We start from the raw sequence: 259980 nt of genomic DNA, 5'->3' as shown, positions 1-259980 counted from the left end.
TCAAGTTACCCATACATCAGGAATTTGCAATATCTCTGGCTACATGTGTGAAAACATTCAATGAAGACGTTGTAAATGTGCGTTTCTTCTAAAGGCTACATTTTAAGTTTCATTTTCAAAAAAATCCACAGTAGTTTCCAAGCAGTTTGAAGATGTGTCCCAGTTCAGGGGCACAAAATGTCTGAGCCTGCTCTCTGCCCTCTAAATGAGACGACAGCCTGGACTCACTCACAGAAAAACTAATGGTGTGTTGTGGTGCTCCTTGTCATCTCATGAAGTTGAAAAAGTCCACGTTTATTATAGGATGTTACCACCAGAGAGCCAAAGTTTGCAGTGCAGGCTGTGATGTTTAACAGAAGGAACACTGGGCAAATAGTGGACCAGGTTAATGGTAAATCCATCCACATTGCTTCCATTTATTTGTGATGCCCTGTAATTAACATGTCCATGCTGCAAATAGTGGAGTTCATTCCTGGCTTCCATTATTTCCGACTTGTCTGGCGAAGTCCGTGCGATATGATTACCAGTGATGGTTCACCTTAACACGACATGATCACGTGAATTTATGAGCTGACAAAGATTGCCTGAATGCTCCATTGAACAGTCGATCAGCACGTAATGGATTGTGGGCCTGATGTGTCTGACAGCGACTCCTGGCCTTTTGTGCCGAGGCCTTTGAAATGGGACCTTGTAGGTTTAGTTAGATGAAATGCAAACTGTGGAGGGTCCATTACACAAATGCTGCATTCACGTCATAGAGGACTGATGGTGGAGATGGGGAAGATTCCCATGTGCAGGACGTGTGTAAGACGGTTGGTCTTCTGGGTGCCATAAATATGACAACATAATTAAATATCCATTACATTTGAGTTTACTTACCTTGCAGTCCATGGAAGGCATCCATGTTTGCTTGGTTTTAAGGCACTTCTGTATTAGTTACCGTCAAATGGAACTGATCACTTGGATGTTACAAGTAGGAACCTGATAATTATGACATCTCCGATATGACATGAATGCATCTTAACTACAGCGAAGCACATCACAGCTTAACTTGGTTCAGATTGGTTCCCTTAATAGAATCTGTCCAATCAGGCCAGTTTACAGTATTTGAACTGGTTAACCTCCACCAGAAGCACCAATAGCTGATTCACGGTTTGTCATGTTGAGGATTTTCATTCAATCAAGCAAATTTAACTATGAAACTATTGATCACAATGAAAATATCATAATCCAGAAACTTAGTGTATTTGAATGGGAAGATTAACTCATGTTTAAAATTCTGATTTCAAGCAAACATCTCTTAAGTTTTTTTTCCTGATGGTGCAGTAGTTATTGAACTGACTCTAAATGCCAGCGATATTCCTCTGTTTTTGAGAAGAAAACAAATCGTTAATGGCCTCAGTGCCTCCTTGTTTGACTGTGTGGTTCCCTGAGGCTACTCTAAGGTTCTGACAAAAAAAAAAACCAAAATAACAAGTCGCCGAACCAGGTCCTGTTTAAACAAATGTGCTCGCTTCCCTTCACACAAATGAAAACACCAGCTTACTGCTCTGCAGCGCTCATTTAAAAAAGTACAAGGCTACAGTGTGGGCTACATCCTGTCAAAGAGCTATTGTGTTTTTCACAGTCCAGCTGCTACAGTAGATATATTAAAACCCGAGAGGGAGGGAGGGAGAACGTCACCCACTGTCTTTCCTATGTGAGCACAAGGTTTTCCAAAGACGCGGTGAGGAGGAGTGTGAGGGTCCGTCTTGGTGTTCTCGTTGTGTCAGCGTGCAGAAGAGGGCTGCTAAATTATCAATGATGCTCCTGAAGCGGCCTACACAGACAGGACAACACAGTGAACTCTCTGAACTTGAATTGCAAATATAGATAAAGAGCAAAAACAGCTCAAGTAACTGTCTGTGATATTGTCTGTATGTGATTTACTCGTATATGATCATTTAAAAGCGTTGTCCCCACTGGACATTGACCAGTGGAGCTGTATGTAGACCGACAATGCTCTAATAGCCATTCTTCTGTCTGACCTGGGATTACATTTATATTAAATGTTTGGGTCCCAAGTCCTGCAAATCCTAAATGTGTATATGTATAGGAAGAGCGATAATATAAAGATGTAGAAAAAGGGGTGACCAGATAAACTGAGTCCTTACTCTGGTACTAGTCCAGTCCAGAGAAAACATTTATCCGACCGTTCACCTTCATTGCACATGCCCCTGGACCCTTTCCTCTTCAGGTGTGAGCGCGTCCCTGCGGGCTGCAAATAGAGGCTGTTCCCACCTCCGATCCAGTGTAAACATTCAGTCCATCTGGGCCCCTGAGGATTTATGAAATGTGCAAAATGATTTATTTTTATCATAATTTTGTTGTTGTTGAGATACACATCTTATTGCTTTTGCCGTGCCTAAGAAGAAAATCTCCCTCATATATGTGTAACTGTGAATTTTTCATGTAGAAACGAGCTTGTAGAAACTGTGATTACCGTCTTGTCCTGTGTATTGCTGTAAGTTTTTTCTCTTTGGAGTGACAGGAGTGGAGGTGAGGAGTGTGTGTGTGCGTGTGTGTATGTGTGTGTGTGTGTGTGTGTGTGTGTGTGTCTAGATAAGGGAGTTCATCTCCATGTTTTTTGTCAATGGTTGTGACATTCCAGCAGCAGCCACCACCTTTTCTATTATCCAAAGCCTCTCAATAAACATATCATTGTGCCACTCTTGTCTCCGTCCTTTACTCCGTGTGCGAGTGAGAAACTGTCAGACCGATGACACGCAGCGTGAGACGTCGAGCCTCGAGCACCGTCTGAACTTTTGAGATATTCCCAAGATCCATCAGTGAGACTCACACACACACATACATACAAAGCCCCCCATAGCTGTTGCACAAGAGCGCAGCCCTCCTCTGAAGATGGGATGTTTCCTGTCATTTAGGTTGATACAGTCACCGCTCTCTGCCGAGACATTCGTCCCTGAATGTACTGGTGAATTCAGCATCCAGCTCTCCTCAGCAGCCAGTGGCTGATTTTCTATTCATGATCGTGAGCAGTGCTGCGCTGCTACAGGTGTTTCTCTTGAGAATGAGAGGTTTTCCTTCGAATGGCAACAAAACAGATTTAACATAGATAAGAAATTAGCTTAGATCATATGTGATCGATAATCTTATTACTGTTTCATGTGATTTTGTTGGCTTTCCTGTCCATTCATGTAACAAGATAGTTTTCAAATGAAGCTTAGTGGAATATAAATATAGAAAGAAAAATAGTAAATCTCATGTCTTAACCATGAATGTGAATGTAAGAAAAACTATACTTTTCAACTGTGAGAAAAAAGAGACCAAAGCTTTAACTGGGGATCATATTTCAGAGGGGAAAACACAAATATAATATAAGAAGCAGAACAAATAGTCCCTCTCCTATGCTCCCCTCTAAATATATCCATAAACCTTGCAACAAAAATGAATCAGACATCTCCAGTTTTCTGAATATGTGCCAACTGAGGTTCTGTTAGAGGAGGCAGAGAAGAGCTACTGTCATCTTTTCTTAAATACAAGTGCTATTGAGACACTTGATTAGGCAGCTGAAGCAACATGACTGAGCTGTGCTGCAAAGCAGAAAATCAAAACGCTGGGAAAATGTGCGAAAACTCATCAAGGTGCATTTGAAAGGCAGGCGAGCAGAGTTACATCATGTATATGCCGGCTTGTTGGAATATCTGACACAAAGAGGAGAATGAGGCGCTTCTTAGCAGCTCTGTGTGACATGAGGACACATACAATACTGAGTGTCTGCACTTCATCAACTGTTGTCTGAGCAGAAAACCAAGAGAGAGAAAGAGAGGGAGCAACCTGAAATGACCAAGTGAACATCCCTCATTTATGTCTTGGCAATCGATGCTCGTATACTTGGGAGAGATTATGGCTCATAACAATGAGTATAATCCACAAAACATTAAAAACACACTTAATAGGTCCTCATTCAACCATTAAGTGGCAGCTCTCCTTCCACAAATTCCTCATGGGAGATTTAATGAACTCCTTCCATGCATACTCATGAACCAGGAAGCGTCTAATAAGCACTCATTTATGTAATTACTGCCAAATGACTGAGGCCACATTATTATTCATAGCAATATTCAAGAGGGACCTGGCTGTACACAGGCACTCACCTGTTTTACCTGCGCTAACATAGTAGATAGACCTCCACAGCCGGTTGCTCCTTATCTCAACAATAATATTGCTAAGGGAAGAACTGTATCGCACCAAAGGTGATTCATCACATTGCTTTTCTGTTAACACCGCTACAATTGGTATGCGCCTCATTGAATGATCAGAGAAACAAACAGCATGTTCTTGCTGTTTTATAGAAGAAAATCAAAATAGCTCACCCAAAAAACAGGAGTTTTTGTGGGTATACTACTATAAAAGCAAAAAAATGAAGGATAAAGGTGGTGTCACCCAACAACAGTGTGTAACTGAGAAAGTGTGTATCCAACTAAGAGCTGATAACAAGAGCAAAGGCTTTTAGTTTGTTACTGAAAGGTACAGTAACGTTATCTTTATGTTACTGAGTTACTTACTGAGTCAGGAAAGGATAAATGTAATTTCAACTTATTTCAAGGATTCAAATCAGTGACCCTCTAATCACAAGCCCACCTCCAACCTGCCCACTAGTTTAATTTGAGAGGTCAGTGTGCTAAACAGATGTGTCCAACAGATGTCTAAATGATGCACTGAGTAGTTCTCCCAGTGACTGGAGGGAAAGACAGAAGGACTTTTTCTATGACCTTCTTACAACAGGAAACTTAGAGGAACTGGACTAAAAACGTTGCAATCTTGGAGAGTCTGAGAGACAACCCACACGCTCTGAAAGTTTAATTTTTTTTTCAGCCGACGAATAAACAGACTAAACCTGCTGTGATGGCGACGCTTTATTCCTCAAAGGTATCCGTGAACAAATGTCTGTGCATACTAAACAAACGAGGATGTCTTCTCCCGCACAGTGCGAGAAAGGTCCGTCTGCCTGCAGGTCCACCTATTAGCAGTCTCTAAGTGTGAGATTAAGACGGCCATTAATCTTCCAGGCAGCAGTGGCTCATGGGAAAGGCCTGACAGCCCAGGGCTAAGTGATACATGGAACTTGTCAAGACTCCTGATGGAGGGATAGATTGGTGGACAAAAGGACACACACACACACACACACAGACACACACGCCCACCTCACCTGGCCAGTGAGGTGTGAGAGGTGGAAGATGGTCGATGTCAGGAGAGGTGGTACAAAACACATGGAGACATGTGTGGATCCCAGAAATAATTAATAAATTTATCTTATATAGCACCTTTTTAAGAGCAGGTGCCACAAAGTCCTTCAGAATAAAAAGATAAAGCAACAAATATTAGAGGACAGCGAGGCTTTCCTCTAACAACCTGCTATCCTGAGCAGCAACACCAATAATAAACAACTTCAGTCACCCGCTGCTTGTTACAGACGCAGAGGTCAAACTCAGCCTCAGAATCTGGAACAGAGTGTCTGTACCGCATCCTGTTCCAGTAAAAACTGCACGTCTCACCTCGCAGGACAAATGGCTCACATTGCACGCAGTTTTTCAGTCCTACTTTGTTTGCTATCTCAGTTAATCTATTTCTAATTATGGACCATTCTGTGCTCTCTAATTATGTGGCCAGATTGATTTGGTTTGGACTTATGGACGGGAAGCAGTTGGAGTGGGGCCAGTGGAAATACAGATGGAGATCTTTCTTCTGTTTTTCACATAAAATACTACATCAGTGTTTGCATCACTGGTATTGTTGAGGTATTATATATAGTTTTGTTACACATTATAGATGCATGTTTGATTCTCGGATTTATTGTTGGCTTGAGGGAACCATATTTCTCTTTGATGAATGTGAACATACCATGCCATGTGAAATACATATCTTTACAAATCTATAAACTTACATCAACATGTTACCTTTTACACTAAACACTCCAAGTCTTGTTTCAGATAATGCTAATGCTAATCATACATCAGTTGGGTCCTGCTAGTATTTGGGCAGAAATCCAAAATCAGTAATAAAATATGTTTAATGTCATTATGTTGTGCCATTTTTTTGGTTAATTCAGCACCTTGGACAGAGAGCTCCAGGCATCTGTTTTTCTGGTGATGAAAGTAAAACTGGCTGGAAAAATACTACAGTTTCAGTGCATCACTGCTTTATCAAACTATAGTTTTCCTTGTTGTAATCTAGACTCTAATTGGGTCGTTACAGACTAAATTTTTGGCTAAATTTTCTACTTCAGAATTCATTCATATGTTGGTTTGCAATAATTTATTCAGATTTGTTTGACATTATTGGCTCAGATCAGATAACAAATCAATCAGCGTGGTTAAATGTAAAAACACATCACTTGGTCAGTCTGAAAATTTGGATTGGACTGGGTTGATTGCTAAACTTTAATTATCTGATTGATATTAGCTTGTCATGTTGTTTAGTTGACGTTCACATAGAAATACCACATGTAGTCATGTATTTAATTTCCTAGATTTCACCCTTTAGCGACCCATTCAGATCCACTGTTTAAGAAAGCAGGTAAAAAAGACTTTAACTAATTTTGGGCATGATTCTTCTTTTTTAAAGTCACTGAATACAGACAAAAGAAAATCAAATCTTTTCAGCTTCAGCAGGACAAACACTGGTTTTGGCCTGCAGTACCCCTCAGCTGTTCAACTCAAACACACATTTCAAAGGGTGGAAGAAAGAACAGACAAAAAACACATCCAGTGTCTGTCTCAGCCACAGTAAACAAAAAACAAAACAATGGCCTGAATACGGTACAGTGAATGTGATCCTTTGGGGGCTGGAGCCAATCCCAGCTGACTTTGGTCCACCAGTCAATCACAGGGCCGACACATAGAGACAGACAACCTCTCATACTCACACTCACACCTTTATAGATAGCGAATTAGAGTCACCAGTTAATCTAACCTGCATGTCTTTGGACTGTGGGAGGGAGGCCGGAGAAAACCCACTCAAGCATGGGTGGGGGGGGGGCGTTTTTAAGTTTTGAAGACATTTTGATGGTGGCTAAATGCAGCTACCTTGTGGACAAATATCTGATGACAAAGAAAGCAAAGTGAACAATGAGATCTGAGGCTTCACTGTACAGATAAATATGGGATCATTATTTATTTTCAACTTGATAATAAGTGTCTTGTGCTACAGAGACACCTGAAGCACTGGATCAGAGAGGCTAAGGAGGAATATAGGAAGAAGTTGGAGCGGAAACTCCAGCAAAATAACAACAGAGAGGTCTGGAGAGGGATGAGAACAATCACTGGTTTTAAGTCAGCTGGCAACAGTGGAGTTAAAGGCAGTGTGGAATGGGCCAATGAACTTAATCTGTTCTTCAACAGATTTGATGCCCAGGCCCCTGCACTCCCTACAGACACTACCATCAACACCTCGATTGTTCTGCCCCCAACAACACCTACTCCACTCTCTCCCCCTCACCCTCCTTGCAGCCTCTCATCTTCAAGGGAAGGCCACTCTCTCACCTCTATCCCCACCCCCTCACCCCCATCTTCAGTAACTATCACAGCTGAAGATGTTAGAAGACAGCTGGGGAAACTTCACTCTGGCAAGGCTGCAGGCCCTGATGGTGTCAGCCCCAGGGTGCTCAAAACCTTTGCCATCCAGCTCTGTGGAGTTCTTCAGCATGTCTTCAACATGAGCTTGAGTCTGCGGAGGGTCCCGGTGATGTGGAAGACGTCCTGCCTAGTTCCTGTGTCGAAGAAGCCGCACCCTGGTGACTCTAAGGACTACAGACCTGTGGCGCTGACCTCCCACATCATGAAGACCCTGGAGAGACTCATCTTGGAGCAGCTCCGACCCGTGGTCAAATCGTTTTTGGACCCCCTACAGTTCGCTTACCAGCCCCAACTTGGAGTGGAGGATGCCATCATCTACCTGCTTGACCGCATCTACACTCACCTGGACAAGACGGCGAGCACTGTGAGAGTCATGTTTTTTGACTTCTCCAGTGCTTTCAACACCATCAGCCCAGGTCTACTGGGTGAGAAGATGTCAGCGATGCAGGTGGACCCCGCCATTGTGTCCTGGGTTGTGGACTATCTGACTGGCAGACCACAGTATTTGTGCCTGAAACACTGTGTATCAGACAGAGTGGTCAGCAACGCCGGGGCCCCACAGGGGACTGTCCTCTCTCCTTTCCTCTTCACCCTCTACACCACGGACTTCAATTACTGCACGGAGTCCTGTCATCTCCAGAAGTTTTCTGATGACTATGTATCAGCAAGGGTGATGAGGTTGAGTACAGAGCTGTTGTGGACAACTTTGTCACATGGTGTGAGCAGAACCATCTACAGCTCAATGTGACAAAGACAAAGGAACTGGTGGTGGATCTGAGGAGGACCAAGGTGCCGGTGTCCCCTGTTTTCATTCAGGGGGTCAGTATGGACATTGTTGAGGATTATCAGTACTTGGGGGTACACATTGATAACAAACTGGACTAGGGAAGGAACACTGATGCCCTTTATAGGAAGGGCGGTTTTCTGAGGCGGTTGAGGTCCTTCAACATCTGCAGGACTATGCTCAGGATGTTCTATGAGTCTGTGGTAGCCAGTGCTATCTTCTATGCTGTGGTATGCTGGGGCAGTAGGCTGAGGGTAGAGGATGTCAATAGACTGAACAGACTGATCCGCAGGGCCAGTGACGTTGTAGGAGTGAAGCTCGACTCTCTGACGGTGGTGTCAGAGAGGAGAATGCTTCACAAAGTGGGAGCTATTTTGGACAATGTGTCCAACCCACTCCATGAAGTGCTGGTTAGATACAGGATCTATCTTTCAGTGCCAGACTAATTGTACCACGATGCACTACAGAGCGCCACAGGAAATCATTCCTGCCTGTGGCCATTAATCTATACAACTCCTCACTCTGAGTGTGATGTTGTTGTATATATTATATTATTATTATCATCGTTATTATTATTATTATCATTATTATTATTATCATTATCATTATATAATACATCTCCTCATGTGTACATGTTGTTATACATTATTGTTGGTAGTAGTAGTAGTGGTAGTAGTATTATTGGTATTATATAGTACAGCGCCTTACTATGATTGTGCATGTTGTTATATATTTTTATTAGTAGTATTATTATTAGTATTATTAGTAGTGGTATTATTGTTATTATTGTTATTATTATTATTATTATTATAAGACTCTGGACTCACCTGGTGCAGTAATTTACCTCTGTGTAATAATTTGTAATAATAATTTTTAATACATATTTTTTATTCATACTTTTATATATTTATATTTCACTTTGTGTTTGAAGTTTATTCTTATTCTTATTCTTTTGGACCTGTGTGTAACAAAAAGCAATTTCCCCCTGGGGATTATTAAAGTAATTCTGATTCTGATTCTGAATACACTAATTATAAACCATTTATAAACTGTTAATGTGGTAGTCTTATTGTAAAATGGTACCCCCTTGATTTGTCCAACGATGCACCGTTATTTGTTTGTCATTCTAGCAACGAGCCAAGTGCTGCGTAAAAGCAATTATACTGGCAGAGAATTGGTAAGCCTGCCTTCCTTCTCCCATTAAAGGAAATGCAGATGGGATTATATATTGCAAAAAAATCATAAGGTGGTTTACAGTTGGTGAAAAGTATCACACCCGGTCACAGTCAGCGTGTTTAAGAATTTACAGCATGAGGGCTGAGAAGGTGAATGGTGGCATATTGCTCAGCTTTTGTGTTTCTGTGCGTATGTGTGTCCCTTACTATCTCTTAAAAACACACACACACACACACACACACACACACACACACTTAGATACAGACTCAGACACTCACAGAGACGTACTCTAGGAGAGGATGGGATTTACTGTCTAAAAATGGCCAAAGAGGAGGAGGAGGGGAGGAGACGAAGGCAGGGTAAGTGAGAAGATATGTGGAAATGTAGCGAGAGATGGGGGGTGGGGGGTGTATTTCTCTGTGAGCTGACATGGAAAGGAATAAGAGGAGAGGAGGACAAGTCAAGTGGGAGCAAGAAATGAGGAAGGAAAAAGAAAGAAAATCAGAGAGCAGAATGAAAAAATAAGAAAAATGGCTAAACACAAAACCAAGAAATGCAGGGAACGCTGCAGACACAGAAAATTAGATGTCATTTTCTAAGTAAGATTTATATATTTGTAGGACAAACAACGATGAACCAATAACTCAGGTCATTTATTTAAGCCTGAGTAAAAGGGAGCGTCCAATTCTTGTTGTGTTAGGGAGTCTGCGAGTGCACACACACACACATACACATACACACACACACACACACATACACAAATGCAGCACGCACACAGGGTCTGGCCCATCTGAAAAGCGGATGGCACAACAATCTCCAGGGCACAATGCTTCTCTCCACCCACTCATCTCCGCTGAGAGGATTGAGAGAAGAAGAAAGAAGGGGAAAAATAGAGAGGTGGGAGGGCAGGAAAAGAAAAAGCAGGAAAGAGAGGGAGAAAGTGGAGGAAGCGACAGAAAAATGCCCACAGAAAGAGCAGAGACATGCAGGGAGAGAAAGCAGCAGGCAAGACAAGAAGGGGAAAGGAAATAAGAAGATGAAGGAAAGTGGAGAGGGGAGGAAGGAGGGGAGGAGGATGACACAGCGGAGAGGAGAGAAAGAGGAGTGTATGTTTGCGTCACATCTGCAGTGGAGGAGAACTGCCTGACAGCCATCAGACGCCCGCTGAATGACAATCTCCTCTCTTCTCTCAGGTGGCTGGCTTATCCTTCCTTCCTTTTCTTTCTTTTCTGGGAAGAAAACACTTTGCCTTCCTCGTCCTACAATGTCCTTGAAACGGAGCTTACTCTGCCAGGGTGATTTCACACCTGGCAATCCATTTATTTATTTTTCCTAAGACAACATGAGCTCCTGTAGGTTCTGTGCCAAGCCAATACCACGTCATCGCGGTCGATAAACTATTACAGTCGAATCAATGCTCAGTGTGAAACATGAATGAAATACAGTCAAGGTCTGCCTGCTCTAACTTACAGTCATCAGCTGCCAGAGTGATGAAGCAAAAAGGTAGCATGGGTAACAGGTTGTGGCCTTTGTGACATCTCTGTGGCTACATTTGTAAAGTTTCCTAACAGCTTCTAAGTGGGTTAATGGGCATTATCATTGTGTAAAAGTTAAACGTGACAGGTGTCGTTAAAGCAACAGAGTGACGTCAATTCCACCGTCTGAAGAGAGGATCAATGTCAAAATATCAATTAAACCTGCTGAGTCCGGGATGTGTTTAACTTAGCTTAGCACTGAGCTGCAAAGGGAGGGAGGGGGTCCCGACCATGATTTAGCCGCTGGGGGCAAGTAGCCAGCAGATATCCAGATAACAGATATCCAGTCCAACAGTTCCTCTTTCCCCTCTTCGAAATTTTGGCTAACCTCTAGAAACAGATATTTGTTTAAATTTAATTTAACCTTTATTTAACTAGGTAGGTCAATTGAGAACCGAAGAATCCCAAGCGAGAGTAACAAATTCAGTATTTACAGCAACATATACAGTGGGGCAAAAAAGTATTTAGTCAGCCATCAATTGTGCAAGTTCTCCCACTTAAAAAGATGAGAGAGGCCTGTAATTTTCATCATAGGTACACTTCAACTATGAGAGACAAAATGGGGGGAAAGAATCCAGGAAATCACATTGTAGGATTTTTAATGAGTTAATTGGTAAATTCCTCGGTAAAATAAGTATTTGGTCACCTACAAACAAGCAAGATTTCTGGCTCTCACAGACCTGTAACTTCTTCTTTAAGAGGCTCCTCTGTCCTCCACTCGTTACCTGTATTAATGGCACTTGTTTGAACTGGTTATCAGTATAAAAGACACCTGTCCACAACCTCAAACAGTCACACTCCAAACTGCACTATGGCCAAGACCAAAGAGCTGTCAAAGGACACCAGAAACAAAATTGTAGACCTCCACCAGGCTGGGAAGACTGAATCTGCAATAGGTAAGCAGCTTGGTGTGAAGAAATCAACTGTGGGAGCAATTATTAGAAAATGGAAGACATACAAGACCACTAATAATCTCCCTCGATCTGGGGCTCCACACAAGATCTCACCCCGTGGGGTCAAAATGATCACAAGAACGGTGAGCAAAAATCCCAGAACCACACGGGGGGACCTAGTGAGTGACCTGCTGAGAGCTGGGACCAAAGTAACAAAGGCTACCATCAGTAACACACTACGCCACCAGGGACTCAAATCCTGCAGTGCCAGATGTGTCCCCCTGCTTAAGCCAGTACATGTCCAGGCCCGTCTGAAGTTTGCTAGAGAGCATTTGGATGATCCAGAAGAGATCCAGGAGAATATCATATGGTCAGATGAAACCAAAATAGAACTTTTTGGTAAAAACTCAACTTGTCATGTTTGGAGGAGAAAGAATGCTGAGTTGCATCCAAAGAACACCATACCTACTGTGAAGCATGGGGGTGGAAACATCATGCTTTGGGGCTGTTTTTCTGCAAAGGGACCAGGACGACTGATTCGTGTAAAGGAAAGAATGAATGGGGTCATGTATCGTGAGATTTTGAGTGAAAACCTCCTTCCATCAACAAGGGCATTGAAGATGAAACATGGCTGGGTCTTTCAGCATGACAATGATCCCAAACACACCGCCCGGGCAATGAAGGAGTGGCTTCGTAAGAAGCATTTCAAGGTCCTGGAGTGGCCTAGCCAGTCTCCAGATCTCAAACCCATAGAAAATCTGGAGGGAGTTGAAAGTCCGTGTTGCCCAGCGACAGCCCCAAAACATCACTGCTCTAGAGGAGATCTGCATGGAGGAATGGGCCAAAATACCAGGAACAGTGTGTGAAAAGACTTACAGAAAACGTTTGACCTCTGTCATTGCCAACAAAGGGTATAGAACAAAGTATTGAGATGAACTTTTGTTATTGACCAAATACTTATTTTCCACCATAATTTGCAAATAAATTCTTTAAAAATCAGACAATGTGATTTTTTGGATTTTTTTTCTCATTTTGTCTCATAGTTGAAGTGTACCTATGATGAAAATTACAGGCCTCTCTCATCTTTTTAAGTGGGAGAACTTGCACAATTGATGGCTGACTAAATACTTTTTTGCCCCACTGTATTAAGAAGCAAATGGCTAAAAGCAGGTGCAGTGATCATGTACTATTGATTGTATAGAGTTTTTAAAAGAGGAGAGTGGAATGAACAAGCTAAGCTTCAAGGTCTGCTGCAGAAGATTCCAGTCATCTGCAGCACAGATACACTTCAAAAGCTAAATCGTCATAATCGACAATAACTGATGGGTTCCAGGATCGTGTTCTGCCTCTTTTACTGTCCACGCAGGCTGCAAACGGAAACAAGAAAGCTCCTGATACCAAAGTCTTGTCCCTCGCCGACAAAGTTTGTATTCATATGCAGATCTCTGTTTATAGAGGTTATATCAACAGTAAGACAAAAACTGGTCCACATCTGTATTATTGTTTGCATCAGATCATCAGATGTCCCATTTGAAGACGTGCCCTAAAGAGCTTAAGAATGCTGACAAATGTGAATACTGTTTGCACCTGAGACAGTTCTGGTAGGTCTGGTATGGACACCTGGAGGCTTAGTTTGTCTTTGTTTACAAAGACAAAAATGAATTAATAAATGAATGAAACAGACAGAGATCATGAACTAGTATGCTGACAGAACAAAGGTTTGAACAGCGTGGTTTTGTTGCTCAACCGAGGATCTCAAACAAACGAAACGCTATGTCTCCATCCACGTGTCTCTCCTACCCTGATTAAATCCAATGTAACTTAAAACACTTTTATTTACATGTAGCCAGAAACCATAAATGTGATTGCACTGCATCCTTTCCAGGGCTCCATTTCAATTTCTTACCTTACAGAGGTAGGTGGTGATGCATCTGATGCTGTTTGGTAAATGTTATTATAAAAACTGCCAAAATAAGAATAACTCCAGCAATTTAGCAGCTTAGTTACGTTCAACAGTTCCCAATAAGGCAAGTTCACGACAAAGCGTAAACTAACTTATCGATACACTGAAACGCGCTGATGAATTGTATTTGTATTGTATTGTATTGTATTCAAAAAGCACAAGCGTGACAAAAGTTTATCACACTCACCCACCTGTACAGATCAATGCTCTCTCACCCACACAGGTCATTCAGTGGTTGAACTGGGGATCAGATGGAGGCTCCGACAGTCCAGTGAGCCTGATCTTGTTGCCTAGATGACACAGAGAGATTACATTTTTTCTTTCTTTCTTTTTTTTTTTAGATTAGACAGATATTCAATCCAACCAAGATGCATAAAAGTGTAAATGGGATCTACATAATTTGGCAAAAAGCAGAATAAAAATTATAAAACTTAGAACTATAATTCACACTGTTACAGGCTATTTTGCAGCAATCAACTTAAACTTGGTCTGTGATGTATTTCCCCCACCATCTCCAACAACATACTGATTTTTTATTAAAGTAGGCCATCGCTGTGTGAGGTAACCAGTCCATCATAACCATCTTTCAGCATTCACTGATGAACTATCTGTGAGGACACTGCTGAAATCTTCCTAAGAGGTCTATTAGCATTTCTACAAATACAGAACAAATTAAGAAAATGTTCTATTTAATTCTAGCTTGTCCATATGATTATCATTTTCCATCTCAATGTTTTAAAAAACAACTGTTTGCAGTTGCAAAAAGGGGGAACGAAGCCCTGTGATTTTCCCACAGAGGACATTTTGACACAGTAAGAAAAGTCATTGACGTCAATAATGGCTGAGTTCCATTTAGCTGCCTCAGTTTCAGGGTCCTGGTATTGGTGCTGGCTCACTGTCACACCGTCATGGCATGGTGGGACACTTGAATAGAACCAAGCCAACATTAATGTTAATAACACCTGTGCATTTGCTGCTATAAAAAAGCTTATTGATGATGATGTGGAGTGAAGGTAGTGGGCAGGTATATGTAATGAGAGACTTATTGGGGCAAAGAGGGACAGATGTGAAGCCAGCTGATGATCAACAGGAGGAGCCGAGGAAAACTGCTGGGTGGGGAAGGAAGAGGAGGACATTTTAGAAGTGACACGTGTGACTAATGGGCAGAAGAAACCAGCAAAAAAGACTCAGATGGAGCTTTGCCTGTAGATCCAGGTTGAATCTGAGCAATTGACGCAACAGGCACAAAAAGGTGACTGCATGTAAAAGTAAAACTCTGCAAATTGTGATGAGATTGTGGCTGCATGCACTTTACAAGCAAATGGTCGGCCAAGTCCTAGCTACTGGTTATCCAGGATGAATATACTCTGTAGCAAAGAGGTTATCTTTCTGGACGCCCTGCACCCTCTACACAATGAGTTCAATTTACTTCCATTAGGATGGATGTTCTACCTCCACAAAGGTGGCACTAATAGCTATATGAAGTATTTTATTTCATCATCTAGTAGCGTTTTAAACAGAATGTAATCTGGCCTGTTACCAGCTGTGGACGTGCAATGTGGTTGCCTTATTTGTTGATTCTTATTGAATTCTGTTTGCAGTTTATATCACAGTAATACAGCAAGCCTCTGACTGCAGCTGAAGAAGAGCTGCAGATAAACAGATTCAAGAGAAAACTGGCTTAAACAAAGATGAGCCAAACCTTAGCTGACTGTCAAACAGTAGCTAAGTATAGCTCACTGATTTTAACAGAGTTTTTCCTTTTGAGGAGCTCAAGTTTAATGCCAACAGCCTTTGCCTGTTGACAACACGGCTCCATAACTGTCAGTTTATTAGTGTTTATTTAAGTCTCATCATCGTTAATTAACAAGAGCAGATGATGACATGCTGCTCTGTGGTGGCTTTGTCGATTGTTAGCAAGCTGGTGGAATCAGTGTTTAAGGACCTCCATTCAAATTGCTTTTGCTCGATTTAAAGTCAGCTCATGGAGGAGGCTGCTAAATGAAGTCTGCTAAATCAATTCTGCTCCCGCTTGTCTGTGATGAATTTCTGACTGAACATTTTTGTAAGTTTCTTGTTAAGTTATTTTCTAAAAGTTATGAGACCGAAAAACAATTCTTTCTCCACAATTGCTGGTTTTGTCTGTTGTCTTGTAAATCAGTATTAAGTCCAGGTTTCAACATGGCACAAAAGACATGATTAAAATGTCTGTTTCACTTTCATTGATCTGCGTGCCCTGGTGCTTATTGAGAAGGTACAGTGAATGTAGCAGAGAAAATAAACTGTTGTCATCTTTAAAAACTCAAGCTGCAGACATGTCACACCTCCAGAGAAACAACTCAGTTTGTCACACCCACAGGGTGTCACTTTTTAAAGTTGTTATTGTGTGACTGTAATTGCAAAAGAGTAAAGAACTTACACAGGAGACTTAAATTATTAGACCCCATCCGGAAATTAATTAACAACCTGTGAAGACAGCAGATGACCATTTTATCCCTGGTGGTTCAGTGTCTAGATGCTGATGGCGATGAGATTTCCTGTAAGTGGCCTGTAAGTGAGATCTCATTAGTTCACCCAGTCTCACAGTTGCAACTACTTGTATAAGCACATACACTATATTGCCAAAAGTATTGGCTCACCTGCCTTGACTCGCATATGAACTTAAGTGACATTCCATTCTTAATCCATAGGGTTTAATATGACGTCGGTCCACCCTTTGCAGCTATAACAGCTTCAACTCTTCTGGTAAGGCTTTCCACAAGGTTTAGGAGTTTAGGTGTTTATGGGAATTTTTGAACATTCCTCCAGAAGCACATTTGTGAGGTCACACAATGATGCTGGACGAGAAGGCCTGGCTCTCAGTCTCCGCTCTAATTCATCCCAAAGGTATCGGGTTGAGGTCAGGACTCTGTGCAGGCCAGTCAAGTTCATCTACACCAAACTCTCTCATCCATGTCTTTATGGACCTTGCTTTGTGCACTGGTGCACAGTCATGTTGGAACAGGAAGGGGTCATCCCCAAACTGTTCCCACAAAGTTGGAAGCATGGAATTGTCCAAAATCTCTTGCTATGCTGAAGCATTCAGAGTTCCTTTCACTGGAACTAAGGGGCCATGCCCAGCTCCTGAAAAACAACCTCACACCATAATCCCCCCTCCACCAAACTTTACACATGGCACAATGCAATCAGACAAGTACCGTTCTCCTGGCAACGCGTCTCCACTGCTCTAGAGTCTAGTGGCGGCGGCTTTACACCACTGCATCTGGCGCTTTGCATTGCACTTGGTGATGTGAGGCTTGGATGCAGCTGCTCGGCCATGGAAACCCATTCCATGAAGCTCTCTACGCACTGTTCTTGAGCTAATCTGAAGGCCACATGAAGTTTGGAGGTCTGTAGCGATTGACTCTGCAGACAGTTGGCGACCTCTGCGCACTATGCGCCTCAGCATCCGCTGACCCCGCTCCGTCATTTTACGTGGCCTACCACTTCGTGGCTGAGTTATTGGCTGGAATATTTAGGAGCGAGGAAATTTCACGACTGGGCTTTCACAAATGTTTGTAGAAACAGTCTGCATGCCTTGGTGCTTGATTTTATACACCTGTGGCCATGGAAGTGACTGGAACACCTGATTTCTATTATTTGGATGGGTGAGTGAATACTTTTGGCAATATAGTGTACATGTAGCCTCACATGTACATAAATATCAGTTTATTTTTCGTTCTTCACAATCTTTTTAAAGCTGTGATAATCTCTAGTCTTTGCTTTCGGTCAGTCTACCATTGAAATATCCATTATTAGATCGCCATGAAATTTGGCGCAGACATTCATGAATTGCTAACAATTGACGATCCACTGATTTTTCATCCATATGCCATAAACATATCACTTTTAATAATACTTTTTTTAATGGCTGAATACCTGCATAACTAATGACACTCCCATCAGCCTCTGCTTTACTTTGCCTTTAGTGCAAATTCCCATATATTATGCTAACTAAGATGGGGAACATGGTAAACATTATACCTGATAAACATTAGCATGTTAGCATTGCCACTGAGAGCATGCTGACATTTGCATTCAGCTTAAAACACTGCCATGACTAAGTATAAGCCTCACAGAGCCACCAGCATGGCTGTTGACTCTTAAGAGGCCAAATACTCCACCGGAACTGGTGGCCTTTTGGACCTATTAGGGTTTTCCATAGAAGTGGGCCACGTTTGAAGCCTCGGGTTTAGTTTTACTTTGCATGCAAATTACATTAATAATACTATTATACTATACTATGAATGAAAATCCATAATTTCAACAAAATGCCAAACTGACTCCAGGTCATTCAACACGTACACACACATGGAGATGGGACATGCCACACGATAAGTGGGCAAAATACGGGAGGAAATATACAATAGAGTTGGAAAGTGAAAATAGAAGCTGTGACACTGTTAGATATGTATTTACTATAAGTGTATGACTAAAATACAGTGAAGCAGCATGATGAGGTGTTTTAGTTGAAATAAGGTATTGCATTAACAACACATATGAATGACAAACAGTACATTCATGTTGTCAGCCAGGGAGAAAGAGGGAAAAGGAAAGCAAAAAGACAAAGAAACAGCTTAGTTTTTACGTCATTGAATTGGTCTACACATTCACAGGGTTGTATTCATGGTAATATACTGTTAATAATTAAATGAGGCCCTTTTCGGATCTTGGTGAAAGAACTGTTCAGGGAAAATTGCTTTTATTGCTGGCACACTAAACATTTATGATGTTACTATCTATCTATCTATCTATCTATCTATCTATGGTTTGGCAGAGGCATATTTTGAGTTCTGTTGTTGGGCTGGTTTTGACACAAACTCCTTGCAACCCTAACACCTATGAACACTTTTGATTTCCAGTGTGGTTGGACTGCATGCCTTACAAACTACTTCATGTCAAGCATAATCAGAACTTTGAGGTGTCAGTATACTATTGAATTGGAAGCAGAAGGGGCAAAAAGAAATTATCATAGGAATGAGAATAATGGCACAAGCTTTTGGACAGCATCTCATAAAAAGGCATTTATTTTGTCGGACCGAGAGAGAAGTTTGAATCCTTAATACTGTACGTCGGTCAGTTGTGTTGTCAGGAAGGGGTAATGGTTGGAAAGGTGCTCACCAAGATCAATTAAAAAACACACTCCTTTGCCAGAATTTCAAAATTTCTGGGCAGGAAAGCAATGGTGACCCTGACAGGTGCTCTTTTCCAGCCTTATTTTTTTTTATGCTTGCTGTTCATGGAACAATAGCATAACTTCATACATTACAAATAGACTGCTGACTTCTCAAATCAAGGTAGGTAGGCAGGTAGTTCTGAAATTCCCCATTGGAGCTAACCTTGATCATTCTTAGTTTGAGAGCCGTGGGCAGTTGAATGTACAGAAAAGAGTCTCTCACAAAGAGCTGTTCATGACTTGTAAGATGCATGGTGCTCTCACAAAATACCTAAAAAAAAGATTTTATCCAGGTGAGGGATATTCACAGCTATTCCACTAGGGGCAGTTCCACTGACTTTGTGTCTCTAAGGTTTAAGACTGACCTGGGGAAGGAAACAGTAAATCCGTGGAATAGTTTGACAGGAAATCTTAAAATCATAAGCTGGGCCTCAAGAACTGGTTCAGGGGTTTTGTATACTAGGTTAATATTTCTGAAAATAGGGTGTCCCCCCTTATTTTTTTTTCATTGTTTAGATGTGTGTTATGTATTTTAATTAGTATGGATAGACCCACACTAATCGGCTGAGGTGAAGCTATACTGAAGTTTTCAACATATCTCTCTCTGCGTTTTCTCTGAATTTTTAATAATCCAAAGAAGCGTTTGTTTTTATTGACGTTGTTAGTACTGTGAACAATGTTAGATCTGCCAACTTGACCCCTCCTCTGCACACCCCCATCCCCCAAAACACCACAATGGGAATAAGCCTCTCCACTTTATTGTGTTATCCTGACTTTTTCTTCTTTGTAAACACTCATACTGATGCCTTTATTCGTGTTTGACTAGACAGCGATCCTTGTGTTAATTTTGAACATTCCTTTGATATTTCTATATCCATGGATGAAGTACCAGATGGAAACAGCCAGGGCTCAGAGAAAGCTGAGCTGCTACATGATACTGGGGAGCCTTTTATATGCATCTGTGCCCGTGTCCATGGCTGCATATTACAGAGCCAGATTGAGTATTTGGGAATATTCCTCTTCAGTGGCAAGCCTGTCATAAAATATAAAACAAACCGCATTTGGGTTTCTTTAAAAAGAAGAACAAACATGAACACATGCAGAAATATGTGTTCATGCGTTTGCACGTAGCCCTACTTATACATAACATAGTTCTCATAGTGTATAGGGTTCATACACGGACACACATGTATCCAAGCTTCCCCTTATTTTATCTGACAGATAAATGAAGGGCGACTTTCACCAGACACTCGTTTTCACTTTAAATGGAGTGTATGAAATATGTGAGGGTAAGTGTTGGAGTGTGTGCTTTGGGGAATCAAAAGTCCTTACAGCTCTTGGACTTTTAGTCCTCTTCCCTGTTCACTTATGTCGGACTGAGAGAAGAGCAGGAGAGATGGAGAGAATGGGGAGATTAAGAAAAGAAGGGTGGATCAGGAGGAGGAGAAGGAGTCTATGAGATCATGGGAGGAGATCATGGGTTGGATGAGTAGACGAGAGAGGGGAAAACTGTGGATAAAATGAGGAGGACGGCCGTCCATTAAGTGACCATTTGGTTTAGGTGGAGAGTGCTGTGTTGTCCTTGGGCCTCAGGTCAATAAAGCCATTACGTTATAGTGACACACACACACACACACACACAGACAGACAGACACATGCTGTCAAGGTTGTCCAGAGACCTAGCAGTGTGTGTGTGTGTGTGTGAGCAGTGCATGGGTGACAAATGAGTGACACTGCATGAACACGCAGGCTGCTAGAGAGACAATTTGTTACCATGTGAACACCAGCTCTACCTCTGACAGGTACACACACACACACACACACACACACACACACACACACACACACACAAGGCTTCAGTTCCCAATATGTTCACATCAAAGCTTATATGCCTTAAAGAAATGTTTGGCCATTTTTCATCTTCAACTCTGTATGTCTTTGATAAGGATAACATTCGATTAGCCGTCTCTGAGCTTTAGTATCTTCCCAGTGTCGACAACATGTACCCGAGCTGTATCTCCAACAGTGTCTGGACTATGACATGAGTTTAAAGATGAGCTACAGCCTTCTTATGTTTGAGGGGAATTTGGATTAGACTGGAGGATATTTTATTGCATTTTGGGTACATTTCCATTTCTCCCATGCAATTTTCAAGACTAATAAAAGCTAAAAAAAGCATCGAAAAAGGCCCTTACCTAGTTGTGCAGATCAGTTCTGGTTATATTTGTTGCACTTTTTATGGCAATTACATCACTGAGCTCAGTGACAACTCTATCATATTTACATATTCTCTGATAAATTCTTTATTGCAACAAATAAGTGAGGGATGGAAGTTCATGGCTTCATAGAAAAAGAGGGAAAGAAAGGACCGATATTGCACCCCTCAGCATCCACTGTAAGAAGTGTTTTCTCAGTTACGGCTGCAGCCATCAGAGGACAGATTCACCTTCCACCGTCAGTCAGTAGGTTGAGGCGTAGATGAGGTCTTTATTAGGATGGAAAACTTTGCTCCTGGGTCTGGTCATTGTTGTATGACATGGGTGTTTAAAAAGGGGTGTGCTCTATGGAAAGTGGTGGTGAGTGTGTATTTGAAGATTTTAAGGGGGAAAAAAAAGGGTGCCATGCAAATTAAAATGTTTCTGGTTGTTTGTTGAGTGAGGGGAGGCCTTCGAGTCCACAAATATTAGAGTGCGTGTGCTCTGTTATTATCTCATGTAGGGAATAAAAATCTGTCGTCCCACCAATTGGAGGTTGTTGTTGCGAAAAATGTTGTGAAAAGATGTTTGTATCGTCTTCCTGCAAATAAAAGCATCTCCTGCAATTGCATTACATTCAAAACTATTTTTAATGTTGTTATTATCAAAATTACGTTTTGGTGGGAAAAATGCAACCTGAGTACGAGTGCTTCTCTCTATGTCTTTCAATTGGTCATTTCTGTAATGGAAACAAAAATATTGTGGTTTAAGCAGCAAAAGTTGCCAGATGTAAATACACAGAAATTTGACTGCTTTTCATTTAATTAAATAAAATAGCTTTTTAATTGTTTTTGAGACCATGCTCATCTCTGCACCTGTGATCCTCAGCTGAAAAAGAGCCTCAGGAGAAGTGTCATCTTGTGATCGCTGCAAAAACGGAGACATGCTATTTATGGCCACACACACTTTCTCTCTCAAATAATTCAGATTATGTTCTGTTTACTTTTGTTTTGCAGTGGGTTCCCTGTCCTGTGTGTGTGAATATTTGTGTGTCTGTGTTTGTGCATAAATCTGTCAAGTCTTGCAGCCTCACTTCTAAGACCTATTTCTTTCTCTCTCCAGAGTTTTTCTGTCACTCACTGATCCTCTGAAGTGTGTGTGTTTATGAGAAAGTGGCAGAGCTATGTTTGTTATGTATCATGCATTTGATTGGCTTGTGTGTGCCTGTCAGTGTTCTTGTGCTTTCTTTAATTATCTGTGATCTGTGTAAGGTGTATTTCATTGTGCGTGCGTGCGTGCGTGGGCATGTCCCCCCTCCACCCCCCCACCCACCCCCCCGTGGCGCAGTAATGAGACATATTGACTAGACAGAGCTTTGGGAAGGTCACGCTAAATTGAGGCATTGAGGAAGAAGGGGAGGTGTGGCTCGTGCAACTGTGAGCCTCTAATGACGAATCAGAATAAAACCTGCGCTAAATTAGCAGACAAATATCGTCCTCTGATGACCCGAGGAGGAGAAAGGAGACGCAGATGGAGAGAGCGTAGAAGGAGATTTGACAAAGCGAATCACCATTAGAAGAAACAGCAAAAGATAACACAATTCGATCCATCATCTCTCAGTCTTAAATGTCTCTAGGATCTGTTTCAGACTGGGACGTAAAGATATCAGAAATATTCTTAAGTCATTATCACGTAACGGCAACCTGATGACACAAAAGATGATGCAGCTGTCTGATACATTTGAATGAGTAAATCAAAGGTGCACTGGCAGTTTTCCAGCTCCTGGAGATCAGCCCTTCTGGCCAGCATCCTTCACTGACTGGACCGACGGCCTCCAGCCAGTCGCATTTCTTCTCCTGTCAACACTGTCTCCTGAAAATCATGCACAAATGCAAATAATTTGTATTAGCAATGATGTTTTGTGGGGAATATGGGGCCACCCAGATTATATTTGTAAGGGGAGTTTATGGTTTAATTGTGATTTTAAAGGATATATTGACATTTTCAATATTGAACCAAATCCACAGTCTTTATGTTTACCTCTATTTAATCTATTTATCCACTTGCTTTTGTTTTTTATTGTCTTTTAAATGCATTTTCTTTTAAACTCTAACTATTTATGTTTTCAACTTGTGTTTTTATTATCTTTTACATGCATTTCCTTTCTTATTTTCAATGTCAATGTCAAATAAATTTGCCTTGCCTTGCCTTACTTACATTTATTAACTCTGGATAACCTCCTTCCCCATTTCCATCAACTGACTGAGGTGTCTGTGAGCCAATCATCTTGCTGTCAAATCCTTGCAGTTGTCCGAAGGATCTTTCCAGTGGGATCATCAGCCAGGTTTGCTCATCACTCTTCACCACAAACACTCAATCTACAGTACAGTACAGTTGGCATGCAACCCCCTTACCTAGAATTTACACTTTTGCCAAGTCACAAGATGTTGATATGTTCAGTATTAACAAACCATTCATTGCAAAACACACACGCATGCACGCACGTACGCACACACACACACACACACACACGCCTGCTTCCAAGAATTGGATTTTTATCTTGTCACCCATTGAATGATTTATGGACTAATTCTATGAGTCATACACCACCACATCCGTGACCTTGGAGTAAACTGGCCAGTGCAAACGAAGCCGGCTGACAGCTTTTTTGTCTTTCTCCTCTTTAATTTCTCATCAGGGGGGTAGCAGTAGCAGCCGGGAGCTTTAAAGCACTATGGTGTTGCACCTCCAGCTGCTCCACTGTAGCTGCTGCCCGCTGACCAGAACTAAAATATCACTTGAAACAGTATGGATCAGGGAGGGGATGTAGCTTAGAGTGCAGTTGACCTTCCCTGTGGTTTAATTATCATTGCCAAAAGTTTAATCATTTTAAGTTACATTAAAAAAAAGTCTTCTCACTCTCTCTGTTCAACACGATTCACCCTCAAAGTTTCCTTGCTGTACAAGTGGAATTTCATCGGGGGATTTTCTCAAACATGATGAAATTGTTTGCAACTCATTCTGCGCGGCAGTCTCCTTACAGCTGCTGGATCAACGGTAGATTCTACAGCTGTCATTCAGATGCCTGGTGTTTAACCTTTACAATTTTTGTGGTCAATTATTGCGAATCATAAAGAGATGGTTGTGGTTAAATCTGAAACTTGCATGAAAACAATATTACAGCAGGATGGATAGATAGTTTGATCCATATGATAGTGTAGAAGTCCATCCTGCTGTCCAGAGAATCTGAACCAATGTTTTTTCATGTCCTTACATTCACATGTCAATAGTAGGTTAGTTGCTGTTCTGTGTGCAAAAGACAACAATGAGATTTAACCTCCACAAAATAAGAAAACGCTGGATTTACAGGAGAAAAGTCACCAGGTAGCATGAAAACCATTGTCAGTTCAATTAATCTCTCTCTAACGCTAGCCAAGTAGGTGTTCTTTTAGCGATGACCGCAATCACTTTTGAACCTTAACCAAGTAGTTTTGGTGCGCCAACCAACCACACCCGAACAGAATAGTTTGGGATTTTGGGAAATGTGCTCATTTTTTTTCTTGCTGAGAGTGGGATGCAAATCGATGCCACTCTCATCTCTGTGCATTACCCAGGGAGATAGAGCCGGACGTTGATAAGCTTAGCTCAGCAAGGAAACAGCTAACTTGGTTCTGTCCCAAGTGTTGGAATTTGTGCATTTCTGAAAGTTTGGAAAGAGACAGGGTAGCTGTTCCCCACTGTTTTCAGTCTTTATGCTAAGCTAGGCTAATTAACTCTCATAATTACTTGCATACTTCCACAGAGATGACAGTGATCTTGATCTTCTCATCAACTCCAGCACGAGAGCAATTAGCATTTTTTACAAAACTATTCCTTTAACCATAGTGGTGGCACATCAGAAAACAGTCCCAAGAATTATTTTTGTAACAGTCATTTACATTTTTGGAAGGCACAAATTTATTTTGTGCCTGCTGATAGTTAAGTTTTGTTGGGAACCTCAGCCTTCAACGCATTGACCTGTGGGTTTGTACAACAGTAGAAGTCCCAAATACAGCATTCATCTTTATTGTCTTCGAAGCTTAAGCTGTTAAATCTCTGGGAAACTGAAGTTCATATGGCTGTCAGCCAGGAAAGCAGAAGGACATGCAGCGTGGAACTGAGCATCAACATCAACATCAACAGATGCTTGATTGGCATTACCTGCTCATCTCTCTGTCACACTGCAAAAAATGTAAAGACCTCAACAAACCACCACTGTGCTGTTAATGCTTATTTATGTTTGAATTTGAAAAAGAGCTCCTCTGAAGGTAGGATCATTACTTTGTTCCAGGAATTATCTTTGGCCATTTCAGAACTAATCTTTCTTTATTATGACACATTATAATATAATGACGGCTTTTTCTTGACAAATCCTGAGATGACTGTATTTAAATGAACTACCGCAGCCCACTGGGCAAACATTCTCTCTAGTTTTAGGGGGAAATAAGACAGTCAGGCAGAATATGACACTTGTTTTGATTGATATTTTTTGCAGTGTGCCCCCTCCTTTCTCTTCTCTAGTTATTATTCTATCCCAGTCCGCCAGGCTCTTACTCTGAGCAGTGGAGTGCCAATTATTATGGTAATGACTGAAACAGATATCAGATGGGTTTCCCTGAAATAAGCTATTCATATTTCACACACATCACTCTGTGTGTGTGTGTGTGTGTGTGAGTCCATGTCCACATGTGTGTGTTTGTGGGAAAAAAGAGAGAGACGACAACAGAGAGCAGCAGGGAGAGTTTTTCCGTGTGCAGAATTGAGTTTTCTCACCTTCGCCGGCTGAATTAAACCTTTATGGGGGGAGATTTGGAGCAAACAGCTCGGCTCTGCTCATCGAAAACACATTCCTCTGAACACGGTGGACATAAATTTGGGATTATAAAAGGAGCCGGTGTCAGTGCCAGTGCCAGAAATTAGACACAAGAGAGAGATGTGATGACAGTCCTGTTTCCAAGGTCATTTCTCTGTCTGCCTCGTGTTTCATACCTGGCTCACTGTGATCCTCATGGCATCATATAATGTGTTTCATCAAATGTGTTGGAAATGGGATGACAGTCGAGTCCAGGTCGATTTTGGAGCTGGCAGACTGTAGCGTGCACAGCCTGTCCTATATTTAGTTAAGATGTACAGGATGACAGATTCAATAAAAGAAGCATGGAGAGTATCACTCTGGGTTAAATCTTACAAAACTTGACTGGACTTCATCAGGTAGATGGCCAACCTAAAAGAAAGAAAGGTATAGTGTATACAAGTACACAACATTTGTGCTTTGTAGTGTTAATTCAGGAGTAAAAAGCAAAAGTGTTTTTTTTATTTCTGATGACTTCTTATTGTGAAACTAAAGCTACAGTTCCCATGGTTGCAGGTGTCATTTTATCTGTTGGGAAGTGAGTTAGTGGAAAAGGTACCATTAACCGTGTCCATGTCACTCTGTTCTGCAGTAATAAGACAGACTGACTCCGCAGTAAATCCAGTTATAAAATCCCTGGTTGTCTGAACAGAACCATTGTCTCTGCAGGCGCAACAGCCCCGAAGGTATTAAAATATTGCAGTATTGCAGTTGGCTATCAGGAGGAATCAATATTTATATTGAATAACAGAATTTAACTGAACTAGCTGATTAATTAATTTAGTGTCATTAAATATACTAAACTATCAATTTGAAACTCTAATTAATACAAATAATAACTGCAACCAAAATATCACATTAAACCATATCAAAAACTAGTAAAGGTTGAACGATTGAATAGTAGAGGTTGGCAGCGTTCACTCCCAAAGAACAGCACGTATATACAAAAGCATTTATTTAAGGGTTCACTGAGTGGAATTACCAAGAATGCTTTAGCAGACGTGGATTATGGTATGCATAATTATGTTTTCAATGGAATGCCCTTGAGCCCTTTATATTTACTCATGGGTCCTCCTCCACAGTCATGGTATACCAGCATGTTTCCACAGTACCCCAGAATGAACAAACAGGGTGTTTTACGTTTTTATGTCTAAGTGGCACCTTGTATTTGGTGGTGCAAATACACAGAAGAAGAAAGAGGAGAATTACTAAAATAACTATAATTTTGTATTGTGACAAATGGAGGATTATATTTATTATTTAGCATGACAAAAAGCAAGTGAGCCTGAATTCTAATTGGTCACTATAGCGTGTGAGTGCGTGCGTTTCTCCCCCATTCATACACATCAGTATATAAGATGGTATCAAATCTGAAATTGGTCTGTGGACTGTTGAAATGCATTTGTGGACCACATGACATGCATTTATTCAGTACTTTTGAAACAATCTCCTTTTCTCTCTTGACTTTTGAGACAAACTCAACGGTGTTTCAGATGTATGATTCACATATATATAAGTATGTCTGCTTGCTCGAGGTTGTAGCTGCAGAAGCTTGTACAGGCACACTGATCTCATGTTGCTGGACATTCAGTGGGATTGTGCAGGAAAGATTGTGCGTACATGTTCATAAGATGTCTTATAAACCGTTTCCTGAGAATATGTTGTACGATGAACGAGTTCATCTGTAAAGTTCTACGCACACATTCTCTCTCTCGCTGTTGTTTCTGCTCACCTTTCATTGATGCAGCTACCTGTGCTCTCCACTGCAGAGCAGCAAATCGATCAGAATCTACTACTGTTTACCATCTAGTTGACCACTGACAGTAATTTAATTTTCTACTGACAGCCATATGATAGATAGCTGACTTAACTGAACTGAGATTTATGGTACCTCCACATCTACATCCCTTGATAATGTTACTTTGCTTTCCTTCCCATATTTTGTCACAGCTTCTTTTTGCTTCTTGTCTAATTTCTAGTGGGATTTAAATCTGCTACATTTTTCCATCCTGTTTTAACATTAAGCGGAAAATCCACTCCTATCTAATACAGTGCAAAAAACGACCAAGGCATTGTTCCAGTCTCATGCTTTTGTTTTTACGTAAAAACCTCCTTAAAGTGGGTTTAACGTAAAACCAAAAGCTTCAGACTGGGACAGTCCCTCAGCCCTTTATTGGAGTATGGTTACTCTTTGATAACAGTATACTAACATAATGTTATTGAACACAAGATGCTTCTTAACATACTGTTTTAGTAAATAGGAGCTGCATGGTGTTCCACAGATACATGCGTCATTAACTGAGGCTATATCAAAACAGTACTCAGTTCATTTTACAGAATCTTTCATATTTTGTAGTGGAAAAAGTTGTCAACAAATATCCTTAATTAACCTTTGTTAATTGACCTTTTGCTCGATGAAAATGGTCAAAACATTGCTTTCACTCATTCAATAAAGTTTTAGAAGCTTCAGTCTACACATACTGTTAACCTGTTTCCTTCTGGTTGATTGATTTTCATGTGATAGAAGACGGCAGTAAACACAAGAACTAGAAGAAGAATATTTCCAAGACAAATGGATGTGATTGCTTTTTCTGACAGTGACAGACGCGTTGTAGTTATTAAAAGATGTAGTCACTCAGAAGTTAATGCTGACAGGTAAACACTGTATCAGTTTCCGCACTGACGCAGCCAAGGATGTTTTGTTTACTCAATTCTGTCTTCTTAAAAAAACCAAAAAGCTGATGTTCTTTCTATTCTATCATTTTTACACATCATCATGTCAACCTGAGAATCTGAGAGAAATCGTTTAAAAACTGCTGCTGTATCAAAACTAATGTGCAGTTCAGGTTTTTCTTCTCAGGTTGTGATGTTTTCTCAGGTTTTTACACTTTCAAGGTCCTGCGTTCATTTTCAAATATTCTCAAGGCTTTACCTTTGTTTACCCACAATCCACAAACTCACTGCTCCTCGTGACCCAAGGGAACCCTGGAGGAAGAATACTGTGTGACGACCAAATGATATTTCTTTTTAGCAGAAAAAGTAGCCTGAGTGATGTTATCCAATAATATTCCACTAAGTGAATTCACTAATCTAAGAACAATACAATATAAGGGTTGATATCTGCTGCCACTGCTGCACCAAAGGCAAAAATGATGTAGTATTTTCATTATGAGTTCATTAAGATTCTCTAATGGGCCACTTTCCAATCATAACTCATGTCTGATTGTCAGTTTTAATAAGCCAAAGCTTTTGTTTTCTTTCTATTCATATCCAACACACTTTCAGATATACTTGAAAAAAGGAGCGTGACGTTCAAAGCATTCCTTTTGTTTTGTGCTTTACCCCAACATGCCTCACTGGCCTCTATGTGTATGTTTGTTTATTTACATATGAGAAGATACATTTCATTACTATAGGATAGGGAACATGAAAGACAAAAGAACCCTCTATTGGCCCAATTCTCCAGAGCAAACATATAACAGAGATAGAAAAAAAGAAAATTCTAGGAAATATGTTTTATGATCAGTATTTACAACAGCCTGGGGGACATGCAGTATATTAGAGATTAGAGATTTTTTTCTAAACAATATAAAACATATATGAAAAGGAGATATAATATATATATATATAATAATAATAATACAATCATATTTGAGCATTTCATAGTTTGCTATGGGTTTTACTTATAAGTGTAAATAATTATTATGAAAGCAAGAATAAAAAGGGAAAATTTGAAAAAAGTGACAGACTAATCCTTTACCTAACAGAGCTAGAACTTACCAGCAGGGTTTGCGTAAGCATACAGACTGATATATATAATAATAATCAACTGTTTTCCTGTTCATAAACTGTTTTTTTTTTTTTTACATTACTTCTTTATTTGATCATAAGCATTATATATGAGTTATTTATAAAAGGACAAAGTCAAGTCCTGTCTCTGAAGAGAAAGAAAAACACGGTTTTACCTCTTCCACCCTGCTGGCCCCTCTCATAACACCATCATTACACAACATCTTGCATGGAAGCCTTGTCCTTGAATCGAGAAAATGTATTTTTAATTCAATTCAGTATCATGCATGTCACAGTAAATTACAAAGAAACATCTTTAAAGGGACATTATCTCTGGAAATATTTGAAAGTCAATTTGGTGTATGCAGTTTGCGTTTTTCATGTTAGGCTCTGCAGGTTTAAAATGTAAGTTCAAAGGCTTCATTTGCGAAGAAAGCCTCTAGGCAAGCGGAGTGAATGTAGCTATAAGTGCACATGAGGAGGAGGGTGATTGCTGCTCCATTACATTACCTTGTAATTTTGTACCAAGGAAAAATCATTGAGGTGTTGTGGAGGAGGACATAACCAGACCGTTTGAATGTGGAGACACTCGTTTCTGCCAAGAACTTGAGGATTAGCTGCAGCATTATTAACCCAACATACACACACCATTTTTATTATGAAGAATGTGTCATATTGAAAATGGCAAGTGCGGTACGTCTTTATGCAACCCACTCATCCCAGCTTTATGCAGGTCAGAGTCCAGGGCTGAGCCGCCGTCCTCTCTGTGCGGATACGGAGAGTTCTTGTTGAAATCTGTAATTTACTGCTGCCATATCATAGCAAGAATATTTGCACATTTTATATAATCTGAAGGATGAAACACTTGCTAGATAACCTGTATGACTATAATGATACAGGTTGTAAACCTGCATTGACAGCAACACAACACTGACATTCACACATCAAGTAGGCACACAGAGTCTGTCTGATGAATCTAAGTCTGATATTCACTCTTCTTTTAGGGAAAGGGAAGCTGATGAGAGTGGTGAGAGTGAACTGAAACAGTAAGCTGTGGGCCTGAAACCCAAAACAACGAGCTTAAAGGCGCTGAAATGCTCCATAGAGCTGAGGAGGATTGAAGAGTTGGGTGATAATTTTTTGTGGGTCGGTCACTATGAGTGACTCATTTTACATTGCACACAGTCGTATGATCCATTGTTAATATAGAAATATCAATCAGCACTGATCTAAGTGTCTTTATTTATGTGTTTATGCATCACGAGCTACTACAGATCATATCAGGCCTGGAAAATATGTCTGAGATCATTAATGAGGCATGTCTGCGTATCTTAGATTTTCATTTTCACCTGTTTGGTTTGCACTCAGTTAATTTGATTAAACGTCACATTTGTCATGTTTTATGTGGCCTCTATTGATGTCGTGTATCAGCTGAAGAAAACAGGAACAAAGAGTTGGACTGGAGCTCTGATATCCTGGGACATCCTGTGCACACGAGGGAAAAGGATGTGTTGTTGGTTGAATTAAATCTTCTGTCCTACATTCTGCACTAAACTAAACTAAACTTTTTAGTTGAACACAGAACCTTCTCCACAGTATTTTGGAATATTATTTTCTGAAACTACAAAGTTTTGCCAAAAAACTTTGCTTCTTTGCTTTTCTGATATTTTAGTGTCCTCGTCTTGCAACAAGCCTGGTATTAATGCAGGTGGTAATTATCAGACACTTAATCAACATCATGATTTTCATTGGCAGACACCTGCACTCAGAATGGTACAGCAGTAATGTGGCTTCACAGAGGTAATCACTGCAACATTGAAAGAAACCTCTGCACAACACAATGCAAAACCGGCACATTTTAATGTCGACAGTACAGTGTTCTGCAATCAATAACACATACATTGCACTGGAAATGCACCAATCTCACACATCCTGCAACTGTGATTGATTAAACAACAACAAAAAAAAAACACCCAGAAATGCAAAGAAGCAGCACACAAAGATTGTGTCACAATGTGTGTCACGTCACTCTGACCTAATTTATCATCACTCTCAAGTCTTGACAACATCAAATCACGTTTAACAACTCGAAGTCCTTCTCACAAAGACCACTTGTGACAAGAAAAGCCTGTTGCATATCTCTGTGCTGATGAAGTCTGCTATCTGTCCGACTGTTTTCTTTGTGCCTCTCATGGTCAACAGCAATGACACGTCCCTTCTCTGCTTTCAATCAATCAATCAATCTTTATTTATGCAGCGCCAATTCACAACAGCGTTATCTCAAGACGCTTTACATAAAGAGCAGGTCTAGACCAAACTCTTTACTTAGAGAGAGACCCAATGATTCAGGAATTCAAAATTAAGGATTCAAGAATTCCCACATGAGCAAGCATCAGATGTTATATTGAGCAACAGTGGCAGGAAAAACTCCCCTGTAACGGGAAGAAACCTCGAACAGACCCAGGCTCAATGTGGGCGGCTTCTGTAGGGGTCCGCGTTGGTTGGAGGTTGGACAGAGAGAGAGACAGAGAGAGAGGGAGAGAGAGAGAGAACACAAACAGAAACCAACGTACTAGCAGTGACTATAGCACTAACAATAGGAGTGTGACTAAAAGATTAGCAGTATGATATTATCGAAAAACATGACGAGTGGCCGACGATCCGCAGCAGTGATTCATGATGCTTTGTGTGAAGCTGCAGCGATGATGGGCCGCACTGCCTCTTCTTTTGTGCATTTATATGCAGCGTGGAGTGCACTCATTGTGTGAATGGATGTATCTAAAATGTTGGCAAATTGTGCGCTAGTGTTGAACTGTTGGTGTGTGTTTTTGTGCGACTACATACTCCACTGGGATTTAATCTCTTAAATGTTGGCAGTTAATCACATCCATAAATCCACATGAAGGCGGGTGCAGAACAGTTTAACCCTCATTGGTTGCTGTTGTGTGTGTGTGTGTGTGTGTGTGTGTATGTGTGAGGGTGTTTAATATCAAATGCAATCAGGATGTAAATCTGTATGTTTAGTATAATTTTTAGGGGAAAGGTTAACCAAAACCTTACCGTTTGTCTGCTATCTTTCTACAAGCAAGAACATTAGCACACATTAACATAATAATAAAAATAATATATATCTATTTCTAGGCCTAATGGGTAGCCAAAACATGGACCGTAATCAACTAACTTTGTGTAGGGTTAGAATTTTTTTAATTTACAGTTAGAATTATCAATTTAAAAGCATATTATTAAAAAAAATCCCATCGTAAAGAAATCAGAAGCCATTTTCAGATATTTTCCTCATTATCTTAAAATATCGAGTCAGTTATCTGCTGAAAATAAAAGGTGTAATTTTCTTTTTTTTCTTCTTTTAGATAACAAGACAGTATCTCCTTATTCTAAAAAAACAGAAAAATAGATAAGAAGTCAGCATGCACCGATCCGTGGTTCTGGCTAATGTAGCATCTGAGCTCAGGTGATAACATCAGAGCCAAAAGATCCCATTATTCATCAGTGCATCACAGTATGAGCAGACATTACACTGTTTCTGTTAGAGATAGCGTAAATTAGTTTCGGTCTCAGCTGAGTCACTATATGAATGTGTTTCAGAGATGCTGCTGATCATTGACCTTATTGGTACCCATTAAGAGGTATTGATCAGTTAGAGGAGGACCGTCAGAGAATCTCATATTTATGGATATATCACACTACACAACGATCCAAGGGGAAGGTCGGGGGCTGGATAATCCTGTTTCATCAGTTGTCTTTAACAAAGTTTAAGTTAAACATTTAACATTTACATTAGCTGAAACTATAATGCTGAAGACAACAGACACAGAAAAGATCTGGGGAATGATGCTAGTAATTGTCTATGAAGTAGGACATGAAGGAGGATTCATCATCATCACCAGACCAGAATTTACAATGGATTTAAAAAGCTCAAATAAAGTTTGCATGTATAAATGTATTTACCCGTTGGTTCTTGGGGCTCCACAGGGGAGCGCAATCTCTCTCCAGTTCTATTTACTCTCTACAAATGAATCTCTGTGTAACTCGTCTGATGTTTACAAAGTTACATTTGCTGATGACACTGAGTGTTGATCACAGAAAATGAACCAAAGTATCGAGGGTGTGTGGACGAGTTTGTTGACTGGAAGCACACTAGTTTTCTTCAGCTAAAAACTGAGAAAGGTAGTTTTGATTTCAGAGTGAGCAGAAGGCAAACCAACAAGTACCCATCAATGGTCACTGTACTGAAGTTGTAAATTAATATAAATACAGAATGTCTATTTGCACACGGGTGAGAACACCAAGATGGCTGCCATTCGACTATTTACACCCGTCCTGGTGACGTAATATACATTTTTTTATTATTTAGGTTTAGGTGCCAAAACTGTTCTTTAACTGTTTGGGGTAAAGTAATAAGTCAACACTGACTTTTGGTTTCAAATGGGACTCGCATGGTGGCTTTCAGACAGAAAACCTTGAGAGCAAACTTATCTCTGATGCTAGCTACGTGCCCCCACAGCTGAAGGCTGTATATAAAAGGTAGGGTACATTAAACACAAAATATACTGTCTCCATATACACCTGGGTGCAAATACATCCACATTGGCTGTGGACAGATATACACCGGTTTTCAATCATTTGTGAAGAGTATTTAACTTTCTGTTTTAGTGCCTAGTGTTTTTTAATGCCTGCGCTGTAGTTAACAAGAACAAATTTAATGGCATTATTAATATGTCTTGTAAGCTTGTGGGTCAGCAGCTACACAGCATGACACTGCTGAGCCCTGAGTGGTGAGTAAAGAGAGGGAAATCCTCAGTGATGTATCACACCCTCTCTATGGTGAGTTATTACCATCAGGACGGAGGTCCAGGGCGCTGCCTTTGTGGACCACCCCTGCCCAGAGTTCCTTCATACCTTCCAGTATAGCTTCGCTAAACAAATCCTGGTGATATGAGGTGTGTGTCATTTGCATTTTGTTACACTTAATTCTTGATGGCTGGTGATACCATTGTGGAGTGTTTTGTTGTTAAATGTCTGTCTTTTCTTATAATGCCTTTCTGTTGCGGTTGTTTTTGTCTGACACATAAAGAGAATTCCTGAAAGGATAATGAACAAAACTAACTAACCTGACATGTTGTCACTTTGAACATCTCATCTGTTCTTATTAATTTCTTTATTTTGTGCTGAATCGTGCTAGCAACTCCTGCTGCAATGACCTAATTACTCCAGTTTTCATCAAATCTTTGATGTCCTTTGCGTACAGTACATCCTGCTATATGCATTCCTTTGCAGAGTGCTGTGACAGACTCTGTTTTGTGAATTTGTGGGATGTGAAATGTCTTCCGACAACCCTGAACTAAGTCTTGCATGGGGAGGCTGAGTTGCCCCGGTTTCATAACCAAGTAATGACAAACTCACCAGAGCGCCTGCAACGCATGACTCATAAAGATATGATTTTTGAAATGCTAATGAGGTGAAGATTATACAGAGTGGAAGAGCAAGATAGAGTGCGAAGGAGTGAGATAGAGACACTAAGACAGAGGGAGATACTCGCTGTATCTTGCAGGGTCTTTTACTGGAGCTGACATTCAGCTTTTCTACCAAATGTATAAAATATTTCTTTAAATAATCTTCATATACCAGCTTTAGTATTTCATGACTTGGTGATGAGTCACAGATGGAAAGAGAGAGTCAGAGTTAAGGCGCTAAAGCCTGCAGCACAGTAAGAATGCTCTTCTTACTTTTTTCTCCATCTCTCTCGCTCTCTTCATCATGTGTGCGTTCATCTCCAGTGCAGTGAAATAGGGCTAAACAAGGTTAAAGAGAAGGTCAAACACGCATGGACACAGTTAATCTTCCTCCTGTCATTGCAGCCACATGAGACAGTGCTCCTCCAGGAGAAACTCAGCTTTGTTTGTAGAGTATACAGTGCCTTCTGCATCACTGGTTAATAACCACTGGCACGCGGACAGAGGAGGTTTTTACCTTAAAATGCACTTTGGCGGCAAAATTGGGATGATGCTTCCTGATTGAAGCCAGATCAACAGGGCTGTCGAGCCCCTCGGTACATGTGCAGAATGAGGATTTATTTTAATAAGCTAAGTGTGCTATCATTCCACGTGCTATCTCACTCATCTTTTTTCCATTCTTCATTTCGCTGTGCCTCAGTTTCTCCCCAATCTTACATCTCCTGTTTTTGTGTTTCCTGCCCTCACTCTGGCTCTCACATAATAATTCTCCTGATTCTCTCCCATTAATATCCTGCCATTTATCCTCCATCTCCTCCTTCTCAACACACTTTCATCTAATTTCCCTTCCTTACCTCTGTTTGTTCATTAACTACATCTTTACCCTCCCTTCCTTTTTCTCTCCATACCACTCTGCTTCTGTCTTTCCCATCTTCCGGCATGTTGAGCTGGTGAAGGTCATTTTAGTGTTAGAGACGGGGGAGGGGAGGGGATGATGTGGCTATACGCAGCTCTGGGTAACTGCAGGAAGAAGGATGGACGGACGATAAGAGCGGGAATGTGAAAGAAGAGAAACAGAAAAGACAGAGGGTGGGTGGGGGGGGGCAGAATTTCCTGCGACCTCTGTCTCCATCCTGCTGAGGACACGCTGTGCTAGCATGCACGCTTGCTGCTTTTATGTGTGCACCAATGCGTGCTGCTGCCATTTGTTTTCATTAGTGGTTCACCGTAGTGATGGTCACTCCTTCAAATAACCTTAATGTCAGCATCATTATTTGCATTTTGTAGTAAGCGTGACAACTTGTTCCCCAATAATCCCAAAGTGACCATTTGATATGCATACGGAGCTAGGGCGAACCCCAATACACTCTGGGGGATGCTAATACCCCCCAATAAACTGTCCCCTCAGCAGCACCGTTGAAACTCAATGGCATTTAAGAAGAATACACTGGTTACTAGTTTTATCTAGACTGCAAGGCATAAGTTAAGTAATATGTGACCTTATTGTAATATGGAAAAAAGCAAGTACATTGCAAATCTACATGGTACAGAGAGTTTTTATTTCTTTGGTTCCTCTTAAGCAAACAGCCAAACATAAATGAACCACGAAAGTGACATTTTTACTTCAGATATTTGTTTTAGAACACAAATCGGTAACGTGACCAAATCACCTAATTTAAGAGATTTATTTGTGTACATTAAAACCTATTTTTAATAATTGAGACCTTAAGCTAAGATATGGATTTTCTAACCCAATAGCAGAGAGTGAAAAGTGTCACAAGCTTTATGCTCAACATGGCAGTGAAAATAACAGAAAAGGGATTTGTTCATGTCGTAACTTGCATTCAAACTTCCATGGATGTCAGTTTTTTTAGCTGCAGATGGACAGAAAGATACAGGTATGCACACACACACACACACACACACACACACACACACACACACACACACAACTGACCAAACACATGCTGCCCTCCAGGCTAAAGTCTGATAGAGATAATAAATTAGATTTTACTGATGCAAAGATGTTAGAAATGATGCTTTATGAGTTAATCCCAAATTGTACGTCCATACTTTCTTAAAATTCAACCAATAGCTGCAACCACATTGATAAACAGACACATATTTTCAGAACTACCTTCCTTAGTCAATTTCCTTGCTAACTTTTCTCCAACCCCTTTCCTTATGTCTGGTCTCTGTATTCATGTAGTATCATAAAGCTCTGGGATCCCACAGAAGCCGGCGACAGAAGGTGTATCCTTTGTTCTCTGATTCAGTGTCACAACCTCAGGACAGGCTCTGGGTGCCATGAAGCTCCATGTCATGCTAAATGAATCAAAAATCTTAACTCAACTCAAATTCAATTCACCCCCAGCAAGAATTTGTGTCCGTTTGTGTATTTGCATTGTATATCATTGTGCTATGCAAAAGAAAAATATATATATAATCATCATATGTCATTGGCTAACTGTAATATTACAGGTACATCCTCTGTGTATCTTATGCACAGTATTGTATTGTCATGGATCTTGCTTCAAAAAGTCACACACCCTCTTTCCCTGAGGTGCTGATGTCTTCCAAAATAAGCCAACAGGTGCACACCACAAGCACAGTAATGTGTTGCGCATCAGAGATGCAGGCAACAGCTCAGCTGTGTGCTGCTGCAGCGGTTAGTGCAGCAACAGTCCCTTTTCCATACGCGAGAAATGAATTGTGATTCACACTTAATTGCATTTGAGAAATATAGACAAAGTGTGCTTTACACGATAGTTGGCTAGTACCACCTAAAGTCAGCAGCCATCCTTCAATCCGGTTGTTAAGCCGTCTGCCTTGCTAACTAGTAGTGACTTGTGATTGCACAGCGTCCTATTTAATATTGATGAAGAAGAGTTGTGTGAATCATTTAGCAGCCACTATCACCGGTTAGAGTTGCCAAAACACTGAATTCCATCTAATATCTCCAGGAAAAGGAAAATCTGACAGAAAGCCCCAACCCTGTCCTCAGTCCGGGGGTCGATAGTGCAAGGGGTAGGTTATCTTAGATGAGATTTTTAGTGACAGGCTATTTTTCATCATGGAAACATGTGTAGATTTAATTGAAAGATCAGTTCCCTCTTTCATACGACCATTTCAGAACAATCAAGGGATGATGATGATGATCAAGCAATTAAAGTTGCTGATCTGTGTGAAGCAGGTGAAGACAAGTGAAAATAATAATCATCATAATCACAGTCATAATCATATCAATAATCTAAGCATGAAAATCCTACACTTGGCTATTATTGGATATTTCAAAGAGGCTGAGCAGCTTCGACAATGGGTTACTACTGCTCAGCCTGAGCTTTCATTGGCGATGTGTGATGGCAGCACAGTCTCATTTGGACTCGTGCCTTTCCTATGCAGTGGGTTTGAAAATGCAGCTTTTGCTATGTTGGCAGGTTCCTTTCATCTTTGTTCTCTCAATTTATTTACATTGTGGATCCAGTCTTTTTATGTGAATTTATGCCTCTTAAAATCTTTGGGTGAAGCAGACAAGATTTCGCTCATTTTCAAGAAAAGTGTAGAAACTAGTGTAGAAGTGAATGTCATTTTCAGTAACCATGGCAGCACAAATAATTGACATGAAGATCTCTAAATGAATATACAGTGTTTACCCTAATATAAAGCTGCAGATTAATCAGCTACAAAAATTTAATGCGTCAAATTGCAGAAAATTGTGTTTTTGTGTTTTATTTTTTCTTCTTGGGAAAGACCCCCAATGCCTACTACTCTAATTGCTCCCCCCTTCATGGCTTGCATCACATCCCTGCAGCTCCTTCATGGACCATCAGCTGGTGAGGATACTAGCATGTTCCCTGGTATTTCAGCCTTTTAGCAGAATATGATCATGTATAATTCATGTAACTAAGAAATTACATCTAGAAGAGCCTTTTTACAGAGTTCCCTTAAGATAGTAGAAATAGCGTCTTCAGTGTTATCTCTGCTAGTTTTCATTTCAGTCTGTCCAATCAATGGCCTCAGGCTCGTTATGAGATACACACCTTTTGTCTACCTCTGTGTGAAATCCACTGTATGAAATACTAAAGTGCATTTATGGCAATTCCACCTGAGTTCTTTCTGTGAACTGCATATGTGCAATGTAAGATTGGAAAGCCTTCTATTTTCCTGAACCTCAATAACAGGCAAGGACGGTGACTATAACACACTTATAGCTTTGTCTTTTGCCCAGTCTCAGGCATACTACAAAAAGTGTCATCTATGCACCCTACATTTCCTTATTTCTGATTGACTGTAGCAGGTAAATATGTGGAATTGCAACTCACATCCAAATGAAACGTTAAATACAGCAATTATGTCGAGGAACAACAACAGCTGCAATGAGAAGTCAAAGTCACTTTGGCCTGCATTAGAGTGAGGTCTGTTAATACTTTTTCAGTATCATAGCATGCTGACAGGCACGTGTAGAACTGGATGCTAGAAAGGTTTTTCCCCTGTCAGAGCAGTTGGAAAAAGCCCTCATTGTTGTTTAGGATTTTGCAAAAAATGTCAGTCCCCCTGCTGTGTCATTGTCATAGAGCCTGCTGCTGACACTCCCTTTGCCCACAGCTGGCAAAAGTTCAACTGTTACTGAGTTTGTACTGACTGAGTATTTTGCAAAAACTTGAACCATTCCTTGCCTCTGCTGTAAGTGTATGAAAAGAGATGGAGTTGAAAGAGTGCTGCAACAGAGCTGAGACTAACCTCAATCCCAGCTGCTCAAACTGATGCACTGAATCAACAGTGGAGGCAGCTAATAATCCATGGAATTGAATGAATAACAGCCATTTCCCCTTGTGGATGCTCTAAATTGTGCAGAGCAGATTAGTGGCGCTCTGTTGCGAGATAACATGGAGAAGAGTAGTTGTTGTTTCTGCATTCGGGTTTAGGCATACAGATATACCAACCACCCCCCACCATCCTGCACGTCAAACAGGCAGTGTGCTTTACCTGTTATGATTCCCTCAGGGACGGGGGCAGGGGCGACCCTGGCATTTACACACTAATGAAAACAATCATGGGAAATATGTTAATGTGCCCGGCTGTGGTTGGCTGAGACAAACTGTGCTCTTTCAAAAAGGCCAGATGCTCCTGTGAGTAATCACCTATGGCAACTGAATCCATTTAACCATAACCATTATGGCTCAGTATTTGACCCATGCATGTGACATACTTTAAACACTGTGCAACATTACAAAGACCAATATCTGTTTGTTTTTTTTGCCATTGGGTCCCAGAGCTGAGATTATCCATTAGTGTGTCCAAAACAGCGTTTTTAATCATGTGCTGGGTAACATTTACAGGTAACTGGGCTAGATGGTGATGGGATAGGTCAGAAAGCTTGAGAGGACATCATTTTAAAGTGGGAATGACTCCGTTCAACAGTGCTAAATGCTTAAAATGATCAGTGTTACATGGTGGTCTAATCCTGGTAAACCAGACTGAATTATGAAATGAGCTGAACTCTTCCACAGAGCAGCGTGTCCAGTACAGCTGCTGGAAGTGGGCTTATAAAGGCTGTGATGACAGGAATTATTCAGACTGGCGCAGCCCTAATATGACTACTCACAGGAGAAGACATAGCCAAAGTCTGAGGCAGATGCTCATTCTATAAAGTGGCCTGGAGAAGCAGTAGACGTGTTGAAATGTTTAAGAGCACTGTATGTTTAGGTGGGTTTGTTATGAAAAACATGTTAATGTTAGTGAATGAGCTTCAGGGGTGCTGGTAGGTGGATTGTTTGTACAGAGCTATTTACACCAACACTGATACTCATCTCCAAATCTACATTTCCCAAAATGTCGGGCTATATTATGTGAGAGATTGGCTTTGGTGAGAGACACATAATCCTCTGAGGTTAAACAGGTCTTTGTCATGAAAAGTAATATTATGGTCGATAGATAAAAAGACAAATACTCGTGACACAGAACAGAACAGAACTTATTACTGATAAGCAGAGATATAATAGTTAATTAGCCGTTCATTTATTGGGGAATTGTTTGAATTGTCTGTTCTTAGTGTGGAAAGATAATAATGGTGGAAATGAGACTCATGATGAACTCTTACTGTTTGTAATTGTTTCTCATTGTTTCACTCATTTTGATGAAAATCACCTGGATCCACTTTAAAGAGTTCCTGGAGGCTTTTTTGGCAACCACATACTGCACAGATGACATTTACACCTACTACAGCTAATTAACAGTCAGTTTAAAAATAAGCATGTAAATTACGCCAACTGTCACCATGTATGAGGAGGTCCTCAAGTTATAACAACAAAATATCAACCTTTTTACATGTTAATTTATGTGATGCGATGGCAGTATAACATTTTGTTGTCCTGTTCCTGCTTCATAAGTCATTTCAGAGCTCTTAGAGAACAAATTTAGATGCCACCTTCAGTGTCACTGGTACGAATGCGGCAATGACACGTGTCAAGCCTTCGCCTCTTCCTCTTGACTCCGGCAAGATAGGTGTCAATGCTGTGAAAAATCACTTCAATAAAAAGAAACAGTCGGCTGTGTGTGTGTGTGTGTGCGTGTGTGTTAAGAGGACCAAATGACGTCAAAACCCAACCAGGACGTAGATGTATTTCTGTCCTGGTCCTTTTTTCTGGGGAGGGGGCATGTGGGTGGGTGACATGTTGCTAGGAGCAGAAGTGACAACCTTGTGGCTGAAATATGTCTGCCAGTGTGTGCGTGCGTGTGTGTGTGCGTGTGAGTGTGCGTATGTGTGAGACGGACTGTATTTAGTCATGCTAAGGGGCAGGACAAGGATACAAAAAACAGAAGCAACAGTAAGTGACAGAGAGGAGGACGGGCAAAAATGGAGGGATTAGTCATTATCGAGTGGAGAAGTGTAACACACACACACACACACACACACACACACACCCAGCAGAGCTTCATCACCTCTCCAAAGGTCTCCACTAACATACATTCTCTGTTTCTCTGTATTTGTAGCTCATGAAAATCTACGACCACCTCTGTGTGTGTGTGTGCGTGTGTGTGTGTGTGTGTGTGTGTGTGTAGCCTACAGGGCAGACATCTTTGTCCTCAATTCAATACTGCTGTCACTGGCACATGAATTATGGAAGTGTTTGGAAGTGACAAAGCACGGCTTACAGCCACAAGACACTTTTATTGAGTTGTGAGATGTGATGGCTGTGTGCATGCGCGTGTGCGTGTGAGTGCGTGCACATGCATGTGTACATGTGTGTATGTATTTTTCTTGGTGTTTTGATTAACCTATAACCATTGTTCGGATGACAAGACAGATCACCCCTCTCGCTACTAATCCACTTTTTCTCCTTGTCTCTGTGCTTGTTCAAAAAAATTACAGTATTGAACAACAGTATTAAACTGAAAAATCTTCATGTGTTCATCATATGAAAAGGTTTATGTAGTTAGCCAATGGTTTGTAAAACACAACATACTGTTTTTTTTTTTTTTAAATGAAGAGACATTTGCAGATTATAGTAAATTTTTAAAGCAAAAGGTTCAAGAGCTATTTTACACATTAAAAAAGAACATGGTAAGTTGGGCTTAGATAATCACTGCAAAGGAAAATAATCAGAATGTACATTTAAAAAGCACATAAATAAAATCCCAAAATGGAAGATAGCTTTTCCCAGCTCTGTATTTCAGCTACTCTTCTGATCATATTGAGAATTTCCAGGAGGATCCTGTTTGAAAACGCCGAGATGTGAAGCTCCACTCCGGCTGCTGTTCCAAAAAAGGAAAACAGGTCTTAACTTTCAGTTTCCTGTGAAAACTTTGGAATGAAAACATAACTACAACAGATAAAGAGCCGAGAGCCCTAATAAGCACCACACACACACGCAGTCTCTGGGCATAAACTGAGTGTGTTCCCTGAAATACCCTGAAGTTGTTATCTTAAAGTGGCATCCTGGAGCTTGCGGGGGAAGGGTGCGTGACTTATGGAGCAGATTTAGAGTGTCCCCAAAGAGTGTACTACACAGTACACACACACACACACACATAGACACATATTCAGGTGAACACACAACTCCCCATATGCGCATTTCATAGATACGGTGGCACAGACATGTGCATTAACACGCACACAACATGCACATGGCCGTAAGTCATTATTTTAACTTACTGTGCCATAATTAAGAGATACACAGGAGAGTTCTTGTTTTTATCCTAACTTTTCATCTATTTCCTGGAGGGGAATGTGCCTCCACATATGATAATACATGTATAAGAATCAAATCACAAACACACACACATAATCCCTGTATGATGTTTTTTTTTCCTTTACTATGGTTATTTATTTTGCATGTTTGCCTTTATTCAATCATTTACAGCAGCCCTAGTTGCTGGCTGGAGTAAGCCAGTCGGTAACGAAGACTTCCCCCGTCTTTGCGTTATTTTTGGATTCTGTTTTTCTCTGGTCAGACTTGAGTCACATGTCCAGCGCAGGGAGAGCGTCCTCAGCTCACCTATCTATCCTCTTCTCCATCGTCGCTCCCTATTTTTATTGCTCTAACTTTCTAGAGTCCATCCATAAAACCCACTCAGGTTGAACCTGAGGCTGGCACAATAATAGCCTCATGAGATGGAGCAGTAAATGGAACTGAAAAGTAGAGAAGAGGAATGTATGCACCTTTCTCTACTGAAGTGGAAAACATTGACCTGAGTCTAAATCATTGACGAAAAGCGAGGGAAACTTACTTGAAGAAAACGCTCGCAGAATTACAGCAGATTTTCTGCAGAAGGGGAAAATAAATCAGTAAAGTTTGTCTGATGCAGACTGCAACCAAACTGTCGTTTCGCATACTGATTGAGAAGAAGCTCCCCTCACTGAAAAGTTTGTACTGACACTCCTTGCTCCAATTCTTCACGCAGTTTCTTATATTTTTCTTCTACTTTGAAGTCCTGAGCTGCTTTTCTTTTATCAATCAAGAAAGATTTAAAAAAATCAAACAACACTGATTTCCAATGGTTCCTTTAACAGATACAAATATAAAGCAGCGTGGGATACTTTCATCCAGAGAAAGTTACCTTTTTCATCAAAGACTTAAAAACCTCATTCTTATCTAATCTGGTTTTAGTGTGGGGAGGGATTAGTAATTAGAGGAAAGTTAAATCAGGTTATAGGGATGATTGCAGACTTGGATTAATTCGAGTTCACCCTCATGTTTTAAGGGAATGCTGGGAGAATTAATAACTTTCTTGTATGTATGCTCTTTTGAGCTGAAATTGCATTTCATCCCCAAGAAAAGATATAGAGTATTTCTGGAAAGCATCACCAGCCAGCACCAAGTGGCACACAGCACTGGTTAAACACCATGACATTGGTAATACTGCGCCGCGTCACTGGCTACTATCACTGCCTCTGCACAGGTCAAGCTGTCTTCAGCCTCGGCACTTCATTTCCTTTGATTAGGCAGACTCTCTGTAAAGCCGTCCACAAGGATTTGACATCAATTCTAATTTGTTGCACTTTGAAGTCTGATTAATTCACAATTACTGCGAAAAAAAGAAAGAGAGACGACAACGGAGAGGGCAGTGAGAATGAGTGGGCGTACAGACAGGAGACGGAGAAGTGAACAGCAATGGCACAGTCCTCTGAATGCAGAGCAGGGTTCAGACGACATTGGTGTCTGATGGCTGATTATGATCTGCTAAAGAGGCAGCCAACTGCTATTTGGCGCAATTGCCTTTCAGAAGGCTCATTTTTGTGCTTGAATAATTGTCAGAAGTAATGTAACTTAATATAGATCTGATTGTGTGGAATCCAACTATATGTATGTGACAGCGGTGTTGATGACTTCATAGTTTCAAGCAAACTGCGTCACATCAGAGGTGGAGCATAATGACAGGCAGAGTTCTAATAAAAGGCTGACATCTGCATTTTGAAAACATCCCGTGCACGGAGAGGGGATAGAGCTGAAATGAAAGATGGGCCGGGACATTGTGAAGAAGATTTATTGAGACACGTCCGTCATTAAAAAGAACTCGGCACAAAGACAGCTTTACTAGGCAGTTAAGAACAGTAAGAGGCGAGGGCCTCAGACACAGGGCTTAGCGCTGAGTGATGAGAACAGATATGTAAGGAAGTTCATCTTCTTAGCAATGAGACTTAGGAGCTCACACGACACACCATCTCACAGAGATTGACCTTTGCCGTGCACGGCGAATCATTTACATCAGAATCAGACTGGACTGGCCTCTTAAGTGATTCTCTCGATTTGGAGCAGGCTTGGCTGCAAAATGATGTCTGAAATGTACGTTTTGGTGATTAACTATTAGCAACATTTTAGTATGATCAACAGGGTGTTCATTTACAGAGCAATTTAACACCCCTTGTTAGCACTCGTTAGCACAAGTGCTTCTAACGCTACTGTTACTACTGTAGTATTTCTACTACTGCTCTCTGAATGCTTTCACACTTCACACTGTCCACACCGCTGATGGTTGTGTGCTGCATTTATATGTCCGGATTGTGGTGATCGTGATGTCCCCCATTAGTTTGTGGGCAGAGTGTGTCAGGGTACATCATGCACTTTTTTTGGAGGGGTCTAGTTGGGGTCTAATTACTGGATTTTCTTCAGAAAAAGGAAAATAACTTCTGTCCACCATAAAATGCACCCAAGATCAACAGATGGTGTAATAAAGTGACTGCACATGTAATTTACTAACTCAAAAATGTGGATTCAGTTACTCTTTACAATTGTTTTTATTTGAGGACTTCACACAGTCTAAGAGAAAACAATCCTTACAAGCACATTAACCAGGGGATGAAAGCACGTTTGCTCTGTTTGGCTTTGGATGGACGTTTATGTATTTAACAGCTGATTAGATTTTACCAAAATATATGTTTTAACTTTGTACATGTACTCAAAGAAAGCAGCATGTAAGTGTCCAAATAATTTCAGTTATTAAAGATGCCTTAAGCAACATTTTTTAGATTAACGTAATGAAATCACTCCTGGTTAGGTGATGGAGTTGCTCATGCTAATGATAAATTTTAGTCTTTTCTCACAATCTAATTATGTTCACCAAGCTTTGTAGCACCTAGAGGGTGATCCAAGGAGATTGCAAAACATTTTTACAAGCTAATTAAATATAATTTGTTGATGTTACAGGTTCCCTCTTCAGTCTATTCAGTCAGTCATTATCTGTCTTTACCACTTCTGACCATCAAACTAACAGGCAGGTCATAGAAATGTCCACATCCACTCAAGACACATCATTACAAAGTGTGTTTTATTATGTTTTCAAACCAAGAGTATTGTTTTCTCTGTAAATTAAACACTAATAGATTTGTTTGATTGTTGGGTTTGTGTGAACAGTGTGAATGACCAGAGGAAGCATACAGACTTGAACATTTCTACATGAATTAATTAAATGATTTTTGATGGCCGCCAGTGGGAAGATGATTTGAAACAGAAGTTGTCCTTGATTCTGGCACCTAATGACTAGAGTACTAGAGTCTGACTCCACAAGATTAGGCTTGAAATGTTGTTTTGAGGGGTTTTGTTTGGCACTTTTTCCCATTTCTGTTATGCTGCAATGGCTAGCGCCATGCTAACTGAGCAGATTTTCTAATAACCTTAGGGGTCCATCACAAACTGGCTAAGCACTGTTCATACTAAGCATACAAAGCAACATTTTCCAAACATACTAAATATGCTCATTTACAATGCAGAATAAACAATATCCAGAGTTGAGCAGCCATAAAAAATAAGCCTTGGCTTCAATATTCTATAGATCATACAGATTTAATGAAAAAATTGTGAGAAATTTCTTTTTTATTCAAAGTAACTTTGAAAAAAAATTCAAAATGCAATCCAAAAATAGTAGAGTAGTAATAGAAAACCTCTTTCCAGTTGGTAGGAGTTGTCACTCCTGGTACTCGAGTACCCTCATCAGTGGGTCTCATGTCTCTTTGTGTCCCAACACGGCATCGTAGATCTTCCCAGTGAGGCGGTGCTGGTTGTTGGTGAAGCCAGCAGCTGCCAGCAGGGCAGCGTACTGAGCAGCTGTCCTCTCTCTGCCCTCCGTCTGTACCAGCATGTTCAGGGAGTAGAGCTGCACGGTCAGGGGCCCAGAGCCGTCCTCATGGAGCAATGCCTCCACCAGCAACACAGCACCTCCTGCAGGAGGGGACGGACCCAGGTCAGCTCAGGTTGTTTGTTTGTTCCTTCATGTTTTTAGTTTCTTTCTCTCCTTGTCTGACTGATTCAACAAGTGTCCAGGTAAAACTTATTTAACTAGTGATAGTTTTGCTAACGTAACTGCGAGAAGTTTGTTAAGCGTATCACAATCAACATATTAAGTAACTGCAATTTACTTTGCTCAAACAGTTAACAGGACAAACAGCCAATGATTTATCATTCATTAGGATATTGTGAATTGATGAAACATGTTATAGACCTTTTTTCATAGCAGACATCTTGACTTGTCAAACAGAGTTGTGACTGCTACCAGTTTTAATGTTATTAGCATAGATTATCGAAGAAGTGGACGTAGCCACTGTGAGGTCGCCCATAGGTTTGCGGCGTGCCATTTTGAAGCCTCAAATTTAGCATCTCCATCTTGATTTTGGAGCCAGAAGTGATGTTGATTCCAGAAAGTCCTCACCTCTGGTTGGTTAGGTTTAGGTACTAGCTGCTACTGATGGGTTAGATACAAGGTAGTCTCACCTTTAGCATGTCCTGCTTTATGGTCCATTTTAAACAGGGCTAAAACTAGTATCTAAGACCATATTCTCATTAGGAAAATGTTTACTGAGGCTAATAAATTGGATGAGAGGTAGGGCCATTTTCTCATAGACTTTCATACAATCTGACTTCTTTTTGGAGCCAGTGCATCCGCTCCTTTTTATATACTCAGTGTTTATTAATAAAACCTGTGCTGTTGAAACTACTTCATACAACGACTGGTTGTATTTGCTGTCCAGTAAATTCAGGCTTCTCTACTTACTTGATTCCTTTGCTTTTCTTACTTCCTCTTATGCACACACACACACACACACATCACACATCACACATCACACACATCACACACATCACACACACACACACATACAAAAACACATGAGAGGGTTTTCTGCCTCCTGATAGCTTCTGCTGCTTTTGTGTGTGTGCGTTTGTCTTTGATCTAAGTCAGAAGGACAGATTTTTCTGGGATCAGCTGCATTGTGGGATACAATCTGCCATCTAATTTCAAGCAGGGGAAAAAAAAGTACTCATCTCTTTCACACTCAAAGACACACACACACACACAAACACACAGACCTGGTTTACAGGCTTTGTAGACTCTACTGAGTAGCTCTACGCAGTGTTCGTCAGTCCAGTCGTGGAGAATTCTGGCGAGGACGTAGAGGTCAGCCTCTGGCAGGAGGTCTTTGAAGAAGTCCCCTAAATACACACACACACACACACACACACACACACTCTCACACAATATTACACAAATACTATGACACACATATCCATATGCATAAACCACATGCACTGGAAACCTGAGCCACTGCTATATTTGATTTAACTGTTTCACATAATTATTATTCCTGTTGAAAGCCTTCCACTAATAAGACAATGGTTCTGCTGGTGGTTTACATACTCAAACATAATTAATTCAAGGGGGGGATGTCTGTTGTAATCAAATTATGTCAGAGGCACATGACCTCACATCATATTTCCAGCTGCTGTCTAACATTAACCCTGTATGGACACTAATAAGATGAGTGGACGCGTGCTTGTCCTCCACTCAGTTCCATGTCTTTGCTCTCCACTATGGAATAAAGCACACGGACGTCTGCGCTCATAAGAAAAAAAGAGACAAAAAAAATCAGTGCATTTCTTTTTTCCTGTTTTCCATGTAACAGCTCCCGTTGAGTTCAACACCATCATGGCCATGAGAACAGCGGGAGAGGCAGGAATTGATTTTGGCTCTGGGTTTTCAAAATCACAGGCCGCTGTGAACTTTTTCTCCACATAAGCTTCAGCGCTGGAGAGCGGACACAACAAAACACGAGGTGTAAATTGATAGTTTTGTACACAAGATTTGTACAGTCCAACAGCAGCAGTGATGTGGGAGCGTGGAGACACACAGCTGACACCATACACCGTGCCTCATTTTGCTTATATTTTCATATCAGTGTTGTGTTTGATGATTGACTGAATACATTATGAGAGACAATATCTTCAAAAGATGTTTTCTGTTATTTCTTTATGCTTGTTAGCAGACTGTAACCATGCTAGCAGTAAGCCACATTTAATTGGGATTTGAATGTCACAGGTTCTGAGATCTGCATTTATTCTTCTTAAAGCAAACATACACAGTCCTTTTTATCATGGTGTGGCAAATAATCCTAAAATATAAAAGCAAGAGGTCCTTTACCTGTCACTGAACTTTTGCTATTGTCTTGGAAATATTGTGTCATGCATTACCACTGTGCTTATGTTCATTCAGCATGATTAACACCATGTATGAGCATGCAATATGAGACTGGACATCTTATCTGGATATGAAAAAAAAAAAAAAACAGATGTAAATGCACATAGGATGCATTACTGCATTTGGAGACTCGCACTGTGATCAGATCTTTACAGCCTTATCGTTTAAAAATATTCTATATTTCTTCTATTGTTAACAAATCTAAATCTAATTTGTACGTTTCTTGATACTTAATCTTATCTGCTCTGTCTGAGGCGCACAGCATTAAGCCCATTGTTCCTATTGAAGACATGAAACCTTGAAAACAGGTCACTAATATATAGCTTCAGTGTTTAAAAAGCATGTCAAACAGAAGTAAACAGTGCACTTGGTAGGAAATATTATCAGCTGCAGATGTGGTACGCTAGTGAGTATTTACGACACTGGGAGTTTCTGGAATTTAATCAAAATAAACTACATAGCCCATATTCATGGTAGTGAAGGAGCATCTGTGGTTTTAATAGGTTTTGGACGACACTGCAGGTCTATGGCACAGAGCAATAAGTTATATTCAGCTTGGGCTACGCAGTCAAAACTTGTTATTAGAATTAATTTATTATTGGTTTTGGTCTTTTCAGTGGATTTGTCTACAATTAGAATAATGTAACCATCAGCCTCACAGTGGAGACACACAGGAAGTGACCATTGCCTCCACCACTTCACACTCATTGCTGTGGGTGCGTCAGTGCTTGCAAGCTTTACAGGAACTCGCTGACAAACCCACAAGCTCCAACCAGCAGAATTCAGGTCAAAAGAATAACGATTAATGCCAGGTGTAAATGCAAAGCTTCTGATAACGGATCCAGATAGAGATTGCATGTTAACACCGGTGCGTGTGTGCGTGTGTGAAGCACTGCTTAGATTGACTGTATATGATCATGAATGTCAAGTGATTTCACCCAGTTGTGATGGCGTTACCTTCGTGGAAGCTTATCCTCTGGTCAGCATCGGTGACAAAGTGTTCCCTCGACGTACGCACCACCTTAGGGAGGTCAAAGATCGTAACAGTGCATTCTGGGTAGGCTGACGTGCACTGCTTGGCTAATGCTCCACTGCAGCCTGGAGAGAGAGAATCACATTTAGTTACAGCTGAATGAATACACACAACCTTCAATAACAAGGTAGTGCATCACACACACACACACACACACACACAACAGAGTCACATGAGTGGAAAAGATGCTTTCAGGTATATACCCATTATTTATTTGCATGATTTGTATTCAGTTGTATGTGGCGGCTTTGGGAATATGGTTCATCTAACATTCATGCCAATAAAGCAGACTGAGTGTAGAGTAACTGAGAGATGGGCAGAGCTTGTTGTCCTACTATGGAATATAATCTAAAAAAACAAACACAAGCACACACACACACACACACACAATTTGATCTGATTTCATGTGCATTTGTACATAAACCTTGTTTAGACTCCAGGGGTGGCAACGTTGGTCTGTCGATTGGTTTTTGACTCCACTATGTTGGTCCAGACTAAAATATCTCTTGGGGGTTGCCATGCAATTTTGTATCTTGGTCCCCAGGGAATGAAACCTTAAACTGATCCCTAGACACCACCATGAGGTTGACATTTTAGTCTTTTATTGAAATGTCTCAACAAATGTAGGTTTGATTGCAGCAAAATTTGGTACATTGTCTCCAGAAGATGAATTCTAATTGCTGGCATTATCTGAGTGCACATGTTAGCATGCTGACATTAGCATTTAGTTCAGCCTCACAGATCTGATGCCACAGCCGTAGACTCTTATTGTTGTTCTGCTTACTGTCGAGAGAACCGTATCTGGTTGTAGGGCAGAGGTCAGACCTGATGATTTGAGTGGGAAATGAGGAAATTAAATGAGCACACACACACACACACACACACACACACAGGCGGAAACAGGGATTTAATGTGAAAATATGAATATTTCAACTTGATGCTTTGGCAGCATTATTATCAGCGTTCATGCTTCATAAAACAAACTGAATTTAAAACAGAGAGAGCGACAGAGAAAGTGTATGAGAGAGAAAGAGATAGATGAAGAATGAATAGAGTGATGGAAAGGCAGTGAGGTGGAACACAGGATCAAAGGATCTCACTTTGACAAACCTACAACGCCAACCAGACCGAGGGGTGTGTCTGTGTGTGTGTGTGTGTGTGTGTGTGTGTTTGTGTGTACAGTACAGGGCAGACTGTCAAGCCCTGTAGTGCCTTCCTCCTAACATGACCTGCTGCTACTGTATCAGCCTGTATTCTTACAAGGCTTTCTATTTTACACACACAAACACACACATAGATGCTCTTTGGCTCTCACATCAAACAGGGGTCAGCAGAGGAGAAAAATCAAAGAGCAGCAAGGAGCAGCAAAACCAAACACAACACGCTGTACAAGACCCCAAGCTAACCTGGCTGCCTCAGTTTGTTAATAAAATCCTTTGATGGGCATTTGTGATTTTTATAGTGTGTTTGTTGTTTGTTGTCTTTTTTCTTTATGTGGATTGTGTCTGATAGCCTTTTATTTGTGCATATGTGTGATCAGGTAATTAAAAATGAAAAAAATCTAATATATCATAAATCTTCACCATCACTAGGATAAAAGCCAGTAGTAGTAGTAGTATGTTCTGGCTTGGGTACTGGTGGTGTATGCTCTGCATCTGTAATGAGTCACCAACTGGATACTGGTGACTACAAATGCATCCAACTTACTCAACTGTGTGGAGGAACCACTGAAGGGGAACTACACCGATTTTACGCATAAAGATCAGTTTACTTACAGTGAGGAGCGTTTCCTCAGCCTGTGAAAACAGTTGTGTGATGCACTTCTGTGGCTCTGGAGGAGCTTTGAGTTAAACTGGGGTAATGGAGTTTTAAAGGGTGCCTCTAATGCAAGATGCTATTAACTTACATTTTTGGAGCTTGATCCGTACAAGAGACAGAAAGTCAGGATATCTCAGCTTCATGCTGCATATTATTATATCATATCTATATTTTGATCATTCTTTTTTTTCTCTGTCTCACACATCTCCAAACTTTATGCAAGTAAAATACAAAATTATGGAAGTGCCCCTTTACTGCCACAATCACTGGTTAAAATGAATTAATTCTGATGCTTTTAAAAATGTGTTTAATTTCAGTTATGATCACTTGATAAACTGGATGGATGGACGGACGGACGGACGGACGGACGGACAGATAGATAGATAGATAGATAGATAGATAGATAGATAGATAGATAGATAGATAGATAGATAGATAGATAGATAGATAGATAGATAGATAGATAGATAGGTAGATAGATACAGTATGCTTCAGAACCATGAATATAATTTCCTGAGTTGCAGTAACATTTAAGTAGATGCTTATTTTGTAAAGAAAACGCAAGACAGGTAGGGTGGACGGACAGATGGACGGACGGACAAACAGACAGACAGAGCACCTGAGCAGCAGGTGTGTGCAGACAGCAGATGCAGTGTGAGAGACAAAGTCTTAATGGGACACTGCCTTCACACTCCTGCTGTCCTTATATCTTCCTGTTGATGCAACTTAATGCATAAACATGAACACACAAGCTCACGCTGAGGAGAAAGTCACAGAGGAGAGGACAGAAAAGACAGGAAGACTGTCCTAAATGTGTGTCTGTGTCCATAGGTGCGCACGTGTGTGTGTGTGTGTGTGTGTAAGAGCACATGCTTTAAGTAGCTTCACAGCTCCCCTGTGTGGTCAGCCGAGGTGTCACACCCAGGAGCAGGTGCCAGTTAGTGTTGGTGGAGTTAAACTAGAAGGCATTCGCTCTGAGTTTGAGTGTCTGTTCAGCGCCACTATCTCAGCCTCTAACCTGGTTTAACTGGAACACTTAATACTGTGTTTGTTTGGATAGTGCCCTGAGTCATTTTGGATCATTTTTTAGCCATAAACTAAACATTTCTTTTTAGAAACACAATTATCATTAAAATTTCCATCACTGCTACATAATTATCCATCATCTACTATTTGCGAGTGACTGAAGAGTTCATGGGAGGGGACAACGTTGAGCTCTCAGTTCAGTCAAGAATACAGCATGAGACAAAATAAAAAAGAACAGGCAACATCTCCCAGACAAAAGCTTTTTTTCTCTCCCTTTATTCTTCATATCGTGATGAGATGAAAATGCTTGTGACAACTGATGATTCACTTTTACTTTTTCATTTTTCTCTCCATGCTGTCTTCTTGATCCTGCTCTGGTTCTGTCTCATTTCTCTGCATGTCTTTGGATGCCCTGACCTCACACTGTGGAGTTCACGTTGTGTTTGTTAAGTATTTTTTCCCTCTCACTGTGTTTTTTTATCCCTGTGCCCTTTGCTCTTTGAGTAAAACAATTTTGTAAGAAACCTGATGTTCAAAAACAATATATAAATAAATCAGATTCAACAAAGAACAGCTTCCTTTTTACCTCAAAAGACGACTGACTAGACTGCAACGTCTTGCTTCACATTCATACATTTTACATTCACATTCAGTTGTTATTCTTCTGCTTAACTGTGAACTTAAACTACATTAGTCTGCAGCAAATTGGAGTTACACGTTTCCCCCTCTTATTTCCTGTCATATGCATATTTCTTGTATGTTTAGGAAACGTCTGGTGATATTATTAGGGCAACGATCTCCGCATTAATGTAGACAAAATGCTGTTTTTCAGACTGTTAAGTTCACCATCCATTCGGAAATTCCACAACAAGAAAACCATTGAGTTTCCTCGCTCTCTTGGTTGTCAAACTACAAAATCATGTATTACAGCCAGAATCTGGAGTGGAATAGGCAGACTGTTGTGACAGACATGGCTGGATACTTCACTTGGTCTCAGCAGGCTAAACCCTCTGTCCTGTTGTCTCCAACGCTCCGTGAACACTTATCTTGTTTTCAGTGTAGACCAGCATGCGGCTCAAGTGTTTCTGTAGACAACTTTCTGTTTTAGCTTTCAAGCAAAATGCCCGAGTATAAAATATTAACAAATAGGCATACATGTTACATGTTAACTGTGGTTAACAGTAATTTCTGGATTGCTACGAGCAAACAAGTAAAAAACTAAACTAAACAAAAAACACCCAGAAAAATGTTAAGTTGATCTGCATTGGTGGGGAAACTGGTGAACCCTGGGACTGTGGCACACATCAGCAGGTAATGAGACTGATTGACTGAAGTTTAATATTCATTCAGAAAACAGTCCCATGCGTTTGTTGAATTTGTTGAGCTCTGAAGGAAAAACATGATTTTAACATCATTAATGATATTTCTGATACGCTATGCAGATACCCAGTGTTAGTACTTGGCAGTAGTGAAGAGACACTGCAGGTGGAGGTGACTTTGAATTGCTGACTGATTTACGAAGAGTCATTAACTCAGAGAGGCAGGGGGGGTAATAAAGGTCACAGTTGACTGCATGTGTTGTGCATTTTTGAGCACACGTACTGTACAAATGTGTGTGTGTGTGTGTGGCTGAGCCAGCTGTCTTAGCTAACACATGACACCAAGTATTTTAAATGTTAATGACTTTGAACCCACAACTTTATGGAAATTAGACATGATGACATAATGAGCACACACACACACACACACACACACACAGAGACACAGAGACACAGAAACTTACCTCCAAGGTCGCAGATGACCTTGAAAGGCGAGAGGTCGAAGGCCGTGACCACGTCTTTACCACAGATGTTCCAAATGGAGTTCATTAACTGCATAAACTTCACCATCTCCTCATCAGACCTACACACACACACACACACACACACACACACACACACACACACACACACACACACACAGACAAAGCAGTCAGTCATCTCAGCACTGCCTCTCTTTCATTTATGTCTCTCTGTATTGAGATGAAACTTTCTTTATCATTATCTGTAAGCTGTCACCTAAGGGGCCTCTTGCTTTATGTCCGCACTAATGGACAAACACACACACACACGCGCACACGCACACAGTGCCTCTTCTCATCTACAAAGTTACTCCCCGTGGCGACACAGTGTGTGTCTGAGTGAGACAGGGTGCAGCAGAATAGAAGAGCCTGTGGTGACTGCTGCTGCTCTGAGGAATCTCCACCTCATCACCCAGCACTCTGCCCTGCCATGGGGCTATACACACACATGCACACACACTCACACACACGCACGCACGCACGCACACACACACACACACACACACACACACACACACACACACACACACACACACACACACACACACACACACACACACTTCTGAGTACCCTCTGTTCTGTAACACTAGAATTTTACTCATCCAAACTTCACTGCAGCGAAGTGATCAGCCATCTGATACATGAACCAGCTACAGATGACACGGTGACCTCCAGAGGAACTTTAAAAGTGAGTCATTGTTGCGGCCTCAGACTCTGATTACATTGGATGTGAAAAGACGAAATGACTGTGAGGCCAAACAGCAGACTGTCAGCTTTAATTTGCGAACATTTTGGATGTACGTTATTGAATGCCCCCTAACGATAACATCTGCAGCCCTTTTTGTCCCTGATTGACTACATTTACATGCAAACTATCTCATCTTGTCACCAATTGAGGAAAAAGATGCTTAGCCCGGTTATCTCTGTCCTTGTGTGTACATCATTATAGCATCATCATGGTTTGTGATCTCTCTGCACTGACATGTCTTGTACTCCTCAGCATCCCTGCAGGTCTCTGTCGCATCTGTACCTACTGTCAGAGTTATGGTTCATGGCTGCCTGATCACTGCTGTGTGTTTTATCGCTGTCCTGTTGCTTTAGCCTCTCCATCGTATCAGCAGCAACAGAAGAAAACAGTGACAAAGTATGGTCCACTTTGACCAGTGATTTTATGCTTTCACCTCCACCAAGACTGAGCACATTACATAAATTTTCAGTGTAATGTGTGTGTCTGTATGTTTGTGACCGCTGTGAATTCTGTCCTAATTCCACACTACACTAATTCCCTCTTGATTTTTGACTGTAGGCTTGCAAAAGTGATAAAAGTATTCATAGTACACTTGCTGTGCTATTGATGGATGCTTTTGTCCCACCGGTCAACGGAGACGCTATTCACGGCTGCTGAGCCACTTCTACATCCTGGAGGACAAAAAATAATCTATTACAAAATACAAATACATACTTTAGGATAAGAAATCTGTGTCTGCTACATGCGTGTGCCCGTCTCTTTCAAACGTGCCTCTACCCCTCAAGATAGCACGTGATACTTTAAATTAGGACCCATGGCAAACATGAATTCAATAAAAAGTTCCACCTATTAAAACTGCATTGGCAGAATTGGGTGGTTTTGACTGGGGACCTCCAGGACCTCAATACATTGGTATTTTTGAAGAACTCTAATTAAAAAGAAAACCATGTCATAAAGTCATTAGGGAAAAAATCAGCTCATTAAGTCAAGAAAAATTGGGATGATAGAATAAAACAAGACAAAAAATCTACCTCTGGGGTCTGCGGGTGCCCCACTCGGTGGGATGAAGGGTAACTATGCTTCATTTACCAGTAAATGTGCTACATTTTTCACGTTTGCTTCTGTATTTCAAGCTCTTGTCTTAATTATTTAGACTAAAAGAATGTATATGATGATCACATCAAGTATTACAGTATCAAACCCCTAAATATGTTTGACCCATCAGACACATATACCTGATTTGTACAAAATAATAAGAACTCATCTGTAGGGTTAAAACTTCTAACTGTGCAATGTCTTGTATATTTTTTGAATATCTCTCTAAATCCATGCTTTTCTCCCAAAATCTTTTCTGCTTCCCCAAGAAAGATAATTCGAGCTGTAAATTATTCAGGTGCAGTACACGTGGCTGGTTAAATGGTGATGAGTAAACAGGAGTCTGAGTCATCCAGCCGGCTTTGAAGCATCCTGCTCCTACCACAAGAATGCAGTGAATGACTTCGGAGGTTGTTTCCCCTCGCTAATTCACAGTATTCGCGGGGGAAATCAGTGGGGAAAAACAACTGCTACTCCACATTAAATCAATTGTGTGCAGGTGCAGATTTTTTTTTTCTTGTCAGGTATTTTCATTTTAAAACAATTAAGGCTGAATTGCAAATTCATCTGCACAAGTGTGTATTAGGTTATGTGTGCATGCTTCAAATTTTGAATATTCTGATTATGCATGCATCTTTTTCCAATGAGGCCGTTTCTGTGAGATCATCGGCTCCTTTTCAAAAGGATGTGAAAACAAAAAAGGCAAATACAGAAAACTTGTGCAGATGATAACAAAATTCATTGTGGTATACATCCAAAGAAATATTTCAAATTTCAGTTTCCTCTGCTTCAGTGCTTCAAGAAAAATAGCTAATTCGTACATCTGCACATTAGTATTGGTACATTTAATTCTATAGTTAAATAATGATAATGGAAATGTGCCTTTTAACATCCTCTATTGATGCACCCACCAAAGTCCAGTGGTTTTACAAACCATGCCAAGTTATTCCACTGTGTTTCAGTGTTTGATGGTCTCTGTCCCTCTGGGTCTGGCAGCGTTCTACAATACAGAGCCTCAGGCAGGTCGATCAAAATCTATTAGCGAACAAAGTGTGAAACTTTTAGCGTGTGACCCCTGAAAACTGCTGACCAGCGGATCAGTGAAGCATTAAAACTGTGGGGACTAGATACTATAAACACACAAGACCTGAAGGACAGTGGCAGATATATGCAATCTTTCTCTTTCTCTGTTCCAAGCATCCTCACATCGCTGCCCACAGTCTCTCTCTCTCTCTCTCCCCCCTCCCTCTCCCTCTCTCTCTCTTCCTCACACATCCTCTGCCTCCTAATAAATCCCACAAGTCCATTCTCTTAGAGGGGAGAAAGAGGAGTGACAGACAGGCTTAAGATGGAGAGACAGGGATGGAATGTAAATGAGCAAGAGTCTCTGATCTGTTTGACAGTGAGTGTGCGTGTGTGTGCGTGTGTGTGTGCGTGCGTGTGCGTGTGTGTGCGTGTCTGTGTGCGTGTGTGTGTGCGTCTGTGTGTCTGTGTGACAAAGACAGCTTCTAACCTGTAGAGAGCTTGAAACAGGTCTTTCGAGCTGACTCCAAAAGCCTTTTCATACTGGTTTCTTCCCTCTCTAGAAGAAGGCAAAGACAGAAATACTCATACATGATGACCACATTATACAATTATATTATAATCATAATTGCTATGTGAGTGTAAACGTGGGATCGGGGTCTAGATCTGTTTCTGTTGTATCACCTCATCATCAAAGAAGAAGCAGATAAAACCAATAAGATCAGGTGTGTTAGTGAGTGTGATATTCTATCTATTTTAGGTAAATTCACATGTTTCGACAGCACACTGCCACCCTGAAGAATTAGTCATTTAGTTCAAGATACCCTTATCCTCTGGGTATCGTCTCTACATGTGTCTAGATGTGTTGTCAGCGCTCACAGATGGACTTCACTTGTCAGCCAAATTGAAGTCATGCTGTCTGGGAACTGCTGGCGGTCCTGCCTCAGACATAACAATGAGACTAAAATCCATCTTGAGACACTGTTCAAACAGAGCAGGAGGACCAACATCTACATCCTCAGGCCGCAAATTAAACCTGTAGTTCTCAGCGGCCCTCACTGCCTCACAACTGAAGATTTTACTTTTCTTGGTTTGCTCATTTAATTGATTAAATCCTACTTGTGCATTATTTATTATAGCATACTACTGCAAATCAGCCACACATTTATTTCTGTTGCTTTCTTCATTTCTCGTGGCTTCGTTTTGCCTCCCCCTACAGCATTTTGTGTCCCCAACTTACATCTTTAGCCATATTTTTTGTTATTCATAGTTTATATTGTTTATTGTTTTGTTATTATTGTTTAAAAGATTATATTGTTCTCATACAAAATGATCCCAGATTCAGGTCTAGTATAGGTATAGTACCTGGATATCACTACACAAAGTGTATGGCCCTGCACCCCAACGAGACAGTTTACGAGATCGCATCACTGTAGTCAGGTTTACAAAATTTAGTATGAAAGTAGAGAATTTGAAGCAAAAAACCTTCCTTTTCAATTTCAATTATCGATGAATTGTTTTAGGAAATAATCATATAATGCTGTTTTTCAGTGCTTCACAATTTGATTCTTATTGAACATCACTATTTCCTAACATTTTATAGCCTCTAGGACAAAACTTTTAATTTAAAAAAATCCATTTGCTCCAGTGCTAAGCTGCCATCACCTACAAAGATGCTGGGAAAACACAGTGGTGATGGCATCAAACACACTGAACATGGAAAAAAAAAGTCATTCGTTACAGGCTCACCGTGGACGATGAGTCTCGACAGGAATGTGGCACAAACTCTCTCTGTTGTGAAATTGTGTGCAAAGCAGCAGGCAAGGAAGTGGCCACGCTCAGTGTACTGACCTGACAGCGTCGGTCAGGTAGTGCCAGCAGAGGTAGATGGTCCTGGAGCTGTACTGGATGGACTGGTACAGGGATAGAGGACTGGAGCGGGTCAGGTAGACACTGGCCTGTTCTGTGTTACTGTAAAGCACTGAAAAAACGGTGGTGGGAGAGGTGGAGGATGAGAGACAGAGGAGGAGATGACTGAGAATGAATCACTGCAGGTGTTAAGACGAAGGGTGACCTTTTATGCCTGCGTGGGGGACAGAGACAGACAGACGGGACACGGGGAAGTGTACATGCCGGTGGTGCAGCGACGGACAGTGTAATCAATGAAGAATATGACAAATGGGCAAAAAAGAAATAAAAACATTGCAGTAAATCATGATAACATAAGCAGTGTTCAATTATTGTAATCAATAAAGACAACTCTAGAAAGTGTTTGATTTCTCCAACATGTCACACGCTTTTCTTAAAATAAATCACGTAACACTGTTTTAAATGAACGAGAAGCATCATTACTGCTATTAGCTGTGCATCTCTGGCTACTTCAATGTGTGTGTGCGCTGACCTTGTCCATCGTCCTGGTGTGTGTTGAGGAGCTGCATGCCACTACAGGCAGCCAGCAGCCTCTTTGTGCCATCCAGACTGGCTCCAACCGCCTGACTGATCTCCTCTGCTGACAGGGGGCGCTCTGCACCCAGCAACGCATCAAACACACCCAGCTCACAGGAGGTGAAAAGAGTCTGGGTCCGAGGGAAACGGTGAACAGCAAGATATAGCAGAATGGAAAAGAATAGAGCTCAGACTAAAAAGGACTTGTTTTAACAGATGAATTATAAAGAGACATTCAAACTGTCACATTAGCATTTTCATTAATACCGTACTGTTCTGCACACCCTGCATATCTTGAGATCATTCTTTTCATTTCCCCTTCACACCTTCTGACATCTTAATTCACTAGCCTTTTTTTGCCTGTCTCCATTTTCAATTTGCTCCTGGGACGATTTGTTTACTGGGATCATTTCATTTAAGCTTCATCATCCCGTTACAGTGAAGAAGGTGGTGGCCTAGTAAATAGAAGGCGCATTAAATTGACAGGCCACAAAAATCTAATTAGTGCTGTATTTTTATTTTTTTGCAGTTAATTAGTATTTTCATTTTTGATTATTAAACAATAATTTTCTGGAATAGTCCTTTGATCTATAACATATCTATCTAACTAACGTGGCACCTTCAAAATGCACAAGCAACAGTTAAACTGAAAAACAGAAACTTGTCAATTTTGCTTGAAAAATCAAAAAGTTGGCAATTTTCTGTTGATTGAGTGATTAATTAATTGACTAATCATTTTAACTCTCAACAAACTACATCCATGCGGCTTTATTATGTTTGATGCTATTACAGAATCATCTATCAAGAATGCCATTAACTCAGTTAACCTTTGAGCTGACGACGGGAAACTATCGTTTCAGTAACTTAAACTGAGTAAAGGTGACCCACAAAGGTCTATGTTACCTTGGAGATGAGGAATCCTTCCATATACTCCAGTATCTTTCTGGGGTATGTGTCTGCAGCAGGTATCCCCTCAGATGAACCCCCGTCTCGTTGTTCAGCCATGGCCACAGCTTGGACAGGTCTCCTCCAAAGCCTTCTGGGTGTTGTGCTCCTCCAGGCTCTTCTACATGCAAAGTGAGCCTCCCTGCTAGTTTGTTCTGCTCCCTAGACGCCTCAACAGGTATACGTATGAGCAGCAGTGAGGACAGAACCAGACAAAAGCTACAGAAAGTGCCCACCGAGCAGCAGTGAGAGTGGCAGTGGGCTAAGCTGATTACAGCCAGATAACCCAGATTAGAGCAGCGGCTCAGTCTGCAATGGACAAAGAAACAACTCTGTGGCAATACACTGCTGCCTTGTTCATTATCACTCACACTCAAACGCACTCGGATGGAGACGGTCAATCATGCATTCTCATACCAGACCTGTTTTCCACAGTTTTCATGACCTCAAAATGTGATCAACATGTCTGGAATACCAAACCTTTGAGACCAACTGTTACATGAAAAACATCTCCATACGACCTGAATGCACCTACGCTGGGAGACTAACATGAGAGTTAAAGCAAGAAAAGATTTGTGAGCCTGAAAAGTTTCCCAGAAGCAAATGTGAACACTGTATTCAATCAAGTATTATGAGACTTTAAAGCTGCTCTGTGCTCTGGTGCCAGAGAACTGTAAGCCTGCTAATGGTAGCATCAGACCAAATGACACACACTGTCATGTCACATGTCTTTAATGAGATTATACAGACACTAATCAGTTTGACTATTAATTATTCATCCACACAGTTCATTAAAGCAGCACTGTACGGACAGGGTGCCGACACGACAGCTGGAGTTGGGTAAGCGGTCACCTTGAGCCTTCACGCGAGGTTTTGAGCAGGTAAATTTATACTGAGATAAAAATGGACATCAGTTACTTAGTGGCAAACACTTCTGAAGCTGCTGATCACACTGGAGTAAAAAAACAGTGTTAGTAGAAAACAAGCTTCTTTGTTGTTGTGACAAGATTGCATGCTACATTTTCAATGAAAATAATTCTTTCAAAATGTTTCCAGCTTGGATTTTAACCATTTTTTTATTTAACCATGTGTATGCAAGACATGTGTATGCTCGAACAGATCATGAGCATCCAGTACACAGTACAAATGGGCTTTGACAGGTGACAAGCAACGATGTTGGCGTAGCAGCGTCGGCAAAATTATTTGACTGAACTGACTCCCCCAAAGCTGAAATACAGCTAAAATAGTATGTACAGTCACTGGTGGGGTTAAAAAATGTGAACATAAAAGTGTGAGTTAACATTCTAACGTTTTTACTTGGTACTGAGCTGGTCTGAGTTGAATCCTGGAAAAAAGAAATGCTTAAAAAGACTCACATAGGACCCGGGGAGGAGGAGAGCACCGCTAGCCGCGTCACGTCCAAAATGTCACTATGCTACCATGTACGTCTTCACACAACTCACTCACATGACAAATCACTTCTTTTCAAACTAAATTCTTCCAACCATTAAGATATCAGTCAGTGAAACTGCGTGCGGATCAAAAATGGTTCCTTACTCGGTTGATCTGAATAAGTTGTAGATCTCGGTTGTGCGTTTATCTGAGCTGCTTCCAAACACAGACAATACTGAAGCAGTATCCCAAGAAATATTTGAGGCCATCTGCGGGTCAGCCTGAACGCAGGAGGTATGTCTTACAGTCCGTGGAAATGCCACATTTGTAACAGAACAGCAGCCATTCATTTTCGTCCAGTCGTCCACTTAAAAGTCCTCAACAACTACAGCAGCCATGAGGTCCGGCACTTCGTGCCGATTACATGTCAGTACAGTCATGCTACGTGTGTGGATGAAAACGCTGGTGCCACGTCAAAATAACAAACACTTGTTGTCTGTACTTGCCTTTTCTACACTTCACTGGTATTCATGCACATAAACAACAAAAAATGAAAGTCATCCACAGGCTTCTGGGTTCACTGCACATTTACACTGGTGTGTCGATCTACAAATAAAGTGGGCCTATGATACTAACCTTTACAAATTCACCATCCAGTCAATGTTCACAACTTCTAATACCATGAATTTCAATGATTGTACAATGGATCACTAATTTTGTATCAAATTTTAAGATGCCCTATAATGTTTACTCCTGTTATTCTAATTTTCAGAGAGGTTTTAGAGTAGTTCAGTCCGAGCGTTGATCTGTCTTTCACACAGAAGAAGAATATTCTAGAAACCAAATAAATGCAGCACTTCTGCCATGAATTTGTGAATTGCAAACACATTGTGAATATTTCAACAAATTATCGGCTGTCAGTCCAACAACATGAAATGTAAAAGGAGAAAGTAACTGCCTAGAATCAACTACAACAACTTACATGCCTCAAACATAGAGTTGCATATGTTGTTTCAGATGATTCTGTGGAGGTGATTTTACTTATATATGGCATTTTTCAAATCTAAAATTCTTCTTTTTTTGCCAAGCAGTCCTATTCAGGTAAAAAGCCATTTGGTGCACGGTCACACTACTTAATTAAGGGACACAACTCAATTTCTGTTCCTCTTCTTAGACTCAATAAACACAAGGTGTAAGCCCAGAATTAGGGAACATATCAATAAACTGATCGTATTGATGAGATTAGCGTCGTCTGGAGTGGCTCCTGTCTCTACTGTTGCTGTGCCTCCTGTATCTTCGACTGTAATGGCTGTGACTCCTCCTGTCTCTGCTTTTATTGCTGCTCCTAGAGCTGCCTCTGCTGTATCTACGGTGACTGCGCCTCCTCCCCCTGCTGTGACTCCTCCCGCCGCCGCCGCCACTGTTGCTGCTGCTGCTCCGGCTCCTGTCCCGGCTGGAGCCTGTGCTCCTGCTGCAATGGCTGTGGCTGCGCCTTCTGCTGCCGTGGTGACTGGAGCTCCTCCTGCGGCGGCTGGAGCTCCTTCTCCTCCTGCTGTAGCTGTGGGAGCGCCTCCTCCTCCCCCGGCTGTAGGGGCTCCTCTCTCTGTGGTAGCGGTCCTGGTCCCTCGCTTGCTCCCTAGCGTGCCTGCTCCTCACCACCTCCTCCCTCCTTCCCTCCCGGTCTTTCTTTCTGTCTTCCGCTCTCCTCCTCTCCTCCGCTGCTCTGTTTTTCCCCAAACCTTGGGAATGGGCACCAGATTTGGACACTTGCTTCTCTTTGCTCTCAGCTGCTTTCACTCCGTTCACACGGCCTTCGACCCCCAACATCTCATCATTGACACAAGGATCAGGGGCCTCCTCGCTCGTCTCAGGGCCGGCCTGGTCCTGTATGCCTGGAGGTCTTGTGGTTTTACTGCTGCCCTTTTTCAAAAGGTTGCAAAGCAGTTTCTCCCTTAGCTCCTTCTCTCGGCGCTGGAGCTCCAGTGCACGCTCCTTCTCCACCTCCACCCTCCGGAGCTCCTCCTCCTGCTTGCGTCGGCAGGCCTCCAGCTGCTGAAGACGAGCTAGTTCCTCCTTCTGTCGAGCCTGCTCCTGCCTTTTCCTTTCCTCCTGTTCGGCCCTCTCTTTCTCTTCCTGCTGCTGCTTTGAGGCCTGGAGAGGAGGAGAAAACAAACCATGTAAGATGAGAGAAATTATAAAACTGGAGAAAAAAAAAAAAAACTCACCGTCGCCTGCAAAATCCATATTCAGGTTAGACAGCCAGAAGACACACTGATCTAACGTACTCTAGGCCAATATGAAAAAACATTACGGAGTCATCACACAAGCTCTTCATTGAGCTTCTCATCTAAATCTTGGGAAGGAAAACGAACAAGATTTGTAAAATGCCAAACTTCTACTTTAAAGATTACACCCGAACATCAGTAGCCCTTTTCTAATGACAGACACACTACATGAGTTACACTTACTGTATTCTCCGGTGTTGATTATTTACGAAGAGTGTGTAGCTTGTGTGCTGTGTTTGACAAGGTATTACAGTGTCAAAGTTACAGATATTAACCTCACTATTCAGGTTTCATCAAAAGTGTATTACTGGTGTATCCATTGAGAGGAGTACTTGCTGTAATTGTCGTACCTTGGCCCTGGCCAGCAGCTCAGCAATGAGCCGTATTGATTCGAGGTTGCGCTGAGCCAGCAGCAGCCTCCTCTCCTCCATGGCGATCTTCATCTGCAGCTTCTTTTGCTCCTCTTCCTGCTGGCGCCTCACCCGCTTCAGGTTCTTCCGCTCCTCTCTCTCCCGCAGTTTCTGCTCCCGCTTTCGCAACCTCTCTTCCTTCTTCCTCTCTTTCTCCTCCTCCTCCTGCTCCTTCTGTTTCCTGAACGGAAGGTAAATTGTCCGTTTAAAACTAAGAAAGGCAAAAGGTAATTGTCTGTTCTTGCTGCTAAGTTTTTACTACTAATTCCTGTCAAACAGTGCTGTGTAGAAATACACTAACTTTTCTTAGTCCAGTGCAAAATTGGATTACACAAACTATTCATTGTAACCGACTCAATATTATACTGACAATACTAATACTAAGCTGTTTAGATCAGAAGTGACTATTCTCTGATTTTCTCTTCCCCTTAAATCCTTAATTTTGACTTCTTGAATCGTTTCGTTTCTCTGAATCAGTTTGGTCTTCACCTGCTTTATGTGTTTGTTGTGAATCAGTGGTATATAACTAAAACTTGCCAATGCAAACATTTATAAATAAGTTTATTAATAAGTTTACTAAAATTGATGAGTTTGGGGTGGAGATAAAAATTAAGAACTGTATTAACGGTATTTTAAATTACTTCCAGCCTGAAAGCAAATGTGAAAGGTACTTTATTTTTACATTTTTGCCTTCTATGCAGCAGTATTTCCACCTCCCCTTTCCCAGAAAATATGAACGTACTAATGCACTGGGGCTCACTGCCCTGATTCACAGGGTTACATGAATCCGAGTCCTGCTTCATTATTAGCTGGCTTTCCATTTCCATTTTGTAATCCATCATACCTCTCCTCCTCCTTACGCCTCTCCTCCTCTTCCTTCTCCCGTCGTTTCTGCTCCTCCCTCTGCTTCTCCAGCTCCTGTAGCTTCATCCGCTCCAGGTTCCTCCTCTTCAGGGCCAACTCACTCAGGTGCTTGCTGGTGTCAAAGGTCACCTGAGGAAAACACATGTGTGCAGATACAGTAAAAAGGCTAAAAAAGAGGGCTTTCATTGTACCCAGAGTACTAAGTGCAACAACATTTACATTTTTTCGTAAGGATCTCTTTTTCGTTTGAGCGACTATGATGTTTTGATGCAGTTTTTAATGAATTTGTTGTAAGTTTCTGTATTATGTTGTAGTATGGTTGTTTCAGCATGTCCAGTAAGTGGAAAGTAAAATAATTCAAGTCAGTCTGATCCAGCTGTTTGATGTTTCTAATAAACGAGTGCTTAAGGCTGTTAAGGCTCTTCTTCTTTTAGCATTCGTTACAGTGAAGAACAGATGGTGGTAAATAACAATTACAACAGGTTGATATTGATGTAGCTCACAGTATATAGTTTGATAATGTAATGGATAATTTGTGTGTTGATTACAACAGTGATTCAGTTAAAAATGACTGAACTGATTTTCAGGCTTGTTCATCACTTTCAAAATACTTCTTGTCACATGCAAGCAAAATGAACAACAGAACCAATGTGGTGAAAAAAAAGTATGGATATAAAAGGTATGTATATGTAAATGTGTGATTTGTGCATTGTCATGGTTAACTGATCCTGGCCTTTTACCTCCTGTCAGGCTTGTGAGATTGGGTCTGCATTGGGTCTGATTTCAAATATTGTGAGACTTTGTTGTCATTCCTTGTTGTGCAGGAAAGAGACTGGATTCTGTGGTTTAGGATAGATAGCTCAGGAGAGCCAGAGTGCCTCTATTTGTGACCTTGTTTTCTTGGGTATCTAGATTGTTGGAATGATTATTTGTCAGCACAGTTGTGTGGAGTATTCCTTCAGGACAACAGAGAATAATGAGAGTTTGTTTATTCATCTAAGTGAACCTTGACCAGACATAGAGGGTTTTTCCCATCAACGAACTTACAATATCTTCTTTTATTCTTCATTTCTTTTATACTGATCCTCCTTAGCTTCTTCTACGCCAATTTCGGCTTTACTGTGTGGATCGAGAGACCTACCTCAATCCCTACCCTCATTACCTTGAAAATAATAAGCTTTAATTCTCATTCCACTAAAAGCTCTTAAAGCTGCTATGTGACTCTAGACAACACAATCGAATTGCAAAAATCTGCCTTATTGCAACACCATCCCATCAGTTGCAATTCACTGGCGGCCCCGCGCATAAAACAGAGGCATGCAGGTCTCTGATAGTGAGGATGTGTGGCTGCAGGTGTAGGATATATTCCAGGAAGGCCAGTTTGAGAAATAAATTCATGAGTTTGCGGACTTAACGAATTCAAATACTGCATAGTGGTTTGTAAGCCATGACGAAGGATCTGTGGAAAGTCAGCGACAATTATTTCAACTCTGTCTTCCCAAAACTAGAAATACATAGTTCATGTTAGAAATTAATCTCCTGGGTATATATGTCTGCAGGTGTTGACCAAGGCACTACCTTGCAATTACTGTACTGGCTACCCACTGTGTCAACACGGGACAAAATTAATGAAGACCAGTAACATAGCTACAAATATGGCTCCACTCTGTTCTTCTGTACTCTACTGGCTCTATGCTACGTCCATTGTTTAGGCCTACCAGGCGAGCACAGTGAACGCACAGTGAAGAAGAAAGAAGTCTCTATATACACCTCTATCATGAGTTTAAGTCCAGTTTTCCCAAAGTTTGTACTGATTAGTTTCTCAGTTTAGGACTGAAAACATTTAGGAACTTAAACCACTTATTCAAGCTTATTTACGCACACAAAGTTATTAAACTCAGAAATAGGAAGCTTTTAAGAAATTAGATATCAACTCCTTATTTCAGGGAGGAAATATTTCAAAACGTTAAGTTGAATCACTGGGAAAAGAAATAACCATCCCGTACTATGTTCTTGCCATAACCATTAAACATGAATAGTGCTTTACAACCATGATGATCTGCAGTACCTTGATGTTGCAGGCCACTGCCTTCCCATCATCTCCTTTCAGCATCAGCTTCATGCTTCGCAGAGTGTCCATTGCCTTGGTGAAGCCGCAGTACTCCTGGTACTGGACGTACGCCTCAAAGTTCAGATGACCCCCGAAACTGAATGTGCTGAAGTTTTTGTCCAGCATCTCCTCCCTATATGGGTCCAGCATGGGGATGTCAACATTTCGTACCTACAATCAAAAAGATGGCGTATTGACAAAATCAAACCCTCGGTCAATTTCGCTAGATGCCATTAATCAGTGCACGCTGGTCCTATAAGTGCTTTCAGTCAAAGATTTAATTAAATGTAATATATACAATGACAACTATCTCTTTGGATTACACTGTTTGAGTTCAAGTTTATCAACTTCCGCTTATTGTAAAAGTTAACAATGCAAAATTGAGCAGTTTGCACAACTCTACACCACGCCCACCTCCCTCATTGTATCACTAACAGTAAAGATCAGTGCTGTGTTGTGCCTTACAGCCTAGTGGGACCGTGTTTCAAAGTAACATGTGAATTATTTGCGCAGAGACAGAAACATGTACCACCTTGCCAAATGTCTGGAAGACAGTCTTGAGAACCTCTTCAGAGGGCCGGTCTGGGAACGGGCTGTCCTTTTGGCTGAACCAGCGGCAAGGAAGTCCCTCCAGGTGGATGGTATCAGGCCTCTCTCCTGGCAGAGTTTCATTCATGTCCTTGGCATCACGGAAGAAGGAGTCCCAGTCGTGACGTGTAGGGAAATCCACCTTATTCTCTACCGCACGGACCTGAGGACAGAGAGGGAGAAGAAGGTTGATATGAACTCAGCTGCTAGTTTATTAGGTACGACTAGAGTGCATCACAAACTGCAGCCTCCACAATAACTAAGGAACAAATGCAGATGCAATGAGCAACGTAACAAAGTTCCACCATGGGATGTGTGGCCTGATACAGTGTCAGCCTTACCTTCAGTACGTCAGTGAATCCACTAAGTTTGATGGTCTTCCCGTCCAGACGGCCCAGCAGGGTCTTGACCACTGTCTTGTTTTCCACCTCGCCCTCAAAGCGGATAAAGTCCATGGTACTCTTGGAGATTCGCAGGGCTGAAAACTGCTCTGGAGCTACCATGGCCTTCACTCTCTCCATGACCTCCCAGTTGGAGATGCTCTTGCCTGGCAGCTTGAGCTGGGGCAAAGCCACACTGATAGTCATTTTGGCAATGGGCTTGAGGTACACGTTGTACTCAGAGGAGAGGCACACTGCCTCAGTGGTGTCATGGACAATGGTCGTCATTGTTGAAGACGGGTGGAGAAGCTGCAGGGAGGTTTGACACACAGTTAGGACTATTAACACATGTAAGCTGTTAAAATAAATAATTAGTAGAATAGTTGCACTACACTATATAATGAAAACAACCGAAACAGTGGTTTACAAATTCAAATTGCTGCGCTGTCACATGTAGACATCTCGATGCCAAACTCCATTCAGAAATCTGACAATTTAATGTTGCACTGTTGATCGGCAAACTCACAGGCCACAAACCCATCACGATGCCCTTTTATATTTCTAATTTTAAGTGTATGGTTCGCCTTGTATTTTTATATATACAAACGGTAACAACAGACAAATACCGCCAGACTTGTGTTTGGCACTTATTTTTAAAGCTTTGTCTCATCAAACCTTCAGGCTTCACACATCTGGTTGACTTTAGCTTAACACAACAGGCGCTGATGTTACTAGCAAGCTTTAGGTTATATCAGCGTATCGTTAAGTAACAACGTTATCTAGGATTGTCGGCTCTATTATCTTACGATTAATTTAAAACTAAGCTTTTACTGGTTAGTTAATGGAAACCCATCCAAGCTTAGGTTGAATGCTAATATTTAAAAGCCGTTAATACAACTGTAACGCTCCAGGGTAGCATAACAATAACTAAACTTTAGCTAGCATTAGCTTGGGTCCTGAAAGGGCACAAACACGAGGGCTACAACATGAAAAATAACTAGTACTGACAATTAAAACACCATGTTAGACAAAATGCTGGGTGTGTTAATGCGTGCAAACTGTGGTGGTAATAACAACAGCTAACGTTATTGTTATTTCTAGTTAGTTGCAGGCTAATTAGCTTGAAGTGCTCTGTGACTTTATCGCTCTAACTGGCCTTTAAACAACATCCGAGGGCTTTTACATTACGCCACGTTGGTGAAAGTCATTTCAGTAGATTAAATCAGTCACCTACCTAACATCAGTTAGCCTCCCGGAAGAAAATCATCAAAGTTATAGTGTTGGTTTGTGGGGAGCTAAACACTGCAGGGAGAAATGACCACAGAAAAAAATGTAACTACATAACACTTCCGCATGGAGTCAACTTTGACCTTAAGAAGAAACAAAGTGCAGCAGCACCGCTGTTATTTCAGAACAGCGACACCATGTGGGACACATGTATAGAAAAAATCAGACACAGACTATGGAAAAAAATAGGAAAAGAAGCAGATGGTACAAAGTCGCTTGTCATTGATAGTATTGTTAGTGTCTGGTGCATCCAATTGTTTTTACATCACCTGTGTGTAGTCAAAGGGTAACAGCTGATTGTTCAGTTTGAATACACCTTTTCCTGCAAACTGCAAAATATTTTGTGCTTTTTATTCATAATTTCTTTTCACATTGATATTACATGGTCTTTTGTGTCGCTTATCTTCAGAAAAGTCACAATACATCTGCTTTTAGTGTTTTAGTGTTGGGGGCTCTATGTCACGAGAAAAGACGACATCCGGCTGACCGTGCACATTTGTCACGAGCTTGATGGTCTATTTGGCACTGTTGGTCACAAGTTGGGCTTCGTATGAATGTCATCATCGCTGTGGTGACTGTTTGGGGACAGAGACAGTGAGTAGATGGGGATAGATTGGACATGGATTAGTCCAGCAGCAGAGGCCCCCGGCAAAAAAGTTGGCACAGTTTCCCTGAAAAGATGGCAGAGGAATTTACATAATAGGCATTACTCCCTTCACTTTGTATGTAGGTCAGTAGCTGCAGTCAGACGGCCTCTCTACTCTGCAGTCATCTAACAGATAGACTGCCTTAGGCAACTAGAATCTGGGATCTACTGGCCCAGGAAAGAGCTCATCCCTTCGGTGACCTCGATAAATCGTGTCTGACCACTAGATGAGAGAACTAACAGAGATCAGGGAAACATCAAAAGAGGAGACTCGTATTCAAGAGCATTTCCATTTACACAAGCAACACATTTGAGCCTGTAATCACCATATACATGTAATCCTGCCTTTATGTTGTTGATTTGTTCTGGTTAACATGAGGTGGAGCAATGGAAAGCATCAGTGCTACAAGACGACTGACAGAGCTGTGGTTATCTGTCCAGTCCCAGGCGCTGAGCACATTTACTGGAAATACACCATACCCCTCTCACACATATGATGGTTTATGAACAGAATTTAAAGTACTCAGCTCTACATTTTTTTTTTGCCTCTTATCCTCAGAGACATGCTGGGGATAACAGGCTCAACTTCATGTCTAACAGAAAAAAATAAAAACTGCTCATCCTCTGTCACTTCCTATGTGTAGTATACTGATGGAACTTAGAAAAATCTACAAGTGGTAGTGAATTTGCATTACATTTTATGTTACACATCATGACACAATCAAAACTAGACCAGAGTGAACTAAAGGGCCAGTACAGATCATTCAGAATTTCAGTGATCTTGTCAGGACGTTTAGTCTTTGTGACAGTAGAAGTACACACACACACACACACACACAAAATACACACGTAACAGGTGCAGAATGAGGACCGGCTGTGAATGTATTGGGTGCAGTGTTACACGGGCAGCCTGTGGACAGGAAGCTGTGGATATACTGTAAATGCTGGACCAAAGCTGGCACAGGGGGTCCTCAGACCATCAATTATTCAGCACCACCAGACAAGGACAATCACTTGGTGTCAGCATGGACTGGCAAACAAAAAAACCCTGCTTCATTTGGAGCTTTGGTCCATTCTGGTTGAATCTGACTCTAGTATTCATGACTGTATAGATTATGACCATCATGTGTGTAATCCTCGCCGCCAATCCTACGTATTCTGTATGTCTATATGCTTGGATGGTTGTAAAAACACAGTTAGTAGCACAATGCTAACTGAGCACTGACTTCAGTTTTATGCAAACCATTATTGCTTTATTTCATATTCAAAGATGAGACGTGGCGAGAAAGACGACTGTGGCTCAGAAACAGTGTATTCACCACATAATAACTTCACAGTAATTCACAAGGAAGACGGAAACAAGGACTCACGGACACAATTAACAGTGCACAGCGTTTACATTTCCTCTATTCATGCATCTGAAAAAAGTGATTTCAAAAGGAGGCTTGTACAATACATGTCTACCTCAAAAGACCACACAATTACATGAAGCCCTATGGATTGAGTACAAATGCTACAAAATACTGAGGGAACATTCATGAAATCTAGGGTGTCTCACTGACTCAGTAAACAGATTTAAGTAAGGTTCACATATTTGGGAAAACAGTCAAAAAGTCAGCTCAGCTCAACATACAGCATGTTCTGGCCTAGACTCGTTACTATCCACGGATGATGACAATTAACGAGCAAACGATTGTGTATATGCAAAATCAGAGTGATGAGGCAAAATGAATCTGTTTAATTACAACTAATCAGGGCCACGTCATTGGTCTATGTGAAGAACTTAACCTGAATAGCTTAAACTTTTCACTAGATTAAATGTTGAGCCAGTTCTGCATGAAATTGTTAATCTGTGTCATTCCTTAGAATTGTTCTCTCAGACAAAAGATGCCATTTGAAGCCGCTTAAAATCCCCCACAAAGACGCAGTGTAACAATGAGTGAAGCAGTGAAACAGATTTGAGGTACATTATTGTGCTGCACCCTGTGAAACAGTCCTACTGTGTAACTGATCAGTGTCTTTACAAAGGAACTTGGATCAGACTAAAGCCACGGCAGCCTGGAAATATCCTTCCGTCTGTGTAATTTTGAAAAACACTTAACTGTCTTTTCAACTCTTGATCAACAGAAGTGAAAGGTATAGGAAAAAAATATATAGTCTCATTTGTACTTCTATATACATAGAGTGCTTTATACATCTAAAGGTGTAACAGTTTGATCACCTTCTTATAGTGTGTTTACATTATCAACTCGGGACCAATAACAGCTTGCATGGTTTTAGTTTGAGCGGTTTCCTCCCATATTCACTAACTATCTTCAAAGTGACAAGTGCAAACGTGACGGCTGTACATGGTTGTTATGTGGCTACAACAGTTTCAACACTGAAATCTGTCCCTTCAAAGTAAAAAGATTCATTCACATTACAGAAATGTACCAAAACAATCAGCACCATCCAATCAAAGGAGGTCGAAATATAGAAAATTAGTTCTATGAATATATTATTTTACTCTGCAAACAAAACAAAAAACAAGCTTCTAGATAACTTTGTGGGATCAAACCTAAGTGTTGTGTTCAAATCCCTCACCGCTGTGAGCCAAAACTAAAGTGAAAGCCTGATCCAGTCCTGCCTGCTGCTTTTGCATGTACGTATTAAACTAAAAGCTACCTGCTCTAAAACAGAGCCTAAAAACATTATAGAAAACCCACCAATGCAAAAAAACTGTTTTAAGTAACTCACGGCGCATTCGCTCACTTTAAACCCAATGAACTGTTGTGGCAAATAAAATGCTACATGAACTGTGTCCTGCCCTCAGGGATCAACATAAGCCTAACAACTGCAATAGGAACAAAAAAAGTTATATTCTTAGACAAACATACATTTGTGATTTATTCATTTAAAATCCTGTAATAATAAAACTTTAAAAACAAACCAGCTTGACACTGTATATATTAGGATGTGTACTATTAATTTTGGTCATAAAAACGTCTGACCTGTCAGCTTATAAAGGTGAGTAAACTGTGTTTTGTCACTCTAAACATGTGAAACTGGTTTATATCTCTATATTGCTGGTTCAGAGTTGTGTTACTTCATCCGAACAGGTTGGACAGAGGTCGGGCTCGGAGGGGACTGCTGGGGAGCTCCTCTCCTCTTCCCACCTCCCCAGTGTCCCTGAAGGAGGCGCTGTGGATGATCTGCGCCCGGTGGCGCCCTCGATGCAGCCGGGCGTTCAGACGGCTCAGAGACGACTTCCTCTGCATCCCCCCCTTGGTCCTCCCAGTCACGACCCCCTCCTCTGCTGACTCGGCGGGTGGGTTCAGGAGCCGCAGCGGGTTCAGGTTGCCCTGGAGGACTCTGGGAAACCGCCAGCCTCGCCCTCCGCCACTGCTGCTGTTAGCGTTTTCGTGGTCTGACTCAGCTCCCGGTGAGGTGACTACTCCCTCCTCCTGCAGGTTAGCGGCCAGCGGTGGGGGCAGGTACTGGATGGCTCGTCTCCCACTATAGTCTCGAGCCTCGGGGTCGGCCTCCCAGTCTGACAGCAACACGCGAACCACCTGTCAGCACGTGAGATACAGCTTAGGGAAAACTCAGACACTGAAATCTTGATACACTATATCATATGAAACTCATCAATAATCAAGCATTAGGATATTAAGTCGTCTTCTCTGCTGCCAGTGTGTTGTCTTGCTTTTAAAGTGAATGTCAGGAAAAAGTTTTCTCTTTAGCCATATTTTCCTATGACCACAGTACAGCCTGCACATTTTCCCGTTGAATCCACACCTAGGCATGATATTTAAGTTTCTCTATAGATGTAGTCATTCCTTTTTGGAGCCCGAAGCACACAGCAGACACAACATGCACCCCAAAACATCCCATTTAAGGAGCCACTGCATTGAAGTTAGTGAAGGTTGTTGGAGTGTCCTTTTTAGAAAACATACATTCAATGGAAGAAAAGCTATTATACTCATTCTTGTTCCAGATAATTCTGTTTTGAAGAGGGATTTTGATGATTCTAGATGGAGCAGACAGAGCGTACACACTAATTCGCTGCTTCACTGAGCCAGCGTAACACAAGACACCCCGATAACCACCACCGTCTACGCAACCCACCTGTGAGTGTCCATGCATGGCTGCCAGGTGGAGCGGTGTGTATCCAGCACTTGATCTCACGTTTACATTCACGGGTGTAGCGTTCTCCTTGGCGAAGGCCAGCAGCTGGGAGAGCAGCTCAGCTTTGCCCTGCTTGGCCGCCCAGTGGAGGCAGGTAAAGCCGGTCACAAAGTCTCTCTTGGCCACCAGGCTGGGCTCCACAGTCAGCAGGGGCTGCAGGCTTTCCCACAGGCCGTCTGAGGCGCACAGCATCCACTCATGTTCCAGCGGGTCCAGCGTCACTGAGGCACAATCCTCATCAGTGGCTGAGGACAGGAGCGATGCCGAGTCTCCGTCGCTCCTCACTGAGTCCCGGAGGCGTGAGCCACGGTTGATCAGGGACCTCCGAACCTGCAAAAGGGAAGAATGAAAGATACATTATTTAACACAGTAGTTATTTAACTCTGTGTTGCTGCAGAATGCTTTATGGCAATATAAAGAAATGTTTTTTTTGTTGCTAACCTGACAAAGAGTTAAGGCAAGATAGATGACATCACTGTTGCCGTGGAGTCACACATCATGAATATTGCATCTGTAGTCACACCCCAAATGTTTTTTTCCCAGCAGCTTAACAAAGGCTGTGCTCTCGGCCACGCTGCCAGTTACACTGCCTAATTTCTTATAAACAGCTGTGTGCCTTACAGGCTTTGGAGCACACCCAAAGGTGAAACGTCTCCACTTTAAGTGTGAACGATATAAACATGATGATATAACATGATTCAAAACATCTGAAACCTAAGAAAATCTAAGTTAAATGGGATTTTTAATGTAAAAATCAACTGAAAAACCCATTTAACTTACACTGTTACTCCTTTGTTTCAACTGCTATATCCTGCAGAGAGCTTTGTGAAGCACAAATTAAGATTCTGACATGATAATTATCTACTTTACCTCTTATTATTTTTTTCCCAGCCAGAGTAACTAAAGTCACCTACCTGAGGAGAACTACTCATCATCAGCTCTATGAAGTTCCTGCGACTTCCCTTGGGTGTGTTGATATCTCCAACAGGGTCCAGCCCCTCCAAGGCACTGTCTTCAGATAGGCAGCTGATCAGCATGGCCCGCTGGGACCCTTTGGACACCCTGCGTGCCCCTCTCACCTGGTGGTTATGGGACCCTGCAGGCGGAGCCTGCTCCAGATCTGGCACCCCAATGACTGGGGCTGACTCCCGCCTCCTCCTCTCCCTCAGCTTCACCTCCCCTCCAGAGGTAGGAGTCGATGTGTTGGTCTTATTATTCTGGGAGGAGGCTGCGGCTTGCTCGTTGTCATTTGACTGTTTTCCATTGTCCAGGCTGGATGCTCCTGTGGACATTGGACAGGTTTGTTTGTCACTGTCATCCAGCTCTGACACTGTGTGATGTTTCTAATCCAAAACAACATTTTCACTGTAATCCCCACAGGTGTGAACAAGGTTAGTCTTGTTATCCTCTCTTTTGTTATCATCCTGAATTATTGTGGACTTTTGGTGATTTTTTTTGAGCAACACAAAGGTGAAAATAAGGTGCTGCTCATTGGACAATTTCAGTCTTATGCAGGAAGGTGTTGGCCTTCAAAAACAATGATATTGTTTATGTTGTGGCTGTTCAAAGAGCCAATGCGAGACATTGCAGTTTAAGAGGAAATAAATTAATAAGTAGACACAACGTTACTGATGAAAAGAATATGCACACATGATAGATAACGAAATATGTGTCAAATATTTAAATAAGCAACTGATGGATTAAGAAATCAGATGGGATGAAACCAGCAAAGATCCCTCACCTGTTTGTTCTCCGTTTTCAGGGTTGCCATTGACACAGTTGTTGTCCACTGTCTCCTGGATATTACCATTGCACTCCGCGTGATCGTGGCCGTCTGTGTCCGTACGCATCATCGACTCCGCGCTGCCTTCACTATTTAAACACACAAATTTCACGCCGTTTTCCACCTTCACGAAACCCACGCTGTCCACGACGCGTTTCAGCACCTCGCGGTCCGCTGCCTCCTTCGACTGGTCATTCTTCTCCCAAATTGATAGGAAATGATCGATCAGCTCCATCTGTTGGACCCTCCCTCCTCTCTCCATCAGGAACTCCTGCACGGCTTGCTCCGTGCACTGGGACGCCATCATCATCCCGAACGGCCCAAACAGAGCGCACAGATGGCGAAATAAGTTACACGGGAACGCTTTAAAATGACTCCATGTTTACGCTACTGTCACTCACGGAGCTCTTTGACAGCGGATGACAGCATCTTCTGCACCAGCCTCCTCCTCTCCTCCATTGGGAGTGCCGAGCTCCGGCAGATAGGGGTCGCAAGTGGCTGAAGCAGCAGCGCAAAAGGCCCAGCGCTGCACAGAGCATGCTGCGTTCTAGTGCTCCTCGTAAAGTCGGCCTCCAATAACTAGTAAACATCGATCACGTTGTAAAAACTCTGATTTGAGAATGGAGTTTCATTTTAAGTGTCTACTGAGCCGTAATGTACTGGATGGCTAAATGATTCAGATATGAAATAGTTGACTAAAATCTGTTGTCTTGGCAGTCTTGTTGTTCAACACCATAGACTGTATATGGTCAACACATTTAGAGCAAATGCGCCAAAGTCCAAGGCAACTACAGTTAAATCTGTAGATTTTTTAAACTAACTAAGCAGGCCAACTAATCTATTTTAAAATTACTCATATATGAAATCAGGTATAAACATCAGCACGGGGAACCTGATGAATGAGGATGTTAAAGTTGGCTTTACAATTTTTCTGACAGTCCACAAAATACCATGGAAGCGATAAGGGAAATTAAGTTGCGCTGTACCATGTTTCAAAGAAGGGGAGCTCGGTGTATTCGTACAGTAATATAACACGGTTTGACCAGACTTTCTACATTTGAAGCGCAATTCACTCCTAAAAAACATTCAATATTAGATATTTTGTGCGATGTAGCCCTAATTTATGGTATTTTAGTTTTAAAACAAATTTACAATCTATAGATTTCCCCTCATTCCTATCTCGTTTTGAGTAGCCCGGTCTGTCCAGTTGTCGACGGTAGACGCTGTGAGGCGGTCCTGATCACGGCTCCAAAAAGTCGAGTTTTAGTCAGTTTTTTTTGTATTATTTCCAAATCTATCTTGGATATAAATTTCTGGCTAAAGCTATGGCTTCTTCAGATGTTGCTCGGCAACCGGTTAGTATTTTCCTTCTTTGTGGTTGATAAGTGACAGTGTTCTTGACAGTGGAGCAGGGAGTGTCCGAGGCTATCACTAAGTTAGCTACTGTTGCCGCTAGCCCGCGACAACTTTGCGTCTTTGAAGTTACTGAAGAAAATAACGTAACTCACACAAAACATCAAAACACGCCTCATTTTCACTTCGACACAGGTCCAGATCACCAAGCGGGACTTTTCAACCTCAGTTTTCAACTTTTCATCAGGGAATCCATGTTAACATTAGTTACATCTTTCACCGAGATCCACTGCGGAGGGGGCTAACGTTAGCAGGCTAACACTACTTTAACGTTACGCTAGCATCAGACATTCAACAATCAAAAGTTAATGAAAGTAGTTGTTTTCGGTACGATTAAACACACCTGCGCCAAAGTCACTAAACAACTTTGCTGAAGTTACTCGTGTTTTATTGCTAAGGTGTGTGGCTGGGCTCGGCTGGCTGTGAAGGAAGCTACATTTTTGAATGAAATCTGGCGTTCACGTCGATGCCATCAGGCCAGAAATCAAGGCGTGCTCGAAACTTACGTGAACGTTTAGTGTCTCCACACATAAACAACATCGATGAACGTCCTTAACGTCAGCAAACTGGGTCAATGTTAGTCCGCTGACCGTGTTTCTGAATACAAGTTCAGACAGGGGCAGATCAGAGGAGGACGACAGGGGAGCACAGTTTGAGGAAGACACTTTATAAAGTGCTTTGTAGCTTCCACATTCAAAGAAATATTTAAAAAGTGACTGAGATGAGACTTGACTGAGATACAGATGATACTAACTGTAAGAGGAAGTTTTTAGGTCTGTGTAATTAGAGCCACTTGTTAAGTGTAATACTATAAAATCACAAAGATGTGCTTGTTCCATCACATTAAGGGTGCTGTAATAGTGTAACAGTATCACAGGTGCCTAGACCACTGATATGTGAATGTTCAGTTTGTTGTTTGTCGATGCTGGAGGATCATGTGTGGCTAGTGACCAGTTTCTAAAAGTTGATCCATCACTTTTGCTGCTGAAATAATCCCACAGTCCTGGAGGATCAGTGTTCATATTTTAGGAGAAAATGGCTGCATCTTGCTGAGACTGATCTGTCTGCAATGTGTGATTTCTTTCTCAGGATAAAGGAGTGCGGCCCCTGTCCCTGGCAGGCCATGTGGGCTTTGACAGCCTCCCAGATCAGCTCGTCAACAAGTCTATCTGTCAGGGCTTCTGCTTCAATATCCTCTGCATCGGTACCTTTTTACACACACAGATACAACTATAACTACACAACACACACCCTCACTGAAACACAGATCTACACAGGATGCCACTACTCTTCACTCATGTACATGCATGCATACACACACACACACACACACACAGATTGCCTTACCTGAACGCCACAATTAAGTGTCAAGTCTGATGTTATGGCTCCTTTTTTCCATAATATTTAGCTGGAGTGCATGTTGATCTCTATGGCAGGACTTGATTCTAGTAATAGAGTATTAGTCTAAGTTTTAGGGTAGACAAGGGGTCAAAGGATGCTGTTGGTTCAAATTTCTCGACCAGCACACACACACACAAAAATGAGGTTTCATTAATGATTTTATACTTAGTACTGAAAGCAGTTTGTTTTGGCAGTGCCAGGCACTGATACTCGCATCACTAAGATAGATCTCAACCATGAAATTCAACTACACTAAACTAATCAACTAAAACTTGTGCTCCATCTTTTCTGGCTCCAGGTGAAACCGGTATCGGCAAGTCTACCCTGATGGACACCCTTTTCAATACCAACTTTGAGAACTTTGAGTCCTCCCACTTTGAGCCTCAGGTGAAGTTGCGGGCTCAAACCTATGATTTGCAGGAGAGTAACGTCAGACTACGCCTTACTGTGGTGAACACTGTGGGCTTTGGAGACCAAATGAACAAACAAGAGAGGTGGGAAGACGAGAGTTTGGTTGACGATGAGAGAGTGAACGTGATTAAGAATGAACGTTTAGTTAAATATCATTTTATCAAATTACATTTCTAATCAGCTCACCATGTCTGCCCTGTAGCTATCAGCCGGTGGTCGACTACATCGACAGGCAGTTTGAGAGTTATCTGCAGGAGGAGCTGAAAATCAAGCGCTCTCTTCACAACTACCACGACTCGCGAGTCCATGCCTGCCTTTACTTCATCTCCCCCTCAGGCCATTCACTCAAATCCCTGGACCTGGTCACCATGAAGAAACTAGACAGCAAGGTAGGAGAAGGGTCACTGTCTGTGTCTGTGTCTGTGTCGGTGCATTGACCTAAAATGTGTCTGCAGTTCTTGGACTTGACATGGGTATCTTAAAATGGACCAATCAGTTCTTTCTGTGTACTGTGTAGAGGACATGCCAACATGCAAAAGAGCTTTATTTATCAATAGAAACACGACACTGAAGAATCGCATGTGAACATTACATGAGAACTGACTAAACTGCGTGTACAGCATGTCCGTGATAATGGGATGTGCTGTATTGGAGATAGGCGCTGCCGTTGTTTCTAGTGTTTTTGTAAATGACTGTTGGGAGAGCTTCGCTATCCAACTGGCTAAACCCCTCCCTTCAGTCTTGAAGTGGCCAGAAACTTTCCCATGCTCTCTGTGTGTAGAAAGTTTGTGTTTTTTGTGTGTTTGTGGGATTTCACTGCCCTGGAGTGTCAGTAACCCTGGATTTGTGTTTGAATGGAGTAGAAAAAGCAGTGGAATGCCGTAATCACCTCACGCACACGCACACACACACTCGAGTTGTCCTTTTGTGTCACTGTACAGATACACACAGAAAGAACCATTTGTTGAGTCGAAGCACTGACAGAAAGACAGTCAGTCACTCAGACAGCTGTTGGAACAGATCTCCTAGCATTGTTTTGTTTTTTCTGCTGGGATCTGTGTGTGTGTGTGTGTGTCTGTGTGTGTCTGTCTGTGTGTGTGTGTCTGTGGATGGGTGTGTGTGTGGTCTGGCCCAGAAGCTTGTCTAGTGACAACAACTCATTCCAAGCCTCTTTTTGCTACAACAAGATGACGGACAGACAGGCAGGAGAGGAATGTGGGACGGCTGAGACAGCAGAGCAGGCTGTTGGGCCAGAAATAACATCAGCAAACGTGGTTTATATATCACTTATCTAAAATCAGTTTGAACAAGCATTTTAGATAAAGTAATGAAAATAAATATTGTTAGAAGAGTTAGTGTTTTTGTGGAACTGTTGTTTGTACTTTGCCAGAGTCGGGCTAATGTGTGTACATGCCGCTTCATGGCATCCTGATCAGTGAGATGAGCCTGTTTTAGCTCAGTTACTAGATGTCTGTAGCATCAGGGAGCAGCTCTGAGAGGTCAAAATTACATTAAAATACACAAGAAATCTAATTACCAGCACAACACACAGGTAAAGTGAATTAGACCTTGTTATTATCTATCTTTTTTGTATTGGTGGAATTGATGACCATGAGTTATATCTTATGGGAAATTATCCTAGACGGCAATAAGATGTAATAAATGTAGTTTTTTCTTTGAGCTATGAGGAGGAAACCCAGTGTTCTCCCTGTCTTGCACCTTGCTGCTCTGGCACCATTTTAAAACCAGATTAAGCCACTTAAAACTCCTACCTCTAGTAGATATTTGAAATATGATTATCTAGGTTTCCTCTGGCCACCGTGGTATATTCTTCAGTGGTATTAGGCTAATGTCACAGCAGTCTGATGGAAAAATATGAGAATATATGCGAGTTTTAACATATGTAATGTCCCGAAACATTCATCATCCTGTTGGATCTTTTTCTCATTTAATTTGTAGTTTCAGAAGTTATGTTACTTCATGCATACAGATGTCATGAAGGGCCTAATGTTTCTCTGAAGTCTGAAATACTTCTGTTTATATTTAAAAAGTCTGCCGAGGAGGAAGAATCCCTTATTTTGTCCATGCACATGAACATGTTTCCCATCTGGCTGTAGGTAAACATCATCCCAGTGATCGCCAAAGCTGACACCATCAGCAAGAGCGAGCTGCACAAGTTCAAGATCAAAATCATGAGCGAGCTGGTCAGCAACGGCGTCCAGATCTACCAGTTCCCCCTGGATGATGAGACCGTAGCTAAGGTCAACACTACAATGAATGTAAGGACACACACACACACACTCTTACACCACCTTGAACTAGAGTGCTTTCTCAGGGTCGGGTTATGTTAGAAAACAACTAGTTCATACAAAGTGTTGTTTAAGTGTTTCTACATGTTCCTGACAGTCACAGCGTGATGTGGCTTCTCTGTCAGATTGTTTTTAGTTCTTACTGTCTTACTTCACTGTGATCAGGACTCACTGTACCAACATTTTGCTCCGTCAGGTACTGTGCACTTGAGTGACAAGTGTAATATTCTAACATTAATGCATATTAAGTCAAAAACTCAGTTTTAAAGGTTGTGCGGTTTGTCTGTGTGGGTTTTTCAGGTCAGTCATCCCAGTCTAACACCATATTCCCCGGGGATTGCAGTTATATTTTTCAGAATTGAATTTGCATTTCTTTGCACCATCAGCAAGGTTTTATAAATATAACTTCAAACATGGAGACGCAGTGTGTGAATATGTGAGGGAGCAATGCTGAGGGAATAAACAGCTGTGACTCAACAAATATCTATAAATATACTTTAACTTTTGCACATTTTTAAAACTGCCTAGAACAGGTTCAGTTTTAGTTGTAGGAGCTCCGTCTTTGCTTGCAGTTTATGTGTTTTAAAGGTATAATAAAATAAAGTGTTTCTGCAGGGTCATTTGCCATTCGCTGTAGTTGGCAGCACAGAGGAAGTCAGCGTTGGCAATAAGATGGTGAAGGCTCGTCAGTACCCCTGGGGTGTCGTACAAGGTAAGATGGGTCATTGTTTGTGTGTTTTGTAACTGTGCTTGTAAAGATCCTGCTGGTAATTGTACGATTAATTCATTAGTCATCTATTAGTCTCACAAGAATTATCACTCGTGTTTCCTGTAGAAATGACTGTTGTGGCTCAAAGAGTTCAATTCACTGTAGCTTAAGTTTGAAATCAGCCGTTAGTTAGCAGTAAAGAAATACGATTACTGTTGCTTTCATCGGGGAGTTTCAGTGTCTCCTCATGGTCTTAATGCTTTCTCAAAGGTTTTTATTGGCTGATACAAAAACATCTGGAGGAAATCTGGAGGAAACACCTAAAATTTACAATGTTTAATGTCAGCTGGAAGGCTAACCCGCTTTTATTTGTCTCATATGTGCTGATGCGTGTGTCAGTGGAGAACGAGAATCACTGTGACTTTGTGAAGCTGAGGGAGATGCTGATCTGTGTAAACATGGAGGATCTGAGAGAGCAGACACACACTCGCCACTATGAGCTATACAGACGCTGCAAGCTGGAGGAGATGGGATTCAAAGACACAGACCCCGAGTGCAAACCCGTCAGGTGAGCTACTGACATCATCAACACCGGCATGGACACGGTGAAAAATGCACAACTGACCCGCGTGTATCTGTGTGTGTGTGTGTGTGTGTGTGCAGCTTGCAGCAGACCTACGAGGCCAAGCGTCAGGAGTTCCTTGTGGAGCTGCAGAAGAGGGAGGACGAGATGAGGCAGATATTTGTGCAGCGGGTGAAGGAGAAGGAGGCTGAGCTGAAGGAGGCTGAGAGGGAGGTATGTGGACCCTCAAGTGAGCAAACACCAACTCACCCCCATGGAACTGTTCATTAGCAGCATATGTTGTGTGTTAAAATAGCCGCCACTAGGCACAAGCATACCCAGGGGTGTGAGCTGCTGACTCAGCAGCAAATCAGTTATTTTGTGTTTTCACTCTTAGGAAAACTTATGTTTTTTTTTTTTTTTTTAAGAAAAGAAAGCAGGGGGACAGTAAAACTACTGTCTTTTGTAAAGCTTTATAACATTTTACAGACTTTCTGGTTAATCTGTGAAATGTCATACAAAACTGTTGGTTATTAACTATATTTTTTTCTGCAAATATGATAAATGTTTCATTATTTTCTCTTAGTAAGTAAAATAGTAATTTTTTCCTCCCAGAGAAAGTTGGTCTTTTTACAATTTTACATCTAGTTTGCTTCTACTGTGAGAGAGCAAAGTCTCTTTAAATTGTCACATGGGAGGTTTCAATGTGCTACCTAGGCAGGCAGGTCTGTAATGTTTTTGCTCTTCTGCTCGAACAAAATGGAGGCCTCCAAAAATGGCGCCATCTCTGTAACTCAACTCTGCTGTTGTGTTCGTTTCAGCTCCAGGGTCGTTTTGAGCAGCTGAAGCGCCTCCACGCAGAAGAGAAAGCAGCTCTGGAGGACAAGAAGAGCCTCCTGGAGGAGGATCAGAGTACCTTCAGCAAGAGACGAGCTGCCGCCCAGCTCCTGCAGGCCCAGAGCCTCACCGCCAACGGCAAGAAGGACAAGGACCGCAAGAAGTAAGAGGCCCCTCTGAAAACTAATGCCGATGTTTGATGGAAATACACAGGACCCACAGGTTTACACAACTTTCTGAGTCATCAGTGACACGTTGACAATGAGGTCAGACTTTTATATACAGTATAAAGACACGTTCATACTTCCTGCTAAAAATGATGCGGGGAGACAATCTGATGAGCACTGAGTGCGTCTACACTGCAACAGATTGACTCTCAACTCTCTGAATTCCCTCTCTTCCAGCTCCGGCTTCATGTGAAGACTCGGGGATCTGAAGTACACTCCAGTATGACCAGCATAACCAGTGACATTCTGCCCACATCTTTTCCAGCCCTTTGTGGCCAGTCTCAAACACTAACCAGTAAAACACCACACGGACCAGCAGTGTGTGTGAGAGTGTGAGTTTGATTTATGCCAAAGTTTAATGACTGTACCCATGAAACATGTGTACACCTTCGTCGATGGTATTTTTAATCTTCTTTGTGGGTTTTATACCTCTGTGTAATATTTTATATTTATCCTTTCATTTTTATATGCATTATATGCTTATATTATAAGCATTTATTTTCCATATTCCACCCTCTTCTTTTTTTTACTTTTGCCCAGACTGAGGGACACCTCAGCGTATCTTCACATAGAATCCTCACTAAATGCCGAACTATGAAAGGTACAAACAATACACAAGAAAGGGTCTTCTTCAGTTACATTCAGTCTGTCTGCCATATCTTTAGTGAATAATAAGAGCACCCTTAATGTCTTGTAATGCCTTTGCTGAAGATCTGTGACATGCTTGTAATTTATTTTAAAGCCCCTTTCAAACATGCTTGACTTCATGAGGAGATTTACATCTCGGTCTCAGTATTTAAGTAAATGTCAGAGGTCCCTTCATAAAATTCACAGCAGCGGTCTGACCTGTTGTAGTAAAATTTCCATAACCGCTCCAACACGGCCAACATGTTGGAACTAAATTTAAGACTTAATATTTAGTTAGACATAAGAAAATAAAATCAGTTTAGGCACTGTAAATAAGACTATTTTAATTTGGTAGAGGAATTTACTCGTGCCAAAGTGTTTTCATAAATTCCATTTTATTGTGGTGGGGCAAAAGAGGAATAAAAACCACCCTCGTCGTCATCAGACCATCGCTCTCCCTACGTTTTCCACTTTCATTAATGTCAACCGCTTACAGTATGAACATGCAGCTAAATGCTTCAGATGCAGCACGTCACAGCCGAACAGCTTGTTTTGCTACATTTTGACATCGTCAGACGGTATAAAATAGGCAGCAGAATTTCATGTTCTATACTTAGTCGATGACATAGATAGGAAAATCAGGAAATCCACAGGGTTGGTTAGACTAGTGAGGGGTGGCGGTGAGCGAATCAATGATAGAGATAGATAGAAGAGAGAGAAAAACAATCAACAGTCCATCATTTCGTTATTTACTCAGCTCCACGGAGGCCTGTGTATGTCTGAAAGCCATTCATTTAACAGACTTGTTGCTAAATCCATTAATGTTACAGAATCCATGTGTGAAAGGGGCTTAATTGATTCTGAAAGTTGTCCTATTGCGTTCATCATGCCACGAGCATTGTCACAGGGCCGAATAACTCCACATCCCTTTTCTGTATTACGCCTGAGTCTCTCACCACTCCTTGGTGCGATAAGCTTAGACTACACACACCAGCATTACAAAAACCTGCAGGAGCCACACAGATTGTTGATCCAAAAGAAAAGAGTCATCTCTGAACTTTTGACTTCTCTCATCCAGTCACAGTTTGACAGTTTTCTAGGAGGGTGAGGCCGAGACTCAAGTTTGGATTTGGTACATGTTACAGCATCTATTTATGTGTATTGTTTTGCATGCTCCTTTATTTTTCCTACTGCCACAAACAATGCAGTCTCTCTCTTCAAAAAAAAAAAAAAAAGGAGCTGACTCATGGAAAAATTGCATGCTGGAAGTACAGAAAGGGGCGGGGGTGGCATTTGTGACTGTATTTTTATCACTTCTTTATCCACTTGTCCCTGGAGTCTCAGTGAGACTGTACAGAGTAAACCAGAACACTGTGGTGCTTGTTTCCAGTAAAGTGCGATTTATAAATCAAACATTTTACTCACAAACTGCCACTTTATATTTACACTAATGCTAAGAAGTGTTACTGCCTTATCTGTGTGAAGCTTACGTAGAAATACACTATCTGCTTAACTTGTACATCCAGGGAAACACAGTGATGCCTAACGGAGCAAAGCTTGTCTAAGACACATTTGTACTACACTTTTTATTCTACACTTCTTATATTTAAGGAATAAACAGTGTTATTTAGGAGCTTTTGTTCTTCTTTCTAAATAAATTTATGTATTTTTGTCATGATACGCTCTTCTTGTCTGTTTTCATCTCACAATATATTGATTAAATGGAATCCAGCTACTTTTCTTAAAAAAAACAAACAAAAAAAACCCACCTCATGTTCCAGTTTATGTATTTGTTTTCCATGCAGGTTAATCACCGTAACTAAATGAAATATCAAGCCCCTGTATTAGAAAATGATCTCCATTCTCCAGATACACCTCAAGACTAGACCACAAATTTAAGTTCTGCACTCAAGAAATATAAAACATACTTGAAGTATGTATGAAGTAAGAGAGAGTTTTATAAATTATTATTATTATTTATTTATATTATTATTACTGGCAGGTCAAAGTGGAGCTTTTTGTGACTACGTCATAAATCCGTCTTGTGTAATGTATCAAAGTGTAAAGTATCACAAAGTGGAAATTCTTCAAGTACAACTGGCTCAAGACTGAAGTATGAACAATAGTATTTAGTTACTTTACCATTTCTGTGTCAGTCAGCCGAAATAAAAACAAAACCTGGACTTCAGAAAAAACGAAAACGATGCTGTGTACTTACAAAACTAACTAAAATAAACAATATACAGTCCATCACTTAATTATTTATTCAGCTCCACTGAGGCCTGTAAATGTTTCAGTTTTTAGTTTAGTTTAAGTAAATTACAATAACTTTGAAACCAAACAACATTTTTAACAATATACACTAAACTGAAACAAGCAAACCAACTCTGGAAACTAAAGAAAAAAAAAAAAACTAATGCAACTATAACTCCTCTGGTGAGAATAACGAGCAAAACGTTTAACACATCTGGTTGGCCACCTGGTGTTTGACTAAAAAAAATCTGAAGCAAAGAGAGAGGGAAAAGCAGCTGTGGTGCAGGGAGGGGCAGAGGTGAGGTGGCAAAACCTGTGAGGGGACAACATTTGTCTAATTCTGTCATATTAGTTGCTGGACAGTGTGAGGTCCCATCAGACTGCCTTCAGACTGTCCTAATGCCTGCAGACCTCCTGCTCTAATTCCTCTCCACCCCTGTGATTCAGTACAAAAGGAATTCCTGCAGTGGAGACGTCTACAGTTCTTCCCTTTTATCAGAGGTTAAGAGGATAGAGGATGATCGTAAGCTTCCTTTCAGCTGTAAAGGAAGATTTAGGAGACGGCAGTAGTTCAACATCTTCCCTGCCTGCAGCTTGGCTGTATTTGAACACACACACACACACACACACACACACACACACACACACAAAGGGGTCGCCCTGTACCTCCTGTAGAGGTCTAGTTCCCTGCAGTGTCTTACCCTCCAGCTCTGTTGCCCTTCATGTGACTCAGAGCTGGCACACAGACAGGTAGACAGACAGGTCCGGCGTGAAGCAGAGGAATGCTGATCGATTCCCCGCGGGGGCCTGCAGCACCTCGCTGGTGGGTTGGGAAGAGGATGCCAATTTCACCAAGGCGAACTGTGGAGAAAATGTGTGCATGAGTGTGTGTGTGTGTGTGTGTGTGTGTGTGTGTGTGTGTGTGTACAGCCGTCAGTTGTGAACACTTTCTCTGCACTGCAGAAATCTGAAAAATCCAAATTTGCTGCCTGCCTTAAATATATCAGTTTGTGTGTTAGTGTCAAATTTAGTGTGTGCTTACATCCATGATAGATGTCATACACCTGCGCTGCCACACACAGACACTCACATACACGCACCCTTGTCACCTCTTGCTAGTCACTCTAAATGCAAATGGAGGTGATCAGCGGAGACAGGCCCGGCTGCCGGAGAGATGAGGTTGTCATTTAAGGAGAGCGCCGGCGACGCTCTGAAATTACCAATTACACACCTTGTCCGTGCCAGTGTTGGCTTGAGAACACAAGAGAGAAAGAGGTGAAGAGGTGAGGGAGGACATGGGGAGAAGATGGAGGGAGTGATGAAAAGACGGGGGAGAGAGGCAGCTTTATTTCTAAACAACCTTTACACGCGTGTCTGTGATGATAAAGGCAGTAATACACTCTGTCAGAATGCACCTGGAGTGTTGCTCATAATGAGCGCGTTGCGAGAGGAGATAATTATAATTAGTGCAGGATATAATATGACTCTCCAAAGGTCAGCTGTAAAACCCTAATGGGCTACACAGGTAATGTGTTTGCTGTGCATCACAAGTGTAGCGTTTCTGTTTGTTCTCCGTTGCATGGCTGCAGGCAGATGCAAAAAGAGACAGTGAAAATCTGTTTTAAAACAAAGGCATTTATTGCGAAAAATGCACTTGACATGAAAAAACAATCAAATCAGCCACGGGTCATCAGTACAAGACAATGTATAATGATCACATGGTAGAGGGCGCTGGGCTTTGCCAGCGCAGAGCATGACTTCAATGGCACAAAAGGCCTATAAATATTCTGCACAATATAGAATTATATATATACTTTCCTCTTGGTTTCTGTTTCTCTCGCTGTGCCACTGTGTTCAACCAAGCTCAGTCCTGATGAGGCATGAGCATCCACACCGCACCAAACTGTTTCATAAAGTTCCTTTTTTATGCAAAGAGCTACATACAGAGGCCCCCTCCCCCCCTCACACACGCACGCACACACACACACACACACGCACGGACACACACAAGTATCCATAGGAACAAATATGGCCGACATCTAATTCAAGATGGCAGGGTGAGTGCTCAGGCTTCCTGGAGGGACAAAAAAGAAACTGGACAATAATTTGATATCAAGTCTGATGAAAATTTGGACGTGCAATGGTGTGTGTTTTATGTTGCGTTCACGTCCAATGGAATTTACCACTGCTGCTAATGGCTTGTTCACATTTTTCAAGCTGTCACCATGAGTTGGAGTGGTATCTACAACCAGGAAGCAGAGAAGAAAGACAAGCTCACATCACGTAAATATAACACAAACGGCATGAAAACATCGGTGAGTTTGCTCAAGGTATTTTATGTAAAGTGACCACCGTGCAGTGGTTTTATTCCTGATGTTTTGACTGTTGTAAACTCTTCTCCTCCTCACAGCATCAGCCTCATGGAAAAAAAAAGACAGATGAGATCCGCTGATCTCCGACACAAATGAGGACTTGTGCTTAAGTTTGACTCAATAAAAATTAGAGTCCTCTGTTCAGTGGGCGTAAAAGCAGACGAGGGAAACCTCGCTCGGGGGTTCACGCAGACCTGTTCTGGGATCTGCTGGTTTTCCATCATCGAGTCAAATAAAACAGAGCCACAAAAAAACGAAACAAAAGAAACAACCAGCAGGCTCATTGTAGCGAGAAGTAAGAGGGAAGTAAGGAAGAGACAAAAGGGAGATTGATCTTCCTAAATACTGAGAGTGTGTGTATGTGTGTGTGTACGTTGGCATTTGTAGGCACTAGGGTTTGACTGACAGGGTTTAAAGGCCAATACAGATATTTTTGGATTGAAGCTTCCAATAAGTAATATTTTCTGCCAAAATGTGACATTTAGGTTTGACCCTTTTCATGGCAAATAAAGTGGTACTTTTACTTGGCTGAACTACAATACTACTCGATAAGATCGAATAAGTGGACAAAATTGGTCAATTGAAAATACAATATGAGACGAATCAAACCCACTGCTTCACATCCATGACTCTAACTGAAAAGCGGTATTTGTCAGTCTGGCCCTAGTCTTTTCTCTGTGTTCCAGTTGACCTCTGACCTGCTGGTGGAAAAAACAACAACTTTTATCTGTTGCTCTAGATACCCGGATTACCCACACTGCACTGCCAGCCGCCAGGACTGATTGCAGAGCACGCCGCTCTCTGTAACAACCGTGTGAGTTTTTTCATTTTGTAAAGTTTATTTCCCAAACACATTTTTGTTCGCTTGTCTTCACAGTTTAAGGGATCAGGATCAGAGTTTTCCCCTATGATGTAATAGTGTGGGAAAAAAAAACAGATCAAACAATTCTCCTCTGTGACAAACTACCTCCACTTCAATGTGAACATGAAAATCTTTCCATTGCCCCCAAAAAAATCACTTGGGGAGAAAAGGGGGAGAGACTAAGCTTGTGTCAGGGAACTGCATTTGTGAGTCAGATTTTTTTTTGTTGCTGTCTGTATTAACATTTCTGTCTTGTGCTTGTTTTCTGCGAGTCGGTGGAGTGGCACATCTGGGTGTTTATCTATTCTGCAGACACATCACATGGGAATAAGAAATGATGGAGCTTCCAAACTGTTTAGATGCTGCAATGTTCTGTTTACTCTGCAAGGCTTTTCACTGATGCCAAGCAGAAAACGCCCCAAAAAGTTGTGTAGGGGCATTTTCTGTTTTACTGCAGATTTTTATCTGCATAAAATACGACGTGAATGCAGTTCAAGAAGACTCAAGTGTGCTGAGCCAATGACAGACTCTGGTTATGGCCCAGTTAGAGCCAATTAGACATTTGTGTGCTCAGCCAATGAGTGAACCTCACCTGTGTGCACCTGGCCAGTGGTTGTTTGTGCTTCATTTTGGCAGAGTTTTTAAAAACGTCAGGTGAGGAAAACCGCTCATGCCCTTTAAACGTGTTCTTTCACTGATGTACAGTATGGCCGGTATTAAAATCCTGCTAACCTCGCACTCACATCCACACACACACACACGCAGTTAGCGACACAGTCAAGCTCAGAGTTTCGCTTCTATCTCCAGAAACAGGGGAAAGAAGGTAGATGGTTGTGGCTGGATGTAAACTAGACAAGCCTGGATCCACGCTCAGGATGGAGAGATTCACAAAGCAGAGACTATACACTCACTGAAGCAGTACAAAAATACTCGTTAAAGGTTGACAAGATCAGAGGAAAAGTTGTTGTCAAAGGTTGGCAGTTGTGTGATGAAAAACTCATGTCCCTGCCTTCTAACATCAGGTGTTTTCCCATCGACCGTACATCCTTCATGAGCATCCAATCCGCGCGCATTTGGTTTCACAATATTGCTGCAGTCAGACATAAACTCTCAACAGTATCTCAACAAAAGGCTGAGGAAGAGGAATTACTGTTAGCTATCTTTGTGACAGAATGTATTGCATTTCCAAAAGGAAATTTCCAACTTCATATTAGTAACCATATTCTTTGTTAGTGAGTTTAGGTATTTTCACAAACGGAACTAAAAGGCCGGACTAAAATATTGTTATTATTTTGTCATGCAAGAGAAGTTTGTGCCTGTTTAAAGAAAAAAACAGTAACAGTTTACAATAAGACTAGCTTTAGGAAGGATTTACAAATGGCTTATAAGTAGGTTATCAATTAGACTGTAAGCACTTTATAAATCATAAATAAACAATTATATATTACAAGTTATGAAACATAATGCGAGCTCACTATTTGGCAAAATCTAGATACTGCTTCCTTCTCATTTATCTTACTAATGAGTTACTAACATTTAAAACAGGCAAAAGAACCCTTATTGTTCTTCAAAATAAAGCTCCTTTTTTTTTTTTTTAATTTTAAATGTTTGCAACTCAAAAAAAGAAAAAGTAATGATGGTTAAATGCCAGTAACTTGGTAACAAATATCTGACGAAGCTGATGGATATAAACGCTGGCTGATGGAGAAGTGAAGTAACCAATGAGATCTGAGGCTTCACAGATAAATGTGATAAATGTGGGCTCACTATTTGGCAAGCAAACCTAAGTGTTAACTTAATTAATAAACTAATTATAAACCATTTATAGATCCTTTATGAGGGTAGTCTCGTTGTCGTATTGTGAAATCCCTTTTGTCAAATGAATAATAACTGAGTGTGTAAAATACTGTGTGTGCAGATGTATTGGCACCTTGTATCAAATATTACCAAGTGCATTCTTTGTCTTTATAATCCCACACAGAAGACCCCCAAAAACAACTTAATCAATACGAATCAATTCTTTAAAGTTTAAACCTTTTGTTTCTTCCTACATTCAGCAAGCCAGTTTATCAAGCTCAACCCAGCTGTGTGGGGTCTGCAAAGGACACATTTAAATTAAAAAATGGTTGTATAAATTTATGCGAGATATATAAATAGAAAAAAAAAAGTCAATAACCTATTTCATAGTTTACTTTTTGCACTGTTTGTGCAGCTTTGTGACAGATCATCACAGCATGACTAGTTTGGGACAACACAAACATCTATTTCAACGTATAAAAAAACATAATAATGCTACATGCATTGTTATTAACATATATCGGGTTGATAAGAAACACATGTGCTTGTTGTCACAAACTAGACACAGAGATGTGCTTACAATGACCCTGGAGTGTCGGCTCACAAGCTTTACCCTCATCACCTGGCCGTAAATCTTCACTCTTCAAACAAAGAAAGCACCCGAATTCAAGTTCTGAGGTCTCAGTGGAAAGCAGAGCTAATGCTTTTGTGCTAGTGTTTGCTGGTGGATGATGCCAAGGAGAAGAATTGGGAGGCAGGGTTTGTCTTTCTGTGCTCTCTGAGTCTGTGTGCCTTCAGTAGTCAACATCACGGGTCCCGACGATGAGGCCCCTCTGACCCACCGCTGTCCCCGGGCGAATGACGAGAAAAGCCGCCCTGCTTCCTGTGTGGCTGGTCAAAGCTGGGGCTCACTTTCCTGCGTGTTTGTGAGAGTGTGAAATAGTTGGACCGATATGGGTTTCTAAAGACAGTTACTAATAATCAGGTTTTGTACCTGTATTCAATAGATTTAAATTTAATTATCAGCATACCGACAGTATTTCTTGACAGATTTGAGGACAAGCCATTTTGACCATCAGAAATCTCCATTGAAATCAAGACTAATTGCTTTTTCTTAGGATTTTTTTTAGGGTTTGCAGATCAGTGTCTGTCTTTAACCCAAACAGTTCTAGTTCTGGGAAGCCAATGTCGGTCCGTCCTTTGTGTGTGTGTGTGTGTGTGTGTGTGTTTTGTGACTCAGAAACAGGAACAGTGTGCATTCTTTTGTCCACTTTTTCCAGTTCAGAAGCTCTCGACGAAGCTGCTGGGAAACAGGCCGGTCTGTCCTGTCCTCTGCAGGGTGCCTTTGTACCAGCCGTCCTCCCTCTTCTTGTGGACAAACACCACGTCCCCTTCCCGCAGCTCGATCTCTGCCTCGCTCTGGGGCGGGTAGGGCACCACCACACGATACCTGTCACATGTGAAGAGAGTCAGAACACACACAGCACTGTGGGCGACATTATGAGGGTAATGGTCCACCTAAAAGAATTTAATCAGTGCAAGTACCAGTAAATGGTTCTGCTGAAGTTACTTTCAGCGTTGAGTCCATTGAAAACTGGTTTCAAATTAAGTCGTAGTTGCTCAACAACTACTATAACTTTAATTAATTTACATGTTAAATTGTTTTGTCCCACTTGAGAACCAAATTGAACATTTATTCCTGCAACAAATCAGAGTGTGACTGCTTCCACTTGCCTCCGAGAACTCGTGGTTTGCACGAAAAGCTGCAATGTGAACCATGACAACACCTATGTGTTGTACTGAGGAGGCACTTTCATCTGGAATTATTCAGAGGTCAGTGTGTGAGTATCAGATGTTATGATTACCATTATGTGTGTGTGTGTGTGTGTGTTTTGGTGTTCCGCAAAAATACTGGTAAACAAGATTGTTCTCCCTATCTCATGCTGTCTCTATCACACACACACACACACACACACACACACACACACACACATACAAAAGCAGAAGGAGCAGTGTGCATGGCTTGGTGTGATAACCAGTGCTCCTAACACATCAGCATCCTGCTGCCTTTACATGCTACAATCAAATGCTTCATTCCTCTTTCATGTTCTGTGACACAGTTTGAGCTTTTATAAGTGTAGCTGATTTAACAGGGTTCCTCTGAGGGGCGTGAAGGATGGAGGCTTATAAGCTTCCAAGTGAAAACAATCACCTTAATTAAGGTCTTTAGCATTATTATGAGCAAGATTACTGCTGCTGATAAAAGAGGCCTGAGGTCTGTTTTTGTGGGTGTGGATGTACATGTGTGCTCACCTCTCTCTGGACAGGGGTTTGGGTTCAGGCCGGAGGACCATCAGAGCGTTGCCGGCACGCGTTGCCGGGGGCGACATGGGGAAGTTGGTGTCCAGGGAACCGGACTTCCTGTGCAGAGGCTCCATTCCCATGGCCCCCGGCATGTCGCTCTCGATTGGGCAGGAGCCGGCTCGCCCCTGTGACGCCATCGGACAGGAACCTGAGCGGGCATGGTGGTGATGGTGGTGGGGGTGGGGGTGGTGGGCGGGGTCGGTGGCCACGGCGCCTTGGCCGGACAATGAGGGGTCGTGGGTGGGCGGGGAGGAGGGAGGTGAGCGAGGTTTCTTCTTGGCTGCTGCCCCCGACAAGAGTTTTAATAAACCTCCTGCTTTCCTCTCCTTCTGATGACAGACAGAGTGAGGGAAGAGGATGAGGGAGATGAAAGAGGAGGAGAAAGGAAAGGATGGAGGCACAAAGAGAGGAAGGAACAAGACAACAAAGAGATGCTGTGAGATGCACAGGACTGTTGGTTTCATAAGGCCTATCTTAGAAAAGTGACAGGATGGTAATGAAAGCCGTGTCTGTGTAAACAATACCTCTACTGAATATTTGTTTTTTTCTTCTCTCCACTTAAAGAAAGCACAGAGCGCAAAAATCCTCCCCTACACATTCTTCAAAAACACACTTATGAAACAAACAAAATATTTTCCTGTTGACTGCATATGACATATGGAATAAAACAGGTAATACAGGCACTTCTGGGGAGACAGTAAAGCACGTTGAGCTGTTGGCCTTTCAATATTCATGTGGAAAAAGTGTCACGAAGTCTGAAAAATACACACCGCCTGGCCTTTCAGGGTGCTGCTGGTGTTGGAATGACACTTAAGGACATGCACTTTTTGTAAATATCCTTTTTACCCCCTTAAAAGGAAAGTAAAACACATTTGAAAGCACTCTCTCTGAGAGTTAGATGAGAAGATTGATACCGTTAGGCTTGGAATTTAGTTATTTAAGGGGCCATTTGGCCCTTCTAATTAGCCCTGCAAAACATAAATGCTGTTACAACAAATAGGGTAAAATCATTTAAACTTTGTATCCTGATCTTCAATTTCATCATCATTCACTGTCACATTGATATTTTTTATTATCCTTAATAACCATGTGTATCTAATAACAGCTTGTTTTGGATTGAACTACATTGATGAAAGGTGCAGTATGCGGTTGGACCACTAGATGTTTGGAGAGACTATACACACACACAGACACATACACAGACACAAAACGTCGTTCTCCCAGAGGGGTCCATTCCGAATGGCCCCACAAAACCACTGTGGGCCCCATACTGTAGGTGTTCTCCCACTTCTCTGGCTCCATTAAGTGTGTAATACAAGAGCACACACACTATGCCCAGCACACAGCACAGACATTACTAGGAGCTCTGATGACTCAGTGGTACTGGTTGTGCCGAACACACACACACACACACACACACACACACACACTTCACTTACTGTGGTCTACCATAGTTATGAGTGCAATTGTTACGCAGCTGAGATTTTGACAGTAGCCGAGGCACAAATGCTATGGTGCCCGTAGGCCATACAATGACTTAGGGGGGATCCCCGCTAGAGTGAGGGGCAACATGAAACTCCAGCCCTGTATAGCGCCCTCATGTCTGTACACTAAGTACAGAGTCAGAGCCGGAGCCAGGAGATGATTACCTCAGCTTAGCATAAGGGCTTTGTGGTCTCAGAGGAACTTATATGTTGTTTCTATATCTTGACAAATAACAGTTTATTTATCCAACCAATACGTCTGTGCAGCGTCTCTGCTGGTTGTCTGGGAAGTAAATACTCCCAGCTGTTGTTTGCCACCGCAACTCTGAAAAGAAAGGTTTCAGACAATTTCACAGTATGAATTCCTAAATATGTATTTGATCAGACAGGTAGCCAAGCAAAAAGCTATCTAACGATTCTTCAAGCTGAATACACGTGCATCTACTGTGGTGGTCTTAAGAATAAACTATATTGATTATTGAGAGATGCTTTCGTAAAGGAAGGTTCACTGTTTTGCCTTGCCTTTTGCCTTTTGCCTTTTGCCACGCTTCGGTCATGCTTGATTGTGGAATGGCTGCGCAATACCGTCTATTCAGTCCAGGCGGACAAAACAGCTTTGTGTCTTTTGCTGCTTGGCATAATTTTACAGTCTTAGTCATGACAATGTGGATCAATACTGAGCATGCCTGAGCATAATCAAATTTTTTTGTGGATGTGTGAATCCTCCATATCAGCTCTGTCTCTTCCTCGGCCATCTGTTTCTTTAATACGTAGGCTGTTGGATCAAGCATTCAACATTCATTTTAAATCAAATACTGTCATTGCAATGCTGTGATGGACAGTAATCACGCCAAGGGCATAGAGTTCCAAATATGGAAGCTAAAAAAATAAAATGGTAGACTCAGAAAAAAACACTGCTCTGTTATTATTTGACTAAAAAAAAAAAGGAAGAAAAGAAGAGCCTTGTGATTTTAAGTTTAAATCAGGATCAAAGAGGATCAGGACAGCAGCAGAGAGAAAGACGCTTCTTAATAGAGCATTTGTAAACGACTACAAACCAGAGAGAGCTGGTGACCCATCAACCTCTTCCAAAGTTCTTTACTGCTCAAGACAAAAACAAATCAAAGTCACTGCTCCCAGAAAGGTGTTACAAATGCTGATTTAAAGCTGATGTTTGTAACTTAATGATCCAAACTACAGCAAACATGTATGATCATATGAAGACAATATATTGAAAAAACACATTTAAACTTCAATGACGCGTCCAGCACACAAGGGCACACACCTTGTCAGTGTTTTTAAAAATGCATTGGTAGGTATGAATGTTCACCTGTCTGTTAGAGTAGCTGATAATGGAGCATTTTAGGGAAGGTCAGTGGGACAAAGACCAAACTGCAGGAGCTGTGGCCATCAGCTGTGGCCATATACTTGCAGACCTCACTGAATGACTGCTTGCACAATTAAATGAGAAGCCACAAGCAACGAAAAGGTTTTACTAAACTATACTTAACGCTGCCTCTTCACATATAGCGGGCAAGCAAACTCAAAGCAAAACCTGGATGTCATGACTGCCGGTCGTATTTGTCTTGTGTTACTGTGTTTCAGTGTGATATGCATCAGGTGTGATTTTTCATGTTGCTCTAGTCGGTCAGGTAATACTGGCGCAAACTTGTATAACTGAGTCACACGAGGGACTTCTTCACCCTCCGAGAAAATGTTCTGTTTATATCCAGCGTGAAACTGATCATGTCATTACAAGCAACAGCTTTCTAGTCCAGAACAAAGTTAACTTTCACTGATTTTCTGTTATTTCTCTCTGTGATTACTCACTCTCAGGTTTTACCACCTGAACCTGGAAAGACTTTTGTGTTATATTTGTGTGAATCACACTGAACCTTGTGATCTCAGACTCCACCTCTCTGCAGCCTTTGATCATTGACTAATTTCTCTAAATGTCAGTCATTCAACATGCTAGAAATATACATTTGATGTAGGCTACTGAATACTGTACAGCCCATTACAATTTCTGAACCAACCCTCATCTCCAGATTCATTATCACATTACAAATATATGTCACACAGGACACTTCTTCAATACATTTAAAATTTTAGGAATGTCTATTTTCTAATCATTTATATTTGTACTGCCAGCTGACAAGGTCAGCTCCTGTGGTCGGTCTGCTCAGCTGTCACACCGAGTTTGCAAGCCTTTGCAGATGGCTCTGTAATACTGTTGACTACTGAACAAGGCTTGAAGCCAACCTGCCTGTGCTTCATGACTGCTGTAAAAAGTCGAAATTGTCAGTAAACATGCAGATGATCAAAGCAGTGATCTGTCAGAGAAAAATCCAAACCTCAGGAAAACAGATAAAACAACACTGCAGGATGGTTTCTAGCTCAGTTCACCAACTGCAACTAACAATTACTTTAATGCTTAATCGATTTGTTATTTTTTGATGAATCAATTAATTGTGAGAAGTAGTAAAAAATGCCCATTGTTAGTTCAGAAAGCTCAAGGTAACATTGTAAATAGCTTGTTTTGTCTGCCAAACAATTTAATTGAATTTACAATTAAACAATGGAGAGAAGAGCAACACCTCCTCATGTTTGAGAGGTTTAAACCAGCAATTATTTCTAAGAGACACTCACAGTTCAGGCACTGTGGGATTAGAAAGGCTTTCTGTAAATGAAATCCCCAAAATTGGGGCCTACTTTATAATCTAAACAGTAAAAAATGGGGCCAAAAACAGGAGATCTTATGACTTTGAGAATTATTGTAACACAGAGAGTGATAAACAGTGATCAGCAGTGATCAGCAGTGATCAACAGTGATCAACAGTGATGAACAGTGATCAGCAGTGATCAACAGTGATCAACAGTGATCAACAGACCGAACATTAAAACTAAATTCAAACACTGAACCTCCAACAACCAAACTCGCACACGGTGACCCTGATGACACTGACAAACTGCACAGTTATCAAGCTCTTGATACACATTAGCAAACGAAACACAATATATGCTCAAAATCAAGCAATTAAAGAGGGAAACAATAACAATTCAAACACTAATGACCACTGTTAGCGTAGCAGTGGGACAGCACAGGAAAAAAGTGCTTACAAAGTAAGACAGGCTGTACAAACACTTTGACTCAGCAGACCCACTACAGAAAACAAACAGCATTCAAGGCAAAAGTACGAGGTTCATTTATTATCCTTCTCCAATGCAGGGTTGTACAACGAGATGCAAGTTAAAGTCCCATTTGCTACAAATGAAAATGACTAATTTTAATGGTGGAGTGTGGAGGATGATTTAAGGAGGATGAGTCTTACAGCCCGAGGACAGAAGCTGCTCTGTAGTCTGGTGGTATGACAGCGGATACTTCTGTATGGCGTGCCAGATGGCACTCCAAATACCAGCGCTTTAGAGGTATGCATTTCCCTAAATACCAAGACTTCTTCACTTCTCACAGGATGGAGATGGAGGAATATGCTGCCTTTTTTGTTGGACTTTTTTCCCCCAAAACATAAATCACATAAATCTAATGAGCGCACACTGGTGAGCTACTGGAATATACACACACAAAATGTTCCCCTGCTTTGGTAACATAGATCTCCTTCCTGTCACACAAATAACGCTTGTTTGAATTTTAATTTAGCAGAGGGAAGAGAAGATGGAGAGGAAAATAAAGATGGATAGAAGCGGAGAAAATGGTGGGACGTAGAGGGAGAAAGGAATGGGGGAGGAGGGACTCAGAGAGGGGAGGACAGGGAGAAGGAGAGAAAAGAGGAAAGGTGGAGAGACAGAAAGATAGCGGGGAGGACAGAGAGAATGAGGGGAAGCAGAAAGGGGAGAGGGGAGGAGAGAGGTGGGATTGAAAGCAGCAGAAAAAAGTGAATAATCACTCCCTCTCCTCTCTCATCTGCAGGCTTAAAGGCTTAATCTGCCTCCTGTGAGTGTGTGTGTGTGTGTGTGTGTGTGTGTGTGTGTACTCCAGCAAGTCAAACTGCTGCTGTTGTTCCAAAATGGACCACCAGATAGCAGCATATGCTCAGTATTTAATCTGTAATGCATCTTAAGTCTGATGTAGGATGGAGGAGTGCCTTGCTCTGCAGCACGCTGGCAGGATGCTGAAGCTAAACTGAGCCTGTAGCGTTTATTGTCTTCTTCTCTGTTCCTTAGCATTTACGCTTCTGTGTGTGTGTGTGAAGTTTTCTTTCATTAAAACACAGGAAATCGCACACACACGCACATATAAATTGATTAAAAAACAATCACACCTCGGAGTTCAAAGATAACGGAGGGTTTTCAGAGTGGATGCGGAGGTGTTCAGATCGCTCAGGGGTTGCGCAGAATGTTGCAATTCCTGTCCACCCACCAAACTGATCTATCAATTACTCACCAACGGTCAACGCTCTTTAAGTGCTTTGGAAAAGGAAAAAAATAAATGAAAAGAGAGAGTCCAAGAAAAAGCGAAAAACGGTATGTAGTCACCAGACCACAGTGAGGACTTTTTCCTGCTGGAATCATGCAAGAACTTCTGACAGCCATTTAGTTATCAGCTGCCTTGCATGCACAGGCTTCTTGGAAACGGCCTACAAACACATCTCAATGTCCAACGTGATATGTGTCTGTAATGCTGGCTGCGCTTTAGACAGTGTGACAGTGTGTCGAACGGAGATTATCCTAACTGTGCCTGCCAGACAGTTATCATAGCCGCTTCATCATTTCCTCTGAAACAAAGAGTGACTCTGTGCTGCCTCATTGCCACCTGATGTTTCTGCTCTGCCAAGCTCAAAGAAACAAAGGTAAGAGCTGTGACTGAGAGTTGGGCTGAACATGTTTTAAAGGCATAACATGATGATATACTATTTTGGGACTGAGACTGATAATGTTTCATTATTTTGGGGCAAATACTCAATATTTTAAAATCTGATTTAATTTTAAAATAACATATCTTAAACATATAAAAAACATAGTTTGCATCAACAATTGAGTAGTCTTTAATAGTAGATTGACATGAGTGGCTTATTTTTAACAAATTACATTTCTAGCCGACTTTTGACCAACCAAGTTTAACTACCTTGTTCCAACTTTTATGCAAAGTACTCCGTATGTGAGTTTTAATCCTGATTCCGAGTTCATGCCATCTGTGAGTGTGACGATGTAAACAAGGCCGCTGCCTGCTGTTCCATAGTCAATGAGCTGTTTGTCAGCTAGCCATAGATTAGCTGTCCCACACAGTGGAGCCAACAGTGAAACAAATGGAGCTGAGACAGATGCGAGCTTTCTGTGCCATCCTTCACTGTCAGCTCAGCCCGATTTAACATCCACAGCTTTAACACCGCACAACTCACAACATACAGGATGGCATTCAGCATTTGTGCCAGCTGCCTGGATGAATGACACTTACTAAGGTAGGAGGAGGCTATTGGTATATCACACTCATACATACAGACACACACACACACACACACAGATTTCACATTCACATTTTCACCTGAAGTTAATTGAAATATACAAGGTGAGTTTTATTCACAGGATGACTAAAACATCTGGAATCATAAGAGGCGGAAGTGGCACAGTGTATTTCTTCCTCTCACACTTATTATTTGTGTGGTCTGAAACAGAGCTGAGGACTCAAAACACACATTCAATATTTGGTTTGCCGCACTGAAGCCCCTGCTCTAACACAACAGCTGCCAAGAGCTGAAATGACTTATCAAGGAGTTGACTGATGAATTGAATTGAAATCGTGATTATCGGTAAATCCTTTACATTATCCTTTAAGCAAAAACATGAAACGCTCCATAGTCGTGAGGAGCTGCTGTTCATGTTTATTGTATGTTGTAGAAAACAATAACACTTTTTGGAGTGTTGATCACACAAAAGAAACTTTTTAAAGACTTTAGGTTGATCTTTAGAAAATTGTAGCACCATTTTAAATTTGACATTTAATAGACACAGTGATTAACCAATTAATGAAGAAAATAATAAGCATATTAATTGATGATGCCATAGTCAGACTGCTGTGCTCTTGTTTCATTGCATTTTCGTACATTTTTGTACAGATATGTACATTATGGTTTATGTTGAGTTGGTCGTCACATGGAATGCACCAGCCATTACAACATGTTGCACCAATCACTACTTAAAGGCCTATTTTATGATCAACAGATGTGATTTTCATTTTTGGAGAACCAGTTTTCCCACAGTCTGTCTTGTCTTAATGTCTTTGGGTGAGTGATTTCCTTTAAATCCCTCTGGAAACCAAGCTATTGCATATAGCTTTTCATAATACATGTAGAGAAAACACTATGAGTTGCATTGTAATGGGAGTATCTGTTCCCATGGATCTGTGGAGTGTTGAATGTTGGTGCAAAGTGGCGAATCTTAAAACAAAGCCAGTGTTATTTGACTCTCAGCTGAAATGTGCTTTGGAAGCTCACCTTTTCTGCTTTGGGAGCAAGAGCGCCCTGGTTGGGGGCGTGGGAGGGGCCCGGCAATGGCGGCTGCAGGGGATTAGCCGGATCCCCGTTGAGGAGCACCGCTGACACGTTAGGAGGCGTGAGGCAGGAGAGAGGGGAGGAGAGGGGGAGGAGGGGCCGCGAGGCTGGGGAAGAGAGGGGTGAGGGCCCTAAGACGGGTCCCGGAGACACCATGGAGAGAGGGCGACCTGACTGGCCTGGACAGCGTGAGGGAGAGGAACTCTGAGGGCGCAGGGGGGAGATGGCCAGCGTGGGGCGCTCTGGGCTTCCAGCAGGCGGACTGTGGACTAAAACAGACACAAACACACATGCGTGTGGTTAATATAATTGTGAGAGCCTTTTAATGAGTGCAGCCATCAGTCATCACTAGTCCCGAACAGGGCACGCCAAAATATTTTGACACAGTGATCTTCTTTTTGATAAACTGGGTGATGCAAATGGCAATTACTTGACACACTGTTCTACTTGTGTCTTAAAGGCTTAAGCATAACGATAGTAAAGACTGTTGGAGTCTATCCCCACAAGCACTGAGTGGAAGGCAGAAGAGCTCCAGAGAGATGGCCAGTCACAGACATACAGTAGATGAACACATTGATTTACAAATTACTTATTCAAAAGTGTGGAGGTTAAGAGTCGTCAGTTCACCTCAGTCGCACGTCTCTGGTCTGGTGAAATCTGAGAGGACGAGGTCAAAAATTCAAACCACCCTGCTATAAATGTGAAAAATCTAAGCTCAATTCCCTAAATCTCCTGCAAACTCCTTGCAGGAATAAAAACTGGCTGAGATGTCCTGGGTTTGGAGCACTTTTCTCAGCCTTCAATTTGCATGTGGACATTTGGTGCTCATGAGGATAAAAGTACACTGAAATACTGTACACACCCACATAAGCATACAGGCATGTGCATGCACTCACACACACACACACACACACAGGGTTGCTAGCCACCTGCTCTTCTACACTGCAGTACTCAGGCAGAAATCCATAGAGAGCCACGCTGGTCATGTGATAAAACCACTAAACGCCAGAACTATGCACATACTTTATTTTGTAATGGAGACCAGATGTGTGGCTGTTTGTGTGTATGTGAGTGAGAGAGAGAGAGAAAGAGAGGCAGAGAAAAACAGAGGGAGAGAAGGAAAGAGGTGGACGGAGAGAGGCATGAAGCTCTGTCATTACGCCTCCATAAAACAAAAAGCGCGGTGATGTCATTCAGCTTTGTGTTTGTGCGCTCACTTGTGTGTATATGTATGTGGGAGAGCACATGTCTGTATGTGTGTGTTGTTCTTGGCAGCTCTCTCACAGTGTGTACTCTTCAGCCCTCACCATTATTTACTCAGAAAGAAAGCAAGAAAGAAAGCAAGAAAGCAAAAAAGAGTGAAAGCAAGACGTAGGTACTAGAGAGGTGAATAGATTGAGTGGAGAACAAGGCTGATATGATCTAGACCTTGTAAATGCACAGGTGTGTGTGTGTGTGTGTGTGTTTGAGTGTTTGAGTGTTCGGCACAACCAGTACCACTGAGTCATCAGAGCTCCTAGTAATGTCTTACTAATGTCTGTGCTGTGTGCTGGGTATAGTGTGCATGCATGAGCACAGAGTGCACGCTGTAACAATGTGCTTAATTTCAATTGTTCTGCTGTCACAGTACGTTCTAGCAACTATTACTGAACACACTGACTTATGTTCAGTGATGATTCAGTGGGTTCCTACGTTCCTACGTTGCAGAGGGAAGTAAGAGTAGGTTCACATCCAGTCTTATACTTGCAGCCAGCCATGATGGAATTACTTTTTACACATTATTTTACTTTAACCACAGTTTTCCTTAGATTTAACCCAACTTGTGCCTTGAATTACACACTAATTGTTACATGAGAATACTGTGAACATTTTGCAGATATGGACAACATGATCATCCTCATATATATGTGGCAGGATCCTATTTACCCCCCGAAATTATTTCTCAACGCAAAAGTGTTCTCAGCATGACGGCTCTGTGGTTACCACTATCGCTTCACACCACGTTACCACAGCCATCTGGGTTGTCTCCGTGATGAGTGTGCATGTTTGTGACTGCATGAGTCTCTATTTTGTGGGTGTTTTTTTTCCAGCAGTCAAAAGACATGCAGGTTTGGGCCGTCCTCGGGGCCTACAGGGTTTTAAGACTCTGACAGTGTAATTGCAATGTCCTGGTTCCAGTTACACGCCATTCCTCATTTCTCTCCCCTCATTTCCTATGAACTCTAGACTGCAGCCCCCTATCTTAGAAAGGTAACAATGCTTTAAAAATACATCAGGACAGGAGGTGAATTGTGAGTGTGTTTGCCTGCTTTTTTTTTTTTAAAGCCCTGCCATGTACTGAATATCTACACTTTATGGCCAAAAATATGTGTCCACACACTGTGGTGTGCTTTGGATCTGGGGCTGTCTTTCTTGATTTGAACTATGCCCCTTCGTCTCAGTTAAGGGAAATATTAATGCGCCAGCACACAATGATATTTCAGACAACAGCTCGGTTTAAACTACGTGGCAACAGTTTGGGGAAGACTCTCCTGTTTGAGCGCGACAGTGTCCCCATGTCTCTTATTCGCAAATATCTCATTCATTTGGGGATTCATCCACCTTAATGTGACTCTGATTTTTTTTTTTTTACACACATAACTACCAGCATTGATGAAACTAAAGGTTAAAGAGGGTGCTGTGAGCATATGCCTGAAAATTCATACCCAGTGAAAAGGCTACTTGAATTAATGACTGATCAATATTCTATTATTCTGTGAGCACAAACCAAGGGGCTAAAATGCTGCGAGGCCCCAAATGATCTGGTCTCTGCTCCTTTAATCCTGTGGGCTGGAGTAAAAGTCTCAGCGCAGGGCGTGATATTGCTGGCCATGAAGTTGGAAAAACAACCGAGACAAACACACATTTCCATGTGATACTTTCTTTTAACTTGCTCGGTATTTCTGTGGAGAGATGCAACATGATCCATGTCTCCTTTCACATGGCTTCCACTTTGGTCGAGAAGATTATAAATCCTTCATGTAGAATGGTATGGTATGGCTGTGCCATAATGTTAATTTATGATAATCAGTGAACTTGTGTTCGGGATTGATTAATAAACTGTTAACACAAGAACAGAACTGAAAACAGATGTTCCTGAATGTTTAATGAATCCACTGTAAATATACAGACTTAGAAATACTAAATGATTAAAACCCATTATGTGCATTTCTACAATTGTATGCATTTGTGTGATTCTGCTTACCCAGCTGCATTGAGGTGCGTGCCTGGTTAACCGTATGCTGACTGGAGCGCAGGCAGTTCTTCAGCTGGGCGGCGGCAGTTTGTGGCGAGGAGGCAGGGCTGACTGTGCTGACAGAGTTAACTGAGTTCCCCAGTGGGGTGGAGGGACGGGACGAAGAGGGCCCGGGGGACCCTGGGGATGAAGGGTCGGAGACTTTATTCCCCACCTGACTGCACCCACTTCCTCCTCCACCCACTGGACTGGACAGACACGAGCCACGAGAGGCACCAACTCCAAATGGCGCCCTGCAGAGGAGAGGGGGGAGAGAGATATTGGCTTGTCATTGAATGTTTTAAGTGATTAAAGATTAGATAAGTATTGACTTTTGTGTTTGTCGTATATTAACGCAAAGTATATTGCTTTACCAACAGGGCTTTTCCTGTCATATCCGTAAATACTTCTTTAGCCACACTAGCGGTGTGGCTCCCTGGATGGTAAGGTCTGTCTGTCTGTCCACCACTTTGGTCCAGAAATATCTAAACAACTATTTAATGGACTGACATGACATTTGGAACAGATATCCATGACGCCAAGAGGATGAATCATATCACTTTGGTGATTCACTGACTTTTCCTCTGGCGTAGATTGTGGTTTTGAGTGAAATGTCTCAGCACCTACTGCAGGGACTGTTGGTACACAAAGTCATGCCCCCCTCAGGATAAAATTGTAATAACCTCTGTGATCTCCTGACATTTCAGTTTATGTCATCATCCGGTCTAATTTAGAATTTGTCCAAACAACTGCAATAAATGCTTGCAAAACTAAAAACATTTCATCAGCCTCAGCTACACTTTGTGTTTAGTGGAAATGTTAGTATGCTAACAAGGTAAATTAAATCATTATATGTGCATAGCACTGGCTGTGTTTGAAATTGCCTAGTTCGTAATACCAACAAAGGCCGACCATACATATTTCCAGCGCTCTGAATATGATATAGCAATAAACCAACCAATCTGTGACCAGCTATAGCATAAATAATTGATTGCTTGGCATACTGCAGATTTCGCGTCTGCATACTGCATACTGCGTACTTCATTTTGGCCAAATCAGTACATACTGATAGTGTAGTATGCGGTTTCAAATACAGCCACTGTCATTGTTGTATTAGCACGCTGATGTTAGCATTTAGCCCAAAGCACAGCAAGTACAGCTTCACAGAGCCACTAGCATCAAGTCTTGTGTAGTACAAAATGTTAATCACAGTAACATTTATATTATAATCATCACAATACTCCATAATAGTAGACCAGGAGCTGCAAACCGTACTATTATCCACTGTCAGAGTGAGTGATTTCAGTGCTATTATCTGGTCGGTGGATCAGTACGACATAGTGTTCCACTGTAACATATATGGAGCTGCGGGCTGCTCATGTTTCTGTCTGCAGAGTGCCGAATGGCAGAACAGTGAGCTGAATATTATTGACTCGACGATATTCACACACTTATGGCTGCCCATCGACTTCCTGTCACACACTTGCAGTTATGGCTTTCTGTGTGTGTGTGTGTGTGTGTGTGTGTGTGTGTGTGTGTGAATCTACCAGTAGAAACAGTGAAGTTATTCACAAATTCTTTGATTTGACCTACTCACACACACATACAGACACTCTAATTTAACTTATACATGGGCTTGTGAAGGCCCAAGATATTTTATGCTATAAGTAACCTTTTCGATAACAATCCTTTTACCCTAAAACTGCATTCTTGGCACAGTGAAAAACCCACTGAAGCAACATTTACACCCTTGTGACAATTTAAAAATCTCAAATAAGCTATAATCTAAAGGCATTCCCAAATTCCTAAATGGTATCTCATCAAATTGTCATACTGTATGTTTGTATCAACCATGATGATAAATTCCACAACAACCATATAAATATTCAAACTGCATTTTAAAAAGGAATGACATGCCTATGTGGGCGCCTGTAATCGTCAAACTGTGCAACGTGTATGTGTGTGTGTGTGTGTGTGTGTGATAAGTGTGTGTGTGTTTGTGTGTGTGTCTTTGGCAGCCTCTCATTATCATATTGAGAAATTTCTGAGCTGCACTGCAGACAAAGGAAGGGGGAGAGGTAAAGAGGGAGGGAGGTATGGAGGGAGAAGGAGAGAGTATGCTTGCGTAAAAATAACAAATTGCCTCTCATTTGATAACTCGCCCATCCTGCCTTTCCTTCCTTCTCTCTCTCTCTCTCTCTCTCTCTCTCTCTCTCTCTCTCTCTCAGATTGCATAACTGCAGAATGTGAAGGAGCCATTCATATCCACTGGAGAGGGACACCTGCTGTTTTTGCAGGCGTTTCATCTCTTTGTATCCTTTTCTTTCTTTTGCTTCCTTTCTCTCTTTCTTTTCCTTTCTATTGTCTCCTTCTCCCTCCTCCTCACTCTGTCGCCTTCTCTTTCAACTACCTTCTATTTCAGTTTCTTCCCTTCTTCCTCTGCCTCATTCTGCCTTCTTCACCCTTGTCTTTCTCCACCCCATTTGGTCTTTTGCCCTTTCCCGCCTCTCATCTCTCATTGTCTTTCCAGCCCTTTCTTTGTCTATCCCACAGTACCATACATTTCTCTTCATCTTCACATCTTTTGCTCGCATCTTTTTGTCTTCCTGTTATTTTGCCCTCGCTTTCATTTTCTCCCTCTCTGCCTTTTTCTCTGACTGCTGCCAAAACGGCCAAATATGATGTCAGCACTCTTTTTGTGGTTTATTTGGTTTGAACAGCTGTGTGTTTTAACAGTGTTAAAGGCTGCCAAAAGTAATGATAAAGACGACGATGGTAAAAATAATGATAATGTGCTACACTGAGTATGTGGTATCCCAATATTAGAACGACTGAGCCAGTATCAACTGACTGCTGTTATTTTACATTTAAAGTGTATTTTTTATCATCACGTGTCTTAAAATCTGTCTTTTGTTCTTTCCTCTGATAATTTCTATCAGCCAAATCAGTGAGGACAGATTTTCTACAGTTTTTGTACAATTTTCACAAAAAAGGGGTACATTGGTTTAAACTGACTTTCACATCAAAGTGGTTTTGTTTCCTGCTGAAAAAGAACAGGATTCACAGCAGTTTACAGAACGTGCTTCTCGTACACTTTTGGTGGCCAGAGATGAAAGCAGAACCCTGACAAAGCGGGACACAGAGTGGAGAAGAAGCTGAAGCAGGGAGAATATACTATAGGCAAGAGCAATACTGTATCCGCAGACTGGACCTCCGCCAACTCAAGCCTAAAAAATTGCCCTTTTTGATGAGAGGAAAGCGTGCATGGACACACAAGCGCAATTACATGCCATAACAAGTACCAAAATTGCACTGCTCTGCCTGATCTGTGTTCGGGTGAGCTGGATCCAAGAAATTACTGCGAAAAATTCCTACCACCATACACCCCATTTGTGTGTGGCCAAAATTAGCGGCCTTAGTCTTAATGTGAAGCACTGTTGGGTCCACTTGACCAAACCAAGTGAGATAATGAATGGAGCAAAGGCTTCTAATAACTCCTGCATATGAAAATACAATTAATGCTAAAGATTTCAGTGGCTTTAATGTAAAAAGAGACCACCTCTACTGACCCTCCAGCCCTCTCACCTGGATGAGGAAGTTAAAATTACATTTACAGTATAATGGCATTATAATTGTGGCGGGTAGGGATTAGTTATGTTGCAGAAGGAGACTTGGACAGGACATTAGTAGTTGGAGGGATTAAACTTGGACGCCCTGTGCCGATACTGTGGTCTTTCTAGCAACTCAGTCACTTGGGCAAAGGAAGCGACATACTGTACTGTACTTCAATCTTCATCACTAGCGGAGCGCAGCAGGACAGCAGCAGGGAAACACAGAGATGGAGAGTGAGAGAGAGACAGAGAGAGGGAGAGGGAGAGAGAGAGAGAGGGAGAGAGAGAGGGAGAGGGAGAGAGAGAGAGGGGGAGAGAGAGGCGGTAGACTTTGTGTTTCCATCTATAATGCTCAGTGCTCAAACCCAGTCAAAGTTGACAATGTTTCCCAGATGTTGAGCTTTTAATGTGAAGACGAAGACCTTTTTTTAAATCACCAAAAATTGCAAATGTACATATGTACATAAATAACTGTATATATTTTACATTTTTCATTTTAAACATCTGTTTATATGTTCCATGCATGGCATGAAGGGGCTACAACCTCCCTGTTGCAACAACCCTTCTGTATAATGACTATTAAACATCCTTGTATCCCTTTATCCATGCTCGACTTAGTTCCTTGGGAAGCTGCATCACCACAACACGCTCCAGCCTCCCCAGCCTGAGCTCACTGACCTGGACACGGGGGTGACATAGTTCCCTGGGAAGACTCCAGAGGCAGCGGTTCTCAGTGATGTGCCTTTGAACCACCCATCTTGACACTTCTCCGTCACCCGATACATCTCCCCTTTCCTAAGTTCAAGCTCGTCAGCCTTCTGAGGCTTGTAGGCGTATAGAGCCAGATATCTGGGGATAATAGAAAAAATGCTAAAGTTAGTCAAAATCATCATAAGTCAAAATCAATACAAGTCTGTCAGAAGTATAAAGAAACTGTTCACCAAATACCAATTAGCTCCAATGTGGATTCCCCCTAATATGCATTATGCAAAGAAAAACCTAAGCTATTAAGAATAAGGAAGCTAATAAATTAATGAATGACACTTAGTGAATCAGAGAGAATACCAGAATTCAATGTTATTTGAATCAGAAGGCAAATAACTTTCTGGCATCAAGGTCAGATTTCATCAGATTTCAAGATTTTTCACTATAGTAAATATTGACGCACATATTTTACACGTATTATGTTAAGTTGTTCAACTGAGATGAAGAAGGATATGAGCCGGCACATTGTTAATGCTCCACCAGCTCTTTTATTAGGCCATCAAATAACATTTTTATCAACAACAGGATCTTTGTCAAGTCAAAGAGAGGAAGTGTGGAGGTGGGTCCTCCCACCATTTTCCCAGAATGCTTCATGCCTGTTTTATCTCTTGAAGAAGTGAAAGAAGAAGGAGAGGGAGGTCGCAACTGCAAATACAAGTTTTTGCCAGATATCACTAATTGGCTTTATTCTTTACCTAACAACTCATCAAAAAATTTGAGATACATTTCTGATAAAGTTTCTCTTGGGCAAAAATACTAAACATCGAAATAATTTTGTCTTTATTTACCATGTAAGTTTTACAGTAATGGCCTGGTATTTATGAGCAATGAATGAGGCCTCTGTGGATTTTACAGTAGGGATCTCCTTAAATATGATCCTGTGAATAATGAATAATAGTGAATAATATTTCAGACTCAACAGACCAATTTCCAAAACAATTATACATATTCGTATTAGCATGTTAATCAGAATCAAAGGCTTCTAGGGATATACTTTACTGCAATACACTGTGAATTATAACAAAAAATCATTGTGAAAAGGAATCAGAGAAGGCTGAGTTACATCAAATCAAGATATATCTCTGTTCATGAAACAGTCTGCACTTAATACTGATGCCTCGAGTGCTGCAGCACTTGGTTCGACTGGTCTGGCTGGACAGTTGGGAGATGCCGTGGGAAGTGATCATCTCAAGGTTCGCTGCGCTTAATCTCAACTCCAAACCTTCTTATCTATTGTGTATTTCTATTTTTCTGATTTCTGAGGCGCTCAAATGCAGTCTTCATTCCAGGAAACATTTCTGCTTTTGTCCACAGGGACCGCCAATATAAACACAAAGTGAAAGTTCCATGTTCCACCTTAATCTGCTGTCTGTAATCTTTACTTTGCATTATTATGTGACTTTGTTGTTTTAAACGGCTGGTTTGAATCCTGACTAACGTACCAGTTTGCTGACCGAGTCAGTAATAGTCCAGCAACTCCTGCGTTTCGGTAAAATTCAATGGAGTCAGTGGAGTCTGTTGGCTTTAAAGAGAGCTACAACTGCTTCAGTTCCAAGGGAAAGAGCAATGACAGCAATGTAAAGCGGTAAAAATATTCTACATAAAGCGCACACTTAAAAAGATATTGATGTTTAGTCAATTGGGCCTTTTTTTAGTTGGCTAAAACACGTTTTTCTGCTGGTCCTGTCCACAGTAGTACATTGCTCTTCTGTCTGCATCTCTATACTGGGGGCAAGCTGAGTGCAATTTACTGTAAGTAATATGTATCAACATATACCAGCCCACTTCAAAAAATCTGAACTATCCCTTTAAGGAGAACTCAAGTCATTTCTGTCCGAGGCGATGATATGACCACCAGAGGCTGACTGAGTGATTTTCCCCTCCCAGTTTTGTGGTATGCTGTGAATAAGTGCATAATCAATATGTCCTTGTTTACCTGCCCACTAACAGGTACACTGATAAATGCAGTACTTAGCATCTTACTATATGTGACCATGTTTATGTATTGAGCACTGCGCATTGCACCTGCGTTACCATATAAATGAGTTTCAGGTGCTGTCGCTGGGAGACATTTGTAGTATGTAGTGCCAGACTCCGACAGGAGATGATAAGACCACAGAGTAAACAAGCCCTATATGTGCTGCCTCCCGGTTGCCATGGTAACAGATGTGGGGACTGTCTCCCATCTCCCCATGGCAACAGGAAGAGTTGCCAGGTCAAGATGGAAACGTCCTACCTCATCAGTAGAACAAACCCACTCCGGACATGTTTGTGTTTGTGTGCATGTTATTAAGTGTCTGTGTCTTTGTGTGTGAGCGAGTGTGTATGTGTGTGCGTTCACCTAGTGCTACTTGGAAGGTGATATTATTAAAGCTGACAATGTTGCTGTATTTGGCTCACATCCTGCAGGCAAGACACCAGTTATTAGCAAACAGCAAACAGCACATGCACGCACACACACATCTGTACTCCTATACTTGTGAGCGCCCTTTACTTAAACCATAAACCTAATTCTAACCTTGGACGGATAGAAAAAAAGCAAAAAATATCCAAAAATGTCCTCAAGCTCAAACTGGTCCGCACAGAGACGGCAGTACTGGTGGACGAACACACACACTCACCTTGAGGATCCCTGTATCTCTCTGGCAGTAACCTATTAGATTAATGGCGAGGTAAATTATAGAACAGCCTCGCTCAGTGTTGGTGTCTCACCAGCCATCTGGATGTGACTAGTGGGGTTACATTTCCACAAGACTTTAATTGTGTTTTGTGAGACTTTTAATCCATTCAACCTGTGAAGTCAACGGCAAAACTTCGAACTGCAGCCTGTGTAACCCTATTTTGTCTGTGTATTCATACTGAATCATATTAGCCAGATATATACTGTATGCATACGTAAAAGCTTCCTGTTGGAGTTCCTGGGAAGCCTAGGGGGGTGTTTAATGTGTTCACAACGTAGTCACAATATCCTTACATTTTTTGCACGTCATTCCCATCTCTCTCTGTCTTGCTCCCCTCCACAATCAACTATCAAATAAAGCAAATAAAAAAACAAAAAACAAATCCCTTAAAAGCTGAAACATATGCTGGGCATATGTTAGCATGAAAGCTGCACATATTCTGAACTAACTGTGAACAGAGTGCTGCATTTTGTTAGAAAAGCCTGAGCACCTTATCGTTAGTTTTTTCATTTGTCAACAGTAATAGCAATTGGTGATGAACTTTGTTTCCATCGCTATGACAGCACATAGCGCACTGTAGAGTAAACTACATAGTATAAGCTGTGGCTGTGCTGTTGAAAGCCTTGTTATGAAACACTGATGTAAGCTGTGAGGGGTTGTGTGTGACTGCATTTTTCCTTTCTGAGGGGGATTTCATCCTTGACCGGTGGAGGAGGAAATGTGGTTGCAGAGGTGGTGGAACGTAGCCAATACCTCTGGGCACAAAAGAGGAAATATTTTTAACGCTACCAGCAGGCAGGGTTCTGAAATCATGCTTGTATCTCAGGCACATATCCACTCCACTGCTGGAAAACAAGAACGGGCGGATGGGAGGAGGGACTAAAAACCCAGGTGGCTGAGCTGACAGCACCCTGAGGTGTACTCACATGTTGAGTGGCAGCTGCACCTTGGCATGGGCGAGCAGCTCAGAGGTTATGGATGCCACTTTTGGGGGCACCAGTACCCCTGCCGAGGAAGGAGAGGGACCCGGGTGAGACGCATCCTAAAGACACACAGAAAGATGCACAAATATAAATTCAGAGGTTTCCATTTAAGATAAAACATTACATGCAATATGTGCCGGGAGCATCTCCAGCATTTCAATATGGATCCTGGGTATTATTCATAAGCACATTGAACCCAGGTGTGACTGCAACCAGACGCAATAAATGTAAAAGCAATGTGTCTCCGGCCAACAGCTATCAAAAAGAGGAATGATTTTATTTACACGGATCTGCCAGAGAAGGTGATTGGGGAATAAGTTAATAAAATAATAAAATCTAGTGGAGAGGACTGACCAAAAGGAGAGACAGTCACATTTGTTCCACTACATTTTGTCAACCTGAGAAAACAGACACGATTGTTTTCCAGCTGTAAAATATCCTGCTCAGTTCGAATTGTGAGCACAAATTTTTCATTGGTATATTGTTCTATGCTACCCATATTAATAGTTTAACACTGAAAACTGGGAGCCTGCATCATTTCAGTATTTCAAATGTGATATTTGATTTGAATATTTACTGTTTGTTCTCATGCAGGTTAATGTAAACCCAGTTTAATCCTAATACTATAGATATACCAGAAGTGGACAGTATCTAAATAGAACTTACCAACTTAACACTCAAGTAGAGCTTTGAGGTACTTGAGTCATTTCAGTCTGTGCTATTCAAAATTTAGCGTCTACATACAAAACATACGATCATCTTATCAAATACGTTAAATTAAATAGTTTAAATCTGCTACATCATCCACTTTCCACCAACCAGTGTTAAAATGCTGCTTAGCAACGACCTCATAATGTATGATGATACATTAAATACTTCTGTACTTTCACTTAAGTAAAAAATGTTACTGCAGAATCATCACTTATAATGTAAGTATTACTATTTACACTGAGGTATCATTATTTTTATTCAAATAAAGGATCTGAGCACTGCCATTGCTACATATTATACTAACTGCCGTGGCTATGTGTGATTATGTGCTACCTGGATGCGTGCAGCGGCCCTGGGGTCAGAGGAGCTGATGAGCACCGGGTGGGAGATCTCCATACTGTGTCTGTTGTTGAGTTGGGCGGCCCTCTGGCTGACAGACAGAGCCGAGAACGAATGCCTCTTCTTGGCGTTTTTCTTCCCTTCGCCTCTCCGATGGCCAGAGCCATTTCCATTGGACGGGGAGGCACTGGGGGAGGGGCCCGGAGTGCAGGGGCCCAACGGGGCAGGCTCAGTGCTTGGACCTGGAGCATTAGTTGGCGTGGGCTTGTCGATCTCCATCAGCTGCTTGGCTGTTTCATTTAACTGAGAGGGGAGGAGAGGAGGGGAGGCAGGTGGTTGACCAAAAAGAGGAGGGAGAGGGGAGGACAAGAGAGAAGAGGGGAGAAGTTCAGGTGTTAGATTTCAGTCTTCAGTGATTCACATCCATAACAAAATCTCAAGCACACACACAAGTGTGTTTGTGTGGCCTGTCCTCGTTTGTTCTTGTTGGCAGCTTTTCAAACCAGCAGCATAACAATCATCACTTACAACAGCTGGTCTAGTGAGACGCCCTCTATGTAGTACACACTCTGACTGCCTCTCTTTGTCAAGTACACAAATACTCCCACACATAATCCACCCAAACGTGAGTATCCTTTCATGTGCCAGGATTACTCTTTTCTCCTCTCTTTGGTTTCATTTCAGTTCACTCTTGGCTAAAATCTTACACATTCCTTTTTTTTGTTTTATTTACTTGCAATTTAGAATAATTACAAGTTAACTTTTTCTTAAACATCAGCAGTGTTTCTTGATACTCCACGTTAGTTAACCTTTAAAAATGTTATGTTGGAAGGAATTTACACCCTTAAAGTGAATTAATCCCTTCTATTCCAGTTGTATGCCAAATTTAACCGCCAAAGCCACAATTTAACAATCACGTTAATCTAAAACATCCTTGACTTGACACTCTGTGTTGATTTAAATGCTTCATACTGTGGCGCTGCTGTATAGACTCTCAATGACTACACCTTGAGATGATACATAATGGCTGAAAGCTTATAGCGACATGATGAGGTTTGGTGCAACACACTGCAAAACCCAAAGAAGTGGTAATGGGTGGGTGACTTGAAGATCTGTCATCTTATCCATTTCTAATAAGGACCACAATGGAAATAGGCTCTTAGTCTTATTTTGTTTTGATCCTCAATAATTTTAATTGCATGTCAGGACTGGGTGATCACGGTGTTGTATTTACTTTTAATGTTACCAAATGAATATAAGATGGGAGAAAACATTCCCTCTGGCAGAGAATACATAACTGTGTGTATCTGGTCACAGCTCTGGATTTTAATAATGTTGTTAATCGTTTTTTTTTCCACTCGAAAACGATCAAGAATAAACAGCTGTGGCTAAACTAAGAGTATCTGTTGCCGTTTCAAGTTTCAGTGTGCAATTGTTTGCTGCTAATTAATGGTGCCTTCAAATGGGGTCATGTTTACTGTGATCACGATAAGAATCCATATGAACCCCCCCCCTTCTTGTAGTATTCACACTGTCAGAGATGGAAATGTTCTGAAAGCTCCAAGTTCACAAATGCCGATTGAAGTGATATTTTCTAATTTTATTCATATAGAGTGTTGATATTCCCAATGGCCTCATATTATGTTGCATGCTCGCTAGCTATCTAGCTGAATTGTTAGCCCCAGCAGCTTAGACTAGTCAGTAAGGGCTCTTTAGCTAACTGTGAAAGCTGTTACTGCCTGTCTAGCAGCAATGCCTTGCAGCAGTGTTCTCTCAATGTCACCGCTTAAATGCCGACCATATTGTGACTTCCTGCTTCGTATGCACAAGCTCATGAGTTCCATTTGAAGGCAGCACAAGACTTGACAGAGCTGGAAGAGCAAGTAAAGTTTATTCGGTATGGCACCTTTCACGGGGCAAGGTTGCATAAAAGTGCTTCATAAAAGTACAATTAAAGTAAAAAGTTAAAAGGAACAAACAATAAAACATAAGCAACAACAGATCAGAGTCTTCAGTTGCTTTTATGTTCAGTTAAGCGCGAGGGATAACAGAGGATTATGATATAAAAGAGTAAAACAAAGATGAATCCTGAAAATGTATCCAAGCATCAGATAATTTTACTTACTAAATCCAGTACTGGTGAGACAATCTTAGGAGCACTAGACATCTAACCCATCAGGCTGAGTTCGGAAAAAAAGGTGTGGAAATGTGAGGCTACGTGTTCTATATGCAAGTTATATGATTTTAGAAACGCTGAAAAGGCCAATATAAGAGCTGTCATGGCGTTGGGCCAGTGTGTTTTCTGCCCTGGCTGTGAGCACATCTTGATTTTAAATGGGAAAAAAAAATCTATAGTTGGAAAGCTTGGTGACGGATTACTAAGCGCGTTTGACAATTATGGAGCTTTGCGGTAGTTTAGGTAGGCATGGATGTAGTTTTATTGTCACATGTTCCACGTCCTTTGGAATCATTCATCTGAACAATCACTAAAAGCAGGCTGATGCTCATTAATTCTGATTTTTCCAACACTCACACTGTTTCTCAGTGTTCCTGAACTACTGCTGCTTGCAATTTAACTCCCTTCTTCCCTTCAGCCTCATTCAGCAGTATTATTAGGTGTGAATTCAAGAGATTCTTTTCTTTTATGTGCTCATGTTCAACGATGTGTTATATCTCAGGCTCTACTCAGGGTTTGTGAGCTCAGGAATAGTCTGTGTAAAGCTTGCTCAGATCTTGTTTCAGAGCATCAATTTTGCAGAGTGAAACCATGACATTCAAATTAATTGTTAAAAGAAACAGTTAAAAACACGATGAGAGTTTTGACTTAGATGATATAATGGCTGAGGCCAACTTTTGTGATAGATATTACATGCGAATGTAAAACTTTTTTACAACCTTTAAAGTGGTACAATCCATGTCTTACATGTACGCTATATGTTCATTTACATGGAAACCTGAGGGAAGGATATTTCTCCGTTTTAACAATGATGTGCTCAACACATGCCTCAGTGGAGGTCTATATATAGGTACCATCACCTCAGTGTTGAACACTTGTCTCAACGGTGTAAAAGCAAATGTGTGAATCAAATATTACACCTAGAGTTCATGTTTTTAAAGACTGTATCATTAATGTACACCTCTTGGATGGAAATTCTTGGTGTAATCTTGGTGAAATCTTAAAGGACATGGTCTCTAAAATATTGTGGGTCATTGAATGTGGTCCTCTGAACAGACAGACAGACACACACACACGAACATGGGGGGCAATGTGAGACAGGGACACTAATACGTTAGCAGACAACATCAGCGTCAGCCTTGTCACAAATTTACATCGCAATGATGTCTGCTTAGCATGACCTTAAACTCCTGAACAATCCCTGGAGAGAAAGTCGAACATTTCTCTCTCTATGTGTGTGTGTGTGTTTCTGAGAGACAGAATGTGTACAGGACCGACCCGTCTGGGATCAGTGTTGGCGAAGTAACATTTCCATATTAATAGATATGCTAATCAAAGCCAAATCGTATGCTAATAAGCATGATGGATTGATGCTGCAGATATAACTCAGTTTGGTCTCATGAGGCGGACTAGAGGACACACACATGCACAAACGCACACACACAGAGAAGGTCAGCGAGGCAACACACTCGTAAACATGGTTTATTTGAACCAATCAAGTAACTTTTTGCAAAGTTTTTGCCAAACACATACTGTAGTTGCCAGTCACACACACACACACACAGACCAATGACTGTGTCAGTTTCTCTCTAACTACCACTGCTATAGTGCCCAGTCATGCTGCAGTAAAGACGATAAAGGAGTGTGTGTGTGTGTGTCTGTGTGTTTGCACGTGCACGTGCATGTGCATGTGTGTGTGTGTGTGTGTGTGAAAGAGAGACAGAGAGAGAGAGAGAGAGAGAGAGAAAGGTGTTGTTGATAGAGACAATTCTTCACTTGGTGCTTCTGGCTGAATGAAATCTCCAAGGTCATCTATTATGTGTTGAGCTAACTGTACTCTCTGTACTCCAAGTCTTCTGGAGGGTTAGCGCTCACTCGAGGTAACACTGAGACCCGTGCCGATGAGCTGATATCTGCACTGCGAAAACGATAAGCCAGCAAGATACATGCATGCTTATGCACACACACAGACACACACATAACCAGTGGCAGGTGTGTGCCAACTCCCTCCTGCTGCAGAGACAGCGGGTTGCTTAAAGCGAAACAGAGGGGGAGAAAGGAGAGAAAGACACAGAGGTGTCCTTGACATGGGGCATAAAGTCTGACCCTAATTTCATCCCAAAGCTGTCCACAAAAAAAAAAAAAAAGAAAGAATGCAGCAACAAGCCTGACCCAAACCCTTCTCCTATTTGCATGAATCAACCTCAGATCTGCCTGAACCCATCTGCACTAAATTCAGACTTGTAAACTGACATCACATCCACCTGAACCCTCACCAAACTTTCCAACAGCGCTGCTATATTTATACACCACAAAGCAACCCACTTATCACACCCACCCAAAGTCAGTTCTAGTATAGGATCTGAAAAAAAACATACATCCCCTCCAGGTGCAAATGAAGTCAACAAAGCACGCAAACCTTTATCTCATCAAGGTACACATACAGTACACCTACATCCACCTGAACCCAAAGGAAACCAACTCTAAGTACGCTGACACCCATTAAAATCCATGTACCACTGAAAAAATCTATCTAAACTCACATTTTCATGTACTCACATAACTCACTTTTTTGTTACTGTACTTAATTACTGCCAGCTCTTTGTTTATAGTATACTGCCAAACAATAGACCACATGCAAAACTTTTGCATCAGTCAGCCATAAAATCTCAATGTTTTTGAGTGTATATTTGGTTGCATTAACACAACATTCATTCTGTGTTTGAGATTTGTCTAATTGTAATTCCTAATTACCAAAACAAGAGGGAAAAGTGATCACTGATCATTTTCCAGCATTGTAAAATCCCTCCTCATAGTATCATAAACTGCTGCGCAGTATTTCTTGGTTTGCATTTCAACATAACTTTTGCAACAATCACACACCAACGCAGCCCCTTGCATTTTTTTAACCCAGTGCTATTTTCCAGAGGTGGGACCAAGTCATTGTTTTGCAAGTCACAAGTAAGTCTCAAGTCTTTGCCTCTCGAGTCCCAAGTCAAGTCCTGAGTCAAGACAGGCAAGTCCCGAGTCAAGTCCCAAGTCAAGACCGACAAGTCTCAAGTCAAGTCCCAAGTCCTACCATTTGAGTTTCAAGTCCTTTCGAGTCCTTTTAACAACAGAGAAATAATATTTACACAGATCATGTATGCTACAACATCTGTATTTATTCAAACCTTTTTTAGCAAGAACATTGTTCAAACACATTTGAAAGAAACAAATGCAAATGTAATTTGCACAAAAAGTGCTGACATTGTGTTTCCATAGCATAGACTGCACTATAACTAGTTGCACAGCAGTTTCTGTCCTGTATTGTATTGATCTCACATCATATTGCAAAACAGTTTTCACCTTCAACTAGACAGGCCCTTTTACTTTACTTAACTTAAATCTAGCCTTAATCTTTTCTTAGCCCTATAAGCTAGTGTTAGCTTAACTTACTGTTCTTTGTGCAGCTTCAAATGTCTAACAAAGTTGGAAGTTGTTGCGTCTCCGTCCATAATCTTCGACCCACATGTTTTACATACTGCGATTCGTTTTTTGTTGACCACCTCGTAGTTTTTATACCCAAACAAAACTATCTTTGGTATCATTTTTGCCAACTGCTTTATCCGCTTCATTGGTTGTCCTGTAATTTGATTGGTTGGATGCTGTCGGATCAAAACAACGTGGATCTAATTTGATTGGATGTCGTGCCGACAGCGTGCTTGCTCAGGTACACACGCGCACACACACACACACACACACAGATATAGATATATAGCGGTCCATGTCAACATACTTTTTAATCTTTGGGTTTGGGGAAAGTAGCAAGTCTTTTCAAGTCAAAAGGGTCAAGTCCAAGTGAAGTCACGAGTTACTGATGTTAAAGTCCAAGTCGAGTTGCAAGTCTCTTTACATTTTGTCAAGTCGAGTCTAAAGTCATCAAATTCATGACTCGAGTCTGACTCGAGTCCAAGTCATGTGACTCGAGTCCACACCTCTGCTATTTTCAGTCTGAATGCCCGCTGCGATGACAGACAGCCTCATCAAATGTAGTGACTGCCAATCACTTCACACACTACCCATGTAATTTAGACTATTCATTGGCATCCCTAGCATCTGCAAACCCCTCATCACCACTCTGTGTATCCAGACTGCCAAACATTAACACACACAGTCTGCATTCACATGTGAGATAACAGCTATACACTGTGTTCCAAATTATTACGCATATGCTGTTTTTGTTCGTTTTTCCTAAATAGTCAATCCAAATGACAGTCGGTACGATATTTAAATCCTCAACAATTATATTATAATCAGGATTTTATTAAACAAAACTTCAGATGATGACAACAGTGTTTTTTTTTTTTAAATAACTCAAAATACAGTGTTCCAAATTATTATGCACAACAGAGTTTCAAAGCATTCAATAGGTTATAAAGAATTGAAAATGCAAATCTGTTGTATTCTCTGCATTAGGAGATATTTTTTTCTCAAATTAAATGCTGTTTCAATCAAAAACATCTTTAAAGGTCAAGTTACATGTTAACATAGGAGCCCTTCTTGAATAGCACCTTCACAACTCTCCCATCTATTGAACTTGTGAGTCCATGTATAGTTTCTGCCTGGATTTCATATAATTATGCCAGAATTGCCTCCCAGAGCTGCTGTTTTGAGGTATACTGCCGGTATACTGCCGCCCACCCTCATAGATCTTCCTTGTAAGGGTGCTCCACAGGTTGTCAATAGGGTTGAGGTCAGGGGATGATGGTGGCCACACCATGATTTTCTCTCCCTTTCTGCCCATGGCAGCCAAGGACTCAATGGTATTTTTTGCAGCATGGGATGGTGCATTGTCTTGCATGAAAATGATTTTACTCTGGAAGGCACAGTTCTTCTTTTTATACCAAGGCAGGAAATGATCCATTAGGAACTCCTCATATTTTGCATAGGTCATTTTGACACCTTCAGGCACCCTGAAGGGGCCTACCAGCTCACTCCCCATTATTCCAGCCCAAAACATCACTCCACCACCTCTTTGCTGACCAACCACCAGCCACCATGGCCCAACAGCCTTGTTGGGACATGGTGGCCATCCACCAGCCCCCCAGAACTCCATCCATCTGGATCATCCAGTGTAGCACGGCATTCATCAGTGAATAAAACTGTTTGAAAATTGGTCTTCATGTATTTCCAAGCCCATTGCAAACGTTTCTCCTTGTGAGCATTGGTTAGGGGTGGCCGAAATACAGCTTTATGCACAACTGCAAGCCTCTGAAGGATCCTGCATCGAGAGGTTCTTGGGACTCCAGAGGCACCAGCAGCTTCAAATACCTGTTTGCTGCTCAGCAGTGGCTTTTTAACAGCTGCTGTCTTAATACGATGTATTTGCTTGACAGAAATCTTCCTCAATGCACCTTTATCTGAACGAACCCGTCTGCGCTCTGAATCACACACATTTCTTCTCACAGTACGATGATCTCTCTTAAGTTTTCGTGGAAATTTCCAGTGTTTTCATACCTTTTGCAAGGCATTGCAATATTTCACTCTTTTCATCTGCAGAAAGATCTTTTTTCTCCCCATATTGCATGAAACCTGTGACCTGCGTAATAATGTGGAACAACCTCCTTTAGTAGTTTCCCTTTAATTAGGCTCACCTGCCAAATAAATTATCAAACCTGTCTGAAATTGATGTCAATGTTTTAAACAGACAGGAGATACAACACAAGCAAAATGTTTCATTGAAAAACAAAAAAACAAAAGTTTATTTAACTGAAATCCTACTTGCATAATAATTTGGAACACAGTGTATGAGTTACTTTATATCAAGGGAGACACACGCACGCACGTACGCACGCACGCACACACACAGCCTCGACATGCCCCTGCTGTGTCAAAGTGATGGAGAGGTGTTTGATGCATCGCCATCTAAGATGTGTGTCTGCGTTTGCTCGTCCTAACTCTGCTCAGCCTGTGGCTTCATCATCATCATCATCACCTACGGGAGTCGCACGATCAAACGGCTAATTGGGCAACCAAGAGTCCAAACCTGTGCAGGCTGCAAACCCACAGAGAGTGTGTTTTGAGATGGCAGTATGATTGAAAAAACAGAAAACAACATGAGCAGACCAGTGTTGCTGTATGTATAGTCATCCCATTAGTCCCTCTGTGTCTCTAATCTCTACCTTAATTAACTTCTCTAAGCTGCACTACATGATTACACAAAACACTACGTACACTGGACTTGACCTTATGTTATTGTCTTGGCAAACACACATACATAGCAGTACTTCCCAGTATGACTGAACCTCCTGTCTGCTTTGAAGGTTTCAACGGGGCCACATGAGAATCAGTGTGTTCACAAATTTTGCGGTGATGGAGAGCGAAGAAAAGCCTTTAACAACAGCAAGAAAGAGGGAAAGAAACATCATTCCAGTTTTTACCAATGGCATTTACCGCAGCTTAAAAGCCTTAAATGTGATCCACGGCAAATTGTGCATGATATTTTTTTGGTTGGACAAGGATTAAAGTAAACAATATTTCACTCTTGACAGGCATGGCACCATGAAAGAAAGTAAAATGTTAGGGGTGTTTTCCTTTCACTGAAAGGAAATCCCTTAAAAGAAAGCTCCCACTCAGCCAAGTTTCAAACGGCATTGCTAATGCACCTTGTAATTCAAGCGCAATTTCAATGTTTTGGTTGTGTAGTCCTGCAGATAAGTGGTCAAACATAGATGCAAAAACATCACATCCTGATACAGAAACATCACGTGGATCCTTAATGCAGTTTAACATACAAGCACCATGTTTGACAGAGAATAATGGACACATAATTTACCGCCTATTCAATGCAATTACAATGTCTAACATTGAAAGTGTGTTCATCTGTTCACGTTTAAGTCAGACAGTGTCCAACGTCTGCTCTGCTCTCCTCGGCCAGGTCAGTAGGAAGGTTGGAGAGCAGAGTGACCCATTTAGACCAACTGCAAACACAGTCACTGTGTCATCTGAATGAGGCATAAGAGTTCTTGAAGTGCACAATAAAGACAAAAAGAATAATAATGCCTGCTGATGGAGCGCTTAAAACTCCAGAAGGGCCCCTTTTTTTCTTCATGTTCAGACTCTCCAACTAAGCCACACTGTACTGTACCATGCAATGTAAAAACCTACAAAAATCACTGGACTGGAAGCATTAACTGGGAAGTTTTGCCAGGTTGATTTCCAATTATCCTGACCACAAAAAAATGGGGCTTTGTACATTGCTCTTCTTAGCAAAAGTGGAATAGAGGTTATTCCAGCAAAAAATAAATAATACATCACTACAGTGGTTAGCACCACCAATCAGTTTAGGCAAGAGCCATGTTTTCACCATGTATCAAGGCAAAAGTTATGGATGATAGCAGCAGCAGTACCAGAATATCATGTAGCTCAAATATAATTGAAGGGAGAATTCAGTGATTTTTCACCACACAGTATTCAAGATATTACTTTTTCACTTGTGATTCTCTAAAAAAAATCAGTGTAAGCCAGATTCCACTCATGTGAATGACAAGGAAGCCACGCAGCACGGATATCCCAAGTTTCTGTCACATTTTCAGTGGATATAATCAAAGAAGTGTGAATATGTCCACCGACAGGAAAAAAAAATTACGTATTTTCTTGTCAAAGTCGAGAAAGACCATCTTTTCTATCTCCTCTCTGAAAACTAGCAGTGTGATAAATGAAAGGACTCTAATAGAGGTGGTCTGCTGCAACATCCCTGGTGCTTTTGCAGCTTTTTCTGTAATAACTTGATATGTGAGTGTTTTGTGTGTGTGTGTGTAATCTCTGTGGGTTTACCTCCACATAGAGAATGGGGAAGATGCCAATCTTGTCTCCCAGCATGCCTTCTGCCCAGTTCTCATCCACTCGCCTGATTACTGTCAGTACCTCATCCTGGACAGAGAGGAAATGAGTTAGGCTGCATGGACAAACACACACATACACACACTACAGGTACACGATATGTGTCCAAATAATAGCAAGTAATTATTTGTTAAATATTGTATCACAGGGACAATATCAAATTGTGAGTGATTTTAAAAAGAAAGGATGATTAAATGAAGTGATATGTGTCTTATGTTTAAAAAAGCATTAGCTATCGATCAGTACCTGTCAGTATCAGTCACAACAGACTATTGCAAAGGCTTTGTGAGTGGGTGTCTGGACAAGTGAGGTTGACAGGCTGAAGTGTTTTTCCTGCTTTGCTGAGGTACCTTGATCTGTGGAACTCTTCTGAAATAGTCAACTAAATTCTTACAATGTCTGGCTATAACTTTCTCCGTCAATTTTATGTGCTTCTGTTGTATTACCAAAGCAATGGATGTTTGCAAAGGTTAAAAAAAAAACCCACACTGGTTGTCTTGCATGCTGTAACCTATTAGCTACACAAATCGTACATACTGCCAACACTTTTCCAGGGTGTGTATTCTTTTTACAGTTAATGGGGATTTCATTTGACTTCATTTTTTTCATCAGTTAACAGCCTTTCAATTCAGTTCGTGTGTTTCCTGTAATTTCAATTCTAAAGAGGCAAAGTGGTGAATGCTTCCTTATTCTGCAGAGGTTTGTGGAAGTTGTGTACAGTTTTGGAGCGTTTAAAACGTGGAACATTTTAGCTAACACTGGATTGATGAATATGAAACTGAAACTGAAAATGATTGCCATAGGACAAAATACACGGACTGATGCATCTGTTTTAGTTGTATTTGTGTATTGTTGTATTGTGACCTTAGCTTATTTTTGCAAAGCTACTTCATGAGACTGTAAAAACTTAAAAGTACAGCGCCCAAAGCAAACAGGCATTTATGAGTTGCCAATCAACTGTGTAATGTACTGTAGTGTAGTGTACTGTGTTAGATGTAAAACTTGCAGAGTTGGCATTGGTTAGCACGCCTGTATGCCTCGTTATGCTCATGTATTAGACATTGTACATACAGTATGACGCACTATTTTGTTTTTTACAATACAATATCGTCAGCAACATCACATCCAACACTCACAGACATATTATGTTCCTTGTTCACACTCGAACACACACACACCTACACACACACCTACACTTACACACACACACACACACACACACACTCACAGACTCCATCATGAAAATGTTTTTCTCTCTCTGTTAATCGTCCCCTCACTTGGATTTGGAGGTCTTGGTTAGACCATTAGGGATAGCAGTGATAATGCTGGTAAATGACTGTGTATTAGTCATACTGAGTAATTGCCTCTCACACTGAGAAAACAATATCACACACACTGGTTCTGCATGACAACACGCATACAGCACACCACAGGGGCGTGCATCTCTGCGTGAGTGTATGGCTTTGTGTGATCTGCAGTCTTTAACCTGTTGATCAGTTTAGCCCTAAAATACAAAAAAATAATGTGAATTATGATGATGATAATCTCATCATTAACTGTTAATTTGGATGTATCAGTGTGTGTCTGAGACCAAAGTAAGACTATGTTTTGCTTTGCTGTGATCAGCCTTAAAACTCCTGCGGTGCAGAGTGCAGTACACCGTAATTCAATAATCTGTCTCTCTCTACAGACACACTCAGGGTGCAGAGACAGTGGATGTGTTGAGCATCCAGTCCTCCTTACACAAATGTGTCCGTGTAACAGCAGGAACAAAATGATAAGCCTTGAGGAACAGAAAAGTAGATGGAATACAAATGGCTGTTTGTTTACACCAAACCCGACCTGGATACAAGGGCTGCAATCAACAGTTCGATTGATTACCAAGTCATCTGTCCCTGATTTATTGATTAGCTGTTTGGTCTACAACATGTCAGAAAATGGTGAAAGTGTCGATCAGTGTTTCCCAAAGCCGAAGGCGATGCCCTCAAATGTCTTGTTTTGCCCACAACCCAAACTTATTCAATTTACTGCAAGAGGAGGAAAGAAACCAGGAAATATTCACAAGCTGAAATCAGAGAATGTTGACTTAAAAAAAAAAATCTCAAACCGATTAACGACTGCCAAAATACTTTATTAATTTAAAAGTTGACAACTAATCGATTAAGTGGTTAATCGTTGCAGCTCTACTAGATTTTTAAAGAACTGAATTGTCTTTATCTAAGTATGCTTTTAGTGACAATTCTGTTAATTGAGGATGATTTGATATGATGGAGGTACAGACAACCCAGAGAACACCTGCCCACATCCAACTTAAATGAATAAAGATATTAATAAAAGGTATAAATAAAGCATAACGAGACCAAGTCCAGAGGGCACCAAAAGGCCCAAGGATAATTAGTCGTCATCCTAAATGTGATCAACTTTCACTGATCCAAATAGAGAGAGAGATGCCAGTGCAGACAGCTGCATGACGCTCTACTACTTAACAAGCAGCCTTGGTGGAACTTTACAAATCCTGTCAAAGACAGGATACATGTTTTTTCTTCTACATTTATGATGATGTGATCAGAGCTGACAGAGAGTTCACTCAGATCCCTTCCAGTGGCCTTGGACATGTTGACGCACAGACCCACAATATATAACTTATATAACAACTTGAGTTCTTGGGATCTAGATGGAGGCTCCTCCCTGACAACAGCTAGTGAAAACAGATTTATTATCATTACTTTGACATCAGGTGCCCCACCAGAGAAATCACAACTTCACTTCACTTTAACGGCCACGTGCCTGGAGTTGGTGGAATTTGTTTTTAGTACATCATATTAAAAAACAACTCAGTAAACTGTCTCAGCAACCCAACATAGGGAAGACATAAATAATCACAATGTTCCTAGATGGGCGGTAAAGAGCTCTTTCCGAAGTGAAGAAGTATTATGATCTGTGTAGCCTATGAGAGCTACACACCACATGAAAAATGTATTAGTATTAGTATTAGTAAATAGTATTAGTATTCATAGTTTTTGTATTTGTGTGTAGTGTCCTATCTTTAAACCTTATATTTAAAAACTGTATTCCAACTTGTTGGCATAAAAATGGGAGAAGCTGGCTGTGGCAGCAGCTGCTACTGTATGTTATCTCCACCCTTAAAATACCTCATTTCAGACCCGCTGACTTACAGAGCTGATGACCGATATCAGCCACTGAAATCCCTCTCATTTCACCAATAGTCTACCACACAGCTGAGCTTCTCCCATTACCAACTAATTTCATATCAAGAACTGCATAAGCCTCTGAGACTGCATAACAAAGAAGACAGGCCTGTTCAGCTTTTAGTCCCTCAAAAGTATTTCAGCTGACCACAAGACTGTCTGATGAAGCTCTTGTTCATGCAACAATAACACATACATTACCACCTCCGGTCAAACAGTCACACAAACGACTATGTCAGTGGAAAGTAGTAGTTTTTTAGCAGCAGTAGCCTGTGGATTTCTAGCTGTGGCGTCTTTTTGCTCTGAATATGAAACCTAATCACTTTATTTTATTTACAGTTTGGTAGAGAGCAAAATATGGAGTAAAATGTGAAAACTGCACTTCCGTTGGGAAGGCACCATGCAGAGCATGTACTTTTTACTCCATTTAAACTTGCTGTGGTTTATATTCTGAGAACCAATCTGAAGAGTGGAGTCAGTGGTTATAAATTATTAGTATCCTCCAAAGGACCAGCTCGGTTTAACATCACAGAGAAATGTTTTCTTCTACTACGGTATTTATGCTGTTGTAAAATAAGCTATCCCTTCAATCTCTCCACTGATTCACCCATGCAGCATGTCCATATTTTCATATCATTATATGAAAACAGTGTCCTCAGGTGCGTGTGTGTGCACAGCATGTGTCTGTATGTGTGTGTGTGTGAGTTACCTTGCTGAAGGCCAGACAGTCTTTATCCTGGTCTTTATCTTTGACCTCAAAGTCGTACAGTGCTTTGCCCTGGGGTGGGGTTTGGCTCAGCGGACGCAGCAACTGGATGTAACTCGCGGGTAAGAAACCATGGCAACCGCTGAGCTCACCGTGGTACCAGTTGTCGTCCACCTTACGTCGCAGGATGATGATGTCACCTTTGGAAAACTGGAGATCTCCTGGTTCTTTTCCTTCGTAGGAGTAGAGGGCTTTACCGCAAGGCAGCGCCGGGATATTCTGAAAAACATACAAATAGATGCAAACACTGACTGTACAAACAAAACACTTTTTTGAAACCATGCATCAAAACAAAGACGAAATTGTGTCCTTATTTTCCTTATGATGTTGAGGAACAACAGGCTGCTCCATTTAGTGTGGAGTCAAACTTTTCTATTTCTGATATTTTGATCTGACCCGAAGTGACAGTGAGATTTAAGTCTGAATTTTGATCAGTCTCAATCTAACTGATTAGTCTAAAATCCTTCTGGTTTACTGTTAAAATCCCTCAAATGAAAACTAAGAGAGAGAAAATCACGCTCTTATCTACACTAAGACCACAACCTGTGTGATTAGGGGTCATAAGACAAGCTAAAAAGGTTACGAAGTACTAGGTTAGAGCACTCACATGCTGCTGTTTTAGACATTTTTGTGTTCTCCCCCTACGTTTGCACTTGTTTCCTATGGGGAGAGCATGAGCAGATTACCTGCCAGATATCTGACCCTACACTTGAAAACAGGGTCTCCATGAGAATAGGATATCCTTCTGTACTGCAGTCCCACACAGTGATTAACATAAAAGGTTAGGTAAAAATCTTGCATGGAGCAGCATTAAGTGCATTTGAGACCTCCTACAGGGGATTAAAAGCATTGCTGTCAACTAGTAGTGCCACTGTGTTGAAATGCTGCCAGATAACTGCACCTTGCACACCTTTAGGTTGACAGTTTCCTGAGTGCAGTCCATTATATTCTTCTTATTAAGGAAGGAAGTGTCTTTTGTGCCATGTCTGAAACAAATCAGTTGTATATGTTGCATGGGTCTATTTCTATTGTTCTCTACTATTTTCATCTTCAAAATCTCCAATTTTTTGGGTCCCCATATTTGAAGGAAAGTAGAAATGAAGCAGTGACACCTGCAGTGATCAATAAATTAATGTGGGAAAGAAGAAGCTTGGGGGTCAAACTGGTTTTGAAGCAATTCAAAACAGTGGAAAATCCAATATGTTGCAAACTATTGGCCCTGGAGACAAATTTGTGGAGCTTTGATAGTTGGATAGTTTCATTTTATTCCCCCCAGCAGTATGTGAGATATGACTGGTTATTAAAATGTTTGCGAGGTAATTGCTGCTCCTACCTTGGGCCAAACATAGTAATTTTGAAAATGCCAGAGCAGTGTGATGCACGACTCCCTTGAGTATCATCAAAATCAAGTCAAGGGTGTCTTGCTTATCACATGTCAAACGCAGACACACACTGACCCATTTAACTGATTTTTTTACATGATGCCATGCTTGTGTAGAAAAGGATCAAAATATTGCTTTGAACAACAATAAGTTCAGTATGAATCGATTTTAACTTGCCCATTCGCCAAACCCCTCCCTGAGCAGCAACTGTCCAATCATACTGGCTTAGCAACCGTAAATTGACACAACAGAGCTGTCAAGCGTTGTGCTGTATATCTCCAAGTGGTGGGCAGAGTAAACAAAAATAACTACTAGGAATAAGAGTAAAAATTGACATCTTACTCAAACTAAACACAACTCAAGTTGTGAGCAGCTTCATTAAATGCAGTTAGTAACATCATTATCCAAACATCTGTCCTCCACAAGTAATAACAAATGTGAAGTGCATGTTAAGTGTCATTAAAGTACAATATCCAGAACCAGACAAATGACAAAATACATGCTGTTAAGCACTGTTTAATGTGTGTGTATGTGTGTGTGTATGTGTGTGTGTGTGTGTGTGTGTGTGTGTGTGTGTGTGTGTGTGTGTGCGCAATCAATGTCCAAAACACAAGCTTCTCAAATTCTTGAAGGTTGAGATGTTGAAGGTTGATCCTATCAGAGTTTAGGCTAACATTTAGCAGCTGCTTTTTATTGGAATTGGGGAAGTTTACACTTTAACAACCCCAGTGAACAGTGAGTTTGTAGCCTACGCAGCCAAACATGGTTATAAGCTATATCATAAAATAACGGAATGACCTTGCATTTTTTGTTATCACACTTATAATGCTAGGACTAACTAGCTTTTGAGTTCACTGCAAGTCTAGAGCCAGTCACTGCTAGTTATCAGTTATCATCTAAGCACATGAGGTGTTTTCCAATAAATGGCCCAAATCGACAAGATAATATAGTTTTTAACCTGCAGGTGACATTAAAGTCAATTCTATACAACCACTGGCGCATAGATATTCATCGTCACACCGAAATACACATTCCCCACCACACACGCCCAAACAAACACTGCGGCGTTCAGCACACACTTAATATACTGAACATGTTCTTGAAGGAGACAGGTATTAAAAGAGAGTTTATCTTAAAGAAGATCCGGGTAAACAAACAGCAGCGTGTAACAGAAGAGACAATACATGAAAGAAAAACAACTTCTTTTCTTTCCAGAGAAGGTGTTTACAATAACACACACACACACACACACACACACACACACACAGACTCTTTTCATACATTTTTTTTTAAATACAAACTGATTCTCCCCAGACGCTACACTGCAGAGAACAGCCAGGGGCGCGACTGCCTGACTGTACTGAGATCAGTAGTGAAACTGCATGAGGAAACACACACACACACACACACACAAGGACACACTACTAGTACTGCCGTGACTACTACTAATACTACTTTCAACTACTACGACTATTTCTGCAGTTACACCACACAACAGCCACTAATTTCAGTGGCGGTATCACAGGGGACACATCCTGCAGAGGCTCCTTCCACTGAATACTTTTGTGTTACACTTGGGAGAAGTCAAGCTTATGGATGTGGCAGATGCATTTCCATACCACTCAAACAACTTCCCCCAGGTGGTTTGAGACGCAAACCACTTCAAAACCACCTCCCACGGTGGCTTGAGCAATCAGAACCCGATACTTTTTGGATGCATATACACTGGGGTCAGGCGCTGATGTTGAGCGATAAGGCTTTCATTGTGTTTGGGGTTGATGTCAGGACTCTGTGCAGAGAAGTTATTCCACATCAGACCCAGAAAACCATTTCTTTGTGAGCGTGTCACGTTGAAAAAGGGCTGTCCACAAGCTGCCGCAAAATATGAAGTCAGATTTTCTTCGTAAGGCAGTTGGATCTACGAGATCATCATCACGCGACTATCCCTCTCACCAAGGTCCAAGTTATTAATTAGTGGCCGAACCATAGTGGTTCAGACTAAAGCATCAGTTATATCTGAACTGGAGAGTATTTCTTCACTGAAAAAAGGCCAAAGAAAGTCACTGAAGATTTTCTATAGGAAAAGATGTTTTCGCTCTTCTCACGACTGGCAAGTTTTATCTTCTTTATATGGTTTGTTGATCTTATTATATATTTTTTTTTTGTTAGCCTGTGTTAGCCAGTGATGGATGGTTCATCCGATAACTGGCTATGATTTTTTTTTAACGTGTCTGCCCCTTTTCAAACAGTTTCTACGGACGACTTCCCACATGGTTCTGTGTAAGAAACCATCCAGCACGCCAGGTTAGTCTATCATTTAGATATCCCTTAACTGAAATCTATACACCTGACACCTATAGCCCAAACCATTACAAATCAGACTTGGACCAAAAATGTACAAAAATCTATGGGTGTTGAGATACTTGATTCTTGAATGTGTACACCTCTGATGAAAACCTGTGACAGAGTAGAAGAGGAAGAGAATAAGACAATATATGAAGGAGGACAGGAAGAAAGAGACAGATAGGAGAGAAGCAAACTTGTGACTGTGTACGTCACTGTGGACTATTTGTTAATGTTAAACTAAGATCATGATGTTTTTCCCTATCAATAACTATGTACACTGAGTGCGTAAACATAACCATAGATATGTTTTATGTGAATAAACACTGCAGGCGCAATGAGCCAATATTCTATAGAAAGATATTTTAGACAAAAATAAACAATGTTTTACTGGTACCATCAGAGTTAACATTTTCCAAACTGCCTTATTATATCAATTAACATTTCGTAATCTTTCAGCCGGATTTCCATCAACAATTCCTCCAAAACATACTTGCTGTTGGAAATTAGTTATATATACAAATGTTTCTTTGAGCAAGGACATTCAGCCCAACAGCTCCACTGGAGGAGCCGGGAGTGAAAAGAAAAAGGGGTGTGAGAGGAGGAGTGGTGGGTGAGGATGGAGATGAGAAAGGGAAGAAGTAGTGGAGAAGAGGAAGGTGGAAGTAAAGGAGAGGAGAGAGGGGAGAAGAACAGCAGCATCAACTCCCTCAGTTTTTTTTTGTTCTCTCTTCTCGCCTGTTCTCCTGCTCCCCTCCCTTTTCCTTCTCCCTCTCTGTCTCATTTAGTTAGTTTAATCTCTTCTTTCTCGTCTACTCCCCTCACACTTTTACTCCCGCTTTGTTTCTCATCCCCCAGGCCAACAGACTGGGGTGACCTCCTAAAGGCTGCTACAGGGCCTCATCCAGGAACTGCTGGGTGTTTCTGTTTGACGCGGGGGAGAAGAGAGGGGATTAGCTAAAACTAGGGGCAGACTGCTGTCTCTTCCTCCTCACTGAACCTGGACCAGGAGGGTCAAGCCACACGAAGGAGGCCTATATCTTAAAAAGGAAACAGATCCCACCTGAATCTAAACAATGGGCCAGTTCCATTGTTTGATGCTGTGTTCTTCCGGCTATCCCTGTGGATAACTGATCGGTCACGGTCTGCTGTAGGTGCTGTGATGATATAAAATGCATCACAAGACATCTGTCACTGGAAGCACCCAAAATACAACATTAAGTAAAATAAACATCAGTCACTGCAAAAAAAATTTCTCCTCTAACTCATTTATTTTTCCAGCCGGATAAACTGAAGGTGCTCTGGGATCTGTATCACTCACTCACCCACCAAACACGGTAAAGAATCATTGGGTGCACGCAAATGTAAATATTCTTCATATTCTTCATACTGCCACCTTGGTTTAGTATCGGCTCTTGAAATAGAATAAAATAAGACAATATTAGACTTTGAATTTCAGGTGAAAAAGAAATTAGTGAGACTTCAAAGATGTGCTAGAATGATGAATAGCAGCATGGACCTCCGCTCTTTCTCTTCTTTTTGATATTTTGATATTTCTTTCACTCTTGGGCCCCAACTCTTGTCTTCTCTTCATTTTTTGTTCCACTGCTGAGCAACTTCAGTGACTATTGCAGTGTTGGTGCTTTGCGTAGTGTCTTTACTGGCCCTTTAACACATGTACTTTACTCCATAAATGTTCTGGCAAGTTTACTTGTTGGCAACATGTTTGAAAAGGACCCAGAGAAACTGTAAATTTCACTCTAATAATTTGCCAGGAGCTCTTCCTTCACGGCTAAAGTGAGACCATAAAACAGCAACATTAACAGATACTGCACACACAAGGTTGTAATGGTCTAAATGTGTAATTATCTAAATGTAAAGACATACTATATACTTATACTTATAATTCTATATATAATTTACATACTGTATAAATATATTTCTTTATCTTGTGCTACTTTCTTAAGACAGCACTGTAATAAATGTAACATTTAATGATCATTTATATGCACAGGGAAATAAAATCCATTAAATAAACTCTATAAATGAAATACTGTGGATAAACCAATTCCGGCTGCAATTTTGTAGAAGAAATATATTTTAAGCTGTCTTATCCTTGAATATTTTTCTTTCCTTGAAAAGCAGGGTAAAAAAATCCCTTGGAAATCCATCTCAAAAAAATTGCATTCTACATACACAACACCATCAAAGTTTCCAGCTTTAATTTAACTTCGCACAGCACGACAATCCAGGAAAACAGCCATACCTACAGAATCAACAGAAAGCCAGTACATTAGGGATTAAATGAAAGCTGGAACTTATCTACGGTGTCTTGTGTATTTTAATGGTGGTGTCTTGGTTGCTGTTTGTCAGGCTGAGTCAAGCAGGCAACATACTTCTATCATTGGCTAATGATGAAACTGAGATTTGATATCTAGGTGCGGCTGCTGAGGCAATAATCACGCATTTGCCTGTAAGTTTATAATCTATCATGGAAGCAGGCTGAGAGATAACTGAGAACACACTTCTTTTGTTGTGTTATTATTTTCAAACTCACCAATGCTTTCCTCCATTACATGTGTGAAAAGAGTGAAAATGTGTGAACGACAAAAAGAGAGCCAGAATTGTTGAATCCTACATGTGTGAAAAGAGTTCTTTAGTGTTATACCTGTTGGGGGCTCAGGATTATCGTCTGCTTAATCACACACACGCACGCACACGCACACACACACACACACACACACACACACACACACACACACACACACACACACACACACACACACACACACTCCTCCTGTCCATTACAGAAATCCACATCAACACTAATTACTGCACCGCAGGGGTGAGAGAGCATTCTGCATGAGAAGTGTGTGTGAATGTGTGTGTGTGAGTGTGTATGTCCCCTGCCCTTGGGGATATACAGACAAACACATGAGTCCCTCCATCAACCACTACTGAGACTCCCATCTGTGTCTGCTGTAGCCATAAGGTACAGGGAGGTGACTTGTCCAACATGAGACTGACTGCTCTATTCAACAAGGCCCCTGTGAGACACACACACACTCACACACTCTCACACACATACACACACACAGACACGCTCACACACACCGAGGTTGACCGTAGTCGCCGTGGGGACCTCTTAGGCTATATTGATAACCTGAAAAATGGAACTGTGTTTTTCTACAAAACCATTATTCTCATTCAACAAAGGTGGCAAACACTTAAAATGTTTAAAAACTGAACACATTTTGAAAACTGAATAAAATGCAGTCTAAAATTGTCTTGATTATGACTGAAATCAAGATCTATGTAAGCCAAATAAGACAATGAGTACTTGACAGTTTTTGATATTCAGATTCAAAAAAATAATTACATTTTATGGTGAAAATCAAGGTCAGTGAAGTTACCATATATGGTTTCTTGCCGGTCTGTCATGTAGCCTGATTGTCGCTGATTGGCTTGGAGAAATCTCGTGGTTCTACTGCCTCATGGTGAGGCAAGGGGCGGCATTTTGAACTCCCACTTAAGTTACCAAATATGGTGCCTTGCCCGATAAAGGGTTAAAACCCAATCACTGTTTTTGTTTTTCTTTCTTGGTATGTTTGTGTCTGCCACTATCTTCCTGAAACTATATTCATTTGTTCTTCATTCTTCTTCTTAATTTCACACCAAGCTTGCACACTGTAATGCCTATAATCTAATCAGCCTGAAGTAAAAAGTAAAAGCATTAACAGAATATCCTCACTTTCTACCCTAAGCTATAATCAGCACATCCATATTGTCACACGGCTCTCAAACACCAACCCCTTTAAATGGTTTCTCACATACAGAGTTCTTACTGTTTTAAACAGCCCCGTACTGTAAAGTGTACGGAGGCCTACACAGTGGTCATCACTCTCTTGTTGTAGTGATTTTATTTTTTTCATTCCGCAGACTTACATATATACAGGGTCTCTTGAGGATTCTTTTAAATATCATGTTGCAGTTTGAATCAATTAACCTAAAAACTTGTATGGTAACTACAGAATGACAGCGACTTGACAACACCCTCCTTCGCTGAGACAATGGCTGGTGTTGTACTGCACTTTGGAAGAGTTAATATTGCCACCCAGGAGAGAGCTGCATGTCCCCTGTGGCCCCCATAATGAAGACAAAAGCTTTGATGTGTGGATCTTTTATCTCATTATACCTGGAGACAGTAATTCAAAGCCATAGTCCACAGAAAATTAATATGGCTCTACTAAAGAAAATACTAATTACAGTACATCACTGCTAGGAGTGAAATGTTTCGATGGCTATTAGATGGATAGCAATAAAATCAATTGTACTTTTCTTCACCATCATCAGATCAAAATTTTAAATAGTTTGGTTTATCATCAAATACCTGCAAAGCTAAAAATCCAATCAGCCGCAGCGATACTCTGTGTTTAGTGCTAATCACCAACTCCATGTTCTGCTTATTATCACTTAGAGGCCGACGCTCTCGGATAAAAACTTGGTAACTGCTGATATAGCTGCGATAACACAAGAGCTGGGCCATCAAGTGTGCAACTCCCTCTAATTCTATGTGCCTTTTCATTGACCTCCACAAAAACACTCAACACTTATGTTCCCTGTAGGTGGTCCCACTCTTGCTCCAAAGGTAACAAGAGCAAAAGTCTGGACCAGAGGTTACACTTATAAAAGTGCGCATAGATTCCACAGGCAGTTAGAGCATTAAAAAGAGAAATCAGCTCATGCCCAAACTGCTTTATAAGCCACCTGCACACCTAACTACAACAATACATGTTTAATTTAAACAGCTACTGTGAAGGCAGATGTGCGTATGAATCTAGTTATATGTGTAAATCTATTTATGTATTTGTTGGGGAGAATGGAGTACACTTTGGATCAAAAAGAGAAATGTCATGGAGTGTGAAATGGAGGCGGCTGTTGTTGAGGTCGAGGCTTTATGGGAAGAGATTGAGGCTTTATTGTTTGATGGTCATAGCACGGCTGTGACCAGTGAGAGAAATGTTGTTGAGTGGCGGCACATCACGGCTGCTGTAAACACTCCTGACTCAGAGACCAAACCCTGCCCATTTTTAAACAGATCATCTTATATTTTATTGGTAATCTCTTTTATCCTATTATTATCATTATCATCTCTGTCTTAATTTAACATGTATCTGTTTTCTTAATTAAAACAAAACTAAAGATTGAGGCCTGAGCTGTATTGGCAATCAGGATGAGATGGTTTCCTGTCACCATGAAGCAGGATGCTTTATATCAGCACACTGTGCTGTAGTTTCCTCTGGTGGGGTCAGGAGTCACTGGAGCTCCCTGGCCTTATCAAGCGTCTGACTTCTATAACTAGAAACTGCCTCAGTGCTGGTGTTGCTCCTCAGAGGGAAGGAGACACAGATCTGACGGTGGATGTAGCTGCTGCAGTGAACCAGATAAACAGGCTGCTCCTCGAGCATGAAGCCTGCACCACATGACACACATCATAGGTTATTTCGTACATGGCCTCTGAGACATTGTTTGGGTCTATATCAGTTATTCTCAAGCGCCGATGGCGTCTGCTCAGAAACCATGTGTGAACTCTGGACGTGACATGAAATGCATGAATTATATTTAAATTATCTGCTGTCCATTTCTTTCTCTTTTTTTTCACTTTCAGCAGCCTGCATTGTCACACTCTACTGGGTTACTGAGTCAAACCGCATCTGTCAGGTTAGACATTCTTGAAAGCTACTGGTTGCATGACAATAAGTGGCACCTTGTGAGTGTCATCAATGCTACTGCTGCTAGCTAGAGTTAGCGATAGAGATGGGGATGACACCGAGACAAATGAGACCAAAGGGAACCAGCATCCTAAATCTCACAAGGAAGAGAAGCTACATTGATGTAATGACAAAAAATCACTGACTTATCACTACTACTACTATCACTACTATCAATAATGATAATGATGCATTATAGGTGAAAATTCTCTTTCTATATATATCTGCTGTTGGGGAAGTACTTTTCTTGAGAGTGACCAACTGACTGAACAAATGCACCACCCCCTGGCCCGTCCCTACAGTCTGCCTCTAGTTCAGATGTTCATGCAGTTGAAGAGATAAGAGGCACCAAAGTCAAAATACATTGCTGCTCTTTATCGCCATTGTCTAGGGCAGATTTGTTCTTTACTCAATCCAGTCCCAGCAGATGTTTTTGAGACTCAAATCTCGTACTGGAAATGGAACTCACGAAACGTGAACTGGCTTTGCAAGGCTGATGAATTCCCACTGTCTCCTTAGTTTGCTTTAGTAGTTAAATTAGAGTAACAGACACTATTTTAGTCAACGAAGGCACGAGCGCCCAGCACAGACACATGCATACGGTCTAGGATTAGGATGAATAAATTATCATATGTGATAGTGCGTGTGTTAGCACATATCACGTTCAATCATGTCCACAACTATCATCCCCTTTAAAGGCATCGCTTGCCATGACACACTGACAGTAACATTTGCAGTGTTTATATGTAGGTATTTTTTCAATATATGCACACATGAAAAGAAAAGCCTGCTAAACCACAATATACCGAACAGTTATCAACACGCACCTGTAAAGTGGAGTCGAGTGTCTTTGTCAAGTTCTTGACATTCTTGACTTTTTCAAGAACAGCATTAAATAAATAACTGAATATACTCAATATACTAAATATATTATAAGAGAAATATTCATTTTAATTCCAATGCATTGCATGGGTATTACAGTAATGTGTGTACTGTCTGTTGAGAGCTAAAGCGCATTTTTTGAGGTTTTACTTCAAAGGCAACATTTGCATACTGCGTAGAGGGCGAGCGTCAGGTTAAGTGAGCTTTGAAGGAAATAAGGAATTAAAGGGACTAAATGGTCTTGCTTGGAGTCGTGGAACACTTTTCCGTATCCTGGATTCACTCATCTGTCAACTCTATCTCTCTGTAACACTAACATTCCTGCGCCAAGACAGTGTGTGTGTGTGTGTATGTGAAGGATGGTAGATGGAACAGGATGTTCCACTCCGCTCATATCCCCATCCATTTTTCCAACACCAAACCATTTTCTGTCCCCTGTAGTCCATCTATTCACCTCCCTACACACACACACACTCTCTCTCTCCTTAACTGTGATTACTCTGCTCGCTCTTCTCTTGTTCACCCGTCCTTGGAGGGGCACTGGGCCATTACAACTTTTTTTTTTCCTCACATAGTGTGTGTGTGTGTGTGTGTGTGTGTGTGAGAGAGAGAGAGAGTTTGTGTATGTGTGTGTGGTAATAGCATAGTAAATCTGCAGAGGTCTTTTTCCACTCTGCTGTGAGAGCGGCACTTTATCATTCTGTGCTGTTTTATTGGAGCATACACTCAAGTACAACACAAACACACATTCATGCACAGATAGAAAGGTATTACATATATGTTGAGATAATGCTAATTTGCTGAGTTTTTATTAAATCATTTCGGTTAAAAAATGGAGGAAAAAAGTTCAAAATCCATTCCCAAAAACACACATTTCCCAGAGTTGCTGTAGGAGAATCAGCAAACAATAATAATATGCTAAAATGGCAAATTTTGTCAACATGTAAACACACTCATGCAAACATCAGTGCACACACACACACACACACACACATACACAGGCTGTCTGGCAGTAATTCAGTGCACTATTGATTCACTTTCCATTTATAATTCATGATACACACCTCAGGTGAAGTGGAGAGACGCACACACACACACACACACACACACACACACACACACACACACACACACACACACAAACTGGCAGTTTCTGAGAAGTAGCAAGACAAGAAACCCAACACCACTCTCTGTGTATAAACTTAGACACACACACACACACACACACACACACACACAGACAAACATAAACATGTATACACACACACACACACAGGTCTAGCCAACAGCTACCAGGAGTTCATTCATCTCAACCTTGTCTTCACCTCTCCATCACTCCCTCGTTCCTCCTCCTGCGTGTCTGCGCTCTTTCTTCATTCCCTCAGCACCATCACTCCAATTTGGCTAAAGTGCCACACTCTCCTCTTCTCCTCTCGCTCACCCCCCTCTTTGTCCTCTCTTCCTCCTCTTAATGAAGAGGAATGCTCATTGACTGTCCAGAATGAAAACAGATTCATCCTCTGCCTATTAATTGCTGTTATTTAAATAAATACTAAGGTCTTGTCCTCTGGAGTTCACACCAAATTTTTAACAATTGTTGAGAGACTTCTGGAGCAAACAGACGGACAGACAGACTGACTAGTGGGTTGGCAGACATCAACCTACTTCAACTCTGCCACCAAAAGGCAAAAAATATTACAGAAAGAAAGACAGAAAGAACGTCAGTCAGTTAAAAACAGAACTGGCCAACATACCACGTAAAGCGATACAAAGTTATGGTTGTTATTGTTCATTTCTCCTGAAGAAACAAAGTGGAACCTGTGAAACCACTTCATTCCAATTCAGTGCTACAGTTAGAGCCCACAACAACTTAATAACAACTATTCCACCCACAGCTTCACAAATCAGCACATTAACACACACACGTACAATCTTTCTCTTTTAGCACTTCAAGGCAAAACCCACTTCGCAAAGTGTGTTTGTTTTCACTGGAATTACTGGGTCAGTGAAGTAGTGTGAACACTGAACTCAGTAATCAGTGTAAATCACGCTGCTCTTGCTGACTAGCTCCAAGTTGGTACCTTTTTATCAGAGTCAGCTTGATGTCGTGTTTTCTCGACACACTCCGTGAGTATGTTGGTGAGAAGGTGTTTGTTGTATGCCGTGCTGGGGGTGGGATAAATGAACAATATGGCAGTATAGTCTTATACTTCCTCTTGTTCCAAGTCCACTGACAGATCGGGCAGGGTCTCAACCCGCAATACTCTCTAAATGCAGATTAAATTATGTCTGGATCACTTAGCGTTAGAGCCCGTTGAGTACTGAAAGTCAGGCCTCTTGGTCTTTACTTATTCAAACAAAGAGAGACAAATTCACGTACAAGTCACGTCAGGTCTGTGCTTTGACACCATCACTACAGTAGGTTCAGCTGTGTTAATCCAGGTTCAGCTGTGTGTGGGCAGCACAGTTCTGTCTGGTTACTCCGGCAAAGGCATGCAGATTAGGTTAATTGGTGGCTCTAAATTGCCTGTAGGTGTGAGTGGTTGTCTGTCTCTATGTGTCAGCACAGAGTTTGATTGACTGGCGACCAGTTCAGGGTGTACCTCGCCTCTCACCCAATGTCAGCTGGGATTGGCTCCAGCCCTCCCGTGACCCTTAAGGATAAGTGGTATAGATGGATGGATGGATGTGTTAACCTGTAATAGCCTACTACACTTAACATTCCTACATGTGCACACACTGCTTTGTGCCTCTGATCTGATTCTACTTCACAAAAACGCCCTTCACAGATACACATTTAAAATATATCCGTCTGGCACATTACAGATTGACTCCTAAAACACGTTACATAATGTGTACGTGTGTGATCCCACAAAGAACTTTGAAGTAACACAGAATAACTGCTGCACCCTCCTACAGCTGAACAACCTGTCAAACTGAATTATAATTGTTCATGCAAGTGATCGCACTCAAACACGCAGTTATCTTTAATCTGTCCTTAGACTGTTGTACAATGTCACATAAACTTTCATCCTGACATTGAGTATTCTTTGTGAATATCATCCATGGTGTGCTTTCATGACTTAATGTCAGAATTCCTGCGTTGCGGGTATTTGACTGAGTGAATGACTGAGAAAGAAGCAGTGACAGAAAAAGAGAAACGGGGTGCAAGATGGGAAGGAGTAGCGACAGCAAGCTTTAGTACAGAAAGCTCGGGTATCGCATGCATATTCATGAGTCTCATTTCCATCTGAGCTGGGAGAGAATGCGTGGCTATGTAAAAACGAAAAAAAAAAAAAGGAACCACATACACATAAGACAGAGCTTGTTAAATATGCAAGCTGTTCAGTGCCAGTGGAGTTGTGAAAAGGATGGCTGTCTTACCTGATAGAGAATCCAAAGTGTCGAAGCGGCAGCCATCAAGGAAGGCAGAGAGGGAGAAGAGAACAGAAGCGGAGAATTAGTCAGTATTCACTGGCCAAATTAATAAGTCCCAAAATTGAATATAACTTACAATGTAACACTGCGAATTGATTCCTACAAATACGTGGCCATACACACTTCAGTGACTACACATAAAGTAGAAACTGCAATAACAATGGAAAATTGCGCAAAACTGCCTATAATGCAAATATAGTTTGTGGTTCCACAGTTGAAGAACTCTTACAGGCAATTACACAGACAGATAATCCTCAATCTTACTGCATATAGATATACTGGAGCTGTTACATCATTAAATAAATCCTGCAGCTGATAAAATGGTGCAATAACCAACATAATACATGACATGCCACCCGACGATTAGCACGGGGCTTGTGTCAGCGACATGCATTTTTGATACGACTTTATCATCTTATGTGCATTTGCTACAATACAGGCAGTTAGACATAATGCCTTTGCGGCATATTAATTGATTTAATAGCTGAGGCGTTTTATATGAAACAGGCGGCTGTTTGAAATTCAGGCTTTGTCTCTCTTTTGCTCTCAGGTCTCCCTTTTGAAGCGGAGACTACCTGATTCAATAAACTGACTGGGGAAGATGACATAATGATGACACAAATGAAATAATGGTGTTGTGAACGGGCTTAGAGTGACACATTTCACACGGCATCATCGCGACCAACATACTGAAGGAAGTGCCAGAAAATGTTGCTGCAGACCATTAATGATAAATATGTACCAAGTATTTTTAACTGAATTTATCACAAGTCATCATATTTTCCTGACAGCACCAACATAAATACAATGTGCAATATTAGTGTTTTCAGTGAATTATACTGGCAGTCAGACTTGGTTGTTCTCTCAGTCCAACACCTCAGTGAAATATCTGAACAATTATTTGACTAAATTCAATTGCCATATCTACTCTTTGTGGGATGTAAATGGATGTAAATGTTTAGCTGCCCTCAAAATAATAATTATAAGCAGTTATATTATTTATAGCACAGAATATTTTCATCGTGCCCATTAATTCAATAAATAATTTAAAAAAAAAGCCTTTAAGAAGTTATCGAGGATAAACTGAGCTGAGAAGAGGTTTTGCCATTTTGTTGTTTTACGAGGGGTGTTGGTGTGTTACAAACTTGTAATGATTTGATTTGTGAATTTTGTGACTGAAAAAAAAAACTGAAAAGCTGAAAACCGGCAACAGGAATTCCCTTTTGGATGTAATCTCATCCATAAATTGTTCTCATGGAGGAAGGTCTTCTTGTGACAACCAAAAAGAGTGAAAAAGAATGAAAATAAGCTGCAGATTCTACCAACAATACTTGGAGAAGTCATGAAGACAGGCCTGTCCATCTCATATCATTTCATTCATTTTTCAATCTCCATCCATCTTGTTGTCTTTGTTGCTGTCAAACTCTTTGTGACATTTGACATGTCAACACAACAGAGGTCAGGGCTGCGGCAGGAAGAGGTGGTTAACAAACCTTGTTAGTCTCCTCTGTCATTATCACCCAGGGCTCCAACTGCGTTTCCATAATGAAGCTGCTCTTTTCTCAAGCCCCTTGCTGTGATTCAAGTAACTGCGCTCATACTGGCAATGCTTGAGAACTGACTTGTCGTAATTAACCACAGAAGGTTTTAAAGGATATAATGCGGCTATAAGTTAATACCAAAATAAAACAATATAATCACTGTCGAGCCCAACAGCCCAAAGTCAACCCTTGTGAAAGAGCAATTAGAAAATTAGGAGACAAAGAGATGCAGGGGGGCAGGTGTAGTTGCTAGGGGTGACAGGTTGTCATGGAGGTGCCCTTTCTATTGGTCCCCTCCCCTCTCTAGGCCCCTGTTACTGTGGCGACAGGGGGCCTTGAGTGACAGATGGTTGCTGAGGCGTGTCGGCGGTTGTTAAGAGTACTAAAAGTGTCAATCACAGTCACAGATATAAAGAGCTTAAAGGATATACGCATGGCCGAAAGGAACGCAAACCAGTGTGAGTTAAAGAGCTCAATACAAACCTAAATACACGTGTTGTAGTCTCAAGGTTTCAAGTGACTGAATATGTAAAATTTCATGTGTTTTTCAAAAGGGATTCATTAGAAGCTATTTGTGTCAATTGCAAGATAAAATTACTCAACTGCTTGTTTCATGTGTGACCTTCCTCACCCAGTGCATGCTGGGAAATGCACCAGCTCCCTGCAACCCTGAACATAAGTAGTTCACTAAATGGGTGGATGGATGGATGTGCTTTAGCAACTGAGCGCTAATTACGCTTTTATTTAGATCTTCCTGGCAAACCTTGCATTATTAAGCACAATCATGTGAGTACAGGGTTGTTCTTTTTTTAATATTTTGAAATAATTTTCCCTCAAGTTTCTCTTTGCTACACCGGAGGGACAGCAAGACATGAGTGACAGTGGCATATCTGACCATTCAGATATGGTTAAAGTGGACTGAGCGCTCTGTCCACTGAACGGTCTGGACATGTGACAGAGACGATTTGAAAAGAGTGAACACATGAGGAGCGCAGCCTGATCCAGAATACTGAACTCTGCAGTCTAATGTAAAAGTCTAATCCAGAGTGTTGGATCCTAATATAAAGAGCTACACCAAAGAACTCGGCTGTTAGGCTCTCACACTGCAATGTCAGTGAAGGAAGAGAGCACAGCACTGTTCATCCCTCTCTCTCTCTCTCTCTCTCTCTCTCACACACACACACACACACACACACACACACACACACACACACACACACACACACACACACACACACACACACACACACACACACAGAGTACTCAAAAGCATGTGATCACATGCATAGGCACTGAAGTCAAAGGGAACGCAAACTGAGGTTCTTCCCCGAGGCTCTCCACTGAGTACTTGTTGAAAAAGAGATTCCTCCACCATGATGTCAGTCCTTCACACAGTACACCCAGTGGTACACCCACCCACACCCCCCCACACACACGCACACACACACTTGCATCAACAACAAAAACATGATTGGAGGAGGAGCTGTTGGCAATGTCCAATCAGCTTACAGCACCATGTGATGACAGCTGTGTCTATCTCTCTATCTCCCTTCTTCTTCCCAACACCTCCCTCCTGTATGTGTGTATCTGTACATCCACCACCTCCTTCAACACCACCTGGCATGTTATCCTCTCTATCACATGCCACATCACTCCATCTCTTCCTGTCTCTCTCTCTCTCTCTCTCTCTCCCTCTGCATGTCTTCCTTCTTTCCTGCGCCGTCTTGTCCTGTTGGTCCTCCGCCCTTTTCTCCTGAACTGTCTCTGTCTGTTTTAGCTTTAAAGCTGTTTCACGGACAACAGCAAAAAAAAAAAAAAAAGCATTTGATAAGAAAATAAAAGCAAACAGAATCAAAAATTTAGAACTGGTCATCTTAGTGTTTTTCACCCCTAACATGACATATATGATGCATTTTATGCGACTCCAGGACAAACTGCTGCTACACAAGTGCACAGAGTATGAATGTTTTAGTTGTCTTTATCCTGGTTTTCACTGTCAACTTTCTGCTTCCTCTTACTGAGAGATTAGATACCACAACAGTTGCAAATTAAGTTTATTTCTTTCCTCATAAGTGCCTTCCACACCTGATTAGTTGTGGTGAAGAGCGTTAAGGCTGCTTAGGTATTATATGGACTGAAAGGCCATGCAGGGGGGAGTAAATTCAGCCCCAGCAGCACAGAGGGAGACGTTTACTGAGGTTTAACTGTAAACTTGGGAGTCCTACATCACCGGGAACATGGCAAACAGAGAGAGAGAGAGAGACAGAGAGAGACTGGAAATACTCTTGACACTGAGTTTCAGTTTGTTTTATTTTTCCTCTGGTATCATTACTGTACACAACTACAACTCTTCCTCTGCAGTACCCGTCACCTCGGTTTCTTCACATTTGTTTTCCAGACCTCTTTAAACCATAAACCTTTAATCACCACGCTAACTTATTTAACTGTGTGTGTTAAGTAGGTGTCACTGTGGTTAGGGAAAGCCACACTGATGCAGTCATAACCACACAGAGAGAGTCCATTTGTCTAAAAGTAAGTGTATGCAGCAGCACAATCAGCGCCACAGCACAGAATCACCTGCCTCCGATAAAAGACTTTAAATTGACAAGCAGGCGGACGGCCTAAAGCAAAAGGCAGCATTGATTCAAATGATCCAATAATGTGAGAACAAAATGTTACAACGGTTAAATGAATAACCGGTAAAAAAAAAAATAGTACATCACGCATTACTCATTCTTAAATCCGGACATTAGAGGAAACCCTCAGCAGCACCTTAAAACTAAACTAACCACGTTCATAAACATACCATTTTGTAGTGCAGGCTGGAAAACACATTAAAATTCACACTGGCACCACCGTGTGATGGTGGCACCACTCAACATCATTTTCATTAATGAACAAACATGTTAAATATTTCATTTTAACAGTGCACGTCTTTCTTTTCTGTGGATCTTTCTTCAGAGCTTGCACAGTTATACAATAATGCCTTTGTCCACCATAAAACAATTTCATTTCTGCCTCGCTTATTGGTAAAATACCACTTCTGAAAACTACACTTGATATTTTCTTTCCACTATCTGCTTGATCTACCGAAACCAACATTGTCATACACATCCATTAAGGTTCTCACAAATACTAAAGGAGTTTAGCGAAAATGATTCAGCAGCACATCAGGTGTTAAATGTACAAGAGCGGAAAACTGACTGAGCTGAGTTTCCTCTTCATGGCATCAGTTACACTTTGTCGGCTGTAAGCTGCCAAGCTGCGAAACCGACCTAATGAAGCCTGAATTGTTAAGTTCTTGTGAGCAAGAAGACAATCTTCATCAAAAGAGAAGCTGCTAACTGATTTTCCTCTATATTCTACTGCCAGAGACCATGTTGTAACTGGCTGTAGGCGAGCTCCATGCTAGTAAACCACACTGGCTTGTATTACCTGTTCGATGTGTGTCACTCCAATAAATTTCCAGCAGACTTGACACTGCAAGACAAATTTCTGCTTCCCGGTTCAATACCAGAAATTAAATTTTTGATGGAACGCCGGGATATGTATTATTAAAAAGGAATGTGACAGATTTATTAAATGCTTGAAAAACAAAACTCTTCAGGATAAACGAGTAAATGAATTGTATACTGCTACACACTATCACACAAAAAACGGTATCAGAGCTGAACCATCAGTTTGTGTCTGAAGGCTTCATCTCATCTATGTAGACTAACTAACAAAATTAATACTGGCTGCGTTTGATTTAGGAGTGCTTTTTCTTTTTACCGACGAATAACCCTGTCAATATTATTAGGAGCACTTGTTACTAATAACAATGACATTGTTAGTCTCCTTTTATGCTGCAGGGTCCTGTCATTGTGGATGCTGACTCGCTGTTTCATTGTATTTCTCTTTTATTGCTATTATATTTTAGTTGTGCTTGGTTTTATTGTATGCGCCTCGGCACCACTGAAAATTAGGGTTCCCCCTCAGTGTGCTTTCTGAGGTTTTAAATGACGCATACGTGGCACCTGCATGGAACAGAGACATCTTAATGTTACTGCTCTTGTGTTGTTCCAGCAAGTCAAAATGTCGGCTGTAAGAAAGGTCTACTTCGAACCATCTCAGATAAAGAAACATCTCCCATGCACTGTATGTGTGATTAATTGATATCATGTACTGTATAAGTTGCCTGCAGTTGTTAATTTAACACTTCATTACAGCTCGTTAGAACTACAGGGAAAAACTCTCAGATGAGAGAATCTGGTAATTAATGCAGCCAATGGGAACCCTTTATCTGGAGGAGTTTATTCTATGGAGACAGAGGTGTACTTAGGCACTCTGGTGTCACTCACATTCAATGGTCTACTGATTTGCTGTCATTATACCTAATCTCTTTTGTAATGTGAACATCCTGTTGATTTAATGAAGTCCTTCCTCATCAATGGACACATTTATGCCAGGGGATGCTCTCTTGCCTAGCAACTGGAAGCGCTGAGCTTTTTGCACTATACGAGGTGGCATTACATTACACATTATGTATTGTGACTGAGCTTAACCCTCATCCTAACCAACATGTTTAACAAACAAGGACTACAGTCTGGGCTCTCCGGGGACGACCATAGCAAAATGTGAATTTATTTCTTCCCAAAACATTATTATTTATGCAATTAATGTTATCTGAAAAAAACACAACAGATTATTATTGTTTTAGAAAAGTTTCAGTGGATTTGCATACTGTGTAAATGAAAATATGAAATACATAATAAGTGTCTGCTGCGCGTGTGTCTGTCTTCTTCTAAATGTGTGACAGAGAATCTCTACCCCTGATACTTTAAATTAGGACTCATGGCAAACATGAACTCAATAGATAGTTCCAGCTATTAAAACTGCATAGGTGGAATTGGGTGCTTCTGACTGGGTACTCCCTGGATCCCAATACATTGGTATTTTTAAAGAGCTCTACCTAAAGCAGAAATAGAAAACAATGACATGAAGTCATTAGGAACAAGCTGAAGCCAAGGAAAAACTGGAATCATAAAATAGAGCACCTGCATACCGCTGGGGTCTGTGGGTACCTCGGTCGGTAGGATGATTGGATCATTGGCTGCTTAAAGCTTATCTTAGATGTACTATAGCGAGGCATTGATCTGCATGAGTGGAGGGATAGATAGAGGGAGAGCAAAGATTTATTAATTTTAGATAACTACATCAAAACAGAAAATCCCTCAAATGCTGAGAGAAAAGCTGAAGACTGAAAAGACCCTATCCGAAAGCTAAAATACACCCCGACACTTCCAGTGAAAAGTAAAGAAACAGAATCGGTCTTAGGTCCTAAATAGAGCTGAAAGCATCAGTCTGCCTTGTCTTCATCTCTGCCACACTTTACTGGGAGAAATCAAAGGTGACCCTTGGCAGACCTATACCTGAGAAAAAGTTTCATTTTTGCCAATACAGAAGGTAACCAAAGGTTACAAGGTCTCTCTATTATGCTCATATGAGTCATTCGAACTCACCATAGTGCCAGAATTTCATAATTCTTGCATGTTCATGTATGACTAAACTGGATTAATGGGAACCTTTAAGAACCAAACTAGTTCTTTGTCATTTTTTTCATTTCAAGAATTATGAATACACTGTTATTGAGATGAAAATAAACTACTTTTTACAGGGTTTTTACGTAATAATCCATGATTGTTGGTTATGAAACCTAGCCTACTGTAAGATTTTATGAATGATATAAGACTATTCTCACAGTCCTTGAGAAGCAAAAGAAAGCTGTGCTAGAGCAGAGGGAAAATTCACTGACAAAAAACACTACAACTGATTTCTTTTGTGAACCCTTTCATTTTTACCTTTTTGAGGACCATTTTGAGATTTGGCTTTAGAAATTGATGACATTTTGGCTGGTCCTCTCTTTAAACTCTCCTTTAAATGGCTGTTTCAGTGTTAAGACACAGTTTTAATATTAAGGTTAGAATTTGGCTTTTAGTAAGCTTGTGCCTGTCATGTATCAGCATGTGTTCTGATGTCTCACGTGTCGTAAACCTAGGAGGTTGTCCTCAAAGACTCCTCTCATCGTCTGGATGAAACCTATCCAGGTAGCCAGTGTGCTGCCATCTTTGTTTTCATCTGGAAACAGAGTCATGTTTTCTTCAGGACCAAAGTAATCCAGTGACAGTTGTTGGCAAACCAATGGGCAGTTCCAAAGCTTAGAGCAAGATTGTCCAACAAATCTAAGACAAAGAATAACAATCGGAGTGCCAAAACTTTTTTTTTCATTTTTCCTGTTGCACTGTCAATATTTGTTTGACTTTACAGCAGACTTGCTCACCCCTGATGTAGCTCATTGAAATTCCCATCGAGGAGAAGTTTGTCTTCTTACAGATAACACTCTATAAGCAGGGAACCTCTGAGCAATTCTCCAAATTACACAGCTGCAGCCTCAGCAACGGTTTATGTTTGTTTATTGCTTGTTTTCCTGGCCTGATTTCCGTCGGGGTAGCGTGTGAGTGCGACACTGTTTTGCAGCTGTCTTGGAAGTCCTGGGTGTTAGCCCCCTCCAACAACAATGAATGCAGCATGAGCTATGGCTAAAAATAAAAATGATCAAACAGCAAATTTGGATCATGACCAAAACTGAATTTGTCCCCTTTTACAGACAAATGTGTTTGTTACTTGCTTTCCAGTGGATGTTTGTTCTCTAAAGCACTTTTGACTTAATAGACACCTGATAGTTTAGAATCCTAAAACATGGGGAGGTGTAAAGTAAAGGTCAAAGTAAGGTAAAGGACAAATATCCTGCTGGTGTAGTTGCTATTAAATGTACCACTAGTCAAGGCCTACTAGGATAACAAAGAAAACAGATGGACCAGCTTCTTTCCAGTTTTGCTGTAAAGGTAAAAGCAGTTGGCATTTGTGAATGTAAAACCATGTGTAAAACTATTATGTATGAGCACAACATATGAGCTTAACGCTCAACAACATAAATACGGCCTGATCTACTCCTGCGACGTTGTCCGTGTGTGTATGTGTGTGTGTGAGTGTGTGTGTGTGTGTCGGCACTGATGACACAGTGGAAATGACTCGGACCATTTCAATTCCTCTCTCTTGTGGAAAAGTAAACAGTATTTTTCCAGTCTTTAAGCAAATCTCCATTTCAAAGTGCACAAAATGCATAATTTTGTGCCCCCTTGCACCTTGTTACTTTGAAATGCTAATGCTCGTTCATGCTTAATGTGTTATGCGTGTGTGTGTGCGTGTGTGTGTGTGTGTGAGAGAAAGAGAGAGAGAGAGAGAGAGAGAGAGAGAGAGAGAGAGAGAGAGAGAGAGAGAGAGAGGGAGAGCATGTGCGGCAGAGTGTGACTGGTGTGTATAGCTTTGCTATTGGCTGAATGACATCTTCAGCTCTCATTTGTCGCATTTGCTCTCATTTGTCACACGCGCACACACACGCACACACACATACACACACACACACACACACACACACTGACACAGAGACACACACACTGACACACACCCACACACCGTCAGGCAATGCTCCATATCTATCTTGATGTACTAGGAAGGTGAGCACTCTACTAGACATTAGTCTTCATATATCAAGTCATGGACTCTGCCGCCTCCCTGGCTATTACACCTATACATCTCACCCACACACACCCACGCTGCTTTTATCTCTGCAGTTACTTAGGAAAAGGTCATGACCTATGTAGGGTTCATTAATCATGTGGCACGAACTGCTCTGATTGGTGCATTCACATTTAACAAGGGGTAGAGACTGACCTTTGAAAAGCGACGGGCAGTGATGGGGGACCAGTTGTTAAAGCCTGTAATATAAAGTGGTGATAAGCATTATACTTACATTTACCTCATTCTTGATGCGAATAAGGACAGAAAAGAAAGGATGAATGTGAAAGAAAGGGTAGAAGGCAAGAAAGAGCACTGACACAACTACAGGGATTATGTCCGTCACAATGTAGCTTCAGGTAGTTTGACTTGTTCTCCTCGTGTAAAACCGGGTTGATCTTCAGGTTTGTCCTTTCTTACTTCTCGCACTACGACGTCTATTCTTTCCTCACTGAAGGACGACTTCTCTCCTGTTTTTTAACGTTTATACTTTTGGTTTCCAGTCTATTCGGAGCTGTGTGTGGGTGTGTATATTATATGTGTGTGCGTTAGGGATCTCTCTTGGCAGCCGGATGAAGAGAGCTCTCTACTGGAGATGACAGTGAATAGTAAAAGAAGGGAGGAAGGGTAGATGTAGCAGTTGGGAAAACATGGCGGTTTATCTACACAGTATGTGTCCTTAGGGGAAGAAATAGTAAGAATGCCAAAGTGAAATTTGATTGCCAAGTGATCTCCAGGAAATGCAGCACAACAGCACTGAAGTAATGGCCCTAAATGTAGGCACAGAACAACGAGGGCTGCCACATTATACATCTGGGAGCTCATTTATAAATACTGCGTATGCACAAAAAAGAAAGGAGTTGAAAGATGTATACACCACATCCTGTGAAGAAGTATGGATTTAAACAAATCTGACAGGAGCATGTATGCAGCTCTGAACAATGGGTTACACCAGCAGTGAAGTAGTGAAATAAAGCTGGATGTTTTAATGAGCCTTCTGACACAGTTGTCTCCAAAGCACATCAAATTACTCTAATAAGTATAACCTGTCATAGGAAACATCTAAAGGCGAATCAGTGTTTGTTTTTTTGTTTCAGAGGCTAGATATTAACTGACAAGCAGCTAATGAAGTGTGATGTGCTCTTCTGCACAAGAAAGGAGCAGCATCTTCACTTGAGCTTTTTTATCTCTGTGTATAACTGAGACGAGACCTTGGAGTTATATTAACCTGCAAAGACTAGACCTCTCACACAAAATGATTATTTCCATAAAAATAGGTCTTACAGTTTAAAACGTTGAATGACTGAGTACACTCAAATGACAATACACCGGACCACAGGTGGACCACCATTAGATTTGTGTTGCTAGGCAACCTAAAAAGTCCTGTAACTACTCGAGTTCACAGGAGTTCTTGTACCTAAACAGAAATAGCCGTCCATCACAAGCAGTCTAGTAATTTATAGTGTAAATTTCACAGAGAAGGTGAAGAAATGATGAGATGTGCGCACAAGGACTGGACGCTGCAGAGAGAGCTGACAGTCGAGGGCGTGAACTTTGTTAAAGTGAGGTGAACCTCAGTTTAGCTGCGGCCCCGAAACATGATGAACTAGATGATAAAGTAATATTTGATCACAGCACGCTGCCAGTTGCCCACTATTTTTGGACAGTTGGTGGCCTTATTCCAATAGTAAAAATCAAACATGTTTAAAATAATCTTTAAGAGAACGATGGGCAGATTCTTTAATGATTTCATATCCTGCTGACTGCCAGCAACAAAGACTGGAGTGCACTTGGTCCAGGCTGATGGTCGGATCAGTCTTGATGCCCAAATCATACAATAATTTTATTTTATTTGCATTTGCATTTGATTCAGGCAAACGGTAGACTGCAGACAGACAACACCTTCTGGATGGCACGGGAGAAACAAACAGTCTGACAGAATGGCAGGACGGCAAAACTAAACACGCATGACGATATGTCTCTATGGTGATGCTGTATTCTTTACAAAGAATAAGTCAATACAAATATTGCATGCATTGCATTAGTGTCTTATGCAACATTTGGTTGTAATTTCCGTTGTGGATTATGGCAAAAAGTAAAATACTTTGACTATGGATGGCAATGCCACCTACCGTTAGCACTGCTGGTCTTCTCTGCCAGCCTCACGTAATTTTACCATCCTGCTCTCATCCACTAAAATGATATCCGGTTTTCCACCTCCCATGTGCCTGAATTCATTTGAATGTCAATTGTTTGTATGCAAACTGTGCAGACTTTAATGAATTAGACCAGAGGATTCTGTATCAAAACACATTCTGATCTGAACGTCAGGTCTGAAAACTCCAGTAGGGTTCTGAGGATATGGACAAATCATGGGAGTGCCTTATTTTTTTTACTTTAAAACAGCAAATTCTGCCAAAAGGTGAAGAGTTTGCAGCTATGAAACATAGATCAGCCGCAAATATTAACACCTGACGTTTGTGCGTGTGTGTGTGTGTCTGCATGCATGGTAGGTATCTCGCATGAGAGCCCACAGACCCCAGAGAGCTGACTGGGAGACGTGGAGGGATTGGGTAGCAGCATGTAATGACTTTAAGGTCTGAGGGGTGGGCTGGATCAGGTGGCACATTAGGTGGGTGGGTCTGCTGTGAGCGCACACACACACACACACACACACACACACACACACACACACACACACACACACACACACACACACACACAAAGGAAATAACACAGGAAATATTAACAGATATACAGAGTACACTAATGTACACCAACTGACAGAGGCAGGAAGGCAAATACATGAAAAATTTAAGCACACACACAAACACACACACACACACACAGCCTGTATAATCTTGCATAACAGAAACGTGGTTTACTCCCTGACCTTCTTCTGACTCATCTTGACCTGGTAATAACCCCTCACCATTAGCAGACTGTATGCGTGTGTGTGCATGAGTGTGTGCTGACACACTCGTGCCCTCAGCTGTTCAGCTCATTCAATCCTCTGCAGTGTTCGGTCTTCACAGCTCCAATCCGAGCCTCCGTCACTTCACACCTCTGCAGGGTATTTTCTCCCAATGCAACTTTAATTAACAATCCTATTGAACGTGGCTTTTTCTGCGAGATAAGCTCGCAGCATTATGTCAAACATAAAAGCTGCGGTGGCCATTACTTGTCATCACCCACAGTAAATAACAAGCTGAAACTAAAGTTGATATTCCTGTAGAGCAGATGACAGATGGCAGAAAAGTAGACACTGTTCTTTTGATTTGTTCCCAGCATTGTGAGTGAAAGGACAACAACATTTGTCTACAACTTGTTTTGATTTCCTGATCTGTCACTAGAGAGAAAACGGACATGCTGATATTAGAAGATAAAATAAAATAGCTGGCCTTGGAACAAACACAGAAACTTAATAATTAGAAGTATGTCTACTCCATATTTATATTTAATGAGCAGTGTACAAATTGCTGCTCTGGGGAGCCATAAGCAATCCTGTTAACTTTTAAAATTAGTACTGAGTTCTTAAACTCACATATTCTGTCTGTTATCTGATGTTGTTTCATTTCCTTCCACGCGCAAGCACTCACATACAGGACGTCGATCAGTGGCTGGAGATGGGAGAGCGAGCTATCAGTAACAAAGACAAATATTCATCAAATCCCTCCAGACAATGCATAATTCATCACATCGGGATTTGAATTATATATATCGATCATCAAATATTTACAGTATTTGCGTTTTTCAAGAGCAGGCTCTGGATGTAGTCTTTCTCTGGATTGACTCTATGCGAGAGAGGGGGGGAAAGACAAGAAGTAACGTGGGAGTTTGGTTTCAAGGGGATACAGTACAAGATGATTAAAAAAAAAAAGAGATCGAGTTTGATCCTTTTCGCCCTCCTCCTCGTGAGTTCATATTTAAATTACATTCTTTCATGTTGTTTTACATCCCACCTTAAAGAATTTATTCCCTGTGTTATTGGGCCTTTTGTTTAGATTAATTAGTGTCAGGTGGTTTGGCTGTCTGTCCATTAAACACTCCATTCTTTGTCTAACTTCATGCCATTTGTAGCTTTAAACCACTGAGCAGACAGATGACAAATTATTTGATGTGCTAAAAAGATAAAGAGGGAGCTGCCGACCAGTTGTAAGCTGCTCTACACACACAGACACACATATGCATACGCGTGTCATCCAAGCGAACCTCATGTCGGGCAAACAGCTCTGCTTGATCTCTTTGGATTTCCAGCCAAGAAACACGGGTGGGCGAAAATAATGGGAACATACAGTAATACAATATGGTGCAACCCAATCCAACAGTCCTAAAATAAATACAACCTTTGTGAGGACTTCAAATGTTCTATACAATAAGATGTTCATGTTTTTTTTTTCCATCCCCAATGAATAGTGGGTTTATTCCTCCTAAAATAGATGGATTTGGTGATGATAAGAAGCAGATTAACTCTGTGTGTATGTGTGTGTGTGTGTGTGTGTGTGTGTGTATAGGTTATAATTCTTTTTAAAGGGGATTAAACCTTTATTTTGGCAAACATCTTACTCAGAAATTATCCTTCTTACATACACACACATGCACTCATGCGCTGGTGGGGAGTGTGATTGGGAAGTGGGCCAAATGAGAGGGATGGTGGGAAGTCGCCTACTGGGTAGAAGAGAGCGACAGAGAGAGAGAGAGAGAGAGAGGGAGAGAGAGGGAGATTGAACATAGATAGAAAGATAGAGAGGCAAGTAGGACAGATGTAACAGGCCACAGTGGGTCAGATAACTCCTCACTGATGGAGAGAGAGACAGAAAGAAATCTGATCCTCTGATACTCTCTCTCTCTCTGTCTGTGTCTAGCTCTCTCTCTCATGGAGCCACTGAGTCTTGCAGTCGAGCATGCAGCTGTCAGCAGCTCTCCCTCCGTCTGTCTACAGCAGCTCAGCAATACACAACCCTTCCATCAAAAAGAAATCGCACTGCATGTTAGGGGCGTAATGGTGATTTGTTTTTTCTTGATATCAAACAGTAAAAAGTAAGATGTTGGGTACTGTGTATGAAACAAGGGGAAGAGTTTACAGCCATTCAGACAGCTCTGTGAGGCTTGTGCTTGGGCGCAGCAGTGTTTCGAGCAAAATGCTGACATCAGCATGCTGACACGCTCACAACAACAATGCTGAACATGTCTATGAGGTAGAAAGTTTACCATGTTAGTTGATCGCATTAGCATGATAACGTTACAACTACAATTAACTTTAAACACAGTGCACATGAGGGAAGGTCGTTAGTTTTGCAGCTGCTTGCTCATAAAGTATCGGACAAATTGAATTTTTGACTTGATGAGGTGACTGTAGCATGATGTACAGTTATCTGATCACCAAGGTTATCGTAATTCATCTTGTACAGAACAAGGACACCACCACCATTTTATTACCACCATTTCATTGTAATCCATTCAATATGGTTGTGGAGACATTTAGAAACCACAAATGGCGATAACGGAAAACTTCACCGTCAGGCTGTTTCCTTTATGGAGCATGATTATCTGTACAAGAATTCATGTTAATACATCCAATAGTCAGAAGATATTTCACCAGCTGACAGACCATTACTGCCATCTGAAGATTCACATTCTTAGCATGGCTAAACATTGTCTATTAAGATGAACACAGTGATTTCTAATGAATTGATCATTAGAGCCAGCAGTGCAGTTCAGGCTTTTAATATTCACTTTAATTCATGCTCCTACTCAGTGAACTCTGAGTCAGATTTCACACATTTAAGCAGCTCTGTGTGCCCTGGGGCTCCAGCTATCAGTGGTGAGAGTGACTGTCGGTGCAGTAGATAATTCCTGGTCAACTGCAGCTGGTGCTCTTTTATACAGGGCAGGCACCACTGACTGGCTGATGCACACATGAAGGATCATTATAGCAGAGCTCAGGCTTCAAGGGCTGAGAGCTGCAGATCTGTGATACACTGTATCTTTGGTTTTTCTTGGAAGCGCCCCACTAGACTGGGACCTTGATAAGAGTCACGGTTAATGAAAAAAAAACTTGATAAGAGTTTATAATAAAGAACTTGATTAATTTTAAACAAGAAAATAAATGAACTTGATAGGAGTCGCAATTTAAAAGGAACTAGATAAGCGCCATTAATGAGTGATAAGGGAACAAGAGGATTAAAACGTTGATATTGGAATAGTTGGGTTGCTTGGGAATGCTCCACACGGCATCTGTCACATGTGAGCGAACATCAAAACAAACTAAAACATCTGGCAATTTGTTGCCCACTGGCAAAGTTGGTATGAAAATTATCCACCAAACAAATAATGAATTTAACAAAAAAACAAACAAGATTTCACTTCCATTATTCTTATGTGAATTGTGTATGTGGGAGAAAATTTCCATCATTGACCTAGGAAACTATTTAACAATTCCATTTTGTGTGATTCTCCTCTTCTTTACATTAAAGGAAGACTATAAAGGAATACAGACCTTTAACAGCTTTAACATAGAAAATGTACTAACTAAATCATGTTTTGTAATGAGCTTAACACATTTAAATCTACCAGTGACTCCAATGAGTTGACAATAAATCTTATCTGACTCTAAAAACATGCTATATTAACTGATAAACAGGCCACATCACAGCAACAGTAGCTGAGATGGAGGGTGAGGCGGAGGTGTAGTTTATCTGCTGAACCATTTCACACAAGGGAAAATGCTGCAGGGTTCAGGACCTCTTTCATTCTCCATTTCCTCAGTAATGGTTAAAAATGCGCTAATTAGAAAATGTTGTTCTCTTTCTACGTGGGAAACCAAGCATATTACACAACAGCCTAATAATACCGTATTTCAGTCGTAGGAAAATGTTAAGACGTCCCATAGAGAAACACTGCAGGAGCAACAGCGGAGGAAGATTTCATGGTGAGAGAGTAAGAGGGTGTGGAAGGAAATACACAAGTGAGGAATAACATGTATGAAAAAGGAAAGGGAAGGGAAGGAGCAGGCTGTGGTGTCAGATGGAGCAGGCAGATGGTTGGAGGATGCATTTCCAATCAGCCTGGTGATAGGGGTGAATCCTGAGACACTAAATCCAGAGAAATCCTTACCATTAAAACACACACAGGCCAGCCTAAAGGTTACGGTACACCCTCCTCTTATCAACAACCATCATGTTAAATGAATCCCATAACAGCCACAGCTTTCCTGAGCACAATGGCATTTTCTTTCTGCTCATTCGTATAAGGTCACAGTGGGTAAGTGACATCAATTTTAGTTTCAGGCTCGTATTTCTATTTCAGATTCCTATCACCAAAGTTGTTCTTAATGTTCTGTCTTTTATATGTTGTCAAGATATTTTTAAAAGATGTATCAATTCATCAGAGATACTGGGTGTGGTTGGGTGTGGTCCAGTGTTCAAATTACACTCTGGGCAATGTAGTTTAGTCCAGTGGTTCTCAAACTGTGATCAGCCTCGCTTAAAGGGCAACAAGATAAATCTGAGGGGTTAAATCTGAGGATTAAAGGCTTTTTTTTTGTATAATTCCGGGTAATTATACCTCCTTGGGCCTTGCATAGTTTTAGTCTTTGTAAGAACAGCAAATAATTCAGAGACATCTGAACACAGCTTTATTGTATAAAATTACAATCCAAAGACGTTTGGGAGCAACTTGTTTACTCTGTAACAATAGACTGTGTTTTACAAGAGCATAATGTATTGTTTAATGTAAAATCTTGATCTGAAAAGTAACTTGAAACTATAGCTTTCAAGTAAAGTGGAAGTGGGTGCATAATCTCACTGATGTGATGCAACTCAAATGGCAAATTACACTTTCCATGTACACCATGTCACTTTATTGCTCTGTGATTTTGTCGCACCAAGCACAGAAGACTTTTAAAAAGGGAGCCCTTGTTTTAATGGAGGAGACATTGCTATTGCATAGATTTTGTTAATGATTAAATATTTCAAATCAATTGCTCAGGCTCTTTTATAAAAGTTTATTCACGTAACTTTGACTGTACTGCTTGCAGAAAACTAAAAGGTCTGATTATTTTCAGACGCTAAGCCATTCCCCAGATGATTATTCAAAATGTTCAATCCAGAAAGTTACTTAATGAAAATGAAGAAATAAACCTACTGCTACTGTGATGACTAGTACCACTAAGAATGTTGTAATAAGAATCATTAAGGTAATAAAAATATAAAGTGTGTTTAGTTTCCCATAAACAGGTCACAATGGCCACTACTTACTATTACAACTACTACTACAACTACTACATGCTGTGACATCAGCCCCTCCAACCCCTCCTTCTCAAACTGTCTCTTGATTGGACAATATATAAAACGACTGCTCAACTGTACTGGAACTTGGACCCAGTCAGGGTTTGTCAGTGCGTATTTATCAGCGGAGCCGTTCCGACTCATCTGTGGTCACATGTGTGCGGCCTGACGTGGGATCAACCCTGCTTCTACTGCAAGACCCACAGACTGAAAGAGGGGACACAAAATGACTAAAAAGAACGCAGCTCCGTCATTTTTCACGTTCTAAAAACAAACTCTTGATATGTCGTTATCGCGGATCAGCTGGGCTCTGTCTTTTTTTTAAGTAAGATCACTAGTACCGAGAAAATTATAGTGGAATGAAGAAAAAGCTGCATGAGTAAGGACATGTGACAGAGGTGATGCTGCAGAGTCATAATAAGTGTGATAACCCTTATGTCCACATGATGCTGGTAACTTCAGCTAAATCCGACTTAAGAAAACTGACAGCAGGTAAACACCAGTGCATGTGAGGGAGTGGGCATGTGTGACTCTGTCAGGTGGGGAGGGATGGTGAGTTGCCAATGTCATCACTACTGTAGGCTGCAGCTGCTTGTTGACATCATTACCACAGGACAGCTGAGAGCAGCTGCACGGTCCCAGAGAGAGAGAGAGAGAGAGAGGGAGAGGGGGGGAGAAGGGGGGAGGGAGAGAGACGTTTTTCTGGGGAATCAGACTGAAAGACAAACTTTAAAGAGTTTGAGGCCTCACACTCATGCTGCCAAAAAACACAATGTGGAGAGTGGATTGGAGCCATAGTTGTGGTTAAGTCAGTCTGAGGTGTCCTCAACCAACAAGGATTACTCTTAACTCTCTCTCCCACACATAACACACAGGATACAACATTCTGCATATTCACTATGCATGAACACGTGCACGAGGCATCTGAGGCAGACTGTGGTCAGACACACTTGTGATCGAAGTGGGGTGTAACTAGAGTGAAGCTAAGAAAACCGTGTGTGTGTTTGTGTGTCAGAGTAGTCTGGCCAAAACCACAAAGCCTGGGGAAGCTACTGCTGGTACAGACGGACACACGCAGACACACACACACACACAAACACACACACCTTCCTCCATCTGTCTACTTAGTGGGTCAATCATAAGTTCAATCACGCAGAGAGAGAGACTGGGAGAAGAAGAAACACATTCACATCCTCACTGTGTGAATTGAGCTGGTCTGAACCAGATTATACTGGACTGAAATGGGATTATATTGAACTGAACTGGATCATGCGGGTCTAAAACTGATTGTACTGAATTAGTGGATTATACGGAACTGGATTATACTAGACAGATCAAGACTACAGTGGAGAGAGTGGGATTAGATGGCAATGAATTCAAGCAGACTGAATCAGATTATAATGAATTGAGCCCACTTTTACTGCACCGGCATAAATTTTAGTGGAACCGAAGGGAATAAAATTTTAATGGGTTGAAACAAATTAGTTTAATATAATGGAGAATATCAGCTCAGAAACAGTAGTATCACGTCCCATCACGTCTGTCCTTTTTCTTCCAATTTGTTCCATTTCACTCCAGCCCATTTAAGTATGCTCAACTGTACTAAAGAGAAGTGAAGCGAAAAAAAGTGAAGTGACGTGAAGTGAAGAGGTGACTTAGGGTGAAGCGATATCAAGTTTACAAAATTTACTCACTTAATCAGTTAATGGACAAGTAGAAAAGCAGAAATTAATAGCCAACTATTAACTGATTAATAATCAATCAGTCATTTATTAAAAAATGTATCAACATTTGGTTGATTAAACAGTTAGTAGATTGAAATTAAATATATATATATATATATAATTAGACATACATCACAGATAATAAATACTATATGTTCTTTAAATGTTATTTTTACATTTAATTTATTAAATAATTAATTGGTAGATTAATCAATGACATAAATGATCATTAGCAGCAGCTCTACATTATACACATCACATAATAAATTAGTGAATCAAAAAAAAAAATTAGTTCACATCATCAGTTTACTTTAGATAAATTAGAACTTCAGCTCAGTTCTTTTACCTTCATGTCAGTTCATTAGTGACTATGGTGGCTTACAGGAGAAGTCTGATGAGATTCTATATTTTTCTTTTCAATTAATTTATTCTAACCTTTGTAGCCAAAGCCTGTATAGTCTCTGCGGCATAGAGTGACACGCACCCGTTACAGTGTCCTGGAGCAGACAATTCCAGGGTGCTGCTCTGCCGCTGACCTTCAGGAAACAAAAAAGTTCCCCACAGGGATCAATACAGCAGCTTATCATTATTTGACATTTAATTGGTTTAGTTCATTATATTTCACTGTGCTCTTTCTGGGACAGTGCTGTGAAATACCTCATTTGGATGGCAGGTCAAACAGAAGTGGCCAAGGAGACACACACACACACAGACACACACACACACACACACACACACACACACACACACACACACACACTGGCAGCTCAGATACCACATACAGGGAAGTCTCAACCCTGTGAGCACAGACCAGAATGGCTCCAAATGTCTCTCTCTCCCTCTCCCTCTCTCTCTCTATCACACACACACACACACACACACACGCACACACACACACACACACACACAGATGTCTGTAGACCACCAGTGGGACACCAGACTACACCACCTGTCCACTTATGGACCACCAGTAGCTAATGGATCAATGTCCGTGTCTGTGTGCTGAAGCAAAAGAAGGGAATCAAATCAGAAACAGTCTTTATCTGTGCGTATATGTGTGCCTCATGAGCCACACGGCAGTCATAAGATTCAATTATGAAAAACAAGAGATCTTTATTCACGATTGACAACAGCAACACACATTTACATCTGCAGGGTTCAGAGCCATCTGTTGTTACAGGCTGCTCAATCAGCCCGGTGCGCGTGAGTGTGCTTGAATGCCACATATCTTCCTGTTAGACATAAACCATTGTCTTCTGTGTGTGTGTGTGTGTGTGTGTGTGTGTGTGTGTGTGTATGTGTGCGCATGTGGTTTCTGAGAGTATGTGCAGCTTGTGGCTGGGAATGTTGCCTGTCTGCGAATAGGAATGTCAGTCAGCAGAAATTCTCTGCTTTATCATAGTGAGAATATGCAGAACTATAGTTACACACACACACACAAACAGTCAAGCTGATTACGGTCTCCACCATATGGAGAAAAAATATATAACTATGTAGAAAGAGCGAAACATTAAACTAAAAGCTGTCTGAATAAAGAGATGCCCTTGACAGTTATCGGAAGATTCCTGGAAGAATTTCAACGCTGAAAGGAGTAAAGCGCCGCTTCAGTGATAACGGAAGACATTTACTTATAAATCACTGTGTCTTATTCTTTATTCTTTCATGATCAACCTCTAACAGATCTAACAAAGCACATTTAACAGTGCAGGCGGCTGGAGCAAAACATTAGCATCCCAACAAGGCCTTCACACATCAGTTAGACTATCATGGCTAAATAAATAAATAAATGTGTGTGATGATACTCCTCATCAAACAAGAGCATCACACCGCCTCTCCTTGTGTTATCTTTACAAACTCATCCGCTCTGCTGCTGTACTCAGTATTGTATTCTCTTTGATGAATGTGACGGTCAGTGACATATTTTTTCTGGGCCGGGCTTCACACACCACCAGGAGTCAAGATTACATAATAACTTTATGTGGTGTGAGAGCTGAATGCTGAAGGCACAACAAAGCCACACTGCGCTACAGTTTGCTCACACATCATTCACAGTTTAGCTGGTTTAAGCAGACTGTAGCACGGAGCGAACGTGGCCATGCCTTCAGCTCTGATGGACGTGACGCACGCCCTCGCATTACACACAGAACAACCAACAATTATTACTGATGAATCTATCGACCACCAGTTGCAACAACGTTGATTACATTCTTGATAAATTGTTTTTTTTTTTCTGTTATATGTTAGAAAGTAATGAAAAATGACCATTATAGTCCACCAGAGGCCAAGGTGGCACATTTAAGTAGCTTATTTTCTCTGACTAACAGTTCTAAACCTACACATTTTAATTCACTATCATGATCATCATGATCCTGGAAGTCTGAACCAGAGAGTGTTTGATATTGTTGCATGAAAAAATGACCAAAACAATGAATTAACTATCAAAGTAGTTTCTCTTGATTGACTCATCAATTAGCCAAGTAATTGTTTCAGCTCTGTCGACTATTTTTCAAATAAATGTATTGTTTAGTCATTCAAATAGTGAAAAAACACAATGTCCTTGAACCCAACGTGATGTTTTCAATTGATGCCTTTTGTCTCACAGTCCAAAATGCTAAGAAGTTCAATTTTTCAATGAGGCCAAGTTATGGCCACATAATGGCAATGGCCGCCGTTTGAATGTGGTTGGCAGCTTTTGTTGCACATCATTTCCCATTTTTTTCTCTCTGCTTTAATGTCATGTCATGATAAAAGCATAAATGCCAAAAAGAAATGTATTTGTATTCAGGTATGAGGTCCCGTATAAGTATTTGAAAGTGTAGTAGGTGTACGGGAGGTGGTATTATGTTGGGTTTCAGATTCAGTGTCTTATATGCCCAAAATGTAATAATGCACTCAGTTGAATTTCGACCCTATACATACAAACCAAGGAGAACACTAACTACTTTTAGTTTCTGGCATGGGAACAGACAATCTGGCAGAAATTAAATCTCAGCAGAAATACCCGCTACAGTATTAGCAACTGTCAACAAAACAAAAGTGTTGGCCTTAAAAAGCCCACATCAGCTGGGTGCCACTGTGTGTACACACTTGCATGAGTGTGTGTGTCTATATGCATGCATCCGAGGGACATGAGTGACTTATCTGGGACAGGGACATCACAGGGAACAACAGCGGTAGAAATTCAATTTTCTGGTGGCGATAGAAGAGAGAGCGGGAGCGTGACTGAATAGGTGTGACTGCAGAGGTTTTCCTTTAATACAGCCAAGATCATACAATACACAGAAGAACAGGCCGCCAGGAGAAGCCTTCCTGCTGACATTGTTTTATGTCTTAAAAAGTGTGTGAGAGTGTGTGTGTGTGCGCATCTAAAGCTGCAGCAGCTGAATTCAGCAGATATAAAGGAGCACTGTAGTGTCACTCAAAACCAGGGGGAGAGAAAAGAGAGAGAACGAGAGAGCAGAGAACAAAGAGGAAAGAAAACAACGAGGCAACAGCAGAACTGGAGAGTGGACATTAGTCAACTGAAGAGGATGGCTGTTATTGTACAGTGTTTACTATTTTATCACCTCTAGGGCAGGCTTTATTTTTCTGTAGTTTTCTACAGACTGCTTCTTGGCGTGTACCTCAACTCCTGCGTGACTTCCTTGAACCATACAAGGCTCCAAAATGCTGCTGAATTGGTCTCTAATGGGTGAAACTTTCAGGTGTGGACCGCCAGCTACTGAAGGCAAAACGCCTGTTGTAGCATCACTGTTTGGGACGCGGAGGGACGGGGACCACGGGGAAGTCAAGCCCTTCTCATTTCCCCAGAGAATAGCCTTTCACACACCCTTGAGTCAGTTTACAGTTTCCATTCATGACAGGACATCAGCATGGGCCACTGGCTAATTGCTGGTACATTTTGCGAGTGGCAGCGAGGCTGTCAAACCTATTGGCCACTGTGGGCGGTAAGAACATTTTCCATACCTACTTTAAACTGTGTTGCAGCAGCGCATCACATTTTAAATTTAGACCACCGCAGCTAAACATCCTGTGCTCAAAATAAAAAAATAAAAAAAAGCCTTGGAGAGACAAAGCAGAGCGCGAGCTTGCCAGCTTCGCAAACACAGTGAGAGTAGCTAGAATCCAAGACGGGTACTATTGTTAAATCCCCTAAAATATTTTCATATTTCTTTGTTCCAGTAGTCACTCTTCAAAGTGTATACTGAGAGCATCTATTAGGGGTGTTTGGAAAAATTCAGATTTACTGTGTGTGGGCATAACAGCTTCCACAAACACTATTTCGTGCTTTTACAGGAGCTTGCAGCATCACTCGGGTTACAGTTTCAAAGCAACACAGTGCATTATAGCCAATTAAGTAAGCGTCATGTCTGGGTTTATTTGTGTCAAAGTTATGTTATGTGTGGTAAAACAGCGGAAACAGACAACTGCTTTCAAAAGTTTGCTTGTGAGGCGCAGTTGTTTCGGTAGGAAGGTGCGACATTTGAGGGTGCTAATTCTGTTACTGACGCGACACGGCGCTGATGTCTGACTGCTTTTGGTGTCTATGTGGCTGCAGGTGTGCAGGGTGAGAAAAACATTCTCAGTGTGCTGTGTTAGGGGCTGGTATTAGGTAATCATGGTAACAACCACATCAGCTCCTCTCATTCCATGGAAAAGCGGCGCTTCTCCCACCATCGTGCACTGACAGCTTGGTAATGGAGAGTGGAGAGGAGCTTCTCCCGAGAGGAAACTGGGATGTGCATTGTTGCAAGTTGAGATATAGAGCAGTGCAAATGTGCTGCCACGGAAAAAGGATGTCTCTTTTGTTCACATCTCTGGATTTATTAAGTCCAGAGGTCACCAGGATTACCACAAGTAATGATTAGCACTTATATATGACAGAACAATCAATTAAATACACAAGCACAAAAAGAAGTTTTTTATTGTCTCTTCTTTTTTTTTTTTTGCTTGTATGATTATTAATGTTGAATTTAGATAATCATGGATTTTTATCAAATAATTCATGGCGCCAGTCTACAGGTACATCTCTATAGCAAGTATAGGTGTGATGCTGCAGGCGCTACTATTTTCAGACCTGTTGGAAAGAAGCAGACACACACAGCTGGTGCCCCAAGTGAAGAAAGTAAAGTAAAGAAATCGAGTATATTGTGTGACTCCAGTGGCACCGGTGATTTTTGATGCATAAACAGGCAGACTTTGCCAAAAACAGAGCTTATAGCCCAGTCAGTTTGATTTGAATAGGAACACAGACGCTTGAGTTGTTATTTAACAAGAGCCTGCTAAAAGATTTAATCAAAGGGAACTGCAGAGGATCTGGCTTAGATAAGCAACCTTGAAGGCTTTCATTTGCAGCTGAAGGTACTTGTGTTGTGTGTGTGACAATTGCTGGAAGAAGTTACACATTGATCTTCACTCCGCCTTACTTGTAACCGCGATAAAACTATTCTTCTGTGGAATTCCATGTTTCAGCTGGGTGCTTCCACAGATACTTACCACAACACTGACCAGACACGAGTGGGGACATAATCCATTTTTTGTGTTTATCACCCTGGAAATAAAACAAACACCACTGCAGTGGCCTGCTGACCAAAAAGTTATTTTCTAAACGTGCAACACACTGTATAACAGGCTTATGTTTCGATGGACATGTCACGTAGGCTATGTGTTGAAATGTTTTTCCTACATTTATTTGATTTTTGGAAAAGTATGCCTTTATTATTTTCTGTAAGACACTGACACTTAATTAAAAACCTAATTTCTTAGGATACAATTATTAGAAATCAGTGTTTCCCACTGTGAAATCTTCCAACTGGCAGCTTGCAAAACTGATTTCAAAGCACCTTCTGCTGTTATACGTCCCTTCCTGTAATAGCACTACCATGTATTGATTTTTAATTCATTCCTAGGGACGTGTTGATATTACCTATAATTATGTATCACTTTAAAAACACAGTTGTCATTTCTTTCTCATTGTTACCATGAAGCACAATGGAAGTGAACTGAGCCAGGAATACTGGGAAGAATAGGGCAGAAGAGAGAGAAGAGGCATGAAAGAGGGTAAGACAGAGAGGCGGAGCGTGTTGACGAAGAGAGAAACGGGGTTAATGTATGAAAGAATGTGTTTTCAGAGAGGAAAAGGGAAAGCCATGGCTGCAGGGTCTGACATTGTCCCAGTTTTACTACAGTGCCAGTATCTCCTGTGGCTCTCCAGCACATTTCCACCCAGTTGATTAATGCTGCCATCACAACCATCGCCAAAGTCTTTGAAGACTGGGAAAAAAAATCAACTATGATGATCCACATAAAATTTCTGTTCAATGCTGCACTCAGTTTTAGCCTAGTTTTAGTCTTGACTGCCTGAGAGAAACAGTTCTGGGACATGATGGCATGATGGGGGAACTAGGCCATGACGGCACACCACAGCTCAGGTTGGTCTGTAACAAATTAAATTCATGGAGCAAGCTGGGGTTTGAGCAAAATGGTTTTCTGAAAGCTGAGGTCTATACATCTTGTGTCAGTAAGTTCTTTAAAAGTGAGGGCTTTTTTAGTTGACTCCCACTTTTTATATATAACTTCTGATGAGAGACGATTTCTCGTTTCCTCCCTACCATCTGTAATCTAAAGTTTTTTTCTTCTTTTTTCTGTTTTGCAGGTCTTTGTGCGGCAGAGTGATGAAGCAGTATATGATTAGAGACACATTCGTGCCAATATTGACAGCATTCGTTAGCTCTAATTAGAACCAATCAATCCCAGAACACAACGGTGTTTTTCTGAAAGAAAGCTACAAAAGAGACCATTTTCTGCATCTTTCATTTTACAGGTGCAATTTGGAAAAACATACATTACGCTTTTAAACATTTCAAACTCACTTCAAACGTAATTACTCAGATGTCATGCTGAAGTTGAAAAAAGGAAGAGGCACAATCAAGGGCTTCTTTCAACAATATGGCTGAGATATGTACACACACACACACACACACACATACGTTGTGATCTCCTGTGTCTGGCTGTGTCCTGTGATTTGATACTAATTGATTCCTCTTATCAGTCACAGATAGCCTCTGTGCGGATAGAGTATCATATGAGTGGTAAGCACCCGGCGCTGCCATTACATACAACTTGTATGGAAACTGATTTTTACATGAACACGATTCTGGCATACTGGCATTAGCAGGGAGTTTCCAACAAAGCACAACTAATTTCTCCAAAAGCTGCACTAACAAACCACAAGACCACAAGAGTTGAATGACACACTGTGCAAAGGCAGAACAAATCTGATGAGTGAGAAACAGTAGTGTGAAATGACTTAAGACAACGCTTCAAAAGGAGCAACAGAAATAAAAAGAAAATAAAAAAAGAATGTAAATTAAACCAAAGGACAAATCCAGTCCAAAGCCAGTTTTGACAAATATGTCGGACATTTTTAAATTAAAAGATGATGATGAACACTTTGCTATAGATGCCGAATCAGATACCAAGGCCACAAAAAATACAGCTCATTACTTAATTGAAGGACTTTGTGGTTTCCTGTGTGTTAGATATCTAAACCGCATTGACTTTAAAAATAGAGAAGAGTCAAGCTACAGAGCTGTTTTGGATGTGATACTAGACATACTCTGAGGTTTCCCGATGGCAGCAATACGCAGCCTGTGCCAGGCAACAGCGTGATGACCTATGTTGTTTTAATAGAGCTGGCAGCACTGGGCGAAGGAGGCTCGAGATGAGTCTGGACCTCAGCCAGCTGTCTGAGGACGAAAGAAGAGAATGAATGGGGAGCTGAATGGAGAAGTGGCTGCAATCATTCCCTAGAAGTCTCTCTCCAAGCGGACAAACATCACTCAGGGACAGCGATGAGAGCAATGAAAGAGAGGGAGCAGAGAATGGAGAAAATGAAACATGAAAGAGATGACAGTGATGCACAGCGGCAGAGCAGCGCACTGAGGGCTTTAGTATTCAGCGAGAATACCAACTTTTCGTTTGAACACTGTCAACATTTGTGCCAGTTATAGAAAATTATACATTATCGAATCACTGGGAGCCATTTTCAAACACCTTCTATTGTTAGATGTCTGACTGGGTTTGATTAATGCATACGGATTATATGTATCCTTTTCAATTTCATTCGCTATGTTATGCTAATATGCTATTTTGCGTTTTATGTTAAGAGGGTACTTCACCAATCTTACTGTACACATCAGTTTCCTTGCCCCTCAGAGTTTTTAGTATTCAGCCTGTGAAAATATAGTTGATTAACGTTGAGCAACCCTGGTGATGGTTTGGACTTGGAAACTATTTTTTTTGCAGAAAGCCTGTTTTATTGGCTGGTTTTAATGTCTAATGTATTTTGGGGGCTCGACCCATATTTGAAACTGCTTCTATTTCAGCCATTCCTTTTATTTTATTCTACCTCTCACAAGTCCATCAACTTAAAGGGAGTCCATACTAAAAAGCTGCAATGCCCCATTAAACATGCTCTGGTGAATTTGAAAAATGAGTGTCTCTACGTTCCTCCTTCCTTTTTTAACATATAGTTTAACTTTGAACAGTTGTGCTCTCTTCTGGCTTAGTGTGCAATGCTTAAATAATGGTACATTTCACAATGCTGCAAATATGAGCACACTTTTTCATTGTCATATATATACATATACATATATACACATATATATATATATATATATCTTGATATAAAATATGCAGTAAATTGAGGATTTAGATGAGGACACCCGTCAGACTGTGAGACAAAAGAGGAAAAAAAAGAGTGATAGATGATGGAGGGTAGAGAATGTGTGTGATTGATTTCTGCTGTGATTTACAACAGAATAATAATCGTGACATCTCTGTCTGTCTTAAATGAGGTGTGGAGTGGAGATGATGGACCTGAAGTTTCATCACAAACAGGCGCACACACACACACTAACAAAATAGTATTAAAGCATATGACTCACACAGGATAGAGCCAACTACACCCACACATCCAAATACCAACATACACACACAGTCACATGAACAGAGTAGAAAAGTGCACTCTCCGCCAGGTGATCTCTGCCTCGCCGAACCATTATATAAACGTATAAGACCTGTAAGCTTTACATCACATTTATTGAACTTTTTTTTTTTGCTTTTAATCTTTTTTTATTACAACCCTTGGTCCTACTGATTTGTAATTGTAGTCGTATACACTGTGTATTGTAACTGTTTCAGTAAAGTCAAGATGGCAGCAAAGAAACAGGGATTTATTCATGTCATATCTTGTGTAACTCTAGTGGATCCTAGCACATCAGATATGAAAGTAATATGCAGATGCTCCAGTTCAAAACAAGACCAAACATTTCCATGGATGTCAGTTTTTGAGCCATGACAAAGGCCAAAATGTGGCCTGCAGAAGACAAGGTATTGCTGATTGTAGCCTAGCTGATTGCCTTTTACTCTGTTAAGTCAAACTAAAGCAGTCGTTGCCGTCCCTACCGGGAGGTCAACAAGAGTTACAGTAGCTAGAATAGGTGAATATATACCATCAGTCTGCCAAAGACTGTGGATGAAAATTAGCCTGTATAACTAAATGTAGCACATTCATATGATGACTACATGATGTTAATTAATGTGCATGCTTCTTAAGCAAATAAACAAGCAAATAAAACACACAAACTGCAAGAGGTTGTTCAGCTTAAAGGTGTAAAAGTGGCCAAAAAACGTTAGTCTGATTGGTCCAGTAGTATGAGAGATTAGCACCGGACAAACAGACACACACACGACCCGAGATAATTGCTCATACAAGCACTGACAGTTATTACTCAAGGCTGAACGTGATTCATCACTTTGTCTGCAGAAGCAAACTCTATCAGACTGAATGAGTTGATGAAGAGGTACATGTCTTATTTCCAGCAGTTCCCTTCTTGTAAACTTAAAATGGGGGCACCAAAAGTTAATATACAGTAATATTACATTTTTGTCCAGTTCTATGTCATATCTGAATCCATATTGAATGATATTGCAAACAAAGACAAGTAAAGGTTCAGGTTGATGATAACTCAGTCACCAGCAGCCAACAGTGTCATGACAGCTGCTTCAATTTCCCACAATTAGCAGTAGTTGTTGTGTATTGTACTGGTACATGTAATGCCTACACATAATGCTGTTGATTATAAAGTGTTATCAGTGGGTGTATGTGATAAGCACCTTGCACTGACTGCCAGGTGAACACACCTTCTCCTCATGCTGGGTGTCTTTTCACATTGAGCTGCTCACACGTACTCTCTGGCACACTGGTACATGTAGGCACCCTGAGAAAGCTTTCTCTGAACATTAATCGCACTGAAATTGTTATAATTTCACCATATTACACAGAAAAACAGGACAAATTAGTTGTTTAAATAGCAAAAGTGTTCTTCAAGAGAAAGAAAATCCCAGCAACCTCGATTCATTACTGACGTGGTTCCTGTAGTTCAAATTTTCAACCGTTATCTCTAATTTTGTGTTGAGCAGGATTAACACGTACAAATCATTACCACATTAGGTGCGATATTTGATTTGCAATTACTGTAAACAAACAGGACCATCGCCAAGGATACTGGCAGCGTGTACCAGCCATTACATTTCATTTAATGCTATTGACCCATTTGTAAATTTGACAGAAATTCCCTTGTAAACCTTCACAATTGCGAGCACAAACACAAACATCTTGCTAAATATCAACCGCTGTCACTTTTAGGAAGAGTAGATACATAAAACAGTCACAGATATGAGCTCCAGACTGGTCTGTTAATGCTCTCTCATTTCTTCATCTCTACTTCTCCCTCGCTGTTTCGTATAGTGACACTTAGCAGCAAGAATAAACAGTTCAAAAGTTAATCATTTAGCGGCTGTACAATATCCAGCACCTGAGTAATGGCAGTCAGCTTAGTGTCTCTGGACAGAGTAAAGCTTTCTACATTAAACAGCAGAGGAACTTTTTATTGATTGTACCAGAACTCCCATTGTTCCCAGTCTAAACAGAACAGAGCTGGATGAAGAGTGGTATTTAACCTTGCTTCTCTCTGCTTACATAATCCCTGTCATAGAGAGAAAAAACTGCAGATCTCTCCCACAAAAACACATGCATACACACACTACATCACATGCTAAAAAAATTTCAAAAAACTACACCCGCACAATTCCTTTCCTTTTAGCAAACTACCATGACCAGTTGCGCACCCCTTAAACCTCATCCTCCAACCTCGAGCCCAGCACTAAAAACAAGGGTAACAACATACAGCAGCAAAACAACGCATACATGCACGTGATGATTTATACACATACTCTACTATATCCATTATAAACACACAGCACATTCACTTCTGAGTACAAGCGGACGCCAAACACCACACCAACACGCATGTGCCAATCCAAATATGCACACATAGAATTTATGCATAAACAAAATACACATACACTCATACACACACACACACACACACACACACACACACACACACACACACACACACACACACACACCCAGCCAGCAGTGGATGTTTGGAAACAGACGTCAGAGTGGAAAGCTGATCACAGTTGTACTGCAGCCATGAACACTGTGGATCAGAGTGTGTCCTGAAATAACCTCAAATGCTCTTATCTGACCCCCCGAAATATGCATGCAGCGCACATAAAATACACATTATAATTAGAAGACCACAATAATATTCCTGTAATCACAATTTATTACGTGTAAACTCATTAGTGATATTATGGTGGCCATATGGTATGTAATAATATTCCTGTAATGTTTCCTGTGATGGATTTATGGTGACCTCAGTATTATCCCTATACTTACTCTATTGTATATGCTTGGTATTTTTGTGTCAACACCACATCAAGCATATTGTGATTTATTATATGATTAATTGTATTTACAACAGCTCTTTTAATCATTTCAGGGTTTTGTTTCAATGATTCATTACTTCATATTTGAAAAGAAACCTATTATCTTGCTTTGTTTTGGGCTTCTGTTATTGGGCTCTTGTGCTCTTTTCTATTCTTTATGAGTGCGGTTAAAGTTTAAGACATTTAAACTGCTGAAAAGTCCAATTAGCACATTTCAGAAAGCAACTTATTGTCACGTTTACAGAGAGAAAATCCTTTATAAGGGGCTGAACTACTTCACAAAGTTCAATGAGTCCTACAGGGAGAGAAAAAAAAGAGTGGAAACAAATGATTTCACAAAGATCCATAAACACTCTTGGTGATGAATTGAAGTTGAGAGCTGTGAGAATGAGCAGCAGGTAGATGAAGAGGAAGACCTGCATTTGCTGCCATGTTTCCAAATTCATTTCAGATGTGGGTGTATGTGTATCCATGTATGTGTCTGTGAGTGTACGTGTGTGTGTGTGTGCGTACACTGATCTCTCTTCTCTACTCCAGCCAAGACTCTGTTTCCTGCCAAGTCTAAAGTGGGTGGTGGGTGCATTTCAACATCTCTCCATTACAGAGAAAGATGAGGAGGAGGAGGCGGAGGACGGAGGAGGCATTTTTGTTACAGGACAGGAAGGAACTGAAATGTCTGAACACACAGACACACAGACACACAGACACACACACACCTCTCTGACACCTGGAGAAACCACAGTGTGTTTCCAAGAACCTCTTCCCCCATGAGAACCGTTCCACTTCTTCAAACAATCACCAGTGGAACCTCATCTGTTATTACAACAGACACACACAGTTATGTTTCCTGCTGCTGGAAGAGTCAGCAGAGTCTTAACACCAAAGTAAAACTACCTGGAGTCAAAACTATGACTCGTAACACTTTTCCTACACCGTGGAAGACTATTTAAAGCTGCCTGGGGTAATTTTACACATGGACAGTCCCAGTTGGCAGCAGGAGGTAACTCCGGTTTGGTCTGAATGTTGCTGGAAAACCACATAATGTGATGTTAGTACAGAAGCTGTGACTTTCCCACCAGGAAGTAGCACATGAACAGCCGCCCACGTCTGAATTAGTAAGTTGTTGCTTTACACAACATGGCACGCATCATTGCTCTGTTGTCTAGTAAAGAGCTTACTTGAAACGCTTATTTTAGATGGTAACACTGGCGATCTACAAAGTCAAGCTAATTCCACTGATGCACCTCATCCAGTCCTTCTTAATGGGGAGCTTATAATTGTTATTAAATCTCGTAAATTTGAATTCTCCTCCTTTTTTTTTAAGGAAATCTACACTTAATGCCGCTAAAGCTATAGTGAATCATTCAGAATTTTTTAAAAGAGGATAAGAAATATTAGTGGAAACAAAGTCTAGGCTCAAGCCTCTGGACGGGCGACTACAAGACATTTAACCCCTTTTCAACAAGCTTACACAGCATTGGTTGTAAACTATTACAGACATTACAAGACCTACTGTACCCTTTCCACTCGGAAAATGGAAGCTAGTTAGGTTAGCTGCTAATTTTAGCGCTGATTCCCACCAGACGCTACTTTTCATTCATGTTACTTAAATACCAGCTAAATTATTTATATCCATTAAGGTTCACATGCTTAATGCTGTATTTATACTGCATTATACAAAGGGCGGGGGTGTTGGCTATGTCTCTTGGTGCCCAATCAAGTCACCAGTGCAGATGTTGTAAGTCAGCCTCATCAAAAATGAAGGGCATGTGGAGAGCATTAATGTAGTACTGAGGTGTACTAATGTAATGTACTAAAGAAGTGCTCAAGCCTGATGAACATCGAGGATATACAAACTGATTTCTTAGCCAAAGTGAATTTACATTTCTTGTGTGATGTTCAATATGTCAATGCATTGTCAGCATTTCAACCTTAAAAATGATACCACTATTCCACTGTCTGAAAATTATTGGCTTGACCAGTGGCCAGTGACATCTCACCCTCATCTCCATAGTAACAATAGGACCAGAAGTGAGGGGGGTTAACCCTTAACCTAATGTGTGTGTGTGTGTCCATGTGTGTATTTGTGCGGCTGGGGGATGGGATTGATGGGATTCCACTCGTACACCCGTGGGAATGGCAGTCAAGCTCCAAAGCTTGTTTAGGCTTTAACACCCATTATGCATCAACCACCCCCCCCAAACTAAACAACACACACACACACACACACACTTTGTCATAGGACCATTACCCAGGCTATAAGCTGCCCTCGGCCGCCACCCTGCCTCCATCCATCAATCCATCATCTGACCCATGTCCTTCCTTCTCCATGTCTGTAAGAGCAGGATGATGGCAGGGCCAATAATGACACTAATGTGGGACGACATCACCCAGAGTCAGGGCAGCATGGACAAAAGTAGTTAGGGCAACACTGTTACGTAAAGAAAGTACATACAAGTCACATACTGTACTAGCTGGTTAGATGACCTCACGGTTTGGACCTGAGTGGATGGGATTAATCTCCTTCTGCTAAAGAGGAGGAAGTTTGCTTATTTTGGCATTGCTGGATCTTCATGTTATATTATCAACACGATAGCCAAAGCTGTGTTTTAAAACTGATTTGATCAACATGGATAGCAAGCAAATAAACTGATGTTTCCTGGCCAATATAACAAGAACATGATTCGCACTACACACATTCACATTCTATTATTTACAGTTTCACCACAAGCTGATATTAACCAAGTCTTCAAACAGTAGAATAAGATCATTTATTGGTGATCTTATTTGGTCCGGCTGTTGCTGCCTTCCACTCTTCACTGCATAAATACCAGTGATACCAGTGAATCAACTGAAAATTTGATTTCATTTTTCCTGTTGATACTGTAATCTTAATGCCACCCTGCATTTCAAAGGAGAGTAAAAAATAAATACAGTTTCCGAGCCTTTTTAATGTGACCAGGAGTAAAATAGTGGAGGAAACATTAACACGGTAATTTTTGGCATGAAAACAGTTTCAACTACAAAATTTTGAACACTGGCTGTGGGCAGCTTCATAGCAAACCATTCAAAATCCAATTGTGCCTCGTGTTTACTGGGGAGAAATATGACTGGTAAACAAACATACAAGCATGGAACTAGATGAATGCATACTATATATTTGCATACACACACTGGTGCAAACTCATGCGCTCACATACACACATAAAATAGCATAATTCCCAAGAGATCCCAGGAGGCACAGAGTGTTTTCCACTAGTTTTAACTCCTTAAATGGCAGCATGCGTGTGTGTGTGTGTGTGTGTGTGTGAGGAGGGAAGCATCATTATGTGGTAACACTGAAATTAATTAAGTTCTCCTCACACAAACATCAGAGGAGAAGCAAGAGGAAGATGAGAAAGACTGAGTAAAGAGCAGACAGAGGGAAAAGATGTGTTTGTGCATGCGTGTTCATGTAACAATCTGGGCTGGAGAAGGTAGAGAAGGCAGAGAGAGACCTTTCACACACACACACACACACACACACACACACACACACACACGCATAGAGAGAGAGATGTGTCCAGAGAGACATCCTCAGACTTGAGAAGATGGATCATGTGTATCTGTGTAGCTGTGTGTGTGAATCCACCTACAGTGTCAGGCCTTCGTTCAGTATTTATGAAGTCAGGGGGTAATGTGGAGGTAATGACTGAGAGCTTGTTGTTTACTGCACGACATCGGCAGTTTATAACACAAATGAATGTGAAGGAACGTGCACGCATGTCTGTGTGTGTGCATGTGTGTTTGTGTGCGAGAAAAAACGCAGAAAAATGAACCTCTCTCACACAGTGTTATTGTAAAGCTGCGGAGATATCAAGATTAACTATGAATGGAGCTGTAGAGGAGAAAATGTGGTGACTGTGTGAGAACGTGTGCGTGTGCGCTTTCATATTTCTGTATTTGTGAGGACATTTTGGTTAATCATGCTTGCTAAGAGGGCTTCTGTTGTTAAAAGACTTGGTTTTAGCTTGTGTGTGTGTGTGTGTGTGTGTGTGTGTGTGTGTCCCCAGTACAATATAACACAAAAGACACATGTCTAAAAGGATCATTACAGGGATTGGTAACAGACTATTTCCTTTCCGCGACCCACATATAATCCTTACACACTCACACACGCACGCACACACAAGAGGGAATGACAGGGCAGGGCAATGTCTCACTGCAGAGATGAAAGAAGGTGGCGTCGTTGCTGCAGTGCGTTGCCGTGGTAACCTTGGTCGCCACCACAGCAACCCCAGGTAAATACAGGTAAGGGAGAAGATCAAGGGTTAGGAGCATTATGACCCACGGCTTTGATGGGAAATGGACGGGCGGAGTGTAAGCAGCAAATTGCAGTTGGCTTCTCCCACTTGAGGTAATGGGATCTGATGGCAAAACTGTGTGTGTTCAGAATATAGGAGCTGAGGCTACCCTCGGGGATATGCTGCAGTTTGCCTGATCACATATTTGATCACTGAGCAGTACATCGCTGTGTGTCTAACACAAATTGATTTTGTTGTTACATTTTGATTGTCAGCGTTCTGGTGTCCAACCATAGTGGCCAATACATTCATGAATCACTAAGAGTCATCCACCAGGGCGGTCTAGATGTCGATCTAATAAAACTTCTAATTTTGGTGAACCTTTCTGACACCTTTCTGATCAAATCAAAGCAAATAATGGTTTAAAAGATTCAGTATCAAACACATTTCTAGGTGAGCTCACATGAGTTTCTCTTTTATCTGAATGCTTAGTTCTACAATTCAGTTAAGATCTAATATACCTCAAAATATCATTCTAAAATAAGCATGCTATGCTGTGTAAAAATGAGACTATAACTGTGTAAAATGTTCCTATGAATGTATGGCTCTGTGCGTGTTTCATTTGTCCAAGGCCAAGATTTGGCAGGAAAAGTACAGGAGGACATATGGTGAAAAGACAGAGCCGCTATTTCCTTTGAGGTGTTTTTCTAGTGAGCATAGAAACAAGTACACAATCTAGAAATCACTTTACAGAGAACACACCTCCACCAAGGCTGCATAAGCCTCCAAATTCATCAGTAATAAAAAAAAATTTTTTTAAAATCATGTAAGTGATAGATGCAGCAGGTTACACAAAGCGAACATGTGGCTGATTGCATGTAATAACAGTGATGTAGCCGGGTATAAATCCTGTGTCTTTGACACGTTAAAATCCCAAATGACACAGGAAATGATGTATGAAAAAAAAAAAAAAATCCACAGGTCACCATTTTCTTAATGTCTGTGCATCTATCTTGTGCAGATGAGATTCTGTGTTCACAGTCTAAGCACCCGGGCTGGACCTGCATTTCGCTGCAACAAGCCCAATCCTCACCATGCAGATTTCATTTCAACAATCACGGCTACAAACTTGGCATTAGTAAATAAACTCATGTGGCCACTGATCAATGCTGTATGCACTGATGGCGATGAAGAGCCGATGTTGCTTTATTGTTCAGAGAAAGTTGTGAAATCCCGTGTTGAAGAAATATTCCCACCATCTGCCATTTTCTTTCTGTCTGCACAAATATCAGAAGAAGAAGACGCACGATCCCGCTCAGTTCACAGTCTCAATGGGTGAAAGCAAGACATTTCAAAATGCTACCAAAGAATATCAAACACAATTTCCACTCACTGCACTGAAAAGCCATCAACATCACTGAGATAACTTCATCTGTGCACCATCGCCTAAAATTCCACCAAATTTAATCGAAATCTGATGACACATTTTTGGGATATTCAGCCAACAGTTTAAACAGACCAACAGGACTAAAAACATAACCTCCTTGGCAGCGGTATTATGAGCAGTTCCCACAGCTACAGGAGGTGTGTAGTATCAGTTTATGTTACTAATGACCTGGAAAAACCTGGATAATAATCACACCATTTACCAGTTTAACGTCAGAGAAATCAGACTCACTCTCCTGCCTCCTGTTAAGCTCAGGCAGCACCATTTGGTCGACTGATAGACTGCAGGTTCCTCATAAACATCTTGTCCTATTCAGAAAAAAAAATCCACCACTAATTTTGACACAAATATATTCCAGTTCCATTATTCAGTCTCCATGACACTGTTACATTGCTAAAACAGCTCTTCTGTTTGCATACTGTATGCGTCTACTCACCGCAAGTGGCGAGTCATCTCTGCATCAGCTGATGTACGACACAGCAAATGAGGGACTAGTTAAGGGGTCGCCAAAGTCATCAACTGCTAACAGACTCAACATTTTCTCCTTTGGGGTCAAACTAAAGAGCAAAGAAACGAAGACAAAGACGAGAAAAAATCTAAAGTTTGATACAATTGACTAAGCAATTAAAGCTCAGCCCTGTATCTGACTCAGCACAGCACAGAACGCTAAATAGGTTGGGTGAAAAAAAATCCTATGAAAAATGCAAGCCAATTATTTACAAGGCAGGGATTTCAGTTTACCATCACTTTGTCACAAATTGTCTGTTTCCGAGAAGAAAAGAAATGATCAGCCTTGATAAACTCTTATTGGTCAAAATTGGCACAAAAAGTTGGCAACAGAGGCTCAAAGAGCACAAACAGCGGGGGTAAAGCTGGTCTTGCTGCTGACTCAGCATGCCTGCCTCCTCTTCTATTTCCATAGCAACACATTCATTCTCATCTACAATCCTAAATACCTGACGTAGAGTGCTCTGTTTGACCCGTGTGACTCCTTCAATAACTGTGCGTGTGTGTGGCGGTAGTGCATTAGCGTGTCACTCAAAGACAGATTTAACTCCCTTTGCAAGACCCCCGCTCATTGTGTGCAGGCGGATGCACACACACACACACACACACACACACACACACACACTCACACTGTTAGAGGAGATTAATTCACACTTTCATCACCAAGCTTTGGTCCCAGGGGAGCCTAGAGGAGACTTGGGCAAAGTGACTGCAGGGGATTGCAGAGGGTAATGGGTTATAGGTGTGTGTATGTGTGTGTGCATGCATGCGTGTGTGTGTGTGTGCGTGTGTGTGTGTGTGTGTGTGTGTGTTTACTGCCAATAAAGGCTACGTCCACAGTGGAGTGCTCTCCCAACACTCTCCTTAAAAACATGGCGCCACTGGAAATGGGTGGGTAGGTCTGTATTTATATATATATATATGTATCTATATTTTTTTCTCTCTGTGTGTGTGTGTGTTTCCACTGTGAGAACTCTTTTCTCTCTTTTCTCTGTAAAGTGGATTTTAAATTGCCAGTCATGCTAAATTAATTCAAGACGTTCTTTGGGCTCTAAAGGAACTCATGATGAGCACATTTGTCTAAACATAAAGAGATTGTTGATAAATACACCCCTACACATGAAGATGGCTTACTATTGGCTTACTAAACGGTTGCCATCATTAGGAGCCCATATCCTGACATGACTCTTTTTTTTTCTTCATGTGCCAGGCATCAAAATTGGCCAGTAGGGACCGGTAAACTTTATTGAGTGAATTGAAATTGAGTGTTAAGTGTTAGTGGAAATGTCACTGAGGGTTTGGATTCCTGTTCATCGCCTTGAACGAGTGACTGCTCACTGCTGCTGCACTTCATCACACCAAAGCGCTCCACTGCTTCAATCAATGGCTAGCTAGAGTCCTGTTGTACTGAGCGGGGAGGGAGGGGTGAAAGCTGATGGCAACGTCTTTGTTTAGCCTGATTATTCGCTGCATCCCTCTCATTGGGGACGCCACTAAACTCAGAGAAAAAGCTGCAGAGGGTAAACATGAAGACTGAACCTGCCTGCTGCCACCGTCATGCACTCTAACTCTGGAGGAATCCTGCTGCATTTATCAGCGAGCACACAACACAAGCTCACCTTAGACAAATACAGTATATCTGTCTTAGCAGGTCACAACATGAAGCGTTGAGTGTGGAAACCTTGTCTTTCTTTTAAGAATAACAAGTAAGGAAAGCTGCCAGTGAGTCATGACTATTGTTTCTTCTGCAAAGAACATGAATCCAGTGTTTCTTTCTGCTCTACGTCGACACCTCCTGAAATGTGAGGAGGTGATTGTGTGTTGAATATTTGTGGATTTCGTGGCAGCTTAGTCAGACAAAATGTACATGTTGATATTTTATAGAATATGTCTTTGTTCATGGGCCTTCTTCAGGTCTGTTAGGTTTGCATCACACATACTTAGATCGACATCAGGTTTGGAAAATAGTAATTAATGCACTGAATATGGGCTAATTAAGTAAAAAAAAAAATTGTCAGCTAATTGTAGCACTAGTTTTTGCAGTGCATAATAATGGAGCTTTGAAATACATGTGTGCAGCTGCAATAAAACTAGTTCGATCTCTCCACAACTCCAAGATTTTAGATTCCAGTTGGAGGCAAAGTGACGACCAACATTTTCTTCCACCTAATTGCCACATTACAGCCACATTCTTCAACACGTCTCACATTATAGCCACGAGACAGTGCACTGGATGTGCTGCGCAGCAAGTAAACAATGCTTTCCATTCCTCTCCCTCTGAGCTGGGGTTATGAAACCTCACACAGCTGCAGCCCGTGGGCAACTGGGCTTCACCAGGACTACGGCAACGACAGGCATCACAGGCAGGTGAACCTCTCAGTCTGTCTGTCTAAAGTATGTCTCTCTTCCCCTGTCGCTCACTTGGTTCGGCTCAGTTATAGTGGCATCTCATTATGATACCAGGGCAGCTCACATCAGGGGAACAACTGGTGATAATGCAGCAAAACAATCAATGCACATCAGTCAAAAGATATCTGTGTCATCAGCAACAATATGACAAAACCTGGAGAATACAATGTTTTCTTATTCTCTCTTTCTCCGTCACCAGTTTCCATAACTTGGACTCTGCTTCCAAGTTGTTTTTCCCCCTCAACCTCGTTATCAAACAATCCATGCTGCAATCAGTCTGACTGCCTGAATATTCAGAGAACAGTCTAAACATTTGCATCCATATGACTACACAACAGCTGGATATCTGCATGCTGAACACATTGTTTCCCATTTCCAGCAAACATCAGAGACAAACAGTGGGGAATTCTCCTGCACAGCGGTCCTCCAAATCCTCCTCCACCAAAATTCTGCTGCTACACCGGCCAGCAGCACAGTGGGAACCGACCTGAAACTTATTAGGTTTTGTGCGTGCCGAATCGAGAGGGCGCTCCTGACAACTCGCAAAACCCTCAAGTCGTATTTTGGGAAGTGTGTGGTTTTTTTTTTGTGAATGAGAAATGATTCATAGGACAGGGGAAACAATTAAACATAGTTTGGGTGTGAAGTTCTCCACGGAGTGACACACTGGCTCATGTGGTGGATGGAGGGGAAAGTAACCAACCTTAACTGGAGAGCTCCTGATGGCCACGGGCAGCTCTCTGATCGCAGTGCCCGGGGGAGAAGCGCATATCCCGGCTGCGTACCCCTGCAGCGAGCCCCCGGCCAGGGACTGCCTGCCTCCTCCGCCTCCTCCTCCTCCTCCTCCTCCGCTCCCTCGCTGGGGCCGCTGCTTGATACCGTCCAGGAGGCGAACTAGAAGGATGTTAGCCGGCAGGTCGTCCACCCCGCAGTCCACCAGGATGCGGCACTCCGGGCAGCGGAGCTCGTTCCGGGAGCTGACGATGTTTTCCAGGCAGCGGCGGCAGAAGGTGTGCTGGCACGGCAGCACCTTGGCCGTGGTGTCCAGGCGCTCCAGGCACACCGAGCACTCCAGCAGATCCAGCAGCGACGAAGACTCGTCCATGTCGGCGGAGAGGGTGAGCATCTGGGCTTCAGTGTCCGTGGGGACGCCGCAGCGACTGGTCGGTGTACCGTGGAAATGAACCGGGGGCGCAGAACATTCTGGGAGACGGACCGGTGGGAAGCAGCCGACCGACCCCCCCACGACAGGACTCCCCGCGCGCAGAGCCCTGTGCTTCCCCCTGTGTTGAGAAATTCCGTCCGCTGCTCTGTACCTCTCTCTCCGTCTCCCTCAGCGTGGTTTCTGCTCCTCGCTTCCCTCTCCTCTCTCTGTGAGTCTCCCCCTCTCTCCAGCAGCTGTGCAGAAAGCGGTGAGGTCACGCTCTCATCATCATCATCATTATCATCATCATCCGCGCGCCGATCAGAATTGCCGCGCGCGCTCACGCACCAGAGACGGATTGATACAGACCTGGAGAGACAGAAAGAGAGAGAGAGAGAGAAAGACAGAGAAAGAGAGAGACGGAGAGAGAGAGAGAGAGAGAGAGAGAGATCCACAGCCGCTCAGTGATTACCAGCCTCACACTTTTACGCACATGGTGGTTAAAAATCAGACTCAGTGCTGGTGTCTCTAACAAAACCTGAGAGGGAGTTGAGAGGTTTTTCTGTCATCTCCATTGCACACAAAGACAGACCAAAAGCCTGCCAGTCTAAGCATGCGGGTGTCCCTTCACATGGCCGTGGCGCACAGTGTTTTCACTGGCGATATGAGGGCGATGTTTCTGAGAGATGTCACCCAAGTTTGAGCAGGACGCAGCATTGATGTGTAGGGGGTTTGAGACATTGTAGCTTCACTTTGTTTAACGACCAAACACCAAATCACAACATAAGTGACTTGGCTTCTATTGTATGTGGTCGTCTCACCTTGTGATAACCTGGCTGACAGGCGCAGACATCCTTTTCATTACCTCACTAACTAGACTTCATACAGATGAAAAACGAGGGTTTGTGGAAAAAAATTGGTTTCTGGCGACGCCTGGTGGCCATAAACTGATCTTATTTGCTTCTCCAAAACAGTTTACATTTTCTGTAATTTCCCATCATATGAACTACAAAGACTGCAACACCTAATGCTGGTATTCTTAGAATTATTAGAAATGCAAATGAAGAATATGAGGCAAAGTAATTATTGTATCTGAAGGGATTATAAACTGTTACAACTACTGTGGTGAAGTGAAACAATATCAAACAAACTATATCATTACAAAGTATCATCAGGTACAGTGTAATATGTGAAAGGTATATTATTGGTTAATTACTCAAACCTTTCAGAGGGATTTGCAGAAACGGTGTAGCCACTGTGCTGTAATTCACTGATATAATATTACACATCACTATGCATTTAGAGACGACACACAGGACTGTTTTCAATCAAGTGATGGGATTTTAAAACACTATAAGATCAAGTTAAAACTGCAGCATTTCCACTCAGTTATTCTTTGTGGATAAATGCTGTCATGCGCTATGTGATGGACACACTTAAAGGACAAGGAGGAAATATGTGTGTGTGTGTGTGTGTTGTTTCTCAGCCGTGACTGCAGGCTTGCTTTGCCTGTCCACCTGTTCAGACCTGCTTTGCTCTCACATTCAGCCTCCGAGGGATAGGGAGTGATTGAGCCAAATCTGTGTGTGTGCGTGCGTGTTTGTGTGACACAGTGACGCCTTCCTGGGTGAGGGGTGGGCCCGCTACTTACCACCCACGACGAAAAGCAGAGGGTGGACTGCTTAGGCAAACAATGTGAAGGAGAGAGGGTGTGAGATGGGTGTGTGTGCGCAGTGTGAAAGCCGCAGCATTTAACTCCATTCACAACAAAGGTTTTCTTTTTGTCTCATGAAGACATTAACACACAGACACATTGTGAGACTGAATGATGCTTCAGGCGATGACAACGGATACATTGAAATACACATAACCTAATGAAATCTGTGCTAACTGATTTGACCTTATTTGTGGTCACACGTGTCATGAAGTTATGCAAATCAAAGCAGCACAAACTTAATCTTTTCTAGCAGCCAGAAAATCCAAAAAAGAGAAGACGTGGAGGGTGCTTCTACAAAAAAAACCCTCCTAAAATCAAGTGAAGGTCAAGACTTTTGCACCATTAATGGGGTAACTTGAAGATCTTGAGCTCAGCTGTTGCATTTCATCTACAGAGACCTGCCAATTTTCTTTATATATTTGTTTGTATCCCCATGGCTGCAGAACATTGCAATGCCGCAGTAATTCAGCCACTAAAAACTTGTGTGTGTGTTGTTGTTGTTGTTGTCAAGCCTTGGTTTTGATTGCCTCACTAGTGCAATGACCCACGAGTGCTGGCAACAAGCCCAAACTCATGGTTTCTCTCTCTATCATAACCACTCATGTCTCATGCCCAGCGTGTTTCATCTGCTTAATACAATTCTTCACAGCCAATGATTCAGAATTAGAGGGGAACTACAGGGAGAAGCGAACAAAAATGATTATTGGATGGAAATCCTTGCAATCCATTTAAGCGGCATGGTCGGGGCACCCTGATGGACGCGGTGCTGTTAATAACAGACAAAAGGAGGGTGCTGTTGAAATTGCACACGTGTCAATTAAGGACGGTAACCAGCATTTTGGAGATACAAGGGTTAAACGGCTCTGTGCGATGTCACTATTGTCCAACAGTGATTCATGTAATTAATGCACATGCACACCACATGCTGCAGTGATGCATGTGCTGTACATGTTATGTAAATGCTGTGACGTTACGTCTGTCATGAATCAGTGTTGTAACGATTCATGTGGACACAGGGCTATATAAACGTTGTCATAAGCTTCACTCTCATAATTCTATCTCTACGTGCAGAAATGTGTTGGCATCGTCAGTTTTATCATATTTATAACAACATGTTCAGGTTTTGTAGATTTTGAATGAAATTCGAGCGTTGATGAACGACGAAAATAAATCTGACTCGACACTGGATTCATATTCTACTTTTTACGACCATTTTCTTCTGCATCCACCTAATTTACCTATAGGGTTCATCAAAGTTTCATCACACTCCTATGCACTCCTCATCCTTATTGATGATATTAATAATAATTCTCCATCTGTCCATCATCTCTCTGCAAACACAAGGGCTCTCCTACTGACTGCTGTTGAGAAAGATTAAATCCTGTTTGTCATTCAAATATAATGAATATGTGGATTGAGTGCGGTGAGCATGTGTAGATCCACGTACCTATACCATACACCTCTCTCCCATCGACCAATGTCCTTCGTTCATGCAAAAGTAGGTTAGCTGACACGGCAGTTACCATGGCAACCGGCTCTCTGCTTCCTTGTTGAAGAGTAGTTAGAGAATGTGAATGTGTCACAAAGACAATGTGCACGGGGGATACGAACAGAGGTGCTAACAAGGTCATAGAGTCTGTGGGAGGTTAACTTGTTCACACAGCATGTGTTTGTCCTCTGAGTGCTGGGGGAGAGCACCATGAGATTTTTGGCTATATCATTAAAAAAAACACCACTGTGAATATTAGTATTGAATCCGTTTTTTTTCTTTTTAACCTCCGTTGCATCGGCTTCATCCTTGAAAAGCGGAAAACGGTTAGACCATATTTCCAACTTCTCCTTTCAGAGTTCGAGCCTCCTTGGGGCACATGAAAAAGCATGAGGAAGTTTGTTTTTAATGATTCTGCTGCAAATTGAAGTTACCCCAACTTCATTATACCAAGCAGCAAATTAGGCCTCCACTGACTGCTATCTTCACTGAGCTACAGTACTTTGATGTGGTGCTGAAGGGGGTTAAAAAAGGATAGCCAGTCTGTGACAGCTGCTGCACCACACTGAATCTTTAAAACTCTGATCTCCAACATTAATGCATGTTGACCTTAAGATTTCGTGGAGACTAAAAATATTCCTTTAATGGTTGAATTTATTCATGGGCCAAATAATCACAACTCCAAACCTTATTTGTTTGGCACAATTTAACAAATGCAAACCCATAAAACAAATTAGTAAAACAGGAGGGGAGCACAATATATGCCGGGTAAGCTGGGAAATGTAAATCACAGTGACTTTAAGTCACAGCTTCCCATGTTATGCTATTCCTATGTGTCAATATGGCCCACAAGCTTCAAAACAACACTTGACAAATGATTTATGAAATGAATCATCTAAAGAAATGTTTTTTTTGCTGTATGCTACTATTTAATGCTGCAAGAGATCATGCAATATCCAAAGGATATGCGATCCTATACCATTTCACATGTTATGTTGCCTTAACAGGTAAACCCTTAACTCATCATATCTGATCTTTAATCTGTTTTGTCACACTACGTCCTGTGTATAACAGCTCTCACCGTGTCGCCTCATATATTAAATATGTCAACATATCCTATCTAGTTTTACCCCGTTTCACCTTATGCAGAGTCAGTTGCATGTGTTTTTGTGTTACACCATCCATCATAGTAAATACAGGTTTTGCTTAATATGTGTTTTTGTCCGGTGTGTGACAGAGCAGCCATCATTCTCTCAGCAGAACTCATCAGTCCTCTTGTTATCCTCTCCTCATCCTCTCTTTATCCTCTCTTCTCATCTAATCTCTTCTCCTCTCATCCTCCTTTTCAGTCAGGAAGCCCCTGGATCGACATCAATGAGCCTCTGAAGGAAGGAGAGAAACAGAGAGACAGAGAGAGGGAAGAAAAGAGAGGGGAGGACGGGGACCGGGAGAAGGGAACGGGCTGAGAGAGGGACAGAGAAAGTGACAGAAAAAAAAAAGAGAGAGTGACCAAGGAAGAGAGAGCAGGTGGACATAAAGAGCAAAAGAAAAGTAGGAACAGGGGGAGAGACAGAGGCAGAGAGACAGAGAGGGAGAGTAAGTAATTACAGGACACCCAGTGTTTTCAAAGCCCCTCTTTTATCTCACCCTTCCTGTGGCTGAGAAAAGGAGACACTGCGGAAAGAGGGAGGAGGAGGAAGACTAAAGTCCAAGCTTCAGTCCAACTCAGACAACAGGCACCAGTCATCCACATCACACAGACACAAACACAGGCACACTCAAACTAATTTATAGCTTCTGTTTCAAAGACATTTTATCATCTGAAACAGCGTGCGTGCGTGTGTGTGTGTGTGTGTGTGTGTGTGTGTGTGTGTGTGTGAGTGAGTGATGGACCGTATTATCAATAGTAGTAATATGCATTTATTCTCTGTCTAGCTATATGAATATTTAGTTATTTATAACAGATAGATAGATAGATAGATAGATAGATAGATAGATAGATAGATAGATAGATAGATAGACAGACAGACAGACAGACAGACAGACAGACAGACAGACAGACAGACAGACAGACAGATAGACAGACAGACAGACAGACAGATAGACAGACAGACAGATAGACAGATAGACAGATAGACAGATAGACAGATAGACAGATAGATAGATAGATAGATAGATAGATAGATAGATAGATAGATTGATTGGACTAACTCGTGATGACCATTTTCCACAGCTTTCCAGCATTTAAATAAGAAACTAGAATAACCTGCAGATTAATTGATAAACAATAACAGCATATAGGGCTGCATGTATGTACAGTAAACTCACATGTACAAATCTACATATTCAGAGAGAGAGTAAGAGACAAGCAACATGCGTAACACATATGAACACAGCAGCCGTATCTGATAACCCTGAGTTAGTGTGGTGCATATTATATGACATATTATGTGCACACTGCATTTACATGCAAACAAACCTCTTTTGGGGGATACAGATTAATATTCATATGTTCAATAAAACCTAGGTTTGCATCTGCTGTTGTCAAGGAATGCAGCAAGTGCAAAATCCACCTGATCACTGACATCAAGTTCACGGCTCTGCCACTACACTCATATGAACACTAGGTGGTGGAGTTGAGTCGTATCCTGCAGCGTGTCAATCGTCCTGTACTACCTGGAACACGTTTATCAGTCTGTCATTCAGGGCGGAGAAAACTTCACACTTTTTTTTCCTCATCAAGGAGGAGCCTGCAGATACACCGACATGCACCCAAAGTGGAGGCTGAGATACAACTTGGACCGTGTGGAGTAAAAAGTTCGTAGACAGCCGCTCCCTCGGCGATGCTTGCCCGACACCGCGCTACAGATTGATCACCGATCACCGGGACTGATCGCCCGCCAGCAGACCCCGCAGTGCCGCGGAGAAACCAGACCGGCGTGCCCCCCTCTCTGAGCTCCAGGTAAGACGTCTGAGCAGCTCCGCTCTCAGGAATGCGAGGACGGATTGCTGCAAGACTTCGGGGAAATTCCTGAGCAGCACTTATTATGCCAAACAAACCGTAATTTTACTTTTAAAGAAAAATAAGCATGGATTGTTTTGCTGTGTGCTACATGAAACTTAGGGGTGTGACAAAATACAGATCATTCATATCAAAAGAAAAAAACATTTATGAATTTATTAAAGTTTACAGTTACTATATCAACTACTTACTACTTTCTTTAGGTTTGGATGGCATACTATTTATTTGACAAGCTGATTGTGACTGTCCAAAGAGTACATCCTCAGGCCACTGATGCATCCACGTTTGCTGTCAAGTGCATGAGATTTGAGGAATATATTTCCAATATTATCGATTGCACGAATGTCATCTACATGAAACATGTGTTTTAAGTTCAGCCTGTGTGTAACAAGCGCATCCCCATATACATTCTGCAGTGTGTGAGAGGCTCTGCAGGCCTGCGTGTTGGTGCAAAGGTTGTCGCCCAAGGTGGAAGTCAAATGAGATAGTTTCGCACATCACTTGCTTCACAGTTTAGGCCTGAGCTGCTTTTTGACAAGGCTGAGATTTTTGAATTCCAAACATATAGAACACTGACTTTATTATCTTTTGATGATTTTGATCAGTGTGAGCAGGAGTTTGGGTCATTAATTTAGTAATAGTGACTCATTTTAATGCTGCTAAATAAGACATATCAGTAATAGAGTATGATGTGTCAGGGGTTTGCCTGTGACTCTGTATTTGTGGCTGTGTGTTTGAGCAAGTGTGCGTTTGTGACCTTGCACACCTTTCTCCTCTGTCTGCATAATTGTTTTTTTGGTGCCGCCTGACTGTCCCGGGCCCCGGGGCCCCTGGGGGAAGTCCTGCCCGCAGACAGGCAGCTTGGCCCGGCTGGGAACATGCCGGGTCCTGCCGAGCCTCTGAAGTCTGCTGGCTGGCTTTGAACTGTAGCTGCTGGAGGTGGAAATCAATCCGTCTCCATCCCCCCCCTCCTCCCTCTCTCCCTCTTTCTATCTCTCTATCTGTGTCTCTCTCTCCCCCCCTCTGCAGCCCCCAGCGTAACGCGTCTCTGCTGCCATTGAATCTTTCATGTTCACAGGTAGAAAGGCGAAGGAGACAGAGAGAAGAAACAGGGGAGGGAGTGTAACTCATCTTCAAAAGAAGTTAATATGGTTTCTGGGGATTAAAGGGATGAAGGCAGAAAAACTAACAAAGCCAGCGCCTGTAGTCATGATCATCCTATACTAGAGTGAAATGAATGGATAATTTGTTTACTCACTCGCCGCTCTGTCGCTAAATGCTACTCGGTACAAGAATTCACACAATAACCCTATTGATTTTAGAGTGATATCATAGGAAGGAAAGGGACTCTTGTGTTTTTCTTGTGAAATTTATTGCTGAGATTTATGTCACAGCTGATTCCAATCCACACAGCATATCCATTTCCCCCCGTCGAGAAATTTATAGAGCTCAGGAGGCCTGTTGGGGCTGAATGTTTCATAATGCTTCACACATCTAAGAAATCCTACTAAACGCATAAGAGAGAGTTTACTTATGGAAGTGAAGTTATTTCAGCTCATCGGGTTGCTGCATTTAATTTATGGCACAACTGTTTGTTGGAGGCATTTATCCAAAGATCTTACTGGAACCAGCACCACGTGCAAGAACTACAGTAATCCCATTAATCCCAGTAATTGTTAATGAACGGCATTGTAATCATTATCTATGAGAATGGAAGACCTTTAGATTTATTTATAGGGGTAATCTAGCGTAGAAAATAAATCTAAACAAACTAAAATTTCACTATCAATTTCATCCCTGCAGGCATATTGACATTTGTTTTAAGACTTTTATTACATCTGGGAAAAGCAATAAAAAAGATGTGACTCAAATACTTCTGCCTCAGTTTTGGAGCACTCAAGTCAAACTGAGCATAAAGGTTGTAATAGTAAATCAAAAGGAACCGTTCATAAAATGTGCGTTATTATTTTCAATAGAAAAACATAAAAAGTTCCTGCTTTAAAGTAAATTCCAAAATGACAGCATAATAAAATAAAATATAGTTTTGTATTGATGCAGAAAATAGACAAAGTATTAATAATGCATTCAAACTTGAGTATATTTCATGTTGAGATCACTAAACGCAGTGGAAATTGGCGTTAATGTGTGATAGATAAAGACTGATAGAGTAAATGTATGAGGCATTTTACCTCTATCAGTGGGATTTTACCCTGACAGAACAAAAAAATAATTTCCTTATGAGATACAGGCTGTAAATTGAATCTCTCGTCACTGCTTTACTGCTGCACGACTCACAGTCTGCGGATAAGACGGTGGAACTTCAGGACTCCCCAAGGGGCTTCCAGGAGGTCTCTGACAAAATGAGAGGTAGCTGCGTTTCATTATATTTTAATTTACATGCAACAATCCCAGCAAAGCAGCATAAAAGGGAAAAAAAAAAACAACCTTTCTAATCATCGGTTTCACTGTCACCACTATTATTTCCCCATGCACAGTGCAGACAGTTCAACAAACCAATACTAAATCAACATATGTCCACGTAGGCCCCAGGGAGCGAGCGTAATCAAATTGAGGTTTGTGGTCTAATTTGAGTCCTCCGGATGGGGAACCTACGTCAGTTAGTCATCACTTTCTTCCAGTCTGGCACTTAATTCCTGGAAAAACAGAAAATCATGGTTGATATAATACACAAATATATTTGAGGTTCATCTTAAGATAAAACAGATTATTGTGTGCTGGCAGGTGCTTAAAGGAACAGCTCTTGCACGGCATGGCAGGTTTAATCCCAAGGTGTGCTGTTTCTCGCTTGGTTGGTGAGACAATTGGCAGGTGGGAAGCCGGTGAGGGATTATTTTGTTAGCTGGGGCACCTGGATGCAGACGGGTGTAGGATCTGTGGCGTGTTACCATAAGTAGGCATGAACGCCTCTGTTGGATTGCAACTTTCAGCCTTCTAAGTCGGAAGATAAATTCTTTACTGTTTACTTCTTCAATGGATTGACGAGGATTTGCGCTTTGAAGATTCCTCCGACCTCACAACCACATCTATCCATCACGACTAGCTGCTGCTCGGACTAGAACTGTCCACATGCAGACAAGATGCACTCAGATTTACTATAGGAAATCTCCACAGGGTGAAAACACACACCTACAGTATATTATTGCAATGCTGACATCTGGAAACAAACAGAAATGAACAATGCTGATAAAATGATGAAATTTATACAAGTCGGGTCATTTATAGTAGAGCTGTGGCAGTATTCTTGTGTGGTAATCACAATAAATAAAATAGTCCACTGCTGATTTGCATCAGTTACTGTACTGTTTTGTCTAGAAACAAGGAAATCATCGAACAGAGGTAACCCCATAAGATATTATGACATAAACATTTTAGTTGAGAGAATGGCATTGTTCTGCAATCCTTTTATTGAAGGTTAGTTAGAGGGAAACAGTGATATACACAGATGAATTCCTGGTTGCAGATTAGGCTTCCCACCTACAGCCACAGCAAAATAAACAGAGACAGAGACAGGGAGATGTTCTGCCCCAGCAGAGCTAAAGAGGGGAACAAGGGATCAGGGAGAGGAGACGATGAAAGACAGATCACCGGCAGGCAGAGAATCAAAGAGTCTACTGACTGACTGGAGCTGGGATAGGTGTGTGTTACCACCAGTGTGTGTGTGTGTGTGTGTGCGCGAGAGAGAGACTTCTTTTCATGTACCCTAAGAGTTTGTTTTTCCTGCGCGCTGAGTGGGAAGCTGACAGTAAGTCTGTAATTAAAGCAATCAAAAGATGAAGAGAGATGAAGGAACATCACACACGTGCACACAGATGTGCACGCACAGAAACACACACATTTCATTTAGCGCTCAGGCCGTGGATGCATCGATACTGTTGGAGGTGTGTTTCTCTGCTGCGTTTCAAATCTGCACATTATTTAGGGAGTTAAGTACGTGACATCTTAAGTGAATCGGAGTCTTTCTACCGCAGATACTCTTTGTGCGTCCCGGCCACAGTAGTATTCTAGTCTGATTTGTCGGTAGAAATTCAAGTTCCTGCAAAGCGTGTTTTGACACTCCTGTGAAAATACATTTCCACACTGATAAAGCGTGACGCTGCAGCCGGATGGAATTGGAGTAAATGGGTATTTAGTTAGCAGGCGAGGGCCAGCTGTTGTCTGAGGTTGGCGTCTGTCTCCAAAGTTGGAAATCACTTTAATCATTGGTTTATTTTCACATCGAACTTAGACGGTAATCAGGGTGCAAATTAGACTCGTCTATCTCTGGCTCATTTAGTTCCTGATAGCTGAGCCTTGATGGCTACTTTGTTCAGTGAGTTTGACTTCCTTTAGCACTGATAAAGACTTATAAACAAAAAAAAAAAGAGCGAGGAGAGTGGGAACGAACGTGACAGTAGTGCAACGTGTGTGGAAATGAGATAATAATGATTAATGTACATTGCAACTATAGTACTGGCCCATTGGTTTTTTTAGATGACTTTCCAATCAGTGAGCTCTGTTTAGAGATGTTTTGAGACACACTCGTGGTCTGATTCAGCCGAAAGGTGAAAGCGGTTGGTCTAATTTGACTGACAGTCCTGCCGCCACCCCCCTATTTACTCTCCAGCTGCCTCCAAATCACCGAAAGGAGACAAAATGCCAGCAGCGCATTCCACCTCCATAATTCTCTTCTAGAAAGAAAAAAGTCAGATGGGGCATTTATAATTACTTAAAAGAGGATTGACAGTTGACAGTGGATCGGCCAAATTCTTTAAGACTCACTTGGAATTATTACTGAAAGTCAGAACATACTGTAACGCTTGAACTGAGGTGTTTTTTTGATAAATGAGTAATGGCATGGTGTTATACTCACTGAAACGGTGTGATTTTTCTGTTTGTGATCGTTACAGCCAATTGTAAGAAGAGCTTTTCTGATTATTATGTCCTCATAATTCATAATTAACAATTAGAGTATTCACTTTGTGACCTGTTTAAGGCCTTTCTCAGAGACCTACTTGAGTAGAAGATCTGACCTGAAACATAAAGTTGATAGACTCAGAGACACAAACATCCATAAAGTTAGAATATATGTTAAAATCTTCAGAGTGAGTTTTTTTCACCAGAGCTGTTGGAGGTTTAAATGACAAACCAGAGAAACTGGATTTTGGGGGAAATCCACAATCTTAGTGGTTTTCTGCTTCATGTTTTACATACAAACATACACTAGGCTGATGTTTTATTACCCGTGAGAAGTCAGATCAGTTATCTTTAATTTCATAGTATCCTGCATTTATTTAATTTTTGCTAGTTATCTCCTGTATGTCTCTTGTATCTACAAACCCAGCTAGATGCAGCATTTAAGCAACATGTGTTTGAGATCTTGCTTGGATTTGGCAGGTTGAGCCCTGGTCTATAAAAGGACAACATAATTGGCTTCTTTAGCGAAAGAGCTCCTCATCACAGCACTGATTAACTTTGGAACTTGTTTATGGCCTGAAAGCAGAGGGATTATGTGTACAAGTGTGCGAGAGTGTGTTTACAGTTAGCTGATGTATGGGGCCAAAATGATATTTCACTGTGGGACATCAGTCTGACTGTGTCAACGTCCAAAGATGTCAAATACTGACAAAAGCCACCGGCAATATCAGTATTAGCAGTCCAGTCCCAACAGGCACCGTTTTATTTGGCCAAACACTGATAGCATATGTTGTTTATGGATCATTACATTTACAGTATATCAGATAAAAGACAGAAGAGGAAGTTGCTTGAAAGGGAAAAAAATAAGTACGAGAAGAAAGAGAAAGATTTCAATGGAAAACAGATTTTCCTTTTAGAAATACCAGAACCAGGATGACGGAGACCCATGGATCCGCATGCTACTGATTTAATTGTCATCAGAAATTAAGTGCTATGGAAGAGGCCACAAACCATCTTCAAACCTCATTCTTCATCGTCTTCATTGGTTTGCTTGTTGGCTCAGCTCCCTAGCCACTGATTGGCCTATTACTTAATCGGGCAGGAAGTCATTATCAAGCGGCAGAATGAATATCCTCTACAGGGTTAAACACAGATGGTGAAAAGCCATTTCCCACACGGTCCGTTGGTAATGGTACAGAATGAAACAGGCAGAAAGGCTGAGAGAAAGCGACTTCTTCGGCATGTTTTCCAAATAAATTAATGGAATTAAGTCAGATAAAAAGAGACAAAAAACAAGAAAGAGCAATGTAAAATCTGTGGTGTTGTATGATCCAGTTAAACTGCACAACAACATCAAAAGTGCTAAAGTTGGCACTGGCTGAGTCCCTTTACTGTCCAAAACTGGTTTGGTGTAGCCGCAGTTTGTGCCTCTCATCTGTTATCACCACATTTGATTTATTTGATTTTCTGAAATCCAAACAAATGTAGTAGCTGTAAAGTATAGTGTACATGTACATGAGGTAGGTTCATTTCTGTTTTGGGATTTTACACCTAAATAAGAGGGTAAATGTGGTTCATTCACATGGTACATTCACGTAACTGCATAGGTTCATGTCCTCAGTGGTCTCTTTGGTTCCACGCGGGGGGGGGGTTCTTGGGGATATTCTGATCGGCCACTCTGGGTAGAAAAACCTGCACCGGCCTAAATGTGCAGTCAAAATCTGCTGTTTATTAAAGACCAAAGGATATTGGTCAGTATGATTGTGGTGCTGGAGATGTGGACTATTGTCAAATGCTGACCAAGGATAAACAGATCATTTCCTATAAGATATAACTTATCACCAAAAATGTTCTCTGTAAAGCAAGACTATCATTTACTTACTTAGTGGGCATGGCCAGTCCACTTTTAACTGTTTAATGCTCTGATTATAGAAATTAACTCACAAAGTGCTTACAGAGGAACACAGAGTGCTACAGCAACACACACACAACACAAGGATGAGGATGAGGAGACTGACTGGCAGTTATGGGAGGAAGCCCACTCTGACTGCCAAAGAAATGAGGAAGAGTGTATAGAAGTAACAGGCAGGAGGCAGTTCCTGTCTACTTAATGTATGTGTGTTTCTATGAGATGATCTATGGGAATTTCCACATGGCAACCCCTCCTTTCACCCACAGGGTCTAAATAGCCCCATAATGATTTTTAGCCAAGTCTATCACATTCGGCTGTCATATTTAGCTGCAGTCCATCAATTCAGATTTAATACTGCTTTGAAGTTCTGCACTGGATTTTTAAAGATATTAAGGCATTATCCCTGTCAGTGTTGGCCAGGAAGCTTTGATGAAAGATGTCTGCTTTTAGGTCTCATTGAATTGCATCGTATGAATTTTTGAGGTCATCGGGTTTGTTATTGTGCATTTTTTAATGAAGCAGAGTAAATTGTCTCCCCATAGTTATGTGGGATTTCATATTGGATTTCCTTCGCTGACAAAAAGAGCAATCAAATGAAACCAAATGAAAAACAGAGATGGAGAAGTTAATGAAGGGAGTGGGGGACAGAGGTTGCAAAAAATGTAGGAAGTTATTCAGTCGAGCAAACATTTCAAAATAATAAGGCTTTAAAAAATTTTTTCCAGAAAAAAGACAGCTGAACTGAATTCACACGCTGTTACTACGAGCTGCCCAGTTCAGTCGCTGTTTTTACCGGTGTCACAAAAAAACTGCACAGACTCTACCTGGTAATGACACAGCTAAAGACAGAAGGGTTATTTATTAGAGATTATGTGGTCGTTAAAAGATTAATACCCTCAGGGGGGCAAAAGACTCGGGCTGACTTTCATCTCAGACCTGCCCCGACAGAGAGAGCGAGGGTTAGAGAGACAGAGAGAGGGTAGAAAGAGGTAGAACAGAGTGTCGGAAGACTGAGAGTCTTCAAACACAGCAGTGTGTGTGTGTGTGTGTGTGTGTGTGCGCGCGCACACATCATTTTAACCCCATAATGAGTAGCCTTGAGGGACTCCACAGCCATTTGTCAGCTTTTCATTTCCTGATTTTTAAAAAAAAAAGTGCTATCAATGCTTTTATCTCTTCAGCTGCAACACACACAACCCCATACACACATGCACGCACAGCACAGACACACACACACACACACACACAGATTGTGGTCTTACCACAAGGACTTTTGCAATTAAGCCGATTTCGCCCTCAGAAGCAAACTCTGTGTGTATTTATAGGCCATATATCTTAATGTGTGTTTGGTGTTTTGTGTGTGTGCGTGTGTGTGTGTGTGTGTGTGTGTGTGTGTGTGTGTGTGTGTGTGTGTGTGTGTGTGTGTGCAAGCTGTAATTAAGCAAGATCAAACCCTCAGGGTTGAGGAATTAGACATCATTGAAGATCAGAAGGTTTTTCACTCAAGTCTGCGACATGGAAGAGTGAAATCAGAGGTTTGGAGCCAGACAGACAGATTTTGACCTCAGATAGCAGATAAATGGCGGCTTCTTCCTCTCTCACTCTCTCAAACACACACACACACACACACACACACACAAACACACTTTGATGCTTCCGACAGCTTGAGGTGGATTTAAAGTTCAGCTGTTAATGTGTTGAATTGATCTAACCTAAGGACATATCACTCAAAACAATAACATGCTTTTATGCCAGAACCACAGTGTCTACAGTGCATTAGTTTTCTGGTCTGCCAGCCCTTTGGTGAAGGTTTGGCTGGGTTTAGGCAGCTAAAACTACCTGGTTAGGGTTAGGGCGTGCTTTCCTTCACACAGAGATCAAATACTGGAACACCCACCTGCCACTCAGACCTTCACAGCCATACTTTTCACTAAGATCATCACACCACCCACACTAAAACATCATAAATCATATGAATAATCTGCTACACTAACTGTAGCGTCACACCTCCAATACATCTTGGTCCCATATGAGTTAAAAGTAATCCCAGTAAAACATTGTCTGTTCGTCTCTTTGTGTCAGTTTGAGGTCGCATTTTCACATAGATGACTGGTAGGTGCCGTGAAATATCCTTTAACAGACAATTGTTTGTGGATGTGGTGCGGGTTATTCTCAGATGTGTTCAGGATGTCACAGGTTCCTCTATATAAGTATCTATGTGCACAGCTTTCTTTCTTTCTTTCTCCATGAGAAATTTACTTAGTAATAGTAATTAAAGATGTATTTGTGTATAATTACTTTATTTCTATGTGTGTGTGTGTGTGTGTGTGTCTGTGTTTGGCTTCCTCACTCATCCAGTATACATAAGTATGACTTAGAATCTTATTTAGTTGTGAAAATAAATTTGACTTTGGTAGAGGGGAAAAGGTCGATTTGAAAAATTAGTTTGTAATAAAGATTTCCCAATAACATTTTTAAAAATTATTTTCTGTTTTCAGTGAGGCTGATAGTATTGATGTCTAATTTCCCTGTCTCATCATCATCATCATCATCATAAAACTGGCTGTAACAGTGTAACAGTCTTGATCTTAAAGGCCAGAAAATTGATTTAAACACTCTGTGAGTTGATCAAAGGATCGTTCATTTGATTCTCTTGGCCTTATTGACACTGATGTGGTGGAGTTTGTTAGCTCAAAATATTAAATGCAACCTTGTAATTACTTGTAGATTAGAAGCGAATTCTAATTGAGAGAGTAATTTAACACCCAGCTCCTCAGTGTTTGTGGAAGCGTTCGTGCTTCAGGAAGCTGACAGAAGCAGCATTCATTCAGCATGCTCTTATCTGTACAAGCAGCCACGCTGTCAGAGACCACACACACGCACACACACACACACACACACACACACACACACAGGGAAAATGTATAACGATAGGATGTGTAGTTAAAATGACATGATTCATAATGCGGCCCTTTGAATGAATTTGGTGCCGTTCAATCGAGCATGCAAGTTGCGTTAGTTTTAGTTTGTGTAATTGATGTGCTTGAGTCATGTAAACAGTCTGGAAAAAACGCAAAGTTGTTTCCTGCACATCTTCCAGCAATGTCTACATTTTCTCAAGCTTAAAGACTGCACACTTCAAAGAACACGGATCGATTCGCTATTTCTTACTATTAAATGCTACAAATCACCCGGTTTGCTCCACTGTTTTCCTTTGATGAGCGATTCTTGGCTCAAGGTTTCTATTAAAATGCGACACAAGAGATGATTCTGTACAGGACACCTTAGCCAACACATATCCTTTCAATTACAATGACGGCATTATTTACACACACACACACACACACACACCCTCCAAGCGCTCCATACTTAGCACGGACCAACAAACACACAGTAAATGTAGGATTGATCTTGCAGACACACGTACAAATAAATAAACAAGCAGTTACACATTACCACACCGACACATGGACTCGCAGGAACACACACATTTGTGCCTCACCGAGAGAAATACACACAGCTTTTATGAAGTTGCTATCAACAGCAGTAAAAGCACATTAAAACACCAGCCATCGTTTCACAATAAACCGAGCAAACCACAGTTCGTTCCTCCCTTTTCGTGCTTTCGGGGCTTTTGCGCCTTTTCAACTTGTTTTTATTGCAGTTGTTAAGACAATTTTCAGGCGAATATTTTTCAGGATGGTTGCTAAAACAAACACACAATCTCCTAATGACTGTTTACCCAGCGTCCATTTTAGTAACACAGCCACTGTGTGTGTGTGTGGTAGCATCTCAGCTAAACTTTAAAGCTTTTACTTCATTTTGATGGATTTGTGAACCAAAATGTTTCTATATTGATCATTTGATTTTATAGTTGTAATGAAATAGTAGTAGGGGAGACCAAGGTTGGTTGTCACACTTTTCTCTCTCGCATGAATCAACACATCTCATGATAGTCAGTCCTACATTAGAGGGAAGCTTAAGGCCTTGGGTTGAAACGGGTCATCATCTTCTCTCTTATACCTTATTTTAACAGGAAGGAAGTCAAATAAGTCAGCAAAGTTTGGGGTCTTTAAAAAAAACTTTAGCCCAGTGCGAGAGACATAAAGAACACAGAGGTATACAATTCACTGTTATTAAGTGATATCACCATCCTTTATTGAAGCAGAGGTTAGCCAACGGTGATGTGTGCTTGCAGTTATGAGCCAGAGGAATGCCATGGGCTGTTCTGATGCTATTACATGTTTATGGGCGATGACGTGATGGTAACGGGACAGTGAACTCATCTGGGCCACACACACACACAACGTGCCCACTGACAGCACTCATGTTGGCAGGAACGCTCAGATTCATGACTTTGCTGTTTTGTAAGTGGAGTTTGGTGCTGAGACTTGATTGCAGGAATTGTCTGCATTGCAATTATTGACCATTTCTCTTTGTCTTTCTCTCCGCTCTCTAGGATAAAGACGCAAAAATGTCAGAGAGGAGAGGTCAGAAGAAATCCATCTTTCTGTCGTCATTATTGGTATGTTTTAATTCCTCCTATTTGTTTCCTGTAATTTCCTGTTTTATGTCCTCTGTCCTCCCACTCTGATTCTCTTAATGAATCCAATGTTTCTGTACGTCATTCAGTTCTCACCTGAAACTAATTTATGTTTCCCTTGAATTTATTTCCATTAATTCTTCCCTTGGTATTTTCATCTTCCATTCCTTACTTTCACTTCACTCTTCCATCTCTTTGTCTTTCTCAGCTTCACCTCCTCCCTTTTCCTTGTCCTTACCCACTTTAATATGTTGTCAAGCAGTAGCTTAACGTTACAATCATCACATCATTTCTGGTGTCCTAAGCAGCTCTCATTGGTCCACCTGTATGGATCACAGCCACAGTGCCAAGTCGACTCCACACTTGGCACTGCGTCATCCAGGCTTTAGCTGTGCCAGCAGCGTGCATAACTTTGCAGCACTTGTACCAATTAGTCAACCTTTGAGTTTTCCACAGAGCTCATATCTTTATAATCTGACTGAGAATCAAGAGATTCTCTGCTTGTTTTGATGTTGAAACCCACTGGCAGTGTTCCCAACAGGTTCCTCCACCCCCCCCCCTCTCTTTCCTCTCTGCTTTCTTCTGATCAGTCACTATTTACACATGCAGGCTGACTCAGGAGCACAGGAGAGATATTTGGATTAAGTCACTGATGTCAATTTCCTCCACCGACATGTGTTGGCATTTGAAACGCATTGCTGCTAACTCTGAAACCACCTACTGTAGATAGATTTCTGTAGAAAGTGAAACATGACAAATGATATATTACATACAGAGACTGGTAGTCTAATTTTTTGATCCATTTGATAGTACATCTTCCTAATAATACTTAACATACTGACATTAACATCAGTAACGTCTTCAGTGCAGGAGTTTAACATGTATTGGATTATTTTCACAGTGTGGCATTGGTCCTTTTATGTTAGTACCAGATGTGAATACTTCCTCCACCACTGGCTTCAGTAAACATGTTATTTACAATTAATCCATGTTGCAGCCAAACAGTACTATAAACTGAACTGTAAGGGATAACAATAAGGATCCACTGGATGCGTTGTGAATCTGCAGAGGTTTACACTCCTATGTTCTAAGCCTGACTAAATATCCTCCCAAAGCATTATGGGATAGCTAGCTGTGGAGAATTGGTCCGTGAAGACTATTGGTGTGAAAAGAAGTTTGTTTTTTCTAGCTGTGGAAAAATGTGGAGAAGATGATCATCACTGCAGTTTGTTTAAAGTCAAACGACCGCTCACTGTATAGTTGCACGGATCGTCAGAGAGAGTCTTTGCACACAACGCCTGCCAATCATTGCTCGCTAAATACCAACTGCGACCCATAATGTGTGTGACACACTGACAGAGAAGAGCGGAGGAGGATGTGGCATACATTTGCTGTGCTTCTAGTTGTCAGTGAGTCCAAAATAGGAATATAAATTAAAAGAAATACTGCTGAGAGGAAACACCTGTCCAGAATTCTCCACAGTGTTTTTTGATTTTTTTTTCTATTAATTCAAGTTCATTCATACAAGTTCCCCTTTGGACTCACAATGGAGAGTGTTTGAAATCACTGTTCGTCAAACTGTAATTGCAACAGAGTAACTGCACATCAGGTGTGTGACTAAGGTCATTTCATTGTGAATCTGGTCTAAATTACAAACAGATTACTTGGCCTGAGGAGTTCATACACATTTGTATACATTTGTATATTTACTCAAACAGCGTCTTGTGCCTGCTGTCATGAGATGGTTATGAGGAAGAGGAGAAAGAGACGGAGATGTTATGAAAACAATAAAGAAAAGATGGAGTGAGTTAGTCATGCGCTTTTTTCTCTGCCTCCATCATTCTCTGGACTGCAGATGATTTTTAAAAGTCAGTTAGTTTGTTTGGAAAAGAACAAAGTGTGCTGGTAAAGCTATAAATACCAGCTGCTACTTATTACAGTGAGCCACAATTACACAATGCCACACACACACACACTCACACAATATAGAAACACAAGCAAATACTCCTATTGTGCAAACTCTCTCATACACACACACACACACACACACACACACACACACATATGTGCACACGTCTAACAATGATCTATGACTGGCATGGATGAAGAAGTCAGGATATGATGTTTGTTTTCTTTGCTGTTTGGTTTTTGCCAATTAACATGATGATGTTGATTCTTAGCTCATTTGGCTTTACTGAATAAATCAGCCATCATCCAACACAGTCATTTATATCTGCTGCTGTTGCAGATGTTCAGTGTGAATCGTAACGAATTTCTCTGAAGTTTCTTCAACAGAAACCAGCAAATGCACAAGATGGTGTATTTTTTCCCAGTTTTAACATGTGAATGACAAATCAGCAGTCCACATGTGACATGCTGGATACTGTATGATGCAGTTTGGTTTACTACATACAGAATTAAAGTACTAACTTAAAAATGTGTGAATAAAAGATTGTGTAGAAAATACAGACTGTATAAAGGAAGGGGATGCAGCTTCTGGGTCTGAAATGTAGAAGTGCCTTAAACCTGCATTCTTTCTAATGGCCAGCAGAGAGCGACTCCTCTGGCTCCAAAAACGAGTCTGATTGTGTGGAAGTCTATAAGAAAACGACCCTACTTTTCACTCAGTTATTAGCTCAGTAAACGTTTTCCTGATGAATTTATGGTCTCGGTGGCTAGTTTCAAGCAAATAGCACAGTGCATGCTTTCGGTGAGACTAACTTGTGACTAACCAATCAGAGGTGGGGGTAAAAAAAATGGCGATTTTGAAAATGCTAAACTTGAGGCTTAAGAATGTCTCTTTTAATGTCTGTCCCTCTCTCGCCCTGTTTGTCCCCCCTCTCTCCCTCTCTCTCTCTCTCTCTCTCCTTCCAGGTGTGTTGTATGTTTGCCAGTGCAGAGTATTCCAGCTGTGGAGAGTATGAGTTCTTTAACCAGACCAGTAACAGTTGCCAGGCCTGCCCTCAGTGCCAGCCAGGACAAGAGCCGCATATGGTGAGACACACACACACACACACACACACACACACACACACACACACACACACACACACACACACACACACACACACACGAAACACATTTCCTTAGGCCATAATCTTGTTCATCACTGTAATTAGCTTTTTCATGCACCTATACTTTTAAAATCAGTTGTTGCAGCAATGAATTGGGGAAAGGGCGTGGGACTAAGGTGCCAATTCGACATCAAATTCAAACCATTCAAATTTGATAAATGGCATGAAAGTTTACCTTATGAACCTATGTGTCATTTTTGTTCAGACCACCCACAAAACACACACACACACACACACACACACACACATGTACACACACAGAAGTGTGCACATAGCTGTGCAGTGAAGAGTGCCTAAATTCAAATGAACAATTTCTTATGGTTTATTGCTCTCATTGACATCGACGTGAAGGCATGCATTACAGTGAATGACTTTCAGTAGTCGCATAGTGATTTAGCCTCCGTCAGTCAGTCTGCCGACAGCCAAGGCAAACAAAGCGAAGGTAAACGCTTCACTTAGCACCCCGGGGTGCACCACCCTCTTTGGAGAGACAGTCGCACTCAAAGATGAACAGAATGAAATATAATCACTGTGATTTATTAGGAAGCTCCAAATGTTTCTATTTTTTGATACACTTTGCTTATGGTTGCATTCCTTCCTTTGTTCCTTCATTCCTCTTTTAGCTCCATACGCTAGCATGTTTAAAAATCTCACGATGATACCAATGGCATTTGTTTTTTCCTCCCATTCCTGCTTCCCCCCTTCCTGCCTTGTGTTCACTAAGCTACCATGTGCTTCTAGTAAGTATCCCCACCGATGTGTTGTGTTTGAACTTGTAAAATCAAGCCATCCACTGTTAGAAACAGAGGCAGCAATAAGAGGCTCAGTCTGATACGCACCGAGCTCTGTCATAAAGAATAATTTGGCCACTTGTGAGGGATAGAAACATTTGAGAAGAAAGTCAGTTTAATCAGCGTGATGAGAGCCCCCTTTGCACTTTCTCCTGCCTGTCTGATCCTCTGGGTGCCACAGCCTGTAATTCATGTGTTATTTTGTTCCCTTGAGCTTTCTGTGTGTGTGTGTGTGTGTGTGTGTGTGTGCGTCCTGACACCCTTTTAATCATGGGATAACCATAGGGTTCCTCCTCACTACAGAGACTTCAGAAAGTACGTGCTCATACACACACTCACACACAGACACAGCACGACACATCACGCAGTGATTAAGACACCCAAGGACTTTCTAAAGTGCATCTTGTACCCAGATTGTGTCCAATGTAGCCAATTCAATGCTAGTGTACATCAACATAAACACTGAAGTCAGGCTTATATTTTCAGATTTTCTAACTTTCATTGAGTGATGAAAACGATGGTGAGGTGAGGAAACGTTAAAGAACTGGATGTTTATAATCAGCTTGTATGACTTTTGAAAGGTGCTTGACATTTCCCTTCACTGTCAACTTTCAAAATAAAGGCAAACATTTTAGGTTCAATTTCAGTTTGTTTTTTTCTACCTCCAGACCTCCTAGATGTATGATGTACAACATTCAAAGAGGCAACACATTTGCTTTGAAAAGAAAGAAGCCTTCAATCGGTCTGGAAAAGCTTTGAGTGAATGAACAGAAGCAGAGCCACGGTGATCACGTATACAAAAGATCCAAAGCGAGTTTTAACCCAAAGCAAAAAGATCCTGCAGATAACTCAGCGGAGTTTGATATCAAACAATCACACTGAGACTTATGGATGTCGAACAGAAGGGAAGACATATTAGATGTCTCAGGGTGGGGCTTGTTTTAATAGACAGATGAAAGTACGAGGGAAATGAAAGAAAAAAAAAAGAGAGAGTATGTTTGTGTGTCTGTTGTTCAGCCTCCCCACTGTGAGGAATTAACATGCAAAGATGGGAGGAGATCAATGCTAGAAGACAGAATGATGATTTGGTCATCTTAAACACTACCAGGCATCACACACACACACACACGCAGGGAGTTCTGTGATCAATCGGATTTGTCTTTTGTCATTTCAAAACACTAATTCCAGATTTGCTAAGAACATGGGTAGAAACAGATGTGTGTTTGCGAATGTGTGGGGTGTTCGTTTTTTGAATGTGTGTCCAGTTGAGTTGTCCAGTTGTTAATCGTCTCAGTGATCCAAAGACTGTTGAATTCCCTTAAAATTACATTATATCAAATGCACCTAATCCAAATTGCACATGTGTGTGTTTTGCAGGCCTGTGGCTACGGTGTGAAGGATGAGGACTTTGCCTGTGTGCCGTGCCCACAGGGGAAATATTCAAAGGGGAAGTATGAGATCTGCAGACGGCATAAAGACTGTGACGCCCTCTACAAAGCCACTGTCCGCGTAGCGGGAACTCCGGACAGCGACGCGGAGTGTGGACCCTGTTTACCAGGGTAAACAGCACAGACACACACACACACAAGAGTCAAAGCCTGTTTGCAACAGTGCAGCTGAAGTGACCACATAAAAAGCTGCCACTGAAGCAGCTTGCAGGCAAAATGGTGTTGTGCAAATGTGCTGTGGTTTTCATTGAGTTTACAGCTGCAATCTACGTGTATTCTTGATTACCAAATATATACTTTTGCCAACTCTCCCTGAGAAAAACTGTTACTATTACTCAAAATATCACTTATTAAATGATAATATTATAGTCTTAGCATATATCTATTTATGAATACATGAAATAACTGAAGACAAAATAGTGTCTTTGACTTCTGGGCATGCAGAACTAAGATTTTCTGGAAAAAATTATATTTATAAATAATAATTACTGGCCTGCATTTACTCACTTTACTCAGACATTATGACAGGTGATCTGCTCTCTGCATAAGGTAGTCACGTGCATCTGTATACACTACTGTGATTTTAGTAGCAATTTAGACAATATTTTCATATCCATGCTAATTTTTTTATTAATCAATTCAGTTAAAAGATGCCATATCATCTTCAATTTTTTAATAACATTTCTTTTTACATAAGAATGAAATTCAGTAAAACACCAAATCTGCTGCTGACACCATCTTTTAAAGTGACAGAAAATTATCCATCTCTCCCAACCCTCATAATATTATATTTAGTTATATTAATTACAACAATTCTCAAGAAATGCTTGAACAGTTCTTATCAATATGTCACAAGCCCAACATGGCTCGTTGAAACTCGCAGATTTGTATTATGGCTCCATCAAGGGGTCGAACAAGTCTAAGACGGCACCTGCACCTCTGATCATTACTCTGTGCACGCTCTGCCTGTGTATAGATCTGTACTGAGGAGGGGGGGGATGATCAAAAGGTAGGTTAAGGTCTAGACTGAAGGCAGTTTTCCTGCTCTCCAGGGGTGGCACGAACTGATCAGTGTTCCAGGGGGACTCTTCTGGTATTAATGAACTTACAGATGTTGAGTGTAGTTACAACTCCTAATGCAAAGACTCTCAGATTTAAAGCAGACTGTAAAGATTAAAGAAACAACAAGCACTGAATTTCCAAAGTCATTAAGGGTCTAAAATGCTTTTATTGAAGCTTATGCCATCACAGAAAGAGAATCAAGGAGATGAGGGCTGAAATAAAAAAAGTAATAAAATATTAAAAAGGATCACCGGATAAGGGCTATGGGGGGCCGCTCTGGATGGTTTATCTGATAAATACCTGCCTGATGAATTAAATGGCTTTTATGTAAGGTTTGATAATCATGATTTCACTGCACAGATGGAAGAGATATGAGAAAAGGCTGCAGCTTCTCCAGCATTTGATATTGATATAAAAAGAGTTTCCAACCTCACCACCCCCTCAGGTACTGAAAACATATGCAGACCAGCTCTGACAGTATATTGTGACTCAGTCTCTTAAGCTGCAGAGGGTCTCCGTGCTTTGGAAACACTTCGTTACCGTCCCTGTAACCAAAAGTAAAACCCATTGACTGTATATTAGAAGTGGACGCAGCCAAGGTAATGTCACCCACTGGTTTGTGGTCCACAATTTTGAAGCCTCCCATTTTGGTTTTCTCAAAATAGTTTTGGAGCCAGAACTGACATTCTCTCCGCAAAGACCCCACCTCACCTCTGATTGGTTAGGTTTAGGCACGACATGTTCTATTCGGTTTGCCACAACGTAGTCCCGCTCTAAAGCCTAGCGTCTTGCTTTGTCAGCCATTTTACTCTAAATGGGAATTTATTTTACTGAATGAACATCATGCTGTATTGAAGAAGACTTGAAACTAGTGTCCGAGGCTATAAACTCATTAGGAAATGTTTTGAGGTAATAAATCAACTGAGAAGTAGGATTATGTTCTCACAGACTTGCATATAATAGGACTTCTATTTTGAGCTGGAGGAGTCGCTCCATGTTGGCCTTTAGAAAGAGCACAGGTTTAAGGCATTTTTCAGACCAAGAAGCTACATCCATCTCCTTTGTACAGTGGATGGCAAAACCCCAACAGTGTTAAATGATTTCAGCCAGTAGCCTTGACTTCTTTAGTTACGCAGAAGCTCATCAAGAATGAGGCTTTAACGCAGGTCGAGGAATGACTCGATCAGTTACAATTTGTGTACAGAGGAGTGGAGGATGCTATTGTTACTCTATTAAACTCTCCGTACCAGCATTTGGAGGGTTTCCAAGTCATGCCAGACTGTCGTTTGTTGATCTCTCTTCAGCATTCAATTCATTCATCCAGCCATTGCTGCTTGCGTAGGGGCTCATCTGTAATTTTAAACTTGAGCCTAACATGATTGGTTGGAAAATGAACATTTTAATTGACGGGTTACAGTGTGTGAAAGTTAATGGTCCACTCATCTACTGCTTCTTCCCAAGGTTGCTGTCTCTCCCCTCCTCTTTACATTTTATTCACTAATGTTTCATCAGCTATAAGAATCGTAACGTTTTCAAGTTTACTGATGATTATGTTGTTGTTTGCCTTCTTGAAGGGGGGGTACAGGATCATAGAGTGGTGGCGGTCGACTTTGTGGCTTGGTGTGATGGGGCTTTCCTCCATCTTAAAGTGTCGAAAACAAAATACACGATCATTGATTTCATAAAGTCGGAACCAAGCCAACTGTTGATAATGGTGTTGACATTAAACTTGTGGATAGCTGCAGATATTTGGGTATTGTTCTGGAAAACAAACTGTGTTTCAAATGCCATGTTTATGCTACCTCTAAAAAGGTCCAGCAAAGACTCTCCTCTGAGATGATGACTCTCTTTTATGGATGTTTCATTGCATCTGTTATGTTTTGTATAATTTCTTGGGTTGGAAATCTAAATCTGTCCAATAGGAATAGACTTGGAAGTCTTATTAAAATGGCCAGTAAGAGGAGTCAGGCCAAGCTGTTGGACATCTACATTAGGCAGGTACTTAGAAGGGCCAGTGCCATATTGGATGTCCAGGACCATCCACTTTAGAAGGAGTTTATGCTTTTGCTCTCAGGAGGTCGTTTCAGGGAGGACTAAGAGATTCCAGGTCTCTTCCATCCCAAATGCTGTTCATGTGCTTAGTAACAGATAGCACCCTGACTGCATTCCTTGCACTTCCCTCGCACACTCTTAACTTAGTAGGAAATTCCATTCCTTGCTCTAGCTCTGTGTTTGATTGTGGTTCCCGAGTGGCTCAATAAAGATATTGAAGCTTAAAATTCACCTGTATGCTGAACATATACTGGACATACACGGAATATGTATTGATCTATATGTGTACTTGCATACGTGCATATGTACTGTATGCACACACCTTCTTTATAATAGAATTAACTGACATGAATTGTCCAGTGTTGTCTTCATTTTAATTTGTGTGCAAGCACCGATCTACCCATCGTCCATCACTCGTCCTCCTTTAGTCTTAGTCTCTTGTGAGAAATTGACTTGCAATGTCAACGCCAAACTATTTCTTTCTTAAATCCTTCAGCATGATGAAGATATTTCATACATAAATGTTTGCTAAAGGGATATGTGATTTTTAAATCACATTTCAGCTGATATCTATGATTAACTTTTGGCATTAAATAATTGAGTGTTGAAGGAATTGGCATAAATTAGAGATTTTTAAGGGAGTCATGATTCTGGGCTATCGGATAACCCTCCCACTCCAACGGAGAGAGTTTAATGTTGAAATCTCCTCCTCCTGTCATCAATCTGCCGTCTACTTTTCTTGGCTCTCGGTCTCCTTTTTACAGGATGTTTTTGCTTTTGATTAGCGTGATTGTTGCAGGGATGAGTGTTCTTAGGAACACTGAGTTCGGTCATGTCTGTGTCTGTATCTGCACTGTATATGCTGTACTGTATGTATGGGAGTCGTACGCTGCAGTTAGCAGAGGCCATACATGTTCAATGCAGAACAGAACAGGCCTGAACAGTTGTAATAATAAAAGCATGTATCTCAGCAGAAGGAAAAGACCTGGAGGAAAATGAGATGAGTCTGTTGTGACAGACACGTTTATCTACTGGTTCTGCTCACAGCAGCCCTTTGATATAATTAATGTTTATAAGCCATCAATAATGAGATCATGGGGACTTAATAATACTTTATTTTTATACTTTTAATACTTTTACTTTATCTATAATATATCAATGACGCCTTAATAAAATGTAACAGTGCATCACTAGCAGTGACAATAATAAAATCACTGTACGTTCAGAACAGTATACAATAGAAATGATAATGTGGCTATTACAAAATGTCTGAAATATTAGCTGCATTATTGCATATGTACAATTTTTAAGGGCTCGCATAGATGAAGAAAATCATCTATACAACTTTTTTGTTGCAATACTGTTTTCCTTTAACTAACTGCTGTGATGTGAGATGTATTACTTGTATGATTCGCTGCCAGTTTAGTGTTGCAGCCTCTGTATTTTAGTGTCTATTCATCTTCTACATTAGCAAAAGTTTTGTAAGGGTTTAATACAACGTTTACACTAAGGTATGCAAAACATCTACAAATTAGTGAAGTACATTTTTTGGTATACGATTGTATCATATAACCAGCTATTTAGAAGAGAAGAAGAGTGAAGAATAAAGGAGGGCAGTCTGAGTAAATGCTTGCTGCATAAAGTGTTAGAACAAATAATTTGCTCTTCTTGTCAGATGATGTTGGCTCATCTTCATCATTTGTTAATATCTGTTAAAACATTTGTAATTGTGTTTAGTTATTTGGAGTAACAATATGATGACAAATGTCTAATGGCAGAAATCCAAAATCAATCACCATAAATAGAACAGATATTCCCTCTACTATCTGCCTACCAAAATCCTAAATTCTTGTGTTCATGTGATCCAGTTTCTCTGACTTTATCCAGACATGTGAAAGGATCAGTTGTGTACCTGCATGCTGCATACATTATGTGCATGAACACATATAGAGGTTCCTTGGCCCAAACCTAAATGATTTAATACCGCTAGCAGCCATTCACAGACTTGTTGCCTCCCACTCTGCCTTCCTCTAATTGGCGCCTCATGACTCAGGGCGATAATATGTACCAAGCCATGTTTAGCGCCTTCAGGGCAGCAATTATGTACATTGCTTCACTGAGTCAAACTTTTCACCTCAGCTGCTTCGCCATACTTATGCACCGTATAGGTATAACATGCCTTAAAGGTCGGAAGGCCACATACAGGATACACACCTGCCACGCATGCTGCTAGGGCACGCTTACAAGTGTTAAAAACAACTTTTCTTTTATAAAGGATCAATATGTGTAAAGTTACCAGTAAGCCTAACCAGGTCTAGTGTAACCTAATTACACAGTCTAACAAGTTGCTGGTTTATACCCATGTATTTTATGTCTTGCAGGTATTACATGCTGGAGAACAGGCCAAGGAATCTCTATGGGATGGTTTGCCACTCCTGCCAGAACGCGCCACGCAACACCAAAGAATGTAAGACTGCTGGATTAAAAGCTACTAAGTTCTGTGTAAATGAAAGGAAATAAAAGGGGACAGGCTGTGTATAAGCAGATATTGGAAGCCTGGATTTGTTTGAGGGGATAGTCGGAGGTCAGAGGTTGTGCTGAGTTCTCCCAGACCCTCTGGTCACTGTCCTCCCCAGTCAGCGGGCCTCGCTGATGGACACAAAGGAGTCAAACACCCCGCCCCCATCACTGCTTTTCTAGCTCCTCTCTGCTTTTTTGGCTCCAGAAGGATATTTGGCAGTTTGTCCATAACTTCACTGCCTCACTGATTACTCTGCATACCTGACACTCTGCATAACTGCATCTGTGTGTATGTGTGTGCGTGCGCGTGCGCATGTATGGCGCCAACTGTTGCTGCGACCGCATCTCTGGACAATAATATTTATCAGAGGTTGTCTCCATTTTTCCGTTTCCCATTCACCATCAGTCTCAGCAGTTCGTAAACATTTCTTCACACTTGCAACAGAAAGTCCTGGTCAAATTGATTTTTCTTACTTCGGTCCTCTGTAAGTTCAGTTTGTAAATGCTTCTCAAAACCCCAGTAGATGGCAGTAAAGCAAAAACAGGCTTCTGACACTTTGCAGATTTTGTATTTGCATGTGACAGTGGTGGTGACGTGAAGAGGAATATTGCAACCATATGATACAGTGTGTGCGAGTTTGAAGCTGAATCTCACGAAGCTCCAGAAATAACAGGGTTCATGATTTGTTGGAATATATTACTGAAAATTATGGTTCAGCATTATACTTTGTTACTTGATGCTTTATTTTTTTTATTTTAATTGATCATCACTGTGTCTTCCGTAGGGTGTAATAACTATAGGTCACAATAACCAGCTTTAAAAGGAATTATCACCTCTCTCTCTCAGTATTCATCATGCACAGCTAGCTTCCCGTTGTTTACTTCTCCGGTATTTGCACTACTTCTGCTTCTTTGTTATATTCTATGTTGTTTTTTGGTGCTTTATGTTGGAAGTTGGAACTTAATTTAAGTCTTTTGAAGACACTCAGAGAAAGGGAGAAGGCTAGCTGTCTAAAATGTAACATGTCATCTTGTGTCCTCTTTTAAAGATAAAAAGGCACCGACAGTTGAAAACACCATGAAATTGAGAAGAAGATTAGACTTCAGTTCATTACGATATAATTAGACGCTGTTGATGACTGTCTTCTCGGCCAAAAAATGTACATGTTATCAAACCATTTAGTTTGAAAATCTGTCTCAGAATTTAATCTTCGTCACAGTGATTGAAAATAATCTTTCAGTGGTGATGAGATGAATACACTGCGAGTGTGTTTTCACATTTGAAGTTATTTTCTGTAAGTTGGTAAGTTTAAAGTGAACCAGAAAAAGGAAAACATTACTGTTAATACTTTTTGAGATGAGCATTTATAGCAGAGCTGGAGTTGGATCTTTTCACTGTCCTGCTGTGCACTCTGGGTTTGTCCAGATGTAACAAATAGATCACATTGATCCAAAGTGACAGAATGTCAAGAGGATCTGAACAGTGTTTTTGACCGTTACTGATACATACTGCAAAGGCAATATTTATGGGACCATAATTGCTCAAACCCTCTTGAGTGTAATCGAAGAGCCCACACATGAATGCTATTGTCATTATGTCATATTTAATGAATGTGTTTTGGAATATGAAAAACCCAAAAAGCAGCCCAGGCCTGCAGAGCAAAGGGTGTGATGTAGGAGCAGGATTGTATGTGTGTGTGTGTGTGTGTGTGTGTGTGTGTGTGTGTGTGTGTGTGTGTGTGTGTGTGCGTGTGTGTGCGTGTGTGTGCGTGTGCGTGTGTGTGCGCGCATGGATAAACACTTGCTTTTCAACAGCACTCTAATTGTTTCTCCCAGGCATGGAAATGAGTGATGAGGTGATGCTGTGAGGAGGAGCAAATAATAGAGAAGGCTGTATCACAATGTTCTCTACTGAGACTTAGATGAGAAGACCGATATCACTCTCATATTTGTTCAACTGCTCAACTGCAGCCAGCAGCCGCGTAAGCTTAGCTTAGCCCCATAGACCACCATTGTAAAAGATGTCTGCAAATTTGGTCACTTCATGACACTTCATGGTCACTTATTGCTCTCTGTATTGCACATATTTAAGCCATGGGGGTGTTGGTCTTTGTAAAAGTTGTAAAACGCCATGATTGGATGAACGCTTTTGCGCTTCAGTGGGCTGCATACCCCAGGAACTAAACAAGTAAGCTTATTATTGAACTGAATAGGCGCCACATCTGGTGTGGTATCCAGGTCTTATAATACATTTATGCTAAGCTAATCGTACTGTAGTTGTATCAACCCTCTCATGTAATTTTCGGGAAGGAAGGTCCAACTAAGAATTTTCAGATTTTAACCCTTTATTAAGATACACTGACACTGATTGACATAAAATATAAAAAGTACAAGTTCGTGTGTATCAGGCTCTTCTTATGTATTTTCCCACAAGAATAGCCTGACAACTCTAAATTATTATTTTATGGTTGTGTTTTATCAATCAATGATGGGGAGTTTCAAAACAGAAATGTGAAAACAATTATAATTTAAAATACATCAAAGCAAGCTGTTAATAATGGTTTTATGACATGTGGTTAATTAATCTTGATAAAAGGTATAATCACACAGAGCATTCTTTAGTTCTTTCTCCTTATTTGTGGAGTCTGGCTGTGGTACATTTTAAAAAATAAAAAAGGAGCTGAAAGCTGGGAGTTCTATTTGCTCAGGGTGAAGGCAGGCTGACACTCGCCATGTAATCTGTAAATTACCCTGGCTCCTGACTAGCTCTGTGTGTGTGTGATAATTAAAACTTCAGTGGGTATGAGAAAGCAAGATGATTAGCATGTTAGTGCTTGCACTGATGCTACTCTTTGGCAGGCAGACATTACGAGTCTGTAGGCATCACTCAGTTTCCACTGTCGTCTTTTGGTGTTTATTGACTTCTAGTACCATTTTCCAAGCTAGCACCAATACTACTAAATGCTTAAAACGGTGACATTTTCACTGTAAATCATCAACAAAAATCCTAAATTGTATGAACTGTAACAAAACCATTTGATTTTGTATATCGTATTTCTCCTCTACGGAGACACCAGACACATGGCTTGATATCACAATTTCACACTGAAATATTTTATCTAAGGCAACCTTTGATTGGTCCCTGCTTATAGAGGTATCCCAACTCTTCCCTCAAACAAAAATGCTTTTTTTTTTTTGTATCTCCCCTAATTGGCCTCTCAGTTTGTTTGGACCTGAGTACCCAGATTGCCCTGCAGAATTATCATTTTGCAGTGTGCGCCCAGCCTGCGAGACATTATTAAGAGATGAAACCACAAGACGCTAAACAGAATTCCAGTTCAGGCTCATATCCTCATCCAGAGAGTGTAAACACATACCCCGAGTTAATGTCTGCAGCCACAGGGCACTAATGTGTGTGTGCATGTGAGTGTGTGTGTGTGTGTGTGATGACATGAGGCTCTGAGACCAAGGGAAGCAGCAGGGCATATGCCAAAGAGGTCTACAATATATCAAGTTGGTGAAATAAAAGACTGATTAAAAGAGCTGATTTATGAGCTGCCAGAGTTTACAGCTCAATTAGGAAAGAGGAAAAACAGTAGATGAATAATCCAGAGAAAGAAATGGAGGAGAAGAGGGAGGGAAGGAGGGAGGGGGGTGATTAGAAGCGATGGAGAGTCAGGGAGCAGGGAGAAATCTGGACAAAGAGCTGCTTCCCTGCATCTGTACTTCCTAACCCAACAGCTTGTTTACTGTGGTGGGAGAAGGCCTGAGAGAGGTTAGGTTTAGGACAGGCTGCTGTTAGTGTAGATCATTTGCTCTTGTGAAATGACAACTGCCTGCAAAATCATGTCATACAACTCTATTTGGGGAAAAAGTCAATAAAATGTAAGTCCAAAGCTAACATGCCACAACCAGTGACTGATGACAAAAATGTTCAAGCATAGTTTTTCCGGTGCTTAATCTGCTTGTGTAATCTCTGGAAGAAAGTGATGCATCAGTCATTCAACTTTAAAGGAACAGTTCAACATTTGGAGAAATATATTCATTCATCTTCTTGCGGAGATTTAAATAACAAGATAACTTCTCAGAATATCAAACTGTTACTTTAATCAAACTTGTCATAGTTTAGCAAACTTCATTTCAATAACGTTTTATGTTCATCTGCCAGCTGGTTCAAACTCACAAACCATTTGTGGACATTTTTATGTTGAATGCAAAGACATACACATGAAATGTCCCACATTCTACCAATTTCAGAGTTCATTTCTGTGTTTGGATGTCCTACTAGAAAAGGTTTGCATGGTCTAATGATAAAAAAAATGCTGCAGCTGCTTTCAGCCTCTTTCTTAATGCTCTGTTCTTGGAGAACAGAACAGGCTGCGCTTCGCTCTCGTCTAGACATCTTTGAGTAACTGGGAGCTGGTGTTAGTGAGGAAAAAACAACAAGGTGGGTGCAGGAAGTTTTCAGGGGACGGAGACAGTTGCCGAAGGGCTGGAGGAGGTCATGTGATTAATAGATCCTCTTATGACATCATAAAGGGAGCCAAATCCAAATGATTTGTTTTCACAAACATTTACTGAAAGATGGAGCAGGAGAAAAAAGGCATATTGAGGACATATTTATGATTAAAATGCATTAAAAAGTGCATTTTGCATGAGACCTTGGAGTGAACTGTGAATGTGTGTGTTATCCCTGTCACAGTTGGTTTTGCTGATAATGGATATATGAGCAAACAATAGGACATGCACAGTTAAGGAACTAGGACTGACAGCATGCCTGTGTGTGTTTGTTTTACAGGCATGTCAAACAGCGGGTCGAGAGAGAAACCTGTCATCGACCCTGGCAGCACTACTGTGTTCCCTCATCTACATAAAAGTACACACAAATACACACAGACCGAAACACGCAGACAAGCTTCATCCATGTTGACACGTGCAAATCATTAACACTGCTTTACATCACTGCCTCCATGTGTCAGATTCCACCGGACAAGGTCACCTGGCAACGGCTCTCATTATCGCAATGTCAACCATTTTCATCATGGCCATCGCCATCGTCCTCATCATCATGTTTTATATCCTGAAGGCTAAACCGAGTGGCCAGGGTGAGACACACACGTACACACACACACACACACATTAAAGGTTGGTATTTCTGTTTTATAACATTCTTTGTGTGTGTGTGTGTGTGTGTGTGTGTGTGTGCAGCGTGTTGTTCTGGACAGGTTGTGAAGGCAGTGGAAGCTCAGACCAACAAACAGGAAGACAAGAAAGATGTCCCCGGTGAGACATGACACACACACACACACACACACACACACACACACACACACACACACACACACACACACACACACTCACTAAATAATGAAGCGTATGAGCTTCTTAATGGCTTCCTGTTTGGTGTCTCTCACAAGCTCACTTAACTCCAGTCTGTATTGTGGCCTCATAATTGGGAGTCTCAAGCAGTAAAAACAATGAGTTTGCTTACATACACACTAGTCTCCCGGTTATGAGCCTTATTCTGGTTGTGATTATATTCCATGATATGATGTTTACATGAAACAGAAGTAATCTCATTTTATCTCTGTATACATTATTCTAAGCATATGCACATTTTTGGCTGTGTACATAGGTGCAGGCACACCTTTAGTACTCCATCTATGTTTTATTTAGGTTTCTCAAAACTGGAATAAAGGCTTTGACGTTTTCTGAAAACAAATTATAAATACGTAAATGCAAAAACACTTAAATGTAATACTGCAAAAAAATTTGTTTAAAAAAACTCCCCACATAAATAAAATGCAGAAACAAAGTAAAACACTAACATACGGTAATTAAGTGGCACTAGATTGAGTGTTTATGTACAGACCATCTGTTTTTTTCTACTCCAACACTCTCAGTGTTCTCATATCTGTAAAAATAAACAGGCCAACACACACCAACGGATCATTTCCATGTTTCCATAAACTTCACTCTCCACAGATGTGGTTTAAACTTAAACTACATAAAAATACAGTTTGAATATTACAAAGACAGGCAAAACAACATAATCACAGTAACAACACAAACTATAATTAGTTTTGTTTTTTTTTAACAACTATGAAATGACTCCAGAATAGTCACAGTAACACAGCACTCAATTTGCTTGTCAGTTGAGGCATGAACAGATACCATCCAGCAGTGATTAGAGTAACACTGTAATTTTACTCAATCCTGCAGCAAAATCCTCTCTAACCTTGATTCTGTAGGTTGGCAACTGTATGTCTGGCTTATTTCTTAAGCCTAAACACTGTATGTTATCTATGGATGAGCAAAAGTATTATCCAACACTTTTTCTGTAGTGCTCTGGACTCGGCTGATAATGTGTTTTTCAAATTGAAGCTGTAAATTGCATATGTTTTTTTTTTTTTCATTTCTATAACTACAACCAAAAGCAGCATGTATATATGAATTATGGAACAATTGAACTTTCAGTTCATGTTAAGATCTGCCCTCCAACAACCAACGCTGATTAAGTCCATATTAAATATGCAATCAAACTGTATCATCAGAGTGAATCGCATCTAAATGTTAATACAGGATTGGCACCGCGCATCAGTCTAGTTTGGACGTGTGTTTTTATGATTTGTAGCATAATGTATGCAAATGTGCGTACGTGTGTGTGTGTGTGGCGTGTGTGTGTATGTGTAGGCTGACAGACCTGCAATATGATGAGTACATTGTGGTGGAATGTGAAGCTTCCAAAGCTAAAGCCATACTTTGCTTTAGGCACCATTTCTCCTGACAATGATGCTCTGTTCAATTTCTCTCCCAGACTGACTGACTAACCACTTACATGTGGCGTGAATGAGAACACACCCACACACACGCACACATACACATGCTTACTCTCTGTGGCCACAGACACATTATGTGGTACAACGAAGTCGCTAACTTAATAATATAATAAGACTCCAATACAGGGACAAAGTGGAGTCTCATTTCACAGACTCCAACACCAGGAACATGTGGGCTGGTCTCAAAACACTCACAGACTATAAAAAGAAGACCAGCAGTACTGAGGTGGTGTCTGCATCTCTTCCAGATGATCTGAACACTTTTTATGCACGGTTTGAGAGTTTCAACTCCCCGGCTGTGGAGGTGCAAAAGACAACAGGAGGCCTGCTGCCCACTTGTTATATCCAGGGCAGACGTGTGTAAATCATTCAAACGGTCTAACACACGCAAGGCTCCTGGACCTGACGGCATCCCTGGCCGAGCCCTCAAGGCGTGTGCAGATCAGCTGGCAGATGTCTTTGCAGACATTTTCAACATGTCACTGCTCCAGTCTGTAGTCCCCACATGTTTCAAGAAGACCATCATTGTCCCTGTTCCAAAGAAACCCAAAATCCTCTACCGCCCAGTAGCACTCACCTCCACCATCATGAAGTGCTTTGAGCGGTTAGTCAAAGGATTCATCACCTCCTCCCTCCCTGACTCACTGGACCCGCTTCAGTTCGGCTACAGGCCAAACAGGTCGACTGAAGACGCCATCTCCCTCACCCTCCACACTGCCCTCTCCCACCTGGAGCAGCGGCACACATGTGTGAGATGTGAAGATGCTGTTCATCGACTATAGTTCAGCATTCAACACCATTGTGCCCTCGAAACTCGTCATCAAACTCGGTGATCTCGGTCTCAACACCACCCTCTGTGACTGGATCCTGAACTTCCTGACGGGCAGACCCCAGGCTGTGCGGATCGGCAGCACCACATCCTTCACCCTGACTCTCAACACCGGCGCCCCCCAGGGCTGTGTGCTCAGCCCTCTCCTGTACTCCCTGTTCCCACATGACTGTGTGGCCACCCACAGCTCCAACACCATCATCAAATTTGCTGATGACACGAGCGTCATAGGCCTGATCACTGGCAACAGTGAGACGGCCTACAGAGAGGAGGTCAGAGCCCTGACATCTTGGTGCCAGGACAACAACCTCCATCTCAACGTCAGCAAAACAAAGGAGCTGATCGTGGACTACAGGAAGAGACAGAGAGAGGAACACGCCCCCTTCTTCATCAATGGGACTACGGTGGAGAGAGTCAGCAGCTCCAGGTTCCTCGGGGTTCACATCAGCGAGGACTTGACCTGGTCTCACCACACTGACTTCATCACCAAGTCAGCAAGACAGCGGCTCTTCTTCCTCCGCAGGCTGCGGAGGCTCAGCATGGACTCCAGGATACTCTGCAGCTTCTATAGGTGCACCATTGAGAGCATCCTGACTGGCTGCATCACCTCCTGGTACGGCAGTTGCACCGCCCTCAACCGTAAGGCTCTACAGAGGGTGGTGAAGACTGTACAGCACATCACCAGGTCGATGCTGCCATCCATGGAGGACCTCTACACCCAGCGGTGTAGGAAGAAGGCCACCAGTATCATCAAAGACTCTTACCACCCCAGCCACAAACTGTTCTGCCTGCTGCCGTCTGGCCGTCGGTACCGCAGCAGGCTCAGGGACAGTTTCATCCCCCAGGCCATAAGACTCTTAAACTGCACATAGTCTGCAAACAATTTGCACTACCCTATTTTGCACCTCTTAGCTGTACATTTTATTTTATTGTCTTATATTTTCTTAGTTGTATATACCTTATTTTTACTTATATTTATATTTCTTACGTACAGCAGTGTTACTGGGACCAGAGACATAAGAATTTCACTGCCAGTGATTGCTTCATGTAACTGCTGAGCATGTGACAATAAAGTCTTTGAATCTTGAATCTAATAGCTAAAAAAACATGATAAAGTAGTTATATGGTAGTATGATTATAAAATAGATGTCTGCATTGTTGCTTAACGTGTGGTTGCTATGAGTTTTTGTGTGTGTGTGCATGTGTGGGAGAGAAGCCCATTGCTCGGAGCTCTACCGGAGCTAGCTGTCACTCATGTAGACACTGAGTTAATAAGGCCATGAGATGAAAGACACAGACGCTTAAATTGTCTCACACACACACACACACTCACACACACACACACACAGCATTTATTCCACTTAGGTATCCGCTTATTACGCTGTCTAACCCTATCAGTGTCCATGATGTAAGTCTAATTTAACATAATAGTCACTGTAATCATTTTATATATTGTTCTGACTGCAGTTCCTCTGCTCAAGGTGTGCTTCATTTTAGCCTCAGGAATCAGCTCCCTTCTGTGTAGTCTTGTAATTGCCACTTTCAGAAAAAGTATGACTGTGAGTTTTACTTTGAATCAACAAAAACCCAGCAGACCTTTGACATTTGACTATATTGTAGCATTCTTTTCATGTATGAAACAATGGCAGGTGCTGGACCAACATACTTGGAGATTTTAGTATATTTGCAGTGTAAATATTTTCTTTCTCAGTTTTCTGTATTAATGAGACAAAAACACCTATAAACCTCTGTATCTTCTCTTTTTTTTTCTCTCAGACAATGTAGTGATCTACTCAGAGAAAGATGAGTTCGACAAACTAAAAGCTCCTCCTCAGAAGACGGTGAAAAGGTAAGAAGCGACCGCGCGGCTACTCTTTGGTTGAACAAACTCGGAGCAGACAAACTGAAAGGGTTCTCAGTGATTAATGGTTAAATCCAGACGGCTTAATGTTCTGTGTAGCAGAAGAGTCAAACTCAGGATTTTGGTACAAAACGTCCAAAACTTAGCAATGCTGAGAGTACTGCTCTAAACAGGAAGGACACAAGATTCCCAATCACCTTGTGGGCATCAATTTGGGCTTATTCTCCATTGTGTACGTGTGCTGTGCTTAACGGCCGTGCATGTACTGAATATTTGTCCTGTAGAATATTCTATACTCACCACTCACATACACCACCGTGTCTTTATATTTGAGAGTGTGCATTACAAGTTTGTGTGTGTGTGTTTCCGTGTCTATGTGGCTTCTCAGAGACTTTACATAACAGAAAGAACCTTTTATAATGTTTTTCAGCATCTTCCCATAATTATACCACCACAGAACAAGTCACTACAGTAGGAGTATCGTTGCTGCTGGCCTTCTGTATTTTGCTGTATCTAAGCACACGTGTGTGTGTGTGTGTGTGTGTGTGTGTGTGTGTGTGTGTGTGTGTGTGTGAATTGAGGGGGGCGGTGGGGTCTAAGGCATGTAAAAATTTTGGTTGAGGTTGTTTTTTCTTTTGGTTTTTAATGAAGCAGAGAGCCATTATGTGGCTTTGGCGCAGGCAGAGAGGTGGGTTTGGGAGGGGTGTGGGGTGAGGTAACACAGATGAGCCCTGAAGCCCAGCAAATACTGAGAGACGGACAGAGGGGGTAGTTGTCGCCGCAGGTTCGGGTATTTATTCCAGGCTTCGTCTAAAATCACCACCAGGTAAAAGCACGTCCTGGCAGACAACAAAAGAATGACAGTTTTCTCACCTTCGTCTTTCTGCATACATCTTAACCCACATGTGCAGACAATGCAGCTTTCTGGGCGCTAGTGGCTAATGTGCAGAAAGAAGTGTGGGAATACATGATAGCACACAGTAGGGCACACACATCTACAGTGAGCCATTGTGCTCAAACGTTGCAGAACCCGTAGTGAACATGCTTAGATTGTTACTGTTCTGATATATGGAGGGGGTGTGAATTAGAGAATAGAAGAGATACATTCGCACGCGCACACACACCCCCCTCAGCATCAATAGCAGTAAACAGTGTGGTAAAGCAGCATGCCAGAGGATGTGCTAACTCACTGCTTTAGCTGCCAGAGTGGGTGTTAGATGTCCGGGAAACAATGCCATTTTGTGTGTGTGTTCAGGAAAAGAGCGTGGGACTGAGAAACAATGGCATTCTGTGAGCATCTCTGACAACAAGGTGCTTTTGGGAGAAAATCCAGAGCAGGCATAGGGAGGAAGAGGATGGGTAATGAAGTGATATTACATGGTATCATGTTGTAAAACGCAGGGCTATTTCAGTCAATCACAGGAACAGCTTAGAAACTTCAGCAGCTATGGCAACAACAACAGCATTCTTCTCCAGGTCATTTACATTTTTACGAGTTCCCGTTGCGTTTATATAGACACGAGTCATTCTGTGTGCATTAGTGGCCGCTCACACCATTTAATTATGTAGTGCAACAGCAAAACTGTACTGCAGTTCATTACTAGAAACAGCATTAGCGCCTTGTGTTATACTGAGAGATGTTTCTAATATTTAGCCAACCCTCTTTGATATTAATGGGTGAATGGATGGACAAACGGTCTAACCTCTGTACTGACTGCTGTAATCTCTTTTCTTAGAAATTTCTATTGTTTCTTTAATCTGTGCTCATATTGAAATTTTTGCCGTGATTAACAGTACAGTACAATAAGAATAAGCTGGGCCGCATTCTACTTCTACAGGGAAATGTGTTATTTGTGTGTTATGTGTTATAGAAAAATTCTACTTGTTTTCTTGTATACTGTAACTTTTATAATTGTATAAAGGTTGTACTCTTATTTGTTGGATGGAATTGTTGGGAAATATACTTATCACTTTTTTTGCTGACAGCCATCACCTAGCCACTTAGCTTAGCATAAAGAGCAGAAATAAGAGTAAACAGCCAGCTTGGCCACAGGTAGTACTAATCTAGCTACTGTCTATAAACTCATCCAGAGTACTAGCAAGAGACCACATACATTTTAAGTGTATTATGGGATATTAATGTGTATATCTAAATGTGCTGCATGTGGTTGTGTGTGCAGCGAAAATGACGCATCATCAGAGAACGAGCAGCTGTTGAGCCGCAGCATTGACAGCGATGAGGAGGCGGCGTCCGACAAGCAGGGATCAGCCGAGACCAACAATCCCAACCTGTGCCTCGTCAACCTGGGTAACAAGCCCGACCTCTGCCTGCTCTCTCTGGGTCTCTTGGACCGTGACCGAGCCTGTAACGGGACCTCCACCATTGCAGCAGGCCAGGCCAATAACATCTCCAGCCCCAACCACATTGGCAATGCCAACCAGATTGCCAGCACCAACCACATCAGCAGTGTGAACGCAATGAACAACAACAATAAAACCCCTGGGGTAGGAAGAAGGAGCTTTAAAAGTTTTTATTGGAAGTATGATTATGGACAGATCCAGTTTAGTGTCATCTGGAAATCACATAGTTCTGTTTTGTTGTTTCTGTTTTGAATGCAGATGCTACAGAGTCGAAGGAAAAAGATCCTGGATCTGTATGCCAGAGCCTGCAATGTGACAGAGGGTAAGTTTCTCCTAGACAGATGAAAATATCCATCTTAGCAAGCCTTGTAATCAAGAATAGATTTCTGCCAATAATGTGAAGGCATTTTAGTCCTTCCTGGTGAAGATGAACTCTTTTAATGAACTGTGTTTCAGTGAGAATTTATAGTTACTGTCATTTTCAAGATAATTGCTTTAGGAAGTGAAACTGCATCGGAAAAGAAGTCTTCACCTCACCTCAACAGGCATATCTTTACACACGTAACTAATTTTGCCATTGATTAAGTTGAAATTTTGGAATTATCTTCTAAGATAAAATCTTTGCAGCATCAAAATAGATTGAGATAGAACCTGAACAAAATATAAGCAAGAATACATAACTCAGTGGGTATAAAATAATGCAACTGACTACTTCAAAGGATGAATTAATATGAACAGCCTCATTATGTGAGGGTGAGAAAGGATGAACAACATTAAGAGTCTGCTGCAACGACAGCACATCTGTGCTGAGCCAACAAGCTCACAATGACAATAAATGTCGTTGTTTAGCAGGTATAGCATTTACCATGTTCACCATGTTAGTTTAGCATGCCAACATGCTAGCATGCTTGATAACTAGGACTAAACACACTGTACAGGTGAGTTTTGCAAGTATTATGTCATAAACATGTCAAGTTTTGGACAAATTAAGATTTGAAAAAGAAGGAAAAGTGAAGGATATCCTCTGAAGACCTCGAATATCTGTGCCAAATTTCACTGCAATCCATGTAATAATTGTCAAGATACATTCTAGTCCAAAGTGGTGGACCGACCAACCTTGCCATCCCTATAGCCACGCCACTAGCAAGGCTAAAAAACAAATTCTATTTAAATCTGTAATTGACTATGTTATCAGTTCTAATACTCCTGTCCCTCTACAGGCCTGAGCCCCACAGAGCTTCCCTTCGACTGTCTGGAGAAGGCCAGCCGCATGCTGAGCTCCTCCTACAGCAGCGAAGCGGCCGTGGTAAAGACGTGGAGGCATCTGGCCGAGAGCTTCGGGCTGAAGCGCGACGAGATCGGCGGCATGAGTGACGGCCTTCAGCTATTCGAGAGAGTGAGCACGGCGGGCTACAGCATCCCCGACCTCCTGACCCGCCTGGTACAGATCGAGAGGCTGGATGCCGTAGAGTCTCTCTGCTCGGACGTGCTGGGCAGCAGCGAGACGGCAGTGGCTGCCGGACGGCAGGGCATCAGCAGTTTCCACAGTCAGCTGGTCTGTCCATTGCCGTGCCCATCTCCATCCCAGCGCTGTGCCAGTGTTTAAATATATGGCAAAGCAGAGACTTCAGAGACTTGGATGCCTTACAGTATACATGTATGTAGGGACAAATACTGCTCTGACGAGGAGGACAGCACATTTACAGTATACACCTTACCCCCATCACATGAAGAATGTCAGTGGATCTCCCCATGCACAGTCCTTATTTGCTATTATGGGTTTTCTCTGCCAAGAAGCTAATGATCTGAAACACTTTGTATGACCCTCATTTTTTTCTTAAATGCAACAGAGTTCGACAAAGACAAAAATCAAAGGCCAAAGATTGAGATTATTCACTAATTTGCTAGTTCAGATATTTTCTCTTCTACAAAAATAAAATAATCTGGATTAGTTTCTATTTCATTAGATAGATTTTTGTCTCTCAAATAGGTTTATGAACAGTGCGCAGGACGCAACACAACAACAGCTCAGCTTTTGCAGTTTTTTTTTTTTTTCTGTTTTCAAAGAGTTTAAAATAGCACTTGAAAAGATGCTGACAGTGATGGGCTGATGGAAACAGTCTCTGAGGAGCTCACTTAAGTCGCACTGCAGTTCATTAGTCCTACTGTCCTCTCACTGAACCTCCTGATCAAGACCAACAACTTCTGGCTAATCCCGCAGCTGCTTGACTGTAACTATATGTTTGTGTCCGTAGACAGAGAGCAACCTGGTTCGACCGCAGCATCAGTTAACATTCGTGAATGCGCCTTCGGCTGCGCTGTCATCATACAGGATGGACAGCAGATATGAGCTCCCTACTTACAATGCAATCATTATGTCCAGCTGGAAATGTTAAACCATCATTCAGACTTTCATCTGACAAACTTTGCCTGTGAACTTTTGGGGACACCTACACGTCTTGTGACATCACCAGCATACACACAAATGTCAATTCCAGAGTTGATTCATTGATTACCAGATACCAAGTTCCTCTTAAACACACATGCAAATCCACTTTTCCCAATTTTAACACACACAGCCCAACATACTCCCTTAATGCAACTACTTCCTCAGCAGTGACCCAGTCTGTGACCCCCTCTCATAATTCTTCCTCTCCCCGCTTATTCCCCTTTTACCCCAATGCTGCGGTCTAGAGCTGCCGCCAGCCCTAATTATTTGGCGTGTGGCTCCCCGGGCCCCTAATAGGCTGAAGTGTTGTGGTTTACAGAGCGGGTGCAAAGTGCCTGTGATTTCCAGCACCCAATTAAGCATTTAGGGCCATTTAACCACTGAAAGCCCAGTGGAAAAGCTGTAAAACCCTGTATTAAAAAGAGAGATGCCACAGCAGAGGCATGACTAACTGCCCCTGGGGTTGTTGCACTGCGAACAGTGCAAGAATGCAGCCAGTCGTGATGGAAGCAGCGCTACGGTCGTCCTATAACGTCTGACCTTACTCAGCTTTTGTGGTCGGCTCAGTCATGCTCAGACAGGATTTAAGCTTCCCTCTCCCCTATGGGACCAATACGGCAAATGAGAACAATATGCAGTTGTGTGGGCTGTCCTCTTCTGAAAAGCATCTGAAGCTAGTTAAGTGTTGTACGTACACAGACCGAGGCTCCGATAGCACTAGGTTAAACTATGTGAAGAGCGTTGTTAGCGCTCATCTTAGTGCAATTGAATGTGATGATGCCGACAGATAACATGCTGTAGGTCAATGTCGTGCTTTCTCAAACAGTTAAGCTTCAAACTTCAGCAGTGAGCTCCAAGGGAAAACTTTAACAAGTCATGCCAAGCCTAACTTTGATCTCATTTCTTGGGAATAGGACTGATCTCTATCTGATGCCTGATGTTGTCAGCATAATATCCCATAACCGATCTGCACAAAATCAAACACATCATCTGCTGCCGAGTTGTTTTTCGAATGTTTTTTTTGTCAATATCTTACATTGCAAACTCTGGGGCTGGACTCCGGTACTTTAAATTAATTAATGTGCATGTTTATCAAGCATGTATTCATAATTCTTTTCTTTAATATCTCCTGTCAAGGCAAATAAGAAGCTCACATTTAAATATACTACCTTCTTAGAGCAGGGTCGTCTTCATCAAATCCAATTCAATTCAAATTGACTAGTTATTTTTATGATTTTTATGCTGTTGAACTTTTGTAAATAATGTACGTGGTGCAGTGAATTGAAATGGACCCAAGCCCTGTTTTCAGACAGGCAAAAACTTGTCTGACATATATGATGGTGATAGGATGATATACAGAAGCCAAACATGGATTACTTACCTCAGTAGCACACACAGTATAGTAGAACATGTAGAAACAAACAACGTCATCACAGAACCAAAGCATAACTGTATATATAACTTATTATTGTACATAATGTATACATTAATAAAGATGTATGGCAAAATGGCTAGGTATTTGTATTTTGTAATGTAATAACTAACATGCATTATTGTAATGTAATAACTAACATGCATTATTACAGTCTTTCTGATAAAACAGTTTTTGTTTGTGACAAGTGGCTCTTGATTGGACCATCCACAAAGTATGGAACAAACTCCCAGAGCGACTTGAAATAGCTTAAGTATAAATGTCAGACCCTCCATATTATTTATATTGTTAATACACTTTTATAGGCTTGCTTTGATGCTGTTATTTTGTACATTTTGTGCTGGAATGCCTTAAGTTAACACAAGTCAGACAGCCAATGCTAACGGCTATGTGAGGCTGTACTTTGGTCCAGTTGTGCTTTAAGCTAGATACTAATGTCAACATAGGGAAAAAAAAACATGCTTACAATGAAAGTGCTAACATGCTGATGTTAAGCAGCTAATGGTTACCATGTTTCCCATCTTAGTTAACTATGTTAGCGTGCTTTGCTAATTAGGAGAAGTAAAGGACAGCACGAGGATTTAGGCATGTTATCAGTTTTGCTGTTTGACAAATAGAAATTTTCACCTGCTGATGACACTGGATTAAACGTGGGACATCACTAGACTTTTTACAGTTACCGTCATAATAATGACGTGAATGTCTGTGCCAAAGTCCATGGCACTCCAGCGAATGATTGAGGATACCTTTCAGTCAAGGCCACAGATGTGAACCTCAATCTGGTGACTAATAATTCATCTTAATCATGCCAATAAATCTATACATGCCCCCGAGTGCAGTATGGAGCTTCTAAAATAGACAAACAACAACAGTGTAATGCTGATCAGTGTAGTTTAATAAACTGTATGCATCATGTTAGAAGTGAATGACACTGATAAACAGTCTAGTAAATGATCTCATCGTGGTCCATCCCACATAGTTACAGCACTGACAGGGTCTGTTAATGACTTAGAGACATCAAATGGAAAATAGCTAATCACATTTTCCAGTTCATTCCAAACTCTAACAGTTAATTATAGACCATTAAATGTGTCGTCAACTAGATGGGCCATCAATTGAGAGATGATTTCATTGGAAAGGAACTGTAGTACAAGATTAGCAGACCATACCTTCATTCAAGCATTAGATTCACTTTAAACTCTCCCACTGGCTTGCCACTGCAAGTTGGGAAACCAAACAACTTCTCTCTTTCCAAATTAAAGATAATGAGATAATAGCTTAGTCCTCCTTATTTTATTGCATTATTTGCTTGAAAGTTCCTACATAAAACTTTAAAAAAAAAAGAAACAAACGTTCTTTAAATGCTTGATTGCTGCATTATAATTCTGATTTCAGATGAGTGAATCCTGACCTGCACCAACACAAAACAGTTTTCTGAACCTGGAGGAATTTTGTTATGGACGGCACTTAAAGTAAATCCCTCTGCTGCACCCACTCATCATTCTCCACCAACAACACATAAGCCACTACAGTGGCAGCTGTCACCTCCGCACACCACTCTATCATCAGGCCTGCACTGTGTGTGGGTGTGCGTATTTTTGCTAGGCTTTAGCTAAACGATTGGGTGTGTATGTACTGGCTGGGGATCTTAAGGCAGAAGGTCTGCCTGGCAGTGGAAATGCCAGCCTTGCTGCTGTGGGGCATTAGGGCAGCATTGAGGTCTTTCTCTCATAATGTCTCAGACAGTCAAAATTGCCCGCAAATAATCCATCCCTTTTAGTCTGATACCTACCCACACACACACACACACACACTGAGTAGGTACACGCATGTACACACATGTATGTAGAGCTGTGTGTGTTCATGTCTTCAGGTTCTTTTTTTTTTTTGCATCTTAAGCGCTTGGCTTGACTTTAAATGAGGAGGATGAAGCCATAGAGAGCCACTTCAGGGCAAGGAGCGCCAACCGGGAGACTGATTACACCTCTGCCAGTCACTAACACATTCACCCTCCACATAAGTGCATGCACACACTCATCCCTGTCAGTCACTTGCAAACACATCAAACAGCAGGAGTACAAGTAACGTCCACACCTCAGTCGAAGTCTGACTGGTCTGCATCAGACCATGCATCTGTCTAGAGTGCAGGATGAACTGAGTTTGCAGTATTTGATGTTTTGGATAAAGTTTCTGTTTGAACCACTAAAAAACAGGTTTGACACTTTGGTAAAAATGTGTTTCTTGCTGAGTCTTACATGAGAAGATCGATACCATTTGCAGGTCTATGTGTAAAAGGCATAGTTTGGAAAATTGAAAGTCAGGTTGTATAATATATCTATCTATAGTCAGTATCACCTATAGTCACATCCCCAGTTTGGAAAAGCAGGCAGGAGTCCAGGTACAGATGCTAGACAGCCAGCCCTTCAGTTGTTCTCTCTTTCTCTTTGCTCGCTTCAATGCCACCAGACCCCACTGCTAAAAACAGCAACTTTCCCTTGCAGAATAGGGGAGTTTACTGTGCTAACGCTGCCTTGATCAATGAGCATGTTGGATTGGATCTAAACTAAGCATCTTAAACACCAAAGTCAACCAATAACAAAAACTGATGAAGGCTGTGATAAACTAGCAACTCCTGTTTTCTGCGAGGTAAAATTACTTCTTTTGTAAGTAAAGTCTGTTGGCTTTGAAGTGAAATTGAATTATCACTTAACACTTAAACTGATGCTGATTTTTCTAGGTGGGCTTTTTTTCAGGCGTCTAAAATACAGTTTTCTACAGTCCCTGTCCACAGCAGTATACTGCTTAGCGTCACTGCCGAGACTCCTGTCTGCTTCGCCGAACTGGAAGCATCATGTCTGCAATCTATTGTGCGTAATACACTAACAATTAGCATTTAGCTTAGTTTAGCATGAAGACTAAAAGCAGGGGAAAATAGCGCTGTAGCTATCCTGCGATGGGCAGATCGATGAACACGGAGATCGTTACATTAAGGAACACCACATAAAGCGCAACATTTTTCTATTTGTGTGTTAATAAAACAAGTGAGATACATTGTATTAATTAGTGAGCAGGAGAGGCGATTTTTTAAACTTTTGAACCAGACTAACCGTTTCCTCTTGTCGCACCACATGTCAGGCACAGACATGAGATGTATCAATCTTGTTATCTGACTCTGGGCAAGGAAGTGTATGAGTGCTTTTCCCAAAGTGTTGTATAATCCCTTTAAGTATCAGTTCTACTTGAGGATACAATTATAATAGAATGGGAATATGTTTTTTTTTTTTCTTCTGGTGAGCAAAAGGGTCACTTAAAATGGAAATCTGGGACTACTGTTAAATTTGCAATGAACATAGTAAAATATGGTTCAAGTTTGGCTCAAATCTTTTTACTGACCAACATGCAATTTTCTAGAATTAAACAATTTACTCCCAAGTTGCAGACATTAGACATGGAAAGTGGAGACACAGGCACACACAGAGCATGGAAAAAAATACTACAAGCAGAAATGAATGCATGGAAAACTTAAATCAGGACAGACGCTTCTTTTTAACAGATTTAGCAAATGCAAGCCTTGTAGTCCATGTTAACAATAAACTAGAATAACCACCTCATGGTTGTACGCCTCCTCCAACAAGCCAGTTTGCAGTTTAAATCCATGTCTGTCCAGACTCATGTACAGTGAAGACTTTAAAGGAAATGTTCCTTATCTGAGTCTAAGGATAGAGGATGTCATTGGCTGTGCACACTGTGAAGCCCCTTGAGGCAGATTTCTTGATTTGTGTTATAGGGATAAATAAAAAAAACTGATTTGATGTGACTTTAATAAGCTTTGTTGTTCTTGTTCTGCTGTATGTCTATTAGCGTGTAAGTTCACTGAGAAAAACAAAAAACAGAGTTTCCTTGTGTGTGTGTGTGTTCACATGCTTGGCCGAAAAAAGCTGCTTCTGATAGAACACAAAGTTGAAGCCATGACAGTGGAAAATGCTTAAAATATGGACGTTTGATACTTCACACGAATCTTCAGCCCGCCAGCACAGAAGATCTTTGGAATAATCACATTTCCAAGGTGGGCATCCAAAATTAATGGCTCCAATTCAATATCCAGTTATGGTGTTGACTAATGGCCAAGAAAGTGTTTTTGCAGAACATTATGTTATCACAGTGAAGCTGACCTTTGACTTTTTGGATATAAAATGCCATCCCTTGATCATTTTATCCTATTGGATATTTGTGTGAGATTTCCTCATAACGGAGTTACTCTGACCTTTGACCACCACTCTAACCAGTTCATCCTTGAGTCCAAGTGGACGTTTGAAACAAAATTAATAAAATTCTCTCCGGGTGTTCCTCTGATATCACACTCACAGGAATGGGACGGATGGATAACATAATGCCTCTGGTTATGGCTGATGCCGGCATGAGGTACAAAAAAGCAGAGTGAAAGAAGTTACAACAAACTGGAACTTGGAAAGCAGAGTGATCCCAGCCCGTCTACCATAAATAACCCCGGACAGCTGCTTCCACTCACACAGCTCCTTCACATACTGCCTCATTTACAGTCAGGTATATTACCAGACCCTCCATGTGCTCATTGCATTACTCAAGCTGCATATTTATGCATATTGCGGCTGGTGGGAATAATATACATTTTGGTGGTCTGCCACGTCAAATTGCTGATTGACTCGCCTTTATGGTTGTGCTGAAGTGGAACCGCTAATGTTTCCCCCTGTCAGCCTCCTCCCACCTACCAAATAACATTTTAATGAGGTTTACCAGCCAGACCAGAGCAGGTCGACTCTTTAAGGCAATTTTCTGAATTTTTGGTCTTCTGAAAAAAAGTCAAACGTAAATCAAGATCAGTGCAAGTCGTGTGTGTGATGCTGTGCAGGGTAGATTGGAAGAGGCAAGCGTGTTAGGTAACACGGACCAGACACCGCTGTGCCGACTGCAGTGCAGACCAGACTTAAATGAAGTAATGAAGGTAAATAAATCAGCGGTGGTCAGTTCCTGGAGTAGGCATACGGGCAATAAGGTTCTGTCAAAAGGATACTCCACCCAAAATCTATTTCAGTACCAAACATTTACAGCCTTTAGGCTTGAAAAGCAGCTGCAAGAAGTCTGAAGATGCCTTCAGCTTTCAGCTTGAATTCATGTGACTTTCAATAAATTCCAATTATGACAAGTTAATAAAAATTAAATCCATAGAAATTGGTCATGTTCTCCATCTCCAATGCCCACCCACTTGCTCAGTGTGTTTCAGTCATATATTCATTAAGTGAATCCTACGGACGCATGAGCAAATTCCAGAAGAAGACCAAGGGATGTGTTTGAAAGGGTTTACAATACAAATACATGTTAATTCGACAGCTGTTGTTCTAATGTTTTGCCCATCAATTGATGCCAGAGCTGTTATATTGGACTGCATTAGATGTGTACAGAGTGTTTGACAGATTTCGGTTCTCTTTTTTGGCTCTGAAAAAACAATGTTGAAACCGTTGCAATCTTTGCAACTGATGCCATCAGTTCATCAGAGTTCATTTAAACTGCTTTGCTAGGTGTGAACACAGCTTTACGCCCAGCTGTCCTTGCTGCTTAGCGCTTACAACAAGATGTCTGAATGGTAATCTGATATTATTATATTCATTTGTTAAAGCAGTAGCCGGTGCAGCTCTCGTCGCCTGTCACGTGCTATCACCCTTCTCAGCAGCTAAAGCTTTGCCAAGACGAAAGGAGGGTTGATAGAGAAAGTAAGTGATGATTGGTTGTGGCACAGTGAGCTTCAGTTTTTAATTAGTCGTTTTTGTTGCGGGTGAGAAAGAAATGGTTGATGATAATATGATGACCTTGACAGAGGGATATTTATTCACCACACTGCATCTGCCTTGAATTGAAGGAAGAATAGTTTTGGATCTCTGAGGGTTTACCTGTCCTGGGTGGTGCGGTGAAAATCGGTGGTCATAGGATGAGTGTTTACGTGGCTGCAGAGTGTGTCCCACTGTTGATCTTAAAGCCTGTTGTGAATTGTGTTACATCTGGATGATATCAAATGGAAACAACATCCGCAATGGGAAAGCAATGTAAATACTCTCCTCCTTTGTGAAATACTGCCAGCAAAACATGGCCTCCTCTTTCATCTATATACATACTGTGTATATATATATATATATATCTAACATAATCTCCTCTGCTTATGGCTGTTGACAGTCTGTGAAGTATTAAAAACATGAGCAAGAAGAGAATTTAAAGGTAGGCTAAGACTTAATCAGGGTGACTTGCTCAGCAGGAACACCTTCTGGTCTCTGTATCTGTGCCCTGGCAATTTAGTTTCATCCCATTCAAGAGTAAAATTATACTACTTATTTACAACAGTGCAATATTTTTTTTAAAAGGGCTATAAAAAGAAACTGTTTTCCAGTCATTTTGTACATAAACAGAACTTTTAACATTGTTCTTGCATGTGCTCTGGTGCCTGCCACGTAATAACAGAAGTGGTTAGAAGCCAAAGTTGTTTGGGGTAATGACATTCCAGATCATTAAATGGGCTAAACTATAAGCTACAGCTCCTTTGTGAACCTTCATCGCAGCTGAACATAGGCTGCCTGATCAACAGAAAAAGAAATACAATGAATATACTCGAGACACATGATGCTGTAAATTCACCAATGAAGAATTAAATGAAGAATCAGCTTCATTGTAGTTTGACTGCACAATATGAGTTTTTACATTTCACTCCAGTACCATCACCTGTCTCGTCTTTCTCCACTGGGTCTATGACAACTGTGACGCTTTGTGCAAATGCAGGCAGTTTCTAAGCGTCTGCAATCACTCAAGGAATTACTTAAACTCAAATATCTAAAATGGGTTGTGATTATTTTAGGAAGAAAAATTCATTTCAAACATCATTGTTCATAAAAGCTTTCTTGAGCAGGGGGTTTAAAGCTTCCAGGATGCCTTGAATGAAAAAAAATTAATTTGATTTAATTTAATGCTAAATGCCACATCTTTTTATTATTTTTTGACCGTTTATAATCCTAGCAATATACTAATGAAAAATTTTATCAAAAGATGAATCAAAAATAAATGGCAGATCAGAATTGTTGGCTGCAAACCCAAACATAATAATGAAAATCAGATAGATTAAAATGTTATGAACAAAAACAATCATACAAAGCTTCTTGTTCCATCAAAATTATATTTAAAGACTCTTCTTTCTTTCTTGAAATCAAGTTGCTCAAGTCACGACAATTTTGTTTTTGTTCACTTTTTTTTTTTTATTTGTTTCTTTCTCAGCATGTGCTACTCATTAGTAGGTAAAAAGTAGTGACTTTTCAGAACCCTCTTGAAAATGATGATGTACTTGTACTGTTATCACTTCATTTGCTTAATTTATTCAAATTACGTGCAGTACCAGTGTACAGGTATACTGCATTTATATTCTGTAATAATTATGAGGTCCAAGGACACTCCAGCCACCCTGACCTGAACACTTCTGCAAACTAACATGAAGTTCATTTAGAAAACTGTATGGGCCTTATAAAAAAAACAATATGCACCCCTTTCAAATTAAGAAAAGCCGAACACATCCATGGTTTTCAACGAGAACATTTTAAATATCAGCTTTAATTATTCCAGTCAGTTCAATCTCCTCCATCAACCAACAGCACCAGTGTGTCCCACACTGAGAACATTACTCTTGCAAACCCCCTTCATGCTCTGGAACAAACAAATAGGACCGAGGTTATGCAAAACATATGGATTTCAGCATTTCATATGCAGTCCACTCTTAATGTCCTTGAGTTCTTTTTGTTTATTGTCATTAAAAAGCTGCACAGTCACAGCCTCTCCTTCCTCTGAGCACATCAGACACCCATTAAGGCCACTGGCAAGCATGACACTCGTTAAAAAACAAGGGCGGGTGGGGGGTGGAGTTCATCACAGAAAGAACAGAGAGAAAAGAAGACAAGACATCAGATAAGCATTGTGGAACACAGAAATAGACCGGTCAAAAAAAAAAAAAAAAAAACGTCCACTAAAAAAGTGCTTCTGACAGACAAAAGAACTTCAAAAACACATCATTATATAAATAAAGTATGTGTGTCTGTGCAAGTTATTTGAGGTAGACTAGGATGAAGCCTTCAAGTACCGTACGGTTAGAAATATGGTAATTACAGTTTGAACACACATGAAAGCCCAGGCAACGTGTTGAAGCACTAAAATACGAGGCAAGCCAACTTTATCCCAACTGGGAAGTCTGAATTTTTAAAGAGACCTTGAATTCAGCATGTGGCAGAGCACAGATAGTGTGCATGTTATTTAAGGCTGTGGAGGATGGATCTGAGATTAAGGCAGAGGAAGGTGTGTGTGGGGTTGGTTTTACGATTAAGGTCTTGTATCTGGAGATGGAGTGAGGATAGTTCAAACAGATGACGGTTCTTCCTGGACAAAAATCAAAGAGATACAACACAGCAACCTGTCAGTCCAAAGACAACCCATGAAACACAAGTCAGACCACTGAGCTACGGCTGCTGAACTGGTTATCTCTGACTGGGTTTGCACCACTTCGGCTGAACAGGCCAAGAATGAAGTTTAAAAGTTAAGCCTGATAAGTGTAATTCACAATTTCCTTCCGGTCCTGGTCATAAAGAACCAAACGATGACTGATGTATTTAAAAATGCTTGATGACCAGCTGAATGCACACTTGACCTGTTGAGTCCAGGCAATACACCCTACTAAACTTCTCCAGATGTGGTGGTGCCAGAGGAAAAGTCAGGGGTCACCAAAATTATCCAGAGTCATCGCCTGGGAACCATCAAATAGTTGTTGAGAAATTTAAGTCTGGACCAAAGTGGCCCACCGACCGACCGACCGACCGACCGACCGACCGACCGACCGACCGACCGATATTGAGGTCCTGGAAGCCTTTAATTTTCATAAAAGAAGTAGATATGCAGGTATTTACTACCCATGATCAGAGACATGTTAATCCTTGTTCAGTGTATGATGTTGTCAGTATGGGGATCACTGTGTCTGTATTCTACAATGTAAAGCATCCTTATGTCTCGTGTAAGGCATTGTATAAATCCAAGCTATTATTATTATTATTATTATTATTATTATTATTTGTTTACCTGATGCTAGAGAGCTTCTGTAGCAGGATGGAGAGCTTCTCCAGAGACGGGAGCTCCAGACGAGGGTTTTTAAGCAGCTGGGATGCCGTTCGGAAAAACTCCTCACAGCTACATGCCTCCAGGAAGGGATTTAAGTAGCCTAAAAACACACAAGCAGAAAAAGTAGGATATTATCGAAACACTTTCTTTGATGAACAACACATTTTTAGTCAATGTTAAAACTTCTGAAGAGATGGAAACTAACAACTCCATTTTGCCATATTTTCCAGATTTGCATAGACATGAAAACTACGTTGACCCACAAACAGACCATGAAAACACTGAGTTAGACAGGGACACAGCTGCTGGTCACAGTGACTCTGTGATGATTGTATTTGGAAGAGCTTCTACATTGTCACCAAAACTCTGACCTTCCTTTCATCAAACCATAACCCCCACCCCACACACACACACAGATGAAACAGAAAAGACAACAGCATCAATCTGCGCAGATGGGAGGTGCACATTTTTTAAATTAATCAGCGAATGTGGGCCTTATGAAGTCCTAAAATTGGTCGGTTCCTAGTAAACAAACATTTGTTTCTGCTAAAGTCACATTCCTGCTCTTTCAAAAACTCTCCACTGTCTTAGACCACGCACAAGGGTGAGGGAATACAATCTGAGCCACAGGGGGACTTTTTGGCTGGTACAGAGGTTCTGCTGGCATCGAATCACAGCAGAAGATTGGACAGAGAAGAATAGGATCACGTTCAGAAACGAAAAAGGATGAGATGGGTAGGATCTGATAATATGAGAAGGATAAAGCAGGAAAGGATAGTTTGGTCAGTCTTCTCCAGCAATAGCATCACCTCACCTCAAGGTTGTAATGTCTGCTGATAGTGGCTGGACAATAAGACTTGTCAGCTAAACTATGTACAGTGGGGCAAAAAAGTATTTAGTCAGCCACCAATTGTGCAAGTTCTCCCACTTAAAAAGATGAGAGAGGCCTGTAATTTTCATCATAGGTACACTTCAACTATGAGAGACAGAATGAGGAAAAAAAAAATCCAGAAAATCACATTGTCTGATTTTTAAAGAATTTATTTGCAAATTATGGTGGAAAATAAGTATTTGGTCAATAACAAAAGTTCATCTCAATACTTTGTTCTATACCCTTTGTTGGCAACGACAGAGGTCAAATGTTTTCTGTAAGTCTTCACAAGGTTTTCACACCCTGTTGCTGGTATTTTGGCCCATTCCTCCATGCAGATCTCCTCTAGAGCAGTGATGTTTTGGGGCTGTTGCTGGGCAACACGGACTTTCAACTCCCTCCAAAGATTTTCTATGGGGTGAGATCTGGAGACTGGCTAGGCCACTCCAGGACCTTGAAATGCTTCTTACGAAGCCACTCCTTCGTTGCCCGGGCGGTGTGTTCGGGATCATTGTCATGCTGAAAGACCCAGTGGAGTCCATAGTGGAGTTTGGAGTGTGACTGTTTGAGGTTGTGGACAGGTGTCTTTTATACTGATAACGAGTTCAAACAGGTGCCATTAATACAGGTAACGAGTGGAGGACAGAGGAGCCTCTTAAAGAAGAAGTTACAGGTCTGTGAGAGCCAGAAATCTTGCTTGTTTGTAGGTGACCAAATACTTATTTTACCGAGGAATTTACCAAAAATCCTACAATGTGATTTCCTGGATTCTTTCCCCTCATTCTGTCTCTCATAGTTGAAGTGTACCTATGATGAAAATTACAGGCCTCTCTCATCTTTTTAAGTGGGAGAACTTGCACAATTGGTGGCTGACTAAATACTTTTTTGCCCCACTGTATCTGTGGCTGAACATAATCCTTCAGTCCGACTTAACTGAGGTGGCAAGAGGGCTGCAACTGACGGTTATTTTACTTTTTTTAATGTTTGGATTAACTGATAAATCATTTAGTCATTATCCTTTAGCTATAAGATGTCAAACAGGTCCATCACAATGATGATTTCAACAGTCCAAAACTGGAAGATTTTCTATTTACATTGATGCAAAACCCAGAAAAGTAGCAAAATCTAGAAAACATATGAAAAACTAGAAAATGTAAGGATTTTGTTTTTGGTTTTTTATTTTAACAACCGATGTAGGTGTATCTGCGTTTTTGGCAATCAAAATTATTTACAAGATCATATTGGGTTTTTTTTTTTACTTTATAAGCCTTACATGACAGTGATGCTATGACTATGTCTTTGTGTGTTGATTGTTTTTCACCGTGTATGATTTTATTGTGTTTTTTGCATTGTGTGCACACTGCAAACACTTGGGGATAACAGCTCAATCGATTTGTGTCTTACAGCATAAAAATTCTTATTTCTGACAAATTCTTCACTTAAACCAGCAATAACTGGTTTATGATTTGTCGACCTCTTGGGGGCAGCGGAAACAAGGTGTGAACACAACACTGACACCATAACATTGTTTGCGACGTCTCATTTCATCGAGGTCCTAACATTGTATCTTATCTTATCCTATCAAGACAAGGAGCCTAATAATGTGCTATGGACATATGACAACAAACACATCTTAACTGTGGTGAGCATGAAAAGAACACAAACAGAGGTACCCAATAGGTCCACATGTGACCATGGAAGTTAAATATACAGTACGAAGTGGTTTGGTGGTTTATGCACCCACTGTTTCAGTCAAAGCCAGTAAAACACTGTGACTGAAAGTGTTTGTGTATTTGTGTGCGCTGAGGCGGCCGACTCTATTTTTGTGACCCCATGAATGTGCTATTCACAAGATGTGTTGTGTAACTGGCAGAGTAGGTGACTGAACTTTATAAACGCAGTCAAGTTGTCGCAATATTACCACAAACATCCTGCATGTGTGTGTACGTTTTCTGTACAACTTGACCTTTTTGTTTTGCTTTATTGGTGACCTTCAGGTGTCAGCATTTCGCCCCCTCTTCCTCACCCCTTTCCCGTCTCCTCTCATTACTGCTTGTAAAGCACAATAATTAGCAAGTCTTGCTAGACTTACAGTCCCCTTGAAACACACAACTGTATGTGCACACACACACACACACACACGCACACAGCTCCAGCCACAGTCGCCTCTGGCATATGGCTCTGCTGTGCATTAGCATACAGCAGTCTTAAATGATATGGCTCATAACCCTGCTGAACTCACCCTTCCACAGAAACACACTGCAGCTGCTCTCTCTTCCTCGTCCACCTCTGTCAAGGCTTTCGACTTTCTATGAGAAGAGCCAGGAGGTGGTGGTGGAGGTCCAACATTTTATGACCACAACTTCCAAATCTATTGCCTGACCAGCTCTTTTGATTGATGTGAGCTCAGAATTTTCACATGTGGTTTTTATGGGGGGATGATATGGGGTGATACAGCAGGAGAAGCTGGTATAAATTAAAGTAAAAAGTGATAGTAAAGACAGTCTATAAATCTGCGCTAAAAGCACGATCATAGCACCTTTCAAGGCTACGTCAGCCACAGACGGCACTGAACAAATTTCAAAATCAGTCTTGAGCTCAGTTTGCTGTGTTTCTTTTACAGCCACAGCTGTTCATGCTTGTGTCTGAACCCTCTTTGGCAATGGGAGAAATGTGTTCCATCCTTTTTCTTGTTGTTTCTTAAGACAAAACTTAGTTTTCTACAGCCTCCTCCGAGAAACTTGTATTTACCAGCAGTACACAGTGAACACAAAAGTAAATTACAGAGGAGCTATACCAAGACAAAGACGGTGGTTATTGCACCAAACTTCAATTCTCTTTTTAACCAATATAACTAGAGAGCAAATTGTTTTTCCCCCTAAAGATTTTTTTTTACTATTTCACACATCAACTGTTTAAGTATGAAAAACAGTTTGAACATTATGATGAAAACTGATAAAAATAATTTCCTACATGCAAGCTGAAGTTCAGTATTACATTTAGAATTTTTTCAATTCTCTAGGTAAAGGCATGTTGACTTGTGTATACATCAAATAGGCTGCAGATTATTACACTTGGTGCTTTCTCATAATTACACAAGGAAGATTGGTTCTACACTACACTCACTACACATACACATACTACTCACTACACTACACACTACATACACTCACTACACTACACATGCCTACTTACGGGACTGTTCAGCAAGCCGCATCAGGATGTCTACAGGTGTGTGCAGACCGCCACGGCCAGCCCGAAGCAGCGACAGCAGCACGCACACTCCTCCATAGTGGATGAACAGGCCTCGGCTGTCCTCCGACGTCAGCTCAGTATGGAGACTGTCAAGAGCCTGGGCCAGCACATGAGCTGCACATGTGACAGAGAGACAAACATAGAGAGATGCTTGATTTGGTTTTAAATTGAGTGCTTAAGTCATTTCAGTCATGCTTCAGCTACTGTAATGTATGTAATTTTATGTGCTAAAACACATTCTCGAATCTCATCTACGGGAGCAACTAACTAACAAACTATTATTTTCATTATCGATTAATCTGCTAATTATTTTCTTGACTAATCAATTAATTGCTGAGCATATAAAACATCTGAAAGCAGTGAAAAAATGTTCGTCACTGAATCCTAGAGCACATTATCAAATGTCTTGTTTTGTCCAACCACTAGTCAAAAACTGGAACTACCAAATGTTTGGCATTTTTGCTGGAAGAATGACTTAAACGTCTGATTATCAAATTAATAGATTATTTATTTTATTTTGGTTCGTCAATCAAATTGAGCTTTAATCTCATCTTCATGCCGTACATTCTCATGAGCATTTTATCTTTTCATCCACCTGAAACATGTCTTCCATCTACTCTTTCCCATCCTCACTATCTAAGTGTTTTATTTCCTTTTCTTTCTCACACCATTGTACTCTGACCTTCCATTATTCTGTAGTCCATCCAAAACCCATTTTGCCTGACAAATTCAAACATATGATCTGTGCACCCACCAAATTGTTCTGAGAACTTCTAAGAAAATGCTTTTAAAATGTCCAAAAGAGCTGGATTTATACAACCTGACATGGGATAAAAGCTTCCTTTGTAATTTTGGACTGAGTATGGTTAGCTCCATCTCAGAATGGTACCGATTATCTGTAAAAACCAGCAAATATGAGGGAGAAGGAACATCTCTTCATCATAGTCAATCTGGTTTAGCATCAATCAGGAGAAAGGGGAGAGAGCAAAGCTGGTGAGCAGATTGACAGAAAATGGTCTATGGAGTCATACTAAGGGAGCCCTCGAGCATTACGAGCAGATGGAAGGTCAGTTCAGAGCAGAGTTTCATAAACTATGTCAGGATATGTAGGCTGCACCCACTGAGTGTACAAAGATTTATAGTGTGGAAGGCCAGAAAGCACAATTTGGATGGAGCTTAAAGCTCCTTGCCCTTTTAAAATATTTAGATCAGAACAAGACAAGAACCTAAAGTCACGCTAGCGGCTCTGTGAGGTGCATTTTGGACTTCCTGAGACATAAGCAGGGTCCAAAGATTGTTTCTGATCAGATTTTAGTAATGGTGTTGGAAGTGCTGTGGTAGTGGTTGTGTTGCCAACACACTCATGACGACATTAATGACATGCTGATGTTTAACAAGCAATGTTTACCATTTTTACCGCCTTAGTTTACAAAGTTTCCTATGGGAAAAAACAAAATGAAACCACCTTCAATGCATATGCTTTTGGATAAAACCTGTGTCCAACTGGTGATTACAAACTCATTTTCGCAACTGTACAGTTTCACTTTCCCCCCCTCACATATCAGCTCATGATTGTGACAGATTTTTCCAACTTGTTAAAACTTTCTTTCCCCAACATTGCAAGAAGCTACTATTGATTTATTACTGTGACGGTCTTGACACACCTCACCTTGTTGTCAGTGTAGTTGCTAGACTACAGTTGTAGTACAGTTGTAGTTGCTTAGTGATGTAGCTCCACTATGTGCTTTCCCTTAATGAGCCAAATATTAGATTTCATAAACATTTGATAATCTAATTTCATAGAAACGTATCACTCATGTTAGTATGTACAATAAAAAATTCAGGAAAATCCATTCAATAGTTACTGAGATATTTCAGTCTGGTGGACTGACCGATACTGCCACCCCTGGCGCCACAATGCTAGTGTGGCTAGAAGACCTGCGTACGAACCGATAAGCTGAACTGATAAACAATATCCATCGCTTCCCCCAGCACTATTTCATCAACTATAACAGATGGAGTACACAAACAAGCCAATTATGTACATTTTATCTGCTCTTGCTTTGCTTTGTTTCGTCTTGTTTTTGTGTGTTTTTCTGCTGGGTCATCATTGTAAATGAGAAGCTCTTCTCAACTGATTTTACCTGGTAAAATAAAGGATAAATAAAAAAATTTCAGCCGTGGTCCTCTTGGATTTGCACTGAACTGAAATATGAGGTTGCATTAACAGTGACAATTAACTTTTAATTACACAGCAAGCAAAGTATGTGTGAAAACACTCAGTTACGTGTTATGTATGTATGTAATGGTTCTGTGGGTACACACACACACACACACACACACACACACACACACACACACACACACACACACACACACACACACACACACACACACACACACACACACACACACACACACACACACACACACACACACACACACACACACACACACACACACACACACACACGTTCGGTGCTCGTGTGGTGGGAAGTGATAAAGTCACAACAGAGGCAGGGCTCACACTCTCTAGATCTAATTATGACTGATTGAAGATTGAGCATCTACATCACAAACTGATCATAGATTGTGATTTCAATCATTCATTTTCATTTCAGCCCATTTTCTAGCAGATGTTTTTCAAGCAAAAATAAATGTGAGGATTTATTGCTTTCCTCAGTTTTAATTTGTTGTTAACTAAATATTATTGAGTTCTGGACCGGTATTTGGACAAAACAAGAACTTTAAGGATGCTACCCTGGGCTGTAGGAAATTGGCATTTCAATCAGCCCAACCTGATTCATTATTCTAAGCCTTCTATCCTGCTTCATGTCTGTAATTTAATGTCTGTTCACATTTTCCAAATAAAATGCTTGGAATACAGTGTGTGTGTGTGTGTGTGTGTGTGTGTGTGTGTGTGTGTGTGTGTGTGTGTGTGTGTGTGTGTCTTCAGTACTATTACCTTGTGTGACAGTGCGAAGGACAATGAGAATGGAGAGAAGGCGTGTGTGAGGACAGGGGCTGTGGTAAAGGGGCCAGGTCTTGCGAGGTCCACCAGTAGCCCCTATGCAGGACTTGGGCAGGTCTGAATCTTCTGGTTGCGGCACAGTTAACTGGGCTGGGGGTCCTGATACTTCCTCTCCTATCCGCCGCAGAGTGGTAGATAAAGCCACATGCTGTGCAAAAACACACACACAAACACATGCTAGTCATTGTACCAAACACATAACTATGGCTGCATTCAGTTACTTTTGTTACATAGGCCTAACTGTTAGAAAAAGAAATCATATGCCTACAATGATCTTCATCAAACGCCAGTGTAGAAAATACAAGGTCAGCCTGACAGAGAGCCAGCAGGCTTCTTCTCCAACATCTCCATTTAACCGACGGAGCCAATAAGTCAGCGCAAAAACACAGCTACTATCCAAGTTTTATGCATTTCCAAAGCAGTGAAGAGCTGGTGGTGGTTTGCAAGTTCTACATCCCTCCATCTGCTACATAGGGACCCCAGACTTTAAGTTTCCTCCCTTCTTCCATTCAGGCATTGTGGTCCAAGAGTGGTTGGATTCTGCCTTAAAAGTGAACACATATTGCAGCAATAAGGGAGCATGTGATTCCAGTTGAGCATCAAGCATGTCACTGAGCAGATATGACACGGCCTGACAAACAAACATTGTGGGGGGGGGGGCAAACACCCTGCAGCAGGACTGGAGAGGAGGCTTGATGGCTTAGAAGTTGGAGGCCGTTCGTAGAGATGTAGAGGTCAGGGGTTGGGGGTGACGGGTGGCTCGTTGTTGGGATTGGGAGGTTTTACAATGAGCTACAGGTAAAGGTTAAAGGCTGGAGGCCTACAAAGTGGGATGAGATAATAGAACAAACCTGTCCTATCCTATCTGTATCTATCATGGGGGGGGGGAGCTCTCGAGGGACTCATGGCCATGTGGCCATATAATGGAGTGGGACACACTTTCTTATCAAAGGGACAGCATGTTCTGATGTGAAGACTCTGTTCAACACACAGAGGCAGGCAGGGGACTTAGATAACCACGCTTCTCATCTGAACACATAATGGAACTCGACAGGACCTCCAAACATTAAAGCCTGCCACGCTGTGAGGGCGAGATGTAGTGATAAAGTGGATATCCCCTGCCTGAAGTGGATGTGTACTTCTTTGATGTGTGGCTATGTGCTGAGGGAAAACTGTGTCATGTTTGGTTTCCGCTGCATGATGTTGTAAAAGTGTCCCAGCAGCTTTCTAGAATAGTTAGAATAACACTCATCTCTTGCAATGCCAAACACCAATAACTGAGGAAGGTGCAGGCCACAGAATTAACAGCATTTTGTTATCCAATGTAATCTCACTCCCCCGTGTTATTATTTTTTGACAGCACAGATGATCTATTACAAAGGAGAGGTGGTTTCTACTGAAACGGGAAGATAAAATTGGCTTTCTTTTCTTCTCTTGCAGCCATTTGGCCGATCAGTCATTATCAGACAACAGCTAATTTTCAAAGGCAACCAATAATATTGCAATATATACTGAAAAACAGCTAAAACAGAACTCTTAATCTTCCCGTTTCTGTGTTAATGTAGTACTTCTTATGTGGCTATGGAGCTACAGTGATGTGGCTCATTCACACTGCAAGGTTTTTATGACATAGAATAGGGGGGGGGGGGCTGTGAATGACCACAGACAGAACTGAAGGTGGTGTGACACCATCTGGCCTACAAATGACCTTTTCGGCACTACAAAAAAAAATGGCTGACAGGAACACTTGCTAAAGATCATACATACTGCTCAACCAACCATTAGCCTGGGTCCTAAAATCCTTCAACAAAAATGGGTAAAAACTGAAAACAATGAGGCACATAGCCCACATACACAATGTTCTATTGCTATTGTAGTCATACTATATGCTCTTTGATGCATCTTGCTGCAGCAGCTCGGTTTACAAACAGGAATAATCACACCGGATCTTTACCTGTGAACTGTCCGTGTGTCTCAAAGCACAGTGGATGAAGCGGAGAAGGTTGAGGAGGAGGTCTGATTCTGGCAACGGAGTGTGATGAAGCTGATCTGCTAATAACGGGAGCACCTAAGGAACCAGAAATAATGTCTTGACAATGTTATGACTTTGCAATAAAAAATTGTTAATGTGTCTTGCACTTTTGTGATCATGACACCAAAACATGCACTAAAAATCCAGAAACTGGAGTGAAGCTACAAGGAACATGTCACCTTAAGGCATCTCTCGTTGAGTACGACCTCTGGAGGAACACACTGGCTAACACCTTTGCATTCATTTCCTGCTGCTGCAGAGAGCGTCTGTCCATCAAGTATCCAGTCCAGCATAAAGGTTAGGAGCTTAGGTTGGGTGGGACTGGAGCCGCCCTGAAGGAAGGAGGGTGAAAATATAAATGGTTACATTATATCTCTACAGCATTCATCTGCAACACACTTGGTTACAAAATGGTGAGGATAGTTATAGTAGCTATTTTATGTCATGCATGTAGTCACAGAGAGCACCAAAGTGATGCAAAGATGTCAAGAATTAAAGAGATGTGACTAGAATTTCTAACTACATCTATTTAAAGTTTATTCTCAAAAGTGTGAACTACACCAAGACTGATTTCACTGGGGAGCCTAAAGGTGTGAATTAAACTGTGAAGTATGGCAGTGGAGCAAAAGCCTGGCTCAGTCAGTGATTTCTAAACAGGAAAAGGAAAAAAAAAAAAAAATTATCCCAGTGCTGCAGTATCCACTGACAATTCATCTTCATCGACAGCAGTGACGATAACATAACGGAATCACAAACTACAATTTATCATGGCAGCTGACAGCATGACTGTGGTTTGTGGAGAGGGACTGGTATAATGTTTCCTGCTTGGATATGTGTAAATGAGTGCATTACTGTGTGTCTAACCATGCTAAATGATGCGTACGGTGTTCTTTCAATAACACATGAACAACAAATACCATAATTCAGTCTTATTTAGAGGAAATCCTACTGAGTGTTGGTGCATTCAGCTGTAAAATAACAAGATAAAAAACATACACACAGGGTTGTTGAAGTACCTTGTTGCTGGGTTTTGCAGATGCAAGAGTTTTCTCCTTTTTGGGTGGTTTATTACACTCTGTGCTCTTCACAATCACTTTTTGACAGCCTCTTGATGCTATGCTGTGCTCATATTTCCTCTGAAAAACAAAATCCATTAATAAGTCAATTAATGAATATGTGTAAGAAAGTTTGTTTTAACTTAAACCAAATATATGAGACATAAAAAAAAACACCTTCCACTCTATTAGACATTAATGCTCAATAAAAAAAAATGGTTAATGCTTCTTACCTGGAGGTTCTCAAGTCGAGCCTGGACCCTCTTGGACTGGCCCTCCAATTTCTTATTCTGGTCGCTAATCTCATTCAGCTGTAGATAAAAGAAGCAGAGAATCTCAATCTGCTACGCAATACCACCATCTAAACATTACACAAATCTTCATTTGTTTATTGTCATGCAAACAAATCAACCACTTAAAATACCCAACAGACACGGATACAAAGAAGACAAGTACAGATTTAGTGATTCTGTATTAGTGTTGTATTGTTCAACATCCAAAATACAAGAAGGTTATCTCATAGCGCCCTCCTGTGGTATTAAGTGGATATCTAGATTAGTTGTCATAGACTCCACAGTCTAGATTACTCTCACAGAAAAACAAATAGTACTAATGTTCAGCACCAAAGGTCAGAAATCCAATGCTTAAATACAATAATAAAATGAAGGCTTAAATCACTATAAACCTTCAGTCAGATGCAACATGTCAGCCTGTGACTTTAGTAAAAGTTCAGAATCTTGCAGGACTTTATCAGACCTCTGTGATACCAGCAAAATGCACGCAGACAGTCATGGCTTGAATGTGAACACCCCTAACCTGTTTTCTCATGTTGTCATTCAGCTCCTTGATGGTGTCAAAGCTGCACTTGAGCCTCCTGTTCTCCTTGCTCCTCTCTCGAACGAGATCCTGCAGCTGGCTCAGCTCTTGCTGGTGTTTCTGGTGATACATTAATAAACATTCACAAATTCTGAACAGTGTAACCAATGCAGATTTACATCAAGTGTGGAGGCATACTGTTGAGTAATATAACACCACAAAAAAAGCATCTTGAAAGGAAGTAAGTTGTAGAGTGGAAGATTCAAGATCTAAGAATTTGATTGAGGACATTTTGCCATTTGCCCTGCTATAGGTGTACAAAGGCATTGGGATTATTGTGCAAATGTAATAATTACAAAAAGAATAATCAGTGTCAGAGTAGTATCAGGGTATTTTATTCCAGTCTGAAAGTCTCTCACAAGTAATCTGATGGCTGCAGAGAAGAAACTGTTTTTCAGGCTCTTCCTGTTGGTTTTGATCATTTCTGGTCAATTGCACCTTAGCTGGTATCTTGAGCTTCTCCATCTAAACAGAAATTGTCCAGGGTGATGTGGGTCTCTCAGAATGGCAGGGTTTTGTCTTGCAGCGGTGGGTGACTAAAGTAATACCTCTAGAAAGAACCCTCTCCACAAGGCCTCTGTAGGCCTGTGTGAGAGGCTAATGACTCAGGCCAGCTTTCCTCAATGGCCTGATAAAATAGAGCCTCTGCTGTCACCTCTTGACAGTGTTTACTGACTAACTCTGGCTGCACGCCAAAAAAACCTAAAGCTGTGGATACGATTGACAGAGGTTGCAGTGTGGGAGCGCTCTGCATGAAATCCTGGATTAGCTACTTGGCTTCGTCAGTGTTGAGGACAAGACAGCGAGTGTCTCAGCCACCAGCTGCCATCAGTGCAATTCATTGTTTCCCCTGATGAGTCCAAGGATGATTGTCTCAAATGCAAATCTGAAAATGTCGCAGAGGTTTATGGGTGGACGGGGAGTCATGAGTATAAAGGGATAAGAGTCTGGAGGTGAGGCTGCAGCCCTGGGGGACTCCAGTGCTCATGTTCAAGGACTGCTGATACCATATTCCCCACTGTAACCACCTGGGGCTCAGGCCCAGAGCTGCCAGTTTTGCCACTACCTTAGTGAGCTGAACAGTGTTAAAAGCTGAGCTATGGTCCAAAACAAGAAAAAAGAAGGAAAGCAGCTACATGGGTAGGACTCTGGCTCATGATCAATCGATTGGGGGCTCAAGGCCTGGTTAGGCTGCTGTCAGAAAGCAGTGTTGTCCAGCAGGGAGCAATCTGTCTTCTGGCATGTCACGGTGGTTGGGACACTGTACAGTTGCGAGTGCCTTCCTTTAGATTAGAGATTAAAACCGAGGTCAGTGTGCTCATTTAAGATGGCAAAGAGTAAGGGGTTCCCTGGCGTCGTGGCTAACCTTGCTCTCTCCAGCTAGCCACCTTATCATCCCTCAGTGTAGCTGGCTAAATGATTTCTTCCCTCTCCAGCTCAAGCTGATGCATGCGGAGCATTCTGGCACAAAATGGCTGCCGTGCATCACCAAGGTGGGTGTTACACCTTGAGATGAGCCCCCTCCTACCCCCTGTTCACTGTGAAGTGGTTTGGGTATCATGATACAGCCCTATATGAATGTAATCCTTTATTACTATTGTGTGTAGTATAGTGTGTTGAATGTAACTGGGTGGAGTCTATGGGTGTCTGACCTCCTCTACAGCTAGTATGCGAGTGTGTAACGCCTCCTCCAGCCCGGCCAGCCTCCCAAAAGCTTCCTCCTGTTGCTTCAGCCTCCTCTCTCGTTCCTGCAGCTCCCTCTCCCACTGCTGCTGGCTTTGTCGCTCTCCCTGTAAACACACCCAAACAAAGCACAGATACACTGATCTGACTATACTATGCTTTAGAATCTGTACAATATTCCTTCTTCATCCCACAGTCACTCTTAATTAAAACAAAATGCAAGTGTTGGAAAATGTACACAGGCATCGTTGTGTCATAATATCCACAGCTCTGTAAGTATCCTTGACACACATGGAACCTTAGACCTCGTCACTTTGTTTAGCATCGGGATTTTATGACAAACTGTCATTAGAATGGTTCTGCTCTCTCACCTTTAGTTGCTCGTAGATGGTCATCATCTCCTCGTATACCTTTGCTGGTACTAAGGAAGAGGAACGGCATGAGTCAGAGAGTTGGTGACCTCTGCGCAACTTCCCATCATTCTCAGTTTCTTGGGACTCAGAGCTACCATCCAGACAGGAAGGCAAGGTCATATCTGGACAAGCAGGGGTATAATGGAGGTTAGCCCAAGGCTAGCTCATTATCTACTAATAGCAGAGGTCAGACATTTCAGCAATAATGGAAAATTAAGTAAATAAATTGTATGAATTCTAGTTAAACTCAAGGACTAAATCATCGCTGCCTACTTTATTATTCATGATTTTGTCAAGTCATTTATTTCAAAACTGCAGTCACATGAATGTGATAATGCTTTTAATAATTAATAATTTTTTCTGAAGAAATAGTATCATTATTACAGCATCTGCTACTCTGAGTTTGCTATAACGTGTGCAGTTGCCAGTTCTTACTCAGACAGCACAAACACCGGTGACTGGTATCCTGATCTCTCACACACACACACATAAACACACACCTGTTTCTGTAAACAGCACCTGAGAGTCCTGAAGAGGGGCAGCTGTAAAGTGTCCACTGAGGTCCTCATTGCTGCCATGAGGGCTACGATCACCACCAAGCCTTAGAAAAGACAGCAGCATGTTTTGATCAAGGCATAATACTCAAACATGAAAAACTGTAGTGGTAAGCGTGATCTCATTAGGCTTACTGGTCGGGATGGTTGGCAACTGCTTTGAAGAGGTCTTGTAATGCTTTGCTGTAGCATTTCAACTCTGTGCTTCGCCGTTTGGATCTGTTGGCCAAAATGAGCCTTTGTGCTGCCTCTGAAAGAGTCAACATACAGAAAAATGAGGTCAAGATGTCTCCATTATTTCATGTGGAGGATCATCAATCAAATGTGGGATTGGACTGGTGAGTGCAGCTGGATTAAGGCTCGGTTAAAACATTACTGGTTGTGTGAAGTCCACTTACCATCACTGGCTCCTGTGGTAATGTCAGCTGACGGTGGCAACTACAAATCACAACGACTTGTATTAGTATAAGTGTCACTACAGTGTTCAATTATGTGTAACCATAGCGGGTGGACCACAAATTAAACTTTAAAAAGTTTGTTATGACCCAACATCACAGACTGTATCACGTCAAGAGAAGAGAAGTTAGAAGTGACGCTTTGTACAGTGCAGTAAATACATTTTGGTTTGATGTTTTAGTTTATAGCAGTAAGCTAGGTTAGCATTAGAGCTTCTTTTGTGATACCAACAACACTGACAGAGTAGTAATGGACACTGTTACCACGAAGTTATCAGCCAAGTCGTGTTTGTCTGGCAAAAATGTAACTTTAAGTTGTCGTTTAACTCACACCTGTTTCCTCCTCTCCAAATGTTTCCGTATCTTGGCTGCACCAGCCGCGTCGGTTTCTTTAAACAGCAGGTTCATGTCTTCTGTAGCTGTGATGTTGACTAACTGGTAACTTTCTCCTCCTTCAGTTTCCGCTAATTAGAATCACGGAGGCACAAAATACAAACTTCCTGTTAAAACTTTCAAATTAAAACCCATTATCATACATTTGAAGTGTTCTTTTTGCCATTAGTTGCACATTATTTTGAAATTCCAACCCCCTCACTTCCACTTCCATCACTCTCCAACCAGCCTGGTTTGTTCGCCGGGTGGAAACAAACTGTGAAAACAAAACACAGTTTGAACTTGGTGGATGAGTGATCATGTGACGTTGAAGCAATTCTTTTCCCCACGACCAGCGCCCTCTAGCGTGGGCAGCTCCAAATAATTGATTTCAGATACACTTCTAATCAGGGGTGGGCAATACTGGGAATTTTGGTATCGATCCGATACCAAGTAAATACAGGGCTAGTATCGCCGATACCGATACCGATACCGATACTTTTTATTGAAATGTCATGATCATTGAATAATGTTGTGATTTTGCCTTGAGTTAGTTGATTATGATCATGATTATGGTAAAACACAGCTCAAAGATTTTAGGCAATAAAAATGCTTTTTTATTAACTAACTACAACAATAGAAAAAACAGTATAAGTATAAAAACAGTATAGAAATAATAAAATAATTCTTCTTGATTAAGATGATTAAGTCTGTAACTGTAATCTGCATATAGCCTAAATAGGAATATTATTTTTCCTTCAACAGTTAACACAAAAGGGTTATTATACTTATATTCATATTTCAGGTTTGAGGTATAGAGCCTATCTTTATATGGGCAGCTATATTTTTGGGTTCCAGTAAAACAATTAAGATTTTTTTCAACTGGCTGAATATATGATAACAATTTAACCAGTCTGCTAAAATTGATCACCAATTACACTGTGAAAAACAGATTACCTGGATATTCTTGATTTTTTGGCTGAAAAGCCTCTGCCAGGGAGCTCTGTCTCTGTGTCGGGGGTCTGGCTTGGGAAATGTCCTACTCCACAGTACTTGTTAGCAGGCCAAAAAACAGTTTAACTTTGGTATTAAAACACTTCAATTCATCAATTTTATTCTATTTTTGATATTACATACTTTTTGGTTTGTTTTTATTTCGTTTCCCTCATCTCAACAATGCTCACAATATGCTGTAAATTCACAGTGTTTTGTGGTAATGACAATAAAGCCCTTAATATTAAGTCAATTTTGACTTATTTTCTCCTTCTAATCACAAAAAGTAGCTTACAATAATTTTTTGTGATATTTGTGTAAAATGCATTTTAATGAAAACAGTTATATGAATACTACATTTCTAATACATGTCTTTAGTATAATCTACTGCTAAGCTCCGTGTTAGCCCTGGTCTGCTGGTGAAATTTACTATGTTGTAAAAATGTGAGCTGATTAACCTCAAGCAGCTTGTTTGTTTGTTTTTTTTAGATTAAAATATTTTCATTTGTTCTAAACCTGCACTTGGCTGAGTTTTATAAATGAACAAATTTCATATAATTTCAGATTTTGATGTCCTGAGGCGAACTACTTTCTTTCTGTGGCTGATAAATGAAGTGCATTTCTGCTCCAGCCACACTGTAATTACACCAGTATGCCAGAGAGTGTCAGTGCCTCATCAGGGACAACAGGATGAGGCTCTGCTGGCTTGTTTCTGTGTAGCCAGTTGCACCACCAGTCTTTACTTCTACTGGAGTCATGCCACAAAATATCTCACTTTAATCAGCAAGACTGATTCACTGCTGTTTGATGTTTGTTCTTTCCAATGAGTAACCTTATTGACAAAATACACTGTTGCCCATAAGGTTGGAATAAAATGTTTTTTACCTCTGCTCATGAAATGATCGTGACAATGTGATTTATTCTTGATAAATAAAGTGTATATCTTCTCAACTTTATTGATCAAACTCTTCCAAACATATCACAGTGAAACTTAAACCACAGTTAACCTTTGTAAACTGTGTATTCAGGCGTTAACAAAATTGGGGGTATTGAACAATTATTCCAACTTTATGGGCAACAGTGTATGCTGTCATATACCACAATGAAATAGTAATACCAGAGGTGCAGTTGTAGGGTATCATTATGTTGTAAATGCAATATTAAGTATAACAAGGTCAGTGTAAGCACATTTGCATACAGTGTGAATAGAATAAAAACTATATGTCCTTATAATAATATTACATATGTTACCCTTTAACTACTGACATCCATCCAAAGGAACAAATAACAACAATAAATTTCAATAATTAAGATTCCTTAGCAATGAAATATATGAGTATTGAAATAATATTATACATTTTAAAATAATGTACCACAAGCTCACTGTCAGCTCATTTATCAGTAACACAGAGGCACTCTGAGGAGCCACAGGGGATTAAATAAAGATATCAAAGTGACTCTTTGTGAGGGATATCCATAGATTAACCTTGTTGCACCTTGAGTCCTTCTCTAGCCCAGAGCGTAGCATTTAGCCATTATGTTTGGCAAGCAGTGCCAAGTTTGCTCTAGACTTGAACAGCCTACAACTAGCCCTTAAGATTAATGCCCTCTTTCTCTATTTGGCTAATTAGCAGCAATGCCATTAATACACATTCTAGTGATTCAATCATTTTTGCCCTGCAGGCATTCACTGATGTTGAGAGAAATTAGCCGGCAAGCATACTAACACTGATCTTCATTAGAGAGCCATTTGCTTTGTCCACTTTATATGGAAATGACTGTTCTGTTATGTTAATTGGTCATATAAGCTCCTCACTGAGAGCTTCCTCTGCCCATTTGTGCCAAAAGGTGACACGTGCATGTAGGTTTTGGTGGGTTAGAGATGTGATCAGGTCAGAGGTTAGGGTTAGGGTTACATTTGTGGTCAAGGTTAAGGTTAAAGGCCATGCCCAGTACAGGAGACTGGTTTTTATCTTCACTACCCTATCATGGTTATGTCACAGGTGGTAAATGTGTCTCTCTGTATGTGCAAGGATGGAGTATCTGCAGCTCTGTTTACTACTGTATGATATCTCTATCCTGTGCTCTACATTCACACACTAAAGGAGCACGCAGGGACAGAGACAGTCTGCAAAGATATAAAGAGCAGACATGGCATTCTTTGCATCTAAAATGCAGCCTTGTTTTTTTTTTCCTACTTCGTAATTTGACAAAAGTAATCTCCAGACAATTGTAAGATAATTAGGGTTGATTGCCACTGAACAGTGGGACATTCATATCAAGTGCAATCCTCGTCTTTATTGTAGCAGAGTTTATAGACCCCGTTTTAGCATGCAGCTCAAATTATTTTTGTTGTGCGTGTTTGTCAGTGTACTGTATGTGTATGTGTGTGTGTGTGTGTGTGTGTGTGTGTGTGTGTGTGTGTGTGTGTGTGTGTGTGTGTGTGTGTGTGTGTGTGTGTGTGTGTGTGTGTGTGTGTGTGTGTGTGTGTGCAGAGACTGGTACAGATACAGTGCAGACAGTCTAAAGGGATGTGGCCAGCAGTTATCATCTGCACCTTCTGTTTTCTGACAAGCATCGCAAACACATGAGCCAGCCCAGGGGATACAACTAAACAAAAGCAATCAAGCCCTATCATTGAATTTACAGCATACTGGTATGTTGTATTGCAAAAGCAATTATCCCCTGTCTCATGATACAAAGCTATTCACACACGCAAGCACTCACACACTCAATTAAAGTGGCGATGGCAGTGCTCTGCTGTGAAAATGATTGCGTTTCAATTGGCCTGACTCTTTGAGTCCACAGAGCAGTATTATATATGCTAATGCAAGCTGTAAAGACGGATTTGGGGTTCAGGGGGGGCCCCGGGAGCAATTATGCTGCCTCAGAACCCGGACAAAACGTCGCGTCCCAGGGCATGCAAGGCACTTTTACAGGCTTTTCCATATTAAGAATATATTTTTGAAACATCATAAGGATGAGCCTGTAAAAATGTGAAGCCTACCTTGGGGTCAGCGCGATGCAGAAGCATAAGGGAGAAAATACAGGTCTTTGATGGAAAATGAATGAATTAGGAATGAAGCTCCAGTTTCAGCTCTCAGACAGTTTTCTACAGTGTGTTCACATTTTGCTAAATGTCAAGGGTCAGTGAAGAGCTGTAACCCTGGAGGCTGGAAGCCGGACAATGTTTTGTCTTGTTTTGAGGCTTTTTGGTAGAATTCAAGCAAGGCATATTAACATAAACTAATACAGTAGAGTTGTGAGCTGAGCAGATTTTGTTATATTATCATAACTGACGACAATTCACCCAAATCAGTGGGGGCATAAGGTGGTGGTATAAGGACTTTAACTTGCATTGCTTAAATAGATGCAAAATGCTGGAAAAACATTTGAGAAACAATGTTCTGTTTACTCAAGACAATCCAATGTAATTTAAAAAGACAGGACTGGGACTGGGACACTCTAAAATTGGTTTTTAGAGGAATACTACCAACAACAACTAAATCACTGTTTGTAATGTCGGCACCGTGGAATGTTTTTTATATTTACATTTGTACTAAGAAGTCGATCATGAATCTTGTTTTTTCTTTCAAAATGCTGGATTTCATTCTCTGTTTTATATATTTTCGGCGATACTTATGAATCAGATTATAAGGTTAATTAAAAAATCAAAACATAACATGCTGGACACATTGAGTGCTGAAATATGAGTCTCAACACTTGATAGCACACCTGTATACTGCAGCAAATGACACATGCAAAGCATTTGCTCATAGTTCCAGCTTGTGTTGAGTCTAATCTAGTTTATAGTCTGTTTGCACTAGAAGAGTTAACTGGTACCAGTTCTCCAGTCCAGCGCAATAGATTTGTATCAGTCAGAAGTACTGCTGCCACCAATGCCCTGCAGGATTTATCCCTTATAATAACTGCTGGTGTTTAAGAGCCCGTAATAGCTTTGTCAGGTTATATTTATTAGATTAATTTCTACAGATTTAATTGATACATGAATATTTTAATGTTTACCCCTTACATACTGTACCAGACCTCTGGAGATCCAGGGAACTGGCAAGAGAAGTAAAGTAAATCCTGGCCCTAGGAGGCCTCTTGAAACCAACTTTTCTGTAATTGGAAAGGTATGAGATGTTTTAATTATTCAATGACTTCATAGTTTAATCATACTTTTAGCTTAGTCTAATTGTTCTGGTGCTGAAATATAAATGGGATTTACTGATTATAGTGAAGTAAGTGAGAATACCACCAGCTAAAGTGTGGTGGAGCGATGAGGAGGTGATGTATTGCAGAGCGACTGTCTTGTGTTATTCTCCTGGTAAGACAGGAGTGAAAGTTACATGATCAACGTGTGTCACATTTCTTCTTCATTGGCTTTAAATTGTGCTAGATTTGTGCATAATGTTCTGTCTGTGTGTGTGCGTGCGTGTGTCTTCCTGTCAATATGATGTAATTCCACTGTTGGACAAAGCTGTCATTATGATTAAATTAAGTGTTGTATTCTTGTTACCACTGAGTATTTCAGTGTCCTCTCTCTTTTTGCTCATTTTGCTCAGTTGCTCAGAAGTTTGATACAAGGGTTTGCTAAAGCATCAGAATATAATCAATTAAAAATAAATAATATGTACATTAGATGACATTTGTGCAAGATGTATGGTTCATGTACAAAATAATTCTCTTAGTCCACTGATGGAGTTATTCCAGATAAGGGCCATTATGTGGACTTATTGAATTATTAAATCCAGATCAGACATAAAGTGGGAGATGGATGCTAGATAGAGGAGGTGGGTTAGTTGGACACAACTACAACTGAATATCAAGAATACATGCAAAACAATATAATGTAATTGTCATGAATAACGCTTTTCCTGAATGCAATTGTTTCCCTTATGCAAATAATACTTTAAATGGATTTTCTAACCCCATTACAATTGAATACATAAGTACTTTTACATCACTCAAGTGTTCTATACCTAATGATGTCATGAGGGTTAATTGATGACGCCATCTGGATTATCCTCGCTTGGTGATATGAGGTGTTTTTTTTTTCTTTTCCAAAGTGCCATTTCAAAGTGGCATGAAGTCTGACAGACATGAGCATTTATCAAAGAAAAGGAAGGTCTAAAAAACAGATAATTGAGTAACATTATGCAAAGATCCAGCTTTTATAGGAGCTCAAAACATACTTTGGACCAGAAGTCAGGATTGCGCTGCCTCTGCTGCATATATTTTGACAATTTAAAAAAATTCTATCTTGCAAAACCTCTACCATTGTGGAAACGTAATAACAAATTGCTGGATTGACCCTTTTATATACCTGAATGTTTCACACAGTATGGTCACTGTTAAAACAATATGGTGTATGATTTGGTGAAATTATAACAATAATTATAATAATACTTTGAAGGAAACAGAAGTTATCTTTCTTCTTTAACAAGGTAGCCTAAATGTATGCTCATTTACAGTGACTTTGGATGTGCCAGTATAGATAATGTACCAGTATAGATATGGCACTTCTAGTGAACCCTACCTCAAAGTGATATATGTGCAACCTCTCAAGGAAACACCGGACGTGGCTGAAAGTTGATCAACCCCTTTAAAACTTTGACACGGTCACTTCGGTTGCGTCAAAACTCCCATTCTTGATGCTATTGGCCCCCTTTGCTGGCGGGATGAATTGATCCACTGTTGAACAGACACCCGCCTGAGTCAGCCTTTATTGGAGTTGAATACATTAACACAGTCCCTGATAGTGATGTTTGACCTCAACTCCCACTCACAATACACACAACATTCCTCAGAGTGTGTGTGTGTGTGTGTGTGT

The 259980-nt window shown here is 41.2% G+C and overlaps 7 protein-coding genes across 7 annotated transcripts; 2 read left to right on the top strand and 5 right to left on the bottom strand.

Moving 5' to 3' along the window:
- Positions 1-47489: 47489 nt before the first annotated feature.
- On the bottom strand, positions 47490-62048 carry asmt (acetylserotonin O-methyltransferase). Its single transcript, XM_070838529.1, has 8 exons — positions 61947-62048; positions 61000-61174; positions 60450-60579; positions 59089-59157; positions 55676-55794; positions 50973-51113; positions 48851-48973; positions 47490-47707 (listed from the first exon to the last, which is right to left on the bottom strand). The coding sequence occupies exons 1-8, from the start codon at positions 62046-62048 to the stop codon at positions 47490-47492; spliced, it is 1077 nt and encodes a 358-aa protein (XP_070694630.1).
- Positions 62049-64499: 2451 nt separating this feature from the next.
- Positions 64500-71330, bottom strand: akap17a (A kinase (PRKA) anchor protein 17A). Its single transcript, XM_070838130.1, has 7 exons — positions 71252-71330; positions 69979-70326; positions 69582-69800; positions 69008-69220; positions 66920-67068; positions 66016-66256; positions 64500-65531 (listed from the first exon to the last, which is right to left on the bottom strand). The coding sequence occupies exons 2-7, from the start codon at positions 70303-70305 to the stop codon at positions 64623-64625; spliced, it is 2058 nt and encodes a 685-aa protein (XP_070694231.1). The 5' UTR covers positions 70306-70326; positions 71252-71330; the 3' UTR covers positions 64500-64622.
- Positions 71331-75036: 3706 nt separating this feature from the next.
- sowahca (sosondowah ankyrin repeat domain family Ca) lies at positions 75037-78207 on the bottom strand. The gene is made up of 4 exons (XM_070838665.1): positions 77859-78207; positions 77032-77399; positions 76058-76447; positions 75037-75501 (listed from the first exon to the last, which is right to left on the bottom strand). Exons 1-4 carry the CDS (start codon positions 78205-78207, stop codon positions 75037-75039), a joined length of 1572 nt encoding a protein of 523 aa, XP_070694766.1.
- Positions 78208-79117: 910 nt separating this feature from the next.
- Positions 79118-86455, top strand: septin10 (septin 10). Its single transcript, XM_070837754.1, has 10 exons — positions 79118-79255; positions 80403-80517; positions 81013-81208; positions 81328-81514; positions 83243-83404; positions 84050-84146; positions 84543-84711; positions 84807-84939; positions 85527-85705; positions 85947-86455. The coding sequence occupies exons 1-10, from the start codon at positions 79226-79228 to the stop codon at positions 85960-85962; spliced, it is 1284 nt and encodes a 427-aa protein (XP_070693855.1). The 5' UTR covers positions 79118-79225; the 3' UTR covers positions 85963-86455.
- An 8448-nt stretch (positions 86456-94903) lies between these two features.
- On the bottom strand, positions 94904-185135 carry LOC139208469 (E3 ubiquitin-protein ligase SH3RF3-like). The gene is made up of 10 exons (XM_070838159.1): positions 184631-185135; positions 130377-130652; positions 126393-126488; positions 116393-116701; positions 115292-115407; positions 111598-111768; positions 107279-107562; positions 103978-104303; positions 95994-96373; positions 94904-95130 (listed from the first exon to the last, which is right to left on the bottom strand). The coding sequence occupies exons 1-10, from the start codon at positions 185051-185053 to the stop codon at positions 94962-94964; spliced, it is 2550 nt and encodes an 849-aa protein (XP_070694260.1). The 5' UTR covers positions 185054-185135; the 3' UTR covers positions 94904-94961.
- Positions 185136-191191: 6056 nt separating this feature from the next.
- Positions 191192-227476, top strand: edar (ectodysplasin A receptor). Its single transcript, XM_070838350.1, has 12 exons — positions 191192-191239; positions 202585-202650; positions 205543-205662; positions 207911-208092; positions 213477-213562; positions 218414-218491; positions 218595-218720; positions 218824-218898; positions 223060-223132; positions 225325-225649; positions 225764-225827; positions 226726-227476. Exons 2-12 carry the CDS (start codon positions 202600-202602, stop codon positions 227109-227111), a joined length of 1566 nt encoding a protein of 521 aa, XP_070694451.1. The 5' UTR covers positions 191192-191239; positions 202585-202599; the 3' UTR covers positions 227112-227476.
- A 9998-nt stretch (positions 227477-237474) lies between these two features.
- Positions 237475-253205, bottom strand: LOC139208468 (coiled-coil domain-containing protein 138-like). Its single transcript, XM_070838158.1, has 15 exons — positions 253113-253205; positions 252723-252762; positions 252460-252574; positions 252271-252371; positions 251729-251892; positions 251327-251464; positions 249615-249734; positions 249032-249109; positions 248760-248879; positions 247923-248075; positions 247666-247779; positions 245646-245859; positions 242621-242794; positions 238516-238654; positions 237475-237822 (listed from the first exon to the last, which is right to left on the bottom strand). The coding sequence occupies exons 1-15, from the start codon at positions 253185-253187 to the stop codon at positions 237696-237698; spliced, it is 1872 nt and encodes a 623-aa protein (XP_070694259.1). The 5' UTR covers positions 253188-253205; the 3' UTR covers positions 237475-237695.
- Between the last annotated feature and the right edge of the window lie 6775 nt (positions 253206-259980).

Source organism: Pempheris klunzingeri, chromosome 10, assembly GCF_042242105.1.
Source record: "Pempheris klunzingeri isolate RE-2024b chromosome 10, fPemKlu1.hap1, whole genome shotgun sequence".
In the NCBI taxonomy this organism is placed as follows: Eukaryota; Metazoa; Chordata; class Actinopteri; order Acropomatiformes; family Pempheridae; genus Pempheris; species Pempheris klunzingeri.
This window is presented reverse-complemented; position numbering and strand designations above follow the sequence as displayed.

Excerpts from the sequence above, each read along its gene's own strand:
- asmt (XM_070838529.1), bottom strand. The coding sequence starts at position 62,048 with ATGGCTGAACAACGAGACGGGGGTTCATCTGAGGGGATACCTGCTGCA. Across the intron at positions 55,795-59,088 it reads CTGTTTCAAGCTCTCTACAG|GTCTGATGAGGAGATGGTGA; the intron begins GTTAGAAGCTGT and ends GTGTGTGTGTAG. Across the intron at positions 51,114-55,675 it reads GGTCATCTGCGACCTTGGAG|GCTGCAGTGGAGCATTAGCC; the intron begins GTAAGTTTCTGT and ends CTCTCTCTCCAG.
- akap17a (XM_070838130.1), bottom strand. The coding sequence starts at position 70,305 with ATGACGACCATTGTCCATGACACCACTGAGGCAGTGTGCCTCTCCTCT. Across the intron at positions 69,221-69,581 it reads TCTTCCAGACATTTGGCAAG|GTACGAAATGTTGACATCCC; the intron begins GTGGTACATGTT and ends TTTTGATTGTAG. Across the intron at positions 65,532-66,015 it reads AGCTGCTGGCCAGGGCCAAG|GCCTCAAAGCAGCAGCAGGA; the intron begins GTACGACAATTA and ends CCTCCTCTCCAG.
- sowahca (XM_070838665.1), bottom strand. The coding sequence starts at position 78,207 with ATGATGGCGTCCCAGTGCACGGAGCAAGCCGTGCAGGAGTTCCTGATG. Across the intron at positions 76,448-77,031 it reads TGATGAGTAGTTCTCCTCAG|GTTCGGAGGTCCCTGATCAA; the intron begins GTAGGTGACTTT and ends TCCCTTTTGCAG. Across the intron at positions 75,502-76,057 it reads CCATGCATGGACACTCACAG|GTGGTTCGCGTGTTGCTGTC; the intron begins GTGGGTTGCGTA and ends ACGTGCTGACAG.
- septin10 (XM_070837754.1), top strand. The coding sequence starts at position 79,226 with ATGGCTTCTTCAGATGTTGCTCGGCAACCG. Across the intron at positions 81,209-81,327 it reads CAAATGAACAAACAAGAGAG|CTATCAGCCGGTGGTCGACT; the intron begins GTGGGAAGACGA and ends TCTGCCCTGTAG. Across the intron at positions 84,940-85,526 it reads TGAAGGAGGCTGAGAGGGAG|CTCCAGGGTCGTTTTGAGCA; the intron begins GTATGTGGACCC and ends TGTTCGTTTCAG.
- LOC139208469 (XM_070838159.1), bottom strand. The coding sequence starts at position 185,053 with ATGCTCACCCTCTCCGCCGACATGGACGAGTCTTCGTCGCTGCTGGAT. Across the intron at positions 116,702-126,392 it reads TCCCCATTCTCTATGTGGAG|TTAAATGAAACAGCCAAGCA; the intron begins GTAAACCCACAG and ends CTCCCCTCTCAG. Across the intron at positions 111,769-115,291 it reads GTGCAGCTGCCACTCAACAT|ATATCTGGCTCTATACGCCT; the intron begins GTGAGTACACCT and ends TATTATCCCCAG.
- edar (XM_070838350.1), top strand. The coding sequence starts at position 202,600 with ATGTCAGAGAGGAGAGGTCAGAAGAAATCCATCTTTCTGTCGTCATTA. Across the intron at positions 218,492-218,594 it reads GTTCCCTCATCTACATAAAA|ATTCCACCGGACAAGGTCAC; the intron begins GTACACACAAAT and ends TCCATGTGTCAG. Across the intron at positions 225,650-225,763 it reads ACAACAATAAAACCCCTGGG|ATGCTACAGAGTCGAAGGAA; the intron begins GTAGGAAGAAGG and ends TTTTGAATGCAG.
- LOC139208468 (XM_070838158.1), bottom strand. The coding sequence starts at position 253,187 with ATGAACCTGCTGTTTAAAGAAACCGACGCGGCTGGTGCAGCCAAGATA. Across the intron at positions 249,735-251,326 it reads GCATACTAGCTGTAGAGGAG|AAACACCAGCAAGAGCTGAG; the intron begins GTCAGACACCCA and ends ATGTATCACCAG. Across the intron at positions 242,795-245,645 it reads CCTTCGCACTGTCACACAAG|CTCATGTGCTGGCCCAGGCT; the intron begins GTAATAGTACTG and ends TCACATGTGCAG.